The 288,358-nt window shown below is 32.3% G+C and overlaps 6 protein-coding genes and 2 long non-coding RNA genes across 10 annotated transcripts; 5 read left to right on the forward strand and 3 right to left on the reverse strand.

Annotated features, from left to right (window-relative positions):
* The first annotated feature begins 46,560 nt into the window (after positions 1-46,560).
* Positions 46,561-67,788, forward strand: Membrin (golgi SNAP receptor complex member 2). 2 transcript variants are annotated; one of them, XM_075380056.1, is made up of 5 exons: positions 46,578-46,671; positions 46,811-47,039; positions 57,890-57,995; positions 62,354-62,509; positions 67,325-67,788. In XM_075380056.1, the coding sequence occupies exons 2-5, from the start codon at positions 46,903-46,905 to the stop codon at positions 67,568-67,570; spliced, it is 645 nt and encodes a 214-aa protein (XP_075236171.1). In that variant the 5' UTR covers positions 46,578-46,671; positions 46,811-46,902; the 3' UTR covers positions 67,571-67,788. The 2 variants fall into 2 exon arrangements, with proteins under 2 accessions (XP_075236170.1, XP_075236171.1); XM_075380055.1 differs by having other exon boundaries at positions 46,561-47,039.
* LOC142333128 (uncharacterized) lies at positions 48,712-81,587 on the reverse strand. Its single transcript, XR_012758534.1, has 3 exons — positions 81,118-81,587; positions 49,294-49,419; positions 48,712-48,845 (listed from the first exon to the last, which is right to left on the reverse strand). It is a non-coding gene; the product is annotated as an uncharacterized LOC142333128 (long non-coding RNA).
* LOC142333126 (protein takeout-like) lies at positions 78,315-115,227 on the forward strand. Of its 2 annotated transcripts, XM_075380053.1 has the most exons (6): positions 78,315-78,682; positions 91,838-91,930; positions 106,821-106,968; positions 108,854-108,987; positions 110,797-110,949; positions 114,675-115,227. In XM_075380053.1, exons 1-6 carry the CDS (start codon positions 78,610-78,612, stop codon positions 114,824-114,826), a joined length of 753 nt encoding a protein of 250 aa, XP_075236168.1. In that variant the 5' UTR covers positions 78,315-78,609; the 3' UTR covers positions 114,827-115,227. The 2 variants fall into 2 exon arrangements, with proteins under 2 accessions (XP_075236168.1, XP_075236169.1); XM_075380054.1 differs by lacking the exon at positions 110,797-110,949.
* A 1,598-nt stretch (positions 115,228-116,825) lies between these two features.
* On the reverse strand, positions 116,826-122,629 carry RpLP1 (Ribosomal protein LP1). The gene is made up of 4 exons (XM_075380087.1): positions 122,430-122,629; positions 121,480-121,636; positions 118,070-118,177; positions 116,826-116,928 (listed from the first exon to the last, which is right to left on the reverse strand). Exons 1-4 carry the CDS (start codon positions 122,496-122,498, stop codon positions 116,915-116,917), a joined length of 348 nt encoding a protein of 115 aa, XP_075236202.1. The 5' UTR covers positions 122,499-122,629; the 3' UTR covers positions 116,826-116,914.
* Positions 122,630-122,969: 340 nt separating this feature from the next.
* Alg9 (alpha-1,2-mannosyltransferase Alg9) lies at positions 122,970-177,197 on the forward strand. Its single transcript, XM_075379901.1, has 14 exons — positions 122,970-123,096; positions 123,178-123,325; positions 135,475-135,680; positions 137,951-138,064; positions 142,628-142,738; positions 145,909-145,996; positions 153,690-153,884; positions 155,890-156,006; positions 158,417-158,615; positions 162,071-162,215; positions 167,075-167,204; positions 169,690-169,820; positions 173,936-174,114; positions 177,053-177,197. The coding sequence occupies exons 1-13, from the start codon at positions 122,993-122,995 to the stop codon at positions 174,087-174,089; spliced, it is 1,842 nt and encodes a 613-aa protein (XP_075236016.1). The 5' UTR covers positions 122,970-122,992; the 3' UTR covers positions 174,090-174,114; positions 177,053-177,197.
* A 16,368-nt stretch (positions 177,198-193,565) lies between these two features.
* On the reverse strand, positions 193,566-202,857 carry LOC142332987 (uncharacterized). Its single transcript, XM_075379752.1, has 4 exons — positions 202,752-202,857; positions 198,053-198,232; positions 195,554-195,719; positions 193,566-193,776 (listed from the first exon to the last, which is right to left on the reverse strand). The coding sequence occupies exons 1-4, from the start codon at positions 202,855-202,857 to the stop codon at positions 193,566-193,568; spliced, it is 663 nt and encodes a 220-aa protein (XP_075235867.1).
* Positions 202,858-204,819: 1,962 nt separating this feature from the next.
* LOC142333045 (uncharacterized) lies at positions 204,820-247,644 on the forward strand. Its single transcript, XM_075379845.1, has 9 exons — positions 204,820-205,036; positions 215,315-215,521; positions 216,687-216,981; positions 217,717-218,075; positions 226,945-227,096; positions 229,957-230,154; positions 238,173-238,340; positions 242,565-242,757; positions 246,718-247,644. The coding sequence occupies exons 1-9, from the start codon at positions 204,914-204,916 to the stop codon at positions 247,198-247,200; spliced, it is 2,178 nt and encodes a 725-aa protein (XP_075235960.1). The 5' UTR covers positions 204,820-204,913; the 3' UTR covers positions 247,201-247,644.
* A 26,179-nt stretch (positions 247,645-273,823) lies between these two features.
* Positions 273,824-281,885, forward strand: LOC142333054 (uncharacterized). Its single transcript, XR_012758504.1, has 4 exons — positions 273,824-275,874; positions 276,622-276,753; positions 279,423-279,752; positions 281,649-281,885. It is a non-coding gene; the product is annotated as an uncharacterized LOC142333054 (long non-coding RNA).
* The last annotated feature ends 6,473 nt before the right edge of the window (positions 281,886-288,358 follow it).

Genomic DNA, 288,358 nt, shown 5'->3' on the forward strand with positions numbered 1-288,358 from the left:
GCGTAAATGTGGCTTAACTAATTAGTTTTATAATAACAATTAAAGGGAGGACTATTTACTTTGTAACTGGTGCTCATTTTCCAGTAGGATTAAGTTTTTTTTTCAGGTAATTATATACTCTTGTTTTGTTTTGTAAACATGTGCATGTTAGAGTAAATTTGCATGTTAGAATTAAGGAAAAATCGCGTTTCCCCAGTAGGCCCCTCCCTAGGTTATAATTGTTTTTTAATTATGTTATATGTGTTGTGTTTTTTTACAGGTTTATTGTATTTTAAGTTAGAATTAATTATGTTCGCGTTCCATACCCCCATCCACAGTAGGCCCAATTATGAAGTGAGATATTATTTTAAAAATGCTTTGTTACATTTATTTAAGATCAGATTAAGTGCATGCTGTTAAGCCATGTTAACCTGAAGGGAATTTTCCCAAAGTACTGTTTTATTTATTATGTATATATATTTCAAGTACATCAAACTGTATTTCTATCAATCGTCTTGATATTTTTACTAATTATGTTTCAGAAAATTTAAGTTTGTTTCAGGAATAGATGATGGTAATATTTTAACTAATCAATGATGAAAAAAATGGTGCGATAAAGAATAAAAAAGGAAAAATGGATTCCAAAAGAATTGAAATATTAATAATTTGTATTAATTTATTTTACTATTTTTATACTAATTTTTCTCCAGAGAGTTTCAAGTTTGTTTCAGGTAAAGAAAATTGTGGTATTTTAACTAAATAATGCTGGAACAACACACTAAAGTGATGCTTAGAAAATTGTAAATGTGACGATGAATGTATAACAAAAAATAAGATGAAAAGGCCAATTTGAAAAGAGTCAAATGATGATCAGATTAAGAATAAGACAGTCAACATCTAGATGACATGAGCAAGTATAATTTTAAATTTAATTAGATTATAGTAAAACAATGTACGATCAGATTTCTTTTACAAAATAAGTGAAGAGTTTTTTTTTTTAAAAGAAAGTTTTAATTTTTGACTTCATATACGGTAAAACATTTCATGGAATGCTGCATTTGAGTTTAAATAGTTTTAAGATGTTGCTGATACCCTATTTTTAGCAGTAAAAGAGTTGCTGTATTCAGTATAGATACATTATGTTAATCATGTAAGCATTATAAATCTGCATTTGCAGTTTTATTTTACGTCACATTAAAGATGGGCACTCTCTTTTTCTGTTTAGCTTTAGGAACCACTTTGAGATATTACTTCAGAGGATGAATGAGGATGATATGTATGAATGTAAATCAAGTGTTGTAGTTTGGTACAGTTTCATGTCAACCATTCCTAAGATGTATGGTTAATTAAGACCCAACCAACCACCAAACACCAGTATCCACAATCTAGTATTTAAATCCGTATAAAACTAACTCCTTTTGTTAGGATTTGAATCTTAGAATTCTCAACTTTGAAATCAGCTGATTTGCAATGAGTTAACCACTAGACCAGCTCGGGGGGCTATTAAAGAAGGGCTGCTTTCTACCAACAGCACTGCTAACCTGGTAAGTGAACTGTTATTTAGCAAACTCACTGGACCTCCTCTTATAAGTAATCGGTCTCTGTTTGCATTATGTTGCACGAGTTTTGTTCGTATGACATTAAAAATTGCTAATCTGAACAGAAGGCTGAACAAATACTTTGGACAGTGCAATATCAGATAGGTACAAGACAGTACAGTATACCAGGCAGTACAAGTAGTTTAATGAGGTAAAGCAAAAAGAAAAATAACATTGTCCCTCTTGTTTTGAATTTTTTATTGGCATATTTTGAAATTAAATTAGGAAATAAAACAAAAACATGGGATTTGCATGTCTTCTGTATATCTTGAGCTGAAAATTTAATACAGTAATACAAAGGGTATACGGTAATACAGTAATTCATTCATCTATGCTGTTTGGTATTTGAATGGTATAGTGTGTAAAACAAAATCATTTCAATTTTTTGTTTGCAAAATATGTGTAGTTAAAAAAAAGTTGCTATTCATTTCATTAATCTACCATTGACATTAAGACCTGTACTTCATGGACAGGATACTTCTATTTAAGACTTCAATCTGTGTTACCAGGCAATAAAATTTCATCCACCTGGCATATAGAAAAAGTTGATACAATTTCTTCACTGGCCTTTGAAGATTAGAATCTATAGCCATCCAAAGATGGAGGAGTTTGTTCACAATTTGCGTCTTACTAAAAAAATTAATAAACTTTTAGATTCAATATTGAATGGAAAAATATTCTAGTTTCTGGATAAAATTTTACTGATACAGATATAACAGGAAAAATTCTAATTGTTCAGCAGATCCTTGTCTTAATCTGTCGGTCATCTAGAAATACGTAACTTATGATCAACACACAATGATCAACACTTATGATCAACATTGTTTATTGACTCAAAGTAGTCTAAAAGATATTCTCTCGATGGAAACAAACTTACTTTAGTATCAACTGTGCATTCAATATCCATTAAAGAAATTTTCCTTACCTGCCTTGCCCCACATTGACTTGAAAATCTACCAGGTTGTAGGATTCTCCTGGCAACATCAAAAATTAATTTTGTATTTTCCTCTCTTCCAAAATACTATGAAGCATTTTTTTTTTACTAAATTAGTTTAAATCTTCTGAAACAGAATAATAATAATAACAATAATAAATAACAAACTTTGAATTCTATATAGAATATTTATTACTGTAATTTATTAAAAAAAAAATCATAATACATACTAAGAAATTCTTCTTTTTTTCAGAATTTTAATTAACTGGATTATAATATTTTATATAATCAATTCAGTATTTCTCTATGAAAATTATTTAAACTTAATGAAGAATTCTTTTGTAATTTGAACAAAATATACTACTGATGGTAAAATGCAATATATGTATCAAAGAACAAAGATCGCATGAGAAAAAAAAAGAATAGTGTAGATAAACAAAACTTAGGAAGAAGTAGCCAAACACTAATAATTTTTTCATTATTGACATTACACTTTATATAAATTAAGAGTAAGAAATATAGTGAATTATAATAAAGAATCGTTCAATATATAGAGACAAACATCTTTAGTTAAAAAAAGATCTAAATAGATGTGTGTTCTTAGTTGAGGTCAGGTGGGATATATTGGCCAGTTCTTCAACGAGATTGTGGTCAGCGGATGGTTCACGTGTGACCGCTGGGTATTTTGCAGTGAAATGTCGCAGTACGATGGCTTTAGGCTACATGCAAGCCTGTCTAGGTCCCCTGTTTGTGGTCAGGTTGCAGAGGCACCTGCTGAAGAGGATGGTCTAATTGAATTCAGGAGTCAGCGCCTGGGGAAGAAGATGGTGGATCCTATGGGACATGGATCTGACACTGAGGTGTTGAAGGCAGACAGGGTGGTTGATGTGTGGGGGCTACAAGATATTGATGAAGACGTTTGTTCGTTCCATCCCCATTCTGCAGAGAGAGTGCCTGGTGGATTGTTTCGAAAAGCTATTCCCAAAGGCTGATTGGGTGCCTTGGCAGGAAATTGCTGTGGAAGGTACAGTGTACAGTATTTTAATTGAAATCATGCACCTATATACAACTCTAAAATAATAGTTATGAATTTGTAATTTTCAGAATTCCTAAAGATTCTCTTCAAACTCTAACAACAATAAATACGCACAAAAGAAAAAGTATAATGTATTATATCGCAGATTTACTATTATTTATTCCTGGTTTGTGAAATATAACTTTTCAAATAGAAGAGTCTTTGTTATAATGATACTATAATTTGTTTTCACCTGTCTGATGGCATGGCTTAGACCCGGTCTAAATTAATGAAGTTTCTTTTGCATTACTACTTTAATAGAATAAAAAAATTATATATAAGTTGTAAGAAACGAATAAACTCACTCGCACGTATTATATTTAACGCTCAGGGTAATAATCACTTAGAAAGCAAGGCAGAAATTTTTTCTGAATTCTTTCAAATTTTAGTTCATTTGTTTCATATTTTATACTACCCCTCTCTTTCTTTCTTTGCAACATTAGAATTTCATTTCTAGTTTTATAAACTAGAACTCAGAAACCTAAAAATTCTATAGTTTTTTTTTTTACTAATGGATCACTTATGAATAATAATTACATATTTTTTATGTTGGTAAACAGATTTTATGATTTTTAAATTCAGGAATTAACATTATCTTTTATTACAGCATTCATTATTTTCAATAATTTTATTCATAGTTTTTATTTTTATAGAAACCCTTTTGTTATGAATTCAACTGTAATTTGGTAATAAATGTAATCGATTCAACCAAACGGATAAATTAAAAAAATAATAATAAATAACGCTTTAAAAAAATGGAAAAAAACATTCACGTTTAATTAAAAACAAAAAATTATATATAATTAAACATTAAAAATTGAAACTAATCGGGACATAGATAATTTGAATTCTCAATACATTCAAATTTTTGAACATACAGTATATTGTTATAAAATAACATTATATAAGAGAAAACTAAAATTAATTATGGAAAAACAATAAATACACAAGTCATTTATACATTTTTATTGTGGGTAGGAGAAAGTTGCACCTTGAACAATATAAATTGATAAGTTGAATAAATTGCACAGAAATACCTTACAGCAGGCAACAGTAGAGTATTTTTTTGATGGCCATTATCATAATTAATAGACTGACTATTTATAAAATATTTATTTTTTACAAATGAATAGTTATTTGAAATATCCGCAAATTTTTTGATGCATCATTAACTTACATTTTATTACAGCAAGATTTTTAACTTTTAAATCAAGAGTAGCCGCCACAAGATCTTTAATAAGACTTGTAATGAGTTTTTAAGGCTCAATGTTGATGTCATCTTTGTCAGAATCATTTTGACTAGTGTAAATTTATTTTACGAATTTTCCAATCGCATAATTTTTTTTTTTTCATTTTAATCATACTTATATCTCAACCCAAGAATTGAATGATTGAGGATTCATACATCTCTTTAACTCTTTATAGAACATAACTCTGGGCTTAAAAAAAATTTTTTTTTTACTTTGCTAGTAGACTTAGGCATTAAATAATGCATTTCCATCAAAATTAGACATCCATTACCAAATTAGGCCGTGGAACACACATTTGTACCAAGGACCATCCGCAGTCAGTGCATTTAACATGTGGGCAGTAGTACATATGTATACCATATAAGTTTTTAGTCATTTTTTGTGACATTCTTTTTTTATTTTAAAAATAAAATAAGAAGAAAATTGGTAATACAAAATGTCTTACCCATAAAAATATTATTAATTATGTAGGTTAGACTTTTTATATTCCATTTTTAATTTCTCTGTACATAAATATCTTATCTATATACACACACAAATAATATTCTTTCAGTCTCCGCAAAGCACAGAATTAGAGAAACATTCTTACCTTTAATCTTTTGTTCCAACAATGTGCTTTCAAGCCTAAGCCCATCCTCAGTGATTTTTTTATAATTTTTAAAACTGTTTACATTCATACAATAAAATTTTTAGCGTTTTACATTTTGTAAAAATTGTTTGTTTAAAAATAAAAGATTTTAAAAACATTTAAAATTTAGAACAAAAATTTTTCAGTCAAGAATGAAAAGGAATTACAATAAGAAAAAGTATTACAATAAGAAAAAGTATTACAATAATTATTAATTTATCATATCTTATCTTGTATACAAACTTAAATAATTTCAATAAGAATGTCCGCATCAAATTCTGTTTACAGATTTATAAGGCTGAATTCATGTTTACATACAATTTTTATATTGTTATGTGAACATGAATTCTGTTATATCATATGTACACAATTTTTCTAAAATTTCCAATTTTTTATTACTATTTTCATTTTCAATATATTTTTTTGACTATTTACAAATTATCTTCTAAAGTAGTTATATCATGATTACTATTTATCAAATGGTCAGCAACATTTAAGAAACACAGATCATTTCAGAATAGAAAGATCGGTTTCTCAAATGTTGCTGACCATTTGACAAATAATAATGATATAACTAGTTTAGAAGATCATTTGGAAATAGTTGAAAAAGTAAATATTTTAGATGAAAATAGTAATAAAAAATTGGAAATCTAAAAAAATTGTATAATATAAATGTGAATTCAGGCCTATAAATCTGCAAATAGAATTTGATGGGGACATTCTTATTAAAATTATTTAAGTTTGTGTACAAGATAAGATAAGATATGATAAATGAATAATTATCGTAATACTTTTTCATTCCTTTTCATTCTTGATTGAAAGATTTGTGTTCTATATTTTAAATGATTTTAAAATCGTTTACTTTTATTTTATTTTTAAACAAACAATTTTTACAAAATGTAAAACGGTAAAAATTTTATTGTATAAATGTAAACAGTTTTAAAAATTATAAAAAATATCACTGTGGATGGGCTTTGGCCTGAAACCTTGGATGGAACAAAAGATTAAATGTTAAGAGTGTTTCTCTAATTCTGTGCTTTGCAGAGGCTGAAAGAATATTACATTGTATATATAAAAATATTATATATTTCAAAAACATTACATAAAATATAAAAACCACTCAAGAGAATTGCTAATTCAAAATTTTTCTTACCAATAAAAATAGTAATAAAAGACATAAAATTAAAATAAATAATAAATATATAACAAGATATCAAAAACATTACATAAATAAAAAATAAAAACTACTAACTTATGAAGCATGAAATGAAATGAAACATTCTATTCGTAACCCTACTTCACAGCTGACACATTATACTTGAACACTTCTGTTCCTTTGTTGTGCTGCAATATGCGAATATTCTTCTTGTTCCAGTCGCTGGTAAGTGTTTACATTTGGAAGTGTGGCCCAACCATCAGGAACATTTCTCTTTCTCCCTCTTCCACTTTGAGTTCTTGGTCCTGGTTTCTTCTGCACAGAAGTCTCCGATCAACTCATCTACCATACATGACCGAAATTTCAAATGTGTAAGGTGCTTGCTGTTCGGTTGAGCCGCTTATGCCATATTTTTATACAATAAAAATGAATTTACAATTGATGTATCAATAAGCTAATAAAATAACTTCATCCACCATAGTCAAGATTTCCAACTTATATTATAAGCACAGTGAAGCTGATCAAACTGATCAACTCCACCCATATATCTGTTGACAGTTTCTTGTACTCCCTGTTTGTTTGTACATAATACTTGCCTTTGCTCTTCAGCATTGTCCGAACAACACAGACACACATTTTCTTCCTCTGCCTTTCCATTTTGAAACCACAATGTCCCTGCTTCTAGCAGAGTCCATTTCGCCCATTTTCATTTTTTCATCATCTTTTAGAAGATTTTTAGGGAATAGCTTCCTAGTCTGTCAAATTGTAGCACAGAGAAATAAATTTTTTTGTAATAATTGTTCAATCATTTCAATATTTGAAAAGAAATTGTCAAAGAAGAGGCAGTAACCCATCTTCTCAAATATGTTTGCAATCGACTTCATAATCATCGCTCACAGAGTGAGGTTTCAGCAGAATTGGTTCCTTTACCTTCATACATGTACATTCCCAGGTAACAAACAGTTGTGGCACAGGTTATAACCCACACCTTGAACCCCCCTTTTTTCACCTTCATTGGCAAGTATTGTTACAAGAAGCTTCTCCCCTTAAATTTCACCATCGAAGCTGACAGGTATCTAGAGGGATGAAAAATATTTTTCAAAATGGTATTGAGATGGTCCTGAAACAGCTTAAATTTATATGTTCTGTAATCCGGGTGATTTAATTGCAATTATAATTTAGATGGATGAAATGTAATATTTAAAAAATCTTTTTAGTGGCATAATTTTTGCAATTCTGGGGTTGTAAAAGGTCATGACTGTACTCCAGTCATGTACTGGGTAATGTGTTGAAACCCATTGTAATCAGCATGCCAATAAAAGCCTTAAGTTCAACTGACAAGTTAAGTTGTATGTTATTTTAATTTGCATATAAATTAGACTGATTGACAGTGTAAGTCAAAAATGGTAATTGAATAGAGGTCTATGAAGTCTACTTCAACACTATCCTTGACTCATACTTAAAGGTAGGTTCATCACACTTAAAGTTAGAAAACTGTTACTTGCCCAATTTTAGTCTAATGAAGGTCTTCATTACCAGAATAATCTTCAGGTGAAGATGCTCGTTGTCATTATCATGACCACGTTCAACCAACAGATCAATCACATCACCTTCAGCAATACTCGTCAACAAATGACTGTTGCACTATGTCCACCTCATTAGAAGAACCATCGATAGATATGTTGATAGACAAGTTATCCTCTGCATCGAAATCTCCATCTACATCAGAATTTTCAGCCATTTCTTCTATTATGTATAACAGTATGTCATCATCGTTAAGACTTTTAGGGAAGCTTGTCGCCAAATCTAAAATTCAAATAAAGAAACCCCATTTAGTTGAAAGTAATGAATGCTACAAATAAAAGCAATTCATGTCCAATAACTTAAAATAATAAATAAATATATTCACTTTCAAAATAATAAATAGGCCGCTTAGAATACAGGCGAGCTTCAAAAATTAATTAAAAAATAAGTAGAATTATTTGTAATAAATTTGCATATTAGTTAGTTATTAGATGCATATTAGTTATTTATTTCATATTTTACAAAATTATATTTTGAATTTTTGTATATTAAAATAAAATAAAATAGCTTTTTATTAGCATATATAGCTGCTAGTAATATTTTATTTACAATAAGAGCAAAACAGAGTGTAATTTTTTGAAGCCCTATATGCATCATGTAATGATTTAATTTATGCATATAATTAAATATGATAAATTTTTACACCTAAAATCAGATCAAATTAATAAAGAATATTACATTATAGGTTCCAGTTTATTAAGTTTCGATAAATCCTTTCAGTATTCGCAAAAAGCAGCACGATTTTGTTGGCGGTCAAAAAGGAATTAACGTAACCTAAGTTTTGTGCAAGTTCATGACTTCAGTTTTATAAGATTTTGTAAAGATCACAAAAACTCCACATATTTTTTTTTATATCACTTCAAACTAGAATATTCAAGGAGTCTTTTGAATTAATTTTACAACATTCAAATTGTTAGTACCTTCTGTAAATTGCATTTCAAAAACATGTAAACAACACCTGATTTATAGGTTATATGATAATGCTGTATATATTCATCCGTAATTAAAATAATTTCTTAAAATCCTTTAAAAGTAATACATAATAGTTAAAATATATTATCTTTCTATCAGCTATTAAGTTACCTTGTTAAAATAGAAGATACTGCAGACGTACACGCAAAAATAACGCACTACCACAAAACGCACGTATGGTTCTTCCTCAACAGACCGTTGGTATAATAGTGCACCGCTTTTAAGTAAAGCAATCTATTATCCATAGAAGCGGGAAAATTAAAATGCCGTATGCGACTGTACGAAAGAGCGTTTTTACAATCTAAATGGGGTTAAATAAACATAATTAATATATTTAATCTTGTAACTCAATGATGTTTTGGTTTATGAGGAGGACTTTATTGAGTTTCCTTTGGTATTTTTAATAGATTATCTAACATATAAAAAATCCTTTTTAACAATTTATTTAAAATACAATTAAAAAATGTAGTTTTTAAAAAACAATATAACCTTATCGATTTCTAAATAATACTAATAAAAAAATTAAAAAACCCTGAGGTTTTTTATCTCAATTATATAAATGTGATCAAATAACGCCTTTAAAATTGTGATTTATTTTGTAATTATTTTTTACGTTTAGTATTTTCATATAATTTCATACCTTAATATTATTTCACCAGTTTATATTATAAATAGTTAAAATATATATAAAATACAAACCCCCCCCCCCCACCAACCTTACCAGTAAAGAATGAAAATGGTAAACTAGCCCATTACAATAAAGACTATGTGTTAATCTTAGCTTAATATTTCAACAAACTCCTAAATTGCGAAGGACCGACAGAACTCATAAAATTCAACAACACCATCAAAAAAACATCAACCCTTCCACAATAAAAGAAGTTTACCAAGAACCGGGTGAGATGAAGAATTACAAAGAAGTGGGAGAAGATCAGCAAAAATTGCCCTTCAACAGCTTGTCAACATCTGGATCAAAGAAGTACTACGAACACTGGACGATATCCCTCGTCCTTCCGCTACACAAAAAGGGGAAAACAGACCCTAATCATTACAGGGGAAACCCACTGATACATACAACATACAAAATTCTTTCAAGAATCATCCTCAACAGGATCGGTTCACAACTCTAGAAAGAACTAGGAGAATACCAGGGAAGTTTCAGACCATGGAGGAACTGTGTTTCAGACCAGATCATGAATTTGAAGCCGATAATAGATTACAACAGGAAAACAAACAGAAATGTGGTGATAACATTTGTAGAGTTCAAGGAAGCTTATGACTGCATCCACAGAGATCCCAAATAAAAATTCTAAGACGCCTAGGACTACATACCAAATTAATAAACATCATAAAACTGACCCTCACAAACACAAAGTTGAAAGTAAAATTCCGAGGCGAGCTCTCGGAACCGTTTGAGATCAAAACAGGATTGCGTCGCGGAAACGGGCTCTCACCGCTATTATTCAACGGCGCTCTAGAAACGGTAAAAATGAGCGAATGGCTCAAAATATTCCCTCCAAAAATAAAAATAGGCCGATAAATCAAAACAAACTGTCTCTGTTTCCCCGACGACTTGTTACTACTAGCAAACGACACTGACAAAGCTGAATCACAGATATTAGAAGTTCAAAACATTGAAAATAAAATTGGCTTCAAAAATCATTTGAAAAGACAGAAATTGCGCCCATTAAACCAACATGATCAAATTAAATAAGCATAAAATGTAATAAAATCAAAATATTAACCCGTCTAAATACCTCAGAGAAATAATAACAAACAACCTAAACGGAAAAACCTCGATGCAAATAAGAAGAAACAAATTACCTAATACTGTTTACATTTTTATCTCGAACCGATCACACTAGATTACGTAATTGTAAATTTCTGTGTTTGAGTTTATTTCAGAACTTTCATTCCGTTAATCCATATATCGATTACAATCAATGTTAATTTTCCTCAAATTACATAAGCCTTTTTGTAAATATTTTATCAAAAATGTATTTATAATCGATCGTAAGAACTGAATTAATATACTCGTGCTTGTAATGAACCACCGTGACACATAATGTGTTTTTTCACTCTATTCTTTTTATATTCTCTTAAAGGCGGGTGTAACAAGTGAAAACCTTTCGATATATTTTATTGATAAGAGGTTATACATCATTATTATAATAATTTTTGTTTTGTTTTTTCTTCAGGGAAAAACGATGAATATCAGATGTGGAAGAAATTTATAAATCATAAAGATTTATTATAACAAAAATTTTAATATTATCACAACATATATAAGTTGTTTTTACTATGTTATAAGCCTGTAATCTGATAATTTATCGTAGACATAAATATTGTTAGGTTGTTCTTATCAAACCCACCGGCTTGGTCTAGTGGTGAACGCGTCTTCCAAAATCAACTGATTTGGAAGCCGAGAGTTCCAGCGTTCAAGTCCTAGTAAAAGTAAAGCCAGTTATCTTTACACGGATTTGAATACTAGATCGCGGATACCGGTATTCTTTGGTGGTTAGGTTTCAATTAACCACACATCTCAGGAACGGTCGAACTGAGAATGTACAAGACTACACTTCATTTACACTCGTACATATCATCCTCATTCATACTCTGAAGAATTATCTAAACGGTAGTTACCGGAGGCTAAACGGGAAAAAGAAAGAAAAGGCTGTTCTTATCAAGGTTTTACCACGGTTTCCCTTGATACGATAGGGCGAATGCCGGAACAGTTCATTTAGTTTTCCGTGGAATTTAATGTTTGATATCCTTAGTCGCACTTGAAATAATAAAAATAAATATTATTTATTTATAATTTTATTTGTTGTAATTTTTTTTATAACCTGCTTAAGCCGAATTAATGTGACCCCCGTTAACGATTAAAAATTGAAATTTAGCTCAAATGTTGCGGTATATCTACAAATAAATATAAGAAATTTGATAACGTAAATTTTTGAACTTATTTAAAGGAGCGGGGTACGTATCGCCGTTTAAAAATTTTAAATTTTTGTCGAGGCGTCATAGGATCTAAAAATTTGGTACAGCGCTGTACGAGTTGTTTACAGTACTGTCGGTCGATCGTACTTAGGGGTGGAAATATTTCCATCCCTAAGAACGGTATTCTTTGGTGGTTGGGTTTCAATTAACCACACATCTCAGGAACGGTCAGACTGAGACTGTACAAGACTACACTTCATTTACATTCATACATATCGTCCTCGTTCATCCTCTGAAATACCTGAACGGGAAATTCCCGGAGGTTAAACAGAAAAAGAAATGTACTACTGTATGTTCTATCGCGAAAGTTATCGATTATGTTTTTACACGTTGTTGTATTAATGTTTAGTTTTGTTCTGCGGTATGAAGTTCAACGCGGGACAATACCGAGAAGAGTAGAGATTGTTAGGTACTAAATGTTTTTTTGTAATAGCGTTCGTTTTTATTTCACTTTTTTATTTTATTTTAGTTAAAATCATCGAATTGGTAAACGGAAAAATATTACACTTGACTAAAATAATAAATAATTTAAACTACGTTGTGTGTGTAAGCCGTGCATCAGAATTACAAATATCCGTTAATTGAAGCCTACGGATTATAAAATTCACAGTCCGCTTATCTTATTCTATTCCTATAAAAAATTATATTTTATTTATAGATTTTATAATTTTTTTTTTTTAGTAAAAACAAAACTAGTAAACTGTTTAATAACTTCCCCTGATTTCCTCTTGACTGATTTTTTTTTCAAGTACGCCATATGATTTTTAAATATTAATGACTTAATATGTAGAGTACAAATGCTAAATATTTTTAAATATCGAGTAATAAAATTTGAGTCCCATTTGAACCCCTTTTTCAAATTACGTTTTTACCGTAAAAATTATGCAGTATTGAAAGTAGAATCGAGGAAAAAATCAAATCTCTTAGTAAAACATTTTGTTTCCTAGTCGACCTCTTTCATCAAATGATTTCTTTATCGTCAAATTAAACTGTGTTTTAGAATATTTATAATTAAAATATATATATATATATTTAAAAAAAAAAGCTGTAATGAGGATTACTTGAAATTACAAAAATAACAATCATTAACTCCTCAAAAAGAAAATATGTTTCTTCAATTAAAAATTTAGATACACTTACATTGAAATAGTATTAAAAATTACATTTTCTTGGTTGGCGAGTCTTATCTGGCGAAAACCTTTACCTTCATTTTTGCCAGTTTGGTAAAATTCATCCAGACTGTAGATCCATTTTTATTAAAGAGTAAATGCGATAGTTTTTTTCTTTTCTTTATGAAATTTGAAGTGAAAAATCGAAAGAAATTGGTATCAGAACTGTATTTTTAGTAGTTTATGAGAAATCACGGGTTAAAAGACAAAAGAACGGGTCGTAATACACAACTATTTTAGGTTTGGTGTAAAATAACTTTGATTAAAGGGTAATAAAACACATGAAGGTTTTTATATGTTTATGGCTGGAATTACGATTCCGTTACTGAACTATTTAAAAAAAAAGTAAATTATTTATTTAAAAAACAATTAAATGATTTTATTCAACGGAAACAATATTACTGCGTCGATAAATTTTTAAACGATACCGATTTAAAATTAAAAAATACCTCAATTTTCTGTATCCTGTTGATCGTGTAAACAAATACATATGCTCAAATAACTTTCATTAACGCCTTCTGAATTGTGAATTATTTTATACTTTTACTTTTATATTTACTTCCTTCATTTATTTATGTCAATATTATTTTTTCTATTTTTATATTTTAAATAATTAATACGGACATTAATCTCATCTAATTTTATTTTGTAATCGGTAGTAAAATTTATCATGCCGTTCTGATTAAGGTTTCACTACGGTTTCCCTTGATCCAGCCAAGCAAATGCTGGGACAATTAGTTTTTTTTATATTTACGCATTCCTGAGTATTATATACTCATTTATAATATATTATTCTACACTGATCAAAATAAAAAAATTATTTAATTAAACCCCATAAGAAACATTATATTAAAAGTACACGATAAACTTTAGGTGACAGAACAATCAGATAATGTAGTGTGGTTGTTATTGCCGTGGTGTGTAGCTTTTATTTTACTCGATTTGATTCATGGTAAGGGTGTGACATTTTTTATCGTATCATCTACATAGATTCTTTATAAATGTTGAATCTATCTCTAGATAAACTGAATTTCAACATTTCTGTTATATCAAACAGACGTAATAACAACTTCCTGATTACCACGCATGGTGGCTGAATCCGTCACTTTTACCATATATACGATGTTTATTGATCATTTATTTATTTATTTCGATCGATGAACTAATTCACTGCAGAAACTTACAAAGAAGCTTGTAAGTGGGAACGTGAAAATGGATATTGTAGCGTATTAAAAATGCTATATCTGGCCGGGATTAGAACCCGGTACTCTGAATGAAAGGCCGAGACGTTGCCGCTCCGTACGGAAATCGAGTAATTAATTTTATTTTTCGCTTTTAAGTCGGTTCAACTATTAACTCTGTTTTTATTGTCTTGTTATACATTTCCCATAACTAAGCCGGAATCCAACCCACGACTTTCAGTGTAAAAGGGGGAGCAGTTCTTTTCCCGTTGTTGCTATCTTCATTCGTTTTACTTATTTAATAAAAAAATTTTAATATTTAGCGATATGTGGTATCAAATTTCTATGCGCGCGCGTGCTATTGTTTTAATGTGCACTTTTATATTGATAATAAAGGTTTAGTCAGAAACCGAACATTAAATAAACTGCAACTGTCAGTTACCGATCCGTTCTGTTTATTTATCGTAAATACAGACTGATTTAGGAGGAAAGGTAAATAATTTTGGAACCGATTCTAGATCTTGAAATAAAGAAAAAAGTTCATATAAAACATATGTCCGAAAACGCTTCTTTGTCGAGTTACGGCTAGCGTAGAGTTCGCTCGGATTTCAGTTCCCCGGTGAAATGAGCTCATAGTGAAATTTTTAAGACGTTATATAAGGGGTAAACTTGATGATTTCTCATGTTTTTTTGACCAGAAAGATCGAATAAAACAAACCCCAGAACTATCGTCCCTTGTTTTCACGATATCCAGCGTAGAACATAAAAGTTCAGTAACGAAAAACACGTTTTTTTAGTTTGAAGTAGAATAACTTTGTTAAACAAACTTGTAGAGAGTTTAATTCTTAGAAAATCATTGGAAAAAATTAACAGAAAAGTTTTAAGGATTTATAAAAATTACAAACAACCGTTTTTTGTTTTTTTTTTAGTAAAATATGTTTAAACCGAAATTAAATAAATATGTATATATATATATATATATATATATATATATATATATATATATGCGTTAATAAAACAACAGTATTTCGATAGCCAATGATAAAATAAAACAATAATTTATAAAATTGTATCTGTCATACACTGACAGAGGACGTTTGCTAAGAATATTAGAGGTAATTATTTTTTGTTTAATTTTTTTGTGATGACGCATCAAGTAAAAACATTTGTCTGTCTGTGTCTAATGTGAGGATGGTGTGAGGTAGTGAGGGGGGAAGAAACAAACACAGGTGGCTTCCTTAGCTCTGATTGGCTACTGTCGGACAGTACTGATCACACTATGGTACAATTCAAACACAACCGTAAACTGCGTACATGTGTACATGTGTGTATTGCTGTCTAGTACAAAGTTAATATTTCTTATGTAGACGTTCGATATAATTAAATTAAATCAAGATTTGTCGATTATATTATATTTATTACATTTTATTTAAAATAATAATTAATCTCCCTTAATTTTAATAAATTTATTAAAAATATTACTACAAAGTTTATCCGTTTTGTAAAGTAAATTACAAAAAAAAAAAAAAGTCTAATATTACATAATAACAGTTAAAATTTTTCCAGTTTTATTTACAATTCGACTTCGTAATACCCTACACGTGTATTTTAACGAGCGAAGAATATGCCGTATTAATGAGATATTAAAAAAAACAAATTTTTGCCCACAATCAAACTCGGTAGATTTAGAAGCTAACATGCTAACAATTATATCGACTGATGGACCGGTTTTTTATACGATAAACTGTTATAAACTTATTTATAAAATGAAATAGAGCATTGGAGGGTAAAAAAATGAATATGCAAAACTTGTAACTAACTCGATTATATTTAAGGTTCTAGTAATAAAAGTAAGAGACGTCCAGATAAATACAACAGTATTGCGTTAGACGCTATAAGCAACCTACATTTATGTAATCCTTTTATGTTTATAAGAACAGAAAATATAATGTTATTTAATACTTCAACAAGCATCAACTAAACCGTTTGCCGACCATTCTCCTAGATGGAATCTTGCATCGTCCGGAAGGTCCCCGGTTCGAATTTCAGTCGCTGTTGGAATTTTTAATTTAATTTAATATAATGTACGTTATAGATTTGTTTAATTATTTATTAAAATATGATTTATGTTGTAGCGTGTAAGACCTGTGTTTAGAGAAGCGTTTAACGTTCACGATTAGTCTGTCGGAATGGAAGGACGGTGTTATCTCCACAGCATCGCGGCTACCGAAGGTTGATAGTCGCTTCACATTATCTTTATTAATGTTATTCCTAACACATATTAATACCTAATACATTTTTCTATTTATTTATTTGTATAGGCAATAGATTGACATCCAGTTCGTTATTTACTTTTATTTTAAATTTTAATAAAGACTATTAATAAGATAATTCTGACCGGAATTTGAATCCAGAACTTTCTGTCTACCAGTATTACCTACAATTCTGGTATATTTTGCCATAATGTTTTATATTACTATTTTTGTTTTTGCTCTTTATTCTCGTACATACAAGTTTAAGATTATAATTTATCACCGGTAATTTCAAACATTTTTAAATACGAAATTTAATATTTCACAAGCGAATAAAAACGAATACAAAATACCGTAAGAATTTGGTATGAAAACATATACTTATTTAGAGAATACGATTATCAAAATAAGAGTCGCTCTTGGAAAGTAATCTAACATCACAATCACTATCATTACCCCCTCCCTCTCTTAAACCTCACTCTGTCCCAGAGAGCGCGAAAATTCTCTAACACACTCTCTCTTTCATTCTCTCTGTGGGTGCGTGTGCGCGCGTAAATTTTAACGGATCTAACTTCTCAAGGACGCTTTCAATTTCCACCCTCCACGATATTTATGCCTAATCGCAGTTCTGTTAAATATTACAAGGAATAAATATAGCTAAATCAAATATAATTCTAATCTCTGACATATTTTTTTACGTATTTATAACGATTCTATGAAATTATTTCATAAGTACAAAAATTACATTTCTCACTGTGAGAGAGAGTAATCCCGTCTAAATTTTTTAAACGTTCAAGTTCATCGTCACATCGAATTTATAAATTTTATTAACACTTTTCGTGTGAAGAAATTATTTTATCATAAATGATGTTTTTAAAAGATAATTTTATTAAATATAAATTATACATTTTATATTTGCGTATTTTTATTTTATATTTTAATTTGTGTAATTAAATATATATATATATATACACACACAAGATGATTTAGAAGGAAAGAGAAATAATTTGGGAACCGATTTTAGAGCTTGAAATTAAGAAGAAGGGTTCGTGCAAACATATGTCCGAAAAGTTTGTAATCGAGTTACAGCTAGCAAATTCTTTAAGAAGAATTAGGAAGAAGCCGTTTCCCGTTAGATTCTTTACTTAGCTAACATATGATGTCGTTTAATAAGCTAATTTTTAGTAAAATGCATAAAAATGTTGTGACTTCCAAATTACTTTCCTATAATCTTTATTTTTACGAAGGAGCATCCTGAGTGTGGAAATGCAGAAAAAACCTTTTGTGAATTGAATAGCCGAGGAATCGATTACTATTTAAATTAACGGGTCGGCTAATTAGCTTTATTTTTGTTACGATTTAATAATTAGTTGATAAATAAAAAATGATGAAAAAATGTGGACCTATACCTAGCGCAAATATAAAACAGAATAATAATATTTCCTGAATGAAGCTGAGGAAATTCGCACAACGGAAAGAGTGGTAGCGTCAATGGAAAGTTCTGGGTTTAATCCCAGCAAGAATGATACTTTTCATACCCTACAAATCTACGATTGAGGAAGATAAAAGTAATAAAGTGAAATGCTAGCACATTACGTCACTGTTTACCATCGGCTGTGAAATTACATAACAAATACCTTCGTTATAAATACACTCTTGGTTCAAGAAATTTTTTTTTTCAGTATTTAAAAAAATTATTTTTCTCTTAGATTTGTCATCGCTTTTAAGTCGCAAAATGTTTGACGTATGGAGGTCCGAATAATCGACGTTTTAATAAACATACATCTCAGATTATAACTAATTTGAATCAGAATTAATTTCTAAATTTTATTCCAAAAAAATCTCTCTGATAATTCGAGTACTTAAAACAAGCAGTAATTTATGTAAATTTTACGGATAAATAAAATATGTAAGCCGGTTAACTGAGAGGTCGGATGTATAAGATCAGTGATTATTTTACTAACTGAAATTACAACATAAAAATTAAAATAAACAAAAAAGTTATTCAGTATGATTTTTTAAGTTTTTAATACTACTACATAAACGACAAATACTTCATTAATAGTACAACCATCAAATGGAGAATTTAACACGATTTTAAATATTTTAGGAAAATTGTTTTTTTTTTATATATAAATAATAGTAAAATTATAATATATTGATTCGTTATTAGATTTAAGAAAATAAATAATAAAAATGATTTTTTTTTATTCATCTTCCTTAACTGGTTTGGAAGCTTGGAAGATTTATATGTATTGAATAAGGCAAACGCAACGCAGCGATTTATCTAATACCGAACTTGGCGGATACGTTGGGAAGGGTGAAGAAAAAAATCAGTTTAAATGGCAACATAGGATCTGCCAATCGCTAAATGTTAGAACTGTGTTATATGAACACAACCTCCCTATTAAGAATAGTATTCTTTGTACATTAACCGAAGCGAACGGGTGACTTACATAATTATGAAATTTTCAGTTTCAGTAAACCTTATTACCTCTTAAATAATATATGAAATTATTTATTTATTTGTATACTCACACACGCGCGCACAATTTTAATTATATATAAATACTGAAATATACTGTTCTACATAAATATACTTTTTTTTTCTCATTCAAAATCTGTTTTAGTTAAACCTGTGTAATTACAAAAATAAAAATTGATAAAATTCTGTAATTTTTTTATAAACTTCGTTAAAATTATATTGGTAAGTACTGTTTACGAATAATTTCTTCTTTAAATATTATGTATGCATAATTATTAAGATGATATTTGATGATACCGAACCCTCACCGGGATTCGAACTCTGAACCTTACGTGACTTATAAAGTATTGGTTATTCTTTTACAAACTCACTACCGATCCTTTTCCTCTCTTACAATTATTTTTATTAAATATAAATGTTATATAAAAACTACATCCAGTAAATTTATAGAAATATTTTTACAAATTTATTAAAATGTTTATTTGTTGCTTTCTTTCCTGGTAAAAATAAGGTTTTTTCAATTTTTTTTTTGTCTGTTATTCCTGAATATAAATTCATTCATTTATGAATATTTAACGACACGAATGAGATCGGTGAACAAATAGTACGCTATTTGGGAATCGAACCCAGGAGCTCGATTAAATCGGTATATTTTTGATAACGATACGAATTTTTGTCTTGCTTAGCACGCTTCATTCTCGTTACCCGACTTAAAACTTGTTAATATATCTAAAATTAAATTTCATATTTAAAAACTCTTTTTACTAATGAAATACATTTTGCTTATAACAATATTAAATTTGATATACAATATATTTTACTTCCCTTGTTAATTAATGGTCAAATAACCAAACATATAACTTGCTATTTAGGTACATTGTTAAGATAAATAATTATTAATTTATTTTGTAAAAATAAACGAGTGTAAACTGGGTTCTAACATTTTTAATCTAATAAATATTTTAAAAATGGAATATTTGAGTACGCTAATTTAGTAAATACGATGACAGGTAGTTTATTTATTGCGTGTAAATAAAGGCGGTTTTCTGGTGTAATATCGCACTTAATAAAAACTTGTGTGTGTGAGATTTTATTTAAATTAGCTTGAAGTACATTTACATTATACTGAAGTATGTTTTAGTAATTCTAATCTTTCTACGAAAGAATTTCTGTTAAAAAGATTGTTTAATTTACACGTATTTTATTTGAACAATACAAACAAGAATAAAACAACAGCAAATTATTGTTTCAAAAATTGTAATAATATTAAAAAAATAAATAAATAATAAAACTTACCTTAATCAGTAATAAGGAATTATGTCAATAAAAAGATGTACATTGGATTCGTTACAAGGGGATTGATTAGGTTAGGTTAAACAACAACGCTGTTCGCTCGAGGCTTTAAAGGTACTACGAACTGAGAAATCTATGGCCGACAATTTCCCGCCAATAACTGCAAGACAAAACAATTGCCTGGTTTCTTAAGTTTACACGCATAACGTTTGTCTGTCTTCCCCCCTCCCCACCAACTCAAGGACATTCACAGATAGACTCAACAACCACACTTTTAAACAACAAAATTATTCCATCTAAGATTTATTTCTCAAACTGTTTCTCGCACATCAATTTTTTTTTTGACATCAGACCATCCATTATACGTTGTCTAATATTAAATTACTTTTGTTGTTTTTAATATTTTTTATCAATCTTGCGAACTTATATTAATGAGAATAAATTTTCACTTTTACTATAAATGTACGTATTATTATAACAGCCAACCACACACAAAGGGGTTATAACGAGATTTTCACTTATTATTTAATTACACCTAATAATCAGTTTATATAAGTAATAAAGCTCATGTAAATACAGACCCGCACCCGCGCGCACATAAATTTTGTTATTAACTATTACTGTATTTATCTAAATATGAAATCAGGGATTAAAAAAAAAAAATAGTAGTATTAATTTTTTTTAGATGTAACGTGACCTTTACGCTATTAGAGAGGTAGTTGTTTACCTGCTAGACTAAATGTTCCGGATTCGATACCAGGTTAGCGCACTCTCTAATTACTTTAATAGTTATCGGCTCAAAAAGAAAAATAACAGAGCCGCATCTTTTATGATATAGATTATAGAAACTACAAATTGTACGTAAGGAGGTAATGATTAGTATTATATCTAAATTTCTAAGTTATCATATCTAGCCGACTTCCTTACTTTACGGTTAAGCCCGTCTACAATATCCAAATCAAATTGATATTGTACGCGCGTATATACACCCACACATCTATTTATTAATATACTTTATTACACGTGTAAATCCTAATTTAATTTTATTTAAATCTTTTAAAATATATTTCGTCGTTCTTAAACAATACTTGGCTCTCGAAGAATGAATCAATTTAATCCAAAAATTATGATGAAAGTTCATTAAATAACGTGGAATTAAATTTTGTCGGATCTCAGATTTTGTTGGATTTTTTTAATCTATTTTGTCATCTCCGTAATAGAAAAACCGAATGATATACTGTGGGTTTCGAGTTCGATTCTTGGCTTGGATGCTAGCTGACATGTTTAATGCTTTTCTGGGTATTGCCGATTAAAAAAAAAACGTTACTCTTAGACTGAAGATCTAAGAGTTTTTCTCAGTTCAATTTTACTTACGTAAGAATCATCTGTAAATAAGTTCACGATAAAAATTAAAAAAATGAACCGATTGGATACGTTGGAAGTCTCGGGTTCGATTTTCAATTTAGACGTAAACTTACAAATCTACAGCCCGTAATCCTTTCGAGCAATCCTCCTAAGTTTGTACATCACAGAGACGGTGTCCGCCGCTACTTATGCGATTGCTAAACAGCAACTTCTCATGAAACAAAAGACTTAGGTACTTATGAACTCGAACTCTGTTGATTACACAGCCTTTATTCTTAATATAAGGGTTACGACTGTACGATAATTTGTCTGCACCCTTGAAAAGCATACATACACTTCGTCTTGGGCACAGAAATCTTTAAATTTAGAATGTCCATCCAGCCCTCTGCGATTGACAAAGCCGCCCGCGCTCGATATTCTAGCTGCGGTCGTGAGTTACCACGAACTAACAGGAGACAGTCATCGGCGAAAGCCTGGACCGGAATGCCGTCTATTCGTGCAGAAATCCACCGGCTAAAGTTGAAAGTACGTACTTAAGCTTAACGCGCACGAAAACCATCTGGCTGTTAACCTTTTGGATAATAGCGAAGATGTGAGACGACTAAAGAGGTTACATATTGTAACAAGACCGGTATAACGAAGCTGAGTAACATATTTCTGCCGATTAAGAAGAAAGTAGTAGAAAATATAATAACGATAGGAATCCAGAAAGGGGCTAAAAGAAAACCTTTTAGTAAAAGCAACAGGTCCGTTTAACAATCGTGTTTTGTAATATCGCCTGCTGACGCACAATAAACACGCGTTCGTTCCGCGAGAAGAGTTACCGGCCCAAGGTTAGGAATGCACGGGAACGAAAGAGCTTGGTCGATCGTTCTCATACTTCGAGTCTTGTGCGGTCCGGCAGGTAAAGAGGATAGGAGTGTAAATACTCCGGGAAAGACCGGTTAAAAATCAATTCTGTGAAACGAGTTTACGCCAGACGTTATGATGTCAGTCCGCGAGGAGAGTCTGCGGTAAGAATTCTGCGAATCGGTTTGCGAGAAGTCAGTCAGCGAGAGTTTTCTGCGAGCAGGTCAGTGAAGGACCGAATTTTAAAGTGAACTAAGTAGCGTTTCAAAAAACGGTTCGGTGAGTAATTGTAAGACTATAAGTGAAAGAGAGAATGTACCAAATTTCATTCGTAAATCGTTAGGATAATTTTATTTGTGAACGGCAAACGTATTTGTAACGAAAGAACTTTGTACTTGTCTTACCTATCGCGCTGCTGTTAACACAAGACTAGTGGTTAAAAGTGTTAAGACTAGCGGTCATTCTGTGCCTTTTGTCAACGGGACTGAATTCTGCTTTTCATTATTTATTTTCCTGCGAATAAATCCTGACGATTATTTTAAATTCTGTTTTATATGTAATCTCTGTATATTAATATTATTATTGACGTTTATGATTATTATTTTTTTTTGTATAAAATAGTATTTCCATTTACCAACAATTTTTAATGTAACTATCCGAGCGCTTTCGGACTCACTGTCCATCATCAGAGATCACGTATATAATTTTTTATGTCTAATTATAAATAAATTGAAATTAAAATTGTTACTTTCATAACAGTAGATTGACAATTAATAAAATAAGTTATACGTTAATAAAAATGTAACGTCATGTTTACGACTATTATGAGATATGAAATGAAATATTAATTAATAATTATTGTATAATTTGTTTATGTAGGATATCGTTATCGAATTTGACTTGTTCGTTGATTAATTTATTATTCTTCAAATATATATGAATTTTTTTCTAATATGCTGGTTTTACGATAATTTTTAGTGTATTCTAATATTTTAATACACTCTTTATGATTATGTCCGATTTCTTAAAATGTGTTTAGAAGAGCTAGATCTTTCTTTATTATTTTTAATTATACAATTAATATGTTCTTTAATTCTTGTGAAGAATGAACGATTTGTCATATATCCATCCATATAAGAATATGAGTTCATTCATTACATCGATTTGAATCGATATACTGAAAGGGTATTAGTTATACTGGAAAACCTCTTTTTAAGAAATATTTTTTATAAACCATTGAAAGACCGTATTTATCCGCTAAATGTTGTTAATTTTTAGAATATCGATAATTTCTTTTCGCGTTAAATTCTGATATTGTTCACAATTTAGCGTATGGCCATTTTTATGATTATTTGAAAAATCTTCTGAAACATGCTGTTTGTACTTTGCATACGGTTTGTACGTTTTTATTATAATTAAAGTTGAACTTATCAAATTTACGTTTAATTTTAATAGATTTTATTTATATCGATCTTCTCGGAAGTAGATTCTCTAAAACGTCAACTTGAAATTTTTGTTTGTTATTAGAAAATTAGCTATCCGTCGCAGCTTCGGTCACGCAGTGCAGTTGATTGCGTTTCGCGTAGCGGTAAATTTATAACCGATCGCACATACGAAACGGTGACAGTGGCTGGGGTGGTTGAGCCGTATACCTTTGCACCCCTTAAAAATATCGGAATTAAAAAAAAGCCTGAAAATTGTTTTTTAAATTTTTATCTGAAGAGTATTTGCAAGCCCGAATATACAGAATATCTCGTGTGAGTATAGTCGGTGTTGGAAAAATTTACAATAGTTCAAAAATCTTTTTATTATCTTTCTATAACCCCTTTCAAGGTCGAATTTCAAAACTCTAGAAATCTGTCTATTCGCATGAAGATTACACGCACAAAAAATCAAACCGATATCTTCATTTGTTACCGATAAATTAAAACAAAGTAGTAAATATCGTTAATTGTTATTCCATTTAAACGCCATTGTTTACCCCTTTAAACTCGGAATTTCAAAAATTCCTTTCTTAGTGTGCAGTTATACCGTAAGAAGAACACGTATACAAATTTTGATAGGTTTATCTTCAGCGGTTTATGCTTGGCGTTGATTTGAATCGCTCACGATATGTTGTCATTCAATAGGTCTATCCTGAAAATATCTTGGGAGCGGCTCGCTGTAAGAAAGGAGCAAGAGAATTTAGCGGGCCGACTGAGAAGTGCAACACCGTAACGGATTATTTATTATTTACAAGTTTTCATAAATAATTTCTCATTTTTAAATAACCTTTCCGAATAACTGCGATCTGTTAGATCGAGTTCGTACTCGAAACTAGGACGTTCAAACGTTAGCCTTCGACCTACTAACAAATACCACGTTTGAATTTTGAAAATGGGACGATTGTTTGCAGAGATATTGTAAGAGCACCCCGTTGCACCTCCCAAAACAGCGCCCCAGGGGGCACCCCGTTTGTTAACAGTTGATGGTGATCGGTCTAGCCTCCCACGAGGTGCTCACATACCTCATTTATCTAGCCTCACATGCGTTCTCCACGAGATACCCGTTATTTTTAAACAGAAATTTTTAAAATTTAATTAATATTATTTTATTTAACGTAAATTTAATTATATAATTTTTGTAATATTATTCGTTCGATCGATTTGAATCGTTCATTTCAAATCCGGCACACACAGCGATAAGAGACTCGCATTTCACAGTTCGTTAATTTAATTCATTAAAGTTTGCGCTTCAACTGGCAAACCTCCATTACTATATATGTATATATTTCTTTTCGAGATGACATTTATCTAAAAACTTTTTTCAGTTATGCCGAGAAAGACGGTTAATAATTTTGTTGCGATCGATAGAGTGGTTTTTTGTTTTCCCGAACAAACAAAAACCCTCTTCCTCTTTATAAAGATTGTCCTATAAAACGCAACCCAACCTTATATTGGTAGGTATTGAAATAATAAAAAGGCATGTGTAAATTTAAATGTAATTTTTATTATTACCATCCATTACCTTACATTTAGAGTAAATGTTGGAAGTGGCCGCCATCTCCTTGAATACAAATTTCAATTCTTTTTACAGCGTTTTTTGCAACTTTTTTTCAAAGTTTGTGGTTGGATATTTAATACATCTTGTTCAATATTGACTTTCAATCGTTCAAGTGTTCGTGGTTTGTTGCTGTAGGCTTTTTCTTTGAGGTAACCCCGTAGAAAAAAATCCGCCGCAGTCAAATCTGGAGATCTTGGTGACCACAAGCCTCGACTGATAACACGATTACCAAAGAATTCCTCGACGAAATCTGCGTAGTGCGATGTCGCACCGTAATGTTGTAGCCAGCAGTGACTGTCTTCCTCTTCCAAGAGTGCAATGAACTGAAATAAAATATCCTGATATCGTTCTGCATTAATGGTGTACTCGAAAAAAATAGGACCGATTATTTTCTTCCGCGATATCGCGCACTGTAATTGTTTTTCGTGATAAACGTGGGGATTTTCAGCGCTCCAAATTCTACTGTTTTGGCTGTTTACATAGCCATCCGAATGAAACCGTACTTCATCTGTGAAAAATAACGAATCCGTAACATTAATTCCCTCACGCAGAAATCGACGGAACCGTTGACAATATTGTAGCCGTTTTTCTTTGTCGGGCTCAAGAAGTCGATGAACCGTTTGAATGCAATAAGGTCGTAATTTTAATTGTTTGGTCGCCCGATGAACAGTCGATTTAGACAAATTAATTTCAGAAGACAAACGTCCGATCGATTTATTTGGCGAGGCGAGTAATCGGTCTTTGATTTCAGTGACTGTATCTGTATTCAAAACTGACGGAGATCTTTTGTGTTCCTTGTTATTAATAGAACCGGTCTCTCTAAATTTTTCGACCAATCTTAATACTAATGTTTTTTTAGGAGCTGGTTTATCTGGGTACTTATGGCGAAACAAATCTTGCACTGCAACCACTAATTTCGTACTGAAGTACGACTCAACAATTAAAAAACGTTCATCTAGCGAAAACACCATCTTGTCTCTAGCGGTACACTGAACGTTATGATTGCATTGTTGTTACTATCGGTAACAACTGTTCTAGTGCGTCGCCGCGATGTTCAGATGTTGGACGAGACCATTTCAGAAACGAGTAGGGGAGTCACCTTGACTTTTGAAATTTCAGGAATGAGCGATTGATGGGTTGCGTTTTATATGGGACACCCTTTATAATAGTGTGGATTATCAAAGTTACTTTATTAAACCTATAAAAGTGTATTCTCCGACAAAACATTTTCGTCTCTTACCCCGTTTGTTTTTTTTTTTTTAACTCAAGCAAGATAGAGGTGTGGGACCGCTTTTATTAAATTTCTTAGATCAAAATCCATAAGGAAGCACCAAATTTATCTCTAGATGTATACCCCAAAAAGTTTTGTACGATTTAATTTCACAGAGGGAGCAGAAATCAGTACCAAATATTTAGCTAGCCGAACGAAACTCGATTACGAACCGTTTTCTGAATTATGTTTATATGAATTTTCTTATTTTTGGCTATAGAATCATCTTCCGAGAGATTGCCGTGCAATTTGGAATAATTCTGTAAATAAATTATCGTGAAAAAAAAATTGTAATGGAATTAAATACATAAGCGAAAAAAAAATTAAAATTTATTTTCATTTTTTATTTAGGCCGTTAAAAAATTGTATTATTTATTCTAGTCGTAGTAAATCGCAGATATATTAACTAGGAAAATCTCTCCTTTTAAATTTTAAAAACACAATACATGTATAACCGGTTACGATCTCGCCTTTTACATTTTAAAATCTTTCTTTAAAGAATTTTAAATCCTTTAACGAATAGAAATATTTTTATTATATTCCACTGTTTCTTGACAGAGAGTGCATTACCTTAAATTACCTGTCAGATTCTTTCTTATAAATGTAAAACAAGTAAACCGGCATATTAGGTAAAAGAGGCGACAATGTGATCTGTTATATTTTAGAGCTATTAATATTTATTGCGTAACCGGTTTCTACGGAAACCTTTTCAAGAACCTCGATTTATTGAAAACAGGAAATAGATAAATAAAATTAAAAGATAAGTATAACCGTAGATAACAAATAAACAAGAAGAAGACCGGATAAGGCACGATCTCAAATATAGGGAGGGGCGTTGATAAATGCTGCATTAAAATTAACAGAAATTTAAAAGTAGCTGTACAATAAGTTTTGACAACGGAGTGATTCCGAAACGTGTGTCAAGTGATAAAAACAATATGTAAAAAAAATATTTAAAACACCACTCTTAAATTAAACGCACTAAAAAGGACGGTATCTCGAATGGATTTGACAACAAAGTTTGACGGTGATATGTAAGATCATGATACGTGAAGGTCATGGCTTCAAATTAAAAATTTGATGTTTTTTCACATTTTTCATCCGCTTCATGAATGGCCTGAAGAGTGGGGTAAAATGATTTTTATTTTGACATGAAAGCCATTCATTACGCGTATGAAAAAGTCGGCAAAAAATTCAAGTTTTTAATTTGAAGTTATGACTTTCACATAATCTTAATATCACCATCAAAGCCTGTTTTCAAATCCATTCTGAGATACCGACCTAAAATTATTTTTTTTATATTTTAGTGCGTTTAATTTAATAATGGTCTTATAAAAATTTTTTTTACATTTTTATTTTCTACTTTTTAGTGCATTTAATATAAAAATTACATTTAATTTGGAATTACAGCTGATGAAATGAGTGATACATTCAAGAATAATTAACATTAAAAGTCGATCTGCTGTAACCAATAATGTATTTGAATAAAAATAAATTTTGTTTATACAGTTAATGATCTTTACACAATCAGATTTGAATGAAATTAATCGATCTGAAGATCTTTATATTCGTATATAAAGTTATTGATGTTCCATATTTAGATAATGAATTAAAGGATTGAAAAAATAAATAAAATAAGATCTAGTTGATGTAACAAAAAGTTTTATTTTTTCCGCAATGACTCTTTTAAACAATATTGTTAAACAGGCACTCGTTTTTTGCTTACTTGGTCCGAGTGCTTAGAACAGACATAAAAACACATCTAATATAAAGTGAGCGATTGTAACGATCATATTTTACACGTAAAAGATAACTTGCGACTAATGTAATACAATTTTCACTGTACGTGCCGTCTAGTTGGTTTAGCCGAATTGATTAAGACGACAATCTGCCGCATCACGTATTGAACTGGTTCGTAAACCAGCCGGTGCCTTTTTTTTTTATTCTTTCTTTAATTTCTTTAATGTATGCGAAATGTAGATAAATTAATAAGTTCTTATAAAAATACTAGTCGGTAATAATTTTAGTCGTTTCATCTTTAACCTCATAAAAAGCCGATCCTCGAATCTGAGGATCGGCTTTATTATTGTAAAATACAATCAATTTTTTTTATTCTTTACTTTATTATGATACCGCGCTTTAAATTGTTTCCCACCATTTTGACATGTTAAAAAGACGCGTATTTTTATTGAAATTATTTTAAAATCGGTGAAAATACCATATAAATAGTTATCTTTTATTTGTTCGTAACATACATCGATTAATATGCTACTGCGCATGCGTAGAAAAACTAATTTACATTAAGTAGAGATTAAAAGATCAATGCGTGCTATTTTAATATATAACTAAACCAATATATGTATAAAAAAAAAAAACTAATTATAAACGATTGACGTTGATATAGGGAATGCCTGACGTCATAGACAGTCTATAGTTTGTTAATACTGTAAAATACATTTATAACAAACTATGAATTGTAATGTAGATGTTGTTTGATCGACAAATTTACTGTATTTTGAGGCATTATATGAAATTATTTTAATCTCGCAAATCTGAAGGAATATATACAATAAAGAAGCTGATGTTTGCACCCCGTTTTCGCTGAAAGTAACGATGACCGATTGATGAGAACCATCGTAGTTTTTCTTAAATTTACAAGATGAAGGAGTAGATTTATTGAAAAACTCATAGTGAAAAGTGGGTTTGAGGTGAATTGACATATGCGAATTTCGCTCGGTGGACCGGAGAACGGTTGGACCTAGATGCATGGGACTAGGACCTATTGTTCCGGGAGATCGTAAAATCACCTTTCGGTTAAGACTTTCAAAATGAATTGGCCTTAGACGCACCGTTTTCGAGATACGTCCATTTTTTTATTTAACGAAAGATATGTCTGTTAAATCCCGTTTCTTATGTAAAATATAAATAAAATAACGTCAGCTGTCAATAATTAACTGTCACAACTATAAAAAATTAAAAATCCACAACACCCGCTTTCGCTGAAAGTAATGATGACTGATTGATGCAGAATATCGTTATAAATTTACAGCGTTAACTGAGTAGCTGTTAGATTATAAAATCAACAATGATTTTAAGTTTGAATCGTAAATAATGATCAAAGATATAACACCCATATCGATGAAAGTAATGAGGACCTAAATCATCATAAATTTAAAATTAATCGTGGTGTTTGCAGTTAAAACGTATGTTTTACTATGAATTTTTCAGTAGATCAACTGTTTCAACATGTAAATTTAACGTGAACACACATTCATCGTTGAAAGTAGCCGTTCTCTAATGTATTCAAATAAACCCGTGAAAAAATACGTCTACATACTGCATCACTTTAAACTTTGACCCCTTGACAAAATTTATTGGTCCTACCGTAAGTTTTGTCGCATCCACCTGCTCACATGACATTTTGAAGGAATCATCTTCTCTTCCAATATTTTTAATTATTTATTTATAATTTTTAATTTTAATTATTTATTTTTAATTTTTCGCTGAGTCCAGCGAAAAATTGCATATTGTCTTCGTTTTATAAAAAATTGTAAAGGTTCAAAGAATTCAGAAAATTTTGGGCCAGTCTCTACTAAGGAATTAAAAACATCCTTAAACACTTGCATAAAATTAGCTCAACACGTCTGTTAGGATCATCTGATAATTTGGACAATGGCCTAAAATTTAAACAAGCTTCTACCTACGTAAGTAGTGTCATCATTTCTTCAAACTTTAGACAATTATTACCAGCAATGCGACAGAGATGGTATTTCATTGCCTTGACTGCACTTTCCCACATGCCGTCAAAATGGGGTGCACTAGGAGGGTTAAAATGCCATTGACAACAATCCACTGATAGATTCTCTGAAATGGCTGTATTATTATTTGGACTCTGGATTTGAACTCTGGAAACGGTTGAACTGTTGTAAGCTAAAAAAAAAATAATAACATTCTCTATCAAACCAGAGAAAAACACTTGTTTTATGTGAGAGATTATGATAATTAGGTAAAAGAGAAAGGGTTTTATGCTTCCATTGGCGTTTTTAATAAATTACCAAATCATTTAAAAGATCTTCTCAAAAACTACTTAAAATAAAATGATTTTTTTTAACGGTATTATTTTCTTTGTTTTTAAATAATACTAAAAAAATAAATAGTTTTTTCTTTAAGGAGCACTTTAAAGAAGCTTTTATTTTCTAACGCCTATTAGAATTTAAAGGAGAACATTGGCTGTCTTTTCTTGATGCAGATCTCATTGCATCCTTCAGTTCATCATTCATGGTGAAATAAATATCCTTAATATAACTCTTTAATTACGGGAAAAGAGAAAATCACAGGGTGACAAATCCTATAAGAATGGAGGGAATGGAATAGGATAACATTTTAATTTGTAGAAGTGAAATTGAATCGGATATTGTACATGATGTGTTTGGCCATGCATTATTGTGCTGCAGAATTATCTACTCCACAGATTGTCTAACACTACAGATATTCTAAGTTGTTTTAGCATATGTTTTTGAACGTCAAAAGGAGGTGTTTCCATCTCCTTTTCATATGATATATAAGAAAAAGTAAATTAATAAATAAATAAAAAAAGAAGCAGTAATAAAAAAATTAACAAACTGACAAACAAACAGCACTTAACACGATAAAAAGTACAAGCAATTCCCTAATAAATGCATGAAAGTTTTATATATTTAGATAAAGACTCAAATGAAGCAATAGAAGGAAAACATTGCAAGGAATTTAAAGGACTGGTTTTGAATAGAAAACTATAAGGTCCATCGACCTTTGTGTTAAGGAGGAAAGAAGAATGAGATAAAAATAAGTGTCAAGTGTAACATTATAAAAACTTATTTGAAATGATTTTTAATGTACATATTGATAATACATTCAGATCTATTTACAATAAAATTAATTTTGAAGAAAATAAATTTATAAAACAGAGAGAGTTGCGAAAAATACACTCACTATGACACTCATGTTTATTTGAATGTTGGAGAATGATTTCAATGTATTATTGTGGCTAAAAAAGCTTATGATTGTACATAAATTCATACATGTGTATGGTGATTAATTTAATAATTAATAATATGTAATATCTAAATTTTTATTTATAAAAAAAAATTAATTAAAGTTATTTTATTGTTTATATTTCATAATACTGCTAACTATTTGAAATTAAAAATAAATCGGTCTAAAATTATGAGAGAAATGTAGTTCTGAAATTTGACAAAAAAAAAATATTAATGTTTAAAATATCCTAATGCAGCATTGGCCCAGATAATCCAGGTAAATGGACTTACGGTGTATTAATTAACAATTTTTTTCAATAACTGATATTATGTAATATATATATACTCGTATAAATGTTTATTATGAAGATAAAAATAAAACTTTTAATGATTGAATTATTAAAACTTTCCAGTGAAGCTGGAAGGGGTTTAACAATGGAAAAGCTCTGTAAGGTATCTTATGAGTTGACCGACATAGCTGGGAAAGTCATGTAATAGTTTGCCAGCTTTTTTATATATTAATATGGATTTTAACAGCTTCTTTTATTTATTCATTGATTTTATGCTGTATGATGTTATTGTGATCAAGGTTTTTTCATTGGTTTCCTTGATTGTCCAGGCTACTGTTAAAACAATTACTTTTTTATCAGTGGATTGGCACATGTACCATTTCTGATGTAATTTATGTATTCAAGTACCAATCTAAATTAATACTTTATTTAATTGCAAAGTATTGATATCACAAACACAGAGAGAGAGAGAGAGAGAGAGAGAGAGAGAGAGAGAGAGAGAGAGAGATAAAACATTTTTTTTTACCTTTTAGGATTTTTATATAATTAATTTGAATTCATCTAAAAAACTATTACATTATCACAATATTGCTAACCTTTATTTAGTATGCGAATAAAAAATATTACATTTGAGAATTTATAAGTGTTATGAAAATCATCTCATACCTTCTGTTACTTAGAATATTATATCTTCATTATATATTAAAGGTCCTGTTACAAGAAATAGTATACTTGGGTTCATGAAAACAAGTAATTATTATAGCTGCGTAACAGGTGGTAATATTCGCCTTTTATGACCATATAAATAAAGTATTCTGTACAGCTTTTGTATTTTACTGAACTATATATTTTACTTTTATTCAAAGTTCTTTTGATAAAATAATGATCCACAAAGTAGAAATAGAAAATTACCATAATGCATTATCTAATAATTACATTTAAATGTATTGAAAAAATTTAACATAAGCAATAACTTTTCTAATTTAAACATTTTTTAATCAGAACTATAACAATTTACTGTAGATAGCAAGGTTGATGTTTTATTATATATTATAATATATATATTATAAAATGTATATTATATTGCAAAATATAAGACCAACATTCAATGTTAAAAATATGCTGATATTGAGGAATTATAAATTTAATGAACACTTTAAAAATAATACTACAACAATCTCATCTCTGAAAAAAGAATTAACCGTGATCGAGATACGGGTAAACAGTTTATAATCGATCGGATAGTTAGATGCTATCACAGAATTTGGTTCTGGTTCTAAAGATGGGCAAGGCTCTTCTTTTGGGAACCTGTTTCTGTTTTTGGTTGACTGTTTAATATTTTAATGAAAATTAATTGTTGTCACAATATAAATGTAATCTGGTCGATGCAATATTAAGCTTAATGTAACTCTTTCTGGATAAGAATGCCCCTATCTCCAGAGGATTTTGATTGGGATTAATAACTGTTGCCTGAAGGTGGGAGTTTTCTGTCTTGATTGTGATTCTTCTCAGGATAGATGATTGCTTTTCACACTAATCACATCTTTACCGAGTCCTTGTCTCTCTTTTCCAATTTTGTTTTCTGTAGGTATAAATTGAATTCCTGATAGGTTTATGATGAGTATACCAGGACCTATTATCTGTGATGTAATTTTACATATAACGTGTTTATTTTACATATTTTAATAAGGAAAATGAGGTAGATTAAATGATCAGTGGAAAGGTATCAGACTTTTAACGGGAATTGAACTCAAGATTCACCAATAAAGAAGTTAACATTCTAACAGCTACATCTCTAGTCAGTCAGTTATTATTTATTTAGTAATTACAGTCGAAATGATTATAATAAGCGGAAGAGAAAAGAAGTTATGAAGCATTTAAGATATTCTAATGTAGACTGGGGAATGAGTTTTTTCATTATGATGAGGAATAAACGCGGATTAAAAAAATTGTTTTGAAAGGTGGAATGAATCAATGAAATTCTTGAAATTACAGTACAGGAGTTGCAAGTACAAACATCTCAATGAATCTTAAAGAACAGGGCACCGCTAAACAATTGTCTCAATTCATGAGTGAGAAGATCTGCATGAAAAAATCTTATCTACAAAAATAAATAAGGTTATAAAATTTGTATGATTGCTACAAAAAGTTGTATATTTTCTTCAAACCGTACATTTAACAGTTATAACATTTTAGAAAGAATATCTTACCTATGTTAATGGGATTCTAAACGAGACTGACCAAGTTTTTTTTTCTTTAAGCTGTTCAAACATTAAATTTTCCTCTAATACAATGATCTATAATGAAAACTCCATTTCCTGTAACCTATACATTAGTGTTTTATATGTTATACTTTTTTTCTTTTCTTTTTTTTTTTTAATTGATGAATTTTGGAGAAAAATGCCATTGATGCACGACTGGGCTAGTCCAGGCAGTGTCAGACTCACATGGGTTTGGTTAGATGGTGTTGAAAGGCTATGAGTACCCGTACCCTATTGACTAAACGATTCCTGTCTCACTATTCCTCCCCACCCGGGGCTGGCCCTGCAATCAAGCGATACGCGGCGTCAGGGGTGTCTTCGAGCTCGGGAGTCCCCTTGCGTCATCACCCACACCCATCCACGCAAGCACAGATGAATGGCGGTTAATCAGGAGGCTGTTCTCGGTCTGTATCTTCCCCTGCACTCAGGACTTTTCATCAGGTTATCTCTATGGGTGGGAGGGGATTCGGAGTCCTAATGACTCATCGCCCCCGCCCATTCACGCAAGTGGGGACAAGCAGAGGCTCCACAAGTCGGCTATCCACCACCCCCAGCTTCTCCATGGATGGCTGCTCCTAAAATCCTCTGCTCCTCTCTTCTACCTTCTTAGCTCGGAGAACGGTTCTGGTAAATATGTCGACAGCAATCCAGTTACTTACCCAGGATAGCATATATTTCTTCAGTTGTTTCGGTGATAGATCACTTATACCGGCGTGTCTGCGTTTGTCTTCCCGCTCAGGGCAGTGAAACAATGTGTGGTCCACTGAGTCCCGGCCCTTGCAGAACATATAAGTGGGAGACTCCCTTCTACCTACACCATAAAGGTACGCCTCGAATAGTCCATGCCCAGACATGATCTGCGTAATATGATAATTTGTTTCTCTATGCTATCACTTCAGCCAGATATGCAGGTCGGGGATTAACCTCCTGGTCCAGGCTGATTTCTCACCAGATTCCCAATGCTCTTGTCAGGCGCGTAACGTACTTGATTTGGCTTAGTCCTTGCACTTTCTGCGGTATCTCATTAACCACTCCTGTATCAGGAGGTCTGTCTGGGGGACCCCAGCCAACACACAAACGGCGTCGTACAAAATCGTTCTGTACGACGACATCACGCCCAGCAGAGATCTGCGACACACCTTCCTCATCCTCTCTGAGTTCTTTTTCATAGAAACAGCGGATCTCCACACATACAATAAGATTGAGGTTACCATGCCCATTCTGACCCTATGTTTGGCCGCTCTGGGGGCAACATGAGGAGACATCAAACGGCTCAGAGCAGAGGAGATACGTTCAGCCTTTGCACAAACCTCTAACACATGATCATTAAACTTACACGACTTATCGTATGTGACTCCCAGATACTTAACTCTATCTTTGGGCTGAATACTATGGTCCCCTATTTTAAAGTCATTAAATCCTGTCTTCCTTCTGCCCGCCAAAATTATGTAGCGGCTTTCGAAGTTGCCAACGTCAGACCGTGGTCTTTGAGCCAGGAATCTATCGAGGCAAGCGCTGTGTTGCCTCGCTCCTGAACCTCTAACTTGTTGGTCGCACGAATTAGAATGCTAAATCATCCGCAAAGGCGATGGATTGTGTTTGCGGAGACAGAAGGACGCCCAGCACATCGTCAAAGACGATATTCCATAGGAGGATTCCCAACACCAACCCCTGTGGAACCGCTCCATACTTCGAAAAACGGAAACCGCCTTCAAGGGTCTTAACGTAGACACTTCTACCCCTAAGATAATCGCTGATCTGCTTGTAGTCGCTGATTCCCTTCCCTCTGATGGCCTACATGATCACCTTTCACGGTACTGAACCAAAGGCATTTTTGACGTCAGTATGACCAAGGTCGGGATCTCCCTGGTCCTCCGCGTCCCGCTCCTGGTCTACACCGCCCAGTCCACCACTCTTAATAAGGCCTGTATGGCTGATCTGCCCTTTGTAAAGCCATATTGATTCGGGTGTGTATCAGTACACGATCTAAGCTCGTCATTATATGTTATACCTGGATAAAGTTAACATTTCAAGTATAGAATGTTTCATAGGGGTCTTAAACTCAGTTAAATCATATGAATTTCTTAATAGAAGTGAAGTATTTTTTTCATTCTGGCCATACAAAAATAATTTTGAAAAATTAATAAAACTGACATTTAAAAAATGCATCAAAAATAAACTAAAATATTTTATTTCTTTTTTTTTAATTTTGATTTTTAGAAGTTGGTACCAATATAAATATAGCTACCAACAAGTAAAAGTTAAATTTAAAAAAAATTGGGTGATAATTTTAACATATTTTTTAAAATTTGAACTTGTTATTTTTTTTATTCTATTTTATTTTTATTGAAAATATGAATAGGATAGACCAAAAAAAACTCACTGCCTACATGAGAAAAAACCCATTTGCAAATAAAATGTACTTGATAAAAAGTATGAAGAAGAAAGAGGAGAAATGATATAAAGCAAGTGCAACCAAGGATGAACGCTAAAATATGGGATTATGAATTATTTTTTCCTTAAATTTTTCAACTAATTTTCACAAGAAATCTACACATAAGTTATCACAACAAAGCGAAGTAAAATAAACTCTTGCAGTAAGATTCTTCATGATTGAAATTTGAAACTGTATCGTATAAAAACCTAAGAGAACAGACAAACTGAAATCTCTTAATTATTGCGACTGGCTTCTCAAAAATATTGCAAATGGATAAATAGATCTGATGCTGTATTTAATGTCATAGGAGGCACAGTTTCATTTACCTGAGCATTTTAAATCGCAAAACAACAGGTATTGGATGACTGAAAATCCTCATCAATTGTTTGAACGTCCAGTTCATGACAAAAAATTGGAGTGGTAATGGTATAGTGGAGCTTTTTTTTTGACTGGACTGTCAATATCGAAGTTTACCATACAATTATCGAAGAATTCTATGCTCAGTTAACAGATCATGAAAAGGGGCGACGGTGTCTTCCAACAAGACGAGCATCTGCCGCACATCAAATTATTCACTAGCACACGTTCATGCAGCTTTTACAGAACAAAATATCAGCAGGAGGTGGTGGCCTCCGCATTCTTTAGATTTGTTTAGTTGTGATTTTTTTCTTTTGGGGCTACTTGAAGGATAGATCATATATGAACCAAATTCCCACACTACTGATTAACTGAAGTACGTTTAAAAAGAAATTGACAACGTTTTGCATTAGATGACTCACAATATGATCACTGGAGCGCAAAAGTACTGTTCAAGGTGTTCACATCAAACATATTTTGTAAAACAACTATGTGAAGTTTTGCTAATGCAAATATCGATTTTAAATGTATTTTTATTTTTTAATTTCATTCATAAAATGTTAAGCGTTCCAATTATGTTTGTAGTGATTCGGTTTTAATTTGCTCACTCTGCAAATGCAGTTATATAATCACTGCATTTTATGAATGACATAATATTATGATGACAATACTGTGAGTAATAATAGTATGATGACAGTAAAAAAATGAAATCTAAATTATCAACATGAATAATATAATTTTTTGTTTAAAAGAAATTTATCTGACAAATATGCAATGAATATTTGAAAGTATTAATAGTAACATAGTTAATATTTGTCGACCGTCACACAGACACAAACTTGACAACAATCTTGACATTCTATATGTACAAAAAAGGAACACATCTTAACACACTTAAACATTACAAAATAATTTAATAAATAACAATGACATACTAAATGAACAGACTCAGTTCCAATCCAACAAAAATTCAAACAATTTTAATTATGTATTTGCCTAATTTACAAAAACCACCAGCACTAATATTAGCTGATACTAGAATGAAAAGAGTAACATCAGTCGATGAAGACGATTGTAAAGATAACTGAAAACATTTTGAAATAAGTTCTTACAAACATTTTATTATAAAATTTGAGTCACTTTACCAATAAGATATACGTAAAATGTTTTTTTATGGAATGAAAATAAATATCGGAAAAACTAAAGTAATAGAAGTAAACAAAAAGGAGGATTTATTGGAAGGTCAAGTAAAGGAAATAGAAAAGTAAAAAGATTGTAGATATTAGGGAATTGCCGGCCTCTGCGGTGCAAGTGGTAGTGTCTCAGCCTTTCACCCGGAGGTTCCAAGTTTGAATCCCAGTCAGGCATGGCATTTTCAAAAGCTACTAATCATTAATCTCATCCTCTGAAGCAATACCTAACGGTGGTCTTGGGGGTTAAAAATAAAAAAAAAAGATATTAAGGAATTATGGTGACAGTGGACTGGAAGAGTGCGATGAAAATAAAAGGAAGAACAGCAATGGCAAAGAAAATTTTCAAAAAGAAGAGGAAATTACTATGTAGTAAAAAGTCTGGACTTAAAAGTTAAGGTAAAGGTTAGTCAAATGTTATGTTTGGAATGTCTTATTGGCATGGAAATGAAGCATGGATGGTGAGGAGGAGGAAAAGGAACTGAAATGCAGCTTTTGAGATGTGGATATTGAAAAGGTGTATAAATCAAGGGTTGAAGAAGTAATGAACAGGATTAAAAAAGAAAGAGCGCTTACGCAGGAAGTAGACAAAAGAAAGGGATACTAAATCTTGACAACTGTATTTGAAGTCAGTAGAAGGAGAAAGAAAGAAGGATGTGATTAATAATAATTGAAGCGAAGATTGGAAACTGGAAGAGGATGAAGGAGAAGGTCGGGACAGAAAGAAATGGAGCTATAGCCTAAGCGGCCTGCTGCCTGCTACATCACAGCAGATATTGCTGTGATGTATATATACTTAGTTACATTAAATTAGAAGAAAGAGCACTATCGTAATTTCTAGATACTAAATGAAAAAAGGGAATTGTAGAGGTATGTACACCACAGATATTAGCTTAAATCCTAGGTAGTGTATTTCTTTTACAAAGACTAAACCATATGTACAAAGAAGTGCTACTTATACAATTATACAAAACAAGATATATTAGTAATTTCCAAGAATTAAATTAAATTAACAGCTACTGTTAATAATGCAGAGCTTTTTTCTTTCAAAAACAAAACAAATATTTTATATTACATCATATCATATATGACTGTATGATTCATAACTTTGCAAATGCTTGTAATGACTAATATTTATTATTTAAAATAAAAAAAAATACTTGTTAAATACAAATGATTAATAATCTTTCTAATACAATTGTGTGCTGTATTAAATACTAATACAGTCAATTTGTATTTTTATTTGAAAATCCTTACCTACCGATTGATGTTTTTTCCATATGTTAGTGGTGATGAGGGAAGTTTAACTCCAGATTTTTAACATCCCCCTCCCATCGATTTTTGAAAAATTCAAAAAGTTTTTGAAATGCGTTTTCTCCGAATCTATGCATTTTAGAGAAATGTTTTTCAAACAAAAAATGTAGAGGACATTCTCCTCTACAATTAATGTCTTTGAAGTTATGCCGAAAAATTTGAAATTGAAATACTAGGTGGCGTTGAATTTGTAAAAAACGTGTTTTTTCACCGGAAAAAATTGTTTTTCGTCTGTATTGCATTTGGAAAAGTAGTTAACCTCAAAAAAACAGAAAACTTTTATTTAGACAATTTTCTTGCACGACTTACCGTTTTGGAGCTGTAGCTTGTGAAAGTGTGAAAATGTTGTGAATTGGGCACGTGTTCGAAACCGGTCTAGTCGCTGAACAATCCGATCTCCCCGGCTACAGTAACAATAGGACCGCTGCGTTGCCGTTGTAGCTCTATAACTCTGGAATGCTAAGTCGTACAAGAAAATTGTTTAAATAAAAGTTGTCTGTTTTTTTTTGAGATTAACAACTTTTCCAAATGCAATACAGACGAAAAACAATTTTTTCCGGTGAAAAAACCGAAAAAACAGGTTTTTTCGTTTTTTACAAGTTCAACGCCACCTAGTATTTCAATTTCAAATTATACGGCATAACTTCAAACACATTAATTGTAGAGGAGAATGTCCTCTACTTTTTTTGTTTAAAAAACTTTTCTCTAAAATGCATAGATTGTGAGAAAAACGCATTTCAAAAACCTTTTGAGTTTTTCAAAAATCTATGGGGGGAGATATTAAAAATCTGGGTTAAGCTTCCCTCATCACCCCTAACGCATGGACAAAAGATCAATCGGTAGGTAAGGATTTTCAAATGCAACCTATTTTGATGATAAATTGCCTGTACTATACAGTCTGTTACATTTGAACCTTATTATGTCTGGTGTGTTTTCTTTCAACATGTTAGTTATTTGACATTTTATTTATATATAATAAATTTAGCTCATGTGGTGGCAAAATATATACACTATGTAAAAAACAAACATTTACACTGATAGGCAAAAAAAATTTTTTTTTAATGTTTCTCTAAGTGTGATACCATTTATTGAATTGCTTTTTTGCGTACATTACAGATCTGTAATTACAATTTTTTATCACCCTTAGTTTTAAATAAATTACGTTTCAAAAAAAATTAAGGGGAAATATTGTTAGAATCTGTAAATTTTATAATTTTCCATGGCCATACCTGTGTTAGAATGATTTTTGCTGATGCTTTTCTTTTATAAATAGCCTCAGGCATATCCCAAATTAATGTCCAACAATAATCGGCTAGGATGTTAGTATTTCATTTCCCTTTATAGCGGCTTTCCATCACCTATATGTCTTGGTGGAAACATTCACCATGTTTGTCACTTACGTCTCAGAGGTTGTCAGGGAAAAATCCAAATGTGAGTGGAGGAAATGTATTTTCAAAGACATATTACATCCCATAGCTCTGTATGAAGTAAGAAGTTGATTAACAATATTGTGGTAATTGTCGGATTTTTGTTTACCGAGAAAATATTTGCAAACGTCTTTAAATGAAGCCCAAGTTGCACTTTTTACAATATTTAACATTGAGTTAAATACATCATCTTTGACCACTCTCTTATTTGAGGACCAACAAATATTCCTTCTTTAATTTTTCCTTCACTTACATTTGGGAATTTCTTCTACTTGATGCACAAAAATCCAGGACTATCCTTCTTCATTGCTTTTACAAAATTTTTCATCCATCCCAGCTTGTTATGGAGAGGGGGTAAAGATATTTTTTGGTTCAACTAAGGGCTGGAATAATATTTTTTCCATTTGGAGTTAAGTTGTCTCGTTTCTTTCACTCTTTGATAACATAATGTTTATCCCTAGCTCGGCTGTCCCATTTGCAAAGAAAACACATGTACATAGTATAGCCTAACTGTATGCCTAACAAAATAGCTATAACTTTCAAATCACCACATATGTTCCAGCTATGTTTTTTATAATTTATTTTTTCAAGAACGTCTTTCACCTCATCATATGTCTCTTTCAAATTAATAGCATAAGCAATTGATATCGAAGGATATTTGTTGCCATTATGTAGTAGAACTGCTTTTAAACCATACTTGGATGAATCTATGAAAAGGTGCCAATTCTCAGGTTTATGAACTTGTCCTAAGTGCAACATAAACTCATCAATATTTATGTAATAAACCAAATTATTTTCATCAATAAAGTACTGAGAAAGTTCTTTTTGTCAGTTTCAAAAGCCCAACATTTTTGTATTTTTTTTTAAAAGTAAATTCCAACCTTGCAGTCTTGATCCTAACAGTTCAGATTGATTTTTTGATAAATTTAAATCCCTAACAGTCATTTTATTCTTGTGATATAAGATGTGGCTTACTGGAAGATAATTCAAAATCAAAATCATTGTTGTCTTCTTCAATATTGTCTGATTCTTCATTGCTGCTTTCAAAACATACATTCACAGGTGACTCAGGAACTGGAATAATTTCACGCAAAGTACAGGCCTGATTGCAATAAAGAATATTTTACAGTATGTTTAAATTTTTAGAAATTCCAGACACACTTGTTAAATAAAAGTAATAATCGATTACATAATCCTTTGGTTCACGCCAAACCATAGGTAGACCAAATGGTAAAGCTTTCCGTATACCTTTTAGCCATTCTCTTAAATAAACAGAACAATTAGTGCATATTATATGAGGTGCCCACATTTTATCCTGACCACCAATTTTATACTGAAATTACAAATGATATGCTTTTTTAGTTAAAGGTGTAATGTTTTTTCTATTTAATTTTATGGTAAACTCACCACATATTTAACAAAAGGCATCCACATCATTTACACAATTTCAAGGTATTATGATACTGCACTGTTAACAAATTTAAGACAGCGTAAGACTGAACAAAATTAATTCATTCCTAAATCTAATGCTTAATACAAATAATACAGCTCTATTTTCAGCTACATGTTTTGACCTCCACAGACATGATTAACCTTGTCCATGAAGGCCCATTCTACAGTATTAGATATGATGTCATAATATGTGATTTTGATATGATTTAATTCTTTGTCTAGTATTGTTTATTTATAGCTTACGAATTATGTTAACAAAGGTAAACAATAAAAAATGAGCTAACAAAATACAATATAGAAACTTAAACTGCTAACTATATGTTGAAAAATGAAAAAAATCATTTATTAAAATTTTTCAAAAATGGTGGGTGATAAAAAATTCTGAATTCATATTCATTTTCAACATCAAAAAACAGATTAATCATGTATCGCATGTTAGGAAACAAAAATTATGTTTATCAGTGTTTTTGAATATAATATTACTTTCAGTGTTTTAGCTAGCATACTGTGTTTTTGTATTTCATGTTATCTTAATAACATATGTTCTTTTGTAATACTGTGTATTGTTCTAATAAATAAATTATATAAACATACTGTATTTGAAGGAGTCTAGATGCAAAACTGGACATTTCCCTTTTGCAACATTTTCAATAAACTAAAATAAACTTCCTAAACAAACAGTTTTTGATTTAAGAAGATAAGATTTTTTTCTAATAATTCTTCAGGGCAAATGTTTATTTTTGAACATGAAATAAATGATGTGATATTCAATGTAAATTGGTTATTTTGCTTTAAAAATTGGAAATGTCCAGGTATGCAACTTTCTTTCTTTTTCCTGTTTAGCCTATGGTAATTATATTTCAGATAATACTTCAGTGAATGAATGAAGATGATATAAATGAGTGTAGTCTCAGTTCGATGATTCCCAAGATGTGTGGTTAATTGAAATTCAACCACCAAAGAACACCGATATCCATGATCTAGTATTCAAATCTGTATAAAAATAAGTGACTTTACTAGGACTTGGATGCTGGAACTCTCGACTTCCAAATCAGCTGATTTGGGAAGACACGTTCACCACTAGACCAACTCAGTAGGTTCCAGGTATGCAACTGAAAGTGGAAAAGTCCACTCTTATGCAACTATACATTATGGAAATGTCTGAATTAGCATTTAATATTGTGTAGGAGATAAGGAAAATAAAATGCTAGTAAATGTTATTTTGTAGATAATTTATTTTGCAATCTAATAAAAAATTACAAATAAAAACATTCAGTACAAAAACTCAATAAATTTAACACCAAAGTCATAATTTGTATCTCGATGTTCACAGATTGGGTCAAAATCTTTTGCTCCATAAGCTTTATCACTGTGATTAAATGCTGAATATGAGATCAGCTACCTCAGTCCATAATGGTCCATAGTGCTTCGATAGCAACTTAACTACATCATCTAGCTTTGATTGTTTTATTTTCACTCCCTTTTGTAATATCAATGGATTTAATAGTGGGTAGTGTACTATCATCAGAGATAATGCTTTGCCAATGTCTAATTTGTACAATCCTTTAACAAGAACTTTGTAAACTTGTGAAAGTTTTTTATATGTTATTATGATAATTTAACATTTACTTATTTGAAGATGCCAGTTGGATAGAACTTCCAGGATATTAGTAGTCTCAGTTTTCTAATCGTATTTGTGAAACTGAAATATTAATCACAGTACCATAATGATTGAAAATTTCTAAATAGTCATCAGGTTTAATTATATTGGCTTTTGAATGTCTATATCTATTAGGCCAAAAACGTGGTCTGCTGGCAAGTAACTATGGCTTGTTACGGTAAACAGTATTCTACTGTATTGACATTAGTAGGAATGTCATGAGCAAGCCAGTTTTGGCACATCATAACCAGTGTTGATTTTTTTTCTGGCCCCCATATCCATCAGAGACCAGTTGAAGTGTATCTATTTCTGCAGGAAATTCTGAATTTTTTAATCTGTGATAAATTGCCAAAAATATTTTGCAAGAACCTTTTGGATATTTAAATTTTGACCATGTATAACAGAAAACATTATTTATCTTTGGTCAGGTCACTTTTCAAGGTTAAGCCAGTTATTTTTACACGGATTTGAATACTAGATCGTGGATACCGGTGTTCTTTGGTGGTTGGGTTTCAATTAACCACACATCTCGGGAACGGTCGAACTGAGAATGTACAAGACTACACTTCATTTACACTCATACATATCATCCTCTGAAGAATTATCTAAACGGTAGTTACCGAAGGCTAAACAGGAAAAAGAAAAAAAGGTCACTTTTCAAGACCCTTGAACTATTGTAAATTTGTTTGAGTTGTATGTTGCTTAGTTAAATAACATTAAGACTTTTTTCACCCAAGATTTTAAAAAAGGTTTTTGCCTGTAATTTATGTAAATGAAGTTGTACCATATATTCTGATATTTTGCCATAATATTCAGCATGTTTAAATGCCTTCATCCAATATATTTATCAGTAATAATTAATTCAGTAGTTAAAATAGTAGCTAAGAGGACACCTGGTTTCATTAATATTAACAAGCACAAAAAATAGCTGGTAATACTGCAACTGAACTAAAATGGGGTTACGGAAGAATCTGTTTTTGCATCTAACGCAAACATTCATTCATAAACTTAAATTGATACAAAATTTCAAATTTTGTTGTAAAACAAATTTACTTTGGTGCAAACCTTTTAAATAGTAATCATTCACTCTTAACCTCATTATAGTCAAAAAGTAGAAATATCCTGTTTTGCATCTAAACCCCTCATTTGTGTTTTTGTTCCTCCTTTTCATATAGTTGTTGAGTTGTGGCTGCATCAATTGTTTAACACTACTACTTGTTAATAACCCACTTCGATGCTGTTACCCGTAATTTGCCTGTTTTTGGAGCTGTACTCACAAAAAAGGAAAGGTTGAAATTGACCCAAAACGATTGAAACTTCAAAACCTAATTTTCGGGTCAACAACTTTCCTCCATACCAGAACACATTTTGGATCTTTTCAAAATTAGTTCGCAGCTGGCGGTGATTGAAAAAAATCGAATTTTGGCTTCAAACATATTTTGAATTTAATTATTGCAAAACCAGCTTGCACCTCCTGTTGCTCGCAAAAATCTGATTTGGGTTTCAGACTTCATGTTTTGGGACTATTAAAACCAGCTCGCTCGCAAAAATCTAATTTTGGTTTTCTAACAAGTCATCCTTCAAGTTACAACAAATAAAACTTGAAAACGTACCAAAAAAACCTAGTTTTTTGCCCGTAACTCCGTTCCTATGAACAATATTGTTTAACTTGAAAATCACTTTATTCCAAATAGGTTTACATCACCCCACCAACTTTCATCAAAATCGGGTAAGATTTGGGTCCGGTAGGGCGGACGAAAAAATCTTACACATACATACATATATATATAAACATTGCAGAATCGTGTTCAGGAGTCTGCTAAACGTAAAGAAAAGTTAGTCTCCCCTCCGCCCCACAAACCCTTAGGAAATCTGATAGGGCATAGAAGCAATTTCTACAAATTCTTTGAACACCTGCTAAAAGTAAAACGTAACTGTAAAACGTTCACAAGTTTGATAACCAAATTGCCAATCTAGCTACGAGTAATTAACAAAGAGTAAAGCGCTTTAGTGAGCTGCTTATGAACTATCTGAGACGTTTCAATAATAGTGAAATACCGCGTCATCGTCTTGCTTATTACTTCCTGGCCATGTAATTTTGTGTATCGAAACGTAAATGTGGCGGTTACAGCTGTTAGCCCGACTCTGACAGTGTTACACGTCATTCCTTTACTATTAGTTTGTGTGTATGTTAAACATTAATTCAGTGTATTGATTTATCTGATAATGTTTTTATATGTGGTAATGAGCGTTATAAGTGTCAGTTTGCATAAATTTCTCTTTTGTGTCTAGTAATTTTCTTGTTTATATTCTTATCATTTATAGGTTAAGTGACCGGTTTTAACGTTTTCATAATTGTGTGTACAACATTAACATTAAAATTACTATTTTACTAATTTCTTCTTAAATTATAAGTAATGGAGTCATTATATCATCAGACAAATAGATTAGTGCAAGAGACTCAACAGTGTTTTCAACAATTAGAAAACAATAAAGGAGGAAATACACAGAACATCGAAGCTGAAATTCAGGCGAGAATTGATTCAATTACTAGGTATTTTATTGTCTTTATTAAGATGACTTTGTAAATTTAATAGATATTTCAAATATTTTTTTATTATTTATAGATACTATCGTAAATAATTTTTAGACTGCGAGCAAAAATAATCTTTCAGAAAGAATTTATCTTAATATCAGTTACCCTATTTGTCTAAGAAAATAGATTTTTTTTGTGAGCATTGATAACCTATTTATGCAGACATATGAAATAAGTCTCATGCATACAATGCTTAGGAACTTATCGGTTTTAATGTACTGTTTTATTTTTTCTTGAAGGAAACAAGTTATAATATTAACATGAACCTTTAACTAACTCTTCCTTTCTTTTTTTTTGTGAGAGATTGTAAAACAAGCCATTTTCTTCTTAAGCTCATCTGCTGATGGGCTTATGGATGTTCCTTATTTATGAATGGTTATTAATGTTGTTGATCTGGTAAAATTTTTTGAACAGTTAGAAAAATAGTGTTTTGTTTGTTAGATAAAACTATATATTTATATTGTATTTGTTGATTTTAGTATCATTTTGTCAGTTAATGTTTACAGTTTTGCCATTATTTTATTGTATTTAATTTTTAATAGTTGTGTTCTTATGTACGCTGGTTTTATTTTTTGGATGATACAGTATTCTGTTTTTGGTGGTTAATCATAGTATGTAGATGAATATTTTTAACCGGTTTAATGACTTTTGACTTGCTTTTTTTTAAGTTACCTGTATTTTATTTTTATTTAGGATAACATATTAGGCTCAGTATTATGTTTATTATCTTTTTCTCTTTAAATGTGTGTTCTGAAGTTAATATTGGAAATATTTTGAGTTTGTTATTCATCATATCTCTGTTATGTGATTTAGATTATTTAACATGAGCAATGTAATTGACTATATTGAACTCGCTCACTACGATTTTTATCCTTATCTGTCTCCAAATTTACAGAACTTGTATATACTGTGATTTTCTGTTTGCGTTATTTATTCATAATATTACATGATATTTTATAAACTAGGTCTATGGTTCATTGTGACTATATGCAGTTATGGATGTCTCTGATTTTGATGAAATTTGGAATATACCTTATTTAGGACCTAAGTTATTTCTTACAATTGAAATTATTCATTGGAAACACCTTCACCTGAGTTACATTCCTCATAAGTTATGCAGTATCCTCACCAAAAATTTAATAATTCAGCATTATACAAATGTAATGTACATTATTTTTGAATGAAACAATTTGTTTTCTTAGAAATTAATATAAAGAATGAGATTATATTCTGTTAATACTAAATTAATTTAGATTAAGCTTACATTATTTTCAGAGTAAATAACTTTGTTTCATTCAATTTTAATTAAGTTTAAGTTAGATGTGTTTATAAATTTGGCAGAAACTTTCTGTCATTTATCTGATGGTAGTCACAATTCAAGACTTTTGCTCAACTTAACCTAGCTTAACCTTCAGCAAATTAACATTATTCTTAACTAAATTTAACCGAAACCAAATTGTGTAATTAGCAAATAATGTTTATTACAAAGCACATTGTAAAATAAACAAATTTTGGGTGAGGTTATTACAGAATTTACAAGGCTTATAACTCGGGTGAAAGGCATTAACAACAAATTTCAATTTTAATGAATAACGTACAACTAAATAAATAAATAAAATACAAGTTTTTTCAGTGTTATAAAATAAAAATATTTTTATTAGTGGATTTTTTATTACAAAAATTGGGTTTTGGATATTTTATTTATATATTCTTACGCATATTCTTTTTCTATGTAATCTACATGATAGATGAGTGGTTCCCAATCTGTGCTAACAGAATAAAATAAAACTGAATGAAATAAACGATTAATAAATAAAAATAAATTCCAAAGTTTTTAAAATGTAATCTCATTGTATGGTCATTATACAATTATCTATATATCTCTACATTACATTGTTTCCTTACCATCTATCCCTCCCTCTTCCTCCAGTCACAAATCTCACTCTTGACACTGCTGTATATATAAATTGAATTCCATTTTTCTGATTTAGATATTACTAGTTATGTTGCAATATATGATACAATCAAATTATTATATTGCTTTATAATTTAATTAGATTCAAATAATGCATATAGGAAGCATATTTACTTATTGATTATTACAGATAATAGGAAAAAAATTGTTTAGTTTATACATTTATTAATATTAATTATCAAATTTCTAATATATATAAATTACTAACGATAACGTAGAACTAAAAATACAACTTACAGCATTCTGAAAGTTTTGATAATAATTCTGGTTGAAATCTTAATTTGAAAAATTACATGATTCCTTAAATGATGGCAGCTGGTCTGTTTTGGATACACCATCCCTACATATTTATTGATTGATATCCTAAACAAATGAGAAAAACTTTTTACAAACTACAATACATTATAGGTTGAGGCAATGAAAAACTAGCTTTTAAAAAAAAAATCTTTAATTTTTTTAATTAAAAAAAAACAGTATATATATATATATTACAGTTATGCAAAAGAACATCACCTTGAGTTATGAAATATGAGGTTCAGTATTTTTTTAAATGTCTGCTAATGTTAAGGGCATTTATTGTTTTTTTTTACTGTTAGTTTTTAGTCAATGAATAAATCTGTTCAGATTTTGTTATATTTCTGGTGTGATAACTTCAATTCCTTCTTTAATTGTAATCTATAGTTCTGTGGGACTGGGTTTCATACTTTTATAAGATTTTCACAGGAAATATTTCAAATCAAGGGATATTTCATGCCATTGTACAGTTGTAAATATAGAGATCAAACATGATCCTAAACAAAATATGAATTTTGTTTATGAAAAAACAAAATTCGTATTTTAAGCATTATTTCCTGCAGATATTTAAGCATTTCCTGCAGAACTATCGCTTTATCTTACAGTGTAAACTGTAGAATCATATTGTTGAAAGTGGATATTTATAAGTTCATGTTGTTTAAATTAAGACTACGTTGTCTTTAAACAAATTGGACCCTCAGCATTCTTGAAAAATGGCCATTAATATCACCGGTTCTGATAACATTTTGAATAATAACTTTCTCTAAATTCAGTGATCATTTATTTATGTGAAAATTAATCTTTCATCAGATATCAATATTATTATAGTAGAAATAGATTAATTCCCGTATTTTTGACCAGAATATAAAAAATGAAATTTATCATGACAAATCTGTTATTGCAAATTTACAATTTTGTACGTATGAAATACGATATGCAAATGAAAAATATGATGCAGCTATGATTAGAAGAATTTTAAGATGTTTGAGTTGCCACTTGTTAAATGAACTGCATCTAACAGTATTGCAACTTTTACTACACTCATCAGTGTTACGAGTTTGAACAAATGTATATTATTCTACTATATGATGGTGTAGTTTATAATGTTATAATTTGTTTTCTATGCCTCTTGAAGTAGATATAAGAAGTAATGATTAATGTCATTGATAAATTTTTGTGGTTTCTTGATTTCTACAAAAAGCGGCCAAACTGTAATCCAAACTAGAAAAACATTTTGCACAAAGTGAAAGGTGCTGGCAATTGTAGTTTAATTCTTCTACCATGAACATTACAAAACTCCTTGAATCATGCCTCTCATTTTTTTGTCAGTTGCCATTGTCATGGAATCGAGTACTCCTGCTATATCAGAGAGTCTAAAATAAAGCTCAGTCATTAGATTTTTAAAATCGAAAAAGTGAACACTAGTGACATTTATCATCATCTAAAGGCCATTTATGATGATGAAACTTTTGTTTGAAGTACTTTGAGTAGGTGGGCAATAAAACTACACATCAAAAGCTAGTAAAATGTACAATGACGATGAACCTCACACTGTTCTAACTACTTCCTGTTATCGATGAGATGCATCAAAAGAAAGTGGATGAATTGATTCAAAATGAGGCATAGCACACAACAACCACGTAAAAAATATGTCTGTATCATATTCAACAATATAGAGTTGATAATTCTGCAACACTAATGCTTGTCCACACACATCTCATGCTGCTACTGAGGGTTTTGTAAAGTTGAAATTTAAACCTATTTTTTCTTCTTTCTGCAGTTAAAGATTAATATTAAGGCTATTCATGAATGATGAAGTGAACAATGCAGTAAGGCCATGGATTAAGGAAAGCCCCCAGGGTTCTTCATTGTAAGAATGAGAAAATCATTGGGAAAAATGTGTAGCTGTAAATTGTGACTATGTGGAAATATAAATGTTAGCTTTTGTAGCCAATAAAATACACTTTTATCCTTATTTGTACCATTTGACTAGGTCATTCCATGTCAAGTGATCCAGTTTTGAAAATTGTCCTCAGTTTACCACCTCCAAATATCATCAAAGTTTTGGTGAAGGTTCCCCATGGTCTGAAATGCCATTTTACCAAATTGCAGCTCGTTATCTCCTTGGCTGATTTTTTGTTGCTTATTGAAAATGCTTATAGTTTGTGGACACATGTAAAAATTGTTATCCTTGACTAACAATTTTGATGACAATAATAAAGATACAGATTCGAGTTTTGGTACTGTTGGTTAACTTATTATTCTATAACCGAATATTTTAGTCACAAAGGTATCTTTGGGAACTTGGTTCAGCAGCTGAAATTCAGCCAAAAATCTGTCGCAACATTTTGGAAGTCAAAGTTTGAGCTTATATATCTCCTTATCTAATTCTTTAATCAGCATGAGACTTTCTAATTTGAAAAGAGAATAATTATGTGTAGGATCCTGCAGTTTCAAAGCAATTGGAATCTGATGTCAGGAGAAATCCATCACCAAATTTGGTCAAAAGTTTTTTATCATGATTTTTGGCCCATCTTTGAAGACATATCTCTGGTATACCTTCTCAGATTTTGTTTGTTTTGTAATAGGTGGAAAGGGCAGATTTTAAACAAGATAATCCATGCATTTTGTTTTTTGACCCATATGTAATAGCAGGTAAGAAAGCTTTTCAAAGATAATTAATCTTTTGCTTGGGACAGATTTTTAATCTGTGGACATTTCTAGTTAATTAAAACAGCTGAAGGTGGAAAAACATTCAGTGCTTCAGAATATTATTAGATTTTTAAAGAATGTTCTAAAATTTACAATATCTTTAAAAAATTTGGGTTTTCCAGAAAATTTTCTAGGCTGATCTGAAAAAAATCCATTTTCAAAAATGTTCTAGAATGTTCCAGAAAACTCCATTCTATAGAAAGTTCCAGAATATTCTGAAAAACTCCATTTTCCAAAACATTCTAGAAATTTCTTGAATATTCTGGAAAATTCTGTTTCTTCTAGTCTTGAAGGTTCTTTATTTTGAAGAAAGGGTATATATCAACTTTTGCAAATTAGCATAGTTGTTAGTGAATAACTTCTATAATCAGTTGTGACATTTATTCTTACCTCAAACTGTGTTTTGAATTGTTTTAAAATGAGTGAAGTTCTTGGTCCCTGTCATTTTGCCAAGCCTGATGGCATTCAAAGCCATCAACGTTTAATTTTGGAAAAGCTTTATTGTTGCCTGTGAAAGAACTATCAGCAATGGACAAAGCACTTTTACAGCAGCGATCTGGAATTAGCTTTATGAAGATGCTGACATGTTCCTATCACAAAGCTGTTTTGCTGATGAAGTTTGAATTACAACAAAAGGACTGCTGTAATACATTTGGAAAAGTCGCACAAAGCCAGAAAAGGATTGTGGCCTACTGATATTGATTCTGCTGACCGATTAAAAGCTTTAACAAATTATGACTTAAAGCCAGGTCAAACGTTATGTTCATGATGTAGGCAAGAACTGGCTCAAAGAGAGATTCATCCAAAGGATGATCAATCAGAATCTAGTGATGCAGAAATAGTAGGGCTTCCGGAAGAATAGATGCCTCTATGTCACCACTTGGAATCTTTCCTTTGAAGCTTAAATGTGTCAGCAAGCAGGATTCAAAGGCTACCTGAAGCAGAAGGTAAGAAGAATACAAGATGTTGTTGCTACTACACTCAAGCCAGCAGCAGCTGCTGCTGCTGCTGGCTTGAGTTACTGATGTAATGCATGAAGAGCTGAAAGCCAAACTTTTGATCTCAGCTTGCCCACAAGTTGAGATTTTGACATTGGCACCCAGTAGCTGGAGTATTGAGAAAACAGGAGATGAATTCCAGGTTTCAATGTGAATGGTGAAGCAGGCTAGGAAGCTCAAATCTGAAGTTGGTATTTTCGCAACATCAGAAAAAAAGCAGGAAAAAATTGAAGGATGATATTTGACAACAGGTCCTCAAATGTTTTGAAGATTATAAATTTTTTCCGAATCTGCCCAGAAAAGAAAGATTTTATTTCAGTTAGGATCAATGGTGAAGAAGTCCTCATGCAGAAATGTCTACTTATGTGCAATTAAAAGAGATGTTCATAGCTTACCGCACACATTATGGCCATGAATTGACTTAAAATTTTGTGAACTTAGGCCAGAGTGGTGTATTACATTGCAGTTGTTGCTGTTAGCACACATTCAGTTTGGGTTTGTACCGTTCATAAAAATATTAAGCTCATGATAGCTGCAATAGCCATTAAGGATGACTTCAAGGTGTTGATTGAGAAAAGTGTCTGCAGCTTAGAATCTAAGGATTGCATGCTACAACATTGTGAATAGTATCCTGGAAAAACTGCTGATTTGAAGTCCCATTTATTAGATGAGCTTAAAGATTTTGACTTGGAGAAACTAATAGAATGTATGCAGGGGATTCATACAAACAGAAACACATTGAAGATAACAGGCGACTATGAAAAATTTTATTGAAGAGCTTTCCTTAAAGGTTTTTTGCCTGACTAGCCACCATTTTGTTTCAAAAACATCAAACTTCATATTTAAAACAAGTGAAGAAAAATTTAAATGTTAATCATACCAATATCCTGATTGATTTTGCTGAGAACTATTTGTTTGTTGTGCAAGATGCTGTACAGGGATTCCATCAGGAAAATAGCCAAGCTACACTGCATCCATTCATGGTTCATTACAATAAAAACATAAACCACCTAGCTTCAGAAATCTTAGCATCTGGTCAGTGATTGTCTGCGCCATGATGTTATTGCTGTTCATATGTTTTTGACTGAACCGATGAAATACTTAAAGACAGTGACTGAAATAAAGCATATATATTACTTCAGTGATAGTTCAGCTGCTCAATACTAGAATTTTTTCAATTTGTGCCACCATGAGGAAGACTTAACAGTTGAATGGAACTTCTTAGGTTCTAGCCACGGAAAATCACCTTGTGATGAATTGGAGGTTACTATAAAACCATTAGCAGCACCCAGTCTTAAGCGAATTATAGAAAACCAGATATTGACACCAAGAGACTTACTTGAATTTTTTAAAGAAAATATACCAGGAATCACATTCATTTTTATTCCAAGAGAAGAAGTTGAGAGAATCTGACCTGAACAGGAAAGCTGGTTTAGTAGTGGTCACACAATTGCTGGAACAGAAAACCACCAATTTAAGCCAGTAAGCAAATCTAAAATCCAAGTCAGCAGAGTCCCAAATGATACTTCAGTATTTGAAGCTGATGTTTATAAAACTGATAAACCTACTCAAGGCATATCACTTACCAGCTTGCAACCAGGCCAATATGTGGCTTACATATATGACAATACTTGGTGGATTGGAAATATATGTGATATATCTTTTGACAAACATGATGCCATCATTAATTTTATGCACCCTCATGGTGCAGCTCATTCTTATCATTGACCCTCTAGAAAGGACACTTTGCTGGATTCCAGACCAGCACATTCTTGCTACGCTTGAAGCACCATCAACAACATCAATAGGATGACAATATGTGTATCCAGAATATAACCAGACTATGATTGAGGAACAATTTAAGCTGAAATGGAATTTAAAGTATTGTGCTAAAAAATTTCTGATTACTTCAGATATTTTTATTTTATTTTGACGCTATTGTGTTCTATAATATTGTAGTACTTTATTGCACTTTGTTATTACTACTACTACTATAATTATATTTAATTTTGTTTGTGATTTTAGTATTTTTGTGCATGGGTAATAAATATTTAAAAAAAGTGTTTTCCCCTAACAGATATAATTAGTTGAAACTGACTCCTGTGCATTCAATAGTAGGCAAGTTACAGCTAATACAGTTAACAGCTTTGTATTAACAGAAAGAAAAATGGATGATATTACCTGATAAAAAATTACTTTCTACTAGAGAGTATTCATCTAATCCATAAACATTACAGAAAACTTGCTCCCTGGGTGAAAAATGCATTATCTTACACCTGTTTTTTTCTGCTACTGCAGGTCTAAAAAGAACTGCATGGATTTTGTAGTTTAAAGGTTGATATTTCTAACTATTATGAAATTAACAAAATCTAAGAAGGTATACCTGAGATATAAGCTTTCAAAGGTAGGTAAAAAATCAAGCTAAAAATGTTTTGACCAAATTTGATGATTATTATCTCCTGACATAAGCCTCTATTGCTTTGAAACTTTAGGATGTTGCACACAATTATGACCTTTTTCAGGTTACAAAGTTTCATTCCAATTAAAGTACTAGATAAGGAATTATATAAGGTCAAAATTTGACTTACGAAATGTTGCAACAACTTTTTAGCCGAATTTCAGCTGATATATCTCAAAACCGGGTGCTAAAAGAAACTTGTGAATAAAATATTTGAATTCAGCATAAAATGTTAATGAAAAGTATTAAAACTCAAACCTATAGCTTTATTATTGCCTTCAAAATTATTAAGTCAAATTTAGAATTTTTTTGGATGTTTGTGCAAACTACCATTAAGTACCCTTTTTTCAAGAGATCACAGTAAATCATCAGTACCAGATATAGAGCTACAATTTAGTAAAATGGCATCTAAGACCACAGTGATTGTCCACACAAAATTTGATGAAGTTTGGAAATGGTCAACTGCAGACCCCTAGTCCACTTGACATGGAATGACACAACTGTCTCTTTTTATTAGCAAGTTATGAGCGATTGTGAGTTATCATAGTGTATTTATGGCATTATGTTTCAGCCACCCTTCCTAGTACAGCTTTAATGTTTTATTTTTAAAAAAAATATAGTTTCTACATGTTTTCTAAATAATGCTGAAATAAAGTACTGGATTAAACTGTGTAAAAAATATCTTACCTTGTAGACAATGTTATAATGCAGATTTCTGGATTATACAAACCTGGATTTCCTGGATTATACATGCCTTTAGTCTTAGTTCTATCATAAACATTCATTGATACCTTGGGTTTTTGGCCTTCCATGCTACCTCCTTTCCTGAATGAACCCTTTATATACATTTTTAGGCAGTTTATTGGGGCTAATTCTTCCCAGATGATCATGTTACTTATCAATATCCCAAATGACATCTCCATTCATCTTATCTGTTCATTCCTAATATGGTCCCTCAGGAGCATATTCAGAATTTCCATTGAATTCATTCATCTTTCAATTTTTGTATGCATTTTCCATATAACTGAATCATAAAGTTTCTACTGCATTTTAAACAATTATTTTCTTTGTATCCTATATAAGCCAAACTGAAGTTCAAAATAATGAAATGGTGTTACATTGTTATGTTCCTTTTCTTATTAATTTTGATAAAAATTCTTTTCATGTGATTAATAACCGCAAGATAATATGTCTGTCTGGACCCATATTATCTGTTATCTGTTGTGACGTGTTTGTAAAGTTTTTATGTAGCAGAAAATTTAATATACAAATTACATAAACAGAGTAAGATTGTATTCGTTTTCATACTTTATGTGGTTTTGAGCTTTGTGGTAATGTAGTTTTGTCTTCCAGTTACATTTTATTATTAATTATATCTTTTTTTCATCATATGTTCTGAATAGTATAATTTAAAAAATTTTTTGAATTCATAGAAATGTTTTTATATAGTACTACATATCCTAAGTGATGATTTTTAAATTAAAAAAAAAATTCATGTTCTCTTAACTATTTTTAAAATTTATTTTTAAAAGAAAGTTCATCTTTAAAGTTTATTTTCTGATCTATTCTGGAGGTGTTCACCTTCTTACCTTATGCCCACACACACACACACTCTCTCTCTTGCCCCTCTCCTACTCCCTCTCTGGCGCCCTCTTCCCTCACACCTCCCCCTCCCGCCAATCTATCTCTCTGCCTGCTGCATCCTGGTCTAAACATTCTTATAGCTGCAATCTCATCTTTTATCCTCTGTTTTGGTTCATGGTATTTCTAGGCTTTGTAGTTAAAAAATTAATCTTCAAAAAGTAGTAAAGCCTATTAAAGTGCATGCCCAAGTAGAAGAAAGTTGTTAAGTACATGCAGTCTAGTCTGAAGAATGGGCAAGTCATGGAAAATCTCAAAATTGGACATTTTCCTTTATACTATCGCTGTTTTGCATGCTGTAAACCACTGTGTACAGTGATCAATTTTGATGAAACCCTATTTTTACTGAAAACATGCATCATTTTGATGTGATGTATGACTTCTAACACTGTTGTGGTTTTTCAAGAAATATGGTGTATGATTTTGTGAAATGAAATGCCACACCAAAATTTCATTCTTTTTCTGTGTCTTTTATTAATTAATTTAGGATTCTTATTATTCCAGCAGTAAATATTTTGTTTGTCTATCTGACCATTCAGAATTTAGTTAATCTGCCTTGAAAACAATCTCTCTTTAACTTTCTAGTTAATTATTAAAAGAAATTATTTACAACTCCTGACATAGTGGTCCATAAATGAAAGCTGGAGCAGCATTAATGCGTAATTAAATCTAATCTAATCATTTATTTGTTAATTATAAACAGTAATATCATTATCATTTTTTATTGCAGCAACTGTGAGAGGTTAGACATATTAGTTCATAAAGAACCAGTGGGTAGAAGACATAATGCCAAGATAAGAGTTGACCAACTAAAATATGATAATCAACATTTACAGGTATTTTTTTTATCTACATTAATCTGTGTTAATTATTATAAGATATGTTCAAGTAAAACTTTGCTTTCATTGATTCTGAATGATTCTTATACTGCTGTATGGTATAATTTAATAGTTTAGTTCTTTACCGCTGCTTTTTTTCTTAACTATAACAATAGATGCTACTATAGCAATAATGGGAAGTAGATGATCACAAAAACATCTAAAAAAATGGTCTTTTTTTAAATTAAGTTTGTACCTTAGGGGACATTAAGAATTTGTTAAAAAAAAAAAAAATAATTTAAATAAATTGTAAGTAGGCTGAAAAATATTTTATTACAATGCTCCCAAGTCCAGAAATCTTTTTTTGTTTGATGGACGTTATGCATATGTACATATATTTGTTGACCTGTATTTGGTATTATAACTCTGAACCCCGTTGACCAATTTTCTTCAACCTTTGTAGACAGATATTACCTTTAAGGGGAAAAAATGTATTAAATTATTGCAACAATTGGAAAAAGGAGTGGGGCCGTTTTGGACAAAATAAAATTTTAAATCTTTACCGCGGCACTAGCAAAATATTTTTAACAGTGTTGAAGATTTTTATCAATTTTTTTTAATTAAAAAGTTTTTTTAAAGAATTAAAATGTAACCACCTTAATCTTTTGGTAGCCCTTATTCTCTATAGTATTTCTTGAAATAAAAAAAATAACCAAAAATTTTCTTCCCCTTCCTAGAAAATAAAAACTTTGTTTATATAGAATTATGTCTGTATTTTTTTAAACAGTTGTAGTTTTTTTAAAAAATTTATTATCATTTTTTAGGGATTATTTTCTTAAAAAATAATTTTATCCGAATGCTTCCCCTTGAGTATGGGAGAACCCAAATTGAAAGGTATAATAAAGAAAGGTTTTTGCAATTTCTAATTTTTAATTTTCAAAACCTATTTTGTTAAACAAAAGTTACTAAAATAACCTAATACTCCTCCTCCCTTGAATCAGGGAGCTCCCCTAAAAAAAAATATTGAATCATTTTTTTAAATTTTAATTTTAATTTGTTTAAAATCAGTTTTAGTTACTATGTTAATCGTTAAAAAAAGCCTCCTGGTGCATGAGCCCTCAAATTTTCAAAAATTTTGGAGCTATTTTTTAAAATTGTGATTCTAATATACTCATATTAAAAATATTGGTTATTGCTTTATTTTGTTGAGCATTTTTGCTTCAAAAATTAAAATTAAAAGATTTAAATATAATGAAACAAGTATATGTATATTACTTATACAGCATATGTAATACTTAATAAAAAAAAAAAATTAAATCTATTATTACATTAAAATTTATTACATGTTTTTTTAAATATGTTGATAAAGAAATAACTGAAGCTGGCTAATTGAACATTTTCAAACTATTTTATTTTCATAAAGTACTAATAATGTTTAAAATGATTGGATTAAAAAACTTTCTGGATACACCAAAAATGAATTACTTAACTTGTTTGGCATAGCTGGAATTTCTTAATAGAATTATATAAAATTCAGAATTTTTAATCCTGAATAATGTTTCTTTTGAATGCTTCTTTTGAGAATACCTTTTTGACTGTCTTTCGTGATAAGTGTGAGGTTTTTCAGAACATTCCATATAATTTTGTTTTGCTTTTTAATTTATCCAGAAAGCTGAAAACTTGCAAAATCTGAACAAAAAAAAAAGCTGACGACACATCGTAGGACTTCCCCATAAACACAACTGTACACAGTTAATTTAAGATATGTATAGTTTTATTTGAACGTAATATTTCTTTGTACAGCTGTACGTTAGTACTACACTGGCGATCCTTGTGGTGACAGGGGTTACTATAGATGTAATATACTCACTTAGCCATTAGTTTACAGCATTTTTTGGGGTGTGGGTGCAATTTTGAAAAAAATAATTTTTTGAAAATATTATTTTTAATTAACAAATATGCCTAAGAAAAATAAGATCTTAATTAGGCAAAATCTCGGGGTAGTGAAGGTGACGTTGCTCTACAGTCTCACCCACTAGACCTTTAATGTTGAAAATGTAATGGCATCAATACCCATATATACAGAAGTAATTTGACCAACTTTGGTCAGAATCGGTCCAGTAGTTCTGGAGATATAAGATGTGAAAGACCAAATGCACAGGTACATACAAATATCCGGAAAATTTCCATCCGGTTTTTTGGGTTTCTTAGGTATCAAAACATCAAATCTGTTGAAAACCTCATATATCCAGAAACGGATCGATTAAAATATTTACTCTTCTACTGCTATAGCTCTGCTACAGAGCTAGATGGAAAAGTAAAAAACATTGTTCAAAACACACACTATCTTGAATGAAACGTTTTAAAGTCTACAGTACTTAAGCCACCTGTTAAAAACAGATCCTCAAAGTTCTTGCACTAGTTGGAATTCAAAACATTATATCTACAAAATTTTCTATAATTTTTTTCTGTTTTTAACAGTTAAATAAATTAAAGAGTACTCTACCGTTTGCCATAATTAAAAAAATAAATATATTTTAATTATTTATTTATCTTTGTTCATTTATCATGTTCTCTTTATAATTATATGAATAATTTTTATTAGTCTTTCATTTAGAAGGTTTAAATCTCACACGGACATGGTTTTTTTCATATGCTACAAAATGTGTCCTTTTTACATTTTCACACAGAGAGCTTTGAGCTTATTGGTGAATTTTTGAAACATATAACATTTTTTTTTTAAATTGAACCGACTTCAAAAAAATGTAAAATAAAATTAATGTAAAAAATAAATTACATTGAAAAGGGATAAATAATTTTTCCTCTTCTCCCACAATGTAATCTTTAAAGATATTTTTTGAAGTTTGACAAATTCAAACAAATTTTGTAATGAATGATTACAAAATGTCTCATAGTTACATAATCTGTATCTCATATATTTGTAACTCATTTGGAATTTTGCAGAGATTTCAAAAAATAAGTTTCAGAGATTCTACTGGCGCATTAGAAAAATTATTTTTACCTTTTCAGAGCAGTTTGTTTTTAAAATTTGTTTTATTGTTAATTTTTTTTTTTGGAGCCGGTTCAAATTTTTTTTAAAGATTTTATTTTACTCTTTTTAGTTTTATTAACTTTGTCAAAGCTGAAATATAAGCAGACTTACAAAACTGACTGCTCATAAGAGTAAAGTACGTTCCCTTGAAATAAAACAGGATTGTTTTTTGTCTATTATGTTTTTCCCATTGTTATTTTTTCTGTTTTTTTAATTTAAAATACTTGTAACTCAAAAAAGAAGGCATTTACTCAATCATTGTTCTTGCAAACTTTTATATTAAAATGATGTATCACATATTCACCAAAAAAAAAAATTGTTTCAGTATGGGGAATCCAAGATAGGGGACAAAAATTTCAAACATATAAAGTAGTAATTCTCTAACTACGTAGATCTGCACTTGTTTCTACCTCTTAGTATCCCTCAGTTTTGAAATAAGAAGCAGTTTCCAAACTTTAATTTTCCACTGTGTATAAAGTTGAAACTTTGTAGATTGCCCAAATTACGAGTTATCATTGAGTTAAGTACAACACCGGAAATAAGTTAGTCCCGTAAATTTTGAATTGAATAACATTTTTTTTTTCAAAAATTACTGTAGGAATTATTCTTAACTTTAACTGAAATCTAGTTATGTTGTAATATTGTTTTTTCATCCATTAAGGATCTAGTGAATGCTTTTTTTGCAGAGTTGGGTTCTTCCACACTTCATACAATTCTAGAGGTTGGTGGTGATTTTCCTCATGGAATCTTGAACCTGTTCTCAAATAGGTTATTCTAGAATATATTTGAAAATAAATTTTTTATAGCATTTATTTAAATTTATCTAAATACAGAATCATAAGTTGGTAATTAGCTGCTCTTAGCCTAGGTAAAGAAGATATAAAAAGATTGTGGGTGGGAAGCACTTATTTGAGTTTATCTTGTTTTAAGCAGGACAAAGTAGGTAAATTGTCACTTTTTTATAACCTACATTTTAATCTTTTTTAGAGATTTCACCTTATTCAGATTTTTTATTTATTCATTATTTTGTTTAAGCTGAATTCTAAATATGAAAGTTTTATATAGAATTACTTGCACTAGTTTTTTTTTACTAAGACCTAAATAAAAGGTGATGTTTTGAATTTATTTGTAATTTTAAGGTTTATTTTTACTGATTAATTGATTTCATTGATTTTTTATGATATCGCATTAAAAATAAAAAAAAAATAATTTTTTCTTTAAATTCCTGTGTAGGCTAACGTTAAGAATTTGGTTTCTTTGATTTTGGACTTTCACTCTTAGTTTAATTATGTATTCCAAATTAAATGTTTTTATATTTAATTAGGCAGCATTACGAATGCATCAACATGAAGTTATTAGAAGGAGACAGGAAGAATCGGAAAGAGAAGAATTGTTAAATCGCAGATTTACTCATAATTCAGCTACACAGGATACAACAATATTTATTGATCATTCATTGCAGCATAACATGTCATTACAGGTAAAATATACAAATTTTTCTTGAGGAATGAATTATTTTTCAAATTATTTATTTCACGTAATTGTATTCTAGAATTGATTATGCATCAGGCTTATTTGATTACATGAAGTGTATAAAGTAAGGTCCATTTTGAATTTGCCTCCTACATATTTGATGTAGATGGCACTTGAGTAGATCAGTTATTCAGTCTATAATCAAGCGATAGCAACAATATTTATCTTGTTAGTTGTTAATGTTCATCCATTTATAATGAGTGCCACAATTCTTGATCTCGCCAAGTGTGATGTACAAGGAGTAATCTGATTTTTGGTTTTAAACAACAGTTCTGCAGCTGAAATTCACAGACAAATTTCTAACATTAATAGGTTGAATGTTATTATGAGGGATGCTAAAGTAAGACGGTGGTTCCATTAATTTTGCAAATGAATGTTCATGATGAACATAGCCCTTCATGGCTGTCAATGATAGCAGATGAAAATGTTGATAAGAAAATTTTAAAAAGCTGACGCTTCAACGTGTCATAATTGTCTTTGATTCCTGATGTTTCATAAGCTTTGATTTGTAAAGTTTTGATTGAAAAAATTGTGTACCAGATAGATGCTAAATTAACCAACACATACAAGGAAAAATGTCTTGGCTGCAGCATATTAATTTTTGTGGCGTTAGGAAAGTGAAGGTAATGAATCGTTTGATCGCATTTGATCCAGAGATGAAACCTGGATTTCTTGTTTGAATATCAAGATGAAGCATAATTAATGCGATGGCATTCATCATCTTTTAGACCAAAGAAGGGCTAGTAAGAGAACATTTGGTAAACAAGTTTATGGCCCTGTTTTTGGGACAGAAAGGGTCCTGCTTGTCGAATTTAGAAATTGTAGAACTACAGTGAATGCCGATATGTTTAGTGAAACGTTTAATCTTAAAGAGCTACAAAAAACAAATGATGCGGGGTGCTGTCCTGTTGATTTTTTTTTTGCATGACAATGCCAGGCCGCTCACAGCAAATCATAAAGTGAAACGGTTGGAAAATCTTCAACCATCCACCCTAAATCTATGATTTGGCTCCCAGCGATTATTTTCTTTTTCTTCTTAACAGTGGCGCTTGCATGACGATGAATTGAAAAATGACATTATTCTGTAATTTAAGTCACTGATGGCGAAATTTAGTGATAGCTATAAAGATCGTATTGAAGTAGAAAGCAGAAATGTAGAAAAGTCTTAAATACATCTAGTTTTTAAGCGTAATAAAATTTTTAAAACAGACCTTACTTTAAAAACACACTTCCTACTTATATAAAAGAGTAGAAATTTTTTTCATGTTGTAATGCGTGTGCGTTGACCAGAGTTATAAAAAAAGTTTTATTACCACGATACTAGGATAAAAACAAAGATTCTCATGAATGACAAGTTTATATTTCTACAGCTGTATAATAAGTTTTTGGTAAGATTAGTAACAGTCCCAAAAAAAGAATGTATGAGAATAAAATAATTGCTTTTTGTGCATTACTATATTATGATTTGTTGAAACTTCTAATAATGAAAAGTGCAAGAATAAGAAAGGAAGATGAAGAATTTAACCTATAAATAAATTTAAAAAGAGAAAAATCCACAAACAAAAGAACTACGGAAAGAATTTCTAGAATAGTGTAGATGATTCAGACAGTAGATATTTTGAAACCATTATAATTGAATGAATAAGGAGAATGAATTGGCTGCTATTACATTAGGACAAGCCTTGTTCCTGGGGGTGTAAATAATGATTAAGACCACTGAGTGGGAAATTGTGATGACATTCAAATTGAATGTGCAATTTTTTTTTTCTACAGTCTAGTACTAGAAGTAGAGTTCAGTAAGTTCACTATGAACAGTAGACAAGGTGTGTCATTATTCAACGATAAAAGTATAACCTAATTTTTTTGTTGTAAATAATAGAAGTAATCCTTATATAAAATGTATTATTGATTACTTATTTTGTAAACAGTAAAATGCTAAAAAGTAATTGAACTGTTTACGTAAGAATTTTAATGTATGTAATTTCTCATTATCTTTTGTGGAACTGAAACACATGACAATATTATAAACTGTTTAGTTATTAATAATTTAAAATTAGTTCGGAATCCTATTTTTATAAATCATAGGTTTTATCTTCTGAAAATCACGTACTACGCTGCTCAACATATAGGCCAATGCTAATGTCCACAAAGAGTTAAGAAAATAAAGAACGCCAAGCTGGAATACAGTAGAGAATGAGACATGCAAGTAGCTAATTGTATTTTTTAGTTGTACAGGGTTATCATAAAAAAAATGGTGCGGTTTTGATAATGTTTTAAATAAAAACAGAATCACTTACAGTTTATGTTTTTTATTTTTCAAATTTGTCGTCTCAAACATTTTTTTACATAATTAATAAATTTCAATATGTGCACCCTTAGTCGCTCGACAAATGTCCAAACGATACTCAACTTCTCTCCAAACATTAGTTAACATTACTTCGTTAATGGTTGTCATTGCTTCATTAATCTAAGTGGTTTAGGTCACAAATTTTTTGTGTATAAACAACGCTTTTGATGTACCCCCACAAGAAAATATCGCAAGGTGTCAGGTCTGGACTCCTTGGAGGCCAAAGTATGGGTCCTTGCCGGCCTATCCATCGATCTCCAAATTTATTGTTCAAAGCGTCCGTGACCAATGCCTTGAAGTGCAGGGGAGCACCATCTTGTTGGAAATGAAGTTGATGAATGCTTTCGAGTTCATCCGGTTGAGGAAAGCAATAATCGGTTAACATGTCGAGATACACAACCCCATTAATTGTTTTTTCAGTATAGAAGAAAGGCCCTATTACATGATTTTTCATCACACCACACCAAACATTAACTTTAGGCGAATCGTGTTGTTTCTCGATAATTGGGTGTGGGTTTTCAGAACCCCATATTTGTGAATTGTGTCCATTAACGCATCCATTCACATGGAGTATAGCTTCGTCTGTAAAAATTATATCATCTAAAAATGATTTGTTTACACTTATTTTGTTTGACATTTCAACAGCGAAATTGTAACGTTTTACACCATCATCGGGTTTCAATTCCTGCTGTATCTGGATTTTATAAGCGTGTAATTTCAGTTTTTTACGTAAAACCTTGTGAACTGTTGATTTTTGAATACCTAATTCGACGCTTCGACGGGGGATGGACTTCCTAGGACTTCTAATTGCCGATTGTGTAATTAGTTCAACCGTTTCGTTCGGTACTGGACGACAGAAATCATTTCTGTTTCTTAACCGATCCGGTTTCTTTGAATTGCTTGAACCGACGTGTTATGTTATTTTTGTGTGGTGGATCTCTTCCGAATTCACGTCGAAACGCACGTTGAACTAAAATTACGGATTTTAATTCAGCAATCAATAAAACACACTGGGCTTTGTCTTTATCCGAGAACATAGTAACTCATTAAACACACCGCAACAACAATACAAGAACTGACGTTGTGGTTACAACTGTTGATAAAAAACTTTTGGGTTGGAGGCTTTGAGGGATACCAATATAACATCTAGAAATTTCCCTACAATCTTCCTATGAATTACTGAAACCGCACCATTCTTTTATGATAACCCTGTATATGTATATGTAATAAGTAATAAAGTAAGTAAAATAAATATAAATGGACAGTTCACATCAGTTGTATTTAGGGCATTGTGTAAGATTATTTATCCTGAAATCTTAGGTGTTAATTTTCTATAAACAATGAATTTGTTGTTTTAGTTTAAAAATTATGCCCGGTAGTAAAAACGTTTTGTTGAAAGAAACAAATACGGATCTTTCAATAATTTAAGCGACAAATGGTAACAGAAAAAGATTACCTAATAGAATAAACTGAAACTGTCTGACATTCAAGTCGACATCCCTGACTTAGATATCAGCTGTTGAAAAAAATTCTCATTATTATAACCTCTTTTGTTTATGTCAATATTTCAACTCCACCTTTTATTTTTATTTTCTAAATGCGTATATGAATCCAGATTTATATTGAACTTATCATTGATTTGTAGTGGAAGGTAATATTTTTGAAAATCGTATAATAACTTGTATTGAAACTTGCTCGATTCATCATTTTTAGCTGCTGAAGCCAAATATCAAAGTATGGAATGGAATCATCCGTGTTTACCTGTCAGGAAGAAATCCAAAACCTGCTTGTCAGCCGGGAAAATTCAAATAATTTCACCGATTGCTAACTGTAAATTTATTGCAGTTATTAGGATGAACATTGTACACTCAATATTGAGTACTATTGTGATAGGCTGGAAAATAAAGTTAAGGCTACAATAAGAAGGCAACGCCTTGATCCTCTCTCAAACGATGCAATAATTTTGCATAATAACATTCGCCCTCAAACCAGTCAAAAAAAAAAAGGAAGCTATTTCCAACACATATTTTAGTTCTGATCTCTCATAACCAGATTTTTTGTCGGTCGAGTTTTTGCACGACACCAAGTTCAGCAACAACGAGCGGGTCAAGAATGCGGTGCAAGAAAGACTTGGACACTGAGGTGAATGATTCTTTATTACTGGATAAGAGACTGAGTAGAATAAGATGGGAGTAGTGTCTAAATATAGTTGGAGATTATGTTGAAAAGTATCATTAGTGTCATTGTCATTGAATAAATAATTGTCTACTTTCATTTGTCTTAATTGTTGAATGACACCCTCATATTTTATTAATATTTTTATTAAATTTATTATCGCTAAAGGTTCTATAATTTCCATATGATCATCATATTATATGAAAAATTATTTATCGTATTTGTTTTTATCTATTACAGAACGCGAACAGAGGTGTGGATGATTTATTAAAATCTGGAAGCAGTATTTTGGACAGTTTAAAAGACCAAAGGGTTACATTAAAAGGTGCACGTAAACGTTTAATCGACATCGCTAGTACTCTTGGCTTATCTAATACAACGATGAGATTTATAGAAAAACGTGCTTTTCAGGATAAGTTTGTACTGCTCGGTGGAATGTTTTTCACTTGCCTTATTATTATGATTGTTGTTATGTATTTTACATGATGGTCTAGGGAGTTTGTTTAATGAAACATTATATAAGTATTGTAATATTTATATATTGGAAATTATGTCAGTAATTATTTTTATCGTACCATATCTTAATGGATTACAAGGTTTATTAATTACCTGATGAAAATAAATCATTTTTATTTATTATTTGTAATACTTAACACCTGATGTCTTTTTGTTTTTTTTTGGATATAAAAGGTCTTCGTAATTAATATATTGCCTTATTTATTTATACCGTTCTTTTGTGTCGCATCATACCATCCTGCTTTTTCTTTTTATACCGTGTCCTTTTGATTGTTGGTAGTCATTGTGGTATTTAAAACTTTGTTAATTATGCCTCTGAGCGATTCCGTGTTCAAACATTATATCCATTTTTTTACATCGAGAAATATATTAAACGATCAAGAGTCTGTAGTAAGACTTAAAATGTTAAAATAAAACAAACATCACTAAACTGTTACTTCAGTGTTAATATAATAACTAAACGTATACCTACATTAATGGACACCGGATAAGCGCTTAATAAACAGAATATGCTGGAATTTACCGATTCTATTTTGTAAAATCCTTTCATATTTGTATGAAAATAGATCCTGAAGAAAATTGGGCTTCCAACTTTCAAATAAAAAAATGTACTAAAACCTATTCTATTCTCTTAGAAAATATTTTAAACTCCCATTAAAAGTGAACTTAAACTACTTCAAATATTTTCATACAAACAATGCAAAGGTCATTCAGTAATTAAAGAGAGACAAATATAATGTAGAAAAATTGTTATTTATTTATTACAATGAAATTAACGCTACCTTTCAACATAATTATAAAACCACCATGTCACAATATAGTACTCGCTGTCCATTGTATGTCTTTTTTAAATCCCAATAATTTGAGTCTTTATAGACCCAAAATACTGTTAGCATTCATTTTACTGACTGACAGATAGATTTTGAATTTTTTACTGGCAAGTGAAATCAGATGTTTCCACTTCGCATTCTGATGTTTTGATTTCGGCTCAAAATGATAAATTCAAGTTTAATCGCAAGTTTTTATGTTATGTAAAAAACCATTACCTTCTGTTACAAACTGTTGTGTAAAGTTCTGTAGAAATATGAATTCAGGTGTCTATGATTTTAAGTAGATCATATTAGAACACAATTTGAGGTATTTCAGCTTAACATGGATAATGGAATGGACAGTGCCAATATTATAAATTTCAACAATTTATCAAAATAATGATTATACTAGGTGTGATCTAAAAATACGGTGAATAATTAAAAAAAAAAGTAATAAGGTTACATAGAATTCGATTTAATCTCCTTCAAAGTACTGTCCTTGGCTAGCAATGCACTTATCCAAACATTGACTCCATGACTGGAGGAATTTCTGGAAGTCGTCTTTCAGAAGGGGTTTCAGCTGCTCGGTCGTGGCCCTCTCAATGTCAGCAATGGTGTCAAAACGTTTTCCTTTAAGCACAGTTTTAATTTTTGGGAAGAGCCAAAAGTCGCATGGTGCTAAATCCGGTGAGTATGGCAGATGTGGACAGACAGGAACACTTTTTTCAGCCAAAAACTCGCGAATGAGAAGCGAGGTGTGACACGGCGCGTTGTCGTGGTGAAGAAGGAAGCCATTGGTCCATTTTTCTGGTCGCTTTCTTCGTACGTCGTTTTGCAAACGTTGCAGTACACCCTTATAAAATTCAGAGTTTACAGTTGTTCCCCTTGGATCGAACTCTGATCGCACTATGCCCTCACTATCAAAAAAAAACAATGAGCATGACCTTGATGTTGGATTTTGACTGATGTGCCTTTTTAGGAGGAGGAGAAGAACTGGTTTTCCATTGGGAACTCTGCATTTTGGTCTCAGGGTCATAGCCATAGACCCAACTTTCATCTCCTGTTACAATTTTGGTCATGAAGTCCGGATCTGCATAAGATGATCCTTCACTTCCGTGCAAATTGAGACACGATTTTCCTTCTGTTCATCACTCAAAAGTCTGGGAACAAATTTTGCACTCACTCGTCTCATTTGCAATTCATTAGTTAAATTGCTTTGAACGGATCCGTACGAGATGTTAAGGTCTTCCGATAGCTCTCAAATAGTCATTTGCCTGTTTGAATAAACCATTGTTTCCACTTTTTGCACATTTTCAACTGTTTTTGAGGTTACTGGACGTCCCGCACGCTGCTCATCTTCAACAGACTCATTTCCGTTTTTAAATCGGTCATACCACTTGTACACAGTCTTCAAAGTTACCACATTATCGCCGTACACCGATTCTAACATTTCGTGAGCTTCTTTGGCACTCTTTTGCGACTTAAAACAAAACTTAATGTTAATGCGTTGTTCAAAATCCATGTTGCGCGACAGACACGATAAACACAACCTCACTCTAGCAGCTCTGGCAGCTGACTGGCAAGCTCGAACATGCTACAACTTGTCCCTGCCTGTCTCAGTTGATCACGCTGTTGGACAGATTACAGCATATGGATATAGCGTCGGCAGTTGCCGCTATAAAAATTCATTCACCGTATTTTTTGATCACACAGTTTTTAACTAAACAAAACATTAATCTTTGTTAATGTATAAATATGTGTTTTTTGTTAGTCTACAAATTTTCATACGTGAAATTCTGCCGCATAACAAAAAAAAAATTATATTTAGGTTATATTACCCAGTAGAAAAATAATTGGCTGTATATTCTTTATTGAGACAATACAGTGTTTTGTTATTGTATAACTATTCTTTATTCTTTCGTTTCTGAACTTACAAAAATGAAATTAAAATTATCCAATTTCATCAGGTGGCACATACCGGCAAGTAGTCAATCACGTAACAGAAGTTTTAAATGATCAGATCATTTTAAAACAGCATTACTCGTTTTGTTGTCCAGATCTGCTTACTTTTTGGGAGTTACAGAAAATAAAATTTACGAAGAAAATTCTCATTTGCTCTAAGAACTTTAAAATTCTACTGCTGATGCCACTAGGAACTTGTGTTAACAAGAAGTAAAAAAGTAGTGTCGTTTTTATAATTATCATAGGTATTATTAATATTAACTCTATTAAAAGCTATTGTAAGATTCTTTTCATTTATTTACTTTTTTAATGTGCTGTATAATAATAAATTATTGTTTTATGAAGATTAGACTTCACCCAGGTGATATCTTACCCGCTAGTTTGGCTACCTGTACAACCCCTGGTCGGGAAATAGTTTCACTTGCACGACCAAAAGAAGAACCTCTATGAAATTTGATGTCTTATAAGACCCACCAACCTAATTGCCCCCTTTACAATATTCCGTTACAAACTTTTATCTTCTTCTCTTTGTCTTAAGACCTCTTCATTTCACATTTTATCAACCCATCTAATTTTTCAGCATTCTCTGGTAAAACCACAATTTAAAGACCTATATACTTTTCTTATTACTTTTTCTATTGTCCATAACAAGAATAATTTAGTTTGATTGTCCTTCCTAGTAGTGGCAGTAGGTGCTTGCATGTGTCACTCAGTTCTAGGGATGGGTAAGATAACAGTTCCTTCTAGAAGTCTTAATTTTTTTATCCAGCAGCAGATAAAGCTATTACTTTTAGAATCATATGTATGTACTAGAGTTGCTCTTTAATTTCTGAGGGAATAGCAATGGTTTTATGGTGTATATTTAACATAGTTTCTGCAAATTGTTGTTCATTAATCCCGTTGTGGGTTAAAAATGATCCAATTTCTTAAATTTATAGGTTATATGGTTCTCCAGTGCCCATAGTGGTGTGGCTATGGTTTGCCTCGTGTTGCAACTCCTTTACATATAGATATTCCCTTACCATCCACTCCTTTGGCAGTATAATTCATTTAAGAATGGCAGTTGCTTAGTCTTTGTTGCCCAATATTTAATGAGATTACGCCTAGCTGACTTAGATTATGCTATTATTATTTATGCTGCTGACTTCAGATTTGAGTACGTAAATCTTTATCATCGCTTGCCAACCTGTTGAAGGCAGTCGCTTCACAGATGCTCATATGAAATGTATTGAAAAAAATGTGTAAAACAATGTTTAATTTGCTTAACTTTTAACATTAAGTGACACACTTGAAAAATTATCTCATTTTTGTATTTTTCCCACTACAGCATTTATAGTCAACCACAGTATTCCTGAGATAAGTACCTCACCTTTGATTAGATTAGCATCTATATAAGAGAATAAGCAACATTGGTATTTATTGGAAGGCCGCGTATATTAAGATCTCTAACTACCTTCTTTGAAGCATTATTCGCATTTCTGTTTATCGAGGAAAAAATGACATAATTTTTAGCGTTTAAGTTTAATTAATAATGTACGCATAATTATGAGAATTTATTGTTTACATTTAGTACTGCAAAATCCTTGGTTAATACAGAAGTACTGCCCTAATCATTCATTGATTTATGATGGTGAAATCATATATTGAGTTAAGGATTATTTATCCGTTTTACTTTCTGTACGTTTTACTTTCTGTGAATTACTGATCGTTGTTATTGGTTGGCATTACAGTTCATGGAGGATCCTGTCCTCTTGTAGTACATCCTGACTCTCATTGAGTTTTCCAACAAATACTATTCTAACTGCTCTGCCATCCAGCATTCTTTGGACGTGTCCAACCCATCTAATTCTTGCTTGCTTCATCCTTATGACAATATCCAATTCTGCAAACAGCTGCTTCAGTTCTAGCTTAGTCCTTATCCATTCATTTCTCTCTTTCACTGAGCCGTATATTTTCATTAAATTTTTCTTCCGACTCTGCAATTAATGCCATCATCCAATCTGTCTATGTTTCTAATCCCTGCATAACTAAGGGTTTTGTCACAGTTTTAGACTTTTTTAATTTTTTTGTTACGCTAATGTTTTTACTTCGAAAAGGTATTGGACAGCATAATAGATCTAACAACATTTATAGGCTTTTCTACCGTGTTCATTTTTATTTTGTTCTCTTCGAACAAAATTGCACCAATGTATTTCAAATTATTCGCCCTTTCAAACACCTTTTCGTCCACAGTTAAATAACCTTGATTTCTTCTACTTCTCCCATTCACTGTGATATCATGTACTTTTCTTCTCTGTGTTGACTAGAAATCCCATTTCTTTTGTTACAGTTTCTGTTGTCCTAAATCCCTCTACTAAGTCTCTTTGATCTCTAGATAATAAAGTTATATCTTCTGTGTGAATTAATACCTTGATACTTCTATTAAACAATTGTCCCTCATGGGTTTATTTTCAATTGTGTAACCGCCTTCACAAGCTAAGTTAAACAAAAGGGCCAAAAGTACATCTCTCTGCCTCAAATCTTTTCCGATAGGAAATTCCAACCTCCATCCCAATCGTTATTATAATGTATCTTGTTTCTTGTATTGTCATGTTAATGAAAATTCTACGCGTTGTGGGTATCCTAAAGTCCTACATATACTCCCAACAACTTCCCTCTATTGTTGCTGCCATATGCCTGTTTAAAATCTATATAGTGTCGGTGCAGCTTGAGGTTATATTCATAAAATTTCTCAAGACTCTGCCCGATACAAAAAAATCTGGTCCTTTTTTGATCAGTTTTCCCTGAAGCCTTCCTGATACTTTCAGAGAATATTTTCCACCAACTTGTTTAATGCTTTGCATGCAATGTATAAAGTACTGATAATTGTTAGCTGCCACAGTCCCTCCGTAAATATGATGTCGGTTATGTTGATGCCGCTATTTAATAATTTGGTCCTTAAATCAAAATAAAATGAAATTTTAAATTTTTTGTGAGGCAGCCCTCTGAGTCCTCTTACTCGATTGTGTCTAACCAGCTTAAATTAACCCCCATATTAAATGATCACTTTGTGTTATGAGCTTGTATATCGATGACACATGACTATCTCTAAATTGAAACCTGAAGCTGCCTATGAATTACCTGATATTTAATCCCGCTTTAATTTCAGTCTGTTTATGCTTCTACATCAATGAGGGATGTACATTTTTACTGGTAACTCTCTGCTTTTGTAGAATAATAGATAAATTCCTTAGGATGCTGTTAATCATACACACAGCAACCTTGTCCATGAACTCTCCCTACAGTCCAACAATGCTATTTATACTTTGGACTATCATTAATGAGAGACCAGTATGATATTCCATGTAACATGGTATGTAGCCGTACATGTTTCTAACACCAAAATCTAATTCAGCCGACTCGTTCTCTGTTACTGCAAACTTCATCGGCAAAAAGATTGGAACTTCTTTCATTTTTAAGCAATCGGTAGAATTAGACCAAGCAGTGTTGGTCAGCACTTTCTTTGTATGGATATTAAAGTTAAACCTCCGCCAAATCCAGTATAAATTTGTACACGAATCTTTTATTGAACGCAGCTTTCATTCTGAAATAATTTCATGAATTACTATGGAGAAATGTAATCATGACATACGAAGTGATTCGTAGCAGAAAGCGCTGCAAGAAATATTTTTGTTCGTGAAACTTTTATTTTGTTTTCTTCATTTCTACCTCATTTATGTAAAGTTAACTGTGACTCTCAGAAGCATACAAAATCCGATGCGTTCTGATGATATTTGGATCCGGTAGCGGTATTGAATATACATTACATTTCTTTGTTCCTTATTCAGCGATTGATCGCTCTGATCTTATATTACAGTTAATGATTGCGAGCAAAACGGTTGACTATTCTGATCTCCGGAGCGATCGTCCTATAGGGTTTATCTTCAATCGCCGCACTTTTTATCTATTTTTAAACCTTAACAACCTGGCAAGATACGGAACGGAACGCAAAAGTGGCGGGAGTTTTATTTCTCTCTTCGGAAACTCAGAGCCTGGACAGTGTCCCTTGCTGCTGTATCAATCTATTAATCGGGCGGGTTTAGCGGTTTATTTTAATGTCGGGTATGATTTTAATTGTTTCTTTTAGTTTAAGTTTTATGGACGGATTTTTGTAAGCGTTCCATATCCGTATGAGTCCAGCGTTCTCAAACCCGTTTCTGGGTCCGACCGCAAGAGGCTAGGCTTTTAAAACCCGTGTCCCGACGTGATTCCCCTTCAGTCCGTTCACTGAAGTCCTTTCGGTGCGAACGCTTTATTGGCTAGCAGGAATACAAAATAAGGGGGCATTAATTATTTGGAGGGAGCAATGCGCCCCCTTCTCCAGAGGAAGTCGCAATTGCTGATTACCTGGGAAGATAGATTGATATAAAATAATTCGTTCAGATCAGAACATAATTACCCATTATTTAGGTCGGGTCACGATACGATGGAAATTATGTGGTTTATTGATCGACAGCTCTGCCTACGAGTTTGACTGTGGAATCTGCTTCGTATTCATAATTTGAACAAAATGGTCAACTAAAGGCCGAAGTGTCTGCTGGATAAATCCAAACTTCTACAGTTGTAGTTATCTGCGATGATAACAGTTTGCCGGGTTCACAAGTTCAAAAGTTTACTCGACGATTCGTAGAAAATATTGTAGCAGTTAATGCGTAACCGATGTGATATTCACGATCAGATTTCTATTTTTAAGTCGCACGAACTACTAAAGTTATTACAAATATTTTAGAGTGGACTCGTTTTAAATTTTCTTTACCTGAGCTAATAAAAAAGTCGGGAACCTTAGATGTAGCAGGCAAACAATAATCGTATTCCGATATAAGTTTTTTAATATTGCCAATTCGGATCTTTACGGTTTTTCGTCCACCTTAAAGATGTTTGAGCGAACAGTTTTGTAGACCGATTGGGTTTTTCTTTTTCGTTTATTCAGCCGATCACAATATTTTTAGCGATGCTAAATAAATTATTTAATCACGCCGATCAGCATATGAGATAGATAGGAGGTTGTTAAATCTTGAGAAAAAATGTCGGATCTATCACGGGATGATGCCAAGCGCCTGGAAATACTTGAGGTACATTATAAATGCGTTTGTTTATTATTCCAGTAGGATGATCTATTATCATTCCCTTGTTCTTTAGATTTGATTCCTTCCTCTCCCGTTTTGAATTCTGCGGGTGTACGTTAGATCCCGCTAGGCCAATACTCAGTGGCGGCTCCTAACTAAAATTAGTGGGGTTGCTGCTTCAGAAAATTTTTTTCAGGGCCTTTTCAAGATCACGGTTAAAGTTTTCTGTAAAACGAACAGAAAAAATGATTCGAATAGAATATCTGGAAGCAGAATAATAATCTAATTCTACACTTTATCGCATTCAAGAATACGGTACACGGTTTTTATTAATTACGTTGTCTTTCGCCCTAAAAGCGTGTTTTTGGACAGATTTAGCAGTCAAGGAGCCCTTGCTTTCCGCCATCTTCTGATCACTTCTGAAAAAGCAATTAAACCGTCTTATATTCCTTCCACCGATTAAACTAGAAAAGGAAACGAACAAGGAACGTTCCATAGACACGAGGAGTAAAAAGAACTATCTCCACCAGCACGCCAGGGTCGGCACTACGGGACCAACAGTGCTCTATCCCTCACAGCTTCGCGCGCAGTTTTCTATGTGCGTATGCGCACAACAGACAAACACCACGCCCCTGGGACTGTGAAGCGCACAGCTCCATACAAAGATTTTCGTATCTTTTTCATAAACCGGGGGATGGCTACTGACATTAAACTTAGGATTATACAGGGTCATTCACGGGAACCGGATGTTTTTGAAGTGGGTTGTACTCGGGCGTTCGTGGTGGGAGGGGCACGTGGCTGGTGTCTGACGTTTCCTTTGTTCATAGCATTTACATTTTAGTCGTTGAGATGGAGCCGTGGACGCTATACCAACGCCTATACGCGTATGACAGTTTTGTGCGAAATGACGAATCCGTAACTGCTGACAGCGAGATTTCCGCCGTCGGTTTAATATCCATCGTAATGCAAGTGTCCCTTCTCGTAACACAATATTGCGACAGGTAAACAACCTTCGAACAAGCGGTTCAATATTGAAGAAAAAACCACCGGGTCCCCGACGAACTGCTAGCACTCCGGAGAACATCGAACGATTAAGGGAAGCCATTGTCAGAAGCCCACGCCGCTCTATTCAGAGGCATTCAGCAGCCCTTCAAATAAGCACAAGTACGGTAAGACGAGTAAGGTTCTGCATACAGACCTGCATTTCCATCCTTACAAGATAGTCGTCGTGCGGCAGTTAAACGAGCAAGATTTCACGCAGCGATTACAATTTTGTCGACAAATGCTTATCGTTTTTGAAGAAATTGAAAATTTGTTATTGTTAATGAGTGACGAAGCCCATTTTCATCCGAATGGCTTAGTCAACAAACAGAATTGCCGGTATCGGGCAGAAAGAAACCCGCATCAGCTTCACGAGAGACCACCTCATAGCCCAAAGGTGACTGTCTGGTGTGCAATAGGATAGGAAAGGTCGGTGTTATTGGACCGTATTTTTTAAAAGAAAATGACGTTGCCGTAACTGTAACAGCCGATCGTTACATCGCGATGTTGAATACGTTATTCATCCCTGAGTTACGAAACGGGGGAATCGATTTTCAAAATGTGTTATTCCAGCAGGATGGAGCTACAGCGCACACGGCGAGGGCAACGATGGCTGTTCTCCGTAACTTGTTTCCGGGACGGATCGTTTCCAGATTCGGCGACATTGCTAGGCTCCCTCGGTCCCCGACTTGAGTAGTTTTGATTTTTTTCTGCGGGGGTTTCTGAAACCCCAGATTGATGTAGACATGCTGCAAAGAATTGAGGCCGGTTACCGTGAAAGGCTACAACAATGTATTGCCCAAAATGGACATCACTTGCCGGACATAATTTTTTGTTCATGAGTAAGTAATAAATGCTTTGATTTAACAAGTGTTTCAGTACCAATAAAACTTTCAATTTTGTATGATTATTTTAAAACCATCCGGTTCCCGTGAACGACCCTGTATTTTGTTCAAGTATAAAGAAAGAATTAAAGAAAATAGGATTCATTATATTAAATGTTATCGGTAATATCAAGTAGAAATAGGGGGTGCTGCAGTTCCACAATGCCTATACGCGAGCCGCCACTGCTAATACTTAACGATATCGACTGCATAGTATCTCTGGGACTGCGTGTGGATAGATCTGGGATTTGTTATCCGTCTGCTGTGCGTTAATAGATAAATGCAAAAATTTAACGATCGGGTTATGTCAGGGCCCATAGTTTCTCCTAATGTAACAATATTTTTATTTTTTTCCCGTTTACAACAATTATTATTTACATACGATGGAGCATCTATAGTTTAGAGCCAATCGGTTAGATCAATATGCAGTCGAAGGCTACTACTTATTAGCTTGTGGAACGCGGAAACAATTTAACCGGGTTTTCAGTTCATCCGATATAAATTTGCGTTCGATATTTTTCCAAGATCATTTTGGGTATTATTAAATTAAAATCTAAGCGAATCTGTTTCTAGAATTTTATATCCGAATATAGTATTTGTATTTAGTATGTATAATAATTAAAAGTATATGTTTAAAACTCGATTTCCCTTTCACTACAGAATGAGAGAGATAAAAAAATAAACCAGAAAGCGGGCTACTTATATATATATATATATATATTACAAGGGAATGGTGATATAACCAAGTTCCCCCCCGTAACATGTTAACACATTTAAACGAATTACTAGTTGCATCTAAATTAATTCCGTTTGTGACCCGGGAAACAACTGTATAAAGGAGAAATTGCTGATTATTACATGTACAGATACATAATTGTCAAAACACACACTCGCATATGATCACCGACTCGTTTCTAGTTTCCAGCATCCAGCATCTTTTACTTGTGTAATACTACTAAGTCAGCAACAAAATTCCAGTTTAAACCGTCGTCTTATTAACTTGGAAGTGTATTACTCCGTAGATCAGAGTGCTTATAATTGTGTTTTGTTGTCTTGTTGATTAATTATATATAAAAACGTTAATTTATAAGTTTTGAAAAATAATTGTAAAATTTTATTTTGCGTCCGATTTTTTAATAATTACTCGTACGATATAGTATCGCGAATAAATAACGAAAATATTACTTATTATTAAAACAAATTTAGATATGATTTCAATTTATACATTTTTATTAATAATTACTTTTTCATTTTCTAATTATGTTACGTCGTTAAAATTACGTAAGTATTATATTTATTTTACTATTATCTTTTTTTATATAACTTCTACTGAGTGGAGACTTTGTGTAAAATAGATTGTTTTTTTACAGAAAGTAACACATTAATTTGTTGTTTTAGAATACTTATACTAATTACTTTCACTCGCAGTGTTTTTTTTCCACGTTTGTCCTCAAATCTTGCATCCTTAATTTAACATACTTCCTGACTTTGATTATCGATGAAATTTTGTTCAGTTACTAAGGTCGGGTGACAATACAATATTCCACCATTACTTTTGCAAACATCCCTCCGTACGGGGGTAAATTAAGGGTGGAAATTTTGTAAAAAAATTGCAACGCGTGATAATAATTTGATTAAATTACGACTAAATAGTGTTTTTAAAAATTTTTGTCATATTTTTATCGTGAATATAATTCTTGTAAATTATACGAGGTTCAAACGGGATTTTACTTTATCGCTTTGTCTGAAAGAGATGATGTCCATTATACAACCGGTCTTTGCAGCGGACAGGGTGAAGTTGTAACTTGTAGGGCTTATATATTTGAATTTAGCATTCTAGTATTACTATTATTATTTGATTCTTGAACAGATGTACGTGTTTATTCCTATATCTTATTCGATTTAAATATTTTATCTAGCTCTAAATTTTAATATTTCTATCTTTACTTTATATATATATATCTAATAAACGCCGTATCAGTAATTTTTTAACTGTTTCTAATCTGCGGGCTTCCGTTATACTGATGAATATGTCGGGTAATAGTAAAATATAGAAAAAATGGGGTGCTTTCTGAATCTTTAATTATAAATTTTCCAACATACGGTATTTGTTTATATTATTATTTTTTTAAATCCTACTGAGGTACAGTTGAACTCTTTCATAAGTTCCCGTAAACGATTCATTTTTTTTTAATGTTAATAGAATTAACACTCCCGTGTATTGTATTTATCATTTACATATATGTATACGTAGATAATGTTTTTTAAATTTTTAATTCAATCCGCCGATCTGCGTGGCAGAGTGGTAGCGTCTCGGCCTTTCATCTGCAAGTTCCCGGGTTCGAACGAATCTCGGTCAGACATGGCATTTTTCGTACGCTACAAAATTCCATTTCCACATCCCACGAAGAAGCTTCAACCTTACGTGGCGATATCAAGCAAAAAAAAAAAAAAAAAAAAAACAATTGAACGGATTGTTTTTTCATGTGTAAGATTAAAAAAAAAAACCGATAGAATTTTAAGACGTATTTTTTACAAGAGAAAATGTTCATACATGCGTAAATACGGGTCAGGAAACGCTTCGTTTTCGAGTTATAGAGTGCGAAAAATGTTACCCTGATTTCTGTTGTAAGGGAATAATGAAATCCTATTGAAGTTCTTTGAACCTAAGGTAAATTATATAAGGGTTAAATTTTATGATTTTTAACCTAAAACTTTAATATGCTGTATCTGTAGTAATAATTTCGAGCGTTATTGTAAAACAGAAAATTTGTTAAAGCAAAACATATGTACAGTAACTAATTTAAATTACGGTAAATAAATAAAATTTTATAACAAAATTTCTAGTGAATATAATTCTGAGAAAATCTACATAAATAACGTTAACCGATCAAGAGTAAGAGTTTCAGAGATTCGACATCATTATTATAAACAGAGCAGACCGAACAATTACAGAAAAATAATATATTATAAATAACATTAGAAAATATATAGAAAAAGATTAAGGTAAAAATTTAATATTATTATTTAAATTTCATTGTGTTGTATTAAAAATAATAATTCATTATTCAGAAACGGTTTTGAAAAAATAAATTGAGAATTTTTATATTTTTTGAAACAACAACGTTAATAGCCGATCAATAAAATTGAAATTCGTGTTTGGCATTTTAATAGTTGTACATACTTTCAGAACTGAAGAAAATTGCAACGTTTAAATATCGCTTTCTAAAAATACTGTCGCGTGTTTGCGGCTCGGTCAGGATAGTAAGAGATTGACAATTTAAAATGTTTACGTGATTACAGTTTGTTAGTTTAAGAACATAAGTAGAACAAGATAAATCAATAATAACAATAACGACAATAACAAACAATAATAATAAATGTCAATAAAAACAAATAATAATCATAGTAATCCCAACTACAATAATAATAACAGAATGATTTTATATAAAACACAATTTAAATTAATCGTCAAGATTTATTTATAGGTAGTTAAATATAATTCAGTTCCATTGATATAAGATATTAGGTGACCGCTAGCCTTAACACTTTTAACCGCTAGTCTTGCATTAACCACAATAGTACAATAGATAATACAAGTATAAAGTTCTTCTACTATAAATACCTTTACTGTTCACAAATAAAACTACACTAACAATTTACGAATGAAATTTTTTACATTATCTCTTTTACTTATAGTATTAACAGTAACTCACCGAACCGTTTCTCGTTTTCACGCCTGTAATTACTTGTGACGTCACCTTAATTAGATCTAACCTGTACTAGAAATTTGCTCCTTCATTGGCCTCCTTGCAGAACACACCCGCATAATAACTCCTGTATCGCAGCACTCTCTCGCAGGCTCACATCATAACTTCTCGCTTAGACTGATTTCAACAGGTCTTCCTCGGAGTATTTGTACTCCTATCTTCTTTACCTGTCGGATCCGACCCGACTCGAAGCGTGAAAATGAACGTCCGCGCTCACAAATTCCCATGAAATTCCTATTCTGGTTCGGTAACTCTTCTCGCAGAACAACATCTGTTTAGGTGTATCAACGGGCAGTATTACAAAGGACGATTGTTAAACGGACCTGTTATCTTTATTAAAAGGGTTCTTTTAGCCGCTTTCTGGATTCCTTTCGTTGATATTTTCTTTTAGTTTCTTCTTAACCGGTAGGAGTATGTTACTCGGGTCCGTTATACCGGTTGTGTTACAATACCTTTCAGTTTTCATATAAAGAATATACAGACTTATATATCCTTTCCAGACTAAAGCGATATATGATGATGTAGCAGCTGTAACTATAACGGGAATGCATATAGATCGATCGAAAAAAAATTGTAGAAATCTTTTTTAAGTTTTTATGATGCTTCGAGGAATTTAATAAAATTATTTAACAAAAAAGTAGATTTAAATAAATTGTAAATAATCTGCGAAAAAAACAGTTTACTTCAACTGCCCCAAGTTTAAAGAATTAAGTTTTGTCAAATTACTCATTTTAAACGGACTTAAACATTCACAAATAGCTAACGATGCAACTGTACTTTCAATGAACAGCTGAAAGGTTATGCGTTAAGCAGAACAATCATTGCTGCCGTACATATGATCGGAGGGAAATCAAAATTTCCCTTTATTTTTTTACTTGCCCTTGGGTATTGCCCTGTAGTTGGTCTAATCTGGACCCCGTCGACCGATTTTTTCAAACTTGGTAAACAGGTACTACCTTCGGGGGAAAATAATGTATTAAATTTTTGCAAAAATTGAAAAAACGGGTGTGTTTCGGACGAAATCAAATTTTTAATTTTTACTGGGGCAATTTAACGAAAAAATGTTCTTATAAAAGTTGAAGTTTTTTAATCACGATCGCAAATCATGATAGTCAAAAATTGATACCAAAATCTTTATTTAATATTACTCCTTCCCCAAAAAATGACTTATGTAGGTTTTTTAGCTATATCTTGCTTAAAAGGAGTTATTTGCATTTATCTCGTATATTTTCTACATCAATAGGTCTTCAACCACTGTAAAATATTTTTGTCCATCTTATTCCAGAGGTCTATGGAATCAAAAAAAAAAATCTTTTTAAAATTTATTTTAAACTAGCAGACCCAGCAATGCTTCGCTATTGCTAGATTTGAGTATATAAAATGTATATAGATTAAATGAACACAATTGAAAGTTTGATAAAACATTAACAAAATGAACATTAACGAACTTCACAAAATTTAACATTTCCCTTTTTCCTCTTTTTTTATTTTTCCCATTTTAATTTTTACATTACCTTCCCTTTCCCAATTTTCACATTTCCCTTACACCATTACTCCATTTTCTCTTCCCTGTCCGTTCCCCATTACTCTTTCCCTTATTTCCCTTTCCCGTTTTTTCTCCTTTAACATTCAATTTCCTTTTCCTTGTTTTCTCCTATTTCTTTTTTTTCATTTTCCCCTTCTTCCCTTTTATCTTTTTCGATTTTCCCTTTTCTGATTTTCCCGTTCTCCCCGCGCGTAAATCGGTTCAGTTCAGCAGTTTTTTTAGTCTATAGCGGTCACACATATCGGAAACGCTGAAATGGAATCGTAAAATATTTAGTATATGTTATTTTTATGTCCAACAGATAGATATTTAAAAAAAAAAAAAAGTTTTTACCTGTCACAGGTATGACATCTTAGGTATATAAAAACACGCGGGTATTCGAATGCAACGTTGTGTCAGAATTTCAAAGCGATCGGTGAAGAACTTTCGGAGATTTAAGATTTTGAACAAAGTAACATTTATATTTTTATTTATATAAATTTAACTCGATGTCGTAAGTTTATCCGTCGCATTTAAAAATGTTAATTTTTTGATATCCCTTTCAATTAAAAATTTCTTGAAAAAAAAATAATAAGCCAAAGATTTTCATCCCTTCCTAGAGAATTACAACTTTGTTTCTTTAGAATTATTGTTGTATTTTTAAACGATGTTAAAAGTTATTTTTTTTAAATTTATTATAAATAACCACTAAGGGATTTTTTTCTTAAAAAATAATTTTACTGGAATTCTTCCCCCTTGAGCATGATAACCCCCCAAAAAATTTCGTAATCTCCAAATTTGTAATTCCCAAAACGTATTTTGTTAAATAATAAAGTCACTAAAATAACTTAATATCCCTACTCTGATGGGTGAGCTTGCAAATTAAAAAGAAAAAAATGGAAAATTTAAAAAAAATTAACATTTATTTAAAATCAATTTTAATGAATACTTTGATCGTTAAAAAAACCCTGATGCTGGAGCATCCAAATTTTCAAAAAGTCGGAAACATATTTTTTGAAATTGTTTAATGTTATTATACCAATATTAAAATTGTTGGTATTGCTTTATTTTGTTGAACATCTTGCTTAAAAAATGATGGCCAATTGTTTTTTTTTTTTTGTGTACGGGTATTGTAATGGTAATACACTAGATTACTGAGTTTTTCGGTATCAGTCTTGGGTTTGTGTTATACAGAGTGTCCCATATAAAACGCAACCCAACCTTATATTGGCAGGTATTGAAATAATAAAAAGGCAGGTGTAAATGTAAATGTAATTTTTATTATTACCATCTATTACCTTACATTTAGAGTAAATGTTGGAAGTGGCCGCCATCTTCTTGAATACAAGCTTCAATTCTTTTTACAGCGTTTCTTGCAACTTTTTTCAAAGTTTGTGGCTGGATATTTATTACAGCTTGTTCAATATTGACTGACTTTCAATTGTTCAAGTGTTCGTGGTTTGTTGCTGTAGGCTTTTTCTTTGAGGTAACCCCGTAGAAAAAAATCCGCCGCAGTCAAATCTGGAGATCTTGGTGGCCACAAGCCTCGACCGATAACACGATTACCAAAGAATTCCTCGACGAAATCAGAAGTTGAACCTGCGTAGTGCGATGTCGCACCGTCATGTTGTATCCAGCGGTGTCTGTCTTCCTCTTCCAAGGGTGCGATGAACTGAAATAAAATATCCTGATATCGTTCTGCATTAATGGTGTACTCGAAAAAAATAGGACCGATTATTTTCTTCCGCGATATCGCGCACCACACGCCCGATTTCTGCGGATGTAATTGTTTTTCGTGATAAACGTGGGGATTTTCAGCGCTCCAAATTCTACTTTTTTGGCTATTTACGTAGCCATCCAAATGAAACCGTGCTTCATCTGTGAAAAATAACGAATCCATAGCATTAATTTCCTCACGCAGAAATCGACGGAACCGTTGAAAATATTGTAGCCGTTTTTCTTTGTCGGGCTCAAGAAGTCGATGAACCGTTTGAATGCGATAAGGTCGTAATTGTAATCGTTTTGTCGCCCGATGAACAGTCGATTTAGACAAATTAATTTCAGTAGACAAACGTCTGATCGATCGATTTATTTTGCGAGGCGAGTAATCGGTCTTTGATTTCAGCGACTGTATCTGTATTCAACATTGACGCAGATCTTTTGTGTTCCTTGTTATTAACAGAACCGGTCTCTCTAAATTTTGCGACTAACGTTAATACTGATGTTTTGTTAGGAGCTGATTTATCTGGGTACTTATGGCGAAACAAATCTTGCGCTGCAACCACTGATTTCGTAGTGAAGTACGACTCGACAATGAAAACACGTTCATCTAGCGAAAACACCATCTTGTCTCTAGCAATACATTGAACGTTATGATTGCATTGTTGTTATTATCGGTAGTGTTCTACTGCGTCGCCGCGATTGTCAGATGTTGGACGAGTTCATTTCAGTAACGAGTAGGGGAATAAGCTTGACTTTTGAAATTTCATGGATGAGTGATGGGTTGCGTTTTATATGGGACACCCTGTATAATAATATTCTAATAAATTACAAGGGATACAGTTGTGGGAGTTGTTTATTTAATTTTTCAGGTCAAAAATCATATGAAACCATAGAATTAACTCCTTAATTTAAGTTCCAAAAATTTCTGCATTTCTTTATTTTATCCTAAAAATAAATCTGGGAGAAATTTTTCGCTAGCTTTTTTAAACTATTTAAAACCGAAGCGTTTACGAACCCATGTTTACGTAAACCTTTTTCATTATTCTCCTTTTGTAAAGAAAAAAACTGACAATACAGTTACACGGCTTTATTCTGATGTGTGGCTTACACAATCAACTTAATTTTTAAAATATTTATCATTTCATTTAAATATAATATTTTTTTGTGCAGCTGTTCGTCAGTGCCGCACTAGCGCTCCTTGTGGTGACAGGGAGTACTATCGACTCAGTATACTCACTTAGCCACTAGTTTAGAGCAATTTTGGGGTGGGGGTGCAATTTTGAAAGAACCTTTTTTTGCAGATGTTATTTTTTAATCGTTAACAAATGCGCTTAAGAAAAGTAAAACCTTAATTAGACGAAATCTCGAGATACTGAGGATGACCTTGCTCTAATGCCCCCTAGACCCCCCCCCCATCACCCCCTGGACCTTTTAAGTTGAAAACTTAATATCATCAATTCCTCATATACAGATGTAATCTGACAAAGTTTGGTCAAAATCGGCCCGGTAGTTCTGGAGATATAAGGTGATTTAGAGTGCGATACCGAACAAAAAATATACATACGAACATCCGGAAAATTTCCATCCGGTTTTTTGGGTTCCTTAGCTGCCAAAAAGGTCAAAATCTGGTGAAACCGCATACTCCCGGATTGGATCGATTACAATAATTTCCCTTTTAAAGCTGCTCGGTAATCTTATCACAACTGATTATTTAACTGAGTATTTTAAGCAGCTTCAACCACCGTTCTCTGTTTTGACGTGAAACGTCTTTAAAATTACTCCGAAACATACGAGTAACAGAACAAAAATTCGTAGCGTAACGAAAAGGTCTATATCGTCCTGCCTTAAAAAAACTCCTTAACGTAAATACAGTGTCATTTTATAACTTACTCGGTCAGCTCGCCGATACGACTTGAGTTTGCGTCACTGGCAATGGGTTGGCAGGGAGGAGGCACGGTGCAAATCGGCCAAAACTGGCGTTCTCGCTCATTTCCATTCAGTATAGCTCACGACTTAGACGTGATAGCGCGGTGATTCGTGTGTTTATGTTTAAAGTTTGTCGAGATAGATCGATTTAAGTAATAATAATTGTATTTTGGAAAATATTTATGTGCAAAAAAATTAAAGTAAACGTGTAAAAAAGTATAAAAATTCAATATATCAGCCGGAAATATAAATTACGCATATCGTTGGAAAGGGGAGGTTATGGGCCACGCACAGGTACCCCGGTGTCCGGTACTGAGCGAGCGAGACTGTTTCGGAAATGTCGCAAAACCGGCACGGCACGCTCAGTGAACGACCGCGACGGCGCGAACACCTCTACCGCTGCTTATTACGCCTTATGTCTCTTACTTCTCATATCACAGACCGATGTTGGACAAAATTGTCGTCAAATATTAGTCGAAATAAATATCATGTACTGTTTAGTGTCTGTTTTATGTTAAAATTAAATTTAGTACGCAATCAATGTCTCGTTTTTATGTCAATCTAATACACTAAAAGTGACTCGCTGACATACAGACTGATCAATTTATCTGTACAGTCGGATAAACGAAGGAACTAAAATTTTCCATTGGAGACTCAGTTTTGTTAAAAAAGAATACGATTGTGGCTCTCCCATTGGTCGATCTGTAGCGTGGAGAAACTTCATCCAAGGTCTGTATCGTTTCAGGTTAAACCAACGGCTGTACGCTCCACCCGATTTTAGGTACAGTTACTGTACTACTGTGATAATTCAGCCTTTTCTCCCTTAAGCATTATACTCGTTTTCACTTTGATTAATTTATTTAAAATACGAACGAATCTACTTTTCATAAGACTGCCAATATTTTTTAATACGTTATTGTAAATATTAATCTATCACTGTAATTGTTCCAGGTGAAAATTCAATTTAAACAGGTTTTAAAATTGAACTAATGGTTTTAAATATATATTAACAGACCGCTCGGTTTCTATTTCATCATTACAAGTGTCGATAATATTGTAATTTTAATTATATTTTACTTATTGCAGTCGAGATCAGTACACGAATAAAGGAAATGATTCAATACAGGAAGTATTCTACGACGAATAAATAAATAATAATGAAGCGTATACTGACCTTGAGCCTTTGACTTCAGTCGATCCTTTATTTATACAAAAATAAAAAAATAAAAAAGCTTGGTAAGACAGATTGTGCTGGCTAGGCAGTTTTAAGTTGTGAAAATAGCACAATAATTATCATTTAGATTCTCGGAATCAAACAATCGTTATATTTATATGTGCTGACTGGTTAAAACAAGATCGAATATATTATTTTATCGCTAAATAAAATCCTTCGATTCAGTTTGAATTTCATTTCGTTGTGCTCAATATACCTGGTGATACAAAAAGGACTTTACAACTTTAAAAGAATATAAAAATTTATCTAGGTAACTTACAGATTCGGTTGAGGTCTCATTTCGTAGCTAAACACATCAAGTTTTGACTCTAGTAGTTCATTAGTACCGAATTCGGCCAGCAGTGTTGTTAAAAGTGGATACATTTACTGGTGCGAAACGGGCTCGCTGTGTGCTTTGGTTTCACAATTTCCAGTCGATAACTACAGGTCCACATAATATTTGTAGCGAGTACGGTAGGACCCTCCTAGTAGGCGTTTAATTTACAGTTGGCACCAAACCTTCGTCGAGTCAGGTTGTTCTGCTAAGCATAAAAATTCACTAGGACGCCCACGCGTCCCTGAAGCTGCTGTGGAACAACTCAGAAAAAGCTTTGCACGTAGTCCGAGGAAATCAACTTGACGTGCGTCACGTGATAATGGCATTCCTCAAACGACTGTTTGGCGCGTATTACATAAACGATTACGCTTGAATCGTACAAATTTACCGTGGTACAACTAACTGCAGATTATGAAAAGTTGACCCTCTGCAGTTTTGTGTAGAAATGGTAAATCGAACTGCAGACAGCGATACATTTTTAGACGATGTAATTTTTAGTGATGAGTCAACGTTTCACATTAGTGACAAGATGGATACTCGTAAATGTCGAATGAGGTAGCGAAAACCCTCATGAAACTTTGCAAGATCTGCATGATAGGCCTAAGGTCATTGTTTTTTATGTCCTAATCAAACAAACCCCGTTCTTCTTCCAGGAGGCAATCGAAAACGGTATCGTTTATGCGGACATGCTTCAAAATTTTCTAATTCCTCAATTAGACCATGATGATCGACATGGACATCATTACTATCAGCAAGAGCGGCATCACCTCACTACCGCCTAGAAGTCCGATATTTTGTTGATACTCGATTCCCAGGTCGGTGGATCGGTCGTGAAAGATCAATTGCATGCCCACCTCGTTTCCCAGACTTGACTCCCTTAGATTTTTTCATGTGGGGTTTCATTAATGATCGGGTTTATGTACCACCTTTGACTGCTGATCTTGTTGAACTAAAACTTCGAATAACCGCCTCAGCTGTAGACGTAACGCCCAGCTTCAGGCGGGGCGTTACCTCTGTCGAATTAAATTGACTTAGGTGGGATGCATGACGCATTATAAATGAAAGCCACATCGAACCAAAGTGAATGTCGGGAGACAAACTGGATGTGTTTCTATGAAATGAGACCACAACCGAACGTGTGTTATCTCGATAAATTTTTATATGCTTTTTAAAGTTATGAAGTCCTTTTTAAGTCACACGTTATATAAAATTGACCTCTTTACATAATGACATAAACGAAAAAAAAATTACAGAAACTTTTAAAGATCGAATATTTTTTCAAAGCGACGACAGCACATCCGTAGTCTCACAAGAAGACTTTATTTTACACGGTCTCACTGTCTAACATTGGCGGCTCGCCTATAAGCACTATGGAACTGCAGCATCCCCTATTTCCACTTGATATTATCGATAACATTTAATAAAATGAGTCCCATTTTTCTTTATACTTGTACAATATATAATCGTTAAGCTTAATGTTAGTAGCCATTCCCCGGTTTATGAAAAAGATACAAAAATATTTGTATGAAACTGTGCGCTTCACAGTTCCAGCGGCGTGGTGTTTGGGTGCTGTACGCATGTGCACATAGGAAGCTGGACGCGAGGCTGTGAGGGAGAGAGAGCACTGTGGCTCCCGTAGTGCCGACTTTTTTTTAAGAGGTGTAGGAACTCCATTTACGGGCGCCTAAGCAATGTCGGACTTGCCAAAAGGTTCCGGCAGTTATTACCAAGGACGTATACATACCTGCGCACTACCGACAAAACCTCCAAACTTGGCTTCCCCCTTCGTGGGACTGCTTGTAAAAACATTTCATCAGAAGAAGGGGTAACCGCCCGCACACACAGTCATAACAATCAACAATGTCATACACCGCACAAACAATCTACTGGAAGCAACACATACAGCACGTCAAATACACAACACACAAGAACCTGCAGAAAACAGGACACGCTACTAATATCCACAACACCCACGCGTTACACACCCACACCAGCCGTCAAGATAGAAAACTTAAATAGTCACACCGCTTACCAGTAGCTACCATCAGACGCATGAGCAAAGTGTCTCCGGCCTCATCTCATCCAGGCAACCCCCACACGTACGGGGGCCCCCTAGGCACTCAGCCGAGGACCTGTCCGCCCCCGCGCCATCCGGGCAGCACGCCTTGATTTCCCCAATAAGGCGGTGGGTTTACCTACCCCTAATTTATGAAAAAGATACAAAAATATTTGTATGGAACTGTGCGCTTCACAGTTCCAGCGGAGTGGTGTTTGGGTGTTGTTCGCATGCGCACATAGGAAGCTGGAGGCGAGGCTGCGATGGGGAGAGAGCACTCTGGCTCCCGTAGTTCCGATCCTGGCGTGCTGGTGGAAGGTAGTTTTATTTTTACTCCGCGTGTGTATGGAACGTTCCTTGTTCGTTCCCTTTTCTAGTTTAATCGGTGGAAGGAGTATGAAAGCGGTTTAGTTGTTTTTTCAGTAGTAATTAGAAGGTGGTAATAAGCAAGGGCTCTTTGATCGCCAAATCTGTCCAAAAACAGGCTGGAAGGGCGAAAGAGAAGGTAATTAGTAAAAACTAATTATGTATTTGTTTCTGTGTACATAGAAATTTAAATTAAGCACCTTTGGACTATAGTGTTTTTAAGCGGACATTTTTTAAAGTTATTATCTAATAATACTGAAAGATATTATCTGTATTGACATTTTATTATTTATTCGGTTAAACCGAATTTGGTTTTTAAGCGCAATATGCTTAAAATCCATGTACCATGTTCTTGAATGCGATAAAGTGTAGAATCAGATTATTATCTTGCTTCCAGCTTTTCCGTTTGATTCATTTTTTTCGTTTCTTTTATTTTACAGAAAATTTTAAACTGTGGCCTTTAAAAGGCTTAAAATAATTTTTTTTTGGTGCAGCATCCCCACTAATTTTAGCTACTAGCCGTCATTGCTGTCTTCTGCTAGTTTTCTTTTTCGTGCTTTTACGCAATATCATTTACTATTTATTTTTTTTATCGACTTAAAAAAAGGAAGTAATTCTGAACTTTATCCTTACCTAACTTTTTAATAAGTACGTTTAAGTCTTGCTCTTCATCAAGTTTTAATGGTCTTTATTTTATTTTACATAGTAAATCTCTCTCACTGTTCCGTAGTTTTAAGATTCTACGATAATTTAAGTAAAAATCGTGTAAGTAAAAAACGTTTAAACGAAAAATTAATATATCTTCATGAATACGAAAATTTTCGCCGATCTCCGTGACGGAGTGGTAGCGGCTAAAGGATTTCCTTTTCCTTTCAAAGAGAATTTGCTTTTTTCTTTGGAGAGACGGATCCTGTTTTCCTATACCTTTTCACGATTTCATTTACAGTACCTAACCCAACACTACACTCACTGGCAATCTGTACCTGTCATTTTTGTGTGTTGGGACAGAGCAACAACCGCTTTCGTGGGGTTATATTCATTGTAATAAGTGGAAACGAATAACTAATTTTTAATAGAAACTCAGAAGGTCACCAAAAACTATTTGACAATGAATTATAAAAGCACAAAAACCACTAATTATGTTTGTATATGAACTAACAACACAACCTGAAACACCAAACAGCAAGCGGTCTGCCACAGAATGAAAATTCCTTGCACCAGAACAAAAATCCCCTTTGTTCGCATATTTATTTTAAAATAAATATAAATTGTATTTTAAAATTTACTTTTTTTTTAACCTCCGGCACCACTGTTAGGTATTACTTCAGAGGATGAGAGGAATGACAGTTTTTGTAGCGTGTGAAAATGCTATGCTTGACCGGGATTCGAACCCGGGAAAAAAATTAAAATTTACTTACAGAATGCGATGTAACCCTTGGATATAAGTTACGAAATGAACTGGTTGGCGCAGTGGGAATTTATTATAGTACTTGATAATTTAAAATAATTTTTTTTTTCCAGCATCTTATATAAAGACATGTAGAAAGAGCGATCCGAAATTAAACGAATGCGTAGTGAAAAATGGAAGATTGGCTATACCTCATTTTCTAGACGGTAAGTATTTAAAAAATTTCACTTTAGAATGTTTAAAATTTTAGTTAATAATAAGTCTCTTTTCTATTAAATTGATAAGATAGATGAACATATCTGAAAGTATTAAATCGTATTTTTCGACAGTGATGTCTTACATGAATACATCACTAGGAACGCGACTATGTTTACGAACTTTAATGGATTATTTATTCCTATTTTCCTTGTTGCGTTAAGATCTTATATTTATTTTAAGCTGCTTGTAATATTACATGCTTTTGTTTAACGTACAACGGTCCTCAAATCTTGCGACCTTAATTGAATTAATTTCCCTATGTCGTAGAATGGTGAAATTTTACACAGCGACGTAAGTCGGGTGACAGTACAATATTTCACTGTTAATTTCATATTTCTAGATTTTATATATATAGAGCGAGTCAAAAATATGGAAATCCTCATGCAAGCAAGCTTCTGTTTTCATTGTATGCATTCGACCATACTAAATGTAAAGATATGTTAAGTAAAATGCATATTTAGCGTTGCAGTAGTAAGAAGTACTCTATGTAGAGCTAAAGCAGATTCACTACAATTGAAAATTAGCGTTGAAAGTCCGTCGAAAGAAATTGAAGCATCTAAAAAATATAACTTTATCCTAGTATGCTGAGTTATACAATAAATTACTAATTTTCACATTTATCTTTCATTTGAATAGTTTGAATTTCATACGATGGTGAAATAAAAATTATACTATGTAGAAGGTGAATGATCGAATAAAAGTTAAAGCTTTGACAGAATGTGTCAAGCTTAAATCTTATATATACAGAGTTATCATAATAGAATGGTGCGGTTTCAGTAATTCATAGGAAGATTGTAGGGAAATTTCTAGATGTTATATTGGTATCCCTGAAAGCCTCCAACCCAAAAGTTTGTTTATCAGCAGTTGTTACCACAACGTCAGTTCTTGTATTGTTGTTGCGGTGAGTTTAGCGAGTTACTATGTTCTCGGATAAAGACAAAGCAAAGTGTGTTTTATTGATGGCCGAATTAAAATCCGTAATTTTAGTTCAACGTGCGTTTCGACGTGAATTCGGAAGAGATCCGTCACACAAAAATAACATAACACGTCGGTTCAAACGATTCGAAGAAACCGGATCGGTTAAGAAACAGAAATCAACCGGCAGACCAAGTGTACCAGACGAAACGGTTGAACTAATTAGACGATCGGCAATTAGAAGTCCTGGGAAGTCCATCCTCCGTCGAAGCGTCGAATTAGGTATTACAAAATCAAGAGTTCACAAAGTTTTACGTAAAAAACTGAAATTACACGCTTATAAAATCCAGATACTGCAGGAATTGAAACCCGATGATGGTGTAAAACGTTACAATTTCGCTGTTGAAATGTCGGACAGAATAAGTGAAAACGAATCATTTTTAGACGATATAATTTTTACAGTTGAAGCTACATTCTATGCGAATAGATGTGTTAACAGACACAATTCACGAATATGGGGCTCTGAAAACCCACACGCAATTATTGAGAAACAACACGATTCGCCTAAAGTTAATGTTTGGTGTGGTGCGATGAAAAATCGTGTAATAGGGCCTTTCTTCTTTGCTGAAAAAAACAATTAATGGAGTTGTGTATCTTGACATGTTAACCGATTATTGCTTTCCTCAGCCGGATGAATTCGAAAACATTCATCGACTTCATTTCCAACAAGATGGTGCTCCCCCGCACTTCAATGCGTCGGTCACGGACGCTTTGAACGAAAAATTTGGAGATCGATGGGTAGGCAAGCAAGGGCCCGTACTTTGGCTTCCAAGGAGTCCAGACCTGACACCTTGCGATTTTTTCTTGTGGGGGTACATCAAAAGCGTTGTTTATACACAAAACATTCGCGACCTAAACCGCTTAAAAACAGGATAAATGAAGCAATGACAACCGTTAACGAAGAAATGTTAACTAATGTTTGGAGAGAAGTTGAGTATCGTTTGGACATTTGTCGAGCGACTAAGGGCGCACGTATTGAAATTTATTAATCATGTAAAAAAATGTTTGAGACGAAAAATTTGAAAAATAAAAAACATAAACTGCAAGTAATTCTGTTTTAATTTAAACCATGTTCAAAACCGCACCATTATTTTATGATAACTCTGTACAATAAATTACTAATTTTCACTTTTATCTTTCATTTGAATAGTTTGAATTTCATACGATGGTGAAATAAAAATTATACTATGTAGCAGGAGAATGATCGAATAAAAGTTAAAGCTTGACAGAACGTGTCAAGCTTAAATCTTATATATATAAAACTGAATGTTTGTTTGTCCCATATGGGTTCTTATACCATTCATCCGATTGCGATGAAACTTTGGAAAGTTTTGGACACGCCTGCGAAGGTTCGGAATTAGTTTGAACTTGCTAGGTGGCGCTGGGATCGAGATATTTGGAAAAATAGTATTTACGATCCGATTTGGCTCATATTCAGAATATATTTTAGTTACGCGGAAAGAAACATTTTTACAAAAATGGAAATAGGGAAAAAGAGAGAAAGATAAGAAGGGAAAACGGGAAAAAGGGAAAGGTTAAATTTTGTGAAGTTCCGTTATGTTCAGTTTTTTATGTGCTATCCAACTTTCATTTGTGTTCATTTAATACTAGTTTTCATTTAATACTCGTTCATTTTATACTCGTATACTCAATATTATATACCCAAATCTAGCAATGGCGAAGCATTTCCGGGTCAGCTAGTACATAATAATTTCATATATAATCGGATTAGATGAATTCTCCCGCTAACATCGCTTCAGTACCATTTTAAACTTGAAGAAGATTGAGGCTCTGTATTAGAATAACACTCACAGAAAAAATGCTTTTTATTGAGGTAATTTAGGTTGCTCGGCATCCTGTTCATTTTAAATGGAACTGGAGCGACCTGAAGTTAAAGAAAGGATAAATATTGGTCCAAGCGAATATAGGCGAACTTTTATGCGATTTGAAGTTAGCAGAAGTGACAAAATCGGTGCCAGCTCGGAGTAAATGCCATATGTTAGAATGATTTGAATCGAATTTTTTCCACATATACAGAGAAAGCAACATAAAACCTAACCCGTAACGTAACCGCTGCATAATCGGTAGGTTATGTTGGAATGAATTTTTTGATAAATGATACGGATAAATTAAATAAGAAAAACATAAAACGTAATTTAAATCTCGCATTTATTTACCTTATTGTTAAAAAAAATATGCTCAAAATGATCACCCTGGGCATCGATGCACTTTTCTGCTCGACCGATCATATTGAGAGTCGTCTGACGCAAAACGTTGTTGTCAGTTGCGTCGATTTCTCGTTGAATGTTCACCTTCAGTTCATGTTCTGCGAATTTAAGAGGGCCGGATAAATGAAACCGTGACTCGTCTGACATGAAGTACGACAACGGATCTATGTGTCCTCCAAGAATGTTTTCGAGAAGCCAGTTGCAATTTACCAAGTCGTTTCGGTTTGTCTGTCTCCTTCAGTTGTAACGCGGTGCGGTTTCAATTTTAATTCGTGAAGATTTTTACGATAAGATGTGTATTTAACACCAGATTGCTGGGATAACTTGCGTAGTGATTTTTTTGGAATGAAAGTAATTCTCCTTTCTGTATCGGCAATGACCTATGGAGTCCTAACGGAAGGTTGCCTATTTCGTTTTTCATCTGAAACCGAACCTGTTGTACGCCATTTTTTAACTAAATCGTGTACGCTAATCTTCGCTGGGATACAGGAATTCGAACATTTATTCTACGAATACTTACGTGATTCTTCAAACTATCCAGAACAAATACAGGCCTCAACTATAGCTATCCTCTCCTGGATTGAATAACGCATTTTACACAAACAAAACTACACTCACAATACTGCACTGCAAGAAAACGTATACTGCACTGACACGAAACCACCTCATAAACGGCAGCAACAATTAGTAGTAACATATATATCCACTAGGCGCGCTAGTTGTGTGAGAGTCTTTTACAAATAGTATTAGGGGTTTCATTGTGGGTTCGGTTTTATGTTACTCACTCTGTATAAGTTACATTGATAAATGAAAATATAAAAGATACACAAGATTTCTAAAGACATATTATAATACAAAATCTTCAAATGTCCAAGCAGGGATTGACATTTCCAGAAGGGGTCACGGCCCAAGCTTTCGCCGATGACTGTCTCCTTTTAGTTCGTGGTAATTCACGACCACAGCTAGAAGATCAGGCGCAGGCGGCCTTCTCAACCGCAGAGGGTTGGATAGACATTCAAAATTTAAAGATTCCTGTGCCTAAGACGAAGTTTGTGCTTCTCAAGGGCGCAGAAAAATTATCGTACCGTCGTAACCCAGATATTAAATACAAAGGCTGTGTAATCAGCCGATTTAGAGTTCATAAGTACCAAGGTGTTTTGTTTGATGAAAGGTTGCTGTTTAGCAACCGCATTAGGCAAGTAGCGGCGAACGCCGTCTCAGTGATGCACAGACTTAGAAGGATTGCTCGGAAAGACTATGGGTTGTCGGGCCGTCAAATGTACATGGTGTACCGAGGTGTCTTCGAAAGCATGACGTCTTACGCGGCGCCCGTGTGGGCGCATAGGTTGGATATGAATATCACTGCTTCAAAATTTAAGGAGTGCCCAGCGCAGAGCCTTAATTGTACGCACTGGTGTTTTTAAAACAAACTCCTACGAGGCTATCACCGTATTGGGAAAGGCTCTCCCAATCGTTTTAGTGGTGAAAGTTCGGGCAGCCAAGTGGAAATTGCGAAGAGACAGAGAGGCCGAAATATTTGGGATGCGGTTTCGAGTCGGGCCCATACCGGAGCGGAACGGCGATCACAATGCATCGGATCTACATTTCGTTCAGTCGCTCATCTCCCGCCTGCGAAAGAGGCTGCAGAGCCTCGAGACGGAAGCATGGTAGCTGGAATGGGACATCACGACTAAGAGAAGATCCTTGTATAAGTTTATACAGGATTTGGGGGGGGGGGTGGTATGCCTCGAGCTCGTTTTTAACGGCAACGGGTGCCCGGGTGCTCACCAACCACGCTAATTTGAACCAATATCTGTTTCGGTTCCGCCTGGAAGCTGATGAGCTGTGCGTCTGCGGGAAGGTTCAATGAAATGAACACCTAATGTTTGACTGCGCTGCTCTTGGGGAGGGGGGCGGCAGAGACCAGGCCACTCTGGAACTTAGTTAGAAGTCAAGGGGGTCATAAGCGGCGAGTCAATGTGATCGCCGCTTATGACCGGCGAGAAAATTAGCCACTCACAAGCGGCGAATCATTGTCGGACCGTGTGAGAGTTCCTTGATGCGGTTGCTTTGTTCAGCCGGCATCCGTAGTTTGCTTAAGGGAAAGACTCTTACCGCATTGCAGCGGGAAGCTAACCCGGAGTACGGCTGATCACCAGCCAATTGCTATAGCTCCAAGCGCTATAAAATGGTGGAAAGGTACTTGCTGGCATTCAGCGACCTAGACAGGCAGCCAAGTGCTGCCTAGACAAAATAAATTTTATTGTAGATGTCATATATATTTTAAGTAGTTGACGGGGTGCACCTACCCATTGTAGCGAATATATGACAAGTGAGCGGATATTGGAACACGTAAGCCCATCGGCTTACGTGTTCCAATATATCGTGTATGGCACCAAGCTTGGTCCGCTCATGCTGTTAGGTAAGCTCTAGGAGTTATGTTAGTATACTGGTCGCTAAACTGTTCGAGGCACAGCTGTGGCCCAGAGATTCGGTCTTATGCATTAGGGCAACCGAATGGGGTGGTAGCGGGAGAAATACCAAGCAAAGCAATGTCCAAGCAGCCCAATTATTTCCAACTGAAATCTCTTCAGCGGACCGGTCAAGTACGGTCAAAATCCCGTGTGTTTTTGATTGAAAATAAATCGAGTAACGATGTGAATTAGTCATTTTTTTTCTGTAGGATTCCTATTTTAATACGAAACATATTGTTTTTATCCTACAACGAATTCTACAGGATGAAATTAGTAAGAAAAGAAACAGTACTAATAATACTATTTAAAAATAAGTTACCATAAATTTTGTTCATCACATCTTTTTCGTTGAGATCTAGTATATAACTGGTTTGTCAAAAAACATTAGCTCTAAATAAATATGTTTAAGCATAGAGTTGCATGTATAAAAAAAATTTATTATACTGAAATATAAAATAAACTTCACGTAGTAGGAAAACGATCGAAAAAATGAATGATCACTAATTTTGAAAATAAATTCGGCGACAAAGTTCTGTTTTGAAAAAGAGTGGTTGTATGCGTGTACAGTGTTCAATATACATATTAAATAAACCATGAAAAATACTTGACAAAATGTGTTATACATATATACAGATCATTCACGGGAACCGGATGTTTTTGAAGTGGGTTGTACTCGGGTGTTAGTGGTGGGAGGGGCACGTGGCTGATGTCTGACGTTTCCTTCGTTCATAGCATTTACATTTTAGTCGTTGAGATGGAGCCGTGGTCGCTAGACCAACGCCTGTACGCGTATGACAGTTTTGTGCGAAATGACGAATCCGTAACTGCTGTTCAGCTAGATTTCCGCCGTCAGTTTAATATCCATCGTAATGCAAGTGTCCCTTCTCGTAACACAATATTGCGACGGGTAAACAACCTTCGAACAAGCGGTTCAATATTGACGAAAAAACCACCGGGTCCCCGACGAACTGCTAGCACTCCGGAGAAGATCGAACGAGTAAGGGAAGCCATTGTCAGAAGCCCACGCCGCTGTATTCAGAGGCATTCAGCAGCGCTTCAAATGAGCACAAGTACGGTAAGACGAATTCTGCATTTCCATCCTTACAAGATAGCCGTCGTGCAGCCGTTAAACGAGCAAGATTTCAAGCAGCGATTACAATTTTGTCGACAAACGCTTACCGTTTTTGAAGAAAATGAAAATTTGTTATTGTTAATGAGTGACGAAGCCCATTTTCATCCGAATGGCTTCGTCAACAAACAGAATTGCCGGTATCGGGCAGAAAGAAGACCACATCAGCTTCACGAGAGACCACTTCATAGCTCAAAGGTGACTGTCTGGTATGCAATAGGATAGGAAAGGTCGGTGTTATTGGACCGTATTTTTTTTGAAGAAAATGAAGCTGCCGTAACTGTAACAGCTGATCGTTACATCGCGATGTTGAATACGTTTTTCATCCCTGAGTTACGAAACCGGGGAATCGATTTGCAAAATGTGTTATTCCAGGATGGAGCTACAGCGCACACAGCGAGGGCAACGATGGCTGTTCTCCGTAACTTGTTTCCGGGACGGATCGTTTCCAGATTCGGCGACATTCCTAGGCCCCCTCGGTCCCCGACTTGAGTAGTTTTGATTTTTTCTGCGGGGGTTTCTGAAATCGCGTGTGTACGGCAATAAACCGCGTACATTGGAGGACCTAAAGATCGCAATCCATCATCACGTCACCCAGATTGATGTAGACATGCTGCAAAGAATTGAGGCCGGTTACCGTGAAAGGCTACAACAATGTATTGCCCAAAATGGACATCGCTTGCCGGACATAATTTTTCGTTTATGAGTAAGTAACAAATGCTTTAACAAGTGTTTCAGTACCAATAAAAAATTTTTAAGGTAAATATTCAATTTTTTATGATTATTTTAAAAACATCCGGTTCCTGTGAATGACCCTGTATAAAACATTTTCAGGCTCAAAAATCTCCAAACTACTTCTTCAGTTTCATTGAAATTTAAATATGCATGTTAAAATTGATCGAGTCGTTTTCGAACGATCAGGATCATCAGCTGGTCTAGGTCGCAACACTTTTGAAGTTTGAATATCATTACAGTAATTACTGTGGGACTTTGATAAATAAATGCTAATCGAAAAGCTGTTTTGCGTATAAGGTTACATTTTTGTTCAGGATTGTAAAAACACAATTCAAATATATATTCAAAATCATTCTTATGTGTATTTAATAAAATGAATTTGAATGTACGGAAGGTGTCGTAAAACACAATTTTAAAGATTATAGAGGTACTGTCGCGCCTCTCTGTCAAATTGTCATACTTGCCTGAGAGGGCGCTAGCGACGCCCCTCGATAAACTAATAAATTGGGGTTAGTGTAGTAACTAAAAAATCGCAAAATCAGCTGATTTTCGAAGTCGAAAGTTGTAAAGTTCCAGTCCTTGTAAAGATAATTCCTTTTAAATGGATTTTAATGCTAACTGTGGATACCGGTGTCTTTCGCGGTCGAATTTCAATTAACCACACGTATCAGGAACGGTCGACCTGACTCTATTCCAGCCTACATGTTTATCGGTACATTTATACTTACATTGCAGCTATGTCAGGCCTGACAAGCCGGTAGCAGTAATTGCATTTGTTTGCAGATGACTTCAGTAAAAACAAGAGGTTCCCGATTCGATCCGTATGATTTTTTTTATATTATAACTGTACTAAACGATCCGATTTCAATAATTTTTTACCTTTAATTTGTACACAAAGGTTCTCTGATTGTGCTGTTGTAGTTTGTTTTATAGAACTCGAATAGAAACTTTTTTTAACAAGTTTTGAAAAGATTAATTTTTGAAAAGATTAATTTTCGCTTAGTTGTAATTTATTATTAATCCGATTCATTCCGATTCAAGAAAAGCATTTAAAATTCAATAAAAGTAATAAAATTTCTTAAAATAATTCCTATATTCCAGGCGACTCATTTTCGATAGTATTTATTTAATTTAGTTTCTATCTATTCCTTTTTTTAACAGACTTTTGAAGGGACTTGTTTCTCATCTTTTACTTTTTTTTAATTGTTATAATAATATTAGAAAAATAAAAATAATAAATAAACCCGATTATCAAATAAATTTACAAATTCCTTTTTTTAATACAGACTTCATTTTTTGAACTATTCATATTAAAACGATAAATAAAATTAACTTAAAAATCCATTAAAAAATGTCGTTTAAAGTACTCGATTCATACTTTTTTTAAATTTGTTTTTAATTTGGTACCAAATTAAAGTTTGATATTCATAAATTAAATAAATATTTTATTTCGATCGGAACAGAATGACACATTATATAAATCACGTCAGGAATCGCAGACATCCAACTCTACGAATAACTGTTCCTGCATTTATCTGGTTAGTTCAAGAAAAATTATGGTAAAACCTTGCTTAGAACAGCAACTCAAAATATAAAATTAGTTAAAAAATTAAAAAAATAGATCCGATTAAAGTTAAAATTAATTTAACGGTTCGGTCTGTCGGTTAACTTGTCGCAAATCACTTGTTTAACAGCTGATTTTCGAAGTCGAAGGATATGAGGTTCAAATCCTAATAAAAGTTAGTCGCTTTTATACGAATTTGAATACTAAACAGCGAATAACAGTGTACTTTGGTGGAAGGGGTTCAATTAACTTATACGTTTAGGAACGAACGGCCTGAGTTTGTGTAAGATTTATAACGTCATATGTATAATTTTCATCTCATTTGGCCACGACGTTGCTTATTGCTTACAAGTTAAACAGATTGCATCGTATACCTTAGAAATATAAAGTAAAAAATGTGAAATAAACTATTTAAAATAAAAAAAAAATTCTTTTCGGCACGCTGGAAGGCGAAGGTAGATTCCACCGGGGCAAAAGAGGAGTTGGCGAACTCGGATTGTACGAGCTCGTATTAAACATTATTTTCCAAATTTTCTCATTAGACTACAAGCTACTGCTAAATTTATCTACACTTCCTTTTGATTTTACTGAACTGCTTGACAACACACCTATTTGAGGGTTAGCGGAAGATTCTAAGTTTGTCCCTTTGTATCGATAAAAAAAGCCGATGCTTTCACAAAGTTTTATTTAAAAACACGTATAAATGATACTGAGAAATGATGCTGAGAATGATGCTGAAGTGAAGCTGAGAAATGAACTTTCTGATGGGTAAGACTTTTCACGCTCACGTTGATTAGCGTGCTTTGACAGTGTCCTGAGGTATTTCTACTTGTTTTCCTTGATCTGCTGAAGATGAGCCTCCCTCTGACGACCGGGGTTAGAATTTCCTTTATCTACGTCCTCACGTTCCCTCGCCAAATATTGACTCACCCGTTTGGAGTTTTTTCGCTATTGGTAACTTTTCTTCTTAAGTCTAGGCAGTATTTTACACATTTTCACATTTTAAGTAAGGATAATACACAGAAAAATCACACTTCTTGGAATAAAAATTAAAATATGCACAGTACTGTCACGGCAGTTTAAATGCGTTCACTTCAAATTCATTCGATACGACAGTGGTTTCATACGTAAACAAGTTTCACATGTTAAGCATTTGGGAAGCCTCCGCTTCTCACTATTCCAACAATATTTTGGTCATCCCTTGCCGTAAGGGTTGTTCATATCAGAAATTGTTTCAGACGAAATTTTTGAGAAATATTTAGAGGAGTAACGGCCACTTTAAACTTCGACACTGTGTCTTTTAATGAAGCTTTTGTCCTTGAGACCCCATTTTTTCCACTCCTTGAACCTTATCCAAAGAATTCGTTTAAACGAATTCGCTATTTTACTTAATAAGAAATTATAGCGATATTTTGTTTTTTCGAAAAAGCCTCCCATTTCCAGTCCCACGGTCCGATTTTGCCCATTAGCGAACTCGACCGAGATTTTTGGTCGTTATATTTTATGAATCAATTTAAAAGTGACTGGCGCAAAATTACTGCAGTTATCGTGTCCAAAAGAAAGTGAAATATATAAATACATATGTAAACTTTTGAACTGACGGTGGTTTTGGTGTCTGGGGGATATGAAACGCGAAGATATGTTGAAATTTTCCGGAAGTCGAATGATGGTACCCGTTAAAATAGGTAGCTTTTTTAATGAAATCTACCTAATACGTGAAATAATATTAAAGTAAACACTACAAAATACTAAATATAAAAACAAAATTTATCACAATTCAGAAGACTAGTGAAAATTATTTCAGCACATATTTATGGACATTTTTAAGGGAGATGGAGAAAATTCGCTGTTTTTTTTTTTTAATTTTTAATTAGTATTATTTAAAAACTCTTCGACAGAGTATCTGTAAAAGAGAGTCAGGTAATTGTATTTTAAATAAATAGGTGGGAAGATATTTTTAAGTAGTTTGGTAATTTATCAAAAATGGTAGTAGAAACTAGTTAATAAAAGCCCTTTCTCGTAAACGGAAATGTTACCCTGAAGTATACAAAAACAGTTTATTAGAGATGGATATTGTTATATTTTAAAAATAAGTGACTTTTTTGTACATTCAAAAATATAAACAAAAGAATATACTTTCTAAATATCAATCTACACGATTCATATTCATGGGCGCCTTGAAAACTGGTTCTGATGTTTGTAGGGAGCCCCAACAGATAATATTATGATTTTTTACTTCAGTTCAGAATATATGCGAGTAAAATAAATATTTAATAACGATAATAAGCTTAGTGTTTTGTTTAGGTTCTTCAAAGCAAAACAGAACGTTTTTATTTTACGGCAAACGAAATCAATTTGATGATTTCAAGAGAATTTTGTTATTAATGAAATACCCAGAAATTTCCCTTTACGGGCACAGAAATATTATCCTTATCGATGGTAATTCTATCCACGAGATTAGTACTATTACGTTTACCTGAGAAGTTTTCCCATTTTTTATAGGGATTTTTTTTTATTTTCAAAATAAGAATTGAATAGCATCAGTTGATTTATATTTTTTAATTCGTTTCTTGGTGTCAGTTGTATTATTATTATTATTATTATTATTATTATTATTATATTTAAAAAAATTATAATTTTATTATTGAATTTATATTTATAAAAAAAGACATGGTTTAAAAAAGATAGTCTGTTTGTGTGGAACAAATACTTCAAGTATTAGTACTATTAGTTAAGTGTTAAGTAACATTAAAAAAACAAAACAGTAACAGCTTTTTCCTGTTCAACAGCTCTCACATAGTATCTGCCACTACCTACTTATTAGTTCCCGCTTATTTAGATAAGCCTACTGCCGTTCTGTTGTAGAGTATTTTACATGACGATTATGATTTATTCTATTTTAAAATTTCTATTACATTAATAACATCTTTTGCCGATAGATAGTATTATTACCGTTTAGGTCAGGTTACTTCCTAGTTTATTATTGTACTAAATTATTAATTTAGCGTAATTTCCACTTAAATCTTCCTCTATTTTTAATTGAATTGTAAATGTAATTACACGTTGTAGAACCGGTTTTGTTTTTACTTTCTCATAATAAATGCGATGTATATAGGCTACTAAATAGAGAAAGTTATAGGAAGATTTAAAAAATATATATTTGTTTTGAGATCTTCAACCTTTAATTAACATACGTTAGAGTTTTTTTTAGAATGCATTATAATATACGTTACGATTTAAATGTTTCAGGTCTAAATAATAATTTACGGTCTAAATAATAACAGGTTAGAAATGCTGTTATCACTTACTTGATATATCTTCTTTCATTCACTGTATTAAATTTAATCTACCTGGTGACGCCTGTAAGAGAGAAGATACCTTACAGAGAAGCTGTATAAAATTAGCCCTAAAAAAATAATCTTCCTGTAATAATACGCCTGCCTACTAAGAATTTCTTTCTGAACCACTTTGCTGCTATTGCAAGAAAACAAAAAAAATAGGGAGTTATATCTCATAAAAGTAAATCTTTTCAAAAGTTATCGTAATTATAATGTGTACAGATTGACTTTAAACAGATATATGTTAAAAACCATTACATTGAAAAAATTAAACTGAATTTATATAATGACAGCCACCAGTCTGTGGCGACTTACCAGGCGCTCCTGGATACTCTGTTTCCAGATGCTCCGGAGGGTGAAGCAGAAGTCGGCGTCAGGGCGGATGAGACGCCATTCCCTGGCGTGCGGGTTGTGGATCCCGTAGATATAGACCGAGTGGTTTCTCGAATGGCACCGGGTATTGACCAACTTGATCCGGATATTTTCTATCATCTGCCGCCTGTCATAAGAGAGCCGTTGGCAGGCTGTTCTCGGGGTGCCTAAGCTGGGGCTGCTTTCCGGCTTGCTGGAAGGTAGCTTTGGTGAGGGTGCTCTTAAAACCCCCTAGTGAGGTTAGTAGTTATCGACCTATCAGCCTCTTGCCAGTTATCGGTAAGTTGCTGGAAAGGCTGGTTGTGGAACGGTTCTGGGAAAACATCGATATGAACTGTTCTCTAAATCGAGGCCAGTGCGGCTTCACGAAAGGAGTTGGAACCGAAGATTGCATCCTAAATGCTGTTGCCGAGGTGGAAAGCGCCTACTATAAATATACTTTGGCAATCTTTATTGACATAGAGGCAGCATTTTCTTCCTTGTGTTGGAGTTCTGTCCTCTATGTGTTGGAACGCCGCAATGTTCCCGTAGCCCTACAGGCCGTAGTTCGTGACTACTTGTCTAACCGCACGGCTCAGTTTAAAGATGCGCATCTAGTTGTAGAAAATCCGTCACCAGGGGGAGCCCGCAGGGTTCCGTTCTCGGACCCTTTGCTGTGAAACCAGGTCTTTGACGGATTTCTGGGTTTGATATTCCCGGAAGGGGTCACGGCCTAGGCTTTCGCCGATTAATTCGTGGTAACTCACGACGACAGCTAGAAGATCGAGCGCAAGCGGCTTTATCAACCACAGAGGGCTGGATGGACATGCAAAATTTAAAGATTTCTGTGCCCAAGACGAAGTACATACTTCTCAAGGGCGCAGACAAATTATCATAAAGTCGGTACCCCTACAATAAGTATAAAGTCTGTGTAATCAGCCGAGTTAGAGTTCATAAGTACGTAGGTGTTTTGTTTGAAGAGAAGTTGCTGTTTAACAACCACATTAAGCAAGTAGCGGCGGACGCCGTTTCAGTGATGCAAACACTTTAAAAGGAGGATTGCTCGGAAAGACTATGGGCTGTAGGGCCGTCAAATGTACATGGTGTACCGAGGTGTCTTCGAAAGCATGACCTCTTACGCGGCGCACGTGTGGGCGCATAGGTTGGATATGAATAGAGCACTTCTTCAAAATTTATGCTTTTCGGATGAAATTTCAACCGAAACGCACGTTGCACAGAAATTACTGACTTTGACAAGCGAAATCCTAACACACAAAAAGACTTCTCGCTTCCCGTGGCAACCATTTTATCTACTGTCGACGCCTAGCGAGCAAATGGTTTACTAACTGCCTAGTATATGTGGAAAAAACTATTTGAAGCACTTTTTCGTACAGTACTTGTTTTATTCTTATGAGCGAAATAGTTTTTTGTTAATGAATTTTAGAAACTCCGAAGAACATTATGACACGCTCTGTATATGTGTTTGTTTCAATAGCTGCAATGATTTCTAACAGTCCCTCAGGAGAGGGATTTTGAATCAGATGGGCACCTACGACCTGGAGGAAACCTTGAGATTACCTTTGGAGAAGACTGTTTGTATTGTACTGCGAATTCTATGAAGATACATTATCCTTTCTAATTACATACCTTTCTTTGTATTTCATCCTTTCTGCTCCATCTTTCCATAGCTTGTGTATCTTCATTTGTTTTATTATAGCTTCTTCTTTAGTAATGTCTGTTTGTGTTCCGGTCATTCTTATTTTTCTTTCTTGATTGGAGCTTAGAAAATGCTCTAACCAAGATGGTTTTCTATTCTTTACTTCATCAAATTCTTCTTTTTTTTTATTCTTATCTATACATTTGTTTTCCTTTTGTCTGTCCATTATTTACCGCAACTATTTTAAAACATTCACAGTTCTTCTCTTCTTTTTTTTATAATCTGTAAAAAATGAATACTTAATGAACTAATAGTAGTACTTTATATAATATTCAAAGCATAATATAATAATTTTTAACGGTGGTTTGTTTCTACAACGGTAAATAGGTGATGTGAAGTATAAAACACCACGTTTGGATCCACTTGATATATCAGAAGTTAGAGTCGATCAAGGTTCAAAACGTTTTGGTTTATCATTTTTATTGAAAAATTGTAAATTAACTGGTTTAAAAGATGCTGTATTCACTGCTGCCAGGTATTACATGAAATTTTATTTCTTTAATCTATATATTAATTTACTTGTTTTTTAGAGAAATGTATTTATTTTTTTGTATAAGGGAAAGGTAAATCAAATTAACAATAATTTGTGTAGATTAGATTTAGGGTTATATACCTTGGTTTTTACACCCTTAATATTTTTGTTATTAATAATGAATATACAACATAGAAGCTGCACTTCACTTAATGAGTCTCCAAAAACTTGAAGAACAGGTTTATGCCTAAATTTTCCAATGATGAAAGTGAACAATTTTCTGGTTTTTACTATTATTAGCAAATAATTTTCTGGGTTTGTGCGTTAAACAGGCTGCTAATAAGCGTCTAGGATTGATAAAAATGAATAAGATTGTCGAATTATATTACTCTAGAATGATAATTTCAATGAAGCTGTTGAGAATATCAGTGAAGATGATGATGACAACGCAGATTCTTTACATTCAATTAATGTGTTCGAGACTACCAAGAATCGGTGTGAAAAACAACTTAAGTTCAGTAGAGGCTTTACTGATAAGAGTTATTCCTATCAAAAAATGTTCATAAACAATGGTGCAAAATCACTTATTATAATAAATAAATTTTGATTTCATTATCAACCTAAAATACAGAGAAAAAAGTTATTGTTTTTAAAAAGTAAAATGTATTGTGTTACCTTTAATTTCTGAAACTTACTTTTAAATATAAAAATAATCTAATTTATGTAAAAAGTATGCAGTGCTTTTTTTAAATGTTTAACCTTATAATTATCTAGTTCAAAAAAACAAATTTTACATTCAAATATAGTAAAAACGTTACATCTAATAAAATAAAAATACATAGAAAAAAAGAACTATTTGTTTGTATGATGTCTTTTTGCAGTTTACTTTATGTATCACGATAATCTATTGTAAATATAACCTAATTAAGTGCCACATTTGTTTGATAATCTGAATGAATTGATAATTCAAACTACACCCAGCCTCTATTAGTTTAGGTTATCAATATTCTAATATTTTGATAATAAATTTATTAATTAACATTTGGATTTTAAAATTAACATTTTATATTGAGAAGTGAATAAAAAATATAAAACCGTGGCGGAGTGATAGCAACTCAGGCTTTCATCTAGAAGTCCTGGGTTTGAATCCTGGTCAGGCATGGCATTTTTCATATGCTACAAATTTCCATTCTCATAGGGCAAAATGACCAAAGCAGTTGATGCCTGTCATCTCAAAAAAAAAAAAATAAATAAATATATATATATATATAAATATAAAATATATTGAATAAAATATACCTATATAATTTTCTTTATGATTAATTCACCATATAAACTTAAAGCTTGTGTGTGGGAATACAGAATGAACATTTTTGAAGTGTATAAAAATGCCAAGCTTGGCCATGATTAAACCTAGGACTTTCAGATGAAAGGTTGAATTAATACCACAGTACTCGGAAAATGACAATGTTAAATAAGCATCTTATTGCTTATTTTGTAAATAAGCAATATACAAAATTGACAGGAAATTTTTATTTTATTTAGGAATATTCAGTATGTTAAAGTTGGTACCATTTCCTACTTTCTTTATAATTTCATTTCGTCATTTATGGACATATTTATTAAGAAACATTAAAATGTTTACTACTGACATAAATGTAAGATTAACTTATTTTCTGAGAATGGTGTAACAATTAAATTCACTTCTTTGAAGTTTTTGTATTTGTTAGCAAGAACTTGAATTTTATTAGTTACTTATGTTTTTAAAATGAGTTTAATCCATTTTTTACTGACTGATAAATTAATGCGTTTAGTCCTATTGAAATTAACTGTTTATTTAATTTACGGTAACACATTAAAAAAAACCAATAATCTTTTCTTTTTTTAGAGTTGATCTACCAAAAAAGCATATAGAATGGGATTTTTTTCACCCCTACATCACTATTATTGGTAATTATAAAATGTCTGGTAAAGTTTTAATATTGCCAATACTAGGTGAAGGACCTGCAAATATTACATTAAGTAAGTACATCTTTTTATAATAATAATTTAACTGTTAAACTTTTGGTATTATGTGTAACATTTAAAAAATATAAATTGGTATTTATATTTTTAAGGTACTGTCGAACCTCGTTATGAAAACGGGCAGGACAACCGTCTTGCTGGAAAATGAAGTTGTCTAGTAGCTGAGGCGTAAGCCATAATTGTAACATATCCAGGTATATCATGCCGGTTACTGTAGTTTCCATAAAAAAGAACGGCCCATACACTGCCTCACGAGAGATCGCACAAAAAAAGTTTACTTTTGAAGAATCCCAAATATTTTACATTTGGGATTCTCCGAAATGTATGACTAATAATTATGTGTGACTCAAATAACTATGACTATAGTTATTTGAGCACCTTTAATGCTGCTACTGATAATATCACTATTTGTTGTATATGTTACTACTATCGTCTGTTGTTTATTGTAAATTATTCATCTCTCATTGCAATACAGTTCATTCTTTATAATTTTGTTTTCTAAAATCCCTTGTGTTAATATGCACAACACCAGTTTTGGATATCTGAAAATCCTCACCAGATGTTTGAGTGTCTACTTCACGATGAGTTATCGTATAACAGAGACAATATTTTTTGACCAGATGTCAATACAAAAGTGTACCATACAATTTTAGAATTATACCCTCAGTTTACAAATCGTGAAAAAAGTACTGCTTCTTCCAACGAAAAAGAGCAACACTCAAATGTATTACTAGCAGTCATTCGTGCGACTGTTGTGTGACAGAAGAACAAACTGTCAGCGAAGGGCAGTAGCCTCAAGATTTTCCAGGTTTACATAGTTGTAATTTTCTCCTCTGCAACTACTTAATTAGAATCTAAGAATCAAATTCTCACACTACGATGAAATAAAAATGAATATTCAACAAGAAATCGACGGTATTGATATTTTATGTGTGAGGTGACTCTTAATATGATCTCTTGAGCACTTAGTGCATCACTGCAAAAAGTGCTCACTTCAAACATCTTTTGTAAAAATATGGTAAATATGTAAACTTTTGCTAATGTAAATACAGAATTTAATTTAATTTACATTTTCAATTCATTCATAATATGTTACATGTCATAACTGTGTTAGTAAGTTGTTCACTCTGTATATTTGTCCCCTGTTATTACTCAATCAATGAAGTTTCTCTGTAGTATTAATTAATTGTCCAGAGTGAATTATTTGATAATAATTATTATTATTTTATCATTGTTAGTTTTTTATTATTTCACAGTATGTATTGATGATTGTTTAACAATCAAAATGGCCATCAAGTTTTAATTTTGTTTTTTAAACAGTTTTTAATTGTTTTCTATTCTTGAATATTATTCAAATAACCATTATAGATTGTTAAAAAAAATAATAAAACGCTATTTAAAAAATATAGAACCCAATAATAAAGTTCTTCCCCATTGTTGTCACATCAACTGGTTCTAAATTTGATTACCAACATTGATTCATATATAATTTTTAACAATATTCATCCCATTATCATTAAGCAATTAAATGAATAAATAAATACAAGGGAACTAAACTTATTGATTTAACAAATAAAAACTATAATTTACAACAAAGAAGTGATGTGTAAACAACTGGGAAATGGAGAGATTGATTCTCCACAAAAACATTAATGGTAACACCAATTTAAAGAAAATTCTTTCATACAAAAATAAAAATTGATTTACAGTTGTAATATTTAATACATTTTAATAAAAATTCACTGATAATTGTACTTTTATTACTCAACATGAAATAAAGTATATATATATTTTTTTTTTAAACAGCAAACACAAAAACAGTCTTTGAAATTGATTTTGATCTTGTTAAAAAAAAAGATGGATTTGAATATATGAAGGTTAGAAAAACCCATCTTCATACAAATGTTGGTGGTTGCATTTTTAAGTTTGAAAATCTGTTCAATGGTGATAAATTACTTGGTATGTACTTTGCTAATTTTATTTTTAAATATTAAGCTTATTTTTTTTTTTATAAAATTATCTTTATAAAAACTAAATTACTTTAAAGCGGCTGTAGATGAATAATTCTAGCTCAATTTTCTTTTGATTAATAAAATATTTAATGCATATTAACCCTCATCCAGTTTTCTTAACAGATATTAAAAATCATGGCAAATGAAGTATTTAACAAGAATTAATGCTTGTTACGTAGCTGATAAATCGAAAGCTGAGAAAAAAGTTGTATTCAATGAATACAACTTTGAGTTCTGATTTATGGATGAAAATATTGACCCTAGGGAGAAGAAACATGTAAATATTTTATTCAAATCAATAATAAATTAGACATCAGGAATAAGTATATGTGCTAATTACACAGGTAAAATAAGGATATGTTGAGAAGGACAAAAGGAAAATCATGAATAAACACTGATTTGAGCAACATTGCAAAATAAACAAATAAAAAAGAGAGCTATTTCTATTAATAAATAACATAAGGTAATTATGCAAAAATTATGAATGTTAAGAGTGTAATCATAATGGAGAACCTTGCCTACAAAGGCAATTTGACATCAGGTCAAGTCATCAGTCACCAGTAACAAAAACAGGCGATAAGTAATATTAGGAATAACATGCATCCCATACCAGGATAACGAAGAAAATTAAAAACAGTACAGAAAAAATATTTTTTAGATATTAATTGAAGCACATTAAGTTAAATGAGTATGCAGGAAATTTTGAGTTAATGTAATTAGTATAACATAAAAATTCATCAACAGTTTTTAATAAGTTAGTTAAAAGAGATCTTTTAGATTAATAAATAAGTCATTAAAATTGTAGATAAAAGCATAATAAAGCTATTACTCAAAATCTGAATTTTTACGATACATATATATAAGAACTTTTGTTATTCGGTTTTTTATAGTGTAATTGAAAAATAACCAATCTAATACATCTGTTATGCACAAATACAATATATAATTCAATTTTTTTACACTACTAGTTGAAACTTTAGACTTAGAAATGGAAATGCTACCCATGAATATCTGCTTGTATTTTTTCTTATTCTCAAAACTTTTTACAAGTTGTCAGTTTAGAATGTTCTTGGTAAATTCACAAACAGCAATTTGAAGTTCTGGTGGGTTTCCTCGACAAACATTACTTTTCGCATAACTATGGTATCATAGTTTAAAAGTCCAAAAATAAAATCACTTTGAATTAGAAGCTGCATCAATACATTTAAAAAATTTAACTCGTCAATGAACGACCAAAAGGAGGTATAGAAAGTGCCAATTATACGAGGTGCGACAATAAAGTAATAAGACTGATTTTTCTTTGCAAGATGTGGCAACCCTGCAGCTTATGTAGGCACACCATCTTTGACCTTGGTCTATAAGCTACTTCTAGTCCAACCGGCACATTGATGCAACTGCTCAGTCGTGAGTTGTGCTGTTATAAGTGAACAGGTGTTTGTCTCTCGTCACAGAAATGAAACCGCAAAATATTGCGCAACGGTATGCCATTTCTTTTTGCGTTAAATTGGGTGAAAACGCGACGACAACTTACGGTAAGCTTCAGAAGGCTTTTGGAGAGGAGGTTATGTCAAGAGCTCAAGTTTTTCGATGGCATAACATTTTTAGTGAAGGCAGAACGAATGTTGAAGATGAAGACCGTAGTGGACAACCATCAACCTCACGGACAGATGTCAACTTGACCAGGATGCGTGAAATCATACGATCTGATCGAATATTATCCGTGAAAATGATTGCAGAACTCAACATCAATCGAGAAACGGTTCATCTAACTGAAGATCTTGGTATGAGAAAGATTTGTGCAAAAATCTCACACAACAGCGAGAAAACGGAAAAATGTGGCAGCCGATCTGTTAGAGCAAACGGAAATCAATCCAGATTTGTTGAGCTGTGCTATCACTGGTGATGAAGGTTGGTTTTTTTAATACGATCCAGAGACAAAACGCCAAAGTTCGTAATGGTGCACGAAGGGATCACCCAGACCAAAAAAAGCTCGCATGTCAAAGTCAAAAGTGAAATGCATGCTTGTGTGCTTCTTCGATTCCAAGGGAATTGTTCATAAACAGTGGGTGCCTCCTGGACAAACAGTTAACCAATATATCTACAAAGAAATTTTAGAAAGACTTCGTAAACGAGTTCTTCGTGTCCGTGCCAACATTGCTGATAATTGGATTCTGCATCACAATAATGCGCCATCCCATACTGCTCTGTCAGTACAGCAATTTTTAACCTCAAAACAAATTTCAGTACTACCACAGCCACCTTATTCACCAGATATCGCTCCGTGCGACTTTTTTCTATTTCCAAGAGTCAAAATGGCGGTCAAGGACACCTTTTTCAAACAACACAAGATGTCCAAAAAGCTGTAATGAGGGACATAAAGACGTGTTCACTTATTACAGCACAACTCACGACTGAGCAGTTGCATCAATGTGCCGCTTGGACTAGAAGTAGCTTATAGTTCAAGGTCAAAGATGGTGTGCCTACACAAGCTGCAGGGTTGCTACATCTTGCAAAGAAAAATCAGTCTCATTACTTTATTATCGCACCTTGTATAGCAAATAAAATTAACTAAATTGAAGTTGTATCTACTAGACACTACTGAATGGTTTTTACTTTTAAAAATAGTTATAGAATTTAAAGCATGCAGCTGAGGTCCCATAGTTGTATGTTTTTAATACTTAGTAATTGACCACTTGCAGATTATCTGAATGCCAATTTCTGTAATTGAGAAGCATCATCAGGTTTTTATCATATATAACAAAAATCTATTGCCATCTATCAGCAGCTGTTTTAAACAAATAATACCGTTTCATTGGTAATATGTTTTTGGCTTTATAAGCTTTGTCAAAAGCACTTTTGGGTATTCACAGTAAAATCAGCCTTTCTGCATACCACATTGTATGGAGCAAATCAGTTTCCTGCATACCATTTTGTATGGGCCAGATCTGTGTATGTATTGTTACCACATATATGCCTAATTTAATATTGGCGGGCAAACACAGTAGCAACGATGTGAGCTGGCACACAGTATATGTACGCACCGATACAAGCATTACTCCCACCATAGCGACGCTGCAGCCCCACCACTCTCAGGCTCCAATAAAAGGGTGCACAAGAGTGAATTTTCAATTCATCATCAAACACCACCTGGAGAAGTTCCCTGGCCACCTCAATGTGGAACCTCCCAGCAGATGCCAACATCCCTGCCAGAGCCATTGGACGCAAACGCTACCATCCCGCTCCAGCTGGCATAGTCAGCAGCAGGAGCCGACCCAGTGTGGGATTGCTCAGGGAGAACCGCCTTGGCAAAGGATGACAGACATGACACCACTGACAAGCTGTAGTTGGGCTGCCGCTGAGGGAAAGCCCGGTCTGACTTCAATGGATGAGATGTAACTCCCAGACTTCACCGGAGACCAGCTTCTGGAACCAACAGCTCTACTCAGAGCTAATGCAAAAAAACGGCCCTTTTCAGGGCCACCACAAGGTTATAAGGCCGTCAAAGCCAATTGACAAAGGCCCTTTTCAAGGCTAGTAAGTGCAAAGTGCCATCAAAGTCATTTGGCGATAGTATAAATAGTTACCACACATTAATTCTACAATGTACAAATGGATGAGCCAAATTAATAATAATTTTATTTGACATCAATGTAATTTATTGATTTGTTTCAGGTGAAAATATGAATCATTTTATCAATGATAACTGGAAAGAAGTTATGGACCAATTAGGTGGCCCAGTTGTTGATGCTATTGGTGAAGTTTTTAAAATATTATTATCAAATATATGTGAATTAGTACCTTACGACGTTGTTTATCCAGATTAATTTTTAATGTGTTATTTAATAAATTAATATTTATTTTAGAAATATTGCAATTTATAATTAAGCTTTTTTTTGTTTTTTAAAAATTTGTGTACAAATTCTTGTACAGCTAGTTAGATCAACTACCTTATTTGTGAGTAAAAACAATAGTTTATCAAACAAAAACAGTATTTATAATTACTAATTAACTTACAATATTTTGTGAATCGAATCTGACACCGGTTTGATAATTGTCATTTTAATAACAACTCTGATTATACTTATTGCATATCAATCTTTAACATAAGTTAAGAGTATTCGAACTTGATAAAACATTGGTGAGACAACTTTTTAAGGGTTAGAATACAATTATAAAAATCAACTTAGCAATGTATTTTAAATAAATAAACTACAACTTTTTTTTATCACAAGTTTTTTATTTAAATAAGCCGAGTGTCCACTAATATGATGTCATGATACTAACAACTTTTTTATGTAGTGCATAAATCGTTGTCGAACTTGTACTAAAATAAGGTTTTTGCCACCTATCAATAAATCGTGCAATTTTTTTTACTTATTTTTAGGCTTATGTTTATTATACTACTGAGAAAAGATATTAACACCCCTCTAATTTATTTAAAAATTAATTATGGTAAAATGTTATTAATGGGAGAGAAAGCCTATGTTTTAATGAGTTAGACCAGTGTTTCAGAAAAAGAACTCTTGAGTATCTTTCTTATGTTAACCCTTCCTTCGAAAAACTTTGCTCTGCAAGACAGGTCCAAGGGAATCACTAATAATTGAACTTGTTTTTGATTTAGTAAAGATAAGTTAATTATTAAATACATTGTGCAGTACTGATACTAATCCTATTTATAAGTGTATTATATCAGTGTAAATGCATATTTTATTATTTATGTCAGAATGTATTTTGATTTGCTTTCCTTTTAGTAAATAAATTTTTAAATATTTTCTATTTGATATGCTCGTGTCCTCCAGATTCAGAAACACTGAGTTAGATCATAAGCATTTCATCTCGTCATGAGATAAAAGTCTTGTTATCTAGACATCAATTTATTTCAAAAATATTTTTTTTTATGATTAATTCATCAAATAATTAGATAAACTTCTGAATGGAAATGCAATACTGAAGCTCATACTCAAAAGTTTCAGCGATAAATTGTTACATAGTTCATTTACAGTTAAAAAATCACAAGTAGATTTTATATATGTATTTTAACTCAAGTTATTTTAAATGGTCCCATAGATTTCATATCAAACTAACAGTTCCTAACAGATTTATTTAAATTCCTTTTTATAGCTAAAACTTAGTTAAAAGTGCTGACAAGTAGATATCTTGGTTTTTCATTGCTCTAGCACCAATTTAATTTAAAACGCTGAAAATTTATTGTTCAGCATATTTACATTTACAAGTAACCAGACGATTTAAAATTTATAAAAACTATCTCCTACTACATCATGTGATTAATTAATAACCTTACGGTGTATATAATTATTTTGTGATTTGGAAAATTTGACTACCTGGAATATTTATTACATCAGATGTTTTGTTTGAAATTATGGCATGCATTTGACCTTATTGTTATAGACATTAATCACTAAAGATTCTTTCAGGATCACCTTATGAAATAATTACTGATTTCATTTTTATTAAGCATTAAAAATGGAAGGGATTATTCTCACCATTTTATTTATATAAAAACAGCCAAACGTTAATAGCTGGCTTTTTTACAGACTGCGCATTATAAATTAAATTTTTTCTAAGACTTTGGTTTTTCAACGCATTAGAAGATTCCTAGACAAAAAGCTTGCTTCAACTTTAAGCGATGAATTAATATTTCATATATTACTTGAAACTAGAAGATTCAAGAATAACATTTTAATCTAAATGGCTTTATTAATTTGCAGTTCTCAAAACGGTTCAAATTAATAAAAAATAAAATCCAGACCTTTGCCAAGGAATCAAACTCTAAATTCAAAAATAAAATAAAAACAAACGAGCTAAATATAAAATATATTTATTGTATTAATAAATATACAGATATTAATTCTCCATTGGAAAAGAAACAAGAGAACGAACGCAGCATGTGTTTAGTCGAATAAACCTGAAACAAACAAATATTAGAAATAATATTTTATTACTTAAAAAAAGTTAACATTTCATCAAGTCTTAGATAAAATAAACCCTCATAAAAAAACATGTTATCAAACATATATGATTCTGAAGCTAATACATGCATATAATACATTTTTATAATCATAGGGTATAATAATAATTATAATATCTTATAAAACTTTAAAATTATTTTCACAATGAAGACACTCTCTCACTCTAACCAACTAAATTCTTATGAAACTTTTTAATGCATTTCTTCCCTTCTAAATGTACATCAGGTTATCTGCATAACAGTTTCATAAAGATGTTCAGATACTTCTGTACATTAAAAACATTCTTTTAACGGTACAGCAAAAACAAGAGTTATCTGTTGTAAAGCCAATAATTTGAATTAAAAAAAAATAGAATGCTAATGTAAAAAAAATTATTAAATTTGAAAATTACAGATTAAAAAAATAATTTCACTATTAAGTTAATTAGTGGTAAATTTGTAATTGTGAAACTACAAAGGACAGCTTCAACAAAATTGATGTCCTTTTGCACAGTGGTCCAAAATGGCAGCTTCCAACTTTACTATATTAAAGATTTTCAAGTAGTTTATTTGTACCTAGTCACAGCAGACTGGCAAGTGTACCAGCCTTACAATCAAGAGGTTATGGGTTTGAATCTGTATCTTTTTTTAACTTAGTTTTTTTTTACATAACCAATAATAGATGATTTTTTTTATCATCCAGTATTTATAAGAATATTTATAGTAATGGAAAAAACTATGAATTTTATTTGAATAGACATATATATAATTCTACAAACAGTGTTCCAGCTACTGCCAGGATTGACATAGCTGCAATGTAAGTGCATTATTTTAATTTTCAGTTTGCTTATTACAATCTGAAAAAAAAATTACACACATATATATATTTTTTATTATCCTTGGATTGCAACAGATAAAACGAAAAGTAAAATAATTTTCTTATTGTAGCAACAGTACATAATATAAAATTTAAAAAAAAATTCTTTTGAGAATAACCTAATAGATTATAAATAAAAGCAGGTAACATTATTACCAAAGAGAAATCAATTAAACATCATATTTTAGCATAAAAATTTTTTTGTTGATATTAAATAATTACCGAATCCCATATCATCATCTGATTCAGGTTCACTTTCCTCCTTCTTCTTCTCTTCCTTCTTTTCAGCAGGAGCAGCAACACTACTTGTATCCCCAGCTGCGGCTACAGCTTAAAAAAAAAGGGCAATTAATAATAAAATAAAAATATTAAAAATTTCTTTATCAGCTTTGATATATGAAGCGTATAAAAGTTAAGAAATGGTAAAAATTCTACTTTCGAAAACTTTTTTACTATATATAATTTTTTATTTTTTTCTATTTAATATATTAAATCTCATTTTTATCACAAGATTGGAGGAATTCCTAAAAACTTAGCTCTCCAAAAAAGTAGAGCAAAGTTATTACTCTACTTTAACAGTAACAGTTTGGTAGTAATAGTTAATCCTTATCCTATTATACAATATTACTTAACATAATAATAGATCTATTCTGCAATAATAATTGCACATTAAGAGGGGAATCTACCTTCTAAGAAAACTTTCTTCTTTTGAGTTAAAGTTAACACTTTGCACACAAAAATAATGTTACTTATATAATAGAAAAAAGTTTCAACCCCCCCCCCCTCACAATACATGTTAAAACTTTTTATGTATTGCATATTTTGAAACTATTTAAAAGCCATTATTAAGAGGAAGTTATGATCTACATACCTCGTATGGATTTTTTATTCTAATCACTTCCATGGAAATATTAAAAAATTTTTAAAGTAAAGTTGACTTAAATACTTTTTATGTTAATAATTAAGTTATGCCTATACTAGGTTGCACAGAATAGAATGTTTCTAGCTATTAAAAAAAAAAAGTCTACCTCAAATTAAGTTACGAAGTTTTTGGTGATTGTTACGAAAATACAATTTTCAGGAAATAAGACTAATAAAAAAGGTAATAACTTACAAAGTTGAATATACTAATAACAAAGACATAAATAATGTTTATGAATGTTACAAAATAAATAATCTAAATACTTACAGAAAACACTAAAATAAAAACTTTTTACTACACAAAAACATAATCTCGAACATGACAAATAAGAAAAAAATAAAATAAATTTATTCAACACAAAAATTTTAATAAAAATTTGAAATAACCTAAAAGAACATACTTTAGAATATAAATACTACGTATGTTCAAAAACACATGAACTATTATTCAGTTTATTTTCTAACAAGGAATAACTGCTACCTTGTAAACAAAAAAGGTAATAATAATTTTTTAATAATATTTATAGCCATAATTCTTGGGGAAAAATATATCAGTAAAAAAAGAAAGGTATAAACTATTAAAAGAGCAAATAATTTCTTTTTTTTTTTAATTTTTATGGATAGATGCCCCCCTAATGTTTTTGAAAGGTTAACCCCCGATGTTGTGGCAGAAAACATTATGTAGAATTAGGCAATTACTAAAACATTAGGTTGAATTTAGTTATAGAATGTTCAATTTCAATCTATTGCTATGAACTTTAAATTTTTAATTTAAAAACTTTACTGAAATCTAATCTGCGTAATATTCATGCTAAACATCAGGTTGTTTGATTTCAATAATTTCACAATATATTTACTCTACAATTCATCTGCAAATTATACCATTAAACTGTATAATACAGTCATTTCATGTCGAAGTGGTTCAGTTTTGAAAATTGCCCCTGGTTGACAATCTCCGAACATCATAAAATTTTTGATGGAGGCTTCCCACGGTCTGAAATGCCATTTTACCAAATTGCAGTTCTTTATCTGCTATGGCTGATTTTTTGTGGCATCTTAAAAAAGAGGTACTTACTTACAGTTTGTGGACCTGTAAAAATTATTATCTTTGATTAACAATTTTGACAACAATAATAAAGATACAGATTTGAATTTTGGTTAACTTTTTATGCTATATCTGAACATGTTAGGCACAAGTTTCTTTTGGAATTTGGTTTTGAGACATAGCACCGGAAATTCAGCCAAAAATTTGTCACAACATTTTGGAAATCAAAGTTTATTTCCTTATCTTTCTTTAATCGGAATGAGTCTTTGTAATTTGGAAAAGGGAATAATTACGTGTAGGATCCTGGAGTTTCAAAGCAATTGGAAACTGATGTCAGGAGAAATCTATCACCAAAGAAGTTTCTGACTAAATAGATATTTTTATTTTGTAGCTGCTGTGTTCTGTAATATTTTATTGCATTTTGTTATTACTACTATGGCTATATTTCATTTTGTTTATGATTTTTGTACATGTGTAATAAATATTTTCTACTGTACAAAAGTATTTACATTATCTTTCAACTTTTTTCTGCCACTTATGAATTACAGGTCAAAAAACAAACTACACAGATTTTGTAGTTTAAAAGTTACTATTTCTAACCATTATAAAACTAAAAAGTCTAAAAAGGTATACCTAAGATATAAGCTTTCAAAGTAGGTCAAAAATTAACAAAAATTTTTTTGACCAAATTTGATGATGAATATCTCCTGACATAAGCCTCCAGTTACTTTGAAACTAGGATGTTACATACAATTATGCCATTTTTCAGGTTACAAAAGTCTGACGATTAAAGAACTAGAGAAGGAATTATATATGCTCAAAATTTGACTTACAAATATTTTCACGGAATTTCAGCTGCTATATCTCAAAACTAAGTTCTAAAAGAAAGTTGTGAATAACATATTTGAATTAAGCATAGAATGTTAACTAAAAGAATTAAAACAAATACCTATAGCTTTATTATTGTCTTCAAAATTATAATTTTTTGCATGTGTGCACAAACTACCAGTGAGTAAGTAGTTTTTTCAAGAGATCACAGAAAATCAGCAATTGCAGGTATAGAGCTACAATTTGGTAAAATTGCATTTAAGACCACAGTGAACGTCCATGCAAAATTTGGAGATGACTGACTGGGGACTCCTGGCACACTTGATATGGAATGACTATAGTTTATTGCAACAACCATTAAGTCTCAGTGTACTGACTTTTCCATGTCACAGTAACCTTATAGCATAGTGCTATATTTAGGTTAAAATATTGGGCTGAACTGTAGAATCATTAAATATGTACACTTTTTAAGTAGATGACTGCTAAAAAGAGCAACAGAATGGGAACACTGTGATTACAAGTTTAACCATTAATTTAACACAAATGATGAAACGAATATAACAGTAATGCACACAGCTAGAATATTTGACTAAAAAAAAGAAATTGTTTTGTATGTAGAAATATTATTTAAACACAGTAAATAAGTAAGCAAATGAGGGAAATATTACTACCTGATCATATTATGAACATATTTATGTGAACAAGTAGAATACAGATGAGCATTACTGAAGGAACAATCTGTTAACAGTATAGTCTCCAAATATAGTATAGATTAGTTAATATAATACAGTTTATAATTCTGCAGCAATCACAAATGATGCATGTAAAGAAAACTTACCACCACCAGCAACAGGAGCGCCACCTCCAACACCAGCACCAACATTAGTAATCAAATCCTTCACACTGATACCTTCTAATGCCTTGGCAAATAATCCAGACCAATAAGGTTCAACATCAACATTGGCTGCCTTTAATATTGTCTGGATTTTCTCACCCTAATAAAAAAAAAAAAAAATAGTTTCATTAAATTATCACTTACTTTGATATTAATACACTTATACACATACATATCAACACTCAGAAGTATCCTTCTTATGCCATCACTGTAATTAAAGCTTTAAAACTATTTTTTTTTTCTTTGGTATTATCCTTTCTTTCTTCTTCCCGTTTAGCCTCTGGGAATTACCATTCAGGTATTACTTCAAATGATGAATGAGGATATGTACGAGTGTAAATGAGGTGCAATCTTGTACAGTCTCAGTTCGACCATACCAGAGATGTGTGGTTAACTGCAACCAAACCACCAAAGAAGATCGTGGATTTGATCCACGATCAAATCCGTGTAAAAGTAACTGGTTTTATTAGGACTTGAACGCTGGACTTCCAAATCGGCTGATTTTGGGAAGACGCGTTCACAACTAGACCAGCCCGATGGGTCTTCAGTACTAACCTCACATTAGTCTAACTGCAGCGAAATTACATTAATCGACGTACACTATGAAATATTGAACAATCCCATAAGTGCAAAATATTTATACGAATAGAACTGAATGTAACATTATCCTACTCTGAATATGATTTCAGCATTTTAAAGTTAATCCATTATCGAATAGAAATTCGTTAACAATTAACAAATGGCTCTAGAAATTTGCTTTTGAATTAATATGAGCTCAAAGTAATATTTTGATTTTATAGCACACTGAAAAAAATTTTATAAATGATGCTATTGAAACCCCAAAAAAGCAATGTAGATTATACCTAACACGTGGAAAATAATAAATTACTTACAGTAACAGCAACATCATCGTCAGCCAAGATAAGTGCGGAATAAACACAAGCTAATTCGGCCTTTGACATTTTGATAAAATATATAAATTACTTATTGCTGAACTTAGAATTTAAGTGCAAGTCGCCAAAAACGGCCTTAGCTCAACGAGAACAAGCACTTCGACGTTCACAGTAAAAGGAAACACAGGATGATAGGAAACAGGCGAAACGTGCTATCAAGTATACCAAACTAAAAGAAGAAATTCTAAAGTAATCCATTTTGATATAAATTAAAATGGAACTTCCTTTTATTATTTTCAATAATCACAAAATTACGTTATGTTAAGCTTTTTATATAACGTTATAAATCAAGTATCAGGATTATAATTGTTACATGTATAAAATAAGTTCATAAAAACAAGTGAAAGGATTATATGAATGATTTAAATAAGTTTTTTTGAAATGAATTAAAGCTATCTTATCTGTCTATTAAATATAATTAAGAAACTATGCTTTGTTTACCCTTAGACTTTCCCTTTTGTTTTGTTGGCAATTGTTTGTGTAGACACTTTCGGTTTATCAGTATGGCCCCGTCGGTACGTCAGCGAGCTCAAGGAAATAATATTCAAAGTCAAAAAAAGGAACACAGTAAGAAATCGAAAAAAATGAGTGGAAATATTAATTTAAAGTAAGTATGTAACCATATATTTTTTCTATAATTTTCTTTTTAAGTTGTATTATTGTATTGAAAGTGGAGGTTATGTTGCAGACGTGAAGAGTTAAAAACAGCAAGTGACATCGGTGTTTCTTATCCAAGCGGTGATACTGCATTTAAAGCTCTTTTATCAGCAAGATTCTGTGCCGCAGTTTGGAGCCACGTTACCGATTGTGATGAAACGTACAATTATTGGGAACCCGTAAGTTTTGTTATTCAAATTAATTTGTTTATGTTTAAAAAATATTTTATATTTTTTTAATGTTGCTCCCCTGTTTTGCTGGAAGCATCTTTTGAATGAAAAAGCGAAATTTCTGAATAAATAGCATATTAACGTTAAAAACCAGTTAAATATAAACCAATTACATCACTTAAAGCAATTTTTATTGTTTATTGCTGTTAATGGAAGTTAAAATATATTTGAAAGGAATAAAAATAAATCCCTTTGCTTAATTAAAGAATATTAAACAAGAAGCTTTCACTTTTGGAGATTTTAGTGTGATCATTAGGAATGAGACTACTGGGCTTATATGATTGATTCTTTTATCAATGTATTTATTTATTTTTTCATAAATTATCCAAATATCTCCATTATTATTTATTATATTTTTTATTCATTACAGCCTATGATCAAAGTTATTTAAAACTACCATATTTTAAATGATAAACCTAACCATATTTATAAGTTTTTAAAATTTGCATTATTTTGTTTTTGGGGGAGACTATGTACTTAGAGTGTAATAAGAGAGAGTGTTGGATTTGAATTGTTTCCATTTATTATATTCATTATTGTGCATCTATGTATTGCAGAATGTTTAAGTATGTTAAGATGCAGTCATTTTTTATGTACAGGTGCCACAAAGTCCCTTTTGATGATGTAACATACAAATTGGTAACTGTATGTCATCATGTGATTATAAAGGTAAAAATCAGCTGCTTTCATTTATCATCAGTGTCAGGTTTGTTAGAAGTTGATGTTATTTTCATGTATTAAGTAATTTTGGTTTGTGCAGTGTTAAAATGCCAGATATAAGCAAGTATTCAATTGAAGAAAAACTTATTGGTAGTATTTGGTTAAATAAGCTTACAAAAGCAAATGAGAACATAAGAGACCGATTCATTCAGTGTTTTGATAAGGAATCTCCATCAGTAGTAATACTCTAAAAGTGCGAAAAGCATTTTTTCACTAGGTGAGTACTCGATTTGAAACAATCTGGCAGTCCTTCGAGTCGATTGAATAGATTTTATACTGTTAAAGGATCTTCTTTATGAGCTCCTCTTAAGTCAACCAAGAAAAATTCTTAAAAGCTAATTATTCCTTATTCAACATTCAGAAAATAATATAAAATATTCTAGGGTTTTTAAACCCTTTAAGCCTGCTAATGTTAATGAACTATCTGATCGGGACATATCTTTAAGGTTAATTGTTGCAAAGCTCTTTTAAGATGTTTTTCCAATGATCAATTACGGTAACAAATTTTCTTCTCTTGATGAGTACGCTATTTTCCCAAATTATAGATCCCAGAACATGTATCTTAGTTATAAAAGAATCCCCACTTTTATGAGGAAATCACATGTGTGGGCAGTGATATCTGAAATGCACTCATAGGACCATATTTTTTTGAAGGAAGCGATAATACCATTTCATACCTTAATGTACTTGAAAATTATTTTATTCCTCAGTTTTGATCAGTTGGTATTGGTTAGCTGGCATCTCTCCCGCAACCACCCCATTTGGTCGCCCTAGAGCATAGACCAAATGTTCCGTGCCAAAAAACGGCTACTGTGCCTCAAAACAGATTTGTGACCTCATTATTCCTAATGCTCCTAGTGAGCTCCTATCTTGCGTGAGCGGTTAAGCTGGGTGCCGTATAGCACCCGCTTACATGTCCCTACCGCTCACTTGTCAAATTAAAACTAGATCGGGGAGGCGCACCCCTTGTTACAAATTAAAACTAAAAATGTTACAAGTTAAAAAGACGGCAATTTAAGCCGCCACGCCTCGGTCGCTGTCAGCCAGCTAGTGCCTGTCCACCATTTAAAGCGCTTGGAGCTTTTACTGGCTGGTGGCCAGCCATTATTTCGGATAAGGACTTCCCACAGCTCCGCTAAAGGAATCAATAAATCCCATTTAAATTTAAAATCTAACGATGACGGTTGAACATCGCAACCTCATCGAGGAACCCCCACACGGTCCGACAATGCGGCTCTCGCCACATCGACTCGCCGTTTATGAGCGACCAGTTTTCCCCCTGACCTCTAAGTTCCAGGGTGGCCCGGTCTCTGGCCCCCCCAAGAGCAGGGCAGTCGAACATAAGATGTTCGTTCGACTGGACCTCCCCGCAGACACACAACTCATCAGCCGCTAGGCGAAACCTAAACAGATATTGCATCAAATTCACATGGTTGGTGAGCACTTGGGCACCCGACGCCCTTAAAAATGAATTCGAGGCATACCATCCCCCCAGATCCTGTATAAATCTATACAGGGATCTTCCCTTATTCGTGGTGTGCCATTCATGCTGCCATGCATCCATCGCGAGGCTCCATAGCCTCTTCCGCAGGCGGGAAATGGGCAACTGAACGAAATTTGGAGCCGGTGCATTGTGATAGTTGTTCCGCTCCGGTTCTAGCCCGGCTCGAAACCGCATCCCAAATACCTCGGTTTCCCGACCTCTTCTCAACTTCCACATGGCTGCTCGAACTTTCACCACTAAATCGATTGGGAGAGCCTTTCCCAATACGGTGGTAGCCTCGTAGGAGGTTGTTTTAAAAACACCAGTGCATACTATTAAGGCTCTGCGCTGGGCACTCCTTAAATTTTGAAGCAGTGCTCTATTTCTATCCAACCTATGCGCCCAGACTGGCGCCGCGTATGCAATCATACTCTCGAAGATACCTCAGTACACCAAGTACATTCGGCGACCCGGCAGCCCGTAGTCTTTCCAAGCAATCCTTCTAAGTTTGTGCATCACAGAGACAGCGTCTGCCGCAACTTGCTTAATGTGGTTGCTAAAAAGCAACTTATCATCAAACAAAACACCTAGGTACTTATGAACCCTTACTCGACTGATTACACAGCCTTTATATTTAATGTGGGGGTTTCGACTGGTTGATAATTTGTCTGCACCCTTCAGAAGCATAAACTTCGTCTTGGGCACAGAAATCTTTAAATTTTGCATGTCCATCCAGCCCTCGGCGGTTGACAAAGCCGCCTGCGCTCTACTTTCTAGCTACGGTCGTGAATTACCACGAACTAAAAGGAGACAGTCATCGGCGAAAGCGTGGGCCGTGACCCCTTCTGGGAATGTCAACCCCAGAAATCCATCAAACACCAGGTTCAACAGCAGGGGGCCGAGAACGGAACCCTGCGGGCTTCCCCATGTGACGGATTTTTCCACAACTAGGTGCGCATCTTTAAACAGTGCCGTACGGTTAGACAAATAGTCTCTTACCACGGCCTGCAGGGCTCTGGGAACATTGCGGCGTTCCAAAGCATAGAGGACAGAACTCCAACACAAGGAAGGAAATGCTGCCCCTCTATATCAATAAAAATAGCCAAAACATATTTGCAGTCGGCGCTTTCCACCTCGGTAAGAGCATTTAAGATGCATTCCTTGGTGCCAACCCCTTTCATGAAGCCATATTGGCCTTGATTTAGAATATACAGCTCATATCAATGCTTTCCTCGAGCCGTTCCACAACCAGCCTTTCAAGCAACTTGCCGAGAACCGGCAAGAGGCTGATGGGTCGATAACTGCCGACCTCACCAGGATCCTTTCCAGGTTTCAGGAGTACCCTTACCAAGGCCACCTTCCAGCAAGCCGGAAAGCAGCCCCAGCTTAGGCATCCCGTGAACAGTCTGCCAAGCGGCTCTCTTATGACAGGCAATAGATGGTAAAAAATATCCGGGTCAAGTTGGTCAATCCCCGGTGCCTTCTTCAGTGCCATTCGAGAAACCACTCGGTCTATATCATCGGGTTCCACGGTCCGAACGCCAGGGAATGGTGTTTCACCCACCCTAACGCCGATTTCCGCTTCACCCTCCGGAGCATCTGGAAACAGAGTATCCAGGAACGCCCGGTAAGTCGCCACAGATGTTAAAGTGTGGTCACGACCACCTAACCCGCACCGGACGCTGGACAACACGTGCAATGGCCTTGGCTTGTAACAAGTCTTTGCGAGCTGCCAGGGATCGCGTTGCAACTCGCGCATGGAGTCTTTCCAAAACTTGAGTTTGGCTTCCTTGATGGCGTGAACATATGTATTACGGGCACGCCGGTAGATCCGAAGACGCTCAGCGCGCACGTGGTTAACGATATTCCCCGTTAGGAGGCAGCGCTGGTACCTTATCCGCGCGGACCTCACTCTTGCGCGCAGCACGCTAAGGTCAGAGGACCACCATTTCTTGCCGGGCCTCCGTCTGCCTTCCACAGACGACCCCCCGGAAAATGGGGTCATGACGGCTCCAGGCACGCTCAGATCAGCGGACTGGCTGCTTATGACGGGTCCGTCCATTGGCCTAGGCCGCCGTAGGACCTCGTCACAGCCAGTCTTGATGGCCCGACCGATTAGCTCCGCCATCAATTCCACCTCCTCCCTACACTCCATGCGCCACTGCAATCCCTCCAGGGCAGCATCGCACACACGCCTCAGCCTGCGTTGATCCAGGCCCCTTAGGTTGTAGCAACCTGGATTTGGTGCCCTAGGACCGCCTCCGTAAGCAATATCATAGGTTATAAGCCTATGATCGCTCACACTGGCCTGGGGCCAGACAGTCTATCTACCTGTATCCCGAAGCAAGTCACCCGTCACCAAAGTGTCGTCTATATAACCCTCTCCCAGTTCGCTGGAGAAAGTTGGCGGCTGCTCCGCATCATTAATCAGGTAGAGGTTCCTGGCTTCTGCGAACTGTTCGAGACCAGCGCCTCTGGGGTTTGTGAGTGGTGAACCCCAGGCGGTAGACTTGGCGTTTGCGTCCAGCGCAACCAACACTCTGGTGCCCGGGAGACCGTCCAGAATCCTCCCCAACTTCGCCAGCAAGTCATCGATACTCCATCCAAGCTGGAAGTATCCCGACACAAGTACGACATCGAGCGTACCCCTCGTGATCCGCACGACGGTGAATTGCTCATCAGACCACTGAGGCATCCAGAAGACACCCAAAGAGTCAGAGCTCACCACGACCGCAGAGAGCGGCCGTCCCCCACGAGTATTAATAACTTTCACCCCGTGGAAGCCGACCACCCTATCCGCGACCGCGTACGGCTCCTGGACCAAGAGGACCTCGAGGTTGTACTCCTCAAGGAGCCTCATGGCCTCAATCGTGGCCGCCCGGGAATGGTGCAGATTAATCTGCCCCAGGCGCAGGCGTTCGAACTGGTGAAAGATGTCCCCAAGGGCTTCTGACCGTTCAGGCGTCGCCATAAGCTGTGCTGTTAACAGCTCTCGCTCGGGCTATATCGTACGCCTTACATTGCCTACCCCCTACCCTGTGACCAATATTGCTACCCTTCACCTGGCAGCAGGCGGCACACTTTGGTGGCGACGACTTGGCAGGGCAGTTGGTTGCCCTGTGCCCCGGAGCGGCACAGTGGCCACACATCTCCTTCTGCGCTCTGCATCGGAGAGCGGTGTGCCCAAAGCCCTGTCATTTAAAGCACCAGGTTACCTGAATATGGTCGACAACCCTACAGGCCGTCCACCCAAAGAACAATCTTCCCCCGGCCACTAAGACCTGCCGGATCTTTGGCGAGGTCTCGAGAACCCAGTGACTCTTTAGGGATTCCTTCCTCCCCAACTGTCGAATCACCTTAGTTTCCCTAAGGAAGTCCTCGACATATCCAACACAGGATTTTGGCCGTGGATCGCTTTGAGGATTTCGGGCTCCTCTACCCGCGTTGCCCTCGGCATATCATAAACCAATATCTTAGGCTTACGCTCGGCTAGCAGCTGAGCCTTCAGCCCGTTCTTGGCCAGAACATCGGCCTCCAGCAGTTGTCTTGCCTGCTGCTCGTTAACGACCTCCAGTACAATGCCATGATCCCTGGTTTTAGTGACCCGGAAAACTTGGAACCTTTCTTTCCGCGGGTCCAGGATCTTCTTTAGGATTAGCTCCGTCATAGCAGACGAAGCCCCCTGACCAGGCTTAACAGGTACCACTTTTACAGTGGCCCGCTTACTTTTGGCCGGCGCCTGTGCTGGCGGCGGCGGACCTACCCGCTTAGGCGCAGGCGCGGCAGTTATAGAGGCAAAGGAGACAGGTTTTTTAACCTTCTCTTCCACAATCTTAATTGATTTGTGGAGCTCGCCCAAAGCTTCACCCGTTACGGGTTTGAAGCCCCGAACTCCCTCCACTACCTAGTCTACCTTGCCTGATAGTCGAGTTACGATCGAGTCAAGCGCAACGTTTGCACCCTGGAGGCCTTCACATTTTAAAGCCAGCCCGGAAACCATCGAACTACATTGGCTCAGATATGAGTCCACCAATTGGCGCAACTCTAGAGCCACTCTAGATTCCTTCTTTGAGGAAATTTTGGCCCATTCGGCCCTCATCTCCTCAATCCGCCCCAAGCTATCCGCTCTGGAGGTCACCTGCTTTGACGCAGGTTTCCCCCCAGAAACATCCCGCTCAGGGACAGAATCGGCTTTGCTGCTTTCAGTCCTTCCCGACTTCGCAGTGAGACGTCCTTCGGACTTGGCGCCCCCAACTATGCCGTGTCCTCGCTGTACGGATCCAGCTTTCGCCTTTTCCGCACCGCTCGAGACAGAGGTGTCTCGCAGGATTTGTGTGCAAGCCGCAACACTCGGGCGCTCCACTACCCGAGGGTCTTCCTTATCGGAAGACCGGGGCCGCGGCGGCGACCTACCGATTGACCTCCTCGGCATGAAGGGGTCACCGGAAACCAGGTCCTTGGCCAAACCGACCAAGTCCTCCAAACAACCTCCCCCAGGTTACTCCATCGCTGAACAATTTAGCAATACGCCAGCTGTGTTGCCAGGCACTACAATTCACAGCTTGAACGAATCTAACACCTACCACAATACCAGGTGAGCGTCTAACCTCTCACACCCCGAACGGACCGTCTGTTCCGCAGTCCACCTGAGGAGTCAAAAAGCTAAAAGCTCCTTTCACCGGCTAGGTCGGAGCGGAAACCGCTTCTCGAACCTGCCAGAGGATCTAAATATATTTAGGCCTCACCAACTACGTATGGGGACACGATGTTACAAAGGAAACGTCCTTATTTGGCCGACAGCAGCACTACTGCAACACACTACGTCGCCGCTTTGTCAAAACTCCACAGCAACGCAGGTTGACTGACCGCTGCTGATCGTTGTCAACCCCGACGACGAGAACGTAGAACGCTGTACTTGCAGAATCAAATTATGTTTTACAGCACGGGGCCAGAGGCCGAGAAGCGATCAGTTGGTATGGAATTAACTGTTATTTTACAATAAAATTAAGTTCTGATCATTATGTTCAGTCAATAAGGATTTTTAAATGAACATTATGAAAGGCAGTCGATCAGTAGGTACTTTGAAACTCAGTGGCTGCCTAGAAATGTAGGCTTAATGATCTGTGACAACTCTTTGTGGTATAATAAAAGAAAAAATTCCTATTTGCTACTAAGGAGTGTTGAGCTGAAAACTGCCGCCAGAGACTGTTTTTATGATTCTGACTCTTCAACATGGAATAGAAGGTCTAAATGCAATTGGCAACTAATAAATCTGTGTACAAATAATGGAGGAGTGTATGCAGATGTAATTTAAAGTGAATTTTATGTGTAAAATTATTGAATAAGTTAATGAAAAACATTCTTGTTTATTTCTTTATACGGAAAGGGACTTTGTGGTCATGGTGTATGTGTAGAATATCAACAATTATCAATTTTAGTGGATTCTATTTGTGAGATTGTTGATAAATGTTTACCCTATTTTATGAAGGGTTTTTAAGTATTCATTGTGTCATGTGAAGCTGAATTCTGTGGAAGTTTTACCATTTACAAATCTGTAATCCATTTTTGCAAGTGCTGCTTGGCTGGACATTGATAATTCATGTATTATGCCAGTTTTTTATGTGGAATTAATTATTTCTCAAAATCTAACTTACTGCTAAAAAAGAAAAAAATTAATTGATTAGAACTCTTAATGGTTATGTATTTTAATAAACTAAAGAGAAAAAAGATTATAAATGTGTTATCAACAAAAGCGTAACATGAATAACATTCTTAGAATTCCTAAATTAGTTTAATATTAAATATTGTATTATATTGTAAAGTGAATTAATGATACTAAATTTAGTTTTGTTTAGTAGGAATTTGCCTATAATGATACTGATTCATGTAATATCTTCCTTTTTATGAATGTGTGAAAGTGAAAAGACAGGAGTTGGGATTTGGGACTTTTCTTACAGAAATTCTGAGAATTTTTTTAGATAGGGATAATATAATATTGATCAATACTTTTGGAAAAAGTCCTTGATGCTTAATGTTATCCTTCAAATTTCTTCATTTTAGACGTAGTCAGTTTTTAACCAACATCAAAAAAGGAGGGAATTATCAATTTGACAATTTTGTGTGTTATGCAATATCTCTGATATCAGTGAACCGATTTTAATAACTTTTCTATAATCGAAAGAGTACTTTTGAAATGGTCTCATATGCATTTTTAGATATGGGACCATTCCGTATCATCTTAAGTATTCCATCTTATTTTCCTAAGAGTATCATCGAATTTTAATCAAATCTGATTATAATCTTAGGAAAAATACAAAAAAATCGAATGGCTCTATACCCTTAGCCGCTGACCACTCGCACCAGTACAGTGTTGCTTTGTTCCCTGTATGACTAGGATTTTAATAACAGTCTATATTATCATTGTTTAGTCTCCGTGGAAATATTCATAGCATTTCTTTATCTATTTTTCTTCCTTAAACAATTATTCCTTTTTTTTATTGGATACTTTCCTCTCAACTACGTATAAATATTAAACTTACATTTAATATTTATATGAAATGGTGGAAAAGTGTATTATCCCTGATTGTATTAAATAAATTGTCATACAACAAGCTTCCAACCAACATCATCCTGTATGAAACGAGTTAAATGTTGTAATTTTGCAATAAATAATATTCTATGGTTGTTATAAACACTTTTTTAACTGGGTACCTGCAAACCTTGTCCAAATGTCTACTCACAATAATGAAACCTATAAATTGGATAGATTACACAACCTCATAATTTCTGTCAGAGTTTTCTCATCGTGTGGTCTATTTAATAACTTATTTGAGTTTAAATCATACAAGGCAATGTCCTCTTAAAGTTTTAACTCGATTAAGAGTGACATAAATCTGGCAAACCTTTTCTTGAAGAGGTATATCACTTTCCTGTCAAGAGTTATACCCTGCAGTATGTAAACATTTACAGACCAGTATAATACTAGAGGTAGTATTCTGCACTCAACATCTCCGTATCCCTTTGTTGCTTGGAATGTTGTACGAACTGGTGAAATGGCTATGCAACCATCAACATCTTTAATTCTAAGACCAGTAGTCTCATCATCAAATTTTATGAGTATAGCTTCCAGTAACTCTCCTTCCTTATTTATAAAGCCGAGGCAGTGAGAATGTAGCTCTTCTGTTTCATTTGACAAAAATTCATGTATTAAACTGACACAATTAGTATGACTCTCTAGACTTTCATTTCATAAGAATCGACTGTTGTACGTTCTCATTTGTGAGAGTCTACATTCTTGTTGAGAAGTCTTTGTGAAAATATTCATGGCATTTCTCTATTTTTCCTTAAATGATCATTCCTTTCTTGGCAACTTTCCTTTAATCATTACTATCCCATTTGAGCAGCACATTTAGTAGGCCTACCCATATTTTAATTATATATAAAAAAAATACATAATATAATCTTTTTTCAGCCTCTGCAAAGTATAGAATTAGAGAACACAATAGCCTTTACAAGAACATAAAAAAGTAAAGGTAAGAGTGTTAATTCTGTACTTTGTGGAGGCTTGAAAAATATTATATATTTTTATTAACATACAGAGGAAAAGAAAAATGGACTATAAAAAATTTAATCTAAATAAATTAATATATATATATTTATGCAGTACCAAGCAAAAAAGCAAAAATCATTAAATTCTGATGAAACAATTTCACTAGTGCATGAATGTATGCGGCACAAGGTCAGTGATAGAGCAGTGAGACAGTTTTGTTTGTCATACTGTATCATACTAATACCATACATCATTTTATCACAAGATTTGACAGTTTTATGACTTTTTTGTTTAGTAGTATTTTTTAAAATTATTTTTTCCTTGTTTTCTTCGCAATATAAAACAAATTAGAAGTACAGTAATTTACATAATACACACTTTTTATGATACAGTACAGTATCTCTTTTATTTCTACAGTACAGTGTATAAAATTATACCTACATATAGAACATCGAGTGATTTAGGACAGTTTGTACTGAAGTGAAACAATGTTGCCTTTTTTCTGAGAAACAACAGTTTGGCCTCTCAACTGATATTTTCCAACATAACACTACTCAGTTGTCTGCTACTGTTGGGTCAGTTTGAACGTACCTTAGTGTCAAGTAAATTTTTATGTGTTAGTAGCATTTAGTTTCAGCATTGAAGTTAATCTAATAGCATTTAGTTTCAGTGTTGAATTTAATCTTTACACGAGCACTGTGTGTACTATATTTGTAACAATTAGTGGTTGGTACAATGGCTAGCAAACAGAAGAATACTGCATGTACACTTAAAGATAAGCTAGAAGTTTTGAATTGTTTAGATAAAGGTGAGAGTGCAACAAAAGTGTCCGTGGATTTCGGTGTACAAAAATCCACAATTAATGGTCAGATGAAAAGCTGTATAAAAATTGAACAATTCTGTATATCTTCTTCAAAAAAAAAACTCTTGAAGGCCGACATACATCAAGACTGTCATAGAATGAAAGGTTTGATGAAGCCCCTGTTTTTGTTATTTACACATGAGAAAGAAAAAAGCCCTTAAGTTGACCTCTTATTTTAGAGAAGGCTATTTATTTCAATAAATTGATAAATGATGACGATTCAGTGATCAGAATTCATGATTCACTGATGAGAAATGTGACATTACTTCCCTCCTGAGTTGAAATTGGCAAGCGTGGAATGTGGATAGCCTTGCAGTCTAAAGGCGAAAATGTGTCCATCAGTTGAAAAAGTTCTTGTAACCTTCTTTTGGGACTAGAAGGCATATTGCTGATGTTCATTCTTCATATGAACATCACACTGTAAGTGCTGCATACTGCTAACAAAGTGAAAGTCCCCTACTGAAACTGCCATCAGCCAATCAGAAATGTGACTCCTTCATAACAAGGCCAGATCTCACACAGCCATTTGTACTCAGGATAAACTAGATGAAATTTACAGGAAAAATTTAGGACATTTCTTATGCAGTTCAGATTTATCCACCTGCAATTTTTCTTGTTTGGACCATTTAAGGAGGTGCACTAGGAGCATATCGATTCCAGAGCGACAATAAAGTTGAGGAGTTTGTGCACAGTTAGCTCATGATATGTCATGTGTAGAATTTCAGAAAGACTATGAAGAAAAGTAGTAAATGTGTTTTCTATTTTTATTCTATACTGAAAATGTTAAAAACAAAATTCCAGTCTACATTGACTGACCCTCGTAAAACTACTTGAAATTTTACTTCAAATATTAGAATCGCAAAAGTTATGGAAGAATCACAAATTATAAATTAAAAATTTTTTTTTGAAGGTTTTAAACATTTATGTCTAGAGATTATTGATGAAATTTAACTTAGTTGCCTTAAAATCCTATAATTTTTTACCCTTATGAAAATTTTCTATTTTTAAAGTCAATATCCAAGACAAAAATATGAAATTTCAGTATTTTAGATTTAAGTAGTAGTATAGACAGTAATAAAAAAATCTCGGGTTTACAGGTAAATCTCGAGATTTACCTGTCCAGCTCTCCAAAATAGGCAAAAAACATTATTTCCCTGATTTATAATAAACTAACATATTGTGTATAAAATGAAAAGAGTTTTTTTTTACTTTTTTAAGTATGACTATCGGGAGACTACATGAATTCAAATTCAGAAGTGCTATAGATGCTGTGTAAATTTACAACTTAAAACCTAGTTGAGTCACAAAATTCATGTACTGAATGCTAAAGTTTTTTTTCTTTTGAAATGCCTTAATATAACGATTAAATAATTGACTGAATCTTAAATAAATATGTTTAAATTGTTGTAATAATAAATTTGTTTTCTATTTACTTTAATGTAGTTGCTGGTGATGATTATTGATATTACTTTATTATGTTTCAGAGTCATTTTATGTTACTTGGTAATGGATTTCAAACATGGGAATATAGTCCCCAATATGCATTACGATCATATACATATCTTTTACTACATATAATACCGGCATGGATATACAATCAAATTTTACAACCTAACAGAATTCTTATATTTTATTTTTTACGTTGTTTGCTCGGACTAGTATCAGCTTTATGTGAAGTCTACTTCTACAAGTAAGTGTAATTTATTTTTTTTTTAGTGTGTGGTACATTTATTCTTTATATATTTCAAATTGAATATAAAATCTTTATTGTTGGATCACTACTGAGCATGCGCTGAGTATGGATAGCAGCGAATGACATCAAAATGTATTGTTAATAAAACTTTGCCAAGTAAGTAGCTTCAGGTAGCATCATCATGATTATTGTGTCTAAGCCCAGTATAAATCCTTTAACGACCTTGTGTTATAGCAAAAAACACTGTCAATAAATAAGTGTTCCTAATTATTTCATTGATCTTGAAGGTGAATAACTGATTGGAAGTGAGAACGGAAGAGTTTTAAGTATTTGAATTTTGAAAGAACATAAGCAATGATTCTTGAAAGAGACAGAAATTCTTGAAGGTAAAAACTAATTGATGGTGTGCACTTGAGTAAAATATTCCAAAGACAAAATATTTTTCTAATCAGCTCTATGAGTAGGAACGACTCTGAGAAGATCGTAAAAAAATTATGACATTTTTAAGCAGGAGTGGAATATGTCAGAGCTTAAATAAGATTAATAGGTTAGGTAATTTAAAATGAGAAATAAATAATCTAATGTTATAGATATTAGCAAATTATTAACTTAAGGTGAACAGATGAGTTGTCAAGGAGTTATGGAATAATTAACACAAAATTAAAACTAAAACTGTCTAGCTGTAATATTGAACTAAAATACTTTGTAAAGAGAATGTCATGAAAACATTACACCAAAAGAATTATTTCCATCTCAGAATAGATGCAAACCCAAATCAACAATGATAGTGCGGATTTATGTGTTAATCTCTTCATTGGAAGATGTACAGGAGATATTCTTCTAAAAGATATTCTTAAAAATATTTATATTGGTGTAATGCTTTATTGCAGCAAAACATGGATCATAAGGAACCAGAAAAACATAAAATATAAGCTTTTGAAATGAGGTGTTACAGAAGAATGTTGAAAATTAGATGAGTTGATGGTGTAACAAATATTACAGTTTCTTGACAATTGGAGAAGAGAGAAGTTTGTGACAGAATCTTGCAAAAAGGACAAGATTGAGTTGACACGAAGGCATCAGGGTTGTTGAATTTGATATAACAATGAATACAGGGCCTGGCAGTGATTTATTGAAGTCAAGCCACATTTATTTGTAGAATTTATTACATACTTAATTTCAAAGGAGGAAATATAAAATTCATCCTCACTCACCTTATTTTGTTTAATAAAATGTTGTCATCTAAGTGCTACCTCCATTGAAAACACTTCTGCATTTTGAATTTTAATCTTTCTACTGAACATCTAGGCATCAATTGGATTGCTATAATTTCATCTTGGAAAATTGACTTTCAGTTCTTCAATCAGAGAGAAATTTTTTAATAAAAACCTTACAATTAAGGTATCCCCTAAACAGAGTAGTTGCAAGTAGACTGATGTGATTGTGAAAGCCATGAAATGTCACTCACTGTATTGGTAAGTGAGACATTTGGGAACATTCCCTTATTGCAATTATTGACTTCCCTTTTGTGTAAATGGTCTCACAGTCTTGTTCAAACCCACACTGTTCGTGCATCGATGCCACATCTGGTGAGCTTGTGGGAAAATGATCTACCGTGTTGAATTGACTATTACTTTTTCCATGCTGCTCAAATAATTAAGGTCCTATAACGAAGTTCTTAGCATGAAAAAATGTTCATGTAGCAGCTGTGGATTTCCAATTTTCCACAAAAATTAATAAATTCGTCAACATTTTCACAATATCTTCAGCAAATTCTTTTTGGTTTGTTCAATCGTGATCAATTAGTTGCTGAATAGATTCTCATTTTATAATTGTAAGCAAATGCAAAAATTATCAAACACTGCAGTCAGAATGCCTAATGAATCATGACTCATAGAGACAGATGAAGACTGTCTAACAAGCTTGTTTGATGATTTTCAGTAGTCTGTGATGTGAGATTTATCCTCCTAGGAGATTTTCTTTTCAGTACTGAACCTGTTGTCCTAAAGTTCTGTATCCACTGAAAGATTTTCTTTTGAGAATTATTCGCCTGTGGTGATTTGTTTTGAAATGATTACAAAATAAATACTTTGGCTAATTAACATTCGTCTTTAAAATAAACACATTTTGACAGCTGTCAAAATGTTCTTATGTATATATGGTGCTGTACATTCCATTAACTGCTCCTTTGCAGCAAAGTATTTTTTTAATGGTTTTTTTTTTTCTTTATTGTTATTATATTTATTTTATTATAATTTTTTTTACAGATGTGTGTGCAGAGAGTTTGGTATTCATGTTGGGAGAGTTGTATTAGCATTTATGTTGTTCAGTGCCGGAATGTTCATATCTTGTACAGCATTTCTACCTTCTAGTTTTTCAATGTAAGGCCCTATTTTGTATTGATTTTATTTTATTTACTGTTTACTTTGTATTAAATATAATTAATTTTTTTTAATTTAACTTTTTTTCTTGAAGACTATTTTTGACACATTTGTGTAGTGTTGAAGGAAAACTGCAATGTTATCTTCTTAAAGAATTTTTTTATCGGCCAAATTATACCCAGTACTTTAGTCAGTGCTGTGACAGGCATACTTTGAACAGCAACTTAAAGAAGAGTTTTTAGCTTGAAAACTATACAAGGGCAGAGTTACTGTCCATTCGCATTACTCAAACTATAATTGTGCATATCTGCCTTTCTTGCAGCATCTGAATTACAACTGAATTCTCAGTTGTTTTAGTATGGATTGTTTAAAACCAGTCAGGAATTTGAAAAATTTGTGAAAATTCATAATTTTTTGTTTTTAATTTCTTCATGATATATATCAATGGCATATCAATAATTTATCATTATTGCATCAGGAGGTTTTGACACCAATATAGTTCTTTTTTTCTGTTACTAGTACTGTCCTGAAAATAAATTTCTTTAGCCATGTTCAATTTTTTATGTTTTCATAGAGGTGAAAAGTAAAAATTGTTAATTGTTGATAATGGAATGGCTTATTTTACAAAGTTATTTAAAAACTAACTATTCTTTCGTTTTTTCCATTATTGTGGAAAGTCTGCATTAAAGAGACGATTATTGATGTAAGATGATCAATCATTTTTAAGTAGCTGCTGACTTCTATAATTTATGTCACAGAGTTGCAGTATTTTTGCCTTTCATCCATAAGGTTCTAAAATATGTTTCTGGCTAGTTTTGGCATATACTACCATTTGGAAGAAGAAAACACCACTTAAAATTTTTAAAAACTTCCTTAAATACAGCTACTGTTCAAAGTTTTTTTTTTTTTCTCTAAATCATACCTTGACAGAAGATTGTAGTCATTAGTTCTAAGGAGCCTATTCCACGCTTTCATCAGATTTCCTCAACAACTGACAAGTATTGTTGAAAAAATAAATAAATGAAAAAAATTCCTCTCCACAAGACACAAGAGGAGGCTGTGTTTCATCTAACGTCCACATCATCTATATGTATTTCTCCTTTAATACATAAAAAATTTTAAATATTGAACATGTACATAGATATTTTTTATTTGGGAAGTGAGGGAATGTAAGAATTTTTGTAAAATTATTTTTTATATTACTATTATTAATAGCAGTTTTAATGTTCTGATTAACAGTAAAAGAAAAATTAAAGAAAAACAAACCAACATACTTGGCATTTGTAGACTTAGAAAAATCATTTGATAATTTAAACTGGGAATAAAATGTTCAGAATTTTACTTTGGGGTTCAAGTATAGAGATAGAAGAACAATTGCTAACATTTACAGGAACCAAACTGCAACAGTAATAATCAAAGAACATAAGAAAAAAGCCGTAATAAAAAAGGGAGTCAACAAGGACGTTCCCTATCCCTGTTACATTTTAATCTTTACATAGAACTAATAGTTAGTTAATGATGTTAAAGAACAATTTAAATTCAAGTAACAGTGCAAGATGAAAAGATAAAGATGCTACGATTTGCTGATGATATAATAATTGTGGTCGAGAGTAAAAAAGATTTAGAAGAAACAATGAACGGCATGGATGAAGTCCTGCGCAAGAACTACCGCATGAAAATAGTAACAACAAAAGTAATGAAATGTAGAAGAAATAATGTAGATCGACCACTGAATGTGAAAATAAGATGAAAAAAGATTATGGAGGAAGAAGAATTTTGTCATTTGGAAAGTACAATTACCAAAGACGGACAAAGCAGGAACGATATAAAATGCCAAATAGCACAGATGAAACAAGCTTTTATTCAGAAATATAATTTTTTACATCAAAAATTAATTTAAATGTCAAGAAAAGATTTTTGAAAGTATATGTTTGGAGCATAGCTTTGTGTGGAAGTGAAACTTGGACGATTGGATTATCTGAGATGAAAAGATTTGAAGCTTTTGAAATGTGGTGCTACAGGATAATGTTAAAAATCAGATGGGTGGGTAAAGTGACAAATCAAGAGGTGTTGCGGCAAATTGAAGAAGAAAGAAGCATTTGGAGAAATATAATTTAAAGAAGAGACAGATTTATAGGCCACATATTAAGGCATCCTGGAATAGTCGCTGTGATATTGGAGGGATAGGTAGAAGGGAAAAATTGTGCAGGCAGGCAACATTTGGAGTATGTAAAACAAATTTTTAGGGATGTAGGATGTATACTGAAATGAAACAACTGGCACTAGCTACGGAATCTTGGAGAGCTGCATCAAACCATTCAAATGACTGAAGACATACAAAATGACTGTGTAAAGCTTTTAACACCTGTGTTGAGGCAATAGTCTAACCTACTGTTGTATCAAATTCATTCAAATACTGATCACCACGTAAAAAATTTGAAAAATACAAAAATACCCGTATCTTTGGATCCAAGAGCAGCTTTAGTCCCCTCGTCTAGCTTGTAACCATTTTTTATATGAATTTTCACTTTAAAATTTAAATTTCTGAATATTTTTTTAAAAAGTTTTTGCCAAAATCCACCTACCTCAAAGCAGTAGTCATGGATTAAAGGGAAAGTTGCTTGAATCCTTGTCTAATTTTTGTTAAAATTTAATTTTATATATATATATATATAAGTCGCCATATCTATTTTTATGATTATATGTTTACTTGAATGAGAGATGTTAATAAAAAATCACACACACACACACACACACACACACACACACATATATATATATATATATATATATATATGTGTGTGGAATGTAATGGGAACAAAATGTCAACATAAAGCTACAGGTGCTGTCCTCTCATAGTTTCATTCCCAGTTTCTTTCTGTCCTCTTGTAGTTTCAGTTCCCTATTAATATTCCAAAACTTTTTAATTCTTCCAGTTCATTTTCTGACAGTTGGCATTGTTATAGAATCATGTACGCCTGAGTTCAATACACCGAAAACAATGTGCAGTGTTTGAACTTTTAGTAGTAGAAAAAATTAAAGCTAGAAACATTCATTGTCATCTAAAAACCATCTATGGTGATGAAACTGTTGATCAAAGTACTGTGAGTATTAAGTGAGTAATCAGAAGCTGGTTAAGTGAGTGTTAATAATGAACCTCACAGTTGTTAATCAGTTTTTGTAGCTGATGGGAAGGATCTAAAGGAGGTGGATGAATTGATTCAAGCTGGGTGTTGACCTAAATTCTTTGTGATACATAGAGACATTAAAACACCTTAGATGTCATGTACTCGACAAATCATGAAGCTGATAATCTTTTAGCATTCATTTTGACCATCCCTTGTGTATATACAGGTTGACCAAAAGTCTGGAATTTTTTATCTTGGTTTCTACATTATAAAAAAATGGTCATATTTTGTTAATTTTTCTGAACGCTGTATTTTTTTCATACCCATATTATATGAGAACAGTCCAGAAAGTAACTTACATTTGTGCCTAGCGTGGAGATGGTTGGGTATAGAGCCACTATCTTGACATCAAAACGTTTCTGCACTCAGTATGCATAAAGCTGTTGTAGCATGTGAGCTGTGATTTTTCTACTTTGTTCTACTTTGTTGTGAGTTATTGAAATGTGTACTTCAATATAAAGTCTCGCAAATTGTGAGGTGCATTCAGTGATTAGGTTTTTACTGGCAAAAAACCTCAAACCAATTACTATTCACCGGCAACTTTGTGAGATATACAGAGATGGAATAAATGAGTGAAGATGGTGGAGTGAGGCAGTGGTGCATTCACTTTAAAAATGGCCGCACCGTCGTTTATGGTGAGGACCGCATGGTCAGCTTAGCTTTGTGACTGATGATCTGACAATGAAAATCAATGATAAAATTCATGAAAATCACTGCATACTGATTATGGAACTCTTGTTTCATTTACCCCAAATTTCACGAAGTTTACTGCATGAAATTGTATCAGAGAAGCTTGATTATCATAAGTTTTGTGCAAGATGGGTGCCGAAAATCTAAGGTGGCAGATTTCTACAGGGAAAGAATTGAAAAGTTTGTGCATCGTTATGATAAGTGCCTCAGTTTAAATGGCGACTATTTAGAAAAGTAGTAAGATTGTTCCTTTCAAATGTATATAATAAAATTTCTTTTTTTTATTTCAAAATGTAAGCTACTTTCTGGACAGCCCTCGTAGTTCTAATGAACTAATGAAGAGCTTTCCAATGCTTTATTAAACGCCTCTTCTATCAAATAGAAGCCAAGATGAAACATATATTCCAGAATTTTGCCCAAGCTTGGTCATGTCATATTACATCGTAGCTTTTTTATAATTTTTGACTAAAAGGACCTTAAAATATAGTAAACTGTGTTTCCCAAATTTTTACTCTTTATAATATTTTTCCTCATGATAATATTCTGTATTGTAGTATTTAAGAAAATTACTAACTGGATACTTGTATCTCATGAAAATTAAAACATGTTCCTCAAAAAAATGACTACTTAGGTTACTGTTGAATAGTAACGAACAAATATATTGATTAAGATTATTGTTTTACAGGTATATGACATTAATATCAATGGGAGCGTGGTTTCAACGGAAATATGAATTGGCAGTTTTTGCTACAGCTCTATCTACATTTCTTAGTTGGCCTTTTGTTGCTCTAATTGGGTATGGTTAAACGCTTTTATTTTGCAATATTATTGAAGTCATTTTCAAATCCTTTGCATTTATATATTCTTTAACATATTTATCGTTTATATATTCTTTAATTTTGTATCTGGGAACTTGAAGATTGTGTTTGTTCTAAGAAAAATAGACTTATTAAGTACTTTTCCAAAATGCTTTATGGAACTTAAAATGGAAAATTTTCTAAAATCTTTGATATTGTGTAAAACATTTTAATTCACTGCATTTTGGGCAGTCAAAATATATCAGATGGGATGTGTAGAATCTGCTTTACAGTATGTTGATCAGCTAATGCAGTGCATTAGTACTTCAAGGTGCCAGATATATTTATAAAGAGACATTGTTTGTAGGTTAGATATTTGTTTATTTAATTTAGATTTTAATTATTTTTATTTTTAATTCGTAATTTATGTCGACAGTGTGCAATATTTACATTGAACAATTTATAATTATTTACATTACATTAATATAGATTAGACTAAGTTGTTTTATGTTTACATAGTTCGTTTAAATATGTTCATTCATTGAATAATTTAGAAAAACTAATTTAGTAATGTTCTATATGTTCTTTAGTACAAGGATAAATCAAATATAAATGGAATTTTATTTTTAAAAAAAATTTATTTATTGAAAAATAAAAGACAAATATAATTTGTTTTTCTACATGGTTTCCTGCTTTAGAAATACACTTTTCCCAGCGAGAAGGAAGGTTTTTTATCGCAACATTGTAGAATAAAGCTGGTTGCATCAGGAGCCAATTGCGCACGAATCCCTCCATGCCCTCATCATCTTCAAATCGTTGCCCTCCAAGAGCTTCTTTAGGCAGCCCAAACAATTGAAAATCACAAGGTGATAGGTCTGGGCTGTAGGGAGGATGATAAAGTTGAGTCCAGTGCATTTCTTCTAGTTTTGAGCCTGTTAGAGCTTCAGTATGGGGCTTGGCGTTGTTCATGGAGGAGTACGGCCTTCAAATCAGTTGTTCTCATCTTTTGAGGCGATGTGCAGCCCTCACCTTGTTCAACAGCTCGCATTAGTAAGCAGCATTGATTTCCGTCACTCATGCAAAAAATCAATGAGCAAAATGCCTTGCTGGTCAAAAAATTGGTTGAAAGAACCTTGCCAGCTGACAGTTGAGTCTTGGCTTTCACTGGGTCTGCCTCCCCTTTCCTTCGCCACTCCATACTGGCTTGTTTCGACTGGAGAGTGTAGTGGTGGACCCATGTTTCATCACGGTGATGATTCAACTCAAAAATGTTTAATCTTCTTTTGTAAACCTTGCTGTAAGCCTCAACTTCAACAAAACATCTCAACTTCTGATCTATGGTCAAAAGGCAAGTGACCCATCTTTCACACACTTTACAGAACTGTAGGTCGTTTGTGATGATCGCTTTACATCTCTCGTAACTTATTCTGACATGTTCTACAATTTCGGATTCTCTCATTTGTCCATCATTTTCAAGAATGTCTCGAACCACACGAATGTTTTCATCTGTAATGCTGCTCCAAGGACGGTGATCGTATTCCTAATTTTCCACTCATTCTTTGCATGAGATTGTGAAATCCTTCATTTGTTTTTTTTTTCTTTATGTTCTGTGTGTTTATAACATGTCTGGGACCAGCTGAGACATCAATAAGAACTGATTTTTTTTTTTACAGTCCACTACAAAATGTGTTAAAAAACAGTGCAAGAAGTGTTGTATCAATCAGCATTCAACTACATTTGTCCTTCCTTGAACTCTTTATGCCAAACAAACACATGAGTCCTTAACAATGTTTGGTCCCCGAACTGTCCAGTCAATCTCCGGAAAATTTCCATTTCTTGAATTCCTTCACAGCAAGAAATTTTATAATTATGCATTGCACAGTGGAGGGGGTGCATCTTTTGCTCCTACATCGTGAGCGTTACTGACAAATTGGTTGAGAGTGTGGAATAGCCAGCTCTCCCCACTCCTAATGACCCACACAAACATGCAGCCCTACCAACCATAGATGCTCAGGAACAAAAATCCCGTTTATATTAATTTACCTTTGTAATTATCTTTTTTGAATAAAAAATGGCGATAGAATTCATACAACCATTAGCATAATAAAAAATAAGTATACTTGATATGTCTGAACAGGATGAATTGAAATCTAAAATACTTGAAATAACATAATGCCTATGTGTTGTAATTTTTTGTTTGCATTGAACATTTGGTATTTTTTCATTAAATGCCACCCATTTTTTAAAATTTCTTGTATTTTATATATATTATATAGAATGAAAGATAAACCCTGTATTTGAAACCATATTTCTAATGAGTGAGGTCGTAAAAATTATTTCTGTTGGTTCTAAACTTATTTACTTATGTTGGTATGTAATCATACAAGGGGCATTAAGGTCAGTTCACCCAAAAAAATGTGCAGGAATCCCCATTTACACTCTAGTCTAACAGAAGTCCCGGATTGACGTGAACATCCCTTGTGTATGTACCAAACAATTGGTCATTACACCATTTTGGCTATCAAGTATGAATGAATTTCTATGTAGTTTTTCTTGGTAGATGAATTGCTCAAAGAGATAAATAGAATGGTCAGCAAAGTCTTCTTATGTGTAGATTACTATTTCCAATGGGATTACTTTAAAATATTACTCAATATTCAAAACCTAAATATATACTGATTTTAAAAGTAGAATTTAAAAATCAGCTCAGAATATTTCTACAGCTGCACTCCAAGGAACGGCTAGTTTGTACATTAATGTCAAAAGGTTAAGTAAGTAATAGACGTACAAAATATCTTGAAACTTTTACATTTGCTGAAAACAGGTTCATTTTTAAACAGGGTTCATAATAATTTTACCTTACCCTGTTTAACTGAAGTTTACTGTAACATGTAAGCATCCAGCATTAGTGAATTTGATTGTAGAAGGAAGTTTAAAAGGTAAAAACTGTAAAGGAAAACAAAGATTGGGCAATATAATTAAGGCAATTAAGGATGCAGAATATAAGAAGTATACTGACACAGAAAATCAGTGAGCGATTGATAGAATAGAAAGGAGTTGGATTGCAAACCAGTCAAATTATGACTGGTATCATAAAAAAATTGTAGTTCAATTATGATGTGAATTGTTTTTCAGTGATTTATTTTAGATTGTTCCTATTGTTTTTCAGTGTTCCTATTGCAATTGATATGTTATTTAGAAGAAATGATTGGTTAAAATTTATTCAGTGGAGCATTATTTCATGTATTGCAATACTGGTAAGCTTCATTTATTACACAATATTACAATGTTTTATATTTTTGTATTTTGTCAAGCTTTATTTACTACTCATGATGTTATACTTTTTTCTTAATTGTGTGTATGTAATAATCTTTATTCTACCTTAGAACAGATTTATAGGACTTTTTTTTTGATAGATTTGTGGTTCTTCATTCCTTTCCGAGTAATTGTTTAATGTCAACATATTTACTACATCCTCAGTTACCTGCTTTATATACTCCAATTTTTGTTTTAGAGGTTTTACTTTACATACTTCTTCCGTCACCAAATTAACTATACCTGGATGCTTTCATGTACGGTCAACCAACCTAGTTTGCCTTCTTACATATGATGAGTAGCTGAAATGTAATGCACAGTTACAAGTACAAATTTAAAAGTAAATTTTTTGCCATATTTTGTTTCGATGCAGTCATAGAAAATTATTTTCAGCACACATTTCTTCCAACAGCGAACCAGTTTTCTCATTCCATCAATGAAGAATACTGGTGGTCTTTCCTTATCTATGACTTCACTTTGTCCATCAGTTCATCATCCATGCTGAAATGAATATTTTTAATATCTTCCTTTCATTGCAGAAAGAAATAAAATTCACCGGTTGCCAAAACTGATGAGTATGGAGGGAAATTTGAGTAGGTTCAAATTTCAACTTCACAAGAACCTCGGCCTATGTATGTATGGCTGAGCATTATAGTGTTGCAGAATTATTGGGTTCGTTGGTTGTCGAACACAACAGATACTTCTAGGGTTTTAGAAGCATGAAACACCTCTGCCACTATGAGGAGGATGTCCACTTGGAGGATCATCCTCACTATTCACTTTAACAGCTTCTGATACACAAAGTTTTATTACCCATCTACTTATGGATTTCAATCAGCAGATTCATCACTGTAGACAACAATATATTTCACTAGCATTCACTTTGTCCACTGATAAAAATTTAATCATTGCTCATTGTTTTAGACGCGTTGACTGATACAGCAGGCGTACTTGACCCCATAACAATGGTGACTGACAGAAAATGAAAGAAGGTGGTTTATGAGTTTTGGAATGTTAGTAATAGGGGAATGAAACTATAAAGCGGCAGCACCTGATTATTTGTGTGACATTATGTTCTCTCATTACATTCAGGTGTGTATTACATTTCAGCCACCTCTCATAATTCTGTTAAAATTCTATTATCTTGCATTTTCATTATCAGATGTGCACTTCAAATCTATAATTTCTATATAGTCTGTCTTCTGGGATTAGTGTGTCAGGTTCAGAATGACCTCCCTTTTACCAATTGTTTTTTCTGAAACCAAATTGATTTTTATTTACTACACTTTCCACCACATATTTTATTCATCTATAAACCGCTGTAGTGATTATTTTTGAGCCATCAAATGTTATAATAGGCTGATAATGTAGCAGTCATCATACTTATTTGTAACTTCTTTCTTTGATGCAGCAGACATACTAATCTATTCAGTGTTGCTTATCCTAAAATATACACCACCGACTAAAACTCCTGCTGCACCAACAATGCAGCAAGCTACTAAGATCCTGTTGAAGGGATGTAAAAAAATTGTCACCTGGTATATCTCCAGCCTCACAAGCTTCCAAATCCCCACCACTGTCTCAAGATACTATCAAGAATATGGTAGCAGAGATATGCTTGAAGAAACAGCTCTTCCTTAAAATTGTAAGGACTAAAAAGAAAAACCGGATAGTTTTTGATAAGTAATTTTCACGCAGAGTTTTTATACATAACAGTTTTTTCTATGGCTACAAATATTATTCAGTGGAATGTTTGCGGTCTCCCGCAACAAGGATATTGAAATTCTAATAAAGGAACAAAATACTTTAATACTATGACTTCAGGAGACTCACCTCCATTCCCAGGAATGGAGGTGAGTCCTTTCGCAGATATGGCAGTATCTGCGAAAGGATGTAACTATCAAAGTGAGGGCTGAGGATGAGAAGGTGTGGCTGTTTTCCTAAAGGAAGTAATGTTAGCCATGCAGATACCACTGCATACAAACATCCCTACAGTCTCAGGGAAGATAACGGCACCATTTAAAATGAATATCTGCAACTTATACCTGCCTCCAAATTCTTATATCAGTAGGATGATCTGGCTGGTCTGATTTCCCTGATATCTATCCTAATAATTAATAATTAGTACCTATCCTAATAATTGGTGATTTCAATGCTCACCACCATTCTTGGGGCTCATCGTCATGTTCTTCTCAGGGAAGGATAGTTGATTGATTGAGGCAAAACTTAGATTTCTGCTTATTGAATGATGGATCATGCACATTTGTATCATCTTCATCAGGCACGTCTTTGTGGATCGATCTGTTCTTGTGTTCAGCGTAATTATTTCCTTATCTTCGTTGGCACATTTCCAAAAACCTTTTTGGAAATAATGACAGACCATTTATTATCTCGGTCGGTGGTAGTGATTTGCCTTAGAGTCAGCTATGAAGATGGGTGGTAGGGAAGGCGGACTGGATCGGGTACAAAGTTTTGTTTAACCAGTACAATGAAAGTGGTGAGGCTATTTACCAACTTTCCATGTTTGTACATCTGATACTAAATAGTGCAGTTGAATATATCCCTCTAACATCTGGAAAACCTAAACAGCCTTCTGTTCCTTGGTGGAACGATGAACGCAGGAGGGCATTGAGGGATTGTTGCAGAGTGTTGTGTAATTTTAATTGTAGGCCTACAACAGAAATGCTCTGTGCTTACCACAATGTGAGGGCTATATGCCATTGAATGTTTCAGTGTGCTAAGCAGAAATCATGGCTAAACTATGTTGATACCATTTCTCAGACAGCTCCATCATCAGTTGTTTGGAGAAAGGTACAGGCCATGTGTGGATCAGGACAATCTCCACTGCCAATTGGACTAGTAACCAACGGTGTCCTCGTTACCGCACAAATTGATGTGGTGAACACATTTGATTGCTCATTTAGATCAGTTTCATTAACATCATTCTACTGTCCTTAGTTTGTAAGGTATAAGTTGCAGGTAGAAAGTGTGCCTTTTATTATTGGTGATTCGAAAAATAAGTTAAACATTCCTTTTTCTTTTGGTGAGTTAAGGTATGCGTTGAAAAATTCCTGCAACACTTCCTCTGGAAATGATAATATCAGGTTCAGTATTTTATCTCATTTGCTGAATAGTGCATTATAAAATTTTTTGTCTATTTACTACAAAATATTCTCTGACCAGGTATTTCCAGATTCCTGATCAGAAGCATTGGTCATCCCCATACTGCAACCTGGTAATGATAAATCATATCCTTTCAGTTATTGTCCTATATTCTTGATCTGTACCCTGTGCAATTTGATGGAATGTATGGTAAACCATCACCTATTGTGATATTTTGAGAGAAACGCCTTAATTGCCCCCAAACAATATAGTTTCCACCCAGGTAGATTGGCGATCGATTATATAGTAGTACTGGAATCTATTCAAAACATCTGGTTGCAGTATTTTTTGATATGCAAAAGGTGTATAACACAGCTTGGAAGGGAATCCTAAATACACTGCATGAATGGGGTATAAATGAAAATCTCCTTGCATTTATCAGGGTTTCCTCGGCAGTCGATCCTTTCAAGTTTGATTGGAATGATGTCCAAAAGTTTCACACTAGAAAACGCAATACCACAGAGAAGCGTTACCTTATTTGCAGTAGCCATAAATAGTATAACAAACTGTGTGCAAAAACCCATTATGTGTTGTTTAGTTGTTGATGATTTGTCAATTTACATAACATCTAGATCTTTATCTGCTAACAAGAGACTGCTTCAAAATACAATCAACCATTTACAATCGTGGTGTAAAACAACTGGATTCACATTTTCTCCAGAGAAAATGAAATGCATCTGCTTTTCATGCTTGAGGATCGATAATAACCCTCAAGTGTTTTTACATGGTGAACCAGTTGAAGCATGCTCATGGGTTAGATTTTTGAGAATGTGGTTTGACCAAAAACTAATGTGGGTAACACATTTAAAGGAACTGAAGTTAAAATGTTTAAAAATATTGAGCATGATTAGAATTTTATCAAATACACAATGGGGAGCTGATTAAGTATGCATATTGTGCTTCTACTGAGCTCTAGTCTGTTCCCGCTTGGACTACAGCTGTGTGGCCTATTCGCTACTGGTCCACAGCTCTTAGAATATTAGATTCAGTCCATTATTCAGTGTATCATCTGTTCTGATACAGGTGATTTTGGCTTAACCCTTGTGGTAAGTATGCTGGTGGAAAGTGGTAAGCAATCTCTTTCTAATAGACGGAATTAAATGATTTGCACTTATGTAGCTCATACTAAAGTACAACAAAATCATCCAACATTTGATGCGGTGTTCTCTAACCAATATTTGATTCAGTACCAAGAACAGCCAAGATCTACTGCTCCACTAAGAATTAGAACTCACTGCCTTTTCTTAGTTCTAAATATACAGTTACTTCCAGTCCTTAGTGTTGCTCCATGTTAAAAAGAACACAAATCCAGTTATCATACAAAACAGCTTCTGCTGGATCCCCAGCCGTATAAGAATTTCAGGCAATGAGCGCACAGACAGTGCAGCAAAAGATGCTTATCTTCACCCTCCTTTTCCAGGTGTGTTTCTTCTAATGATCTTGTCTGTTTCCTGAAGAGGGTAGTTCATAATGTGTGTCAAAGTGAGTGGGATGCTACCATGAACTATAAAATCTCAATTAAAAACACTGTTTCACCATGGGCTCTGGCTCTTCATGCAGAAATAATCATTGAGAAGAGATTATTATATCATTTTCCAATAAGGCACATTAGGCTCACTCATGATTATCTGATGACTCAGACGCACCAATTTGTGCTCCCTGCACTACCGACCGACAGTCCACTACATCTTTGTATCTTTATGCAGTATTGTGTTGTAAGTTCAAACTAGGGGCTAATAAGCAAATAATTCTGGGGGATAGTAAAGTGATTTTATCTTCTGTTTTACAATTTCTTGAGCCATTCGTTTATATTCAAATGTGTAAATTACTATAGTGTATACCAAGTATTCATTTCGTTTGCGTTAATGCAGTTTGTGATTTTATTTTTTGAGATATACAATGTGATTTGTTTTGTTATTTTGCTTTTAGCAAGCGTTACAGGCGTTTTACTTGAAGACATATTTTTGCGTGTCGACATTTTTAATTTTTAAATTATTTTAACTTTCTAGTTTTTGTAGAACAAATATCGTACCCAGGTGATAATAATATGAAGTGTTTTTCGTTTAGAAAAAAACCAAAATAAAAAATTATGTTGTATCTCTATTGCTTTATTTTTAAGTTTTTTTAAACTGTACCAAACTTTGATCTTAAAATAATTTCTTGTGTTACCAATTTCCTTTTCCTACTCCAATTTTTGAATAAATATTTTCTTTTGAACCGTCCCTTAATATATTCCTGCCTCCTGTTAGCTCTTTTTTTCTCTGTAACCAGGTTATCTACCCGCACCACTTACATTAACAATTTTGGCTTATTTACTTAAAATTTTACGTTATTTTTATGATACCACCTTTTCAATGGTTATTTTTTGTTTACTTTGCTAAACATCTGTATGAATTTATTTTCCTCTGCGATTTTGCATTGATGTTTGATTTTATTTTTAAGAAGCCTTTACATTGTCATCCTGCCTTTCAAACTTTTTCATTTTTAGATTTTATATATTGATCATCAATTGTACGGTCATAAAAAAAAGTTACTGCAATTTAAAAAAATCTATTTCAGCAACTACTAGAGATAATCAAACAAGTATTTTTTTAAAAAATTCACCAACTAAAAAGTTTTTATACTTACAATAGAATTTTTCAATATGAGTTCCGTTGGTTGCTCTGCAGACATCCAGCCGATAATCAACTTCTGCCCAGATCCGCTGGATCATCACAGGCGTAACTCTAGCAGAAGCAGTGGTGATCCATTGTCTTAAATGTTGTACATCCCTGATTTTTTCACTGCAGACAATGGTTTTTAATGTATAAAAAAAGTCTATGGGCTGTCAGATCTGGACTTCTCAGAAGCTAAATCGCAGGAGCGATCCAATCCAACAATTAGGGAATTTTTCATTGAGAGCGCATCAAACAGCTAGGTTACACTGTGAATGTGCTCCATCTTGTTGAAACATTATAGGAACGTTTATTTCTTGTTCAATTTTAATTTTTAGATCTTCTTAAACAACTTTGGCATATATGCTAAGCTACCTCATCATTCGTTTTGGGCCGTCCAAGGGACTTTTTCATTTTCACGATTCAAGATTCCTTAAACTGCTCATACCACTATCTAATGCTGCTATTTATGTAAGAGAAATCATTGCCATAAACACACCGGAAAGTCCGTTGAACAGTTTTAACTAATTTATACTTTACTAACCACAAAATGCATTGTGCTTTCTGCTGAATTGTCACCATTGCACCGACCGACAGTGGTGCAGAGTCGTAGCGCATTGTGCAGTTGTGCACATCAGCTCAAGATCTCAGGTAGTTATATTGAAAAAAAAACTTTGTGATATCCCAATTATTTTCCAGTTCCAATTAATACTTTATCGCAATTACATAGGAAGATATGATTTTATTTTATTGCTGCAACCTTTTTCAATGACTGTTTTTTATTATCCATTTCCTTGGATTTTTTGTTATCCAATTTCTTACAAATTGTTGCCTAAAGCTCTTCTGCCTTAATTATTTCCTTTTTTTAAATTTGACAATTTATTTTTTCTACTTAGTCTACATTTGTAAATATTTTTCAGTACTATACCTATGATTTCTCCCGAATTTAACTTTACATTATTTTTTTTTCCACAAAAAACTAAAAATGGGATATTTCCCATATTTTTGTAATAATCTTTTTCTTTAGTTTCTTTAAACTAGTTATAACAAAATATTTTTGTTAAAACTAAAGTGTGGTCAGAATCAGTGTGTGTTTTGGGTTACATCTTACAGACCAGATCATAGGGTGGTTTTGAAATTTCTGCCGGCCATTATAAAATCCAATTGTTACATTTGTGCATCTCTTGGTTTCAACATTGTTTATTTTCCTTTATAGTTTTTTTTCAATCACCAGTTTATTAGTTCAAATTTCTGAAGCTTTCTTCTTTCAGTTTTCTGACTTATTCGACATTCTCAGACTATTTTACCTTTTTGAATTTTTCCTACTGTGGCAACATTTTAGTTTCCCATAACTCTTTAATTGTGATATTCTTTTATCCATCGATTAATAAAAAGTAAACCTTTCGATTATTTGTTTACAACATTGTTCAATTAAAATATATATAATATAATCACCAGTCCCTCTGTTGTCTGGAAACACCAAAACGTCCTCGGTGGTGTTATTTGAGTTTGAGCTAGGTATTTGCTCCATAGTATTACCTGGGGCTATGGAATGTAATTGTGGCAGGTGATTTTTGTAATTTAATCAAATCCAAACTAACGGTGGTAGTAGCCACTTTTTGCTAGAGTTAGCTTGAGAAACACCTTTATATCTGAAAGAAATTAATCGAACTTAACAATTATTAAACTATTGCATTTCAATTGTTCTGGGACTAAATTGAAATGTGTATTGGAGTGGTGCGGTTTTTTTTTAATGACTTTTTTGTGATCTAAAAAACCTGTTGCAGTTTTAAATTTTGTTCTCATTTTCATGTTTCAGTTACCAATGGTGAGAATAGATTCTCTATATTATGGTAAATTGGTGATAGCACCTTACAATATAGTCATGTATAATATATTTACATCACATGGACCCAATTTATATGGAACTGAGTCATGGACATATTATTTATTTAATGGATTCCTTAACTTTAATTTCATTTTTTTATTTGCATTGATTACACCTTTCGCTTTGGTAAGAAAAAATTATTTATTACTATTAGTATTTATTTTTAATTATATGTTAAACTATTGGTTTACTGCATGATTACCATAATTTCTTATAATATTTTTTTGTAATTTCGTTGGACCCAAGTAAAAAATAGTTTGATTAACCAACCTTGAATAATGCATTTCATTTACTTTGTAATTCTGTACTTGGGTTGTTCAAGTTGGTTTTTTATTATAAAAATATAATATATATATATATATTTTTTTTTTTTTCATAAAATTTGATCAAAAAATAAACAGAATTTTTAAAATTCCCAGGCTTTTTTCTTTCTTTTTCCTGTTTAGCCTCCAGTAATTACCTTTTCAAATAATACTAGTCTTGTACAGTCTCAGTTCGACCATTCCTGAGATTTGTGGTTAATTGAAACCCAACCACCAAAGAACACTGGTATCCACAATCTAGTATTCAAGTCTGTGTAAAAATAACTTACTTTACTAGGACTTGAACGCTTGAACTCTCGACTTCCAAACCAGCTGATTTGGGAAGATGCTTTCACCACTAGACCAACCCGGTGGGTTAAAATTCCCAGGCTGTATAGTCCAATTTTCACAATGTTTTTGTTTTGTTTGTACACTTGTCCCTAATGTATATGTACATTGGTAGCCATATTGGATCCTTAGTTTATTGTTGGCTGTCAAAAAGGTTACACATGTTTTGGTATGATCAGTGATTTTTAATTAGAAAAAATGAAACGAAGAATTTGCATTTAATTTTGCTTTAAGAATGGAATAAAGTGCAGTATCACATTGGACATTTTGAATGTTGCTTTTAGTAGTTCTTCTATGAATAAAACAAGCATTTACAAGTGGTACAAATGTTTCCAAGAGGGCTGTGAAGATTGAAGATGATGATTGCCACAAGGCAATCATCATCTTCACAAGGCAATCACAACACATCAACAACTGATGACAGCATTAAAAAGTAAAGAAAAAGGCAATCACAGCACATCAACAACTGATGACAACATTGAAAAAGTAAAGAAAATTATTATGGACAATTGTTGAATCACTGTCAGAGAGGTTGCTGATCATGTTGGCATTTCATTTTTCAGGTATTGTAGGCATGAAATGTGTGGCAGCAAAATTTGTTCCAAAATGTTGAATTTCGACCAAAAGCAGTGCTGAATGAACATTGCTCAGGGGTTGATGAATGAAATGAATGACAATTCAAAACTGCTTAAACAGGTTGCAACTGGTGATGAAACATAGGTATATGGGTATGACATCGAAACTAAGGCCCAATCATCCCAGTGGAAGCCTGAAAAGCCAAGACCAAAAAATTCTTTTCAATTTCAATTGAATGTGAAGGTTCTGATCGATCACTGTATTCTTCAACTTAAACGGCTTAGTGTATCATGAGTTCTTGCCTCAAGGTTGTACAGTCAATAAGAAGTACTACATGGAAGTTCTCCATTCGTATGAAGCAATCCAAAGAAAAAACTCCGATTTGTGGCAAAACAATTCATGGCAATTGCACCAAGATAATACACCTACTCACACTTCATTGCCTGTTGAAGGCAATGAAGTGTGATTCATTAAAAAATGAATTTTTGTCCAATAACAATACCCTTATGATGCCTCAGCCTCTGTATGCACCAGACACCGCCCCCTGTGACTTCCTATTCTCCAAGCTGAAAAGAACCATGAAAGGACGATGTCTTGCTAACATTGATGAGATGAAGACAGAATCACTGAAGGAGCTAAATGGCATACTGAAAATTGTATTCCAGAGGTGCTTCGAAGATTGGAAAAGATGCTGGCAAAATATCTGATGGAGAGTACTTTAAAGGTGACAAAATCAATATTGATGAATAAGTAAAGATTTTATGAGAAAAACTAAAATTCTGCGTAATTCTTGATCAAACCTTGTTGTCATCATCTTTTGTGTGTGTGTGTGTGTGTGTGTATGGGTAAATCTTAATTTGTACAAATATTTTTCTGATTTTGATAGAATATTGTTATTTTTCTAGGTGTTGGTAAAATTATTAGTTCCTTTTAAAGCAAGAAATCCAGGTTGTTTACCTTATTGGTTATCATTAGCTCCGTTATATCTTTGGTTATTGGTTTTCTTTCTTCAACCTCATAAGGTCAGTAAATTTTCTTTTATATATATGTATTTTAAGTTAGTTTAGCAAAAAATTATTTTTCTTAATTTAATGGGTTAGAATATAGTCAAGTGAATAGAAATTGAGATAATTATAAATTTGTTAAAATTATTCAGACATTTGAACAGATAACTTTCCCAGCTAAGCTTTTTTATGCTCAGATTAAGCCTCTAAAAGAAAAAAAAGACAATTATAACATGAATAATTCTGATATAAATGAACACATTCTTCCAACATTTTCAAAAATTTGTCAAGCAGAATGTTTGTAAGTTTTTACAACAATTTGGAAAATTACAATTATCCCAAAATCAGCATTGTTTTAGGATAAATATGAACACTTATATAGGCTTAAGTAACTTGAATGCAATTTTTTTATGAACTCTTCAAAATATATGTGACATATTAAATTTCTTTTTAAGTTTTTTCAGTATGCTGTATCAGGCATTGAATTTAATTGAAAAGTTGTTTCGTCAATTGAATAGATGATAATTTAAAAAAATGTATAATATCTATTCATTATGACAAGGATCATAAGAAATAATTAATTGGTTATAATTAAATTTTTGGGGGTTTATTATATAATTCTTGCTGTTACAGTTTCTTCTGTTAGCTAACACAAGTATTTTAATTTTTTTTATAGTGCAACTGTAAATTTTGATTGTTAGTTATAAAATTTATTGTAATGTTATTATTTTTACTTTAAATTGTAAAGTAAAAGGTTTTTTTGTAAATTTGTTCTTGCAAATATTTATGTGAAGCGTAGTAATTTATTGCAATGAAAAGTGGACAGTAGGAAAACAGCAAAGAAGTATAATAGAGGCCTTTGAAATCTGATATTACAGGAGGATGTTGAGAATAAGGTAATTAATAAAATCCAAAATGAAGAAATCTTAAGATGAGTAGGAAAGAAGATAAATTTTTGACAGAATGTTATAGAGACGAACTAGGTTGTGGGTCACATATTAAGAATGTAGGTTTAATTAAATTGATAATAGACAGTAGAATGTAATCAGTGTGGTGAGGTTATAAAGTTACCATAAAAAATTACTCCAAAAAATAAATAATTAAAATTTAATATAAGTTTTAGTATTATAATGTTTCATCGAAAAAGTTTGCAGCAATTTAAAAAAAATGTCTATCAGAAACTACTAGAGATAATCAAATGAGTATTTGTTTTTAAAATTCACCAACTCAAAAAGTTTTTTTAAATACTATAGAATGTTTCAATATGAGCTTCATTGGTCGCTCTGCAAACATCTGGCTGATAATCGACTTCTGCCCAGGTCTGCTGAATCATTGCAGGCATAACTGTGGCAATAGCAACAATGAGCTGTTGTCTTAAATGTTGTACATCCCTGATTTTTTCACTGTAGACAATGTTTTTGACGTATCCTCATAAAAAAAAATCTAGAGGTATCAGATCTGGTCTTCTCAGAGGTCAAAATACAGGACCGGCCCTACCAATCCAACGATTATGGATTCTTTTATTGAGAGCACATCGAATACCTAGGCTAAATTTTGGGAGCACACCATCTTGTTGAAACATTACAGCAACATTACTTTCTTGTTCAATTTGGTTAACTTGTCGGAAAATGTTCAGTTGTAGCATGTTTAAATATACATTCCTTGTGATAGATAATAGGCTCATGAAAAAAAATAGTGCAATCACATGATCGGATATCAAACTGCACCGCATGCTTATTTTTGGTAAATTTCTGACATATTCAGCAATTTCATGGGGTTGCTGAGATCCCAATATCCTACAGTTGACATGCCAGTTGACACAACCACTGATATGGAAAGTCGCTGCGTGACTTTCCATCTCAGGATTTTGTAAGCGTGAAGGCTTATTTGAATAGTTATGTTTGGAATTCCTTACTGTAAACATTGACTAGAAATTGATTTTTTAGGGTTCTTAAACAACTTTGGCATATACACTCAACTGCTTCATCACTCATTTTGGGCGATCTGTGGGACCTTTTCACTTCCAGTTACCAGATTCCTTAAGCTGCTCGTAATGCCGTCTAATACTGTGTTCATGAAAAGGATCATTGCCATAAAGATGCCAGATAGTTTGTTGTACAGTTATAACTGATTTATAATCCAATAACCACAAAACACACTGTGCTTTCTGCTGAACTGTTGCCATTGCATTGATTGACAGCGGCAAGAGGCATTGTGCGTTGTGCGATTATGTGCATCAGCCCAAGGTCACAGCCGGTCACATTTAAAAAAACTTGATGACATCCTGATTATTTTGCATTCAAAATAATACTTCATATCAGTTACATAGGGAAATATGATTTTTTTCATTGCTGCAATCCTTTTTTGATGATACTGTATTTTTTGTACATTAAATGAAGTTACACAGTACTTGTGATATTTCTTACAGGAAGAGAGATTTCTTTTTCCAGTATATCCATTAATCTGTCTTTGTGGTGCCATCACTCTGGACGCTGTACAAAAGTTATGGTTCCGTCTTGTGGTTGGATCTGGCCTTCATTATTTACAACATACTGTACTTGTTATGATGCCTACTCTTATTATTGTATCTGTCATCAGCCTAATGCGGATATTAGCTCTTTACAAAGGTATGTTCTGGTATTGAAAGTTTTTTTATCTCTATAATAATTTCCTGAATAGTTTTATTGTTAACTTCAAGTTTGTATGCAGATTTTGCTTTCTGTATGATGTCTTTTTGTTGTTCTAGTAAAATTAAATGAGAATTTTGACTCCCATGTGGGAGGTAGACAGTTAGTGCTTAGCTAAATCAGTTACATTTTGATACTACCAGTTTCAGAATACTATTTCCAAACGACCATTTTGTTGTAAGGTTCTAATTAATGACATCATGAGCTGATGATTCAGAGAAGTGAGAAGCTGTAGGCACACTCATTACATGAACAAGACATCTGTAAAAAATTTGCACTAGATATCTGAAGACTGACAGTATATCACATGAATCAGAAAAAACACGTGAAAGATTAGTTTTAAAATTATTTAACAGTAGCATTTAAAAATTTTAAAAATGTATAAATTAAAGAATAATATCCCAAACATTTTTTTCTACTCCAGCATATTAATTCAGATATGAAATTTATATTTACAGGTATAAAAACAGTAAATTTATATTGTGGAAAAAAAAAAAATATATATATATATATATATACATATATAATTTTTTGAAAATTCAAATAATTCATTAACATTTTGACCACTGTGTTAATGAAATTTAATTTTTATATGAAATATAAATCATCAAAACACAGTAATTAGATAAGTTAAACTTACCGTATTAAGTACCAATAATTAATTTTTGTGGTATTACTGGACAGTAAAATTTAAATATAAATTCGCAATATATTTTAAAATAGAAAACAATTTGGAAGAAAATGACAGACTATTAAAAGATGTTTTAATGTAGTTATAGAATTTAATACCAACTGAAGATACAGGATACTGCAAAAATCGATTATTGGAAATTAATATGGTAAGTTTAACTTTAATTACTGAGTTTTGTTGGTTTATATTTCATGTAATATTACATTTTTTTAATACACTGGTGAAAATGTTTATGAATTATCTGAATATTCAAAAATAAAAAATATATGTATTTATATATTATTATTATCTTTTATGACCACTTAGGATCAGTTTATTAGTCCATTATCCAAGTCTCTTCCATGGGACTTTTCAGCCTTGGTCCTCCTAGTACTTTTTCATATGTTCCAATCTTTGTGCCCTTTCTAGTGTTGAAAATGTTTCTGTTGTGAGTTTATCTTGTGAATGTGAAACAAGTGCTTTTGTTCTTAATTTTCTTGTTTAATTTTTTTTTTCTTTGTGGTGTCTTCTGGTGTAAGGCCAATTTCCTTCAGATCCTCTCTTATTTCTCCGATCCATCTGCATCCTATCTTGATGTTTGTCAAGTCGAGATTGTATTGTACTAGCCGTTTCAGAAGTCTTGAATCCTCATGATATGTCCAAAGATACCGTGCTTGTTCCTCTTACACACGGTATCAGTGATGGATTCTAACCCTTTGTACACAACTTTGTCAGGTATAAGTGCCCATCTTTCATCTGAAACTTTTTATCGATGCAGGTTCTTCCAATTCTTTCAATTTTCTGGAGTGTGTCTGTCTGATTGTTCGTTCAGGTGGAAGAGCGTTTCTGCCACATAAGTGGCTTCTGGTTTTATAACTGTGTTGTAGTGTCTTATTTTTGTGTTTATTGATATGCATTTTTTATTGTAAGAGTACCAGGTTAATTTTTGAGCTTTAGCTAGTTTGTTTCTTCTTAATTAGATTGAGGTTTTTTTCATTTAGGTTGTTTGTTATTATTTTTCTGAAGTATTTAAATCCGGTTACTATTTTGATTTTATTACCGTTTATGTTTACTTTTTTAATCGTATTGGTTTTTGGTACATAATTTCTGTCTTCTTAAATGATATGAGGCCAATTTTATTTGCAATGTTTTGAAGTTCTGATATCTGTGATTTAGCTTTGTTGATGTCCTTCACTAGCAGTTTTAATATTTTTTCGTTTGTTAATATTTATTTGTAAAACTGAATTTATAATAAATGTAACACAGTGTGCTTCATATCTCTTCAATTTATGCTTCTGGTGATATCTCCTTAATGAAAAGTATGAAAGATAGTAAGTTAAAATTTATCTGATTTACTTAAAATTAGGATTATGAGTAATGCTTCGTAGTTATAAATAAATCAGACTAATAAATATAATTTATGTATAATGTCCAGGCTTTTTTTATGTAAAAATACCATTTGTTTTGCTACCATTGTTCTTGATAGGGTCAGTTGTTTTTAACTGCTGTAGAGTCAGGATACTTACCATTCACTATGTCAAGTTCAGTACTGCAACATGTTTTTGGTAACGTAAACATTTTATTAAAACAAGATCATCAATTGTAAATATGTGAAGAAAAATCTGTAATGCTTTTGGTGAAAATAATTTTCTTTCAAAGTAACAAATGTGGCAACTAATCAACTATTTTGAGAAGCACTACTCAGTACAAGATGATTGTCAGAAGCCTGGCAGAACTCAGATGGCTAATAGCCAAGAAAATATTACTTCTGTAAGGGATCATGACCAAAAATTCAGGCATCTTAGTTAGACTCTTGTACCTAAGAATTTGGACTTTTTGTGACCTCAATGTGAAAACTTTTATGGAAAAAATTGCATGTTTCTCCACACAAAATTTAACTCTCACAACTTTAAAAAAATGACTATGCATGTCATTGTGCAAAAGTGCTAAGATTCATATAAAAAATTCATTTTAAAAAGTTATTCAATAACAAAATGGTGCCCTTACATAAAAAAAAACCATTCTGCATTTAACAAGTTATAATCAACGAAACTGAAATGAATAAATTAACAATTAATATAATCCACCTTACCAGCACATTGATATGTACTCTAGATCTTTCGGCCTACCTGGAAGCCATCATCAGGAGTTAAAATTAATACATTTAAAGTCAAAAGTTTAAGAAATCATAGTCAAAATTTAAAAACAGTCATGACTGTCCCAGTCCTACTAGTATATTCACTAACATATCAGCGGTACCATGTTTCAGAAACATACTAAAGTGATGGGAGTTTCAGCTTTAAAAAAAAAAAAGTTTTTTTTTTTAATTTATGTCTTAAATAAATTATGTGACAAATGTTTAAAAGCGATTAAAATAAAACTGAACATGCCAAGATTTTATGTATACTTTATGACAGCTCATTTGTGAATATTCCTCAATTCAACTGCACATAATAATTACATTGTAAGTGCCACTATCATTGGCGTTACAGTTTGATCAATATCTGTTACATTGATTTTTAAAATGTTTATCAGATAAAGTAAGTTGGATATTAAAGAATTAGGAATATAATATTTTATTAAATTGGGCTGCTTATTTTGTACATTATATATTGTAAAAGAATAAAATTAATTTTAATTTTTTTAGAGAATAACAGATGTCATTTATCATGGACACTTCTGTATATTTGCTAAAATATGGATAATGATTTTTTTTTATTTTTAGGTTATTATGCACCTATGGAAGTATATATGGAGTTGAATAAGTTGTCAACAGATAGCAACACCATATTATCACAGCAACCTGTCAACATTTGTGTTGGCAAAGAGTGGTACAGGTTTCCGTCATCATTTTTCTTACCTGGCGATAAGTATGTGTTTTTATACTACAATACAATAATAATTATAAATTGAATTGTCTTGTTCAGCTTAATGCTGTTCAGACCTTTAACATTTGCACAAGAGCACTTAAGTAGTAACTTACTTCATCAAATAAATGTATTAAAAATTAAAAAAAAAAAAAATTAAAAAGCTACTAAAAGACTAGAAGCATTCAGAGTTTTTCTTGCTCTGATGAAGTACTTATTACTACAAAATGCTCACGAGTGGTTAAAATAAAAGCATTCAATAGAAATAAGGTAAATTTTTGTTAAGATAATAATTTTAATATTATTCTGCTCCTTGGATTCTTTACCATAAATTGCCGAGTTTAATGAAAAAAGGGCTTAAACCACTAAAGGCTCTTTTTCTGTCAAAGCATAATTTGTTTCCGCCTTGTTTTCTTCGATAAGCTCATCATTAATCATTTCTCTATGTTTATTAAAAATTTTACGGCAACAATATTTATTGAGCTGTGTTGTATGCTCTTCGTGTTTGTATTACGATATATGCTGGATTTAAAGGTTATGTACTGTAAATGAGTTCATGAGAGTGTTTAAATTTTAGATGAATATTTAAACTTTATGGGAAAATTAATTGCTATAAGTCTAATTGCCACCAAAAAATAAGTGACCATATGAAAAGTGACATTTACGGTTTGCTTTTTTCAGTTGGTAGGAAACAACCACAAGATGAGCATTTATCAAAATGTTTAAAAAGAAAAGATGTCAACGAAGTAATGGTGAAAACAAAAATCCTCATAAGTGTGTTTGGAATAATAATTTTGTTGAAGGAAAGTATGATTGTAGAAGGTTTAATAGATTTGTTTAAAATCTCTCAGCAAAAAAGTGTTGAAAACATGGGCTTTGCTGAAAGACGAGGCACCCATCATAACCATCCTCACAAAATAGAACGTACTATTTGGATTTTAATTAAGAATCATTTACTAACAATCCCTCATGAAGAATCTCACTATAGGTTGAAAAAAATTATTTTGAAAATAACTTTATATAACTCAACTTTTCGAATTATTTCAAGAGTATACACTGAAACAGGATGAATCTTAAAATGAAATACGATTCCTATTATAAGTGTTTTAAAAACTTAGGCTAATCTTTTAAATTTCCAAAAACTTCTGTTTTGTTAGAAAATGATCCATTGAATCCTTTAAAAGCATAATACTATTCATGTTAAAAAGACACACAATTTTATTAAAAAGGAGTATATCGCTTCTTCCCAAGGACTTGACAAGAATAATATTTTGGTGATAGAGTTTGATTTTGCTCAAAATCTTCCATTGCCACGACTTAACATATCAGCAGATTTTACAAAAGATAATTGTGGATGTTTCTGTTCAATTTCTACCTTCATAAATATATAATGATACATTTTACTACTACTATGAATATAAATAAAAAAAAGTGCAAATGCACTTCACTATTACTGAAGTGCAAAAAGTTTTTGTAAAATTCATAAATATTATTTCAACTGAGAAAAATTAATTCTATTATGTATTTTACAAAATAATAGGTACAAGTTTTGATTAACACAGCCCGTGCTAGTGGGTTAAAGACCTTGTGATAGAAAAGCTACTTTTGTATCCAACAGTTAAATTCTTTTTTTTTTATACGATTTTGGGCAGGGGCCAAAATAAAAATGTGATTGTGTCAAAATTTTGAAGTTGGTTAGCATTTACTGAAAAGATAATAAACCAAAATGTTCCCTGTACAAGGCAGTAGCTACGGCTAATGTGATAAAAACGTTTACATGTATATTAAAAAAATTACAGAAGATAGAAAATATTTACAGTTCTGAAAAATATATAGATGTTTAAAAAAACTGCCGTGATGATCTGGAATCATTTAACATTAAGCGTGGAAGCTCCGTTATCAAAAATATATCATCTGGTCTTGAAAATTATCTTTTTAGAGAACCGAAAACTATAAATGATACTTTTTCAATTTAGAAATATGCAAAAATTGTGTATACTACTTGTGGAACAGTCTGGCACACAAGAAATAAATATATTGTGGGACCTACACTATTTCAATTTCTTAAATCATGCAATGTACATGATAAAATCAGTTTTGGTGCAGATGCTCAAGGGACACTTTCGGCAGCAAAAATAGAAGATATTAGATCACTTATATGTTTTTTTTCCTATAAATAAAACTACATTTTATGTAGATATAAGCCATAATGTTTTAAATCCTTATAATAAAATTTCTAATGATGGTACTGAGGAGGTATTGAAAGTGAATAAAAATACAATTATTTTTCAATTTTATAAATATTTAATTATGAGTTAGATGTTTATTTTCCAATTTTTTTTTATAAGGAATCATAAGTAATGATATATAAATGTGTCCAAGTATTATTTTGATCACTAAACATCAGTTTGATAGAAAAAGGGTCCCTGTGAAAAGTTTTTGTAAAATTCATAAATATTATTTCAACTAAGGAAAATTAATTCTATTACGTATGTTACAAAATAACAGGTACAAGTTTTGATTAATACAGCCAGTGCTAGTGGGTTATAAAAAACCTGATGATATGGGTGATTTTTTTGAATTCATATCCTTAAGACATTTATCAATGCCAATATGTTTTTTTTTAATTTAGCAATACTTTTTTGGCTGGAAACCGACAAAATATTTAAGATGCCACAGTGATATTGCCTGCCACAGAGTACAGATCTAACGCATGTTCTGACTAAATATCATCTGTTTTTTTGTCATACAGTATGCTAATATTTGTAAATAATGAAGTATTTATTGTGTCGTAATAAGTTATATTCTTTATCGAAATATAGGCTTGTTTATATTTTGATATAAATTTTTGTGTTATGACAAGAAATTTTGTAGAACATAACAAGTAGTAAACAAAATAATTATTGTTATCTTTTTTTAGTAGTTTTATTCATGCCATACAATCTACAGTAATAGAAGTGTATTTAGATATTATGAACTTTATAGACAAAACATAGTGTAAATTGTTACACCAGGTGAGATGTAAAATAAAAATACAGTTATCAGAATTGGTAATTATATTATAATCAAACAAAATTTATCCTCTTCTTCCTCTTCTTCGTTGACAGAAACTTCGTATTCGCTTTCAAAATCTTTGATATCTGAATTCATCAAGAAATTGAACACTTCTTCTGATGACAAGATTCTTTCTTCTGCAGTAACAGACAGATTTCTTTTATTTATTCCTGAAGCGACTGGCAGTTCAGAATTGTCATGTTTCTAAAAAATTTTGAAATAATCAGTAATATTACCAAGAAAATAATCTTATAGATTTTTTAAAGAAATGATTATAAATGATTTCATAAAAATTCAAAGAAGAATATGTAAAAGTGGTGAATCAATAAAGATAAAGAAATATTTTCAATGAAATTGAAATCATGTACTTGATAATGTGACATAAAGTAAGATCTATGCTCATTATTTGACAAATTTTTTATAAATTTTCATAACTGTATATAATTAGTGATTATGTATAATTATATACAAAAAAAATTTTTTTAATAAAATTGTTTTGTATTAAAAGCAATAATCAAGCAAAGATTTTGCCATTAATAGTAAAATAATCACCAGAAAAATACAATCAAAAGATATCTTACCCTTTTTGATGTCATTGCTCGGTTGAGTTTTAAATGAAGAAGTATTCCTATATTCAACTTATATTCAATTTCAATAGAAGAAATTGAAAAAAAGACGAAAGTAAAATAAAATCTGACGAAAGTAAAATAAAATCTAACGAAAGTAGTTAAAACATTTGAGTAGTATAGAAAAAACTTAAAAATTTTGAGAAAAAATTATTTAAGAAAGGAAACTAAACCTTGAATACATAATTCAATCCTTCCTTGAGGCATTACTGAATGACCCTTTGCTGCTTGATTTCTTACCACTTAAGAAAAGCATAGACAAGGGACATCACAATGATGTCATCAGGCCTGTGACCAAAGCCATTACAACTTCAAAGTGATATTATCCACATTGTACGTGTTAAGTAAAGAAATAGCTTATAAAGTGTAAAAAATAAATTTGTAGATTGACCGTAAAATTTTTGTTGATATTTTCTCAGAACAAGATTTTTGCCCATAGGCCTTTCTTCCTTCAAACACCTCAATTATTCATTAACATATCGCCTATTTCCTTGGATGTCTTCCTGAAACAATAATGCAAATTGTTTCAAAAGGAAGACATCCAATTGTTACTGCTTGTTTTAAACATCTGCAGCCAGAAAAATACCACAGTGGAGTACCTTACCAATAACTGATCTCTTATAATGAAGTTTGGGCATAAAATGGTTTATTTAATCTATTTAAAACTTTCACTGGCACTAAACAAAGTTAGCTTATAAAAGATGAATATTTGATTTTATGTAATTTTTCTATTGATACTAGCAAAGTGAAGGTTGTTTGATGAAATAGCAGCATTAACTGCTAACTTTACATTAACTGATTCACTTTTGGTTATCTTTTGCTTCTCAATATGTCTTGTCTATATCTAAAAGAAAAAAAATTCAGTGTGCCTGTAGAGGAGTATATGTTGCCACTAACTGTCCATTATTTCACATAATTCCATACTGAAAGCTCATCTAATCATTAGTGAAAATCTTTTTACAGCATTATCTCGTTAATATTTTAGTCATGTGACTACCCACCCAACACAAAATAAAAATGATCCTTATCAATTTTTTTAGAAATTGTTTTTAAAAATAATTATTAGTTTTTTGTGATAATTTTTTAATGTATATTCCATCAAAGAAGAAATTTTAATTAGCTTTTAAAATTTGATTTATATATATATATATATATAAAATTTTAATAAAATTTTTGTTTCAGTTGGCAACTTCAGTTTTTGAAATCAGAATTCAGAGGTCAATTACCTCAACAGTATAGTAATGCAGATAATGCCACTATGGTAATACCCCCTAATATGAATGATATTAATGAAGAGGAGCCTTCTAGATATGTAAGTTTATCATTTATTTATTATTAGTTGGTGATGTTTCTTTTACATTAGTACAATGTATTCGCAAAGTTGCTGTGTGTTGAATTATGGAAGTGTAATGACAAAACTTACTTTATTATTTGAAATCTTGTTTCAAATCTCAGTTTGTATCTTTAATTTATAGAAACGTATATTACAGTAACTGGATTAGTTAATAAAAGTGTTGAAAATAACCTCCTCCAAGATCTGTACAACACTACACACATTTCAGTTTGTTTCCAAACATTTTAATCAGCTGATGAACTAGAATGTCGTTACGGTTTTTAGTTCATCAATTGTGCATGGTCTGTTGTGATACACTGCTTGTTTCACTGCCCTCTATTGAAAGTAACCTGTGGGAGTCAGATCGGGCGATCGTGCAGGCCACAAACCCCTCAAAATGATTTGTTTACCGAAGGCATTTCATATTAGATAGAGGGGACTACTAATGATGTTAGCTATTTTAGAATAGTTTAGACTACCCGCTTTTAAAGGATTAATATTGTGATTTATTTATTCATGAAGTAACTGCAGGCTGCCTCTCAATTTTTATTTTTTTGTTGAATAAAAGATGAATTTTTAATATGAGAAATATGTCAGGCCTAATAGCATTTGAACCCTGAACTTTATGTATAAAAGACAGTCACTAACATATTGCTATAAAGACCTGTATATTTTTATCTAGTCATAAGAAGTTTTATACCAGTTTTCTCTGATGTGAAGATTAATTTAATTATATCTTAATTAAATGATTAATAGAATTTAATTATTCTAATATCTCAAATATATTATTTTTTTGTTAGAGCTTTTTTGGATGCTTGACAATGACTGTAAATCTGCATACCAAATCATAACAGACAATGCCATTATCCTATTTTTTATGATAACACAAGATTTTTTCAATAATAATTAATGGGGGACAAACGATTAGGAAAATTATTTATTCAATGGCAATGAAATTAATGCTATTTTCCAGCGTAATCCCCAACTATATGTAGGCACTTGTCATATCTTTCTGTGAGCTTTTTTATTCCAGTAGTAAAGAATTGTATGTAAGCCATTCTTGTACCATATTTTTGATTTGCTTATCACTTCCAGAGTTGGTACCACGTGAAAATATTTTGAGAACACCAAACAAAAAATATTCTGATAATGCGAGACTAGGAGTGGAGGTGGATGTGACAACACCTCGTGATCCAACTTTTGAATAGTTTCTTGTTTCTTTTATGTGTTGCAGGGGGGCATTATTTTGCAGAAGAATTATATTTTTTGAGAGAACCAGGATGTTGTTACCTTATTGCGAGTTTCACTTCATTTTCTAACATGTCACAATAGTACATTATAAAGTGTACTTTTTTCTTCCAAATAATCACAATAAATTAGGCTTTCATTGTCCCAAAACACTGTTCGATCACTTTACCGATTGATGCATAGGTTCTGAATTTTTTCTTAGTGTGCAATTTTGGATGTTTCCATTGTATACTTTGACATTTGATGTCAACGTGTTTTTTCTAAATGATGAATTCCAAGTTTCATCGTAAGTTATTATGCCATGTAAAAAATCCACTTAAACTTGTAAGTTCTGTAAAAATATGAATTGTGTATCTGTGATTTTGAGTTTACTGTCTTGGAACCTACTTCAAATACATTATGTGATAATTCAGCATATCACAGATAATGGAATGGACAACGCTAATACTGGCACTACAGATTTCAGCAATTTCTAAATTTTTATGCTTTAGCTCTTACAATAAGATCATTAATCCATTTTTACAAAACATCAATCAAAATTTCCATTGGTCTTCCGCTATATGAAAATTGATGAGAATTGTTCTGCCTGATTTAAAGTATTTGATCCACTAAAATTTGCATATTTAATACATTGTTTTAACATCGATGAATGAATTTCAGGTATTTTTCGTATCCTCAGAAAATAGAATTCATAGTACCATAAGCTTTTCTTCCACAATACACATTTTAACAGAGCTGACACCTGACATTTTCAAATAATCAAAAGAGGATATGTTTATGGAATTTCTTATTTAACTTGCTGATATTTCATATGTCAGGGGGTGCCAATTTGAACCTCAGACAGTTTCACTTTATTCTACCAAATAATTCTCTTCTGTCGCCATTTGTCTCTTGTCGCTCATTTGTCTACATCATCTTAATTGTTTTATCATAACTATGAGAGTCATAGTGACTCTCATAGTTATGATAAAACAATTAAGATGATGTTATGAAAGTGTTGCCTATGCTTACCTGTCGAATGTAACATTCTTTGTGTTGAATTAGTACCGTTATATTGTTTTAAGTATAAGAATATTATAATCTGATGTTATATTTAAAAATTTCAAATCTCATATATTTTTAGTATTATCACTGTGCTGGTTTAAAACCAATTTACATTAATTTATTTATTAACCAGTTTTACATATATTAATTTTTTTTATCGTTATTATTCTAGGTAGACATTACAACGTGTGATTTTTTAATCGATCTTGATAGAGGCGATGAAACACCATTGGAACCAAATTACTCAGCAGATATAAATAATTGGACTGTTATTAAATCTGTTCCGTTTCTTGATGCACCTAGGTATACGCTGTTATAGATTTTATTATTTTTGTTATATATCCTAATTGAATTTTTCTAAAAACAGAGTAAAAATAGTTCGGTTTCAAATTAATAATAATCATTCTCTAATTAATATCTCTCTTTGATTCAGGAGCTGTCAGAATGTTCTTAAAATCAAATTCCACTTTCTATCACTTTTTATTTCAGTCATTTAACTAGTTCGCTGTACTTTTCATTCATCTCTAATTTTCTGTATTATATTTTTATTAGAATACTTTAGTCTGTTTTTTTCCTTTATACCACGTACAAGGGTGAATCAAACATAAACAGTAATTTTTTTTTATAAATTTATTGATTAATAATATACACAATTCATACCTTCATCATTATTTCTCTATGTAGTCTCCTGCATGATCTACACACTTTTGCCAATGATTTGGAAACTTGAATATTTCTTGTTCACAAAACATTTGAAGACGGTCAACCAATTGCACACACGCTCCTTGACATCTTCATTGTTTTTTAATCATTCCCGTCCAAGTGACTATTTCAAAGGTGCAAACAAAAAATAGTCACAGGGAGACAAATCTTTACTGTAGGGAGGTTGGTTGAGAATTACCCAGTGCATTTTTTCCATTTATCCTTTGTCAAAATCGTGGTGTGTGGCTTGTCATGAAGAAGTAGATATCTCTGATGGGCATACCCACCCCGTCTTTTGCTTCGGTAGGCGGCTTTTGTTGACTGTAGCAGTTGACATTCACTGTTTGTTGACTGTGGAGAAAATCAATAAGTAAAACTACCCTTGAATAAAAAAAAATCATTGCAAGAACTTTCCTGACTGACAGACGGGTTTTGGTCTTAATTGGGCAGCCCTCATCCTTCCTTCGTTACTCCTTACTTCCTACTTTGACTCCATTGCAATGATAGACCCATGACTAATCACGTATGATGATACACCTCAAAAAATCAACCCCCTTCTTGCCAAAATCGATTCTGAAGTCTGTTGCAGATCTCCAGTCTGACCTGTTTTTGATTTTCCCATCAAACACTAATTTTTCTAAAGCCAAGATGACTAGTGATAATGGATTGAGCACACCCACAGTTGATACCTGCTTCTGATGAAATTTCTTCAGTAGTGAACCAGCGATCACCTTCGATAAGCTCTTGAACATCATGGATGTTAGCTGTAAGACTTTATCTTGGGCATTGATCATGACTTTTGTTTTCTACACTTTTTCTCTCGCACTTAAATTGTCTGGCCCATGAATACACTCGATTCTGGATCAGTATAGTGTCCCCAAGCTGTATCCTTGGGCAGGTTAAACTTTTTTCAGATTAATACCTTCATTTGTTAAAAACTTTATGATTATACATTATGCAGCAGACGATGGAGCCTCTTGCTCGCTCATGGCTGTACTGATGACAGAACAGAGTGGAGGAGCTAACCAAGCTGGTTCCCCCTCTCTAACACTTCAATCATTAACCCCCCCACCACTCTGTCATCTACCTCAGAACTGCTTGCTGTATAGAATAGGAAAAATTACCATTTAAATATGATTCACCCTCGTATCTATCTGGTTTTTGTTGCATTAAATTAACATAGTTATTTAAATGCTTTACATAGAAATGACAAAGTTTGTAAAAATAATGGGAAAGAAAACAATGAGGATAAACATAACAAATGGTAAGGTTAGTAGGTGAGGGTGGTATTTTAGTATTTATTTATTTATTTAAAGAAGTTGGTTTTCTGTATTTGTATTTTATAAGAAATTTGAATCCTGACTTTACCCCATTGCAGTAAGACTTATTGTGCAACTGTCAGATAAGAAATAAGTTTTTTGGACTGGTCCACAACCTACCACTTACAATAGATCATACAAAGGTTGGACTGAATGTAGAAGTCTTAGCATTTTTAGCATGAATCTAACAGGATCTTTTACCTCTAACCATAGAGTCCATAATGAAGAAGGGCTCAAGGGTAAAGAAAACAGATAGTGTTGATAAAGGACAAGCTACTCATGAAGGAAGCACAGTAAAATCCTACCTAGATGATAGCTTTAACACTAATCCAGGATGAAGTTACCTATCCTGCATCTGATCTTTTGGAAGGTAAGTCATTTCTATCCACAGTTGCAGTAATTTATACAGTTTAAAAATTAAAGAAAGAAGTTGCTCATAAATACAGACATTAATTCTATTAAAAGAACATAGTATTAATAATTCTATTTAAAGAACATCCATTCTACACCAATATAACTAATGAAATGGTAGTCTAATAATGACTGGAATGACTTCAAATTTTCTTTAAAATAAAAGAAAAGAGTAAGACTCATTAGAGAAAGGATGTCTCCAGTATCATCAAAAAGACACACATTTTCAGCAATATGTTAAGTTTGAAAGAGGAAATAATCTATCATGTGGAAAGGCAACTCTGGAAAACAGAATAGGTGATTTGGTCACTTTTTTAGGGGCCAGCCATTCTTTGAAAGTTACTGCCCATTGATTCTAATGCTTTGTCAGGAAGAAGAAATTAACTGCTTGATGCCAATATTAGGAATAAGTATTATGGTGACAGTATGTTTATCAGGGATAAATTCATTGTGAATAGTTCCTCTGCTATTTTAGAAACATGTAAGTGATATCTTCAGCTTTGAATTTTGATAATTCTCTTACCTTTCAGTGAGCCTGGTGACCGTTCAGCTTATTGATGTAGAAATAATAGAGTTTTATCTTAAGCCATAATTGAATTCAAGAATTTTTTATTTGTATGAGAAGTTTGAAGGATATCTCTTGCATGTTACACACTTCATTGGTCATCTTACAAGCAAAAACCAGGAAGTAACTTAATTGGCCCAAATTTTCAATTAAGATTTGGTAAATTGTGTGTATTTATACCAAAATTATTTGCAGTTCATCTCACTGTTATATGACAATCTTCTTGAATTGATTTTCTTATTTCCATTATGAGTTTCTCATTACTAATAGAATATGAAAATCCAGGACTGTCTTTTTATTTCCAAGGATTTTCCATACAACTTTTGAAGTATGTAAATTACCTAAACATCTTGTGTGAAACAAACATGAATCCCCATACTCTTTTCTCAACAGCTGGACAGTCTCAAGACTTACTCTATAAATTTAAAACAGAATATGATGTTTACTTTCTGTTCCATTATGCTAATGTGATAATGGTTTTCTATTTTCAACACTATGGTTCTGTTTTTCTTTAAATGCTTTGCTTGGAGCCATTGCTAGGTCATAGGTTATAAATAATAGTATGGATTTCATTATTTGTGAGATTGCATGAGCCGCAACAGAAATTGCCGACTTGTTTGTCAGCTTCCTGAGAATAACTGCAGAATACCTAAAGGAATACTGTTTACTCTGTCCTGGAACTGTGCCACGTAAAAACATTTAATAGAACTGTAAACAATTTTCTCAGATCTTCTCCCCAACTGGTGGTTAGGAAGTGAGATAAATATAGAAAGGAGAATAGATAAATTGAAGAATTTGGAATAGTTCAGGTTTTACATTTTGTACTGAGAATCTTATGTAACAGAGAAGTAATATTAATATACTAAACATTTATATGCATTTATAAAAATGTTCTTGAAAACATAGATAGTAAAGAAGCAGCTTGGCCGCAAAGTGCAGGAAATATTTTAAAAAAGTAACTTTAGAGTGTGTTCTTTTTTAATAAATTTAAAAAAAGTGATTTCAGATTTCAACAGTAATTTTATTTACGCATTGAAATTTTACTTTGCCGAGTATTAATTTCTTGCAGGCTTGGAAAAGATTTAATCTATCTTGACCAAGTCGATCGATGAAGTCTACAAGTTGATTACATTCCATACTCTTCCCATATCTTTGCTTCTTCCTTGGACAAGACTAATAGGTGTCAGGTAAGCTACTCCTGATTTTATTTGTTCTGTCGCACTGACACCTTCTGGTAACCAACAGGGCAGCACTTTTTTTAATGGAGTAGTGTGGAACTCTTCAAGCTGTGTTTTCTATTTACGAATTGAACAAAACATCAAACTAGTGACAGATGCCTATCGGGTAAAACCAGATCACATTTCTTTTCCTAATCTGATATTCAATAAAATAAAAAAATTAATTAAAAATTTTATTTTCAGATCCAATCGCTGGTTAAGATTATTTTATATTCCATTCATATGGGAAGAATATTGTGCGTTTGCCTCGTATAATTTGTTACAATCAAAACATTTTGATTCACATAATCATCATCAATCGCATCCCCACCATCATTATGCATCACCATCACGTTGATGAAATTATTATTTGTTCATATCTGGTAAGAAAATATATTTAAAAATTTATTTTTTATTACATAAAACATTTTTTTTGTGTTCAGTCATTTGACTGGTTTGATGCGCTCTTTTTTTTAATGTACAGCACATTTAAATACAACTCTCAAAAAATCAACACCTGTTTATTTCTATAATATCTGTATTTCTAGAAGTTTTGAAGCACATCAACAGATGTGGCAGTTCTTTGTTACTTTTAGGATTGGTCAGAACTAAAATCAACTTGTTATTTTGATAACAAGGTTACCATAATTTTAATTTATGTTAAAATAACCATAAAATTAAATAAAATTTTAATTATTTCATACTAAAATAACATAAAATCTTTACTGATATAGAGTAAGCAACTTAAAACCGAACTGAACTGGCTCAAACTGCACTTATTTGAGTGTCACCTTTAAATACTGCTGCTTCTAGCAACTATTGTTTGTGTATGTTACTATTCTTGTCTATTGTTGTTAGTTGTAAAATTTCTGAATGCCAGTATCTGATTTGGTTAAAAATGACATACAACAGGGTAGGTTTCAAACAAAATGAAATAGAGAGCCATATGGCATCAGGATTCCAGATGCTATATTTAAAGGATTTCTGTTGGTCCAAAAATATTTCTGTGTAAATTATCACAACAAAGTGGTATAAAATACACGTCTTGTATTTTCTTATAGATTCTTCTTGACTTAAATTTTAAACCGTATCGTGCAACAACTTAAGAGAGCAGACAAACCAAAATGTCTTAATTATCACCACTGACTTCTCAAAAACATTGTTGATGAACAGGCAGACCCGATGCTGTATTTCATATAAGACATGGTAGGGTTTCATTTACGTGGTCATGTTAATTCCCACAAAACCATATATCTGATAACTGAAAATCCTTACCAGATGTTTCAACGTCCACTTTATAATGAGCTATCAGTCTGTGATGTTTCTAGTATTCGTAGAGCAGGGACAATACTTTTTGATCGGATTAACAAGACAGAAAAATACCTTACAATTTTCAAAGAATTCTACCTTCAGTTAAAAGATTGTGAAAAAGAGTGCAACTTCTTCCAGCAAGACAAAACAATGTGTCAGTTATTAAACGATTCACTAGCAAGCGTTCATGTGGCTTTTACAAAAGAACAAACTGTCTTTTGTGTTACCCAGATTTGTCCAGTTGTGATTTTTCCTTTGGGATTAATCGTAAGGTAGAAAATCACATGCTCTTTAATATCTCAGAAGCTTTTGAGATACTATTTTAGCTTTTTATGCAATCTTCTTATGAGTTGAGCTGAGTTTTTCAGTAGTTCCGCAGATGCAAAAACAGGCTCACTACCCAACTGAGTCACAATAAAGAATCAATTAGCCAGGTCAATGAAGTACAAGGTGTTCAACATAAAAGAGGCTCCATCGCTCAATAGTTTATACTAAATGCATGTTTTTTTCTTAAAATGCATGTATTGGGGTGAGATGGATAAAATAATGTGAAGATGTTTGTACAACGGGTGTTGAACTGAGGAGGACTGTTTATTTCCTGGACGTTTGAATATTGCCAGTCTGTGACAAGCATTGGCTTTTGAACAAGATTGCATAATTGTGTGTAATTTTTAAAGTGCGGTTAACTGTTGAAGGACATGTATTTGTGACGTGATGTAAACTTATTTAGAGATGAAATCTCAAGTTGTGTGTTGGCAAAAGGTCAGGGAGAAATTTGAAAAGGAAGTACCAGTGAAAAGTGTTATTCAAAAGTTAGTTAAATAATTTTGTGAACAGGTTCAGTATTAGACCAGAAACGTGCCCAACACAGGTTAGTTTTAACGATGTAGTTCATACAGGACATTGAAGTGGCAGAGTTACAAGATCTGCAGACTAAGCATTAAAAAAAAACATTTCACTAGGTTCAGCCACACTGCAGTGAGGAGAATACTGGAATGTATCAAATACATATTTTCCATGAGCTAACTAACACTGATTATGCTAAAAGGGTTTGGTACTGTCAACGGTTCAAGAACTTGATTAGAGGCAACATTGGCATTTTAGAACGTGTTTTTTAGGTTTTTACAGATGAATCGCAGTTTCACCTCAGTGTATATTGACAGTCAGAACTGCCAGACTTGGGGTACTAAAAACCGGAACATATTCTTTGAATCTCCCCTACCCACAAAAAGTAGGCTTACGGTGTGTGTTTTCAAGTTGATTAATAATAGGAACCTTGTTTTTTGAAAAAACTGTGGATGCTGCTATCTGCAACAACTGTTGATGCTGCCTAGAAATTATCCAACATATCATAGCCTTACTAAAAGAGGATGAGCCCGACTGCTGGTTGCAACAGGGCGGCACCACTTGTCATAGAGTTTGCTCTACTGTGGAGATTCTTCAAGATTTTTTCAATGAAAGAATCATTTCTAAAGGATTGTGGCCACCAAGAGCTGCTGATCTGACTTGTCCAGACTTCTTTCTGTTGGGTAACTTAAAAGAAATTGTTTATAGGAGCAATCCACACACACTCCCTGCTGGAATTGAAGACAAAAATTACCAATGCTATATAGGAAATAAACAGGGTACAGCAAACAAGAGTAGCCAGGAACATGGTCAAACATGTTGACAAGTGAATAGAAGCGGATGGACATCAATTTTGACACCTTCTGACCAAATTATTATGTAAGTGTTTGCCAATAAACTATTATTTACATACTAAACTAAGTAATTGGGACTCTTTTGAGTTGATCACTCTGTATTTATCCTTGAAAGAGAAAATAAAGAATATTGAAAGAGAGCAATCAGTCTATAGAATATAGATCAGAGTAGTTTATCATCTTATCTTTAACTAAGAAGTAACTTTAAGTTCAGTAGATAAATTAATTTTAAAAATTTCAATAATTTATCACACATACCCGGTATTAATTTCTTTTTAGATAATGCTAACTGGTAATCTTTTTTTTACAGGTAATTTGTAGTCAACAAAAGCAAAATGGAAATTGCTAATGAAAAATGTGATCAGTTGGTTGGCTTGATGTGGCTCTTATGTTAAGGAGAATAAAAAATAAATTTTGTATGTTAAATTTTTATATTAAAAAGGATGGTAAAGATACTGGTCGTTGATTGATATGTATTGATCTGATGTGGAATTTTAATAAAGAACTTTTTTGTTTGGAATAACAAATCATTCCAACTCATGACAGTTGTATCATTTTATTCTAATTGCAAAATAATAGAAAAATGTGTAGTTGAGATCCTCCATATATTTTACTCATAATGAATTGTAATAAAATGCTACTGCCCAAAAACAGTGTTAAAGTGATCTAAGGATGATGGTATCATTAATACTAATATTGGAAACTCACTGTTTTACAAGTTTTCTTTTATTTCCTTCCTTAATAATATACAGTAAACTTTTTTTTTTACAGTTGAGATTGCTCAAAATATTGTCATTATTTATTATAAATTGGTATACTTAAAAATAGGCATTAAAAACTGTATTGCTCACCAGATGTTGAGATTTCTATCTGCCATTTTTAATATATTAGATACATTAACTTTTCCCTCTTATCTTTCTGTTTGAAAAAATACATACATCTAAACATTATTTTTATAAAAAATTCAATTAATTAAAAGTAAAAAATAAATATTGTTGAGCAAGATCAGAGCAGTGAATAAGTTTTGTATTGGCCTGTATATTAATGTTAATAAGTGAAAACTTTCTTACCTTCTCTTAAAGCCTCCCATATAGTGTCAAAATAGTAGAAAATTGTTAAAAAAAAGTTTTTTTAATTTATATATTAATTTTCTCCCACCGTATAATCTCGAGGCTTTTGAATGAAAATGTGGTATGAAATATTTGAAATGTCAGCAATTTAAAACTTAATACATTAAGTTACTTTCAAGATACAGGCCAGGATACAGGAAATACTATTTTTGTTTATTGTAGATTTTCTAATCAGAGTCTTTTGTGTATATAACTTGATTTAATTTACTCTTATAAGTTTGTATTTTTTTCTTGTTAACTGGGCCTACACAACAATGTTTTGATTATATTGTCGCTGGACAGAATAAAAAAATTTAAGGTATCAGGGCTACACCCTCAAGTATTTATATAAATATTTATAGTACTTATATTAGAGCTGTTTGGATGTCTATGAAATAAAACGTAAGTTATTTAAGTTATGATAAACAAGTAAATTTACTTGATATTTACTTAATGAATCAAATTCTTCTTCATCTACATATTAAAAGCTAAATCATCCAATCGTCTTGACAGTTGATTTACCATTTTGATCAGATTTACTGGCACATTTACAACTTTTCTGAGTGTACCATTACCATCATGGTGTAGTCAACTTACTTGCATGACCGATCGATTTCCAAGATTAGTCTTTTGGAAATTGCATCTAACAGTATTTTTTGTGATTTTGGGGGATATTGAAATACATTTTTTTTTTTCAACAATTTTTTTTTTTTTTTGTCTTCAGTCATTTGACTGGTTTGATGCAGCTCTCCAAGATTCCCTACCTAGTGCTAGTCTTTTCATTTCAGTATACCCTCTACATCCTACATCCCTAACAATAGTGAAATCTTATTACTGAGCTGTCTGCAGGTTGTAATGTTTTAAAATTTATTACATTTTGAAATGGAAATACTTCTGCTATAATCATTGCAGACAGATTTATTGATATTACATTCTTTAAGAAACTATAAAATAATCAAAAACGTTGCAAGCCTGGATGAATTAATTATTCAAGAATATATTTTCAAAATGTCTACTGCTGTGAGACCATTTAACATTACATTCATATTCTTGATCGGTTATTGTCCAATCGGCTTGTGTAGATAAATGAACATTTCTTCATTTTCTGTGTTATAGCTGGCATTAGAACATTGTGAGATATACATGGCCAGCGCTCATCTCACTTGCTGAGCGACTCGCAGTTTCTTTGTCTAATTGCTCTGATTCATTCATTGGATGTGAGTGGCACTGTCTCTGTTGTTATCTATTCTACAGTACCACCTTTCTTTGATTTCTATTATTTATTATGCATGTATAGGATTTCATTGTAAAGCAAACAATTTTTTTTTACAATTGTTTGAAGCAAAAAATTAATTGCAGTTGGACGAATCAATGCTCATATTTATTTAAAAATTACTCTATCATGAAACCCAGGCATAATTGGAAAGTGGAAAGGAAAATAAGAGGTACAAATCTGATTTCACACAATTTTTTCATCTTTAAAACAACAACATGTACGATTTATTTTGCTAGTTTTTAATTTTTATGTTTAGATTTGTGACTCAAGTCTAGTTGTTTCATTTTACTGAAATCTTATGCATGTACCTTCTATCCTTGTGACATTTCATTTCATATGTTCATATCAAAAATGAATAAATCAACCTATTCTTCTGCCTATAAGATTCTACTGCAAGTTTTACAGAGGATCTATCTTTAATTTTTATCTTGAACTTTATTAACTCATTTAATTTTTTAAATTCTCTAGTAATACTTGCGCCATAAATTTCTATTTTTTTTTTCTTTCTGGTTATCCATTCGTTCACAAATTCCTATTATAAAATGCTACTTTCAGCACAAGCTCTAGAAAACTACTGAATTGATTATGAGAGACTATAACTGAAATTATTTTATTCAGATTGTCTCTTTTAATCAAAACTACCAGAGATCAGAAAAACTTATACCATGATTTCTATCTTTTTTTCTTTATTCAGGTGAAACTGGAAATTTTTGTAACATTATGTAATTTCATATTTTTCTATATAAACAGTCACATAATTCATCTCTTGATCTTTCTTATTTTTATAATTTTTTGGTTATGCTATTAAATATAATCTTCACAATATAATTATTTTATTTTGCAAATATAGATAAACTTCTTAATAACCTAGGTATGGTTCACAAATGTTAGTCATTGACCTGATCAGTTCATTGGACTGTGTCAGTATAAAAGAACTGAGTATAAACCCAAAACCAAAGTGTACATTTTAATCATTTGTGTGTTTACATAACAAGCTATACTATATTGATTGAAATCTATATTCACTTAAAACGTAATGCGACTGTTGTAAGTTGTTTTTCAATTTTATGTGTTAATGCTTTCACTTCGTCTTGTATTATATTGTAATTATAAGTTAACTAGATTGTAATACTAAAGAGGAAATGAACCATTATTACAGAAAAACTGTAAACTATTGCGTATATTCGCAGCCAATTTAAATGCTGGAATATCAGTTTTTACTAACTGGATGAAGGAAAAAAAATTGATTAAGTTCTCTCTAAACCCAACTACACTATAAAATAATGCAGTGTAATAAGAGATTGAATGAAGCCTACATACCCTGATTCTTCAACAATGAGTCGACTGATAAGTAGAATTGTAGAATAAGAGTAATAATTGGACTTTCCTGACAATGAATGAATCATGAGTTTCATTAAATCCCAGAAAATATCTTTGTTGAAGCTGTCCAGAGTACAGTGGATAAAAGTATTTCAAAAGTTGTTATAAAGAATGAAATTAAGGGAAAGAAGAATAAAGAGAGACCCAGTAGGAGATAATGAAGGATTTTTTGGAAGATTTGAAGGTTTACTTATTTGAAATTGATATGAAATTGTGAGGAATTGAGAAGAATAGAAGCATACTACAGAGAAAGTCAAGATCACCCATGTAGGGCTGGAGAGAAGAAAAACATCGCTAAAATAAGCCATTCGTTTAGAAAGATATATAGAGCTTTCCAGACGGATGCCATTAAATGAGATGCAGTATTCCATGTAACAAAGTACTTACAATTAATTACACGTATTAAGAGTAGCATAAATGATTAATTCTAGCCTTCCCATGATGTAGATGATTTGTAGTTTAAGTCCCAGGGTATCTATGTTTTAACATGAATGAAAGGTTCTTCAATATTGTTCCAGCCTTTATTCTGTTGGTTGGTTTTAATTAACCTACCTTGATCTATTGATCCATAGATGTAACAGGCTACAGTTCCACTTGTAATACGAGGAACAAGACTGTCTTCAGGTATATACAAAATCAGTCGGTCAGTAATTAACTTCAGAAGAGAAAATCCACTAATTTGAAAGAGAATATTAAATATTTAATCATTTTAAATTTATCATATATCTGTTCATGCTGTTCAGTAAAATTGTTTTTAAAGATATCTAAGCAAACTTTTGTGAAAAGGTATGTAATCTCATCTTAGAATATACTATAATAATTTATTTTGAAAATGAATGGTATGATATGGAAATGAAAATCAAGTTCATTTACTATATTTCTTGATTTTTGTCATTTATTTTTAATATATTTTAACATTATATACCACTGAATCAACAAATAATTATTAAATAAATATTTAATTCCCCCAGATACAGTTCAGTAAAAGGTAAGCACTCTCACCTGTCTGTCTGTAGTGCTTTCAGAGCTTTAACTCCATCATCAGCAGACCAATTTTTATAAAACATATACATTAATAAATATATAATTAAAAATAGTTTTTTTTTTTAAATATTGTTAAAATTTTGTATGTACACTATATACTATTGTCACATTTAAAAATTCCTACCTCCATCGTGGTAAGGATAAAGAATAGTATTTATTAAAGCACTCAATTATTACATCAGGTCTATCAATTTATTATCAAATTCAGGTTGTTTATTAATGAGTCTAAAATTATCAATATAATTTTTCTCAAATATATCAATTTCTGTATTATTATCATCTATACCTATAATTTCTAAATTATTCTTAGTGTCCGTAATTTTATGTTTATTTTGTTTTTTTATTTAATGTTCCATACCATCTGAAAATTTAATATTAACTTTTTTGTAATTGTAATGTGCTCTGAAAACCTTTTTATGAACTACCTGGTGGTTTTTCCCATGTTTATATTTATATCGTTGCAAATTTGCACTTGATTTTATATATTCCACAAAGTTCTTATTTGTAAAATATATTTTGTCAGTTTATATGCAGTTTTATATCGTTTTTTTATTAAATATATTGGTAATATTTGTAGTATTGTGGTTATATTTAAAAGTAATATGTGTATGCTGTTAACTATTATCATTATTGTTGCAATTTATTAATGTGGACTTTAATGATGTATTCTTATTATTTAAATATTTAATAATAATTAATCAATAAAACTATTATTATATATCCATTTATATTTGCTACATTTTTTATATATTCAATTTCTCCGTTCATTATAACATTGTTGTTATTATTAGTATATATATATACTCTATGGAACATATTTATAAAGGTAATAATTTTATGTATTCAAGGCATGTTTGAATCTTTCTGAGATATGTATATAATTCGGTTTCCTATAAATTTCTTATAATGTTTGTATCCAGGTAATTAATGCTGCGATTTTTATATATTTCATTTTTAAATTTTATAATCTTGTTATTTAGTTTATTATTAATTATGTTATATTCATTGTTTATTTTCTCATTATGTATAACTAATTAGATCCCTGTTGTGGCTTTGCCTGCTCCATATGGTTACTTGCATTTCTTGTTGCAGTCAATTTTTTTCTATGTTTTTAGTCAAGTAACTGAAGGCAGTTGCAGCCAGTTGTGTCCTACATCCAGTAACAGTAGCAGTGGCTGTGTTGGTTGAGCCGCCGTGTTGTACACCATTACACCCCTTAAATATCAAAATTTAAACAAATCCAAAAAATTTTTTTATATACTTATCTAAAGTGTATTTGCAAGCCAAAATCTACTGAATATCTCATTTAGTATAGACAGAAATGTGGAAAATTTTCAATCATTGTTCAAAATATTTTTACTTTTCTTCACCCCTTTTAAGGTCGAACTTCAAAAAATCTAGAAATTGGTTTGAAGATATTAATATGAAGATTACACATACCAAAAATCAAGTTCATAGCTTTATTGTTACCAAAAAGTTCAAAAAATAGGGTTTCAAAAGAAATTCAAAAACCTATTTTAACTCTTTAAACTCAGAATTTCAAAAAATCTAGAAATTTGTTTTTAGATATTCACATGAAGGTTACACACACCAAAAATCTAGTTGATATCTACATTTTTTACTTAAAAATTCAAAAAATAGTAAATTTCTTTCATTGTTGCTCCATTTTAAACTAAGAATTTCAAAAAATCCTTTCTTGGTGTGCACTTACACCATAAGAACATGTATACAAATTTTTATCAGTTTTTCTTCAGTAGTTTTAGCTAGGCATTAATTATGAATGACTCATAATATTTCTTTTATATATATATATATGTAATATGTCATCAATATATCTTAACCCAAAGCAAAACCTCGGCATATGCGTAACACCATATACTATGGTTTTTTCAAATTGTTGGACTTACGTCTCAGATATAATTGCAGATAGTGGTAGTGGTGGTCCCAAAGCCTCACCCTTAGTTTGAAGATAGTATTTAGTATGAAATTCAAAATAATTCTGCATACAGATATTACTTATTATAGTGATTATGTGATTTATATTTGCAGGATTTTCATTATTATTAATAAAATTATTTTAATAATTCTACAGTTTCATTTATAGGAGTATTTGTATACATTTTTGTTACCATCATGTGAAAACATCGTAGTGTTATTTCCAATTTCTAAATTGCTTTATTTACTTGCACAGTAGGTTTGAAAAGTTCCTGAACTAAATTTCTATGCAAGTAGCTATGTACTAGTAGAACTATGTAGTCTATGCAAGTAGCGCCCTCTCGAACAACCAAGGAAATATGTAGTACGATGTCTGACGAGTGTGTGTGTACAAAATTTCATCATGTTTGTCACTCCAGTCTCGAGTTACATTTAATAGTATACGGTGAGTTCATGTGACCTTTACGAGCTCGCGACATGGAATAGAGAACCGCGATAATATTTTATGTTCAACTTCAAAAATCTTTTGTTGAAACTTATTCTATGATACAGCAAGCATTCGGTGATGAAGCTGCATCTCATATACAATATACACGTGATGGATGCGGTGTAAAGACAGTAGACAGATGACAACAAACGAAGCATGAGGCCGTCAACAGCTGTTCATGATGAAAACATTGTGAAAGTGTGTGCAGTCCAGCTTGAACAACCTCATCTTACTCTTCGGGCCATAGTAGAAGAGCTAAACATCGGAAAAGACACAGTACGTACAATTCTAACAGATAAAATGAACTGCCGAAAGGTGTGCTCCTATTTTGTTCCACACTTCTTGACCGAAGAACAAAAACAGGTTCGTCTTTCTTGTGGTCAAGACTTTGTATGATCAAAACAAAGCATCAGTCCACTGCTTGGTTGAGTCCTGGAGACCAGTGAAAGTTAGTCAGCAAAAATCAAGAGTGAAAACGATGTTGATTGCATTCTTCGACTCAAAGGGTCCGATTCATCATGAATTTGTCCCAGCTGGTCACACCGTGAATTCTAAATTCGATTTGGAAGTAATGAAATGCCTGATGCTTTGCATTCATTGAATCCGGCCTGAGTACCGGGATCCAGGCAGTTGGATTCTCTTGTACAACAACACCCCGGCACACATCGCAACAGTTTTAACGTTATTACACCGCAAATCAAATCACCATCTTGTCCACCCCGTTCTATTTACCTGACTTGGCTCCAGAAACTCAATTTGAAGATGACAGGCCGCCTTTTCAATGACATTCCGGTCATCCAAAGGGCTTGCACCTAGCAGTTGAAGGCGATCCCACAGAGTGATTTCCCCAGAGAATTTGACGGGCTCTACCAGCGCTGCAACAAGTGTATAACTAGAGAAGGTTTCATATAGAGGGCTAATGTGAGTAAATTTGTTTATCTTTAAATCTGTATTTTTATTTAATTTAGTTCGGGAACTTTTCAGACAACTTGTGTATTAATTGAAACCATTTTTTGTTACAAGTATAGTCTAAGTTTATTTTATTTTTCAATATTTCATGCGTTATCTTAGCAGTATAATAAGAATGTTCTGTTTTAAAATTAATAGATTGTATTGTATATTTTGTTAATGTATTTTCAGTAAACCTGTTAATCTTGGGGCACTTTTTATAAACAGATGTAATCATGTATGATACTTTATGTAATTATTATTATAATTTAGTGTTGTATGGTATTCATTTATAATATTTTTGGTAATTTTAAGTATTTGTTTGCAGGATCGTGTACTTCTTTAAAATTATTTTTTTGTAAAATATTTATTAATATTTACACGAGTACTCAAAAAGGAGTGTAATATATTTAGGATGTATGTAAGTATATTTGTTCCACTGTAGCATCTCAACAGCTGAACCAATTTAGATATATGACCTTGCATCAGAATCCTTACGTTACCAGGAGCGTCATAGACTATAAATATATATAAAAAAACAACTTAACTTCCAAATACAGTAAGAGATTACTGTATTTGGTGATTAAATTGTTGTTTTTGAGTTTAATTGACAGTATTCAGTATGTCGATGAATATTTGAATTTTTAGAACCGTGTGTGTTTGAATAAATTTTAAAAAGAAAATATATTATATATATATATATATATACAAATGTATCATCCTCTTTAATTATCCTATGTTAGTAATTATTCCATATTAAAGAGCAATGGTTTTTTTTTTGGCAGTCATGTTTTTTAAATTTATCTCTTGTTTCATTATAATTTTACATGTAATTAATTATATATTGTTTGTTATATCGGAATACATTATGCTCATATGTTGTATATTCATTTTATTTTTTATGTATTTATTTGTTTATTTATGGTTATTTTTATCATATGTATTACGTTTGAATTCCTAATTTTTTTTTTGTTATAATATTTGCAGTTTCATTTGTAATGATGCTTATCTTATAATTGTATTTTTTTTTAAATTAATTTCTGTACCGACTATTGTTCGTTTTATATAATTATTTTTAATTTATCTAATTTACATTTATTGGAATCATAGATAATTCTTTTTTCTGTTTCATTAAAATTAATATTAAACTTACAAATCCTTTATCAAAGTTATCTTCATTATATTATGTAAATAATATTTGCTTATCTGATTTTCATTTATTATTAGGTTAAAAATCTTTCTGCTAAGGACTATCGAAATTGTTTTCTCCAGTTCCTTAATTTTTATCTGTATAGACTCCTTTACATACTTGAACATTATATAAATCCTTACAATTTCAGTATCTCTAAACGTGTAGAATGTAAATCCAAATTAATTAAGCTTTTGATTTGATATATATGTTTTGTTTCTTGTTTAATTCAATAAATACATATTTTTAATAATTTTCTTGGTATTTTTATTCTTATTTTTTAATTCTAATACTGCGTATTTAGATACTATATTATGTTTTTAGCATTCTTTAGTAAATTTAATATTCAAAATATTTTTTCCATACATTATATACCACTGTATTAAATAATTATTAACAAATAAATATTTAAATCCACCAGACACAGTTCAATAAAAGGAAAGAACACTCGTCTAATCTGTCTGTAGTGCTTTCAGAGCTTTAATTCTATCATCAGCTGGCCAATCTTTACAAAATGCACATAACAATAAATAAAATATGTAGTTAAAGATACAGTTATAAAATAGTTTAAAATTAAAGATCGTTAGTATATATGCTACATATTTTCCGTATTTAAAACTTCCTGTAACTGTTATGATAAGATAAATATTATCAAGATATTCATACAGTCTGTTACTTTAGGTCTATCAATTTATTATCAAATTCAATTTGTTTATTAATAAATTTGAAATTATTAATATAATATTTCTCTAATTTATAAATTTATTTATCAGTTCTTTATATCTAAAAGTTCTAAATTACTATTGATGTCATTAATTTTATGATTATTATTTTTTATTAGATGTTACAACACATTTGAAAATTTAATATTACCTTTTTTATAATTATTTTATTGGTCTGAAAACCTTTTTCTGAAGTACCTGGTGATTTTTCCTATATATATAAGATCGCAAACATTGATTTTATATATATTCTATAAGCTTCTATTTCTAGACAAAAATAAAATAATAATTTTTAAAGAATTTGTTTAAAAAAAATGAATTTACTAATGTTGAGATTTGTGAAATAATGTACTAAGACTATGCTGCTTGATAAGTCTAAGATTGCTCTCTTTAAAATTTAATTGGAATACCCTTTGACGAAACAAAATTATTACCATAAAAAAATTTTGCCTTTTGCAACATATTTCAAAAAGGTCAAACTTATAGATAAAAGAAGAATAAAACATAACTTGTAAATTTTCTGAAGTTTTCCGAACAACATTTTACGAACAAAATCTCTGTATTGAAGTTCACACTGACAAATCTGAATGTAAACTGCTGTGTCTTATCGATGGTTTCCCAGTCTAACCCCATCACCACTCCTGAGCATTACTTAGTCTATGTGAATGCGTGTACGCATACTATCGTAACGCTTTCTGTGGGAAAAGTTTGTTCTTATTGCGAACATGGTGTCATACTGTGATAAAATTTATTTTTAGCAAGAATGCGCGATAAGAATTGAATCATCAAAAAATAGTTTATTCTTATCTAACTATGCCGTGATTATCCACAATCAGTCTTCTCTGAATAAATCCATTTAACCTCGCATTTTTAAAATCATCTGTCGATGTAATACGAAATTTATAAAGTAAAAAGTATATAATACAAATAAAGTAACCGCCTTAATTAATCCTATTTTAGTCAAAATTTATAATGGTTACAATTCCACAAAGTTCATGTTTATTAACAATACTGTTATTTTGTAAAACATTTTAATGGTTTATCAGGTATATGCAATTTTATATCTTAATTTATCAATAAAACTATTATTATACACATTTATATTTGTTATATTTTTTATATATATTCAATTTCTCTGTTCATTTAACATTGTTGTTATTCTTAATATAAAAGTATGCTCTATGGATCATATTTGTAAAGGTAATAATTTTATGTATCTAAGGCATGTTTGAATTTTTTTAGATATAAATTTACTTTACTTTTAATTGTCTTATGTTCACTGTTTATTTTCTCATTATATAATGTCATCAACATATCTTACTAAAAGCGAAACCTCGGCATATACATAACACGATGTACTATTGTTTATTCAAATTATAGAATATATATTTCAAACATAACTGCAGTTAGTGGTGAACCCACAGTTATAATATTTACCACCAAATTCAAAATAATCCTGCATACATATATTCCTTGTAGTGATTATGTTATTTAAATTTGTGGGATTTTTATTTGCTTGTATAAATATTACAGTAAAATAAACACACCATTAATTATATATATAAATGGTTAAAATTAAAATATTAATAAATATACTGCAGAAAATAATTTTGAAGATGTACCCCACAAACAAATACTTAAAAATTACTAAAAATATCACTCCCATAAAAAAGGATGTTTGTTATTCTGTTTGTGGTATGTGCTTACATTTTTATTTTAGCTGTTACTGGTACAGAGCGGACCAATGGTGGTTTGCCGGATGTTTGTGCACAGCGTTTGAATAATTTGTAATTCTCGATATGAACAATTTACTTAAATTATATTTGTGTTTTGGCAATAAAAAAAAAGAAAACATTGAATTTGGGCCATGTTAAAAATCACAACTCAAGAAACAGCTAAAAATGTTCAAGATTTTGAAGCTTTTCATTGTAAAACGTTTTACTGTTAATATGCTAAATTCATGAACATTATTTAGTTACAATTGGCAAAAACATTTAACAAAATTATGTGTAATGAAACTTAAACCGTGTAACATTTTTGCGGTGGCCATCCACCTTTTTTCTAGTTATAAATAATGCCATAAAGACAAAATTGTAACAACATAAAGTATCATACATAATTATATCTGTTTATACCAATTGCTCCTAAATTAACAGGTTTACAAAAAGTCTATAAACAAAATTATGCAATAAAATTAAACAATTATTAATTTTAATACACTTACCTTATACTCATAACATAAAAAATGGTGTTTAATTCATATGTAAATTAAATAATTTAGTAATTGTAAATAACATTAAAACGGTTTATCATGCTATAACAAATATTATTAATATTAGTGCATTAAAAATTGATCTTATTAATAATAATGAAAAAGGTTTAGCTATGATTACCAATTATGACCAAAATTTTTTTACAATGAGAGGTTAATAATTATTAATAAATCAATATATTTAAATTAAAAAAAAAGAGAGGTGAAGTCTGATTCGAACCGATGTGCCTTCTCCTAAGATCCAAATATTTCATAATTAAAAATTTGTTGGGCTATAACTTTGGAACCAATGAAAATAAGTGCCACTTATAATATATTGTTAAAAAGCGCTCAATGGGGGCTTATTGCTGCAGTTAAGAAAAATTCCAAAATCAATTTTTTTTTTTTTTTTGGCTCTTTTGGACACTTTTGGCTCAGTCTATTACAATCAAAAGGGGAGATGTACAACTAGATGTTAGAACAGTCGTAAATCCAAAATTTCAACATTCTATGGCCAATTGTTTTTGAGTTATGCGAGGCGAGATACATACTTACATATGTACTGACGTTACACTGAAACTAGTCAGAATCTATTCAGGGATGGTCAAAATGGATATTTCTGTTGAATTCTGAAACCCCAAATTTTTTGCGATTACAATACTTCCTTGTTAAGGAAGTAAAAGGGTTCTTTAATATTAAATTTTCAAATGTGTTGTAACATTTAATCAAAACACAAAATTAATGATATCAATAATAATTTAGAAATTTTAGATAGAAAGAATTAATTTAAAAAATCAGTATAATAGAGAAATATTATATTAATAAATATAAAAATAAATATAGGCTTATTAATAAACAAATTGCATTTGATAATAAATTGATAAAATTGGTAGATCTGATATAATGATTGAATCTTTGATAAATACTATTCTTTATCTTTGCATGGTGGATGTAGAAAGTGTTAAATATGACAATAGTATGTACATACTAATGATTTTAAAATTTTAACTATGTTTTTTAAAAAGATAACCTTATTTTTAACTACATATTTTATTTATAAATATGTGTATTTTGTAAAAATTGATCTGCTGATGATGGAGTTAAAGCTCTGAAAGTGCTACAGACTGTTAAATGAGTTTTCTTACCTTTTATTGAACTGTATTAGGTGAATTTAAATATTTATTTATATGCTTTAAATAATTTTTTTTCTTATTATGTGAATCTTGCAATAAATCTTATTTTTTAATTGTAACATGGTTTCTTTCAAAATTTATTCTGAAATCAGAGCTAAGTTTTATTATAAATTGTGTTTTTATAAGGTGCTACTCAAAGGTCAAAAATAGAATAAGTGTGTTTTTTAGATATTGAAAAACACATTAAAAAAATAAAATATTAAAATGTCAGAGTTTATTGGAAATATAGAAGAATAATTAAAGAATTGTATGTGAATCAGAAAACAGTTATGAAAATAGGGGATGCACAAACTTATAAGGCTGAACATTAGTGTGTTTGCAGAATTATCAGCTCCATGAATTGTCAAATGTGTTGCACATATTTCCTAAGGTGTTTTAGAAGTACCAAAAAAACAAAGGTGTTTCACCTCCTTTTGGTGGTTCTCATAGAAATTTTTCAACCATCGCAAGGTTCATCGTCAATATATTTTACCAACTTCTTATGCACATAATTTTATTGGCCACAAGCCTACAGTACTTAGATTAACAGTTTCATCGCCATAGACGACATTGAATGTCACTAACATTCACATTTTCTGCTGTTAAAAATTCAATCATTGCACATTGTTTTGGACGCATTGAAGGCAAGCATCCTTGATTCTGTAATATTAGTAGCTGACAAAAAACGAGAGGGTATAGATCAAGTTTTGGAATGTTTGTAGTAGGGAATGAAACTACAAGATGACAGCACCTGTCATCCATGTGTATATATATATATATATATATATATATATATTATTTTAAAAACAGATTATATCCACCAGATCCAGTTCAAATAAAAGGTAAGAACACTCGCCTAACTGTAGCGTCTGGAGTGTACTCCATTATCAACATCAGTAAAATTTTACAAATTACTCACAATTAAAATATAATTAAAGATTTTAAATGAATTTCATTCGTACATACACACTTATATCACAGTTAAAACATCTTTTATCTACCATGTTAAGATAATGAGACAGTAAAGAATATAAACACTTCACTACCTAAAATACACAAACTTTTAAAAACAGTATTCTAAAAGAAAAACCAAATTTAAACCACATGCGCTCTGACAACTTTTGAAAAGTAAAGTTTCTTTAAAACTTAATTCAAATAGCATTCCTGGTGGCAGTCACTGAAGAAACTTGATGTAGAGTGAAATTTATATAGTACTCAAGCAAACTTTTAATAATTAATTATCGCCTTAAATTAAGATGTATTATAATGATTTTAAAAACAGTTTTATATTTACTAAAAATGTTATATATATCATGCCCACCTTATGTGGATATAATTCCTCGTCTCAATAATTTGACCGCACTAAATTTATAAAGGAATGTACAATAATTATATAGATATATATTTTTTTAATTCTATACAGATTTTCAAAGTTTTTATGTTAAATGAGGTATGTACAGGTGATTCAAAGAAACAGGAAATTTTGAAAGTTGTGCTGGTAGCCGTGGGCGATTGGTACCACTTGAAAAGTGGCGCCAGCCTCTCTAACCTAACCTGCCATTTAGTTGTCATGGATCCTTGGAGTGGTGCACAACATGCATCTGCTATCAAAGCGTTTTACAAAAACAATGACAGTGTGAAGGGAGCGCGTAGAGAATTTCGCCGTCATTTTAATCTGGGACGGCACGACCGTGTTCCATCAGCACATGCAATTAAAACATGGACATCTAATTTTGAGGAAACCGGTTCGGCAATGAAAAAGAAACCTCCAGGCCGTGAGTGAACCGTCCGTACACCACAGAATGTTCAAGCTTTACAAGATGCTGTCACACGAAGACCACATCGGTCAATCCGTCGTCTCTCAGCATCTTTACAATCGCATAGTTCAAGCGTTCGAAGAATGTTAGTGAAGGACTTGCAATACCATCCGAACAAGTTGCAGATCATCCAGGAACTAAAACCGAACAATGCAGTTGTGCGAGCACAATTCTGTAATGTAATGCTTCAGAAGATAAGTGATAACGAAGAGTTTGTTCATGAACTGTAGATGTCAGACGAAGCGCATTTCCACCTCAGTGGATTTGTTAATGAGTAAAATTTCAGATACTGGGCACAAGAAAATCCTACGCAGCTACACCAGCGTCCGTTGCACAGCCAGAAAGTGACCGTGTGGTGTGCTATGTCAGTGTTATAGGCCCTTAATTTTTTTTGAGGATGACAATGGTCTTGCGATTACAGTGACGTCAGCTCGTTTCGTAGCCGTGCTTGAAACCTTTGTTGTGGTATAACAAAAGAGATTTCCACCGATTCTTAACACAGCCTGGTTTCAACAAGACGGAGCAACGTCACATACTGCACGAATATCGATGGCAGCTGTACGCCGATTGTTTGGACAACGTGTCATTTCACGAAACGGTGACATTAGATGGCCTGCCAGATCGCCTGATCTCTCAGCTTGCGATTAGTTTTTGTGGGGGTCACCTTAAAAGCAAAGTGTTCCACAGTAGACCTGCTACAATGGAAGAACTGAAGGCAAAGATCCGAGAAGCAATTGCGGAAATTCCAGTTGAGATGTTACGTCAAACAGTGAACAATTTAACCAAAAGACTTCGTGAGTGTTTACTTAGAAGAGGAGGTCACCTGGAAGATGTCATCTTTAAAAAATAAACTAAAATGTATGTATCCTAAAATGGCAACATTTGTACAATTACATGAAATAAAATTCATATTCTAAAAAAAAATGTTCATTAACGTTATTTATTTTTTTAAATTTCCCGTTTCTTTGAATCACTCTGTATAATAAAACTTGCTTTATTTCTCTATTTTTGATCATTATTAATGAAAGTTACAATACAATGTTTTCTTTTCGTAATTTTTTAGAAAACATTTTTGAAATTCTCTTTTCAAATAATTTTATTCATCACCCAAATTGAAAATATTCACAATTCTTGTGTTCAAATCATCACTTATCAGATGTCATTCAGATAATCAAAGTTGTTTCATAACCATTTCATGTTGTGGGACAAAAAAAAATGAAACAAGCTTTTTCTGGCATGGTTGGAATAATAACTTAAAAACTGTATCTAGACCATTCAGCATCAAATCTTCGAAATAAAAACACTAAATCTCGTAAAACAAAATATTTTTATTATATAAATTTTGCAGATGTATTATTAATTAATATTTACGTACAAATAATAATAATAGTAAAATAAAAACAATGTTACTACAAAACATGGAAAAAACCAGTTTGGACTTATTCTGCTTAAATTACTAAAAAAAAAAAAAAAATAGTAATTCTAAAAAAATACTAAAAAGTAATTCTGAGTTGAGGATTTGTATATTGTACATATTTTATTAGCGATTCTGATTCTTCACAGACCCACGGTTTACGGTGATGACATGAAACATCATGCCAGTGTACACCATCATTATAGAAGTTATTAAGAATTGCCAAACAACTTTCTGGTGGACCATTTTGTTGTATTTGTTCTCTGTTATCTGGTTGAGGACGTCCAATTCTGCAACAGGTATTAAATAAATATTAAAGATGCTAAATGTGCTATTAAAATTTCATAAACTTAATATTCTATTTGGTTTTACTTAAATTTTTCAAGATAGTAGTTGTATGAACGGTTGACATTGCTCATTTTGCATTTTAAAAAACTGAGTTCTAGAGTGAGTTTTAAATGATAAAAATTAAAATTATTACAAAATGGAACTGTCGATAACAACTGATTGTGGAAAGTTTAGCCAGTGCCAGTGTGATCTTACTGTTTTACTGACAGATGCTGTTCCAACATCACTGATTGATGACTGAACTTCTGTTACACTGAAAAGTACTTTTCTTTGTGTTATTTTTAAACACAAAAAACAGCATGGGAATGAGAATAAATAAAGCGTAAGATATTGGTGGTACCTGAAGAGAAAGAGAACAAAGAAAGACAGAAGATAAAACTACAAAACAAATTTCTTGTAGTTAACTAGCACAGGATGGAAAGACTGGTGGAGAGAGCAAAACTCACAGTGTTTAAACATGTTAAGAGAAATAACATTTGAAAATGTTGAATCGGGAGATAACTGGAAAAAGACCACAGGAGAGGTAGCTAGATAAAGTTAAGGAAGTTATTCACAGTAGGGCATTAAGTTTCTCTAAGGGAAATACAATAAAAAATATATTTATAAAAAACAAATGTATAATAAAGTATTTAATAGTGCACTGATAAAGACATAATGACGTAGATTGTAGAACAGACTCGTAGATAAACATCAGGCTTGAAGATGGACTAGTATATGAGGAATCTTATCATAGTCATTGAGAAAAACTGCAAATGTCTTGGATGATATCAGGAATAGATGGAAAATACATGTTCAATCTACTTTTCCACAAAGGGAACACAGCACTTCTTGATTACCCATGTCTAAGAAAACAGCCACCATTTAGAAGCAGAAAAATATTTACGCGTACATAATTTTGTCTAATAATAAGGAATCGTACTATATAATTTCATAATAACCAGAAAAAAGTTTGGGTGCTATTGCATTTTAAGTAGATGAAATGCCAAAAGGGTCATGTTAAAATCAGATCTTGTACTCGGTCAACAAAAAATTGGTGTGTGATAAATACATACATAGTATAACAAAAAAAAAAAAAATGGTTGAAGAGTTACATCTTACAAACAAATGATTGGAAAAATTGATTTTTATACAATATTCAGACTTGTTCTTTTCTGTGTAATTAATTGCTGTGAGTTTCAATTTATTTGAATAATACCTGAAAAGATTATTCATAAAAGTTATCTGTTTTTATCTCGTTTGCAGTAGTGCGCAACTGTTGTATTCAATAACTTAAGGTTTTATAAAAAAAAAAAGCTGCTTAGTTTTATTTATGTTCTAAGAATTTTGAAGCCTTTCAAATGATTTTTTTTTAATATTTAAACAACAAACTCTTAATGAAGCTAATGGAATGTTGAAAATGCACCGAAGAAGAAGTAGGCAGATAGCAGGTTACTATTTAATTTAATTTTTTTTTAATGCGTAATTCTTACAGATTTGTTTTCAAATAAATTGCAACTTACAGAAAAGATCAAGCTTTCTACGATATAAAATTCAATTTTTTCTATCAAGTTATTCAAAAGACAAAATTCTTCAAAGAGCATGCTCTTTGTTATAATCGATGATAATTTACCTTCTATTTAAGTAGAAAGTAAATTTGCTGATTACCAGGTCTAAAAATATGTTACATTTTAAAACTTTTATTTGAAAGTAAAACATTTAAAATATTATTAGGTAGCTTACCCGCCAGATTGACTCCAATCATTTTGAGCTCTATCAGTTGTCGGAGAAAGTTTTTGTAATTCAGAACTCCAAAACCAACCATTAATATTCGGTGGTTGAAGATCAGGACGTTCACAACCCTTAAAGTCACACAATCTTCCTGAAGTCCAAATATATTTCACATTATCTGAAGCAAATTAGAATTGAAATCAAATAATAACTGATTTGTAAATATCAAATAATTTTATTTTTTTTGTAGAGCTTGTTATTTTGTTGCATTATTAAAACATTATATACTTCATGCAAAAACTATAAAAATCGGGTAGGGAAAATAAATAAAATATCTTTTTATAAGAATCTTTAGTGGAAAGGTAGCACCTCCTTTCATCTAAACATTCTTCTAGAATTGATAAAATACTTTTAACTGAGTTTTTATATTTCATGCCCTATTAATACCAAATAAGTAAATATTCATTTAGTAGTTTATTCTGATTAGAATAAAATATTACATTATACAGAGTGATTCAAAGAAACCAACACAATTTTGAAAGTTGTGTTGGTAGACGTGGGCGATTGGTACCACTTGATAAGTGGCGCCAGCCTCTCTAACCTAACCTGCCGTTTAGTTGTCATGGATCCTTGGAGTGGTGCGCAACGTGCATTTGCTATCAAAGCGTTTTACAAAAACTATGACAGTGTGGAGGGAGCGCGTAGAGAATTTCGCCGTCATTTTAATCTGGGACGGCACGATCGTGTTCCATCAGCACATGCAATTAAAACATGGATATCTAATTTTGAGGAAACCGGTTCGGCAATGAAAAAGAAACCTCCAGGCCGTGAGCGAACCGTCCGTACACCACAGAATGTTCAAGCTTTACAAGATGCTGTCACACGAAGTCCACATCGGTCAATCCGTCGTCTCTCAGCATCTTTACAATCGCATAGTTCAAGTGTTCGAAGAATGTTAGTGAAGGACTTGCAATACCATCCGTACAAGTTGCAGATCGTCCAGGAACTGAAACCGAACGATGCAGTTGTGCGAGCACAATTCTGTAATGTAATGCTTCAGAAGATAAACGATTACGAAGAGTTTATTCACGAACTGTGGATGTCAGACGAAGCGCATTTCCACCTCAGTGGATTTGTTAACAAGCAAAATTTCAACAAGACGGAGCAACGTCACATACTGCACGAATATCGATGGCAGCTGTACGCCGATTGTTTGGACAACGTGTCATTTCACGAAACGGTGACATTAGATGGCCTCCCAGATTGCCTGACCTCTCAGCTTGCGATTAGTTTTTGTGGGGTCACCTTAAAATCAAAGTGTTCCACAGTAGACCTGCTACAATGGAAGAACTGAAGGCAAAGATCCGAGAAGCAATTGCGGAAATTCCAGTTGAGATGTTACGTCAAACCGTGAACAATTTAACGAAGAGACTTCGTGAGTGTTTACGTAGAAGAGTAGGTCACCTGCAAGATGTCATCTTTAAAAAATAAACTAAAATGTATGTATCCTAAAATGGCAACATTTGTTCAATTACATGAAATAAAATTCATTTTCTAAATAATTTTTCATTAACGTTATTTAATTTTTTAAATTTCCCGTTTCTTTGAATCGCTCTGTATATGAATACATCATATGAAGAATGGTAGGGGTGATGTTCTACTAGTCTAAAGGTAACATGAACTTACTGCTCAAATATTTGCCTGGAACAATCCAGGGAAATTTCGAACTGAGTTGCATTTAACCATACAGATTCTTATGATAGTGTCTCAGCCTTTTTCCTGAAAGTCCAAGGTTCAAATCATCAGACGTGGAATTTTTTCATATACTATAAAATGTCCATTTCATATTCCCATGGCTCAAACTTTTAGCTTGAATTAATCATAAAAAAAAGTCTGTTCATTTAATATAGTGTTTTTTTTTTTTACTTCATAATATTTAATAGTGTTAAGGTAACAAGATTATTAATGTTAGTTTGTTTGTATTTTACACATATGAAAAACATTGATGTGTTGCTTTAAACAGTTTAGACTGTTTATTGTATCATCTTTGAAGCTGAATCCATTTGTCTAACATAGAACACTGTGCATTCAGATCAGCTCAGTTTATACTCGTATATTTGGTAGAAAATGTGTTTATTTGGTGATGATGTTTCATGAGTAATGTTTTTTTTTTAGTTCAGATTGCTATATTTTGGATGGTCGTTTTAAATTTGTGAACTCTGTTTTCTTGAGTTTTTGTTCATATATTTTATGCGGTGTATTTTATGGAAATGAGATGATGAGTGTACCTACAGAAGTGACTGAAGTGTTTTGATATGAGTTTTTAAAACTTAAATACATAAATCTACTTCTTTGCCATTAAAAAAATAATTGTTTCATATAATTAGAAAATGTATAATATTGATTGAAATGAATTTTTGGGATGGGAGACAAGCTAGAAGAAAATAATAGTAATAAATCATTTAAAAATTCTCCTTTACATAAAATTGGATTGATGAAAAGCCCACTTACCTCTAATTAGGTGACTTTTAATGTAATCATTTTTATTAGACATTTGTAAACTAACAAGATCCATACATCTTGTACGACACCAGTTTCTAGCACCCAACCAGTCTTCTTCTTGTTTGTCAGTAGCCTGATCTTTCCAAGAAAAATAATATCCTTTACCTTGAAACTTCTCGTGCAATTTTCCTGTTAATAATATTAATGAAATTTTATATGTACGTATATATTGGTATATTCTAAAACTTTTCAACAAAAATAAAAAAGATCTATAAGCATTTAAATTAACATTTTAATTTATTTATTAACTTATTCTGATCATTATAGTGAACTGTAACAAAATAAAATAGTTAATAAGAATAACAATCAACCAAGAAAACAGTCAAACAAAATGAATGGATTCCTTTTTAATCATTTTGGTAAAACTAAAAATATTTTCAAAAATACATGCAATGACAAAATATTATACAGGCATCGCTATGTTGGTGATATCATGTTCTGGTTCAAAGGAAACATAATACAGTATCATATATCAACAAATTATGCCCCATCTACTTTTCATTTTAGAATATATAGATAAGAAATCACTCAACTTTATTGACTTCATGTTCCAAACAGATAACAAAGGAACCTAATGAATATTGTACCAGGTGATTCCATAGTAAAGGGAAATAATTTGGGAACTGATACTAGTGCTTCTGATACTTCTAAAAACGCTTTGTTATAGACTTACAGCTAGCAAAAAACTTCACCCGGATTTCAGTTCGTTCCCCTGGTGAAATGAGGTCATACTGAAATTTTTAAGGCATTATGTAAGGAGGTAAACTTAATGGTTTCTTAAGTGTTTTGACCTGAAAAATCGAATAAGAGAAGTCCCATAACTGTATCTCTCGTAATTATCTTGATATCCAAAGTAAAATAGAAACATTTGGTGATGAAAAACACTTTTTTTTTAGGTTTTAAGTTCAATAACTTTGTTAAATGAGTAATAAATACATAAATTTTATTATCAAAACTTGTAGATTTTAATTCTGAGAAAATTGACTTAATAAAGTTTATGAAAAACAAAAAAAATTCAACTTTTTTTATTAAAAACAAAACTTAACAGAAAAATGTTAACGAATTTATAAAAATTAAAACAGCTATTTTTAATACATCTTGATTCCCCCCTCAAGGGGAGAAGATCCCTCCTTGTAGCGTGTCTGGTCGCTACACCACCCCCTCTGTTCCTTGGCAGTTGTGGCTTTAACGGAGGTCATATTTTTCCCCTCAAACTGAGATCACATTGCACAGTACTCTGTCCGGTCTCATGAGATGCCACCGATGCGAATGCCCCGAGGGACATCTACATCAGTAATTTCGCCCCAGTAATTTTCCCTTCTGAAGAAGACATCAGACACCTAATACTACCACGTAGCCCTGAGGAACTATGTTAAATTCCTACACGCGGAAGATCGAAGTCTCCGCGCCTATCACCACTTTAAAGCCTTAAACTGTAAGTACCCATATTTTTAGTACAATAGATTTAGAGCTTTGAAAAATCAAAATAATTTTAATTTACTTTTTTTAAAAACACTCGCTTTGGTTTATACCGCATCAATTTAGCCGTTTGTAAATTCCACCATTAACATTGATGCCTTTTGAACTTATTCCCTTACATTTTGGCATTGATGCCTTTTCAACTTGTTCCCTTACATTTTCTGTCGGAACCTAATTATATCTTGCGTTCCTTGATGAGGGCAGCAGAGCAGAATGCGAGCGACAGTTCATCACACGTATCCTACGTTTTGGTTGTATACCTCGTATTCATGCATCCCCAAAAACAGTAATCTAAGGGAATAACGTCCGGTGATCTAGTTGGCCAATTTGGCCCTCTATGTATAATCCATTTACCGATAAATTTTTCTAAGAATCATCTTACTTTATTCGTGAATTATGTTGTTGCTTCATCAAATAGGTAGTACATTTCAATTCGTTTCGCCAGTGAGAAATTTTCAAGCGCTGCAAGAAATGCATTTTTTTTTAAATTTCAGATAATTTCTCCCCGAGACACGTTTTTCTAAATGAAAGGTCTTATTATTTGGCTGTCGAGCATGCCACACCAAACGTTCAACGAAGATCGTTGCCGGAAATTTTATTCACTATTACTTGTGGGCCTTTTTCAGACCGTCGATGTGAATTCCACTCGTTATCTGTGCCTTGCGGGTAAAACTAGCTTCATCCGAAAATAGAATGAACGGAATTAAGTAGTAATTATTGCTAACCCGTTGACAAAACTGAAGTGGTCTGTCACGGTCGCCAAGCTAAAGGTACACTCTGAACATGATAAGGATGCAGTCCGTGAGCATCTAATGTCGTCCATACTATACTTTGTGGAATGTTCGAATTATATAGAAATTGTTCGCATGGCCATTGTATGACTAAGCGGTACCACCTGAAGAATATTTTCAGGTTTGCGTTTGAGTACAATAGTACTAAAAATAGCCGATTTAATTTTTACGATTTCTAACATCTTTTGTTAGTTTGTTTTTTTTTTTTTTAATAAAATCTAGTTTTTTTAAATAGACTATTACATCAATTTTCTCAGAATTAAATTCTCTGTAAGTTTCGATAATAAAATTTACGCATTTAATTGTCATTTAACAAAGTTATTTTACTTCAAACCTAAGAAAAATGTGTTTTTTGTCACCACCGAATTTCTCTATTTTAGGTTGGATATCAAGATAACTACGGGAGACATAGTTCTCGGTACAGGTCAAAAAACAAAAAAGGACCTCTCATATAACGCTTTATAAATTTGATTATGACTTCATTTCACCGGGGGAACTGAAATATAGGCGAAATTTCTCGCTAGTCGTAAATCCGTAACAAAATGTTTACGGAAATTGTTTGTATGAATTTTTTCCTATTTCAAACTGAAGAATCAGTTCCCAAATTATTTCCCTTTACTCCTGAATCGCTCTGTATAATACGAATACAAAATTAAATTATGTGTTCTAATAAAACACTAATATATTTACAAGCATATATTCATATGAAGTATAATGTCATCTCTTGGGACTTCCTTAAAAAGTCAAAACATGTTTTCAAAATAAAAAAATTGGCTGTCATTATCTGGTGCCCATAAGACAACAGAATTGTTATATACATAACACAACACGATGCTTCAGTTTATGAGAAATTAATATACTTCTGCAATTTCTAATAGACTGTTGAACCGTTTGAAAAATCTTTCCACCGGTTTATTTAAAATATGATTAAATAATTTTCTTTTACAGAAAAAATATCACTCCGTTGATGCATTTTTAAATAATACAAATTAAAAAAAAAAAAAAAAAAAGGTTTATCTGCATCCTGTTCAACATGTTTGTAAATGTGTATTCAAAATATTTTTTAATAACGGTTTCTGAGTTGTAAATTATCATATATGTGTTAATAACACTACTGATAACTAAATCGTGAAGATACCGGTAATTAGATTTGAAAGGCCTAACCCACCAGGTTGGTCTAGTGGTTAACGCGTCTTCCCAAATCAGCTGATTTGGAAGTCGAGAGTTACAGCGTTCAAGCCCTAGTAACGCCAGTTATTTTTACAAGGATTTGAATACTAGATGGTGGATACCGGTGTTCTTTGGTGGTTGGGTTTCAATTAACCACACATCTCAGGAATGGTCGAACTGAGAATGTACAAGACTACACTTCATTTACACTCATACATATCATCCTCATTCATCTTCTGAAGAATTATCTAAACGGTAGTTACCGGAGGCTAAACAAGAAAAAGAAGAAGATTTGAAAGGCCTGTTGAAAGTAGGAATTCTGTTAGTTTGAAATATTATCATCATTTGATAACAATAAATTTTAAATAAGTTTTAACCCAAAAGCAGATAGAGAATATCCAATAGGATATTTAATAAAATGTAAGATGAAAGTTGAATACCGATCTGTTTTAGAAAGAACTTGAATAAATAGTTGGCTGTTCTGGTCCTTAGACTAATTTTAGAAGGCGTGCTTAAAAGAAATAAAAACATCTACATGGTATTTGCAATTCTGAAGAAGATATTTAGTAATGTAAAAAAAAGGAATAAGAAGTTTAAAAATTTAAGGGAAATCAGGTTAAAATATAAAAAAAGATGAATTATGTCCATCTATTCAAGATCCAAGAGGTGCGATTATTTCAAGATATGTAAGCTCTAACCGAGCTTGCCTGGCTGAAAAGAAAGAAGTGAGACAAGAATATAGTCTGTTCATTGCTTTTCAAGTTGTACAAGAAAAAGCAATGTTATAATTTCAGCAAAATCTGAAATACTAATATAAATACCTTGTTCTCATCTCTAAATAAATGGTTTTTTTTTCTCTCCTGTTTAGCCTCCGACAATCACCATCAGGTATTACTTTGGACAATGATATGTATGAGTGTAAGTAAAGTGCATTCTTGTACAGTCTCAGGTCAACCGTTTCTGAGATGTGTGGTTAATTGAAACCTAACCGCCAAAGAACACCGGTATCCACAATCCAGTATTCAAATCTGTATAAAAGTAACTAACTGCTTTTACTAGGATTTGAATGTTGGAACTCTTGACTTCGAAATCAGCTGATTTGCAAAGACACATTCACCACTAGACCAACCCGGTGGGTCATCTTTTTCTCTCTGCATATTTTTTATTTCATAAACAGTGTAGAAATATAAAATATTAATGAAACTTACTTTGTGCACAAAGGTGTGGTACAGGTGGTTCTAAAATACGTCCGCTTGGAAACTGAGCTGTAGCAAATGCTAAAAATGACAGCAGTGACACAATCTTGGTCAACATCTTTGTAAAAAAAACAAAAAAAAACAGTTCATAATTTTTGTAATTAGATGTGATGATGCAGCTTTTTACTTCTACATGGAGAAGGTAATGTAAATAAAACTGAAATATGTTATAAGTTAGTATCAGTAAAAGTAAAAAAATATTTGCTATAATCTACACTCACAACAACAATTTTTTTTAACTTTGCTTTGTTTCTTATACATCAAGTATTTGTTACAGTACAAATGTTTTAGAAATGTAGTTTTAGATTAAACATTTTTGAAAGGCTAGATTTAAAACTATTTTTATTAAAATTAGTTCATTAATCTTTAAACAATCAATAAAAATTGCTTGTATTTATTTAAATATAAATTTTTATTTTTTACATTAACATAATTCTACAAGAAAAGATATTTATTTAAATGCTACACAAGATAAATTTAATAAATAAAGTGGTGATAAAAATAACCTAAATCTAAAATAATAACAGATTATCAGCCAGTTAAATTTGTTTCCATAGGAAGAATTATATTTATTTATTAAAAAAAATATCTACTGTAATCTTATTAAGTATTCATGTTATAACTTTTAAACTAAATTTAGTACATTTGTGTGATCACTGGGAATAATCTCAAAATAACTGTTAAGCTGTTTTCTAATATATAATATTTAAATAATTAAATTAAATACCAATGAAAAACAAGCTCTGTTGTTCTTTTTTTATTAAGAATCTTTTCAAATGAAATGTTTTTATACTATACAATCCATTGTATAATATAAGAACTAAAATCTGATTTAATTATGTTTATCATGATTACAATCTAGAGTAAAGTAGATAAATTTATACTTTAATTATAATATAATGTAATTTATATTAAATCATGAATTTGTGCAATTACACAAAGTAGAAAAAAATGTTGAATTGCAACTTAATTTGGATAATAAAAATATTATAAAATGCTAGTTCACTACCAGGAAAAATTTTGCATAATTTAAATATGTGAGAAAATATGTGGGAAAGAATTTAATGTGAACTATGTGAGAAAAGTTATAAAAGTAATTTGCTGGTAAGATAAAAATAAACTATAAATATATTCATTAATAGAATAAATGTAATGCAAACAAATATAATAAAGTAATTTTTAATCAAAATCAGTTATCCCATTATTTATTTTATTGCTTGGTGTGTGCATTAAAATATGTACTAAGTAATTCAGAATCTCTAGGAAAAAAAAAGAATTGTTCAGTAATTTGAATGCTTACCTTCAGTATCAAGCAACTACTGACAAATATCAGTGAAAACATGTTATATTTATAGAGTTTGTTTATTTAATGCTAATTCTATTTTTGTGTAAAATTAACAGGGTCGCATTAGGGATGTTATTGGAAGTATTAAAATTGTGAAAGCCTACATTAGTAAGCCTAATATTTGCCCTCTTTATCTATAATGTACATTTCGTAAATAACTACTGTTTTCTTTTCTTAGGGTGTTGAAGTATTGAGAAATGTATGAAAGAGTTATCTTATCGTTTACATTAACAACCACTCGAAAATAGTCAGTTTCCATGTACTTTTAAAAAATGTCTTAAGATAGATAATATCGCCCATCCATTTTAAAATTGTTTTACAAGAAATCATTAGGTTATGTTTTTAAACTTTTAAATTGGGCTGTTTTAGAGATGTACAGTTGAATTCGTCAATATCCTTAAATTTTGACTTTTTGGACATCTGCGCAAGCGCAATTGGTTAAATCAATTTCCGTTCATTTAATGTAGTCCTTAAATAAAACCTGTTATTATTCAGTATTAATTTAATTTCTTATACAATTTGTTGCCGGGGATTTAATATTTAAATGCTTGTTCATTTTGTTTCGTAAAAGTATATTTCTATTAATTGTATACGTAATAATTGTAACAAAATAAAATAAAAAGTCTTTATTAATCCGCCAAAGTAGTTTTATTTCCTATTTTAGTGGAAGTGAAGTTTTGCTGGTTACTGTATTTTAACCGAGAAAATGATAAGTTTGTAAACAATAAAATTGTTTGATTCTGTAGAGTAAAATTAATTTTTACTTGATATGGAGGATGTTTTATTTTGTCGTTTGTGTGCCCTTAAAAAAGACAGATTAGTAGGAATATACGATGACGAAGGTCACAAATTGAACATTGAAACAAAAATAAATAAATGCTTACAAATAGAGGTGAGTCTTAACCTGGTCGGAATGTTAAGTTAATGCTTACTACATAATTAATTTTATTAAAGACAACTGAATTGAAATGTTGGTTCTGTTCTCTAGTTTCTTATTAAAATATGTTTTTTTAAAAATAATTTCTTGTTGAATTACAAACAACCTAAGATATCTGCCATAACCTGAAAGTGGTTAACTCATGTTTAGCTAAAAGTTTCCACCAATAATTTATTAAAAAGGCAAATTTTTGGCCTATTTCATGTTGTGAATTGTGAATCGGTTTTTTACTTGAGTAAATTTCCGGATTGCAAATATTGATATACATATATACTTTTTTAACGAAATTTTGCAGTGTTGTGTACTTTTTCGTTTTTTTGTTGCCCTATGATAATCATGTCAAAATAAAAAAGGATTCAAAAAGTTATAATCTTTTTACAGTTTGTGACAAACATGTTACTAAAAATCATCTCTTGTGTGCATGTTGTTTCATTTATTTATGTAAAGGGAGCAGTAATTTAAATTAAATTAATTCTCTGTTTAGATTAAATAAAAATGCATTAATAAACTTTAAGTTTCTCCCAGTACACAAATGAATGTCAAAATGGATTTAAATGTTTACTAAATAGAATATAATCTTGCATCCTAAATATTTAGAAATATCTTCCAGAAGATCTTTTGAGAACTATAATACAGTTTTATAATGATGTTACACATGTATACTCTTACTGGAGGAGTCACTAAGTGATAACAATCCAGTTTTTAATTAATCAAATAGTATATTTCATTTGTATAATGTTTGTAGTATTTATTTTGTGTAAGATGTAGTTGTTCTTTGTATATGTATGCCCAATTTCAATGAGGTGATTCATAAAAGTTGATTCAAATTTTGTTATTTAACACATTTGTATATATTTCCATAACTGTGGATGAAGGGGTTCCAGTTTGCCTTATATAATAGTATTTTGTGCCATCACTGGAGTTTTAATTTGTGTACTGTGGTTGGAATATCTATGAATTGTGATTTTTAAAATATAGCAGAATCTTGTATTTTGTTTTATATGCAACACAGAAGATCTAACATTCGTGAAAAAGTGTGTGTTTTAAGATAGCAGTGTTTATTATCTGTTTCTGGTTTGTTTTGAAATATGTCTATGTTTATACAGCCATCATATTCCTATGTCCCAAAGGATGGGAAATATTCCTATATGTTCCATAGGAATGACTATACATCATTCCTATTTGTAGGAATTTTATTTTGTAGTTTTACAACACAATTTTCAGCTGTCATGGACTGTGTAACTATCACATACGCTTGTCATAATTAATGGCAGCAATTGACATCATAAAATTTATTATAAAATATCTTTTTTACTCTAAAGATTTTTTAAAATTGGATCCTAAGTTTGTAATTACTTAATACTTTGGCTCACAGGAAAATTAGTGCCCCATCAGAAGTTCAACATTTTTAATCGTGTTTCTTTAAAAAATAAAATTAAAATTTTATGGCTGTTTTTCCCTCCCTTATCATGTTCTCTTATTGTTCATCCAATTTATTAAAATATAGTTGATAATATTTCAATCTATTTTTTACATATTTAAAGTAGTTTTAAGGTCTTTAAACATGTAGGAAACAAGCGGGTAAGTTTCAATTTTTTTGAATTGGTCAAGCAACCAGCTCATGTTTTTGTGGGACACTTCAAATGGATTGACCCCGTAATATGTGGGAAGTGAATCATTTATTGCATTGTTAGATGACTAATCATAATACGTATAGGTGACCTAATATAAGTCACACTTTACTTCTAAAAACAATAGAGCTTCTCTCAAAATAAGTATTCCAGTGACTAGGCTTATTAGGTAAAGTGGGAAGAGAAAGTGGTTACCGTTACCTCCTGTTTTCTTCAACAAACCTAATACATTGTAGCATATCAGCATGCCAATTGTACCCAAATTCAAGTGGTATTGACCCTGTACAAAAGACACCTTCATTCTGTTCATTAAAGAATATCATTGCTCTCATAGGTACCTCTTTTTTCATATACTTTGTATATGGTTACATCCATAATAAAGACTGGAACAGTTTTAAAGCAACTAATTAATACACTCAGTGATTTATAAAACAAGGCAGTGTTGATATATCGTCTCTGTTCAGTAGGGGAAAGCATAAAATATACATGGGGTGTTTGAGAAGTTCATGCGGAAATAATGAAGACAATTTTTATTGAAAAGTTATATTTCTCAACGTAATCTTCTTTCTAAGTCTATATACTTAGTCCAATGGTGCTCAAATTTTTTGATGTTATTCTTACGATTTATACAAATTGTCAAAATAGGCAGATGTTTAAACAGACGTTTGACATTATGCATAAATCTTTCTAACAGACCTCTTCTTTATATTTGGGAATAGTCCACAGGTGCTAAGTTTTGTGAGTAGGGAAGAAAAATTTATTTTTGAAGATAAAAAAACCTTGTTTTTCATCAAATGTGGTCATCGTTTCCTTATTTTCTCATTTAAATGTTCCAGCAAAGATGCATAATATTGCTTGGTTATCATTTTGGATTCTCCAGAGAATCAGTGAAGATTATACAAGCTTTTTAGGAGAGTTTTGCATCTTTCCTGCTTATGGAGTAGTTTTGATGGTAATTATTTAGAAGATAACATTCAAACAAGTAGTTAGGTAACTAATGATTTGGTGTATGTGCTGATCATACATCAACATAATCTAATATTTTCTTAGTTCGGTAACCTCGTCTAATTAACCTTAAATATTAAATTGACCGATTTAAAATGTAAACACAACAGAATATGTACAAATTCCAAACAATACCACTGCCACTACAGGAATATGTAATTTTCTGATTTTTCATTTAAAATTTTTTTTTTTTTTTTAGTTAAAAAACTACAATAAAGCGACACGTTTTTTAAATATTTACAATAACTGCAATGATGTCAACAACATATGCCAAGATTATTGACTTTCGAATGCTTGTCATCTTTCTAAATATTTACCATTTTAACTTCTTTGGAGAGAGTTCCCTGACTCTAATTCACTGTTTTGACTATTCCTTGATTTCAGGTTGGTTGTGGTGTATCAAAATTTCATTAATTATCATGAAGCTGCAGAAAACTTCCTCTTTATTATATTCAGCAGACTGTGCTTAAAAAGTGTTTACTTGTTCATGCTTTTAATCAGTTGTGAGCAAACACAGCACCCATTTTTTGGTCAGTTTTTACATAAATATTCATGTAAAATATGATGCATTCTTTCATTTGAGATTTCCATTGTCTTAGTGATTTCACATGCCTTCAATCTTCTGTCCTCTGTTAAAATATCATGAATTTTTTCAATGTTCTCTGCAGTTGTAACTTCAACAAGTCATCTTGAACATTCAGTCCTGTTTATGTTCATATGACCATTCTGAAAATAACCAATTATTCTAATTGATGGAACTGACACTCTAATATTAATCCAGTTTGGCTTTAGTTTCTTGTGCAGTTTTTCCTTTACAGATTATAAAATCTGATCCACCAAGTTGATGAATGTGTCATCGCAAATCAGCTGATTTTGAAGTCAAGAGTTCCATCGTTCAAATCCTAGTAAATGCAGTTACTGTTATACATTTGAATGCTAGATTGTGGATACCGGTGTCCTTTGGTGGTTGGGTTTCAATTAACCACACATCTCAGAAATGGTCGACCTGAGACTGTACAAAATTATACTTCACTCATTCATCCTCTGAAGTAATACCTGATGGTGATTCTTGGAGGCTAAACAGGAAAAAAAAGATTATAAAATTTTCCATTGTACAGTGTAATATATATATTTTCAGTCTAAATAATTTGTTTTCAGTGAAATTAAGAAAGAATTATCTAAAGAAGATACTCTAAGCTTAAGGTTTGGATTTTGCTAAATATCCAACATACAATATTTACAGAATAAATAACTCTGTTTAAGTTAACTATAGGTTAGGTTATGTTATAAATAATTTATAAATAAATATAGTCATATAATGAATAAGTTTCTAATCATTCATCTGATGAAGAGTTAGAATCACAGTCCACGATGCTCATGTTTAGGTATTCTACTGGAACTGACAGATTGTGTAGCTTTCTTATGGCCCAAAAAAATGCAATCTGTATGTTCTAGATACATGAAACAAAAAATGAATCGGCCAGACGGTTGTGCAAGTGATGTTTTAGATTATGACAGTGTGATACCTTTTCATATAGCCCACCTTTTGCCACAAACATTCCAGTAAAATACAGATTAACACTAGTGTTTACTTTTGAGATGTAAGGAAAGGTTAACAGGAATATTTACTTTCCTACCTTAATTAACATCTAAAAATTACTTATCTACCATAATAGAAATATAAAAATAAAATTTATGAAAATCAATAGGTGAGGCTACAAATACTAAACATGAGTTTAAACCTTATCATATTAAATCTTGTTCTTTACTGAATTAGAGTTATGAGTTGAATTTATTTAATAAAAACCTGTAAGAATTACAGACAATTGTATGTACCGTGAGTTCTGTCTGTTTCCTAGTTGTGCAACATATTGACAATATGTGTGTGTATATATATATGTGTGTGTATATATATACATACATCCAGTGACCGATAGAACTTTGTTCTTAAATTTATTTAAACATTATTATTTTTTTGTACATTTTATCAAGTTATATAAGGAATAGTACAAGAGGTGGCCAAAATATAAGACACAATTACTTATAACTCGCGAATGAAAAGAAATTTTATTTGTTTGTAGTATAGTTTATTTGTTATAAAAACTCACATTTATTTTTCTACGTAATCATCATTTACAGCTACACATTTCTCCTGGTGATGAACTAATTTTCTCATTTCATTGATAAAGAACGCTAGTAGGCATTCCTTGTCACAATGACATTGTGTCTTTTAATTCATCATCCAAGTGAAATAAATACCATTCTTTAGTCGAGAAAGAAGTGAAAGATGTAAGGCGCCAATTTTGGTAAGAACGGGATAGGTTCAAATTTCAACTTCACAAGAAGCTTGGCCGTTGGATGCAATACGCATGTCTGAGCAGTATCGTGTTTGCAGAATTATTGGCTCTGTAGATTGTCAACATATGTCTCTTAAATTGTTTTAGAAGCACCAAAAGTGCTTCCACTTCCTTTTACTGCTTGTCATTAGTCATAGAAAACAGTTGGCTGCTGTGAAGTTCATCCTCAATATTTACTTTACCAGCTTTTTGATCCACAAACTTTTATTGCTTACCTGTTCACAATACTCCAGTCAGCGATTTCATGTGCTTAAACGGCTTTTAAATAACGATGAGTGTTAAAGTATTAACTTTTTCCATTGTTAAAATATTCAGTTTGTTCACGTTTTAAATATATTGACATAGCTGGCACACTCAATTCTATAACAGTGGTGACGCAGAAAATGAAAGGGTGTGGGTCAGGGAGTTTTAGAATGTTAGTAATAGGGGAATGATACTACAAGATGGCAGCAACTGTTACTTTGAATGAGATTTTGTTCTCCTGATACGTTCTAGTGTTCCTTACATTTCAGCCATCCCTTGTAAAATTGCACTATGTATAAATATGAAGTGACACACACTTCTTGTGTGTATTTTTCTATAATTCAAACTATGTACATACAAATCCTGTTTGCAATGCGTAATCCACTATAAATAAACTGTTTTATCTGAAGTAAGAGTAGAAAAAAATAATTGTAAAACTGGGATCTACATTGAGACCAAACATTGATAAATTTAAAAAAATTACTTCAGTGATAAAGCCGCCGGAGTAGTCTAATTGTTAAACTTGTCATCGCAAAATCAGCTGATTTGAAGTCGATAGTTCTTTAAGTTCTTGTAAACGCAGTTGCTTTTATTTGAATTTGAATGCTAGACTGTGGATACCAGTGTGATGGGTGGTTTTCAATTAATCACCATACATCTCAGGAGCAGTCGACCTGAGTCTGTTTCAGACTACATGTTTACTGGTACATTTATACTTACATTGCAGTTACTTAGGTCTGGCAAGTCGATAGCAGTAATTACATTTGCCTACACATGTGCGCGCAGATCCGGCAGTAATTGGAAAATTGGTTGGAGAAAACAAACTCTATAATGATAAATAAAAATTTGTTTTAAATATACCTTAGTATTAATTTTTTTATATAATTGTTTAATCAAGTTGTGGATAAAATTGCACTACTAGGAAAGGTGAAAAAGAGGGTTTTTGCATAATTTTTCTGTAATTCCTGTAGGTTCTCTTCAAATAAATGACAGTCACAAAAAATAAATAAATTAAAGTCAATTTTCTTTCTTGCTGTATTTTGTTTATCATAATTTTTAAACAAAACAAACTTTGTTTTGTGATCCTTAAAAAAGGAAATAATACCGTTATTAAATGAAATATAGTATGTATGAAATTTTTTTAAATTAAGATGTAATTTCAATTAGTAAAAATGTAATTTATTCATTATTGATGAATATGGTTTGTTGACGTTCAAGTTTTATTTAATTTTATAATTAGCCTGTCATAGATCTAATTATAGCAATTTATTTATGTTAATTGCATACTTTGCAAGTTTATTAGTATTTAATTTCTTAGTTCATTTCAACATATTAAAACTTTCACCTGAACCTTGATCATCACTAATTACTGGTAATTATAAATGATAACTCCTTTTGCTTGTTTTAAAACTAAACATTTCATATTCCCCTGCCGTGAAAGACTATAAAAAAGTCAAAATTTGGTTGTTGCATGCATGTGTGTTTATCTGGTACATTGAAGACAGTTATTGAAAAGATAAAAAAATTATGTTGTTTACTTAAGTACAAAAAATAAGTCAAACTAAATGTAATCAATTAAAATATTTTTCCCCTTTTTATTATTAATAAAGTCACTGCATCATTTATTATCCAAGTAGCACTATTGTGGTAGAGAAAGTAGGAACTTATTCTTTTCTCATTATAGATTACAGCTTCTTATCAATGGCAAGAAAAGCCATAAATTTCTTTTACAAGACGTAAAAGATGAGTTTCAAAGATCTAAATAAAATATTCTGTAAAATCAAAAATATTTCATGTTCAAAATACTTAATTCAAAATTTGATTACCAGTATATATTTTATTCTCTCATATTCAAATAAATACAACATTTCAACATGTTTGGTTGTGGTATATTTTTTTTTAATGCATGTAAGTTTTGTCTACATTTAAATTTGTGTACAGTAGTACAAATAGGACTCCCACATCTTGTGTGCGCGCGCGCGTGAAGTTTTTGTCTCTTCTAATGCTGTATGTCAGTCATTGATAGAACTATTTATGAATCGTGTATTCAAATGGTGAGGTTACCAGTCACCCAGATGTAATATGAATTTAATCTTTAGAATTACTCTGTATGAGATAAATAGATGAGAAGGATAGCTGAAAAATATACCAGTTGTACAGAAGGAATATCAAGGGAAGAATAGGTTGCCTTATTACAAATATTCATAGGGGATGTGTGTAACTAGTACTGCAGCAAACGTGTTGGCTGCAGAAGAAAAAAGTACAATCTGAAAAATATAATTTTTATTACATTTAAAATTTAATACGGTTAAATTTTACCATATATCTTTGTAAAAATGTTTTTCTCAAATTTAAAGATTAGGGTGTCTATTGGATAAATAAGTAAAGATTTGGATAATAATGTTATACACATTGTATCAGGATCAATAAGTGAGCTATTATTCAGCTGACAAAAAGGAGCTGCTCCAGCATTTGCCTGGAAGGATCGCAGGAAACTGTGGCAAAATGTTAATCGATGCAACCTAAATATAAAGTTAATAATAAAAATTATAACTGGTTATAGTCTCTATTAATATGTAAACATAATAATGACAGTAATGTAATTACTTGAAGGAAAAAATAAATAATACCAGTAAAGAATAAAATAACCTTTAAAGGTGTAATGGCTAAATATTTGGATTAATATTTATGTAAATATTAAATAAGTATTGAAAATTCAGGCTTCTATTTAAATTATAATCATCAGATATATTGATTTTGTAAAATAAACTTTTAACTTAATTACAAATAAATTGAGTGAAAGAATTCTTAGCTCATGGCTAATATATTCAAGTTAGGAACTGAAGTATTATATAGTCCTTTCTGACAGACCAAAGTATTACGCTAGTAAAAAGCCAAAGTATTATGACATGATGTTACTAGACTAGTGTGTGTAACATGAAAATATTTCTAATGACTGGTTTGATAAAAATAATTTTCTTTTATAGGATTATTTTTTAGCTGAAAAACAATAAAATAAAACATATGGAAACATCAGAAATTTTAAAATTTATCCTTGTAAGTCATACTTATGCAGTTAGGACCGGCACCTAACAAAGATCTGGAAGCCCATTTCTATAACCTGGAAACTTATTCGGAATTTTGGAAGGGGTCACAGAAGTTATAAAATTTTATTCTTGGTAATGAAAATTAAGTTCTTTATGTTAGTAATATTATTAATCGGCTGGAGTTTTATTTATAAAATCCGGTTTAAGAATTTTAAATTAATAGTTTATTAAATATATTTTATGCCCGTAGAGACAATAAAATTTCACTCCCTGAAATGGCGTAGTTGTTTAAAAGAACGACTAGCATCCAGTGCCAGTCTTATTAAGGATAGTGAGAAGAAGGTGGTTTTCTGTCGCTTTCTTCACTTAAACAGATATTCTTTTGCTCATTAGGCTATTATGCCTGCTGAGTTTTAGGCAATATTCAGCCAGACGCCTTCACTCTAGTTTACTTTAACAACTGGCACAATGTAATTTGTAAACAAATTGTCATTAGTCCATGAAAATAAAATTATATCAGCGGGTGACAGTAAAATTTGAATTTTCTCAATCATTTTAAAGTTCTCTTTAATATTATTGAGTTCTTAAGTTATATGCATAGAAACCAGATTATTTTACCTTAAAGATAAAAAAAATAATGATGAGTTTTTCATGAAATCCTAAGTTGTATAAATACATTTTGGTTTTAATTTTTCATTAATTCAGTTAAAGTAACGTACCGATGAAGAAATTTAGAGGAACCTGCTAAAATAGTATTTAATTAAGTTAGTATAGTTAAGTTTAGGAATTATCATCTGGTGTTGTGTGTGGCAGCAGGTTGCTTACCCTACTGCTGTCTCTATCCGTCCCTCTCAAGTCTATTATCCTTTGTCTCCTTGTAGTTTCCAATTTTCACCTCATCTATTAACTTCTTCCTTGCTTCTTACTCCTTCTACTAACCCTTCTGATGCAGTTGTCAAGATTTCATTCATTCTAACCAACTGCATGTCCTAATGGTTTCCTTTTTTTCACTTCTCACGTAAGTGCTCTTTCTTCTTTAATCCTGGTCATTACTTCCTCATTTCATCCATCCATCTAATTTTTTCCATTTTTTCCTTATATCCACATCTTCAGTATGTATATATATATTTATATATATATTTTTAAAAAATTATGTATGCTTTATCTACTCAAAATAATCAATACGAAGAGTATTGTAACCATCAAGACAGAAAGTATAAATGGTTTACTTAAAATTATTGGCATTAATTATGAATTTTGATGTTGATCACATCGTCCATTAGAAAATTACTGCTAAAAATTAACCCATCAAAATTTAAGAAAAATTTGTATGAGCTATGAATCTGTCTTGTAGTAATTACACTTGAATAGAACAGGTTTTATATTGACTGTTGTATAATCTGATTCTTTTTTTAAATTTTGATATTTTTGAATATTTCAGCAGATAAGGATGCATATTTGAAAAAGAAGTTTATTATATTTCTCTTTTAACTAGCCTTCACATCATGGAGGATGATTTCATTTATTAATTATTTTATAATCATTTCAGTTATAATTATTTTTGTAATGTATGGGATTTTTATCAGTAAAATAATAGTTTTATGTAGGCATGTGCTGATATATGCATGTATACTTACGGTACATGAGTCACCAGCAAGAGAAGTATAGCGCTAGTGTGCAGAAGGATTTTATAAAATTACTTAGAAATCTATAACATATGATTATAATGAGAAAGGTGGTAAGTGAAAAAATAATCTCAGACTTTCATCTTCAGGAAGTGAAACTTAAGAGTTGCTTAAGATGTAGCATGCTAATTATCTGTCGAGATATGTTCTAAACACTTTTTTGCATTTTTTAATACTCAATATAAGGGAAGATTAAAAAATAGATTATTAAAATAAAAAAGGAAAGTAAGATTCTAATTATTCTCTTCTCTTATTTTGTTTTTAGATTTATCAGACAGATTCCTTGCCAAAGTGTGTTTGTTTAGAGTGTTGTTTTAAGTTAGATCAGTTTTCTATATTCATGGATAGTAGTGTATCTGCCCAAGCTACTTTACATAGGTTATTTCAAGATGATAATTTAAAAGGAGATATTAATGATACAACACAAGCACAGCTTGAATTAACTTCATTAGATTGTGCTAATACATATCAGGTAAGCAAGTAACATTATTATTTGAACATTCTGTTTTTTATGATTTTTATTCTTGAAGCAGTTTTATTTAATTTATAATAATAATGAATTTTCTATTATGACAAGGACGATCTTCCATTGACCATTTAGTGTCAGTGGAAAAAGCCATACAAAACGCCTTCCTAAACCGCCAGCTCCTCGTTGCTATCTTCTTTGATATAAAACAGGCGTACGACACGGCCTGGCGACGTGGTATTCTTAACACCCTCAAGGGATTGGGAATCAAGGGCAATATGCTTGCTTTTATCTCGGGATTCTTAAATCACCGAACTTTTTGTGTTCGTCTAGATGATTCACTTTTAGATAGTGTCGTCTTGGAGAATGGAGTACCTCAAGGTAGTGTATTAAGTGCCACCTTATTTTCTGTGGATAAACAGTATTACCAATTGTGTACAGGCTCCGGTCTCATGTTGTCTATTTGTTGACTATTTTGTTATTTACATTGCGAGCCGTTCAACACCCACAGTAGAGCGACTGATACAGAACTCTATATTTTGCCTTGAGGCTTGGTCCAGAACTACCGGTTTCACATTTTCATTTGACAAAACAAAATGTGTAGTCTTTTCTCGGCTACGAAAACCCTTCTATTCCGCAAGTTTTTCTGAATAGAGAGCTTATTGCTATCTCTCCTTACGTCAAGTTTCTAGGTTTGATTTTTGATAGTCGTCTTACTTGGGTCAAACATATAAAAGACAAAATGTTCCAAACTTTTAGATGTGATGCGGGTCCTTAGTAACACCAATTGGGGAGCCGATCGGTCATGTATGTATGTACGTTTTTACTATTTCCTTGTTTGTTCCTGTTTAGATTACGGTTGTGTCGCCTACTCTTCAGCTCGTCAAACCGTGCTTAAAATACTGGATGGTGTACATCATTGTTTTCTTCGGCTTGCCACAGGTGCATTTAGATCAAGCCCTGTCACAAGCTTACTTGTAGACTGTGGTGAGCCATCACTTTGGGATAGACGAGACCAGCTTTTGTTATCTTATTTTGCCCATCTCAAAGGACATAACAGCTGATGTCTATTGATTGCTGCAAAAACTTCATTTATCTATAAAAATATACATTTAATTACATCATAATTGTATCTTTTTGTTTCTATTTATATCGTTTTTATTTTTCATAGGTTGTTAAAGAGTTTAGTACTAATGAACAAATAGAAGAACAAGTTCATTTACATCAAGTACAACATGAAGATGAAGTCGGTGTAAATGGAAATGATGGCTGTGATACTGATGTATTTGGTGATGTGGTTGATGATGTTGATGAGGAAGAGGATGAAGATGAATTTGATGATGAAGTGCATGATTTCGTACATAATAATGACAATTGTCATCATCCTGAAGATGTGTTAAATAATGATGAAAATAACCCAGTCGGCTATGTGGAATGTTTTGTTCCTGAAAAAGATGATGATAACTGTAAGACCCTTTAGTACATTTTTTCTTATTTTTAATTTATTAATTAATGTTATGTTTCTTTCACACATATATATATATATTTTTTTTATAATATACATTTAGTTCTGGAATTGTACACTTTCATGACTAATATACATCAGGCTATAAGTATGTTAAATATATTATTTGACGTTTGTATGCTACTCTATACATAATGGACTTGTGCTAATTACTAATACATAAAATTTTGGATTGTTCTTGGCAGTGAAAAATACAACAGTATGACATCAAAATCCTTGTTGTGTGTGTTATTTCATTGGTGATAAACTTGCAAAAGATTAAAAGAATTTTGCAGAAAATTGAAAGATTACTGACGCAGTTTTAGAAAATTAAAAATTGCAATTTTTAGAAAACAATCAGAACGTTTTGATTAACATAGTGTATGTGTATGTTTATACACATACACTTATAGTCTTGAATAAAGGTTGCCCCACACCGTGTAATTGACGGTTTTGTCACACTTAGAATATCGTGGAATAAAATCTTGAAAATTGAAGTAAAATTAACTTTTGATGGTCAAAACTACATTCAATAAACTAGTTTTTTAGATTACTAAAGTTTAAGAATGATGATTGCATCTTATTATATTTTTTTCATATTTTAATTGTTAATGACCCTATTAGTTGGTGCCATTAAAAATAATTATTCTAACTTTTTTAAGATAGAATTTATATGATTTTATTTTGTTTTTGTTAGCTAGTAAACGAAAAAGAAGTATTCCAATGAAATGCTTTAATAACAGTTCAATGAGTAGAGTGAAAAGGAAAATTAATTTAAAAAGAAAACTACTACAAAATGAAGAACATCAACAGGAACAGGTGATTTGCAATAGCGATCCTAATAAACTTGTCAATTCAAATAATGATATAGTTGTCCATGAACAGCAACGTGAACAACATAATGGTGTTATTGAATATAATAGTGATTGTAAAAATGAAGAATTCAGTGAATTTAAGGATGATAATGAAAATAATGAACCGAATAGTAAAAATGTTAATGCCAATAGAGGTGAATGGGAACACTTAACTTCATGGGTCTGCTGTGATTGTACTGAGGTAAACTAATTTAGTATTCATCTAATTTTTTTATGTACTGGTACATAATAATAAATTAATAGGCATATTATCATAAACTGCATAATAATACGTAAGTTATTCTAATCTTATCGCCATTCAGTAGTCCCTTTTTATTCCTCATACATTTTACTGCTAGTATGATTCTAATTAATTTTGTTCACTAGCTGTTTCAAGCTAATGAAGCATTAATTGTTGAATTATAAAAAAGAAAATAGAAACAAACAAAAACCAATAAAAAATATTTACTGCATGCATAGTTTGATTGTTAGGTAGTCATCATAGGTAGATATTAAAAGGAATTTATTGAAAGTAAATACAATTTAAAAAAAAAAAAACATGTATAGAAAAAAAACTGATAAGTAAGTAACTTACGAAACATTAAAAAAATGCCATAACTAAAATAAGCAGTATATTTTGGTATATTTCTTAAACACCTTTAAGGAATTTTTGTATTTTTTCTGTTTTGGTTATTATAGCAATTTCTAAGTTACTAGTTATGAGTGGTAACTGAAATGTAATGCAATTCACTCATAACTTGCTCATAAAAAGAGGTAGTCAAATGAAACAAATACGGGATAGAAGAACATTTTCATTTGCTACAGAAAGTTTTATTGTTTCATCTAGTTGCTAGTTATCAGGAGAGATACACATCTCTCCCGATGGTAAACCGGTTTTCTCATTCCATCAGTGAAAAATGTTAGCCATCTTTCCTTGATCCAATTCCTTATTATCGATGATGAAATGAATACCCTTAATATCATGTTAATTAGAGAAAGAAGTGAAAATTAGAGGGTGCCAAATCTGGTGAGTATGGAATGATTCAAATTTAAACTTCACAAGAGCCTTGGCGGTTGCACACGACATGTATGGCCAAGCATTGTCATGTTGCAAAATTATCGGCTCTGCAGATTTTTGAACAAGACGCACATCTCCTAAGGTAACATATTATATATTTCATAGAATTTACAGTTGACCTGTTTCTAGCTAGTCTGTCGTATACAAATGTTTGAATTCCCAGAACACTAACTAGAGATTTATTTTTTTGCAGATGTTTGTTTTTTAATTTTTACTTTCTTGTATGAAGTAAAGGAAGTATTGTGATTGTGAAAAATTTCAATTTTCAGGTATCACCAGAAATATCCATTTTAACCATCCCTGAATCCATTTTGACAAATTTCAGCGTGATATCTGTACGTATGCACGTACGTGCATATGTATCTCGCATAACTCATAAATGATTAGTCCATAGGATGTTGAAATTTTGGATTTAGGGCTGTTGTAACATCTAGTTGGACACCTCTCCCTTTGATTACAATTGGCTGGACCAAAAGTGTCCAAAAAAATTCGAAATCCAAAAAATTAGGATTTTTGGACTTTTTCTTAACTCCAGTAATAAGCCCTCATTGAGAACTTTTCAACAATATATCATAAGTGGTACTTATTTTTATTGATTCCAGACTTATAACCAAATAAAATTTTAATTAATGAAATATTTGGATGTTACAAGGGGAAGGCACATTGGTTCAAATCCGACTTGATCTCCTTTTTCTTTTTTTTAATTTTTCTGTAATTTAAATATATTGATTTATTAATAATTATTAACCTCTTATTGTAAAACAAAATTACAATAAATAATAATTTAATAATAACATTAAAAAAAACAAATATGAAAAAATATCAGAAGTTATTAATGAAATAAAATTTGATGTACATTCATTTTAAAATAATGTCTATAGTGTATATGTAATTTAATATATGCGTAGAAGGAAGTTATGTGTGTTCACATCAAATTTTTTTTTATTAAGAAAAAAATATACTGCCTGTATTCTATGCTATAGTTTTTTCTGGTCATAATGATGCTTCCGAATCTCTCCCATCATGATAATGCTTTAGAAGCAGTTCACAACATTCCTTTTTGTGTTTGTTCTTTTTTGTGAGTTTGCATGACACCCACCGTGAAAGATTTTACGGTAACCCGGTTGTGCAATAATGTGTACTAATTGTTCTTTCAACATGGCTGTATGGTGGCGATGTGTTATTGTGTCATTTTTAATCGGTTCGTTCATCCACCTCCTTTTGGTGCTTTCATCAGTTATAGTCACCCACTTCAAGGTTCATTCTCAATATTCACTTTACCAGCTTCTGATGCACAAAATTTTATTGCCTATATACAACATTCAATTGCTTGCCTACTCGCAATTCTTCTATCAACAGCTTCATTACCGTAAAATGGGTTTTAATACTTGACTCTATTACAGAAGTACTAGTACAAGAAGTACAAGAAGTACAAGTAGTACTTGCTGATCCATAAGTCAAGTACATAAGTACTTGAGTCGATAACATTGGTGACTGTTAGAAAATAAGAGAGCACGGGTCAACAAGTTTTGGATTCTTAGTAGTAGAGGAATGAAAGTACAAGCACCTGTTGCTTTAGTACTAAATTTTGTTTCCCCATTTCTTTTCAGTGTGCATAACATTTCAACTTCCCACTGTACTACAGTAATTATTTAAATTTTTGTGAAATGAGTGGTTTGAGCTAGAATAGAAATGGGAATTAATTAAAATGTGTATTACGGGATGAATATATCTAATTTTTGCCAAAATGTTTAAAAATCTAGTCTGGGATAAGTACTGACAAAATACACTAGGTGCTTAATAAAGTTTATTATCTGTCATTCTTGATTTGTGCAAAATGTAAATAAAATGCTCATGGCCAGATTGATATATTTTTGTAGCTTTTATTGTGGAAACAAAAAGGGACAAATCAAAAACGAAAGGATAAATGTGTGCGGGTGTATCTAGAATGCTTAACAGAGTTGGGGAAGATAATTTGAAATAGTTCGCACATCTAAAGAAAAAAGTAGGATTGAAAGCTAGTTTTATCGTGGCTTTTCAAGGCAATAGGCCTATGTAAAAATGCACGAAGAGGTGATATGATGATATCTGATGGAGGAAATTAGAAGAAAATACAATGAAGTGAAGAAAGTCACAGAAGAGAGAACTGGTTTTGGGGAAGGATATGCAATGTTTTTCCCTTACCGCCTGGAACCAGACCCCCAATTAAGTATGAACGCGGTTCCTGGAGGTGCCTTTGCCTCTAGTCGCCAGACGAGGGAAATGCCGGGCCCGGCGATGCCGTTCCCGGCTTCCATCACCCAGAAACTGGGACCCGGTCCTTTGTGCTTCGCCTCTAACGGGGGACACCCCCGGAGGGACGGGCCGCCGGGACTCAGTCTTTTAGCTCAGGGACTCGAGAGTCCCCGCACTTCATCACCACCGTCCACCTGTGTAAGCACGGGCGAACGGCAGTTCCGTACGGAGCTGTCCCTCACCCCCTCGCTTCCCGATATTTCAGTTGCAGTATTCCCGACACAAATCCCGTCACAGTGTCGAAGTCCACCGAACTATGTAACATCGTTCCAACGATGGTCCCCACCTCGAGATGCCCAGTTACGGCAGTACAGTCTCGGCGTTCCTCGTCCCATCGCGGACACTGGAATATCTCGTGTTCCGGCGTGTCTAACTCAGCAGTAGGGACAGAAGGGCTCTTCAGCTCTTCTTCTTCTACAGGTATGAACGAAAGACTCCATGGCCGGTCAGGAATTGTGTCAGCCAGAATCCCAGTTCGCTAAACTTCCTCTCGGCCTACGGTTCAGTGTGCGCGATCAAACGATGCGTCCCCCTCCCTTTCGTGGATGCATCCCACCTGGCTTGCCAATCCCCGTAGACAGTTGTGTTGGCATTGTTCTTAGACACACCCTGATAAATTTGCGCACGAGCCGCCGCCAGCTGCTGTAGTGGCGGCATCTCAGTCACCACCAGCACCGCCTCAGCCTAGACAGAGGCGTATGCCAAGGCCACCTTAAGAGCCATACGTCGCTGTACTCCCTCCAACAGTCTTCTGTTACGCCCTATCACCGTAACTCTCTTCCACACTGGCGCACCATAAAGAAGAATTGAGTTCGCCACATGCGCGTACAGCCTCCTCTTCGAGGTTCGAGGCCCTCCAACATTCGATAGTAACTTAACCAAATTCTTGACAGTCTGTTCAGCTTTCTCACTCACCGCCTGGACCTGACGAGTGAATTGTTGGACGCCTACGGTCCACACCCACCACACTCCAATATTTGGCGGCCTTTCGTGATTGGACCATCGCTCCCTCCATCGAAATCGGGAAAGTCATCAGTCGCCGCCTTCCCGTCATTGAGACAAATAGAGATTTATCTCAGGACAGGTGGAGTCCCACCCCGGCCATCACTCACCGACCATCGCGATAGCGGCATTCGCCGCACGTGTCACTTCCTCTTCGATCTTTGCTACCACAACCAGGGCTAAATCATCAGCGTAGGCGATAGGGGTAACACCCCGCGGGTATTGCAACCGGAGGACTTCATCGTACACGATATTCGATATTCCATAGGGATTCACAACGGAGCCTGGGGCACCCCACTCGTGGACCGGAACCAGAGATCAGTGTCACCAAGCTTGTATATCAGGTTCCTATCGTTAAGGTAGTCTTCCAACATTCTCTAAGATAGCTGCTCACACCCCACCCCCTCAGCGTCCGGAAGATGGAGTCCCAGCTGAGGCAGTTAAAGGCATTTCGGATGTCGAGGAGTATCACCACCGGAATCCTGCGTGTCCTCCAAGTGCCCGCCACTGCTGCATCCACAATCTTCATCACCGCGTCAACTGCATCGACCGTCGACCGCCCTGTTCGAAAGCCATACTGACTCACGTGCAGCCCTCCGTTCACTGTCTCCTCTCGGAGCCTGGCATCGAGCATCCTCTCGAAAAGCTTCGTGAGATTATTAATAAGGCAGATGGGCCTATACGAAGTGGGCGCCTCCACTGTACCAGATTTCTTTATCAAGACCAACCTCGACCGCTGCCAATCTTCCGGAAAGGAACCACGGTGCAGCATGGTATTAAATACTCGGAGGACCTCCTCCGGTGTCTCCTCCACTAAGATGCGGACTACTTCGACCGTTATGCTATACGGGCCAGGACTCTTGTGTCCGTCTACTGGCCCGGATGAGCCCCTCGATCCGAAAGGGCGGAAAGTCGTTAACCATATCTCTTCCCGCAAGAGGTTTTCACCATTCGGGAATAGCGCTCTTCTCACACTGGCTCGCACTTGCTCCTCTGTCAGAACCGGCAGCGGTTGGCCAAACCTCCTAGTCGCAACCCGGTGTCCTCGGCCTCACAGGTCTCCGTCAACACTGTCGCACAGTTTCCTCCAACACCTACCTCAACTACTATCAGGCGGCTTCCAATTCTCCGGGACAACTCGATGCAGCCTACCTTGGAGTTGACCGTTCTCGCTGGAAGGTCAATTCTGTGACCTGTCAGGGAATCAAACATGATGAGCCTACGATCTGATAGATATTCCTCTTCCAGCAGCTGCCAGTTACAATATTCGCCAACACGATCTAACGTAACAAATGCCAAGTCTATGGCCGATCTCGATTCTCCCCGTTGGAACGTGTCGCCTTCTCCGTTAATGCAGCTGAGACCCAGTAGACTCATCCGTTCACTCAGGTGAAGGCTCCTAATTGACGTTACTCGACTAGCAAATTCGGGGGACTTGGCGTTAAAGTCCTCTATCACCAGTACACTCCTGCTCCTATTCCTGGTGACTTCTTCACTCAGATCGTCCAAGAAGGTAAGGAAACCCTCTATGTCGGTGTTGGGCGAGTGGTAGCAGCTGTACACCACCAAGCCAGCGAGGTCAGCCCATACAAAGCCCCTCTCTGATCCCCACCCGACCACTGGCACACTAGCCGATGGGAGCCCAATAGCCGCCCCGGAAGTCCGATCCACCATCCAGCGAGGTCCCCTCACCATCGCCTTGTTCGACTCAGATACCAGGATCACGTCTACCGCCTCTCGCTGAGGCACCTCCCAGCACAGGTCCATAGCCTGTCTACACCTGTTTGCATTGAATTGGAGGAATCTCATTTCGTTGTCAGACATCCTCTGGCATGGTGGCCCTCCATACCACACAGCGCGCAACATGTCGCCTCCGTACATGGCTCCTGCCAGTGACCCGGTTTCCCACAGGTGAAGCATAAATCAGTTCTATCCGGGCCCGAGCAACGCGACGCGACATGCCCCACCCCGCAGCACCGAAAACACCTGTCTTCCACCTCCCTGATGTACGTATGACAGTGGACCCAGCCGATCTTGATGGTTCATCCGTCAGCTTCTTAGCCTCATGTTGGCTAGTAATGACCGTGGCATTTTTTGTGCCCGTATGCCGACCTCACTGAAGTTATCTTGAACTCCTCTGAGTCTCCAGTTACTTGCTTCACCGCATTCCGTATCTCCTGTTCAGAGGAGTCGTGTTCTATGTCCTGAATATGAACGACTGACCTTCTACCACCCCTCAATTTGTAAGTAACATGAAGATCAGTCGCCTTACTACACAGAGTCTCTTTCAACTCCTCTGCCTTCTGCATCCCTTTAATCCGGATGCAGAGCTGTTCCATAGTCCCCTTCCGGATTGAGAGAACCTCACCGGCCTACTCCTTTGATACGGTTCTCCGTATCAACTTACCTTTGTTTTCCTCCTTTGTTTTCACCAATTCAGTGTATGTCTTACCGGTCGCCTTTACTACAATCGTGCGGCTCTCACAGTCACTGCCGGAGTCGATCTCTTGATCCTCGGGATCTTAACCTCTGAAGCAGCAGCACTCTGTTGGGGAGGGAGAAGAACGCTCACCGGGTCCCCTGCTCTCCCGAAGACGTACAAGACCAGCCGTTCAATGCAATGTCCAACTTTGCCCTCCGGCAGTAAAAACACGGGACTCCCTTTTGATATTCCGCAGGGAGCGCAGAATAATTCTTAGTGAGGTATGCTCCTCAGCAGTCGAATCAAAGTAGAGGCAAATCGCCCGCCTCGCTGGTGACTCATCTTCTCGCCATAGAATCTTCGAGGTATCCTCGACAACATTACCGGGCCGGATCCCTTTCTGTAACAGCAACAGATTCTTGGAGGACCGTATACCCGACAAGTCAGTAAAACGGCATATGTCAGCCGAAACAGTTGACAGATCCGTTATGTGGCGTATTTTGTTAACCTCAATCGGCCAGTTCACTGTTGCCGCCTCAACCGGTTCATCCAATGTTGACAGCTGGGTCAATATCGCTCTCAAGTCGCGACCTCTTCTTCAAGTCTGCGTGGATACCTGCTGTAACGACTTGGTAGTACAAGTAGTGCAGGGCGGCACGACTCTCGCCACCCGTCTTGCTAACATAGTCAAGATATCGGCACTCTGCTTAATCTCTCGTTTGATGTTTCGACTGCTCACCACCAGCCACTGTAACGTCAAAATCTGTGAAACCATAAGCTGGACAACCGATCCAAAGTCCAAATCAGTTTCTCGTCCAGTATAGTCATCTCGGGGCACGGTGCCGTTGTCGTCGTTGACATCTGGTGAGTCCCCGTTAGAACCCCCTCTCATAAAATCCGAGGATGCACGCCACTCGCGCAGAACCTCATTGTAGACAACTGCTTTTGTGATGATAAGGCTTCGGCCTCTTAAGTTTAGGTCTAGGTGCCGATACAGTACCCCCCTCACCCATATCCACTTCGCAACCCAGTTATATGCTCTCATCCTCGGAAGAACTGCATGACATCGGGGATATGACTGCAGACGACATCTGCTGGTTACTTTCAAATATCTTGCTCTGTGCAGACTTATGTCCACTCACTAGTGGCGACGGATCAACGACTTGACCGGATTCCACATCAACGGCCGCAGCGAGATATGAACTACGGGTCTTCGACTTTGGTAAACCAATGCCTCGCACAGGTTGCCCAGATTCATCGGCACTGAGTGGAAAATCATGGGACAATTCATCTCCCACCGGCCCCTCACCACTCACAAGGGCCAAATGACAACCCCCTATCAGATCCAGTGTCCTCCAGATCAGACATCATAACAGTCCATGTACAAAAATTTCAAAGTTGAAAAGTAAACAAAAAAAAAAATTTTCAAAGTCCGGAAAGGTGAAAAAAAAATTAAGCCGAACCCAATCCAAGTAAATGTTAACGCACCCGAAAATGTAAAAAAAAAATCCACTATATAATGCTATATAACAAAAAATTGTTCACAGTCCACTGTTGCTATGTCAATAGGCCCTAGCAATGGAGAACTCAGATTAAAAATGTAATTAAACTTGAAAACTCAACGAAACAAGAAAGAACACACCAAAACGGAAAACAAAATAAAACAAGAACAGGAACAAGAACAAAACGAATGAATAAACAGTAAAACCGATACAAGTTATGTGAAGAGGTCAAGTACATCTGTACGCATCAGACGCACAACTCTAACTCCGTATATATATATATATATATATATATAAATTTATATAAAATAAAGCTCAACCCTTCAAAGGTTAAAGATTGAAATAAATAAAGCATAAGTTTATATACAGAACATCTTTAATGTTTATTTTCAATTACAACAAAAAGTAACTGTAACATTTAATTGATCTCAACTTAGGTTCTTACTATATCATGGATCAGTTATTAATTTTAGCCTGCAATTTTTTTTTTATGGATTAATTCCAGAAGCTTATGGTCTGGTTCTTTGGTTAAAGGGAAGATTTTCAACATTTCTTTTTATTTTTACTGCTGAACCCATCTGTCTTTATTTGTAGAGAACTTAACTATTAAGAACAAATGAGAACTAAAACCAAAATTAATAATTTGGTCTGTTAACAGACCAAAAACCTCTTAATTTTAAATAAAATTTTATTTATATTTTAGTGTTTTCTTAAGCGCTTAGTTTTATACGCAGGCCTGCACCTCAATTGTTTGTTTGTTTGCTTGTTTAAGGAATTGCCAAACGTAGAAGCTTTAAGGGAACATCATAATGTTGTCCATAAACAGCCACCTAGATATATGTGTAGTCAGTGTACTAAAGTATACACACAATTTCATTGTTTTAATACGCACATAAAGCGACATAGAAATCTTGTTAAATATAGGTAAGTGCAGATTTACATTATATTTATTACATAAAAATTTAAGAAATTCAAATTTTAGAGATGAGTTTGGTGTATGACATGAGGGATGTGAGAGATGTTTGAAATGTTCATTTTTATTTAGTGAATTTCCAACCTTTGTGTGTAGTTATATATTTGTTTGTATGAGGGTCATTCAGAAAAGTTTTGCCTGACACATAGATAGCTCAAGTATGACCGAATGACTTAAGATTTGTTAAATATGATTCTTTAGAATGGTTTGGTGCAACGTTTCATGAGTTTAGTTGGTTGTTTGTGGCAATTAAGTAAAGCAAAAAAGTTTTAACATTTTCTGTTCTCTAATTTAAAAGGTTTTACCCTGATGAACATATAAATAAAGTTAGATTCCATTTTAAAGGATTTGATAACCGGCTGAAGGTACGTAAGCTTACTGATATTGCAAAACATCTCTATAGACTGTGTCCACTATGTTTTATATGACACTTCGGGTACAAAATAGCCTTGCTCTTTGGATCCTGCACTTCTTAACAGTCGACCTGAAACGCATTTGACTGAATGCTTCTCAAATTTAAGACTTTGATTTAAATTTGATTCCGCTGAGTTTCTTTGAAATTTTATAACGGTTGATGAAACATGGATTCATCATTACAAGCCAAAGAAACGGTGGGAGCAGGTGAAAGTGCACCAGAGAAAGTGAAAATTGTTCCATCTACAGGAAAAGTCATGGCTATGTTTTTTTGGGATTCTTGTTGTTTAGTGATATAGACTACCTGGGAAAAGGCTGGACCATCACCAGGGAGTATTATGGTTGACTACTGGACCGATTTAGGGGCCCTATTCAGGCTAAAACGTCCATATCTGGGCAAACAAAGGACTTTTTCATCATAATGCACTTGCACGCACATCTTGGGTTGCTGCAGTGCTCCATGACCTACATTTTGAAGTGCTTTTATATGTACTGCATTTGCCAGATTTGGCTTCTAGCAATCACTTCCTCTTCCCTAACCTGAAAAAATGGCTTTCTGGGCAAAGATTCATTTCAAATGACAAGGTCAAACCTGAGTCAGCTGATTATTCTGAAGAGTTGAACAGATCGCATTATACTAAGAGTATTAAAAAGTCATCGGTCTAAATATATCAAATTGTAAGGTGTAAAATAAAAATATTTCTGAAAAATCTTCAGTTTTCTTTATCAGCCGAGAACTTTTCAAACGTCCTTTTATTGTATTTAGTTCATAAATTAATTATGTTATGTGGATCATATCAGTAATGGTAAGTGTATCAAAATATTGGAATTGCCCCAGTTTTTATCTGTAAAAACCAAAGAAATCATAATAAACCTTGATCAGAGCAGCATTATAATTTATTAACAAATAAAAAAAAAGGAAGAAGTTATTAGTATATTTTAATAGGTAAATATAACTCAAGCAGTAATAGAAATAATGGCGATGCAGTTATGTGAAGGTAATTTTTCCTGTGATAATGAGAAATTAACAAATGAGAATGAGAAATAATCATGGTATTTTATTATGCTGTGTAACAGGAAACTTGTTTTGTTGTCTGATTTTTATTTTATACAGTTAATTTTTTTAAAGTTGGTTTTTAATTTACCTGCATGATTATATTAAATATTATGATTTATTAAAATTCAAAGTAAAACATTATGGTTTGATGTAGTTTAAAGTGAAATCAATCTTGTCATCCCTCGAAAATATATCATATTACATAGTGTAAAAAAATTTCTACTCTGTAGATGGTAGGAATATTACTGTTATTATTATTATTATTATTATTATTAATGTGTTATTTAGAAATATATGTTTAATTCTAGTATGTCATATTTTTGTTTATTTAATATTAACTTGCATTATGTCTGTATGATCTATTCATTTATATTTATGTATAGTCTTATTTTTTTAAATTGGCATTACGTTGTGATACTTTATAATACATAGAAATACCTCAAATAAGTAATTATGCTTGAAAAATGTAACCTAAGAATAAAAAATATAAATCTGTTAAAATAAAAAAAATTGGATTATACTCTTCATGCAATTTTTAAGTACAGAGATATTAATATAAATTAGTAAGTGACCAAGTCATACATTAATAATTAAAAATAAAGCAACTAACATCATAATTCTATCTCGCCCTTTTTTTTTATTGTGCATAGTCTATTTATTTTTTCACATTGTTATGGAAGTTTGAAAATGATGTTGTGATAATGCCATTCCAGCTTCTTGAAGAATCTTGTAGTTTCAGATAATAAATTACTGTGCTTTCATGTTACATTCTTATATGTTTACTTATATTTAATCCATCATCCATCATGATACTGAAGGAGTTAATTCTACATATGGTCACACACACACACACACACACACACACACACACACACACACACACACACACACACACACACCCCCCCCCACACACACACACACACACACACACACACACACACACACACACACACACACACACACACACACACACACAGACACAGACACAGACACAGACACAGAGAGAGAGAGAGAGAGAGAGAGATAGTGATAGTGGAGGATTATATACATATATATTTATATATATATATTTTTTTTTTCCCCCAAGATGAAATTGATCTAAAAACCTCAATTAAGCCAAGAATCATGAGTAAAAATTTAATAGTGATAGAGTGGGTAGTTTTTTCATTTATCCCAAACAAAAAAACCCTCTTTCTTTAATTTTTACTATTATTTATAATTAAGGGTAATATCAGTATTTGGGAGGATTTCATGTTTTAAATGTTGTATGTTAATTATTCTTGAAGTCATGTTGTTAAAATTAATTGCAAAATTTTTTTTAATTTGATTTTACATTACAGTTGTGAAGAATGTGGAAAATGTTTTTCAAATAGGAAAGTTCTTGATATGCATTTAGCTACACATTCAGATAATCGTCCATACATTTGTACAGTTTGTGGTAAAGGATTTAGACAACAAAGTGCTTTGTATATACATGGTAGATGTCATTTACCTGAAGAAATTAAAAATAAATTTGCCTGTGATGAATGTGATAAAAGGTATTTTTTTAATTATTAATTTTTAGGTATTTATGATGAACATAATATTCATCCTGCTAATAAGAATATAGGGCAAGAAAGGCCATCTTCAAAATAGTTAGAAATGAAATATGTATGTAGTCTGTTCTTTGGTTTTTTGTTTTTGTCCATAGAAATAATAAAAGAGTACAAATTATGTAAATATATTTAATGTTATTTTTTGATCATATTTCTTTTTCACTAGCACTTTTGGACTGTGCATTAATTAATTCATTCAGGAGAATATGTATTAACTGTTTTTTTTTTTAAATCAAAAAGCAGAATTATGACATTCTACAGTTCATATATTAAAACGAATGCAATTTATCAAAACTATTGTTGTTAATAAACTTTGTTATTGGAATTCAGGAGCATATAGTTTATTAATTTTAAACTGTACTAAATACATTATTTCTTTTATTATTTTAGAAATTATTTATTCATTTGCGAGGCTGGGGTGAAAAGTTCTGGGCCTCGCACAGAGATGATGTTAGTACCCTTAAGTTACCAACGGCGTCACAAGATTCCATTTTTTATTAGTTTACTGTGAGAATTTCAAGTTGCTGCTTCACTTATTATACCATTTACAGTCTGCCAAAGTGGAGAATTAGGGAGTTTTTTTAGAAAATAGAAAAAGTGGAAATTTGTGTAGTGATTAAATACTTTTTTATAAAAGCTTAAGCGCAAAGAAATTAAAGAAAAGTTTGATTAACCATTGGGAGATCTTTCTCCATTAAATACAACAGTTAAGTACTGAGTCGCAGAGTTTAAAATGGGTTGAACTTACAGTAGCAAAGCACCATTAGAACACCCTGCATCCATTATACAGCCTGATCTCGCACAATTAGTTATTTGTTTTTTGTTCCTCTTAAAAGAGTTTTAAATGGCACCAAGTTCAGCAACAATGAATAGGTCAAGAATGCAGTACAAGAATGGCTCAGACATCAAGGTAAACAGTTCCTTACTGCAGAAAGTTTACAGAAAGGTGAGACAAGTAACTAATTGTAGCCGGGGTTTATGTTAATTTCAGTGTTATTGAATAAATTATAATTTTTCTACAGTAGTTATTGAACGACCCTTCATATTTAATTTTGTAGAAATATTATGGAAAATTAGGAACTATCAAAAATTTTGCATAAGAAGTATCCTGTTTTTTTTTTGTAGTTCAAGAATTTTGTAAAACTTCCAAAAAAATCATTTTAAGTGCAGTATATTTAATCAAAGTATTATGCAGTTATTTCATAATATCTGTAGAAAAGTCAAGACAGGTGGACTAGTACAAGATTTCATGTATTCTAAACTTTTATGAAGCAGATGTAGTTATTCTGCTTAAAGGCCAAGCTTTCCATCCACTTGAATAAAATTATTTTTCCTTCATAATTCTCAATCTATCATGTTTTTAATTGAAAATTTGAACAACATGTGTATAGTAATAATGTTGTTAAATTATATAATTCAAATAAAAATTTTATCTTCATACAGATCTAAAATAGCTCTTTTAAAAGGTTGTTATTAGAATTGCCTATCAGAAGATTTTTCTTAATCATTTAACTAACAGGTAAAAGTATTTTTAAATATTTTATATATCTTCATGAAGATATAGACACTAGAAATCATACAAATATGAAAACAGGCAAAGAATTGTGTTCTTTTTATATGTTTTTCTCTGTAGGAAGAGGGGAAATTTGCCTGAACCAAACTCCCAGCAGCCCACACATATTGGGTGTGTGGGATTCACTGCCTATGCGGTGGAAACCACTAAAAACCTACTCCCTCATGCAGGGTGGTGCTGGAATTGATATAAAGGCATAATAACATCAGCACCACCCGCATCACAGGCACACTTCTCATTCACATCAATATTCACATAACACATTCAGACACTATTTACACTCAATATTTACAATTAATATATACAGCTCAGAATTAATAATAACTGGCCTCAGACAACAGGAATGTGTCCTGCGGGAGCCAATGGTGACGACAATGCTGAGGTACGACAATGCGGGTGGCGTTCAGCCGACCTCTCCTTGTCCTCCTCTATTAGTTTCTGCTGTAGCACCCTTATAAAATACCAGGCACACACAGTCCATCCCTCACCGAGAGAGAACATCAACCACATGACTCCCACTAGTGAGTTCAATCGCCACACAGTATCTCCTACCTTCCTCTGGGGCATACAAAGACTTCACCATATCCACCTCATTGCAGTACTGGGCAAGCTGTATATTCCTGTTTCCAATCCTGTAGAGGATTTACATGACACATACAATTGATATGTATAGTTAAGAATTATGATATTTACAGCTCTTAATTTACAGAATAGCTGTGCCAGTCTCAGACAGCAGGAACACGTCCCGTGGGAGCTACCAGCAATAACAATGCCTAAGCACCCTTACCACTCGACCCCAAAGGCTGGCGCCCATCGCTGTCCTCAACCGACATCTCAATTGTTCACCTCGCAGTCCTCCTCTAGTAGTTTCTGCTGTAGCATCCTTTTAAACCACTGGGCACATGTAGTCCATCCCTCACTGGAAGAGAGCATCAACTGCATGACCCGGTGAGTTCAAATCATCACATTGTATCTCCTGCCTCCATCTGGTGCACCCAAAGAAGGTGTGCTCCACCATATCCACGTCATCAATACTCGCACAGTTTTGTGCGCCTCTCTCTGATCCTACAGAGGTAGACCCCGAACGACCCATGACCCGACAACCACTGAGCTGTCCAGAAGTCCACCTTTCCATGCTACTGACCCAGGCAGCCACCTCTGGGATCAAGGTATAGGTCCAGTGCCCCTCCTTCGCATTCCGCCACCTCTGCTGCCAGTCAGCCAACATGCGGCCCTTCGCCTCCTCTCTACCATCTGTGGCTCTATCTCTTCTCTTTTTGGCCAGCAAGTCCAATGGCGGCATACCAGCCACCACCAGTGAGGCATCCAATGATACCGTCTGGTAGAGCTGCGCCACTATTATCACCAGCCTCCTATATATGCCATTTAATCTCCAGGCATTTCTCACCTCTCCAAAGGCCTCCCACCATACTGGTGACACATACAATATCATCGATACCACAGTAGACACCAGCATTCTGTGCTTGACTGTCCTAGGACCCCTGACATCGGCCATAAGCCTCAGAAATGCCGAGGACATTCTTTCCGTCTTCATGGCCACTTACTGCACGTGAAGTGAGAAGCCACACTCCTAAGTATTTTGCCGCTTCCTTTGGGGCGATCATTTCTCCATCAACTTGGACAGCAAAAGGAGGTACTCCCTGCCACCCCGTTATTGATACAATTTCAGTTTTCTTAGCTGACAGTTGCAGCCCCTGCATCTGAAGCTGTGTCTTGATCTTCTCAATGGTCCTCATAGTTATCCCTACCACCTTCTCCAAGTCCTTTGCTGCCACTACTACTGTCAAATCATCAGAGTATGCTACTAATTGTACTTTCAGCAGCCACTCCTGCCGAAGCAGGTCGTCATACACCACACTCCACAAGGTGGACCCCAAGACTGACTGACCCCTGCGACACCTGACGCTGCATGGGCATGACGACCTCTCCTTCCCCTCCTCAGATGTGATACTCAAGTTCCTTCCACTGAAGTACAAGTGCATCATCCTGAACAAGTAAGGTGAAATGCCTCATTCCTCCAACTGCTGCAATATGGCCTCCCACCTCACCGCATTGAATGCATTAGTGACATTCAAGAAAATGACCAGGGGAATCTTTCTCACACTCCGACCTCCTGGCTACTGCCTCCACCACCTTTGTCACTTTTTTAACAGCATCCACTGTGCTTCTTCCTTTCCGGAAGCCATATTGCTTGTTAGAGAATACCCCAGTTCTCTCTAACTCCTCCTGCAGCCTGTTTGCCTGAAAAACTTCAAAAAGTTTCCCCAATCTATCAGTTAGACAAACCGGCCTGTAACTTATTGGCTGCCCTCTCCGCCACCTCCCTTAGGGAGGAGAACCACTCTCACCATCTTCCATGGTGATGGGAAACTCTCCTTAAACAGGCATTCATTAAGTACTTAAATGATTGGGGAGGCCAATCTTCACCAATGCTCTCATTCCCTCTGCAGACACTCCATCCATCCCTTGGCTCTTTCCAGGATGAAGTCAAGAGACCATGTACCACAGCTCCTCCGAGGTGACAAGCCGTACCTCTGTGGCCGCCTACTCCCTCATCTGAGTATCTCATCTCTCGGAAACAGGGTGTGCATTGTTTCCCGGAGTTGCACCTCAGGAAGCCTTGGGAGTGATCTTCTCAGCCACTTTGTTACCAGTTTGTATGATATACCCCAGGGGTTCTCCAGCTGGGTACAGATCTCTCTCCATCTATTCCACTTGGCTTTGTTCATGGCTCTTTGGAGTCTCCTTGCAGAATCTTTCCATTCTGCAGTGGCTCTCTCAGTCTCCTGTCGATCCTCTTGTCTTCTTAATCTCGTGAGGATGCACCTTTTGCGAACACATATCCTCTGCAGATCGGCAGTCTCGTTCTACCACCAATGTATCTGCATTGGACGTGACCGCACCTCTCTTCTCTTCAAGGCCGAAGTGCAAGCATCGTGTACGCCTTTTTCAATATCAACCTCCTTCACGTTCTCTTGTCATGCCTACGCCAATGACTCTATAAACACTGTCTGTAACCACTAAAAATTCGAGAGCCCAAACATCCATGGCCCAGCTCGTCTTTCTTGACGTATCTCTCTATGTTCAACTACCACCTCAATACATTGGTGGTCGCTGAGAGTCTCCTCCTCTAGAATCCACCATTGTCCAGCACCTGCCATTATGTCCGTAACGAATGCCAGGTCAAGGATGGATTTTGTTGATCCTCTTGAAATGTAGGTACCTCTAACTCATTGAGGCACACCATATTCAATGATCCCAACAACTCAGACAGGAGCTGCCCATGCTCATTTAGGCTCCCCCCCCCTAACTCCAGGCACTTAGCATTAAAGTCCCCAAGCACAACTACTGCACCTGTGTGTACCCTCACAGCCACCACCAAGTCATTCAAAAACTTACGGTAGCGATTCACATGCTGCTGTTAGGGGAGACATAATAACTAAAAACCACTACCCTCCCAACGCAAACCCACACAAAGCCATCACTGCGGTCCTGTCAAGTAATAGCCAGTCCCGGCCTCACCACCATTATTGCCGCACTATCTCCAGTATCCCTGGTCCAGCCAGCCTCTGAAACCACAGCCCAGTTTGGCTTAGCAACCACCATAACGTCTCCACAAACTCCCTGGTAGTAGCCCACAGAAGGTCATGGGAGTGTCTACTCCTATTTACATTAAGCTGTTTTATCTTTAATTTGTAGCACATTGTTCATAATGGCCCTCCACACCACATAAGCAAACAACTATTTCACAGCATCCAGTCTTGATGTGCCCATCCTTACCACACTGGAAACATTTCTTGGACCTATCTGGTCTCTTACACGATGCCACCTTATTGTCCAAATCCCAGCAGCAGTAGGACCACTCCTGCTCTACGGCCAGATCCACACGGCAATACGCCAGCCCAGTCTGGAGATGCCCTCTCCAAATTATCTTTTCAGCCTCTCCATTAGGAACCATCAGAGAAGCCACCTGTGTACTTGAACAAACAGGCCACATCTTGATGGCCTGCCTCCTCTCCTCATCCAACTCTTACTTCCGCTACTGCTCTAGCTACCTTCTCTTTTGTTGTAAGAGCATCTATATCTTTTATATTAATTCTCTGTATTTGCTCTTTTACACAGGGCAACCTTCACTCCGGTAACCCCCTCCTGAAATTTCCTCATTAGTTTTTCTGGCCCTTCCACCTCATCCTTGATTCTTATATGGATATTTTCTCCTTGACCTTTGTGTACTGAGAGAATTTCTTGTTCCCCCTCAACTACTCATTCCTTAACCTCTATAAGGAGATCCGCAAAGCTCTCTTTTCCTTGTACATCAGTTGCCTTCATGATTAACGTCTTGGCCTTCTCAGCAGGTTCTCGGCTAGCCGATCTCACCCTATTAGATTTGGTTTTCACCACCCTGTCAACATAGATTCCAGTCGTTCTATTAGTTCTCCATCCTGCGTACTCCAAAAGTTTTCTAGTAACACGGGATGCATCACCCTTCTCAATGCAGAAGACCACATCATGCTTCGCCTGCTGAAATATTTCTGCCACTCCTTTCCTCAAACGGAGGATGTTCCCCTCCCCGATTGATGAATCAGTCATCAGGGTGAACACCCTCCTCTTGAAGTCTTCCAAGTCTTCCCCTTGGAGAATTGTGGCCCTCTCAATACATGCAAGCAGTTATCCCTCCTTCAACTGATCCTTCATTGCCAGGTCCTTAATTCTCAGAGCCGCCTTAAAAATCGACTCTGAGAATCTACTTTTAATTTTAGCAAGGTCAAAAATTACCAAAGTCTTTCTCCCTTTCTAGGAAAACTAAATCCTGGTGCTCCACGGTCTTCTCAAACCACTCCTGCTCCACTTGATGCCTTCAGTACGTCCAAGTTTTCATTTTTAACTCCTTTCTCCAGCCGGTGTAGTAGCTCTTTATCTCCAACATAGCTCCTCGTCTGGCATGCCACCTCCTTCCCCTTCGGTCTGCTCTCGAATAGGTTGGACTCTACAAACCCCCGCAAGGCCTTCACCTTTCTTGCCATATCTTCAGCCAGCTCTTTTAGTTTTCTGTCCATATGGCTCTTCTCAGCGTGCTTGGTTAAGGTTCCACTGACACTAATGAGCTCTTTTACATATTTATAAAGCTCCCCCTGCGCGGTGTCCTCCAGCCTCTTCTCCATCTCTAGATCAACTTTACTTTTTTTTTGCAGAGTGACTTCTCTTTCTTCTCTCCTTCCTCCTCTTCTCTGTTGCTGCAGCCTCAGTTGACTCACTTGCCGTTGAACCCCAGGAGCTGCATGTGTATTGAAGCGCCTGCTGTTGCATACTCTTTCCTTTTAACCATCTTCCTGGTAACAGAGCTTACACGCAATTGCTTACTCAATAGATTACACTCAACTATATAATAGCTTACCTATATAAGCTACTGATAGTCTCTATAATAGTAGTCTGTTATCAAGGAGATAACAAACTGTTTCTCATTATCACTAAAATTATAATTAAAATTAGTATACTTCTAAAAATGTTAAATATAATCAACGTAGATAACAGATAACAATACTTAAACTTCACGATAAGTAAAATTCTTATAGTCTACTGCATTATAAACACACACACTAACACTAAGATCTAATTCTTAAAAACTTTTTTTTTCATTTGTGATTCATACTGTAGTGTATTTAGACATAAATAGAATTTATTAATTGCAGTTACACATAACTTTTCTATATCTGAACAGAACACATTTTTACATTTTATTTTATAAAGTTTTTGTTTGAATGTCTACGTTCACTGGGCCAGTCTAGTGGTTAACTCATAATGTAAATTACTTGTTTAACAGCTGAAGTTAAAAGGTTCTGAGGTTCAAATTGTAGTAAAATTTAGTTGTTTTTGTACTGATTTAATACCAGACAGTGGATACTGGTGAACTTTGGTGGTTGGGGTTCAATTAACTACCCGTCTCGGGAATGGTTGGCCTGAGTCTGAACAAAACTACACCTCATGTACATATCATTCTCATCTCAATGTGAATAGATTGCAATGTACACATTAGTAGATAAAATAAAAATGTCTAACCATTTACAGTCAATCCTATGTCTACTATATAAATTTCTTATAGAGTTTATTGTGTGATGTGTTATTTTTGTGATTTAAGCCGCTGAATTGAGCACAGCTAAATTGTATTTATTATGAAATTCATTTTTATTTTGATTAAATGAAACTTAAATTATTTAGACTCAGATAAACAGAATCATAAATGTATTATTTTATTATGTAGATTATTTTATGTAATATTGAAACTTCAATATATGTTCTCTGATTCAATCAATTGTAATATATCTTTATTCGTAATCTTTATTTATTTTATAAATTTTGTTATTGATAGATTTTCAACCAAGCCCAATTTAGTAACTCATAAAAGGATTCATACCGGTGTCCGTAATTTTACCTGTGATCAGTGCGGTAAAAGCTTTATACAGAAGGGTAATTTGGACGCCCATCTTATAACACATTCACAAGACAAACCTTTCAATTGTGATCTCTGTAATAAAGGGTAAGTTGTTAAATTTTTTTTTAATAGAGTATGGATATATTAACATAATACAAGCTGCGGCAAAAATCTGGATACATTTTTGTATTATTATTATATTTTTAAAATTATATTCCTGTTTTTATATTCATGTTCCTGTTTTTATCTCTTAATTTATATTTTCTTTCATTTTTTAAAATGTTTTAATGCTTGATATTAAAATATCATAATATTCTAATTAGATACTTTACAAAATCAGATAATTATTTTGAAAAGAACCCAGAATGGGCAATGATAGAGTTTTAATGCTTATTGCAGACTTAAAATGTTGAATCCAATATTTTTTTATTGTTGTATAATTACCGAGTTGTAGTTAAAAGTATTAATAATTCACCTTATAATTAATAATACATTATATAGTGTGCATTATGATAATTCAGAATAGTATGATTAGTAATATTCTTGTATCTTTAGCTATTTCTATAACTATTTCTTCCATGCGTCAGAATAAAGTGTGTTAGTGTGTATTGTATTAGAAATTATTATTAGATTTTATTTCATTTGATAAGTCCCAGGTTGGACATTTTGTACAGCCAACGCATAGTGAATAGAGTTCAAGGGCAGTCATAGACAGAGTTATCTTCAAAACCAACATAAATAGAATGCACTTATTCAAGGAGGTCCGTGCTTCCTTATCATGCATCTGATAATGGGTATCTAATCCATCAGGAAGAAAAGGATCGATGATAAGCAAAAAGGATAGATGCTAGGTGGTAAAAGGCCACCTATAGAAACACTTTGAAATATGACAGACAAATCCATTGAAAAAATCCCGTGTAGGTAATGGGCTTCCATCCCATTCAGATTCCCTCAAAAGATTGGTGCAATATAAGCTAAACCAAAAATTTAAAGATTCTGTAAATTATGAGCAGTAATTATAAAGTAGAAGTGTTTTTGAGGGACATTCAGATTTAAACTAGACTTTTGTTTTTATCATTTATTAATATAGAATAAAAATGCAAAACATTCATTGTTTTCTATGTAGTCTGTGAAATTCCAGACGTTACAGATTTTTCGCTTCCTGTGAGCTTGTGGATCACTTCTTCATAAAAAGCTTGTGGATGTATTAAAAGCCGATTGTGCATGTACTACTCTCTCTCTCTCTACCTCGTTGTTCTGGAATTGATGTCATCCTTCCCTGTGCCTCCTTCAATGACCTAAACAAAAAGAAATCATTGAATCATTGGAGTGTTAGTCTAGATTATATGGGAAATGCCTAAGGATTTCTGTAAATTTTGTCCAGTTTAACCCGAGTGTTATTGGTAGTATGAATCCTACCCTTGTCATGAAGGAGAAACACATCTCTGATCGGCTGAGGGTGCTTTTTGTTCCTGTAGGTTGTTTTCAGTTGTTCAAGTGTGGGTAGTAAAGAGGCATTCACAATGTGACATTCTTAGAGAAATATACCTTTCCAGACCCAAAAAAAACTGTTATGAGGACTTTTCCAGCTGATGGACATGTTTTCGCTTCGCAGGGCAAGACAAAAGTCAGGTTTATATTTGACTGACCCTTGCATTTATTTATTTATTTCTGTAGATATCTATAGTGATTTCAGAAGGTACCAAAACAGCCGTATTTACAGAATAATTTAATTTAAATTCTTAGGTTAAAATTATTAAAAACCTATAAAACAAAAGAAAATTGAAATTATATATTTATAAATAATAAATTTTTGGTTATATTTAGTACTATCTGAGCAATAAAATTATTTACTTGCTTTGCTTAAAAATATTAATAGGCACCAAAATACAATCGCATTTTAAGTAAGGAAGGGTAAAAATTAATTATATGTTTAAAAGATATATCAGCTTTTAAAGGGTAATCAATTTTCTTATAAACCAAATTTATAATAAATTTAATGATGGGAGTTATGTGGGGCATTAAAATAAGTCTGTGCAAAGTCAGGAGATGATGCTTATCATACATTTGTTTAGATCATTTTTAGTTTCCTGTACCTCCACCACGAGCACACACTAAATTTCTATGATACATTCAAAATTTTGTTATTGACAACATTTGAGTCAACCTGCTGTGATTTGTGAAAAACTGACAAAAGATAATCTTGTGTGGTGAAATGATTTACATGAAATTATGGTTATTGCAAAATTCTGCCTATTTTAAAAATATAAATAATAGTACAAGGTTGTGATCAAAAAACTTAAGAAGCATTGATGGAGTAAGTGTATAGAATTGAAAGGAGATGTTATTAAGAAATAAAAAACGTTTTTCTTGAAAAATTGTGCCTTCTTTATTTTTGTATGGATGTTTCAAACACTACTTGTGTATCCTTGTATACTACTTTTATATGAACAGTTGAGAAACTATCTTGGAATTGTTCTGTCAGGTTTTTACGAACCATATATAAAAATTTGGCCATTTTAGTTTTGAATTAATCGATTACCTTTAAACATTACTTTGATACTTTATTTAGGGATTTTTTTAGTTGAATTGTAAAAAGAGGCTGTTATTAAAGCTAATTTCAAAGCAGTTACTTTCACTGACTATAACTCTAAAAGTCTATAAATAGATTGTTTAAAATTTTTGAAGTATAATTAGTGTTAAGCATATATTGTTTTAAAAATGGATCTGCCAAATTTCAAATAATTTTTAATAGCAATAAAATACATGGCTTGATTAATCATTCTTATCCTGCTAAACATATTTGACTGCGTTCGTATATATTACATTAGAACTTTAAAACATTACAATAGAACTTCAAAACATTGAAATTGAAATTTGCCTCAAAATATCATTTAAAAGGACAGTAATTATGGCCCAAAAACCAGCACAATTAAAAGAAGTGAACATAAATGGTAATAAAATCAAATTAGTAACCCATTTTAAATACCTCTGAGAAATAATAACAAACTATGTAAACGAAAAAACTTTGATCCAAATAAAAAATAAACTAGCTAAAGCTGAAAAATTAACCCAGTACACTTACAGTAAAAAAATGCCTATCAATAAATGCAAAAATAAGACACTGCAACACAGTTATAAAACCAGAAGCCACTTAGCAGAAACACTCTTCCACCTGAATGAACAATTAAAAACAAACTGACTCCAGAAAATTGAAAGAAGAATTGGAAGAACCTGCATCAGTAAAAAGTACCAGAAAGACGAGCAGTGGGTCATGTCCAACGAAGTCATATACAAAAAGTTAGAACTCATAATTGATACTGAGTGTAATAGATACTGAGTGACTAGAATTCTTTGGAAGTATCATGAGGATGTAAGTTTCAAGACTTTTGAAACAGCTAGTACAGTACAATCTCAACTCTAAAAACACCAGGATAGGATGCAGATGAATCGGAGAAATAAGAGAGGATCTGAAGGAAATCGGCCTTACACCAGAAGACATCACAGATAGGATAAAATTAAACAGGAAAGCCAAGTACAAAACTACTCGCTTTACACTTGCAAGAAAAACTCACAACAGAAGCATTTTTAACACTAGAAAGGGCACAAAGATTGGAATGTATGAAAAAATACTGGGAGGACTGCAAATCCCAAACAGTTCATCAACGAGACTTGGATAATGGACTGACTAAAGTGATCCTATGCAGTCATAAGAGATAATAATAATATTTTACATTAAACTGAATTTGGCTGATACTCGAACACATCCAAGATATTAAGAAAATACTTTTGTATAGAATTTCATGATGATCAAATTAGCCTTCCAGGAATGATCATGTAAATGATGGAATCCAAGTACTAATTCCATATTTCTATTCTCACTTTAAGTGCACAGCAGTCATAAAAGGTATATCTGTATCCTGTATGATATTTACTAATTTCATTGTATAATAATAACAGATTTATAGTGTACCGAGTAAGATGATAAATCACATCCTGGAAATTGAAAGACCTGAAGTATGAAAAAATTTCATCTGCAAAAGTTTCAGGGTTCCAAATTACCGAAGTTAAGGAAGCCGGGTTAACTTCACTATATGTTTCAGCATTTTTAAGTGCCTAATGAGCATAGCGGTCGATGCCTCAGTATTCTAAGTTTACTTGTTATTATAAGTGTTTAAGGAATCTAAGTGCCGGTTAGCAATTAATTTTAAGTATTGTCTTTTTTAGAATTTTTGTTTTATTAAAGCAGAATTTTTATTTTACATTTTAAGATTTATTGTTCTTTGTGAGACTGATTGTTTTTGATTTTTGTTATTCTTTATGGATTAGATTTAAAACATCAATGCAGTTGCGTAAACACCATACGGTCCATACTGGAGCAAAACCACATCAGTGTGATGTATGTGGAAGAACATTCAGAGAGAGGGGAACTTTGAGAGAACATCATAGAATACATACTGGTGCCATGCCATTCACGTGTGAATTTTGTGGCAAAGCTTTTCGATTTAAAGGGATATTAACGGTATGAAACTGAAATTTTATAAGATAATTAAAATTTAAGTTGTTAATGATATGAAGAAAAAGAGAGAGGTTATACAGTTCATTTACAGCTCTTTGAATTATGAAAAAATATATTTTTTATTTATTTATATATATTTCTTTCTATATATCTGTACATTTTACTCTTGAATAAATAAAATGTATACTAATGTAGTAAAAAGATGAATGTTTTAGCTTTACCACTATGAACAAAAAGTTTTGTCTTACCGTTAGTTATTTGTGTTTATTTTAGCATTTAAAATATAATATCCGTCTAATCTTTAAATTGTACGTGTTAGATGTCATATCCGTAACGATTATAGGCATGATTTCTTGTTGCCTTCCCTGAGCTAAATATTAGGATTACACTGAGGTATGTGTAGAAAGTAAACTTTACTTTCCAAACTATGTATCTGTAGCTTGAGGGAAATTTTTCTTTTCAGAGTTGGCACTCCTACACAAAAGGGAGGTCCAAGTGAAGAGAACAAGCCTAGGTGGGAATCAATAGCTTAGTTGATTACAGCACAATAATAACATAACCCAGCAGTTCCTGATCCCACCAAGAGTGAAGTGCGAGCCCTTATCTGACTGCAGCTAAAAATGAAAAGTTTGCCAACATCCACTGCAAAATTGTTTATGTTTATGGCTTAGTAATGTCACATGACAAAGCATCCAAGTAGTTTAGGAAGTTTAAAGGTGGTCTGACGACCACCTTTAAAGATTGTGACAAGTTTGTTGAAAAACTCAAATGGCTGTTTTGTAAAATCACTGTTTGACTGGAAGAACTTTGTGAAATGTGTCCAGAAGTCGGTCAAAATATGTTGTATGAAACGGTAACAGTCTGAATTTTTGAAAACTGTGTGCAGTAGGTACTGAAAATGTTTTAACACAAAACAGATCATGTTCATTGTGTTAAGAAATTTCATGACAGTTATGAACTTGCTGGTGAAGAATTCCTAAACTGTGACTGTGACTGAGGATGAAACCTGGGTGGCTCATTACACACTGGAACTAAAGCAGTGATTGTACCTTTTTAGCTTCATAATCCCTCCAAAAAGTAAAAAAAAGTTTCCAACTTGATATGGACATGCGCTGCTTGTAATTGGTCTGCTTGCGTAATATTTGCTGTGAGTTATATTTGAATATGCATATGATATGTTTGAACACGTCATACTCTAAGCAGTATAAAAGAGAAGTAAGGGATTGCAGAACGTCAGTTTAGTTTTGAATGCAAAGCTTGCGTCTATTGCCTTTTATTTAAGTTTTTAAAAGCGTAGTCTCATTGAAAATAATAATTGAGGTTTTGGTTTTTTAGCATGCGGTCAAACAGTGTAACTGTTTTTTTTTTTTTAATAGATTTGTGTGCAAAATGGATTGGAATCGATTGGTAAAAAGACAAGACTGTACAATGATAATTATTTAAATTATGGTTTTACCTCATTAGATGGGAAGCCACACTGCGTTGTTTGCTTTCAAGTCCTCTCCGATGAAAGCATGAAGTCATCAGAATTAATTTGACACTTGCAAACTAAACATCTGGATCATAAAACCAAACTCTTGGAATTTTTCAAAAGAAAATTACATACTTTGACGAATCAACAGGTTTCTATTTGTAAATAAAGCCATACTGATAAAAAAACCCTTGAAGTATCTTATCTTGTAGCATTAAGAGTAGCAAACATGTCAAAACCTATACAATCACAAAAACCTCATATTGCATGCTGCAATTCATGTGGTCAGTGTTTTAATAAGCATGGAAGAAGCAAAAAATAGAAAAAATATCTTTCTACTGACAGTATCAAGGTGAATCAAAGTCATGGCTGCCGATATTGATCAGATAATTTAGGAAATAAGTTCAAGTGAATTTTTTTTGTATTTAATTTGATGAATCAACAGATATGACAAACATTTTTCAGTTCTTATATTTTGTGAGATATGAATGCAATAGGGCAGATCAATCAAAGAAAATATGTTGGTTTTAAAATCAGTACCTGATTATGCCACAGCGCAATGTCTTTTTGATGTTTTTTATGAAGCTATTAAAAACTATAACACAGATTGGACAAATTGTGTTGCAGTATGTAGTGATGGTGCAAAGGCGACAACAGGAAATAACAGTGGATTTCTGAAAAAAATTAAAAGATCGTTTTATACCAAGGGCAGAATGGAGCACTGCTTCCTTCATAGACATGCTCTTGCCACAAAAAATATGCTGGAAAATCTCAGAAAAAATCTTTTTAAAGGTGTAAAAATTGTTAATTATATTAAAAGTCAACAATTAAAGAGTAGGCTGTTTGCTAACTTTTATGCAGATTTGAATACTAGATCGTGGATACCAGTGTTCTTTGGTGGTTGGGTTTCAATTAACCACACATCTCAGGAATGGTTGAACTGAGACCAAAACTACACTTCATTTACACTCATTCATCCTCTGAAGTAATACCTGAATGGTAATTCTTAGAGGCTGAACAGGAAAAAGAAAGTAAATAAAGGCTGTTTGCTAAACTATGTGATGAAATGGGTGAAAAGAAAAAATCTCTTCTTTTGTATATAGAAATCAGAAGGGGTTATCTTGGGAGAGAGTGATAATCTGGTTATTAAAATTATGAGATGAATTAATAATATTTTTCCAGGATAAACAAACGCCATTCTCAATGTTTTTACAGAATAGTGAGTATGCATTGCTGTCTGCTTACTTAGCTGATGTATATTTTTGCATTTAAATGACTTGAATGTGAATTTACAAGGACATGAAAAAGCATTTTGTTAATGCCAGAGTTCATGCTTTCATTTAGAAGCTTGCTATCTAGATTTTTTGCCTTCGAAGCAAAAATTTTGAAATGTTTCTTCTCGCTTCTGATTATATTAAAAAAAATTTGACTGAAGAAGACACCATTATCCAACACAGTTTGGATTGCATGAAGATGAATTTGCACAAGCTAAATAGTTGACATATTATTTCCTAGAAGATAAAAGTGATTTCTAGAAGGTTAGGTGCTGAATACATTTAACGAAAACGGTGTTGCAGCTAGTAAAATACGGTTGAAATTCATGACTGGCTCATTGAAATCTCTGCCGATAAAATGTTACAACTACAATTCACATATGAAGATTTAGATACATTTTGGCTTGCTTGTCAAAGTGAACATGAAAATTTAATCATAGAAGCATTGAAAATATTAATCCTTTACTCCACGTCTTACATCTGTGAAAAGGGTTTTTTGTTTATGGTTGCGCTAAAAACTAAATATAGGAATTGTCTTTTATCACTTGAAAACAATTAGCTTTTATATGTTTTTAACATAGATCCACTTTTAAATGGAAAACAAATGAAACTATCTCATTAATCTATTTTCTTTACATGTGTACCTTAAATGTATGTAAAATGTTTATAATAAATAATTGATTTTTTTCTTATAAAATGATTACATTACATTACATTAATGATTACATTATGTATAAAGTTGTAGGCTAATTTCACTACCCTCCTTTCATATCATCACGACCCTGAGGTTGAGAAATGCTGGTCCAAAGTAAGTAAAAAATCCTCTTTACATCATGAAACTTTCCATTATGTCCATTGCTTCAACTTATGTCCAATGCTCATATTTTATTTCTTTTTTAAATATTTAATGTAATAAATACTTATTTCTATAATTTCCAGATTAATATAATGCACTGATCCTTGATAGAAAGAATGTATTCATTTTGTTGCTTTACACTAAGTCTCAGTGTTTCTTATAACTGTGACATGAATAAAACATCTGAGGAATAAGAGGTACCGTCTCGGTAATAACATAAAATGAACTGAAAATATTGAAAAGATGAATGAAAAAATTTTAAATGAGTATCTGTTAATATAATGTTAAGTGTAGTTTTAATTTTTATAATATTTGTTTATTGTTATGCTACTATAGTATTCCTTGTATATTTTTTTGTTTAGACTCATAGAAGGCAGCATACAGGTGAACGACCTTACAGTTGTTTGGAATGTCAACACCATTTTACAAATTGGCCTAACTATAATAAACATATGAAACGTAGACATGGTATAAACACAAGTCGTACAACACGTGTAAAAACTACACCGCCACCCATGATTCCACCGACAACAACAACGGAAGGTCCAATAACTGCTGATGCACCTCCATTGTATGAAGATTCAATATCTGCACCTCCTGAAGATCTTAGTGATAGATCACAAACGAATAACCATCAATTTTATCCTCCAGCAATAAATGTTGCAATGACAACACCTATGACAGCTACTTACCATATGACACCGCATGCCAATACAATGTTAAGTTTTTATAATTTAACTCAGATACAGACATTAGATCCGAATGCAGGTGCTGTAAGTACTGTTAATATCGGTACACCAATCGATGTTATACATGCCATACCACAACAAATAGTTCATCACTGATAAAAAAGTTAGCTGTTATATCATTATGTGATTTTATTGTTATTATTAATATTATTATTTATAATCATCGTAATAATTTTGTAAGTTCCCCACTGCCAGATATATCATATTTAAATGTATCATTGCATCCATACACTACTTTTTCTTATCTTATTTAAGTTCTTATTCTCTTAATCTATATGTGGAACAATGTGTTTGCAATGAGTTCCAGCTTAAGGGGTAGTGATCCTCCCTATCTCTGTAATGTTAACTTAGGTACATTTATCTCAGTAAGCTTTAAAGTCACAGTCTTGAAATTTTACACACACTTTAACTGTTCTTTATATGCATTTTTACCAGAGGATATAAGTTTATCTTTTATACTTTTCAAAATATGAATTTTCAAAACATGCTTTTTACATGTTTTTTTTGTTTACAATATAAATTCTATTGAAAATTTTCCCAGTTGCTCTGGTATAAATATATATTTTTATGCCATTCAAATGTCCATGCCAAATTTCAGGCTTCTAGCTTTAGTGATTGTTGAGGAAGTGTACCTAAAGTTGGAAAAATGAAACTTTTGGAATAATGGGATTAAAAAGAATATATTATAATGTAAGGAATTATTTACAATTAATAGTGTCCTGGGGCATATGAAGAGTTTTCTTCATCTCCCTCCTGTTCAAACTGATCTTCTATTCTCCTTTTCAAACTGTTATCCTGTCGACATTTTCTTTCAATTTCCAAGATGGCTTTTTCCGCTCAATAAGTGCAATGATTGTCAGTAAACTTCATTGCTTTTACACAGTTTTCCACCAAAGTTTTAAAAATCCAACATTTTTAAAACCCAGAGTTTTAAAAATCAAACATTTAGTAACTTGCCCGTGTTGTAACAAGCACTTGCTTCATAAACACCGCATTTCAAAGTATCCAATTGCACAAAAATTCTCTTAGGTACCCGGCACCAAATAATATTGTTTACTGACTCGCTACTATTCTTAGTACCAAATTATTTTTTATTTATTCTTCAATAAAAGTTTGTTGGATAAATCTCTAAACCGCCTTTATTTCTTTTAACATTGCAGATGGTAAATGCATATGTTTGTCTTGATTATATGGTTTTCCCCTTCCCTTTTGCATTTTTGATATTTCCACCGTGTTTTCTATCTTGACGGGCATAAGGCATACTTTGGCTCTTTGTTATTAGAACCTAAATGAATATATTCTGCCCAAATACCTTCATTTCATTTATTCCCTTTCTGGCATTTCTTCTAATGGCTAGTCCAAAATAAATGTGAATGGTGACAATATTAGTATCGGTAAACCACTGTCTGCCAATAGTTTTTCCATCAAGTAGTACTTTTTTCTTGTAATTCCTGAGAGGAGTTCCCATTCTTTTCTGTAGATGACCCACGCATTCCAGTTTTTCAATCTGGAAATCTGGATCATTACAGACTGTGTCATAAGCTTTTGAGTCTCCATTTCCGAGGTAATAATTATACCTTATGTTATAATTGTTTTCATTTGGTCTGAATATCTTGTGTACTTCTTCTACCTTCATATGACTACTAGTTCCTAAGTAGTTTGCTGTGTATTTATCATCATGCTGATTTCTATTTTTGCACCTACAAAATTTAGATAAAATAACTACATCAAAAACCTGACCGGTTGTAATTCTTGTGTCAGTGACTACATCGTTTAGCAAAGAGTAGTCATGCCTTTGCCAGGTACCATCAAAAGCAACTGCAATGTCGTGACAACTTTTCGATTCATGAGAAATTTTCTACCACTGCTTTGGCTGCAACCTCCTTCATTGATAGAGTACGTATCTTTTGAGCAGCAGATAACATAACATTGTTATAATATGAAAATCTTGACAGCATAGATAAATTCATAACTTTCGCAAATGTTACTCCAGCTTGTTGCTTAGCTCCTGCTGACACCATTGAACAGGTAAATCAAAATTTTCTATCATAGAACTGATGTTTACTATTTTCTAAACTAACCTTACAGTTATTTTCTTTTGATGAGTTTACACATTTCATACATTCTAAATGCATGGTAAAAGCTAGACCTAACTTGTTATCAGTTGTCAGCTTTAGTGAACCACCGCAATTTTTGCAGTGAGTGACTTCAGAAATAAGCTCATTTAGCTTTTCTAAATCTGTTATTTCATATTGAAAAGATTTACCTTCAAACTGTTCATATACTGCACGATGTGCATTTAATTTTAATTTAGTGGCACTGAATTTCTTAGATTGACTTTCAGTAGTACTTGAGGAAGTTTGATCAGACATCCTGGTTGGTGTTACTGTAGAAGCATCTATGAGGTTATCTTTATTTAGATTATGCCAGCCAAAATTTTTTCTTTTCTTAAAAATTTTTCCTTGTCTAGGCATCCTTTCTTCCAGTGTCTAATAGGAACATAAACTGAAAAACCCTCAAGCCACAGTTGTTATCACAATTAACAATTACAACACTAAATCGGTTCTGTAAACAAATAACAGCCTTTTCAGCACATTGGCAGTGCTTTCTTGATTATACATCACTGTTGCCAAAGATTTCTTTCACAGGAAATTATAACACTACATAAAAAGAAAATTGAAGAAATATCATTTTTAGTAGTGCAAGCCATTGGGAAAATAATTTTTTGAATAAAAAAAAATGATAACTATATCATGTCGTATATAATTTTTAACAGAGAATAATGAACTATTGATATATAACAAAATCGATAATTTTTCTATTTTTTCAATGATCACTTCCCACTTAGCAGATCAGTCAGCGAATTGATGATCTCCATTCGATATCATCCTCCGTCATTTCTCCTCAAGTACTTTCTCTAGGTCCTGGACAAGACAGTAAACTATTCTGATCAATTGTGATGGGGTAGACGGTCCTTTCTCACCAATCCCTGCATATTGAGGGTGCTGAGACTTTTATAAAAAAGAGCAAATACTTCCTTGGGGGTTATCTGGTAGAAAAATCTGCCTTTGGATTCACTCAGGATTCCTGTTTGGTGGCCAGACAATAAGCCTAACCACTGAAATTCATGTCAGCACAGTCAAGCTACCTAATCCTTCTATAAGGTAAAGTAAAATTCTATAAGTAAAATAAAGTAATCCTTCTGTAAAGTACTTCTGCGTTGTTTCCCATTTACCTTGTCCATCTGTCACATTTTGGATCACTCTTCTATTTCTTTTTCCCTTTAAATCTTACTTTAACATTTTTTTCATTGTTCTTCTTTCTCGCATCATTTGACATTCCCGTACAGCATACTGTGTTTTGCTTAGTTTCTTCTACTTTTTACCTTAATATTCTCTCTTACCTCCTCATTTTTAATATGGTTCATTCTTGCTGTTTTGTATCAAATTTTGTTTTCATTACTTGAATCCTATTGCACTTTCTTTGAAATATAACCGTGTTTCATCGCTTATAAATAATCAATGTAATGTATACTGCATTTACGTTTATTTAGGTTTAAGTGTGTTTTTTTAAGTTTTTTTTTAATGTGTAGTGAACAACAATAATTAGAATTAATAATAATTAATTGTGATTTGTCTTTTAGAAGATGACAAAATACACTTACATTAAGTTTTTTTTTTGTTTTGTAAAGCATAGCTTAAAATAGTAGTTTACTAGTATATTTGAGTAGTGACTTTTCGTAACTCGCCTTATCCATTTTTTTAAATTTACAGGAAGAGGGAAAGACATTTTCATTCTGTAGTTCTCTTCTTATGTGTATGATATTTTTTCTTAAGCTGTATATTATTTAATTACTATTTATTTTTTCACAGCTGTTTTAACAGAATTTTTTGTGTTGTTACTACAAGGAAATTGAATTTGAAATCTGAACATAGCAAGTTGTGCAATGGAAAAATCTCAAGATAAGTAATAAACAGTCAAAGAAGTAGTGAAAAACATAAGATTTTAAAACAAAAATTTTTATTGCGGTTTACATGACTGAAAAAAAAAAAAACTTTTAACATACATTTTTGTTTATAAGAAAATATAACTGAATTTTTAGAAAAATGTTCTCAACACAAAAAATTATCCATTTATTAACAAGAAAGAATAAAAAAATATTGTTCATTATCATTAATTAGAAAAAAAAATTATTGGTTCACCCACATCTGGTTTATTTTGTAATGGTTCACAGCAATCAGAAGAGTCCGGTTCAGATTCTGCCCGATTATGACCAATTACATCATCAGGATCATTATACACCACATAAAATTCCAGATCATAATCGTCATCCCAATCATCACCGAAATGTTCTTGTATAAGATTTTTTACATCTTGAAGTTTAGCTTTTTTCAAAGGTGCTTCCATATCCACTTCCACAGGCACAAAATCTTTTAGTGGTACTGCTTTTCTAATAACTGGACATTTTCATCTTCCTCTGTTTTACTAAAAGCATAGACTTGGCAATACCGGTGTCATTGTTGTAACTTAGTTCTCTTCTTACAGGCACTAAGTTCTTAGCATTCTTTGTTGTATGGAATTTGCTGTATTAAACTTGAAATGCCGCTGAGCAGGGGTTTTACAGTTTGACCGATTAATTCTTTCCAGTTGTATATTTGACATTAATCACCAATCCTGATTACTGTTCCAAATTCGCAAAGAATTTCCAAATAACCTTCGGGCTTTACAATGACTGTGTTTGTTCGTAATTTTTTTTCAGTATTTCCAAATATCTGGTCAGCTGGTGAGAATGAATGACCAGGTGTTGGAATTATAACTTGCACTTCTCTATGTTTTTTAGGAGCTTCATTAACTAGCCGATACATACACATGCCGATGATGATGGAATTATGGGTTTAGCTACCACATCCATCCGCACATAGAGCCGTACAATCTTTACAACATCATTAAAAACCATTTTCTTCAAACAGTTATAAACAGAAGACGTAATTTGTGTAGAACCCTTTGAATGCTCATTTTCAAACCGTGTATAACAAAATACATTGTCTGGGTTCAGACAGTCAAAAGATAAAATGATCGTATGAGGACTTTCTTCGTTTAATTTCTGATAAAATGTGCCTTATGTATTTTCAGTCGCTGTTGCAATTCAATTTTCCTTTCGCCAGTATCTCGTTTAATTTGTTCCTTTAGTACTGTGAACACACATTAGTGGCTGGCAACCCAAACCCTGTGTTATATTTATAATACAATATATCATTGAAAAATCCTTTCCTAATTCTTAGTTGAGGTTCAACACTGTCATTGTATATGCTCCTTAATTTTAAAACATTAAGGTCACTGTGAAGATACACTCTGATACTATTTTTTCTGCAATAATGAGATTCATTGGCATTAAGGGACTCTAAAATCTGTCTCGCAGATATTTTTTTTTCTTTATATAAATCAGATCGTCTGTTCCCACCCGGTTTTTAGCTGGTGACTTGCCTGTTACATAATGATTTTGCAATTCTTTGCACTCTGTCCCTGCTAATTCTGAGTATTTCAAGAAAACTATTTTTTTGACATACTTGTAACTTGTAACATAAAACCTTTGCACTTAGCCGCTCTTACAAAGTATTGAACTGAAATATTTTTATGACTGCTACCACCAATATTTTGTCTACATCTTTGTCAGTTGTTTAGCTGCAATATATTTTATAGTTTACTTGTATTACGTTAGTTGTATTACAATAAAAATTAGTATGAAATTCACATACATCATGAATTGAATTGTGCATTTAAAAATCTTACCATTGTGATGGCATGTAGGATATATAGGCAAACAGTGAACTTTATTACATTCATTTTTTCTTTTTCACGTTTTGATAGTCCGAGACATTTACTTTATGATTTTCTTGGATCTGATGGTTTAATATTAATCTCCATTTTGTCAAAACTTAATTATATCTAAATTTTAAAACAAGCATAAAGTAGCAGTAAGAAAGAAAGAACCTGTTATAACCTCACTTTTAGGAAATGAACAAGCTTTCTTATTGGCCAGGATGGATTAGACCAATTTTGCAATAGAACAGTCAAAAAATATTGTGAGTTCTGCACCAAATTACAGAATTAAACCATCATTTATTATTCTTTATAGCTTTTGATTCAAATAGATTTCATATTTTGAAAGAGCATTAAAATTGATATAAGAAGGCCTAACTCATTTAAAAAAAAAAATTGGATAAGACTAGTTTTGAAAAATCACTACTCATTTACTCTGATATAATTTACCTATTACTAATAAGTTATAATTATTGTTTCATGGCCGTAGACAGTAGTGATAATTCATTCAAAAAAATGAAATATGAATGTAAAAAAACTTTTAATAATTAACCCTAGAAATGCATGTAATTTCTGTCAAATCAATGCCAAACATTTTTATTAAGTTTGTAATTGATTTTTTTTAAAGTTATGTCATATAGAATACGGTTTAAAAAACTTTGAAGTTTTGAGTGGAGATATCATAAACATGTTCAACTATTTTACAAAAAAAAATGTGGGGTTTTTTGTAATTTCTTGAATATTTAGACCAAATGAAATCTCATCGAGTTGAAATGACAAAATATACAAAATGAGCACAATTTTATGCTGTAAAAGTTCATATAAATATCCTTGAACTTACGGAAACCGTAAACATAAGTAAACTCAAAAAACCATTTGTGGTACTTTGCTGTCAATGGCTCAGTATTAAATGCATTCGTTCAAAAGTGATAGGAATATATCAGAAAACTCATAAACCAAATTTCATATCATTTTTATATAGAATCTAGTAAGAGTGCTAACAAAATCTTACCTATAATTGTAATGAATAATGTGTGATGAAATCATGAATATGATGGCACAACAACAGCAATTTATTGCACCAAATCACTTTGCCCTAAAATATCAGTAATGATAGAACACCAAAAATGTAAAAAAATTCAAAGAAAATATATTTACACAAATAAAAACAAACTACAAAATCTATTTACACCAGCAAAAATAATACTTTTCTATGAAAAATGGAATGGTACTTAGAATCACTATTGGTAGTAATTGAGGGGGAATGAGAAGCTAAGGGATACTAGTGACATTTTCACAGTTTTGAGAAAAACAGCTCTAAAGTTTGTTGGTTATAATAAATTCTGTGTATTTCCATTTGAGCTTCACTGTTGGAAAGTACCATTCATTATGTATTTTTTTTTAATAATTTTTATTACGACAGTATGAATTTTAAACGTGTTTTTTTCATTTATTTAAACCACTACATTTACTTGTACCCCTTTGTTTTCAATTAAGGCACTCATATCCCTTTGCCACAAAAGGACTTATGAAAAAGTGATAGGTAGAGAAAACAATTCACTCAGTTTATATTTTTTTGAAATACTATGTTTTAATTTTTCCCACTTAACATTCAGAAATAATAAATTGGTAAAAACATCAGTGAAAAGTTAATATTATAAAGTAGTGCGAACACAACAAGAAAAACTATTATTAAAAAAAAACATGGCAGAATCTCTGCCATGTTTAACTCGCATGTTTTTTATTCGTAATTAAATTTTTGTTTCTCTGTGCCTTATTCATAATCAGATTCTAAGATAACATCATCGTCAATTTTTGATGCTGTTGTTTCTTCATGATTTTGCCTATTTCTTTGGATTTGATGTGGTAGTGATTTATAGAACTGGTGATGAATCAGAGGAATAAAAGGAAGTAGTTCTATTAGATTTCTATATTTTGATGATTTAATACATAAAGGGACCTCATACAGTTGGGTAAGTTGAACTAAAGTTGGTCGTCCAGTTGTTTTTTCAAATCAATTTGATTGAATGGTGTAATATCATTCAAATTGTTTTTGAAGAAAAAAGTAAAAGGTGCATTTCTGTGAAAATGTAACCACTGCATTTTCCTTATACCTTGTGCATTGTCTTTTACATGAACTGATGTAGAAGCAATTGACTTAAAATAATTTTACTTCATCTTAACCACAGAAAATCTACTTGATTTTGAGACTCAAGTGATAGTGATTTTTTTATAATAAATCACTATAAATAGAAATTACTGATCGACTAATAAAAATCGCAGTAATATTAGTTATAGTGATTTTTTATTTACTCAACATAATAACACAGTTCACAGTTTTATTATAACAAGTATTTTCATTTCGTCGTTTTATAGGGAGTTTATAGGGGTTTTTATAGTCGTTTCAGTGCATGAGTTTATAAAAGAGGACTGAAGGTCCCAAGAGCCAAATTTCCAATATTTATCAAAAATTGTTTGTCTGTCTGCTTCAGAAAAGTTGTCGTAACATTTGTATCTGCAAGTTTGTTAATACAATTTTACTGACCTTATTTTGTGTTCCATTGATACTCTTATACTTCATTCCTACATTTCGTAGGTGTTTTGCCTTGCTCCTTTTCCATTCTTTTATTATTCATAGTCTTTTCTTTGGTCGAACAACTTTCAGTTGCTCAGTTTCAGACAGAGTAGATGATAAATCACTTTCCTCATCAGGTTGTGGATGGTACCTTTCATCATGATCAGTATCATCAAGTTTGTCTGTAAAATGCCAATAACCCATGTTTCTTTAATAAATTAAAATAAAAGTAAAATATTGGCCTACATTTAAACGTAGAAAAAGTTAGTATTTAAAAAAATTAATATCTGTTTTTAACTAAGGAGTGCTGTATTTCTGAAATATTACACATTTGTGTACACGTGTTTTGTCTGTCAATATATAACAGTTATTTGTTAGTCAATTTGTCAAAGTCAGTTGTTAGTAAAGAGATACAAGTGTGTTTGTATCCATCTATTTATACTGAAAAAACAAGTTTTGGTAGTAGTTAACAATTTAGATGGTAGGTAGCAGCACAGGGTAGGAATTCACTTATATCTGTTTGCTATAAACATTTTAGTAGTTTCTAGTTATCAGTAAACTATCTTCACTTATCTCCAGTTTCATAAATTTGCACTTGTACTTTTGCATCTCATCCCCTCAATTACCTTCCTCTTCATTCATTTAAGAGGCCTCCATTATTGCTCAACTTATGGTAATAAGCAGGATGCACACCTGAATTGGAGCTAGGACACCAGTAATGTGATCTTCCTCTCTTCTTGGTTTGTTTACATACTTCACAGAGATGTTCCTGTCTGCCTGGAAGGTGAGCCAACGCGTGATCAGATCCTGGTGCCAGTTGCGGTAGATCAGGTTCTGTTTTCTTAAGTTCTTCTAGAATACTGATCATGATTTTTTTCTTTCTGTTCTATGAGTTCTTATAATGTAGAATGTAAGTGTTCAGAAGAGCCACATCCATCCAGGAGGTTATAGAAAGTTTTTTCCCATAACGCTTTTGGTGGTGACCCTTGTGCATCTCACATGATAGATATACTTTTCCTTCACATCTACTCCTCCCACAAACTTATTATATCTATCGATAAGAATTGGTTTCACCACTTTTCTCCCATTCTTACTTTTTATTTCTTTGTTTTCAGCATGACATGCTGATGTTATCTGATGTACAGGCTTTTGTGTTTTTCTTTTATTTGTACCCAACAAGAAAGATTTTTTCTTGGCTGAAATAAATACTTTCATGCTCCTCAAGTTTAGTATTTACTACAGTTTCCAATAAATACTTTGTTTTCTTATTGAAATACTAGTAAGGTATTTATTTGCACAATGGAAGTTTTGTATAATAATTATCAAAAATACGTGATAGCCTTTATCTAGAATCTTAGTTTTCTCCTGAAGATCTATGACTACCTTCTGTGTAAAAGGACCATCCACATCTACTAAGAAGTCCTTTCCACTGTATGGTTCAGTATGTAGCATGTAGCTAGTGACACTGTTTCAAATGTTTGATACCAAATCTGGCATGTAATTTGTCGGGCAAGTACTGTATGAACACTCACCGATTTTTCATTCCTATAGTACTTTTATTGATAGAAATATTCTGAGGAGGAATGTAGTATCATTTGAATCCAGATATGTTCTGGAATCAATTACGAGCCATAGTATTAGCAAAAATATTAGGGGCATTGCTTGAGAGGGTCTTGTGTCCCAGTACTCTTCTACATTATTTTCATAATTTAGCCCCATATTTATTATTGCACGTATATATTTTTTCATCTGAGGCAGGGCGATATCTACTCTTTATGAAGCCGTGAAAAATGTTTCATCTCTTTTTTTTTTCTGCATAAAGATTGGTCTTCTTCTCCCTAAATAAGAGAATCCAAATTCCAGGAGTGAAAAACAGGTTAAGTAAGCAATAGGTTTACCATCAAAAGGTGGTAAGTTTTGTACACCTGGGTTTCTAACTTTAAAGTCATTACTTTTTCTGGCTCTGGAGGATACATCCTAACCCACCTAGGAACATCACGTAATTGTAATACAGGGGGAGCATGATCTACATAATTATCATTATTTTCCTGTTCTGTAATTTTCTTTTCACTGTTATCTATTTAATTACAATTGGGGATGTAGTCTGGAAGGACTATATTCCCGATTGAAGGGAAAAGAAGAAACAGCAGCGTGAATACTAAACAGTTCTTCCCAATCAGATTTGGAATGTTCAACTGGAAAGTCACTATAATTATCGTCTAAAATGTTCTTCTAAAGCTTCCCTAATATCACTTGAACAATCAAGAATATCATCTTCGTCATAACAAGACATCACACACAACATAATTACAACACTAATAAGAATCACAAACTTCATGCACTAAACCAATAAGAAATATAATCTCTGTTAAGGACCAAGCTCTGTGAGCTTCAGAGCCTTCACAATTATGATATACAGCATTTATCGATATTCTGATATTTGAAATAACAATCTATTATTTCTCTTTCGATTTATATATCATTCATGCATATTAAATGGAATCAAGCTATAGTTTTAAGCAAGAGAGTGCAGCCCTACACTAACGACACAGTAGCAACATTGGCAAAATGGAGGGGTGAATTATTGTCGCAAATGTGACGTGTGGCAGCTCCAGGGTTAACTTAAAATGACCTCATTTATTATGATAAAATGCTCAGATATTTACTTAAAAAAATGGTAATTGGGAAAATGTTATAATTTGTTAGCAGTATTACAAGTATTTACAAACCATTATAGAATAATTTAAGAATTTACAAATACTTAAAATAGGTCAAAAAATTAAATTTTAAACTCGTTCAAATTCCAGGAATGTTTGGCATCATTGTTGTTTTTTTTTTAATATTTTGTGATGTTTCTACGAACACAGTAATCAAAATCACTGACGTACAACTGTATTTTTAAAATTATCGATATTGCAAAGCATTTATGAAAATTGGTGGTACTGTTGAAAATTTATGCAAAACTATTTAAATCCATCTAACATACATATTTAAAAGTTTATCATGATCATAAAAATTTGTTTTAAGAAATTCAGTTTGAAATTTTGCAAAGTAATGGTCATATCAACATGTCGACTTTAACCAAACACTGTTGCATTTTTTAAACCAAAAACAAAATATATGTATATTATATTTTATACAGCATTCTTCCCAATCCTTTTTTGACAACCATTCTTTGTAACTTGCTCTCTGCAATTCTATTGTTTTTATTCAGTTGAGATTTACTTTTATATCACTCTAATTTTGCTTCATTTTATTAATTGTCACTTTCATTTCTGATCGTGCAAAGTAGGTTGAAAATCATTTTAAAATGGAATTTCATCTTTACAAAATATAATCGGTCCAAAAAAGTTTGTTAAGAGGAAAGATACTGTATACCTATAGTTATTTTAATTTTAGTTCTGATAGATCTCATTGATGTCTTATACTAATTACATCACTTATGATTTATAGTGTATATTATAAGTATATTCCACTGGTTTTTATTTTGTGAATTCATTACATAATTCCCTCATTATTATTAGTATTTGGCTTTAAATATATTATTAAAACTTTTATACTTAATTTTTTTTGTACTGATGAAGTAATGGATTTACCAATTTGAGAATAAGAATTTTTTGTTTATAATTGTAGTTTTATATTTCTGATTAGTAAGATTCTTTGACAGACCATGGTGGCTCAATTAGTAAAATTATTGACTACTAAAACAAAGGTCCTAAGTTGAATTCCTAGAAGGGTTTTGCTTTCTTCTCCGGTGAGGTCAAATATCCTTTTAGTAGGAACTCATGAGCAATAAAAGCCATATGCTATTATTATTTTTTTTTTATGAATAGTTTCATATATATATATTTAGTGTTTAAAATTAGTTATGAATTAGTCAGTGTTGTAAGTTTATAATATTAAGTGAATTTTTTTTCTCATTTTCAAAAGTTGCTGAGTACAATGATTTGTTTCTGAAATTGTATAAATTCTAGGAAATGTTAGTTTTATTAAAAAAAAAAAATAATTTTTGTTTTTGTAGTTATTCTGCTCTAGCACTTGTCAAGAGGATCAATTAAATGAAATCATGGGTAGATTTTGATTAGAAAGTAAGGTGATTTGTAACTATAAAATAAATTAATAAAAACTGGAAGTTGTTTTGGTCCATAGAAATAGGTAAAAATAATAGCGATGATAATAATATGTGAAAGTAATAAATAAAATTGATGCAAAAATAATACAACAATTTTAATTGTTAATTGATAAATGTTTGAGTACAATTAATCTAGCATAAAAAATACAGGTTTTTTTTAGTATTATTTAAAATTTCATCAGCAATAATATTGTAATGTTAGAGGAGCTCTTTTAAGTTTAATTTTAAATAAACTTATTGTTTGATCTTTCAGATGGATAGTAAGGAAATAATGGAGATTTTGTTTCTAAATTCCTTTCTCATTACCTAAAAAATTATGGTGTGTAACACAAAATTAATTATGATCTAATTTGATAAATTTTCTTTTATACCAGTAAAAATAATAAATGTTTATTCAGGATTACAATGTAATATACATTATAAATTGTACAATACCCTGTCGATATATTGTTTTTCAAACATTTAAAAAATCTTAATAATAATATTTTACCAAAAAAATATTGATAAATTAATCTTTTTTCTATAATTCATTGTTTGTTTAACACATTCATTGTTAGTCTACATGATAAACAGGACCACCCCACAATGGACATTTTTTTTGCATGCTGTGATGGTTAAAACTTATTTTAAAAAAGAACAATGTGGGAAAACTGAAATTGTATATTTAATAACTGCATCGATTGTATATAATATATTATAAAATCAAGGTAAAACTAAATTCAGTTTGCCACCAAAGTATCAAGTAGGTATTTGATTTACTAGTGTCGTCACAAAACCAGCATTCATCAGACAACTTTTATTTTTTTTAAATTGCTCATTTATTAAAATAGATGTTCATAAGTATCAGAATCCTTAATTTACTATAAATTGATTAAATTAATCATATTTACTGGCATCAAACAAAGATCTGACCACCAACTTTTACATTTGCAAAAATCATTGTATTTTTTTAAAGTAGCCCCTAGATGTAATATTGTATTTTAGACTAGAGTATTAATTAGCTTAATAAATATGTAATAATGATTGCAAGTTTAACAGTTAATGAAAATTGTTCAAAACAAAACTGTTTGATTTGATCTGTTGCAAACAAAGTTATTCTTAACCTTGTGACGGTAACAGGGCAAATTTCTTGCTTAATAAATTGTTTAGTTTAGTAGTGTAGTTAGCGTTGTATCCAATCAGTAGTTAACATATATCTATCGACAGGTTAATATATTGATAAACCTATACCTTCCTTACCTTTGATATGAACTTCCTTATTGGGATCCAAATAATGTTATTTGGCTAACTGCCTTATGGCTAATTAAAAAAAAATTTACAGTTCTGTTGAGCTCATAGTCTACAATAAGGTAACATAATTTTCAAAATTACGAGTATAAGGTTTTCCTGCTATAATCTGATTATTTCAAAAAGCTTTTTCTTATCACTAGTTGAAATCATATTTTTTAACAGTAATGGAGTTTTGTTAGTACTGATAAAGATCAAATCTTAACTATCTGAAGAACTTCAAAGTAAATAATCACATTCCAATTTGTCATATGTATGGCAATAGAAATATGAGTTTTTGGAACACGGCACAAACCTTTGAATTGTGGACCTTTATTTACATAAATAAAAGTGTTCAGGTATTAGCCGACACTTAATTTTATGATTTGATAATTTGTAAAATGGTATATGTAGGATAAAGGCGATATCACTATTCTATCCTAAGAAAATGAAAATAGATTGTTAATGATAGATAAAGAAATGTAGCAAGGCTGTTAAATATATTAAATTTTCACTCATTTTTAACTCTTATTGGTATCTTCTTTTTTTTTTAGAGAAATTGTTATTTTGCTTAATTATGTGTTTATAAGGTCATTTATTTTATTTAATAATGATCTAATATACAATTTTAAGCAACTATTTTGCACGTAGAACACATTTTATTACTATTAAAAAAATTTAATTACCTTACCCACCTGAAAGTGATTTTGCTGAAGTAATCTCTGTAAATGTCTGTGCATGCTACTGAGGTTTTTCAAAATTTTTGTCTCTATTATCCCAAATTTAATTTTTTTTTAAATATTATGCGGGAGATATTTTGAAGCAGAGGTCTGTGCACATATGTCACATTTGATACATATGTGCACAGACACATATGTATCAAATGACTTACTGATATACTGACTTACTGATATCACTGGTACACTGACATCTAGAGGCATTTTATTTATTTCTGATAGGAGGAAAGTGTTGTTCCTTCAACCTCAATGGATCTTAAAGAGAAGGCCCTTCTTGGGTTTCTCGATGAAGTGTTTGTCAGCAATTGGTTCAATTAAAGTCTAAATGCATAATTATATACTGCCCTCCATATTTTCTCATTCAAAACATGTACATTGAATACACATATATTTATAAGAAATTTAACTTTCTTCTACCAAATCTTAAGCCGCTTATATTCAAGAGGGTATGCACTAAACATTTGATCCATTTTTTCATCTCTTCCAATGTAAATATAGTCATTTATAATAGATGGAACAATGACATTTTGACCCCCTTCTCTTTACTTTGACTTGAGACACTTCATGTACAGTTGATAAACACGGCACCTTTCTTTATCACACCATTTTAAAAGCATAATTTTTCCTGACCTTTCCCTTACCGCTATCATTTGATCTTGTTTTAATTTTTGTGCACCAAAATTTTTAGAGATACCCTTTTATTTTATGTAACTGTTACCACCAGATCTGCATTCTTATCTTTCTGAGCAATTGTCTGAATATATGTAGCATAGTTTGTGAAGCTGGTAATTCATCAAAGTAAGTACAACATTTGTCACACGCCCATAATTTGAACTCTATATTATTTCATTTTCACTCCCTACGTGTACAATAAGTTTATAAATATAGCCTGTTGTTAAATCAGACATAATATATGTTTTGTTATCAAATCTGACTTTGTTGATTCTAATAAATTGTAGATAGCTCAGTCAAGTGATAAAATATAGTCTCAAATTCAGACTAGAAACAGTACATTGTAATGTAAACACCTCATTACACCACATTAGAACCAGGTCAACTAGCATTTCATTACAATCCTACAGATGTTAAATGAATTAAGAATTAGCTCTATCTGTCATTGAAAAATACTACTGAGACATAGTCTATATAAAACAATGGAGTACTGTGATGCAGAACGAATTAAAATCTGACAAACAGTTGATGTTGGAATATTCTAACAAAAAAAGACTATTATTTTGTATTTCAGCACCATTAAAATATTCCAACATAGTTAACAGTGATTTACAGTTTTTAAATCTCAAATTAGAAAATCATGTAAGATTTGACCCAGTTACCTGTAAAAATTACTTGTGAAGAGTTTATATCAGGTAGCATGAACAAAACATAAATTAGAAAACTGGTTGTCCATATCCAATACATGCCATGAATCTCAGATGGCCGTCAAATACATCAGTCTTAAAACTATTATCAAATGAGATGTGAAATTATGATTAATGTATAGTTGTAAGATACGGTTTTTCTTTAACATGTGTGGATTAGAAGGTTACATAATACTTTTATAACTTTCTTAAAATTATTGTACTTTACTAAAGTCTACCGCAGTCATCATTAGTATGATTTTGTGTAACAAAAATTAGGTTTAAATCATTTTAAAATATTATTCTTTATTTAATAAAGCTAACATTTCTATTCTTGGAAATAATAAACTTTTTTGTATTCAGAACTGTTTAAAGAATTTTGCTTTTTCTTAGTTTGAGTGATTTCTATTCATTTACTCTAAAACTAATTTTATTATTAACTTAATTTTAAGTGAGTTACCATGTTCAGTATTACTTATTGTATTTTTATAATGTTTAATTAATATGACGATCGTGAATATTTATATACGAGTGGAATCCTACTTTATATCTTAGATTACAACTGGAATTTAATCTTGTTTGGTTTTCATAGATAACCATCACAAAAATATTATTTTCATTTTGGTAAACAATGAAGACTAAAATTTACACTCTGTCAAAAAGATCATTTGCATTACATTAAGTTCTTTATACATTTATAAATCTTTAACATCTTCAAGAAGCTTATCTAGGCTTCCTGCGTTAATAGAATGGAGAATGGTAGAATGAGTTGGAGGTTTATATGAAGGCCATTTGGAAAGTTTCTCGGTCTGATAAAGAAAACAAAGATTTTTCGGATGTTTTTTTTTAATTTTCAGTGTAATTATTTTTCAATTTGAAACTTGTAGACCAATTATATTCCAACTTTTAAATATCTTCAATGTAATGCTGTGTGTCTTAACCTTCAAAATAAATGGTCACTTCAGCTTTGACCTCTTCATTTGCAGTGAATCTTTATCCAGTTAGCCATTTCTTCAGGTTTGATTAGGATATAATTACTAGAAGCCAAATACACAGCATGTGAAAACACTTTGATGCATAAGTCATGGTGTTTTGTAGCAACTACCCGAGACGTGCATACAGACTCGTAATGAAAGAGTACTTTCTTTATGGCCAGATTTGAAAGTTTAGCCTGAACAGCACCCTTAAATCTATCCAGCACTAAACTGTAATACTCCCTGATGATGTTCATGCCTTTTTCCTGGTAGTCTATGAACACTGTATCGCAGGAATCCCATAAAACCATAGCTGTGACTTATCCTGCTCTTGGAACTGTTTGTTTTCTTTGGTGCACTTTCATCTGCAACCACCTGCTGTTTGGTCTCTGGTGTGTAAAGATGAAACCATTTTTCATCCTCGATTATAAATTGTTGAAAAAACTCATCGGAATCATGTTTAAATTAGTTTAAACACAATTGAGATGTGCTCAGTGAAATTCATTTTTAGTTGACTTAATAAATACAGCATCCATCAAATGGTTGGCTGTTTCATACCCAATATAGTGGACATGGCCACGTATATTTTCAGTCGGCAATCATTTTAATACAGCATTGTGGATTTTTGTGACAATTTCATCAGCTGCAACAGTTTTTTGACATCCCAAATGTTCATCTTGAATAAAAGTTTGACACATTTAAATTTAGCAGCCCACTTTTTTGTCATTGAAAAGGAAGGAAAAGAATTCTTTAAAGTGGAATCTAACTTTTTTTATGCCCATCTGGGTGTGTAACCTTTTAAAAATTAAGCACTTTTTATAAGAGCTCAAACTTAACTTTTATCCATTTTTCAGAAAATGTCAAAACTTGTTTGCTTTTTTTGATTGCCACAAAAAAGCAACTAACCTCATGTGTCTGAAATTTCACAGTGTGTCATCTAAAGGATTGTACTTGATAAATATCATAGCATTCAATCATACTCGCAACGTCTCTCTGTGCCATAAAGTTAACAGTAAGTCTTCCTTGCTTCATCAGGCAAGGAAAACTTATAAAGGATGTATTTTTTAGATTGGGAAAAGAACATATATTTCCATCTTCGTTATATTGAAATTTTTCTTGTATTGAGTAGTTGTTTACCCATTTGGTCATACTCGTTGCTGCATACTATTTTATTGTGAATTTCTAATAAAATAATTTTACTTTAACAGATCTTAAAACCCAGTACCATAGGCTAGACAGTTCTGGATATAAAAATTATGATATTTTAATTATATATAATTATTTATTCATTGTTATAAACATTCATGATATTAATATTTAATTTTATGTTTATTTTATACTACTTATTTTTTGTATAAATTTAAAATAAGCTAATATTAAGTAAAGGATGTATTTTTAAGGCAATTATATTTCTGCTTTATAAATTTTGTAAATAGTTGTAAAAAAAAAAATATTTTTATAAGAAATGATGAAAAAGTATAATTGTAATTATTTTAAATATTGTTTTTCAGAAAATTAAAATTAAAAAAAATGTCAAAAGTTAAAATATGTTTATGAAATTCTATAAAATTCTTAATATATTTTATTTAAAGTTTCAGACAGTGGTGGCTTGTGAAATTTATGTGGAGGAAGCTGCAAGTTATTGAAAAATGTTCTGTTATTCTTAAGTTTGTGTTACATATATTATTCATAATCACCTGGGTAGCAAACGTTGAATAACATGCTGAAAATGGAATCTAGTGCACTTTATCTGAGGGTGCAGTGTCTTAAAATTGATGTCCAAATTTTTTAGGATGCTTAAATTAGAGCCTTTATCATTAGCAAGCAGGATATGGTGCAAATTTGTTATTCAACAAGACAGTGAGAGAATTATATGTAGTGTATCTCATGGAAAAATATTAGAGGTAGATTATTTTAATTTCAGCTGGAAGATTATTTATTATAACATTAAAATTATAGAAAATCTTTTGTATGTTGATGTAGTTGCTGGCAAAAGTAAATTTCACGCTTTAAGAGTTAAGAATGATGATTGAATTAGTATGAAATATTTGAGCTGTATTTTTAAAATGAGTAGGAAGAAATCTCCTAAAATGGATTACATACAATTATGGACTCATCTTTGATTTTGAATTTGGAATATACCTTATTTTGGACCAAAGTTATTTGTTACAAATGAAATTATTTTTCAGAAACACCTTTCACCCAAGTTATGTCCCTCGTAAGTTACACAGTTCATTCAAAAACAATTTTATAATATGACACTGTACAAGTGTAATATACATTATTTTTGTACTAAATAATTTGGTTTTAGTAATATTAAGCCAACAATGAGATTAGATATACTTAAGGCTAAATTAAATTAGATTAAACTAAAGTGTGGGTTTTAGTAATTGTTCAATATACATTATATACGGAATAAAAACTTTTAAGTGAAGTTTAATTGAATTTAGTTAGGTTAAGGTTAGATTAGGTAACTAATGATTCTGTATACTAAACTTTGCACGATGATGTTGCAAACGTAATCTAACCCTTGCTTCAGTCTCTAAACTTGTTTAATTAACCTTAAAAATTAAATCAGCTGATTCTCAGGATGAGTTCAAAATTGTATACAATAACCAATTATTTAATCTGAAAATAGTGTACATTACATTTTGTACAGTGCTGAATTAGGGAATTTTTGGTAAGAGTACTGTGTAACTCGGGTGAAAGTCATTTCCGGCAAATAATTTCAACTGTGATGAATAACTTGGGTCCTAAACAACGTACATTCCAAATTTCAACAAAATCAAAGACGAGTCCATAATTGTGTTTAATTACTGATAAAGTACTGTTAAAACGAACATATCTTCCTTGTAAATTTTGTTAGTTACAGTAGGATTCTGTTTTGTGTGCAAATGCTGATTCTAATTTTGACTGGTAAATATTTATTGTAGAGTCAAGTGATGTATTTATCAGATTGTGCCTCATTTGATCTGAAATCTCTGTTTCTTTATGTAAACTTAAAGAAACAGGTATGTAAAATATAGTAGTTTCTACAGGTAATGAGGAAGCATGGCAGGAAAGTAGAACACTGCTTTTGTTGATAGGGTTATGTATCGCCTCATTCCATTCATTTCTTAAGATTATCTGAAAGGTGGGTTGAATGTTCATTTATTCAAGTGTTGACAGGCCAAAGAGTTTCAATCTTTGTTTGAGAATAAGAATATTGATGATATTTTGTGCAAGCATTGAACGGGTGATCTTGTCACGGTTTCAAGTTTTTCATAGGAGGATGTGTAGAAACTGTATTTGTTAATACGTACAGATGGTAGATGCAACTAGAGACAGTATTCAAAATGCCTGTTTTTTTTGCAACGGTAGACCTAGTCACAACCAAAAATAAACAATAATATTGCTGTTCAGATACTTATTGGCCTAGATTGAGCAACTCAAAATTAATGTCCAAGTAATTGTGATCCAACTTAGTTACCTATGCTTGGTATCCTCTAATTATTTTATAATATCTAAATTATGTTTTATTTAATAATATCATAGAATATGCAGATTGTATATATATTCCCCCTTAACATATTTGTTTATTAAATAATCTTAGTTAAATTTAGTTTTAAGATAATAAATAGGTCACTACTAATTTTATGGTTGTAGGAATTCCTAGAGAGTAACCGAAAGTGGTAGGAGAATCGCCACTAACTAGTCGCCTGTAAATCAGTTGCCTTCTTTCACCACAAGATCACGGTACCTTCACAGTTATGATTGAGTATTTTCATTAATATATATTCAGATGATAATAAGTGTATAGTTCTTCATTGTGTAGTTTAAATGATACCGTTGAATGTAGCAGTCGAAGTTAGTATGGAACCAAGATTCCCTCAAATTAATAAAAAAATTTGTTTACCAAAGATAAAACCTAGGCTGTGTAGTGAAAAAAATATCTTGTCATAATTCAGTTTTTCTATGACTGTGATGCCATTCACCATAGCAACCATATTTACTCAATGAATGCAGGTTAAATATTTCAATAAAGTGTTTAGTAAAAAAATTATGGTTTAGTTTGACCCCCTTGATCAATGTTTTTACCTTAAAAATTATGCAGAATAAAAAGCATAATTACTGAAAAAAAAATTAAACTTTTTGGTAAACAAATTTAAATCTAATTTGATCTCCCTGCTTGTCAGCTACCTCAACATTTTTAATAGCAGCCGCACCTTGAAAAATGAAGCATCAGAAAGAATTAAAAATACCATTTTGGTTCTTGTGGAACTCCCTCGTATTTTTTTAGTAAAGTTACCATGTCATCTATATTATTAGTAGGTACAATTGGATTTTTAATTTTGTGAAAATTAAGGTTTAATCTTAAAAAAATTAATATTTTTAAGTACAGATCCCACACTCAGCCCCTTGCTTTTTGAGGCTTAAAAGTTTACTTATGTAAGTAATCATTCACTTCAATATGTCAGCCCAGATCAGTGCAATGTTATTCAACAAGGTAAAACTAATTACAGTTTACTAACAAAAAATATGGATACTACAATTCCCTCTTGTTAGATGGGGTTAAAATCAAGCCAAAGCTGGGATATATATGTATAGGTAAATATTTGTGCAAAATTTCAACTTTTTAATTAACAAGTTTCTCCGGCATGAGGCAAAAACTGGTTAGAAATAATGTTAATATCCCCCACCCCAAAATGTAAACTATTTAAAACTTCGGAATCTTTAAATAGCTCAATAAAAAAGTATTTTCATTGTACTAAGCTAAATTTTCTATAACATCCATAAAAAAAATTAAAAATGGCAGAATTACACCTTACCCATTTTTAATTTTGTCTAAAATTTGAAGTGACAGTGTCTCATATTTAGAATTCTTTTGAAGAACTTATATTAAGTCAGTCTCAAGATGTTAATAAAAATGTAGTCCTGCGTGCGCATATGTATCTACATCTACTGGAAATTTCTGTCATTTTTCTTGTGTTTTTGGTCAATCGCTATACTTTCTCTTTATAGCTATGACTATATGCTATCCCAGCAGCGATAGAATTAAGCTGGGAAAGTAATACTCAATAGTTAATTTTAACAGCGATTTGTTTGTAAATTCAACAAAAAATAAAAAAATTACATACACATTAGTTAATATAATTGCACTAAGAAAGAATATTTTTCCGTACATTGAAATTTACAGTTAATGACCCAAATTATTGTTAAAGTGTCTATTACTTATTTGCTGTTAAAAGGGACATGCAAGTCTTATTCTAGTATTAAAATAAGAATTATTCATGTTTATATAGTAATATTATTTTGTTCTTTTCATACTTTGTTTACACAGTAGTATATCTATTACGTTTTTAGTATAAAAAATAATATTTTATGCGTTTATCATTATATACAAGTAACTGTTGCACTATTTTAATTATATCTGTTTATGAATATTATTTGTCCTGTTCATGATATATCCTTGAGTTGTAACACTTACATATATTTTTATTTTTTTTTAATGTTAAGTTTTGAAAAAAAGAATAATCATTATCATTATTAAATTGTGGGAGTTATATTCCTTGCAGTCCTGTTAACAAGTCCACTTACTGGTTTCAAATATACTGAAAATAATTGTAAAAATAGTTTTTTCTTTTGTACAATAAGTCCTGTTATAATGATCAAATTTTTCAAAGTAATATTACTGTGTTACTATTTTAGAGTATGTACCCATCCCCTAATCATTTATGTATTTTCATTATTTTAATTGTAATTTTAAGTATTTAATTATTAGTGTTACTACTTGTGAATGAATATTTTTTTTATACTTTTTTCTTTTTAATTTATCTTGTGCATGTATATATATAATATTTTATACTGTATGGTTATTTAAATAAAGGTCCTAAAGATTTTTTATATTTCTTATATACTTATTGTGTTATTATTGGTGTATAAATTTTATTAATTTGCATAAATCTTTTTACTTAAAACGTACTGTAGTGTGAGTGAAAGTCACACTAGTAAATAAAATATTATGTTGATCAGTTCACATAATCATAATCATTATTAAATTGTGGGAATTACATTCCTTGCAGCCCTGTTTAACAAGTTCACTACTGGTTTCAAGTATACTGAAAAGAATTGTAAAATAGTTTTTTTCTTTTATACAATAAATGCTGTTGTATAATATTAATATACACACAGTGCCGTAACTAGCCATTTCTGTCCTGTGTGCAAGAATTTGCATTTTATTCTCTTAATTAGATTTGGAAAATAATAAAACAAATACATTACAATATATTTTTAATAAGATTTATCGTAATTGCGCTTTTCTGGCTTTCATTTCAGCAAATTCATCAATTACATCATCATAATTAATATTTTTAACGATATTATATTTTGTTGAAGTAATAGAATGATTGGATGATCGTTCTTGTTACATAGTTGATCGTAAATAATTTTTTATTAATTTCAAATTCCAAAACTTCTCTCACATGAAGCAATAGAAACAAGAAGAGTTAAAAATATTCAAAGAGCAACATAGATGTCTGGGTAAGACTCGATTAAACCAAAACCGTGAAAGCCTGTAGAATATTAATCAGAGATGCAGTTCTATATTTTGTATAAGAGTCGTTACTTCAAACTTAAAACTTTCACTTTCACATGTGAATTTATACTTTTTTATATCTTTGTTATATTTAATAGAGCCATTTTTTTAAATTGGCAACACGTGTATTGTAAAGACAAGCTGTACAGAAAGGAAAAACATAAATAGTGTCAAGTATCATAAATTAGAATGGGAGAATGTTAAAAAGGAAATTCTTAAATCAGCAGAAGCAAACTTAGGCAGAACAAAGAGAACCGGTAGAAAACCTTGGGTTTCAGACGATATATTGCAGCTGATGGATGAACGTAAAAAATATAAGAATGCTAGTGATGAAGAAAGTAAAAGGAACTATTGACAATTAAGAAATGCTATAAACAGGAATTGCAAACTAGCGAAAGAAGACTGGATTAAAGAAAAGTGTTCGGAAGTGGAAAGAGAAATGAAGATCGGTAAAATAGACGGAGCATATAGGAAAGTTAAGGAAAATTTTGAGGTACATAAATTAAAATCGAATAATGTGTTAAACAAAGATGGTACACTGATTTATAATACGAAAGGTAAAGTCGATAGGTGGGTGGAATATATTGAAGAGTAATACGGAGGAAACAAATTAGAAAATGGTGTTATAGAGGAAGAAGAGGATGAAATGGGAGAAACAATACTGAGATCTGAATTTAAGAGAGTATTAAAAGATTTGAATGGCGGAAAGGCTCCTGGAATAGACAGAATACCTGTAGGATTACTGTGCAGTGCAGGTGAAGAAGCGATTGATAGATTATACAAACTGGTGTGTAATATTTATGAAAAAGGGGAAGTTCTGTCAATTGCAAAAAAGACTTCAAAAAAAGTGTTATAGTCATGATACCAAAGAAAGCAGGAGCAGATAAATGTGAAGAATATAGAACAATTAGTTTAACAAAATAATAATTTATCAAAAATCTTAAATAGAATTCTATATACAAGAGTTGAGAGGAGAGTGGAAGAAGTGTTAGGAGAAGACCAATTTGGATTCAATATAAGTATAGGGAAGGGGGAAGCAATTTTAGGCCTCAGATTAATAGTAGAAGGAAGATTAAAGAAAAACAAACCAACATACTTGGCATTTATAGACCTAGAAAAGGCATTCGATAAAGTAGACTGGAATAAAATGTTCAGCATTTTAAAAAAATAGGGTTCAAATACAGAGATACAAGAACAATTGCTAACATTTACAGGAACCAAACAGCAACAATAATAATTGAAGAACATAAGAAAGAAGCCATAATAAGAAAGGGAGTCTGACAAGTATGTTCCCTATCCCCGTTACTTTTTATTCTTTACATGAAACTAGCATTTAATGATATTAAAGAACAATTTAGATTCGAAGTAACAGTACAAGGTGAAAAGATAAAGATGCTACGATTTGCTGATGATATAGTAATCCTAGCCGAGAGTAAAAAGGATTTAGAAGAAACAATGAATGGCATGGATGCAGTCCTACACAACTACCGTGTGAAAATAAACAAGAACAAAACGAAAGTAATGAAATGTAATAGAAATAACAAAGATGGACCACTGAATGTGAAAATAGGAAGAGAAAAGATTATGGAGGTAGAAGAATTTTGTTATTTGGGAAGTAGTATTACTAAAGATAAACAAAGCAGGAGCGATATAAAATGCCAAATAGCACAGGTGAAATGAGCCTTCAGTCAGAAATACAATTTGTTTACATCAAAAATTAATTTAAACGTCAGGAAAAGAGTTTTGAAAGTATATATTTGGAGCATCACTTTATATGGAAGTGAAACTTGGACGATCGGAGTATCTGAGAAGAAAAGATTAGAAGCTTTTGAAATGCGATGCTATAGAAGAATGTTAAAAATCAGGTGGGTGGATAAAGCGACAAATGAAGAGGTGTTGTGGCAAATAGATAAAGAAAGAACCAATTGGAAAAATATAGCTAAAAGAAGAGACAGACTTATAGGCCACATATTAAGGCATCCTGGAATAGTCGCTTTAATATTGGAGGGACAGGTAGAAGGAAAAAATTGTGCAGGCAGGCAACATTTGGAATATGTAAAACAAATTGTTAGGGATGTAGGATGTAGGGGGTATACCGAAATGAAACGACTAGCACTAGATAGGGAATCTTGGAGAGCTGCATCAAACCAGTCAAATGACTGAAGACAAAAAAAATTATAAATTAGAACGATAAAGTTAAAAAATACACAAACATTCTAAAGAATTAATTAACCAAACCCGGATTGCATTGAAAACTGAAAAACAATAAACTAAACAAAAAAATAATGTATATTATAATACAAAAGTAGATTAGAGTAAAAAATAAAATGAAAATGTAAGTAGGGCAACCTGTATGCATATATATACATCCTTTTCTACTACTAGATTACATTTTACACAAATAGATTTGCATTTTGTAATAACTGGCTAACTTCAACACTAAATCAACAAAAATGATATTACAGGTTACATATTACTGATAAATGTACATATATTAGGTTGATTTCAATTTTTTGTTTGAAAAATATCTGTAGTTAAAAAAAAGATGCTACTCAGTTCATTAATGTGACATTGACATTAAGACCTCTGCTTCATGGACAGGATACAAGTGTTTTAAGAATTCAATCTGTGTTACCAGACAATAAAATTTCATCCCCCTAGCATAAAGAAAAAGTCTATACAATTTCTGCAACAGCCTTTGAAGATTAGAATCTATAGCCACCCAAAGATGAAGAATTTTGTTCACAATTTGGGTCTTACTAAAGAAATTAATAAACTTTTAGGATCATTATTAAAAAAAAAAAAATTCTAGTTTCTGGGTGAAATTTTACTGATGCAGAGATAACAGGATAAATTCTAATCGTTCAGCAGATCCTTGTCTTGATCGGTTGGTCAACTAGAAATAACTTATGACCAACACATTATGTTTGTTTATTGACTCAAAATAGTCTTAAGGATATTCTCCTGATGAAAATAGAGTTACTTCAGTATCAACTGTGCATTCAGTATCCATTAAAGAAATTTACCTTAACTGTCTTAACCCACATTGACTTGAAAACTCTACCAGGTTGTTAGATTACCCTGGCAATGTCAAAAATTAGTTTTGTATTTTTCTCTCTCCCAAAATACATGAAGCAATTTTTTTACTAAATTAGTTCAAATCCTCTGATACAGAATAATAATAATTAACAAACTTTGAATTCTACATGGATTATTTATTACTGTAATTTATTTAAAAAAAATTAATAATATACTAAGAAATTCTTCTTTTTTTTAGCAGGATTTTAGTTAACTGGATTATAATATTTTATACAATCAATTCAGTATTTCTGTATGAAGTTTACTTAAACTTATCAAAGAATTCTTTTGTAAATTGATAAAATATACTACTGATGGTAAAATACAATGTATGTAATGAAGAACAATGATCAAATAAGAAAAAAAAAGAATAGTATGAACAAACAAAACTTAGGAAGAAGCAGCCAAACATTTTATTTTTTGTTATTGACATCACACTTGGTATAAATATTATAAATAAAGTATAATAAATATAGTGTATTATAAAAAAGATTGTTGAATACCAGTATATAGAGACAAATATGTTTAGTTAAAAATATGTCTAAATAGATCTCTGTTCTTAGTTGAGGTCGGGTGTGATATATTCTCCTGGCGTACCAGAAGGATTCCAGTTGTTATCCTCCTGGATGTTGAAAATGCTTTCAATAGCAAGTGATTCATGATGAACTGCAGAGACATGGTGTGAGTGCGTACCTCCAGCGGATTGTAAATCAGTACCTATCCCGTAGGTATGTAGTCACCGACTTGGAAGGAATGCAAATTACTCATGAGGTGGAGTGTAGTGTGCTTCAGGGCTCTGTTCTCGGTTCTCCTATAGAACATCGTGTAAGATGGTGTACTGAGGATCGGGTATCTGGAAGGGGGTCACGGCTGTAGGTTTTGCAGATAACCTGACTGGTAGTAGTTGGCAGTACAGAACACGAAGTAGCTGAATTTTTAGCTAAGTATAAGCCGGTGATAGCAAGGTGCTTCGTCATTATCGGTATGCTTGACGTAGGTAATCTGCTGGAGACAATGTTGATCAGCGAATCATCACGGCGAGAAGCGGTCGCCTTGGTAGAGGGTATCCTCAAAACCAAGATGGTAGAGGAATTATTGCACGAGGGTTAGCATTTACATGGCGGATGGCAAGGGGACAGCCTGTACAAGGAGGTAGTTGGGGGTCCCCCTGGGGTCGTCACTACCGTCAAGGTGTGCAGGACTCTCCAACCCATCGACTTGTGGCTGATGATGACCTCTGATTGTTTCTGGCAGATCTGTTGCGTCGCAGACATTAGATGTAGATGGTGACCACCCCCTCATTGTGGTTCTGTATATCGAACCCCGAAGTCCTACTGAACCTGTTTCTCTACAGGTGAATAGACATAAAGAGGAAGAAGTTCCACCGTGAATGAGGCTCCATCGATCATGTGTTTTGCTGGAGCATGCGGGATCGGTGAGATAGGGATAGTGTATGCATGGAGGTGGTTAGGCGTCTTTTGGTGCTGCCACTGGTGATATGAGTAGGACTCCCAACACCGGGCCTGTGTGTCTCATGGGAGAAACTTCATGCCCTGAGTAATGCCAACAACCGGGTATCGGGACATGTTGTCCTAGTTGGAGGTTGTTCAGTGAGTCCTCATCTCTGATGGGAAACTTCACACACCAAGTGGTGCGGGTTGCTGCATGTCTGGTCACAGATTTTTCCTCTTGCGAAAAAAAAGCATAAAGTGATAATCAAGAGGTTTTTTTTTTAAAATTCACAAAAATTTTATATATATTTGTGAAATCTATATAAAACAAGACTGTTGTTTTATATGAGTAGACATTTATTCTTACCACAATATACTTGTGTCTAAATTAAGGTGGGGTACAGAAAACAAAGCAAAAATAGGATAATATAGACAAAAAAATTATTGACATGAAATAAAAATTGGGACAAACATAAGATCATAATTACTACAAGAAACAAGATTTTGCAAAAAAATGTGTGGATAAAATTAATAGAGGGACTTTAAGCGATTTAATTTTAAGCAAGAAAGTGACTTCAAATAAATATTTCTGAAGAGAATTACATATTTTACATTCACGTTTGAAATTTTTTCCACTTAACTTTAACAATGTAACTGATAAACACTTTCCTCAGGATATGTTAGAGATGGAAACGTGCTTCCAGGGAAAATGGTGCCTAAAGATGCTTGCCGATTACTGCTGGAGAATGAATAGCAATATTCCTGAGGATGATTCAGAATAAAACTAAAGGAAAACAGATATTAGGTAATGTAATATCATACTTTAGGCTATATAATTCATTAATAAGGTTTTCTTTAAATTTGCGGTACTAAATACTCTGCCTCCAATTTAGTTTTGGTTTGCAGATTTGAAATCGCACAAAAAGTACTATTCACCTTTTAAATGCATGTAATTGGAATGTTTTTTTTTTTTTAGAACTGTGGAAATCAAGAAGTTGTTAATAGTTATTTGGTTGTAATTTGTGCCGACATCAAAAAGTTAAAATTTTTCTTTAAATTGAACAATATTGTGCTTTTTAAAAATTTTATTTATATTTTTTGATTGTTTATTTTCTACAACCTCTACAAGAGTGGTGTATGTATTTAAATGATTTATAGAAGTAAATTTGATGTAAAATCAAGTCTGTAACACTTTTATTGAATGCTACGTAGAAATTATTTGAATTGCAAAAAAACACATGGTATTAAAACCATTTTTTGTAGTGTAATTCATGTTAATATTTTTTAATACTACATAATGTTGTAGAGAGCAATTTGAGTTTTTTTTTTTTGAGAAAGGGAAAATATAATTCTCTGTTTATTTAAACCAAATGTACAATATTTCTTTTTTGTAATGATTATTTGACTTTGTCAGGAACAATGAATTAAGGTGAATGATATCTATTATTAAATTTCACAATATCTGATAAAAAATTATTAACGTTTATCGCCCTTATGCTAAGGGATTTAATAGACATTTTTTTATTTACAGTCATGTTTGCCATGATTTCAGATTTTCTTGTACATTAACTTTATAGAGAAGAATCTGAAACAATGAGAAAGAAATTTTCACCAGATTACAGTTAAATTATTTAATATTGTATGAGTTCTTGTACAAGACAAGTGAACCGTTCTGCAATCTTAAGTAAGTACAATATTTCTTAAATTTAGTAGAAAAAAATGTTCAATTTTTCAGTAAAATTTTTTAATAGTATTGCAAAAGAGACAGCTTCTCTGAAACCCTTCTCGATCTCAGTCATTTGTTAAAATTAATAGTTTCTTCATGTTTATATAGAATAGTTGTACACTAGAAACATTATGCTTATTAGTACAAATTTATTTTCTGCAGCATCATGAAGCGATGACCAAGATTGCCAGCACAATTAGTGGAAATTCATGTTAGATTTACAGTTGTGAAGCTATATATGAATCTAAATGTTTATATAATAATTATGAATTTGAATTTTCAGAATTCTTAAATATTCTCTTAAAACTTCAAATAAATTGAAACTCAACAATAAATGCGCACAAAAGAACAAGTATAATGTGTTATATCACAAATTAACTAGTACTTATTCCTGGTTTGTAAAATATAACTTTTTAAATAGAAGATTTTTTGCTGTAATTATATATTATAATTTATCTTCATCTGTCTGATGGTGTGGCTTAGATCTGATGTAGATTAACTTGTTGATTAGCTTGTTGCCAAGCTTTTCAACACCTTTATTTTACCAAGCAAGGTATTTTGACTACCCCGATACAATTATGTATTTTGTGTTTTTAGATTCTGTTATTTTCAATGAATAGCTTTATTTAGTATTGAAATACAGTTTTTCAAATAAATAAAATTATTTAAACCGAACATAGATTTTCAGTTCACAAGAGAAATTTAATATTGCACACCTGTAAAATTAAAAATGTATACACTTTGGATGTCATTGCAGTAAACTAGTACTTGACGTCAAAATAACAAATAACATTTTTGATCTGTTCATTCAGGTACATTTTTGAACAACATGCGCTTCACAATAACAGTTTCTTCTTTGTATGTATTACAAACAGGTTTCTTGCACGTTACACAACGGAATCTTGTTTTATGATATTTGTTTCTCTTGCAATCTTGACTTTGCTCTGCTGTTGGTAAGTTGGAACTCTGTGGATGGATCATTGCTGTCAGAATTTCAATACCGCATGCTTTCAGTTCATCTTGTACATCCTTATGAAGACCGTTGATGTTTCTAGCACTTTCCTCCATGTTGCCTTTGCCGAGTCCAAATGTCAACTCAGTCATGAAGGGTTTCTGTCAGCCTTAATTATTCTCCGGCCACTCAGGGAATCTTTGTGTGTAAAGAATATATACATTCAGTGCTGTAATATCTACCATCTCCATGAAAAGTCTTAGCGGTCACAGCTTGGTTCCTCTAATACAGTTGTATTCTCTTGTCATTTTGTCTGCATTATGTGCAACACCTTTAGTTTTGTTGTAATGGAGTTTTATTTCAGGTTTGTATTCACCTTCTTCACCTCTCACTTGCGTCTCATTATGCTGAGTGGAGAGTAACGTTACAGACTTGCCTGTTTTTGGAACATAGGAAACTACAGTCAAGTCATTTGTGTAATCAAACATTGAAGAATGAACTTCTTTCTTTCTGTCTGGCAAAAATTCCTTTGGAATCTGGGGTACCAACCAGTGTTGTGTTTCATTTTAATAGTTCAGCGCCGAAGGGAAAACCGGTGAAAAATCATCTGTTGTCATTTTTGAAAAATAAGAAGATAAGACATTTCATATTAAACGGAGTAGTCCCACAACCCTACCTATATATCCCATCAATAACTATAAGAACAAAAAAAATGGGTGAGTCACAAGTGTGAATACAATTTCAATCATTTTACGGCAATCGTGAAACCACAAGTATGTATGTCTTCAGATAAAATTATTATAGGGAAAAAATCAACCTGCGTAGTCAGAATACTCTGCTTGGTAATGCGAGCCTTAATGAAGTTTCTTTTGCAGTACTACTTTAATATTATGTAAAATATTATATATTAGAATGATTTTTCATAATTCTGACAAAAAATCAAAGAAATATAGTATTTATATTTTTAATTAGAAGTCATTATTAGTTGTAAGAAACAAGTTAACTAAATTGCGCTTATTATATTTATTGCTCAGTGTAATAATCACTTAAAAAACAAGTTAGAATTTTTTCTGAATATTTTCAAATTTTATTTCTTTTGTTCCATATTTTATATTGCCCCTCATTTCTTTCTTTGCAACATTACAATTTCATTTCCAGTTTTATAAACTAGAACTAAGAAACCTAAAATTTCTACAGTTGTTTTTTCACTAGCGGATCACTTCTGAATAATAACTACATATTTTTTATGTTTGTAAACAAATTTTATGATTTTTTTAATTCAGGAATTAACATTATAACATTTTTATTATTTTTTATTATAGCATTCATTATTTTCAATAATTTTATTTATAGTTTTTGTTTTTATAGAAGCCCTTTTGTTATAAATTTAACTGTAATTTGGTAATAAATGTATTCGATTCAACCTAATGGATAAATTTAAAAATAATACATAACGGTTTCAAAAATAGGAAAAAGAAAAAAGACATTCACGCTTAATTAAAAACAAAAAAAATTATATATAGTTAAACAATAAAAATTGAAAACAAATCTCGATGTAGACAAAAAATTTTTGAACATACAGCATAATATTATAAAATACAATTATAACAGTACACTAAAATTAATTATGAAAAAATGAATAAATACACAAGTCATTTATATATTTTTATTGCAGGTAAAAGAAAGTTACAGCTTGAACAGTATAAATTGAAAATGTGAATAAATTGCATAGAAATACCTTACAGCAGGAAACAGAATATTTTTAGATGACCAGATTCATAATTAATATTTGAAATATGCTAATTTTTTGACGCATCATTAATTTACAATTTATTACTCCAAAATTTAAACGCAGTAATCTTCTTGAATCAGAAGATTTAAGACTTCAAGAAAGTTCTAGTACAGTACAATCTCAACTTATAAAACATCAAGACAGGATGCAAATGGATCAGAGAAATAAGAGAGGATCTGAAGGAAATCGGCCTTGCACCAGATGACACAACAGGTAAGATAAATTAAATAAGAAAATGGAAAAAAACACATTTTTAACACTAGAAAGGGCACAAAGAAGGGAACATATTAAAAAGTACTGGGAGGACCACAAGGCTCAAACAGTTAATCAAAAAGACTTGGATTATGGACTGACTAAAATGTTCTTATACAGTCATAAAAAATGTTATATATACATATATATATATATATATATATACATGTTCATAGATAATAACTTAACCACCAAAACACAGTAACAGAAAAACCTTAAAAAACTAATACCAAATTTCATGGGATCCATCATCATTATGAACACAATTCTATTTTTTTTTGTCTCCACTCATTTGACTGGTTTGATGCAACTCTCCAAGATTTCCTATTTACTGCCAGTCATTTCTTTCGGAATACCACCTACATCCTACTTCCCTAACAATTTGTTATACATTGGAGAGCATCCCAACCGTGTAGGGGGAAGACAAGGAAAACCTTGTGACGTTACTGGTCGCCACACCACCCCCTTTACAGGAGGTCGTGTTTAGGTTCTCTAGCCGATTACATCTCGCAATCATCAGCTAGGCCACGGTCGGTATGCCACCGATGTAAATGCCTCGGCAGACATTTGCATCAGTAAATACAAATCAAAATATATCATCGATACAAATCATGCGAGAGCAGTCGATGTATATTTGACTAGGGTCTAATAGGTCGTACGTACCGTATTATTTATTTTATACTCAAATATTAGTTTTAAATATTTAGCTTTAATAGTAAAACGATTGCTAACTAAGATTACAATTAGCAAGAGTTCCAAATACCATACTGCTGGTCTATATGTTATTAGGTAGTCTAAAGAGGTAGTGGAAGAAATTTTGGTTAAAAAAAGAAATCTATTCATAAAATTTTACCTCCCTCATATAAAGTTGAAATCGACTTGTTACGTTTACGTCACTCGTGTGAAAGGCAAAATTCTGTGATACATTTTGGAAATTAAGCACAGCAAACGATCGTTGCTCATTAAAGCAAAATAAATTTTTGATTTATTTATAATCGAAACATAACAGATCTGTTTTTTTTTTGTTGCAAAATCCAGAAATATATATATAAAGATTAGAAGCTTTTGAAATGTGGTGCTATAGGAGAATGTTAAAAATCAGACGGGTGGATAAAGTGACAAATGAAGAGGTGTTGCGGCAAACAGATGAAGAAAGAAGCATTTGGAAAAATATAGCTAAAAGAAGAGACAGACTTATAGGCTTACATATTAAGGCATCCTGGAATAGTCGCTTTAAAATTGGAGGGACAGGTAGAAGGAAAAAATTTTGCAGGCAGGCGACGTTTGGAATATGTAAAACAAATTGTTAGCATGTAGGATGTAGGGGGTATACCGAAATGAAACGACTAGTATTAGATACGGAATCTTGTAGAGCTGCATCAAACCAGTCAAATATCTGAAGGCAAAAATATATATATATATATGGCAAATATCAGTACACAGGACCAAAATACTGTTTAGATTTTCATCTTAATCCGATCAGAATAGATTTCGTAATTATAAATTTGTATGTCTGAGTTCATTTCTCTAACTACTTTCAGAGCTTTTATTCTGTTAATCCATATATTGGTTACATTCATTATAATTTTCTTCTCGTATTATAAAGGCCTTATGTAATATTTTATCAAAAATATATTCATAATCAATTGTTAGAAATGAAGTAATATACTTGTACTTATAATGAACCATCGTGTCACATAATGTGGTTTTCACTCGATTCTTTCTATATTCTCCTGAAGATGGGTGTAACATGTGAAAACCTTTCGATATTTTTTATTGATAAAAGATTGTAGATCATTATTATTATTAATAATAATAATAATAATAATATTTAATTTTTTTGTTGTTTTTTTTCAGGAAAAAAGGATATCAGATGTGGAAGAAATTTATAAATCTTAAAGATTTATTATAATTAAAACTGTAATTTTATCAAAATGTATAAGATTTTTTTATTTGTGTTATATGTTTGTAATCTGAGAATATATCTTAGACATAAATATTGTTAGGCTGTTGTTATCAAGGTTTTGCCACGGTTTTCCTTGATACAATAGGGCAAATGCCGGAGCAGTTCATTTAGGTTTCCGTGGAATTTAATCTACAATATCCTTATTCACATTTAAAATAATAAAAATAAATATTATTTATAATTTTATTTGTTTGCAATTTTTTTTATTACCTGCTTAATGCCCAATTAATATAACTAATTAACCATTAAAACTTGAAATTTAGCTCAAATATTGCGACATATCTACATTTAATTATAAGACATTGATAAGATAAAATTTTGAACTTATTTAAAAGTTCATTTAAAAATTTTTAATTTTTGTTAAGGCATCATAGGATCTACAAATTTGGTACAGTGCAATACGAGTTGTTTACAGTGCTGAAGTCTGTTAGTCGATCGTACTTGTGGGTGGGAAAATATAGCTTAATTGTTATAGAGTTTCTGTAATATATTTCCAAAACGGTTAATGAAAAATTCATAAACCGGGAAAAATATCTCTTTACCAAGTTGTAATTCTATTAAATTTTATTCCCGGTTCGGCAGATGGATATGGCTGCACCCCTAACTAAAGTATAGTAAAATAAATCTATTCTTTGAAGGGGGGGGGTGAATATTAAATAAACATTTTTTGTAATTTCTGGTATTGATTAAAAAAGTTTCAATTTTTGTAAGAAAATCTTTTCCTAAAGTGTCTCTGCCAAAATTTTATTTTGGCCAAAACATTTTGATCCCTTTTGCCAGTTTTTGCAAATGTTTAATAGATTCCCCTCTTTCGAAGGTAATGCCTGTTGTTTACCAAGTTTAAATAAAATCGGTCCACGAGTTCCAGAGTTATGAGACCAAACACAATCCAACATACAAAACCCACATACATACGAACATCCGACTGACGAAAATATATTTTTGGACTTGGGAACATTGAAATAAAAAAAAATTTTGTAAATGATTATTTATTTAAATGTTTTTGTTAATATTTTTTAACGTCACCTAAAGGCACAAAACTTAAAATAGACTAATTTTTTAGAAATTTGGCTTTAGTTATTTGACTGGTTTGATGCAGCTCCAAGATCCAAGATTCCCTACCTAGTGCTAGTCGTTTCATTTTGGTTTGCCCCATATATTCTACATCCCTAACAATTTGTTTTATATATTTCAAATGTTGCCTGTCTGCACAATTTTTTCCTTCTACCTGTCCCTCCAATATTAAAGCGACTATTCCAGAATGCCTTAATATGTGGCCTATAAGTCTGTCTCGTTTTTTAACTATATCTTTCCAAATGCTTCTTTCTTCATCAATTTGCCGCAACACGTCTTCATTTGCTACCTTATCTACCCATCTGATTTTTAACATTCTCCTGTAGCACCACATTTCAAAATCTTTTCTTGGGTACTCTGATCGTCCAAGTTTTACTTTCAAATAAAGCTACGCTCCAAACATATACTTTTAAAAACCTTTTCCTGATGTTTAAATTAATTTTTGACGTAAACAAATTATGTTTCTGACTGAAGGCTTGTTTCGCCTGTGCTATTCAGCATTTTATATCGCTCCTGCTTCATCCATCTTTAATAATTCTACTTCCCAAATAACAAAATCCTTCTACCTGCATAATCTTTTCTCTTCCTATTTTTACATTCAGTGGTCCATCTTCATTGTTTATAGTTCTTGTGTAGGACTTCATCCATACCGTTCGTTGTTTCTTCTAATTTTTTTTACTCTCAACTAGAATCACTATATCATGAGCAAATCCTAACATCTTTATCTTTTCACAATGTACTGTTACTCCAGATTTAAATTGTTCTTTAATGTCATTAACTGCTAGTTCTATGTAAAGATTAAAAAGTAATGGTGATAGGGAACATCCTTGTTGGACTCCCTTTCTTATTACGGCTTTTTCTTATGTTCTTCAAATTACTACTGTTGCTGTTTGGTTCCTGTAAATATTAGGAATCGTTTTTCTATCTCTGTATTTGAACTCTAATCTTTTTAAAATGGTGAACATTTTATTCCAGTCTACATTATCGAACTCCTTTTCCAGGTCTATAAATGCCAAGTATGTTGGTTTGTTTTTTTTTCTTTAATCTTCCTTCTACTATCAATCTGTGCGCTAAAATTGGCTTATCTTGTCTCTATACTTTTCCTGAAACCAAAATGGTCTTCTCCTAATACTTCTTCCACTCTCCTCCCAATTCTTCTGTACAGAATTCTAGTTAAGATTCGATCTTTAACAAATTCCAAAAAATTCTTATCTTTTAGTTCATTACTCCTCTGATATTGTCGGGCTATATTATATCTAAGTCGGAGTTGAACATCATTTCATTTATTTGTTTTTTGTTGCCAATCATTTAATCGACCTTTGGTTTGATATAATTCTTCTGATCTTAATTTGTGTACACGTTCTCTAGTTTTCAAATTTTCTTTCTCTTTATATTCATCATCCTCTCTTAATCTTTTTATTCTTCCCTTAGTCTTAACGTTTTTTCCGCTGTACATTTATCTTCTCTTTTTATCTTTCCTTTTCCTGTATGATTGTTTCTTTTTCATTTTTGATTGTTCACATTTTTGATATATTTTGTATTATAAATAATACAATTATTTATTGTATGATTCTTGAATTAATAATTGTAGAAATATTTGATGTTAATAAAAACTAATATTTCAGCAATTGTGTAACTATCCACTTTATTAAATAATTGGAGCATTGTATCTCACTTTCAAATGAAATAAGTTTAAATGAAGTGTAGTAAAAATGTGTATATGTAATTTAATAGGCGTACAAGGAAGTCATGTAGTGACCACATCAAATTTTCTAAAATTATATTTTACCTGTTAAATTAACCTTAAATGACAATTCAAAAAGAAAGTGTTCCATCTTTGTTAAATATATTTTATATCTAGAATATACATATTTTTTGTCATATGTATGCTTGTAAATATTTTTTTTAGTCGGGTTCGCGTGACGAGCAGGATAATATTCATTATTTTATTAATGATGACAATTCTGATTCAGCGTAAAGGATCAGATGAGATAAAACTTAATTAGATAAAACTCAATAGTCTAAATTACAGATAATTTTATGAAAACCTGGGTTTAATCATAAGTTTTGAGATTTTATCTTTCAAAGAAAAAGGTTTTGATAATTAAACACAAGTTTATTTTTTAAACAAAATTTTTATGTAATAACATAAATTAAAATAATGCTGTATAAATATCAAATTGTAATGTGAGATTAGTTATGACAAAAAAAAAACAAGATAGCAGTTAGAAAAATGTAACCAACTCTAGCCCAAATTTCACAAAATAAAAAACAAAACTGAACCTTTTTAAAATTTTGTAATATGAAACAAACGCAAGAAAAACAGCAAATAAAGTCTTCTTGGAAGACACAAATTAGTAGCCTCGACTTTCCTTCCGTTAATCATCACTAGATTTGATACTATAAAAGGAAATGTCTATCACAGAATTAAAATTCAACTATATTTTAGCTGTAATTGTATAGAAAACATCAAAATATTTTTGCTGCAAATAGAGAAAATTTTTAAATAGAAACTTTTGTGGTTTACATTGTAAATATGAATAGAATGACTTCTTACAAATACATTAATTTTTTACCATATATTCCTACGCTACTTTACTTCAGAAAATCAGTTTTAATATAATCATGTGACAGTCTCCATTATTACTTTAATATTAAATTTTACACTTAAATATAAATAATATATAATTGCTGTTAAATTATTTCTGTCGGGATAATATGCTTGAACATTATGATTACATCCAGAACAGCAGAAACTTTTAATTCCGTCTGTTGATTTTATCACTCTTTTATTTAAATAATGCACGGAAAAATAAGATAGATGAAATATTATGTGAAATAAAAAACAGAATTGTACCTAAAATCAGTCTATCTGTAAGCTAGCATGCAGAACACATTATGACATATCAATAAGTTATATAATTACGTATAAGAACTTCCACCTCCATAGCAGTTTTTGTTTTCTCGTCTAGCGCTATAGCTGTAGAAGGGAAAGTGCGGTCCAATTTGGGCATGGGCGGTTTTTTACCGGATCTTTACGTTTTGACACATAAGGAACCTTAAAAACCGATGGAGATTTTCCGGATGTACGTTTGTATGTTCGGTGTTTCCACATCTTATACATCCAGAACTACTGGACCGATTTTTACCAAACTTTGTAATATGGGGCATTCTGTCCCATACAAAGTAATGGCACAGAATGCCCCATATTACAAAGTTTGGTAACATTACAAAGTTTTGTATGGCCATTAAATTTTCAACTTAAAAGGTCAAGGGAGTGAGTCTGTAGAACAAGGTCACCCTCCGTGTCTTGAGGTTTCGCCTGATTAAGGTCTTATTTTTATATTTACAAAAAAATATTTTTTTATAATCCCCACCCCAAAAAATGCTCTAAATTAGTGGCTTAGTAGGTATACCTCATTAATAATACGCCCGTCTCTACAAGGAGCGCTAGTGTAGCACGAATGAAATACGATATGCACACACGCTTTAGTCAGAATTAAATAAACAAAAAATATTATATTTAAATAAAATGATAAATATTTTAAATTAATTTGTGTGTTTAAGCCACGTGACTGGAAAGTCATACAACTCTGTTGTCAGCTTTTTTTAATTGTCAAATGAAATTCTTTGACCAAAGGGATAAAAACTGTATGAAATAAATAAAGTTTAATGTAATTTTATCAAAACAAAAATTATAAACTCGATTACAATTTTTATCAGTAATACTTCGGATTGAGAGTTACCGTGTGATGTTTTCACATAACTCAATACTTTGCCTTAAGAGAAAAACAGTTTACTAAAAATGAATTATGTTAAGTTTATAACATATATTTTGGTTTGATGTGAATCTCAGACGACGATTATCAATTGATTATGATTTAAATTATAATTATTTCCTTACCGTTAACTGAAAGGAATGGTTCTCCATTCCATAAAGGTCTGTACTTTTTAAATTGACAGATTCTGTGTGTGACTTTGTTCTAATCGATCTTATAATAGTAGAGATAAGTATGTAAAGAAAAAATAGGCATAGTTCATATTCATGGAAAACCGCAGCACTGTTTTTTTTTTTTTTTGGCTATAGACAGGGATGGAGATAAAATAACAGTACAATTTGGGTTTAGTCCTACTGAACAAAGCAACTTGCTTGTCAATCAAAACAAGAAATCTTTTCCGTTTAAATAAAGTTTTGTATTTTTTGTAACCTATAATTTTTTTCTGATTACACCAATAACAAATTAAAAATATTAGTTTACTGTATTCATAAGTGAAATAAATTTAACCTGCAGTTAATAATAACGATAATTTAATTAGGTAAACGTTTTCACTAAATCGTGTAGTGCACTCCAAGCTTTAGAAGATTTGTACTGCAGTTATCCTGTCGTCACCGAAATTTGTAATACAATCGTTGAGTTGAATCGTCACAACACGCAACTGAATTTCTGCTGGATCCCTAGCCGTAAAAAGTAAAAAAGGAACCAAAACTAAAATTTACCTTTTTAGTTAATTTAATCGTATCAAAAATTAGTTATAATATAAGATCAAATATAGAGGGAGGTTTTAAGAAGTTTACAAAGACATCAGATTTTTAAAAATCCGATTTACTTTTTTTTTTACGAACTTATAATGAATGCGATGCGCAGTTACAAAAATCTGAGGAGAAATTAAGATTTTTAAATAAAGTACAATTACAGTAGACATATCATATATCACTCATTCTTCTAATAAGTATTTTATTTTGCGTGAAGTAGGTTGTTACTGTTCATCCTTTTTTTATTACGTATATTTTTTTTGTTTAAAAAAATTTTTTAATATGTTTAACTCAAAATCTGTATTTCAAAATAGAATTTTATACAGCAACAAGAAATAGAAATATATTATAAACAGGTTTCTTGCATGTTACACAACAGAATCTTGTTTTAAAATCTTTGTTTCTCTTGCAATCTTGACATCGCTGTGGTGTTTGTAACTTGGAACTCTGGGGTTGGATCATTGCTGTCAGAATTTCAATTTCACATGCTTTCAGTGCATATTGTACATCCGTATGAAGACTGTTGATATCTCTAGCTCTTTCCTCCATCTTGCCTTTGCTGAGTCCAAATGCCAGCTCAGTGAAGAAGGGTCTCCGTCGGCTCTGATTGTTCAACTGCCACTCAGGAAATCTTTGTGTGTAAAGAATATATACATTCAGTGCTGCAATATATCTACCATCTCCATGAAAAATCTTAGTTGGTCACAGCCTGGTTCCTCTAACACAGCTGTATTCTCTTGTCATTTTGTTTCTATTATCGGTGGCACCTTTAGTTTTGTTGTAATGGAGTATTATTTCAGGTTAGTATTTACTTTCTTCACCACTTACTTGCCTCTTGTTATGCTGAGAGGAGAGTAAGATTACAGATTTGCCCCTTTTTGTAACATAGGAATTTACAGTCGAGTCATTTGTGAAACCAAACATTGAAAAATGAACTTCTTTCTGCCAGGCAAAAATTCCTTAGGAATATCTTTCTTATTGGAACGCAGGGTA

This window comes from Lycorma delicatula, chromosome 12 (genome assembly GCF_047948215.1).
Source record: "Lycorma delicatula isolate Av1 chromosome 12, ASM4794821v1, whole genome shotgun sequence".
Lineage (NCBI taxonomy): Eukaryota > Metazoa > Arthropoda > Insecta > Hemiptera > Fulgoridae > Lycorma > Lycorma delicatula.

What these genes read in the sequence shown, in the direction of transcription:
- Membrin (XM_075380055.1), top strand. Translation starts at nt 46,903, where the DNA reads ATGGAGTCATTATATCATCAGACAAATAGATTAGTGCAAGAGACTCAA. An exon ending in AGAATTGATTCAATTACTAG is followed by an intron (nt 47,040 to 57,889) that starts GTATTTTATTGT and finishes TTTTTATTGCAG; the next exon opens with CAACTGTGAGAGGTTAGACA. An exon ending in ATGATAATCAACATTTACAG is followed by an intron (nt 57,996 to 62,353) that starts GTATTTTTTTTA and finishes ATATTTAATTAG; the next exon opens with GCAGCATTACGAATGCATCA.
- LOC142333126 (XM_075380053.1), top strand. Translation starts at nt 78,610, where the DNA reads ATGATTTCAATTTATACATTTTTATTAATAATTACTTTTTCATTTTCT. An exon ending in TGTTACGTCGTTAAAATTAC is followed by an intron (nt 78,683 to 91,837) that starts GTAAGTATTATA and finishes TTTTTTTTCCAG; the next exon opens with CATCTTATATAAAGACATGT. An exon ending in TATACCTCATTTTCTAGACG is followed by an intron (nt 91,931 to 106,820) that starts GTAAGTATTTAA and finishes AACGGTAAATAG; the next exon opens with GTGATGTGAAGTATAAAACA.
- RpLP1 (XM_075380087.1), bottom strand. Translation starts at nt 122,498, where the DNA reads ATGTCAAAGGCCGAATTAGCTTGTGTTTATTCCGCACTTATCTTGGCT. An exon ending in ACGATGATGTTGCTGTTACT is followed by an intron (nt 121,637 to 122,429) that starts GTAAGTAATTTA and finishes TTTTTTTATTAG; the next exon opens with GGTGAGAAAATCCAGACAAT. An exon ending in CGCTCCTGTTGCTGGTGGTG is followed by an intron (nt 118,178 to 121,479) that starts GTAAGTTTTCTT and finishes TTTTTTTTTAAG; the next exon opens with CTGTAGCCGCAGCTGGGGAT.
- Alg9 (XM_075379901.1), top strand. Translation starts at nt 122,993, where the DNA reads ATGGCCCCGTCGGTACGTCAGCGAGCTCAAGGAAATAATATTCAAAGT. An exon ending in GATATTAGCTCTTTACAAAG is followed by an intron (nt 158,616 to 162,070) that starts GTATGTTCTGGT and finishes TTTTATTTTTAG; the next exon opens with GTTATTATGCACCTATGGAA. An exon ending in CCGTTTCTTGATGCACCTAG is followed by an intron (nt 169,821 to 173,935) that starts GTATACGCTGTT and finishes TTTTATTTTCAG; the next exon opens with ATCCAATCGCTGGTTAAGAT.
- LOC142332987 (XM_075379752.1), bottom strand. Translation starts at nt 202,857, where the DNA reads ATGTTGACCAAGATTGTGTCACTGCTGTCATTTTTAGCATTTGCTACA. An exon ending in ACCACACCTTTGTGCACAAA is followed by an intron (nt 198,233 to 202,751) that starts GTAAGTTTCATT and finishes TATTATTAACAG; the next exon opens with GAAAATTGCACGAGAAGTTT. An exon ending in GATTGGAGTCAATCTGGCGG is followed by an intron (nt 193,777 to 195,553) that starts GTAAGCTACCTA and finishes TACCTGTTGCAG; the next exon opens with AATTGGACGTCCTCAACCAG.
- LOC142333045 (XM_075379845.1), top strand. Translation starts at nt 204,914, where the DNA reads ATGGAGGATGTTTTATTTTGTCGTTTGTGTGCCCTTAAAAAAGACAGA. An exon ending in TGAAAAAGATGATGATAACT is followed by an intron (nt 216,982 to 217,716) that starts GTAAGACCCTTT and finishes TGTTTTTGTTAG; the next exon opens with CTAGTAAACGAAAAAGAAGT. An exon ending in AGAAATCTTGTTAAATATAG is followed by an intron (nt 227,097 to 229,956) that starts GTAAGTGCAGAT and finishes TTTACATTACAG; the next exon opens with TTGTGAAGAATGTGGAAAAT.